The sequence below is a fragment of the Triticum aestivum genome, chromosome 5D (assembly GCF_018294505.1).
Source record: "Triticum aestivum cultivar Chinese Spring chromosome 5D, IWGSC CS RefSeq v2.1, whole genome shotgun sequence".
Lineage (NCBI taxonomy): Eukaryota > Viridiplantae > Streptophyta > Magnoliopsida > Poales > Poaceae > Triticum > Triticum aestivum.
The window spans coordinates 345,985,899-346,274,256 of NC_057808.1; the positions used below are offsets into that span (position 1 = coordinate 345,985,899).

At 46.3% G+C, this 288,358-nt stretch overlaps 2 protein-coding genes across 3 annotated transcripts in view; one reads left to right on the forward strand and one right to left on the reverse strand.

Moving 5' to 3' along the window:
- LOC123121654 (uncharacterized) overlaps positions 1 to 4,618 on the reverse strand; it is a 6,432-nt gene extending 1,814 nt beyond the window's left edge. Inside the window, exons 1-3 of one of the 2 annotated variants that reach the window (XM_044541671.1) lie at positions 4,330 to 4,618; positions 1,171 to 1,486; positions 300 to 459 (exon numbers count right to left, since the gene is read on the reverse strand). In XM_044541671.1, coding sequence (XP_044397606.1) covers positions 300 to 459; positions 1,171 to 1,486; positions 4,330 to 4,479 — 626 coding nt within the window. In that variant the 5' untranslated portion in view covers positions 4,480 to 4,618. Of the gene's footprint in view, positions 1 to 299; positions 460 to 1,170; positions 1,487 to 4,180 lie in introns of both variants that reach the window. The other variant, XM_044541670.1, reaches the window with a different exon arrangement.
- Positions 4,619 to 160,063: 155,445 nt separating this feature from the next.
- On the forward strand, positions 160,064 to 162,618 carry LOC123124868 (putative cyclic nucleotide-gated ion channel 7). The gene has a single exon (XM_044545411.1). The coding sequence runs from the start codon at positions 160,425 to 160,427 to the stop codon at positions 162,492 to 162,494; it is 2,070 nt and encodes a 689-aa protein (XP_044401346.1). The 5' UTR covers positions 160,064 to 160,424; the 3' UTR covers positions 162,495 to 162,618.
- Positions 162,619 to 288,358: the final 125,740 nt, after the last annotated feature.

Below are 288,358 nucleotides of genomic sequence, written 5' to 3' on the forward strand. Positions count from 1 at the left end.
TGTGAGGAAAGGGTCAGGGAATATAGCCATAGCTCACAGGCATGAGGCTTGTAAATGGAGTGTCTACAGATTTTGTAGTCAAGACAGCACAAAAAAATGCAAACTGAGTGCATTGGTAGTGGTGATCATGGTATTATGCTATTATCTTTAAAAAAGCTCTTAACAAAATGAATGTCCTGCCTCCACCTGATTTGAGCATACACAAAGTTGCACAGATGACAGAACACAGAGTGCCTATAAAAGTATTCTCTGGCAAATATACGTAATACCATAAGAATTAATGAGTTCAAGTTTAGTACCTTGTTTCCATATCAGAACCTCGGCCAAATACAATGGGAAGGGGTCCAGCCCAAGTAGGTGCAACAGCAGCAACCGCAGATGGTCTGATAAGGCCCTTCCCAGCTGCACGGATAGCTATGGTTGCTGCATGACCACCTCCAACAACTACCAGTTCGCCATCTGAACATAGTGTAGACAGTGCAAGTGTACACCCACATCGTTAAGTCACTACTGAGATTCAAACAGAACAAAAATTTCAAAGTGATTGCTGTTACTGAATAATTGAAAATCGTACTTGCAACAGCAGTCAATCTGACAAACATCGACCAACTAGAATTTGTTTTCTGCTTTCTGGCATATGTTCTACGAGTACTTGTTAACATTGACAAGAGAATATTCCCATGGTGGCTTTGGCTGTTCTGCTGAATTCTATAAGCTTCCTTTAACTACATTGCTACTCTACCCACGAAGTACTAACATACGATAATTATGTTCAGAACCGTAACCGTAAGATGCCAGTATAAAGTGGCCAGCCAGCTTTCATGTACTAGCCAAGAAGAATGTAACCTGGAAACACTTTCTCTACAATATTTCAGTTGGATATGAATGATAACGTTGGGCAAGCATAATTTTGTGCACAAACATACTACTTCAGAGCTCTGGTTGAACCAATAAACAGTCTGAACCATACATATACTTTTCATAACAATGGTTACAATAAGCATATGCAGGTAAAGTAGTAAGCTACCAATGAAGAATAGAAGAATGGGTCATATTAGTGAACCAAATAACCACAATGAAAGCAAAGTGTGTAGAATCAAGTACTAATTCCAGGGAAGATGCTTGCAATGACAGACTACCAGTTGACTGGAAGAGTAAAATCTGATTTACCTGCATCCGCTACAGGACTATTTGGTGAGTTCAGTAGTTGAACCAGAAAATTCTCCATCACATCAGCATTATAGTTCAGAGATGGCCTGTCTGAATAGCCCAGACCAGGCCAATCAACAATAGTAGCACGGTAGCTGAGTTCTCCTTTCCGTGTCACAATATCTTTGGCGACCACCCTCCATTCCTCCACTGTGCTAACATCAGAAATCGTAGGGATCATAAGGATGTTCTTCACATTCTCAGCAGTCCCCTGCTCATGTTCCTCATAGTAAACGCTTACTGGTTTATCCTCAAATGTCCACTGCCACTTCCCAGTCTAGAAAAGCATACCAAATAATGTTACAGACAGATAATACCACAGAGACAAAATAAAGTTGCTCGTATGACCACAGTTGGGATTATTTCCTCTTAAGTAGCCGATATTCACTAAGGACCTTTAACTTTAACAAATGGATGCACAAACAATTGTATTAGCGGAATCTGTTGGAGTAAACATGGTATCACGAACTTCAGTAATATTTTGTGCATATTAGTACTAAGTTCAGCACAATGTGGTCCACTGTTTGTCTGCCATTGCCTAAGAGGGACACCATTGCCTTGCCTAAGAGGGACACCTTCCGATACTTGGGATCAACGCTACAAAGTAATGGTGGTATAGATGAGGATGTTAGCCACAGAATCAAAGCAGGGTGGATGAAGTGGTGGCAAGCATCTGGCACCCTCTGTGACAAGAAGGTCCCACAAAAGCTCGAAGGTATGTTCTATAGGACGGCTGTCTTATATGGAGCAGAGTGTTGGCCTACTAAGAGACAACACATCCAACAAATGAGTGTCACTGAGATGCGCATGCTAAGGTGGATGTGTGGCCATACAATAAAGGGCCAGATTAGGAACGAGGGAATACGTGATAAGGCAGGGGTGGCACCAATTGAAGAGAAGCTTGTCCAACAGCGACTAAGATGGTTTGGACATATCCAACGGAGACCTGCAGAAGCACCAGTGAATAGCGGTATTCTAAAGAGTAGCGAAAATACTAGGAGCGGTAGGAGGGCGACCAGAATTGGCACGGGAGGAGGCCGTAAAAAGAGACTTACAGGACTGGAATGTACCCAGAGATTTGGCTCTTTATAGGACTGCATGGAATTCAGCAATCCATGCACCAGAACCTTAATTTACATTCCTTCACTTTGTTTACATGTACTTGATCACTTCTTTTATGGGTTCTCATAGGTTTCTATTGGGTTTTATCTATAGCTTACCCCAACTTTCTTGAGTCAAAAGGCTGTTGTCGTAGTACTAAGTTCAGCGCAATGTGGTCCACAGTTCAAGTCTTCAAGGTCATCAAGAAAAAACTTAGCAACTCTGTTTTGTTTGCCTCGCAATTCCTATTTCCTTTTTTTTCCTGTAAAGTCAATTCCTCATGTCCCAACCTCTCATCATTGTTACTATGGGAGCAATATGACATCAACTTTGCTCTATCTTAGAGGACAAGCCAGTATATGCATAAACTCAGCCATACACGCCTATTAATGAAATCGACATAGCAAAATCACTGCACTAGCAATCAAATAGGTAGAACCAAAGATAGGGCCATGGTATGACACTGAATGTGAATAAGAACTAGAAAGAAAGTAAATGTGCCAGACCAATTAGGGAACACTGAACCAACTACCACTGGATAAGCAGATGAAGGGGAGATAATAAAGGAGGAAACATCGGTGCATCCTCCTTTTAAAAGTGTAACGTTTTCAAACAGTTTGCACACAATGGCAATGTAGGGAGCGCATATTTTATTTACATTTAAAATTGCAAGAACCAGCTCAATTGATTTGGAAGATATGAAATTGACAACTAGAGAAAACATATACTGATGGTCAGCGAAAAATCACCAGTCATGCACATTTTTTTTCCTTTCCATCCCTTCAAGCTGAGGTCGAATTGGTCTTGTGCATGACTTTAGACATGGGAAGCAAGGAGGTAGCACGAAACCTCATATACATGTGAGAGGGGAGAGAGAGGACAGAGAGCAGGCTTACGGGGTCCATAATGTGAGCCAAAGAGGTTAAAGAATTCTGGCTATGAAACACAACACCTCATATGCATGTGGACAACACCACACTACTGAAAATACTTCTTCCATTCCATACTGTAACTAGTATAGACTCCAATTCTTTCATGTTGTAGCGATTCCACCTTGGCAAGAAAAATCTACAACACTGTTTTGATAATTTGACCCGACAGTCATCAATCGATAGCGTCAACTTAGATTTGAGATTTTCTCTACTTCCATTCCATACTGTAAGTAATATAGACTCCATTTGTTTCACATTGCAGTCATTCCACCTTGTCAAGAAAAATATACAACAGTGTTCTAATAATTTGGCCCAAGAGTCATCAATCGATAGCGTCAACATAGATTTGAGATTTTCTCTAGGGCTAAACATCTCGCACAAAGTTAAACTGATCATTCAATCCAATTATTAATCTCTGTGCTACCGCAAAAATAATAATCTATGTGATAACAGTCTTGAAATAGCAATCAATAGGATGAAGTATAATTGGTTTTACCAAGGAGGAAGGATATTGTGGTACAGGATATATATTGATTCAGTCTCTTACAGATGTGAACAGGTATCTGACCAATGATCACTAGATTCTCCCTCCCTCTCTCCACTTCGTAACTGAAGGGTTCAAGATAAGCTCCATGTAAAGTAGAACAGAGGACGGATCAAAATTGGACAAGCACCCACGCATGCCTCATATTTTTGAATAAATTAGGTATGCCACATGTGATGTGTGCCAACAGCTGTGAATCAAATTCAACCCGAAAAAATTGCTACTCCGTATATAGGAGTGTATAAAACCAAATTTATGACAATTTAGGTGGCACGTAAATTCTTGCTGCGCATTGTTTTTTCTTTTCCTTATAAGCAATATATGGAAGTTTCTTGCGACTGAAAACCTACCAAACAACTCGAGATCTAAATCCGAGTGGAATAAGTTCGCGAACCTCAATCGTGGTAAGACTTGCGGCATATTCAACGGATCCCCCAGCCACCCGATATACAACGATTCCGATGAGCCCAACTCCGGCAGCCAGACACAGCAGCGATATATGTCCATACTTGTACTCGGCGACCAATTGTTCGGCGAACTCACCTTGGAGGGCGAGTACGCGGGCTTGGGGGCGGGAGGGGCGGCGACGCAGCGTACAGCGAAGCGCCTCGCCCGCCGGAGCGGAACCAGGCGGCTGGAGGCCGTGACGGCGGGGGCTAGGAAGGCGGCCGCGGCCGCCGCGGAGGGGCGCATGAGGGGAGTGGGAGCCGGAGGCGGGCGCGACGGGGTGTGTGGAGAGGAGGCGGACGACGTGGGCTGCGGTGGACTCCGGAGCTCGACGACTGGAGCCCCGCCGTCGTTTTGTTGCGCCCATGCCTTTCCCCTACAGCTCTTTTTTTTTTCACGCCACTACTTAAACTCCTTATTTCAAACAACAATTTAAATTACTTAGACCACTTACTCTCTTTTTAAGAAACTTAGACCACTTACAGTTCAAACGTACTATACGTACTCGAATTGACAGACGTTTTTTGACACTAATATAATGTCAAAAATTGTTTTACATTACGGGACGGAGGAAATAGATTTGAAATCCTACAATAATTTGGGACCCTTTTGTGCAGTGTGCAGATTGACGAGATTAGCAGCGTGTAGAGTAATGGAGCTGGTACTAGGTCGGGGCCGGATTAACCATTTCGCCTCTGTCCAAGAATTTCCACGTCTCTCCTGCAACCACGTTTATACCTGTGAAAAATTCCTTCTTGTGAAACCACTTTTTTTTTTGAAACCACTTTCTTTCGTGGAAGCCATGCATTCACGTGGGCGCTTCGCATCTGCACAATTCAATCAAAAAGATCAGTTAAAAAAAGACGAGCGTCCTGATCAGTCTACCTTTGGGCCTGGCCCATATTACTTACTCTCTTGCATCTGATGGGCCCATGAGGTAGAACCAGTAGTACGAAAACCGGCGAGAGCAACTAGTTAACTAGCGTTCCTTCGGGAGCATCGCAACGATCAGCGCCACTTGGCGCGCTCTCAGCCATTCGCCATGTGTCGCGCTCTGGCACTCTCTCTGAATTTTTTTCCCGCACGCGTTTTTGGCTTTTTAAACGGTTTTTTTTCTACGTTTTGATTTTCCATCAGCCTTCCTTAGCTTTTGATCAAATTTTATTTTTTCGAATATTTTTTTTGCCAAAAAAACACGTTTTTTCCTTTCGCGTGAGTCACGGTTTTGCTTACGCGAGAGGTACGGTTTTGCTTTCGCGAGAGTCACGGCCGTGCCTCTCGGAAACGAAAAAAAAAACGTCACAAGAGTCACGGCCATGCCTCTCGAAAACAAAAAACACATTTTCTGTTTTTTTTTCTTTTGCGAGAGTCACGGTTTTGCTTTCGCGAGAGGTACGGTTGTGCTTTAGCGAGAGTCACGGCCGTGCCTCCCGGAAATGGAAAAACAATGCGTTTCCTGGGTTTTTTCGCGAGAGTTACGATTTTGCTTCCGCTAGAGGCACGGTTGTGCTTTCGCGAGACTCACGGCCGTGCCTCTCGGAAACGAAAAAAATCATGTTTTCTGTTTTTTTTCTTTCGCGAGAGTCACGGTTTTGCTTCCGCGAGAGGCACGGTTGTGCTTTCGCTAGAGTCATGACCGTGCCTCCTCGGAAGCGCAAAAAAAAAGTGTTTTCTCTTCTTTTGTTTTCTTCCGCTAAAGGCACGGTTGTGATTTCATGAGAGGCACGGGCGTGCCACTTTCGGAAAGGAAAAAAACTCATGCTCCCGGTTTGGTTTTTTCGTCTGGTTTTTTCGTGAAAAAAATGTTCGTCAAAACCTATAAACATGGGATCTAGTTTTGAAGATCTCGACGCGAGGAATCCAACCGTGAAAACGGTTCAAAAATTGGATGCACGGTTTAAGAGATAAAATATTTTGAATAAGCGGATCTAAAAAAAAGGGAAAACTCCCTGGTTGCGACAAGTGGCGCACGTGCAGCTCGCCACTTATTACAACCTAGGAAGTTGGAGTGATCTTTGCAACGAGTACTCCTTCGCTAGTGATTTCGAAAACCGGCCATAGCGCTCTCCCTGGGGCGCATCTATACCTCACTTCAAGCGAGTCAGATCAATCTCTGGCTGAAGCAAACTCACGAGTGGGCCGGTCCGCGAGGTATTTATATAGAGCTAGTGGAACACACCGAGAAAGTAAAAATGGAGTAGCAGGGTTCTAACCCTAGTCGATTCTCTAGGAGCGGCTGCTGCTAGCCATCCTAGCAAGCGCTTGGGACGTATTGTAGTAACAGATCGAGGACACATGAACTAACTGTCAATCAAACTTTAAATAAAAACATTTAAAAAAATATTAACCGTGAATTAAAAAAATGTTAAATGCATACAGAAAAAATGTTTCTCATGTATGCACAAAGTTTATGAAGAAAAGTACAAATGTTTATGGAAAAGGATGATCATGTATTTAAAAATGTTAATTAAGCATCTGAGAAGAATGTGCATCTTGTATTTGAAGAATGTTAATCAAGAATTTCAAAAATGATAAATGTGTATTAAAAAAATGTTGACCATGTATTAAAAAACTGTTAATCTTGTATTTGAAAAATGTTAATATAGCATTAAAAAATACTAAATGTGTATAGAAAAATGTTGATCAAGTATTAAAAAAGTTAATCTTGTTTTTAAAATGTTAATTAAGCATTTGAAAATGTTAAATTGTATAGAAAAATGTAGGCCATCTATTAGTAAAATGTTAATCTTGTATTTGAAAATGTTAGTCCAACATTTGCAAAATGTTAATGTGTACAGAAAAAATCTTGACCATGTATTCAAAAAATGTTAATCTTGTATTTGAAAAATGTTAATCAAGTACTTGAAAAATATTAAATATGTATAGCAAAATATTGACCACGTATTCAAAAACAAATTAATCTTGTATTTGAAACATGTTAATAAAAACATTCAAATAATAAAAAATGTGTAAAAACTGTTGATCATGTATTAAAAAATATTAATCTTATATTCAAAAAATGTTAAACGTGTATTAAAAAGATGTATTAGATATATACCAAAAATTTACGATGTAGACATTAAAAAGTTTTCAAGAAATATAAATCATGTATTTAAAAAATGTTTAACATGTATTTAAAAACTATTTCTGATGTATACGAACAATGTTGATTGTGTAGTGATATTTTTTTAACATCTTTTGAAAAAAATGATGAAAATCAATAAAAAGTAAAAGCGAAAGAAAAATAAAAACCAAAGAAAAAATAAAGAAAATAATAATAATAATAATGAGAAGGAACAAATAAAACTGTAGAAAAACAAAAGTAAAAGAAAGAAAAGAAAAAACTAGTGAAAACGGAGAAAGAAAGTCGGTGAAAAAATAAAGAAAAACAAAACAAGAAAATAGTGGAAAACTCCCTCAAGAAGGTCACGCCTTCTATTTTAGCACGAAGCCGACCGTGCCTCAATGGATGGCTGCACTAGCTATCAGCCAGGAGACCCAGGTTTGAATCTTAACAAACTCCCTTTTTTCTATAGCATCTTTTTTTCTTTTTCCTAATGTTTATTATTTTTGTTTTCTGATTTAATTTTTTACTTTTATTTATACTTTAAAATATTTTTATATATATTACAAAAAGACTGTACAACAACATTTTAAAAGTGTTGACCAAGCATTTGAAAAATGTTAAATGTGTATAGAGAAAATGTTTATCATCTGTACAAAAAATGTTAAAAAAAACAATGTGTATGAGAAAAATTGATCATGTATTTCAAAAGTGTAATCAAGCATTTAAAAAATGTTGAACAAGCATTTAAAAATATTAATCTAGCATTTGAAAAATGTTAAATGCGAATAGAAAAGATGTCGACCATCTATTAAAAATGATAAAAAATTTGATCACGTATATAAAAATGTTAATCAAGCATTTGAAAAAATGTTCGACGGGTATTTAAAAAATATTAATCTAGTTGACCATGCATTAAAAAAGATGAAACAATTTGTCCATGTATATAAAAATGTTAATCACACATTTGAAAAAAAGTTAATCAAGGATTTGAAAAAAATCTTGAACAAGTATTTGAAAAATGTTAATCCAGCATTTGGAAAATATTAAATGTGCATAGAAAACATATTGAGCATGTATTAAAAAATATTAATATTTTATTTATAAATATAATCAAGCATTTAAAAAATCTAAAAAATGTGTAGAAAAATGTTGACTATGTATTAAGAAAATGTTAATTTTGTATTTGAAAAACGTTAACTAAGTATCTAATTTTTTCTTAATGTGTATTGAAAAGATGTTGATCATATATTCAAAAAATATTAAACTTGTATCTGAAAATGTTAAACGAGTATTAGAAAATGTATTAGATATATATATAAAAAGTGTTTATACAAAGACAATGAGAGACCGAGTGAAAAGAAAAAGAAAAATGGATGAAAACAAGAAATAAACAAAACAAAACCGAAGAAAAATGAAGAAGCAGGGAAAGAAAAGAAAAAAGAAACAAAGAAAACCGAAGAAAAAGGAAGAAAAAGAAAAAACAATGAGAAGCATGAAAATAAATAAACAAAACCGAAGAAAAACCAGAAAAAAGTGAAAATGAAGAAATGAACGAAGAAAAACCAGTGAAAAACCAGAAAAACGAAGATAGAAAACCGAATGGAAAACCGGTTCTTTTTCCCTTAAGTAGGTCGCACCCTACTATTTTTCACAAACCCGACGCTAACTCGCTGGATAAGCGTTACGTCCATGACAAGTATACCGTTAAGCCAATTGCATATATTATTATTACTTCACCCCAAAACCGCTATACAACATGAATCTCAAAGTATTAAGTTCATGATAAACAGAGTAACGCATTACGCAAGATGGCATAATGTAGCCAGAGTAAGACCAATCAATATGACCGAACCCTGTTGTTTTATCCTCGTCGCAAAGTCTTTTCCGTTGTTGTCACATGGCAAGATTACCGAAAGATTGAACCTACTACAAAGCACATCTCCCGCTGAAGAGAAAGAGAAAACAATCTAGCTAAATGACTTTATTTCTCTCTCTTTTGATCTTCTATACAATGATCTCCTCTGAGATCAATGCGATGTAACCTTTTACGTGTATTTGTTGGGATCCGATGAATTGTGGATTTATGATCAGATTATTCATTGAAACTATTTGAGTCTCTTGAGATTTATTTGTTGCGTAATTTTATAGTCTTGTATTTCTCTCCGATCTATTCGTCTACTTTGGCCAAGTTAGATTGATTTATCTTCAGCGGGAGAAGTGCTTTGTAGATGCTTAAATCTTGCGGTGATCTTGCCCTGTGACTGGAAGAGCAAAGACATGTATTTGCATTATTGCTAATAAGGATAAAATGACAGGGTTCGGTCATATTAATTGGTCTTACTTTGTCTACATCATGTCATCTTGTTTAATGTGTTACTCTGTTTATCATGAACTTAGATGCATGTTGGATACGGTCTTGAGGTGGAGTAATAGTATTAGATGCAGTTGGATTAACGGTGTACTTGTGATGGACGTAATGCCTATATATTGATTATAGTTGGGAAACGTAGCATGCAATTTCAAAAAAATTCCTACGCTCATGCAAGATCTATCTAGGAGATGCACAACAATGAGAGAGGGAGAGTGTGTCCACGTACCCTCGTAGACCGAAAGCGGAAGCGTTAGGTTAACGCGGTTGATGTAGTCGAACGTCTTCGTGATCCAACAGATCAAGTACCGAACGCACGACACCTCCGAGTTTTGCACACGTTCAGCTCGATGACGTCCCTCGAACTCTTCATCTAGCAGGGGGTCGTGGGAGAGTTTTTTCAGCACGACTGTGTGGTGATGGTGACGTGATCCGCGCAGGGCTTCGTCTAAGCACTACATGAATATGACCGGAGGAGTAAACTGTGGAGAAAGACGCCGCGCACGACTTTGAACAATTGGTGTGTCTCCAAGGGGTGCCCTACCCACGTATATAAAGGAGGGGGAGGAGGAGGCCGGCCACCAGGGGCGCACCATGAAGGGGAGAGTCCTACTAGGACTCCAGTCCTAGTAGGATTCGCCCCCCCCCCTTTTCCTTCTCATGGAGGGGGGAAGAGGGAAGGAGAGGGAGAGGGGGGAAGGAAAGGGGGGCCGCGCCCCCTTCCTCTTGTCCAATTCGGACAGCCCATGGGAGGGGCGCCACCCCTTGTGGGCTCCCCTCTCTCTCCCCTATGGCCCATGTTGGCCCATTACTTTCCCGGGGGGTTCCGGTAACCCCTCGGTACTCTGATAAATATCTGAAACGTCCCGAAACCATTCCTGTATCCAAATACTATCGTCCAATATATCAATCTTTACCTCTCGACTATTTCGAGACTCCTCGTCATGTCCGTGATCTCATCCGGGACTCCGAACAATCTTTGGTCACCAAAACACATAACTCATAATACAAATCGTCATCGAACGTTAAGCGTGCGGACCCTACGGGTTCGAGAACTATGTAGACATGATCGAGACACATCTCCGATCAATAACCAACAGCGGAACCTGGATGCTCATATTGGTTCCTACATGTTCTACGAAGATCTTTATCGGTCAAACCACAATAACAACATACGTTATTCCCTTTGTCATCGGTATGTTACTTGCCCGAGATTCGATAGTCGGTATCCTCATACCTAGTTCAATCTTGTTACCGACAATCATTCTGTAATGCATCATCCCGTAACTAACTCATTAGTCACATTGCTTGCAAGGCTTATAGTGATGTGCATTACCGAGAGGGCCCAGAGATACCTCTCCGATACACGGAGTGACAAATCCTAATCTCGATATATGCCAACCCAACAAACACCTTAGGAGACACCTGTAGAGCATCTTTATAATCACCCAGTTATGTTGTGACTTTTTATAGCACACAAGGTGTTCCTCCGGTATTCGGGAGTTGCATAATCTCATAGTCAGAGGAATATGTATAAGTCATGAAGAAAGCAATAGAAATATAACTTAACGATCATTATGCTAAGCTAACAGAGGGGTCTTTTCCATCACATCATTCTCCTAATGATGTGATACCGTTCATCGAATGACAACACATGTCTATGGTCGGGAAACTTAACCATCTTTGATTAACGAGCTAGTCAAGTAGAGGCATACTAGGGACACTTTGTTTTGTCTATGTATTCACACATATATCAAGTTTCCGGTTAATACAATTCTAGCATGAATAATAAACATTTATCATGATATAAGGAAATATAAATAACAACTTTATTATTGCCTCTAGGGCATATTTCCTTCAGTCTCCCACTTGCATTGGAGTCAATAATATAGATTACATTGTAATGATTCTAACACCCATGGAGTCTTGGTGCTGATCATGTTTTGCTCGTGGAAGAGGCTTAGTCAACGGGTCTGCAACATTCAGATCCGTATGTATTTTGCAAATCTCTATGTCTCCCTCCTCGACTTGATCGCGGATGGAGTTGAAGCGTCTCTTGATGTGTTTGGTTCTCTTGTGAAATCTGGATTCCTTCGCTAAGGCAATTGCTCCATTATTGTCACAAAAGATTTTCATTGGACCCAATGCACTAGGTATTACACCTAGATCGGATATGAACTCCTTCATCCAGACTCCTTCATTTGCTGCTTCCGAATCAGCTATGTACTCCGCTTCACACGTAGATCCCGCCACGACGTTCTGCTTGGAACTACAGCAACTGACAGCTCCACCATTCAATATAAATATGTATCCAATTTGCGACTTAGAGTCATCCGGATCAGTGTCAAAGCTAGCATCGACGTAACCATTTACGACAAGCTCTTTGTCACCTCCATAAACGAGAAACATATCCTTAGTCCTCTTCAAGTATTTCAGGATGTTCTGACCGCTGTCCAGTGATCCACTTCTGGATTACTTTGGTACCTCCCTGCTAAACTTATAGCAAGGCACACATCAGGTCTGGTACACAGCATTGCATACATGATAGAACCTATGGCTGAGGCATAGGGAATGACTTTCATTTTCTCTCTATCTTCTGCAGTGGTCGGTCATTTGAAGGAAATATGCCCTAGAGGCAATAATAAAGTTGTTATTTATATTTCCTTAAATCATAATAAATGTTTATTATTCATGCTAGAATTGTATTAACCGGAAACTTAGTACTTGCGTGAATACATAGACAAACAGAGTGTCCCTAGTATGCCTCTACGTGACTAGCTCGTTAATCAAAGATGGTTAAGTTTCCTAGCCATAGACATGTGCTGTCATTTGATCAACGGGATCACATCATTAGAGAATGATGTGATGGACAAGACCCATCCGTTAGCTTAGCATTATTGATCGTTTAGTTTTATTGCTATTGCTTTCATCATGACTTATACATGTTCCTCTGACTATGAGATTATGCAACTCCCGAATACCGAAGGAACACCTTGTGTGCTATCAAACGTCACAACGTAACTGGGTGATTATAAATATGCTCTACAGGTGTCTCCGATGGTGTTTGTTGAGTTGGCATAGATCGAGATTAGGATTTTTCACTCCGTGTATCGGAGAGGTATCTCTGGGCCCTCTCGGTAATGCACATCACTATGAGCCTTGCAAGCAATGTGACTAATGAGTTAGTTACAGGATCATGCATTACAGAACGAGTAAAGAGACTTGCCGGTAATGAGATTGAACTAGGTATGAGGATACCGACGATCGAATCTCGGGCAAGTAACATACCGATGACAAAGGGAACAACGTATGTTGTTATGCGGTTTGACCGATAAAGATCTTTGAAGAATATGTAGGAGCTGAAGGAAATATGCCCTAGAGGCAATAATAAAGTTGTTATTTATATTTCCTTATATCATGATAAATGTTTATTATTCATGCTAGAATTGTATTAACCGGATACTTAGTACATGTGTGAATACATAAACAAACTAAGTGTCACTAGTATGCCTCTACTTGACTAGCTCGTTGAATCAAAGATGGTTAAGTTTCCTAGCCATAGACATGAGTTGTCACTTGATTAACGGGATCACATCATTAGAGAATGATGTGATTGACTTGACCCATTCTGTTAGCTTAGCATTTGATCATTTTGTATATTGCTATTGCTTTGTTCGTGACATATACATGTTCCTATGACTATGAGATCATGCAACTCCCGAATACCAGAGGAACACTTTGTGTGCTACCAAACGTCACAACGTAACTGGGTGATTATAAAGGTGCTCTACAGGTGTCTCCGATGGTACTTGTTGAGTTGGTATAGTCAAGATTAGGATTTGTCACTCCGATTGTCGGAGAGGTATCTCTGGGCCCTCTCGGTAATGCACATCACAATAAGCCTTACAAGCAATGCAACTAATGAGTTAGTTGCAGGATAGTGTATTATGGAACAAGTAAAGAGACTTACCGGTAACGAGATTGAACTAGGTATTGAGATACCGACGATCGAATCTCGGGCAAGTAACATACCAATGACTAAGGGAACAACGTATGTTGTTATGCGGTTTGACCGATAAAGATCTTCGTAGAATATGTAGGAGCCAATATGAGCGCCCAGGTTCCGCTATTGGTTATTGACCGGAGATGAGTCTTGGTCATGTCTACATAGTTCTCGAACCCGTAGGGTCCGCACGCTTAACGTTCGGTGACGATCGGTATTATGAGTTTATGTGTTTGATGTACCGAAGGTAGTTCGGAGTCCCGGATATGATCATGGACATGACGAGGAGTCCCGAAATGGTCGAGACATACAGATCGATATATTGGAATCCTATATTTGGACATCGGAATAGTTCTGGGTGAAATCGGGATTTTACCGGAGTACCGGGAGGTTACCGGAACCCCCCGATAAGTGTATGGGCCTTATTGGGCCATAGTGGAGAGAGAGAGGAGATGAGGGCAGGCCGCGTGCCCCCTCTCCCTTTGGTCCGAATTGGACTAGGAGGGGGGCGACGCCCCCCTTTCCTTCCTCCCTCTCCCCCCTTCCTTCTCTCCTAGTCCAACTAGGGAAGGGGGGGGGGCAATCCTACTCCCGGTGGGAGTAGGACTCCTCCAGGGGGCGCCATAGAGGGCCGTCCCTCCCCCCTCCACTCCTTTATATACGGGGGAGGGGGCACCCCATAGACACACAAGTTGATCATTGATCTTTTAGCCGTGTGCGGTGCCCCCCTCCACCATAATCCACCTCGGTCATATCGTAGCGGTGCTTAGGCGAAGCCCTGCGTCGGTAGCAACATCATCACCATCATCACGCCGTCATGCTGACGAAACTCTCCCTCGAAGCTCTACTGGATCGTGAGTTCGCGGGGCGTCACCGAGCTGAACGTGTGCAGATCGCGGAGGTGTCGTACGTTCGGTACTAGGATCGGTCGATCGTGAAGACATCCGACTACATCAACCGCGTTGTCATAACGCTTCCTCTTACGGTCTACGAGGGTACGTGGACGACACTCTCCCCTCTTGTTGCTATGCATCACCATGATCTTGCGTGTGCGTAGGAATTTTTTTGAAATTACTACGTTCCCCAACAGTGGCATCCGAGCCAGGTTTATGCGTAGATGTTATATGCACGAGTAGAACATAAGTGAGTTGTGGGCGATACAAGTCATACTGCTTACCAGCATGTCATACTTTGATTCGGTGGTATTGTTGGATGAAGCGGCCCGGACCGACATTACGCTACGCTTACGCGAGACTGGTTCTACCGACGTGCTTCGCACACAGGTGGCTGGCGGGTGTCAGTTTCTCCAACTTTAGTTGAATCGAGTGTGGCTACGCCCGGTCCTTGTGAAGGTTAAAACAACACATACTTGATGAAATGTCGTTGTGGTTTTGATGCGTAGGTAAGAACGGTTCTTGCTCAGCCCGTAGCAGCCACGTAAAACTTGCAACAACAAAGTAGAGGACGTCTAACTTGTTTTTGCAGGGCATGTTGTGATGTGATATGGTCAAGACATGATGCTAAATTTTATTGTATGAGATGATTATGTTTTGTAACAGAGTTATCGGCAACTGGTAGGAGCCATATGGTTGTCGCTTTATTGTATGAAATGCAATCGCCATGTAATTGCTTTACTTTATCACTAAGCGGTAGCGATAGTCGTAGAAGCAATAGTTGGCGAGACGACAATGATGCTACGATGGAGATCAAGGTGTCGCGCTGGTGACGATGGTGATCATGATGGTGCTTTAGAGATGGAGATCAAAGGCACAAGATGATGATGGCCATATCATATCAATTATATTGATTGCATGTGATGTTTATCTTTTATGCATCTTATTTTGCTTAGATCGACGGTAGCATTATAAGATGATCTCTCACTAAATTTCAAGGTATAAGTGTTCTCCCTGAGTATGCACCGTTGCGAAAGTTCGTCGTGCCGAGACACCACGTGATGATCGGGTGTGATAAGCTCTACGTTCACATACAATGGGTGCAAGCCAGTTTTGCACACGCAGAATACTCGGGTTAAACTTGACGAGCCTAGCATATGCAGATATGGCCTCGGAACACTGAGACCGAAAGGTCGAGCGTGAATCATATAGTAGATATGATCAACATAGTGATGTTCACCATTGAAAGCTACTCCATCTCACGTGATGATCGGACATGGTTTAGTTGATATGGATCACGTGATCACTTAGATGATTAGAGGGATGTCTATCTAAGTGGGAGTTCTTGAGCAATTTGATTAATTGAACTTTAATTTATCATGAACTTAGTACCTGATAGTATTTTGCATGTCTATGTTGTTGTAGATAGATGGCTCGTGCTGTTGTTCCGTTGAATTTTAATGAGTTCCTTGAGAAAGCAAAATTGAAAGATGATGGTAGCAATTACACGGACTGGGTCCGTAACTTGAGGATTATCCTCATTGCTGCACAGAAGAATTACGTCCAGGAAGCACCGCTGGGTGCCAAACCCGCTGCAGGAGCAACACCAGATGTTATGAACGTCTGGCAAAGCAAAGCTGATGACTACTCGATAGTTCAGTGTGCCATGCTTTACGGCTTAGAACCGGGACTTCAACGAAGTTTTGAACGGCATGGAGCATATGAGATGTTCCAGGAGTTGAAGTTCATATTTCAAGCAAATGCCCGGATTGAGAGATATGAAGTCTCCAATAAGTTCTATAGCTGCAAGATGGAGGAGAATAGTTCTGTCAGTGAACATATACTCAAAATGTCTGGTTATAACAATCACTTGATTCAACTGGGAGTTAATCTTTCGGATGATAGTGTCATTGACAGAATTCTTCAATCACTGCTACCAAGCTACAAAAGCTTCGTGATGAACTATAATATGCAAGGGATGGATAAGACAATTCCCGAGCTCTTCGTGATGCTAAAGGCTGCGGAGGTAGAAATCAAGAAGGAGCATCAAGTGTTGATGGTCAACAAGACCACCAGTTTCAAGAAAAAGGTAAAGGGAAGAAGGGGAACTTCAAGAAGAATGGCAAGCAAGTTGCTGCTCAAGTGAAGAAGCCCAAGTCTGGACCTAATCCTGAGACTGAGTGCTTCTACTGCAAAGGAACTGGTCACTAGAAGCAGAACTGCCCCAAGTATTTGGTGGATAAGAAGGATGGCAAGGTGAACAAAGGTATATGTGATATACATGTCATTGATGCATACCTTACTAATGCTCGCAGTAGCACCTCGGTATTAGATACTGGTTCTGTTGCTAATATTCGCAACTTGAAACAGGGACTACGGATTAAGCAAAGATTGGCTAAGGACGAGGTGACGATGCGCGTAGGAAATGGTTCCAAAGTCGATGTGATCGCGGTCGGCACGCTACCTCTACATCTACCTTCGGGATTAGTTTTAGACCTAAATAATTGTTATTTGGTGCCAGCGTTGAGCATGAACATTATATCTGGATCTTGTTTGATGCGAGACGGTTATTCATTTAAATCAGAGAATAATGGTTGTTCTATTTATTTGAGTAATATCTTTTATGGTCATGCACCCTTGAAGAGTGGTCTATTTATATTGAATCTTGATAGTAGTGATACACATATTCATAATAGTGAAGCCAAAAGATGCAGAGTTGATAATGATAGTGCAACTTATTTGTGGCACTGCCGTTTGGGTCATATTGGTGTAAAGCGCATGAAGAAACTCCATTTTGATGGACTTTTGGAATCACTAGATTATGAATCACTTGGTACTTGCGAACCATGCCTCATGGGCAAGATGACTAAAACTCCGTTCTCCGGAACAATGGAGCGAGCAACAGATTTGTTGGAAATCATACATACCGATGTATGTGGTCCGATGAATATTGAGGCTCGCGGCGGGTATCGTTATTTTCTCACCTTCACAGATGATTTGAGCAGATATGGGTATATCTACTTGATGAAGCATAAGTCTGAAACATTCGAAAAGTTCAAAGAATTTCAGAGTGAAGTGGAAAATCATCGTAACAAGAAAACAATGTTTCTACGATATGATCGTGGAGGAGAATATTTGAGTTACGAGTTTGGTCTTCATTTGAAACACTGCGGAATAGTTTTGCAACTCACGCCACCCGGAACACCATAGCGTAACGGTGTGTCCGAACGTCATAATCATGCTTTACTAGATATGGTGCGATCTATGATGTCTCTTACTGATTTACCGCTATCATTTTGGGGTTATGCTTTAGAGACGGCTGCATTCACGTTAAATAGGGCAACATCTAAATCCGTTGAGACGACGCCTTATGAATTGTGGTTTGGCAAGAAACCAAAGTTGTCGTTCCTTAAAGTTTGGGGTTGCGATGCTTATGTGAAAAAGCTTCAACCTGATAAGCTCGAACCCAAATCGGAGAAATGTGTCTTCATAGGATACCCAAAGGAGACAGTTGGGTACACCTTCTATCACAGATCCGAAGGCAAGACATTCGTTGCTAAGAATGGATTCTTTCTAGAGAAGGAGTTTCTGTCGAAAGAAGTGAGTGGGAGGAAAGTAGAACTTGATGTGGTAACTGTACCTGCTACCTTATTGGAAAGTAGTTCATCACAAAAAACTGTTCCTGTGACTCCTACACCAATTAGTGAGGAAGCTAATGATGATGATCATGTAACTTCAGATCAAGTTACTACTGAACCTCGTAGGTCAACCAGAGTAAGATCCGCACCAGAGTGGTACGGTAATCCTGCTCTAGAGGTCATGTTACTTGACCATGACGAACCTACGAACTATGAGGAAGCGATGATGAGCCCAGATTCCGCGAAATGTCTTGAGGCCATGAAATCTGAGATGGGATCCATGTATGAGAACAAAGTGTGGACTTTGGTTGACTTGCTCGATGATCGGCAAGCCATCGAGAATAAATGGATCTTCAAGAAAAAGACTGACATTGACGGTAATGTTACTGTCTACAAAGCTCGACTTGTTGCAAAAGGTTTTCGACAAGTTTAAGGAGTTGACTACGATGAGACTTTCTCACCCGTAGCAATGCTTAAGTCCATCCGAATCATGTTAGCAATTGCCGCATTTTATGATTATGAAATTTGGCAAATGGATGTAAAGATTGCATTCCTGAATGAATTTTTGGAAGAAGAGTTGTATATGATGCAACCTGAAGGTTTTATCGATCCAAAGGATGCTAACAAAGTGTGCAAGCTCCAGCGATCCATTTATGGACTGGTGCAAGCATCTCGGAGTTGGAATAAACGTTTTTATAGTGTAATCAAAGCATATGGTTTTATACAGACTTTTGGAGAAGCCTGTATTTACAAGAAAGTGAGTGGGAGCTCTGTAGCATTTCTAATATTATATGTGGATGACATATTGTTGATTGGAAATGATATAGAATTTCTGGATAGCATAAAAGGATACTTGAACAAGAGTTTTTCAATGAAAGACCTCGGTGAAGCTGCTTATATATTGGGCATCAAGATCTATAGAGATAGATCAAGACGCTTAATTGGACTTTCACAAAGCACATGCCTTGATAAAGTTTTGAAGAAGTTCAAAATGGATCAAGCAAAGAAAGGGTTCTTGCCTGTATTACAAGGTGTGAAGTTGAGTCAGACTCAATGCCCGACCACTGCAGAAGATAGAGAGAAAATGAAAGGTGTTCCCTATGCTTCAGCCATAGGCTCTATCATGTATGCAATGCTGTGTACCAGACCTGATGTGTGCCTTGCTATTAGTTTAGCAGGGAGGTACCAAAGTAATCCAGGAGTGGATCATTGGACAGCGGTCAAGAACATCCTGAAATACCTGAAAAGGACTAAGGATATGTTTCTCGTTTATGGAGGTGACAAAGAGCTCTTCGTAAATGGTTACGTCGATGCAAGCTTTGACACTGATCCGGATGACTCTAAGTCACAAACCGGATACGTATTTATATTGAACGGTGGAGCTGTCAGTTGGTGCAGTTCTAAGCAAAGCGTCGTGGCGGGATCTACGTGTGAAGCGGAGTACATAGCTGCTTCGAAAGCAGCAAATGAAGGAGTCTGGATGAAGGAGTTCATATCCGATCTAGGTGTCATACCTAGTGCATCGGGTCCAATGAAAATCTTTTGTGACAGTACTGGTGCAATTGCCTTGGAAAAGGAATCCATATTTCACAAGAGAACGAAGCACATCAAGAGACGCTTCAATTCCATCCGCGACCAAGTCAAGGAGGGAGACATAGAGATTTGCAAGATACATACGGATCTGAATGTTGCAGACCCGTTGACTAAGCCTCTCTCACGAGCAAAACATGATCAGCACCAAGACTCCATGGGTGTTAGAATCATTACTGTGTAATCTAGATTATTGAGTCTAGTGCGAGTGGGAGACAGAAGGAAATATGCCCTAGAGGCAATAATAAAGTTGTTATTTATATTTCCTTATATCATGATAAATGTTTATTATTCATGCTAGAATTGTATTAACCGGATACTTAGTACATGTGTGAATACATAAACAAACTAAGTGTCACTAGTATGCCTCTACTTGACTAGCTCGTTGAATCAAAGATGGTTAAGTTTCCTAGCCATAGACATGAGTTGTCACTTGATTAACGGGATCACATCATTAGAGAATGATGTGATTGACTTGACCCATTCTGTTAGCTTAGCATTTGATCATTTTGTATATTGCTATTGCTTTGTTCGTGACATATACATGTTCCTATGACTATGATATTATGCAACTCCCGAATACCGGAGGAACACTTTGTGTGCTACCAAACGTCACAATGTAACTGGGTGATTATAAAGGTGCTCTACAGGTGTCTCCGATGGTACTTGTTGAGTTGGTATAGTCAAGATTAGGATTTGTCACTCCGATTGTCGGAGAGGTATCTCTGGGCCCTCTCGGTAATGCACATCACTATAAGCCTTGCAAGCAATGCAACTAATGAGTTAGTTGCAGGATAGTGTATTATGGAACAAGTAAAGAGACTTACCGGTAACGAGATTGAACTAGGTATTGAGATACCGACGATCGAATCTCGGGCAAGTAACATAGCGATGACAAAGGGAACAACGTATGTTGTTATGCGGTTTGACCAATAAAGATCTTCGTAGAATATGTAGGAGCCAATAGGAGCATCCAGTTTCCGCTATTGGTTATTGACCGGAGATGAGTCTCGGTCATGTCTACATAGTTCTCGAACATGTAGGGTCCGCATGCTTAACGTTCGGTGATGATCGGTATTATGAGTTTATGTGTTTTGATGTACCGAAGGTAGTTCGGAGTCCCAGATATGATCCCAGACATGACGAGGAGTCTCGAAATGGTCGAGACATAAAGATCGATATATTGGAAGCCTATATTTGGACATCGGAATAGTTCCGGGTGAAATCGGGATTTTATCGGAGTACCGGGAGGTTACCAGAACCCCCCGGTAAGTGCATGGGCCTTATTGGGCCATAGTGGAGAGAGAGAGAGAGGAGACCAGGGCAGGCCGCGCGCCCCCTCTCCCTCTGGTCCGAATTGGACTTGGAGGGGGGCGGCGCCCACCTTTCCTTCCTCCCTGTCTCCCCCTTCCTTCTCTCCTAGTCCAACTAGGGAAGGGGGGAATCCTACTCCCGGTGGGAGTAGGACTCCTCCAAGGCGCGCCATAGAGGGCCGGCTCCCCCCTCCTCCACTCCTTTATATACGGGGGAGGTGGGCACCCCATAGACACACAAGTTGATCATTGATCTTTTAGCCATGTGCGGTGCCCCCCTCCACCATAATCCACCTCGGTCATATCGTAGCGGTGCTTAGGCGAAGCCCCGCGTCAGTAGCAACATCATCATCGTCATCACGTCGTCGTGTTGACGGAACTCTCCCTCGAAGCTCTACTGGATCGTGAGTTCGCGGTACGTCACCGAGCTGAACGTGTGCAGATCGCGGAGGTGCCGTACGTTCGGTACTAGGATCGGTCGATCGTGAAGACGTATGACTACATCAACCGCGTTGTCATAAAGCTTCCGCTTACGGTCTACGAGGGTACGTGGACGACACTCTCCCCTCTCGTTGCTATGCATCACCATGATCTTGCGTGTGCGTAGGATTTTTTTTTTGAAATTACTACGTTCCCCAATAGGAACAAATATGAGCATCCAGGTTCCACTATTGGTTATTGACCGGAGATGTGTCTCGGTCATGTCTACATAGTTCTCGAACCCGTAGGGTCCGCACGCTTAACGTTCGATGATGATTTATATTATGATTTATGTGATTTGATGTACCTAAGTTTGTTCGGAGTCCCAGATGAGATCCCAGACTTGACGAGGAGTCTCGAAATGGTCGAGACATAAAGATTCATATATTGGAAGGTTACATTCGGACACCGGAATGGTTTGGGTCGTTTCGGATAAGTTTTGGAGTGCCGGGGGTTATCGGAACCCCCCCCCCCAGAAGTTCATGGGCCTTCATGGGCCTTAGTGGAAAGATGAGGAGGGCCACAAGGGAGGCCGCACCCCCCATGACCAGTCTGAATTGGACTAGGGAGGGGGGCGGTGCCCCCTCTTTCCTTCTCCCCTCTACCTCCTTCCCTCTTTCTCTCTCTCTCTTGGAAGGAAGGGGACTCCAACTAGGATAGGGAATCCTAGTTGGACTCCCCATGGCGCCCCCCTTGTCCGGCCTCCTCCTCCCCTCCTTTATATACGTGGGAGGGGGAACCCCAAAGACACACAAGTTTCTCTTAGCCGTGTGCGGTGCCCCCCTCCACAGTTACACACCTCAATCATATCATCGTAGTGCTTAGGTGAAGCCCTACGCTGGTAACTTCATCATCACCGTCGCCACGCCGTCGTGCTGACGGTACTCTCCCTCGGCCTCAACTAGATCAAGAGCTCGAGGGACGTCATCAAGCTGAACGTGTGCTGAACGCGGAGGTGCCGTACGTTTGGTGCTTGGATCGGTTGGATCGCGAAGACGTTCGACTACATCAACCGCGTTACTAAACGCTTCCGCTTTCGGTCTATGAGGCTATGTGGACATACTCTCCCCGCTCGTTGGTATGCTTCTCCTAGATACATCTTGCATGGTCGTAGGAATTTTTTTGAAATACTACGTTCCCCAACAGTGGCATCCGAGCCAGGTCTATGCGTAGATGTTATATGCACGAGTAGAACACAAAGAGTTGTGGGCGATAATAGTCATACTGCTTACCAGCAACGTCTTACTTTGATTCGGCAGTATTGTTGGATGAAGCGGCCCAGACCGACATTGCAGGAACGCGTTCGTGAGACTGGTTCTACCGACGTGCTTCGCACACAAGTGGCTAGTGGGTGTCTGTTTCTCCAACTTTAGTTGAATCATGTTTGACTACGCCCGGTCCTTGTTGAAGGTTAAAACAACACACTTGACAAAAAATCGTTGTGGTTTTGATGCGTAGGTAAGAACGGTTCTTGCTAGAAGCCTGTAGCAGCCACGTAAAACTTGCAACAACAAAGTAGAGGACGTCTAACTTGTTTTTGCAGGGCTTGCTGTGATGTGATATGGTCAAGACGTGATGACATATAAATTGTTGTATGAGATGATCATGTTTTATAAAAGTTATCGGCAACTTACAGGAGCCTTATGGTTGTCGCTTTATTGTATGCAATGCAATTGCCATGTAATTGCTTTACTTTATCACTAAGCGGTAGCGATAGTCATGGAAGCAATAGTTGGCGAGACGACAACGATGCTACAATGGAGATCAAGGTGTCAAGCCGGTGACGATGGTGATCATGACTGTGCTTTGGAGATGGAGATCAAAGGCACAAGATGATGATGGCCATATCATATAACTTATTTTGATTGCATGTGATGTTTATCCTTTATGCATCTTATTTTGCTTAGTACGTCGGTAGCATTATAAGATGATCTCTCACTAAATTTCAAGGCACAAGTGTTCTCCCTGAGTATGCACCGTTGCTACAGTTCATCGTGCCGAGACACCACGTGATGATCGGGTATGATAAGCTCTACATTCACATACAATGGGTGCAAGCCAGTTTTGCACACGCAGAATACTTGGGTTAAACTTGACGAGCCTAGCATATGCAGATATGGCCTCGGAACACTGAGACCGAAAGGTCGAGCGTGAATCATATAGTAGATATGATCAACATAGTGATGTTCACCATTGAAAGCTACTCCATCTCACATGATGATCGGACATTGTTTAGTTGATATGGATCACGTGATCACTTAGATGATTAGTGGGATGTCTATCTAAGTGTGAGTTCTTGAGTAATTTGATTAATTGAACTTTAATTTATCATGAACTTAGTACCTGATAGTATTTTGCATGTCTATGTTGTTGTAGATAGATGGCCCATGCTGTTGTTCCGTTGAATTTTAATGCGTTCCTACAGAAAGCTAAGTTTAAAGATGATGGTAGCAACTAAACAAACTGGGTCCATAACTTGAGTATTATCCTCATTGCTGCACAGAAGAATTACGTCCTGGAAGCACCGCTAGGTGCAAGACCCGCTGCAGGAGCAACACCGGACGTTATGAACGTCTGGTAGAGCAAAGCTGATGACTACTCGATAGTTCAGTGTGCCATGCTTTACGGCTTAGAATCGGGACTTCAACGACGTTTTGAACGTCATGGAGCATATGAGATGTTCCAGGAGTTGAAGTTAATATTTCAAGAAATGCCCGAATTGAGAGATATGAAGTCTCCAATAAGTTCTACAGCTGCAAAATGGAGGACAATAGTTCTGTCAGTGAACATATACTCAGAATGTCTGGGTACCACAACCACTTGACTCAACTGGGAGTTAATCTTCCTGACGATAGTGTCATTGACAGAGTTCTTCAATCACTGCCACCAAGCAACAAAAGCTTCGTGATGAACTATAATATGCAAGGGATGTATAAGACAATTCCCGAGCTTGTCGCCATGCTAAAAGCTGCGGAGGTAGAAATCAAGAAGGAGCATCAAGTTTTGATGGTTAACAAGACCACTAGTTTCAAGAAAAAGGGCAAAGGGAAGAAGGGGAACTTCAAGAAGTGTTGGGGAACGTAGTATTTCAAAAAAACGATCACGCAAGATCTATCTAGGAGAAGCATAGCAACGAGCGGGGAGAGTGTGTCCACGTACCCTCGTAGACCGAAAGCGGAAGCGTTTAGTAACGCGGTTGATGTAGTCGAACGTCTTCGCGATCCAACCGATCAAGTACCGAACGCACGGCACCTCTGCGATCTGCACACGTTCAGCTCGGTGACGTCCCTCGAACTCTAGATCCAGCTGAGGCCAAGGGAGAGTTTTGTCAGCACGACGGCATGGTGACGGTGATGATGAAGTTACCGACGCAGGGCTTCGCCTAAGCACTACGACAATATGACTGAGGTGGAAAACTGTGGAGGGGGCACCGCACACGGCTAAGAAATCAACTTGTGTGTCTATGGGGTGCCCCCTCCCTCGTATATAAAGGAGGGGAGGAGGGGGCTGGCCGGCCTCAAGGGGCGCGCCCAAGGAGGGGGAATCCTACTCCTACTAGGAGTAGGTTCCCCCTTTCCTAGTCCAACAAGGAGGGGAAGGAAGGAGGAAGGGGAGAGAAGGAAGGAGGGGGCGCCGCCCCCACCCCTTGTCCAATTCGGACTGGGGGCGCGACCCACCTCCTGGCCGTCCCTCTCTCCTCTAAGGCCCATGGTGGCCCATTAACTTCTCGAGGGGGGGGGGGTTCCAGTAACCCTCCGGCACTCCGGTTTTATCCGAAACTCTCCGGAACACTTCCAGCATCCGAATAACATGGTCCAATATATCAATATTTATGTCTCGACCATTTTGAGACTCCTCGTCATGTTCGTGATCTCATCCGGGACTTCGAACTACCTTCGTTACATCAAAACACATAAACTCATAATATCGATCGTCATCAAACGTTAAGCGTGCGGACCCTACAGGTTCGAGAACTATGTAAACGTGACCGAGACTCATCTCCGGTCAATAACCAATAGCGGAACCTGGATGCTCATATTAGCTCCCACATATTCTACGAAGATCTTTATCGGTCAAACCGCATAACAACATACGTTGTTCCCTTTCTCATCGGTATGTTACTTGCCCGAGATTCGATCGTTGGTATCACCATACCTAGTTCAACATCATTACCGGAAAGTCTCTTTACTCGTTCCATAATGCATCATCCCGCAACTAACTCATTAGTCACATTGCTTGCAAGGCTTATAGTGATGTGCATTACCGAGAGGACCCAGAGATACCTCTCCGACAATCGGAGTGACAAATCCTAATCTCGATATGTGCCAACTCAACAAACACCATCGGAGACACCTGTAGAGCATCTTTATAATCACCCAGTTACGTTGTGACGTTTGATAGCACACTAAGTGTTCCTCCGGTATTCGGGAGTTGCATAATATGATAGTCATAGGAACATGTATAAGTCATGATGAAAGAAATAGCAACAAACTAAACGATCACAGTGCTAAGCTAACGGATGGGTCTTGTCCATCACATCATTCTCTAATGATGTGATCCCGTTCATCAAATGACAACACATGTCTATGGTTAGGACACACAACCATCTTTGATAAACAAGCCAGGCAAGTAGAGGCATACTAGGGACACTCTGTTTGTCTACGCATTCACACATGTACTAAGTTTCCGGCTAATACAATTCTAGCATGAATAATAAACATTTATCATGATGTAAGGAAATGTAAATAACAACTTTATTATTACCTCTAGGGCACATTTCCTTCAGTCTCCACTTGCACTAGAGTCAATAATCTAAATTACACAGTAATGATTCTAACACCCATGGAGTCTTGGAGCAACGGGTCTGCAACATTCAGATTCGTATGTATCTTGCAAATCTCTATGTCCCCTTCCGATACTTGATGACGGATGGAATTGAAGCGTCTCTTGATGTGCTTGGTCTTCTTGTGAAACCTGGATTCCTTTGCCAAGGCAATTGCACCAGTATTGTCACAAAATATTTTCATTGAACCCGATGCACTAGGTATGACACCTAGATCGGATATGAACTCCTTCATCCAGACTCCTTCATTTGCCGCTTTCGAAGCAGCTATGTACTCCGCTTCACACGTAGATCCCGCCACGACTCTCTGTTTTGAACTGCACCAACTGACAGCTCCACCATTCAATATAAATATGTATCTGGTTTGAGACTTAGAGTCATCCGGATCAGTGTCAAAGCTTGCATCGACGTAACCATTTACAACGAGCTCTTTGTCACCTCCATAAATGAGAAACATATCTTTAGTCCTTTTCAGGTATTTCAGGATGTTCTTGACCGCTGTCTAGTGATCCACTCCTGGATTACTTTGGTACCTCCCTACTATACTTATAGCAAGGCACACATCTGGTCTGGTACACAACATTGCATACATGATAGAACCTATGGCTGAGGCATAGGGAATGACTTTAATTTTCTCTCTATCTTCTGCAGTGGTCGGGCATGGAGTCTCACTCAAGTTCACTACTTGTAATACAGGCAAGAACCCTTTCTTTGACTGATCCATTTTGAACTTCTTCAAAATCTTATGAAGGTATGTGCTTTGTGAAAGTCCAATTAAGCGTATTGGTCTATCTCTATAGATCTTGATGCCCAATATGTAAGCAGCTTCATCGAGGTCTTTCATAGAAAAACTCTTATTCAAGTATCCTTTTATGCTATCCAGAAATTCTATATCATTTCCAATCAGTAATATGTCATCCACATATAATATTATAAATTCTACAGAGCTCCCACTCACTTTCTTGTAAATACAGGCTTCTCCAAAAGTCTGTATAAAACCATATGCTTTGATCACACTATCAAAATGTTTATTCCAACTCCGAGAGGTTTGCACCAGTCCATAAATGGTTCGCTGGAGCTTGCACACTTTGTTAGCACCCTTTGGATCGACAAAAACTTCTAGTTGCATCATATACAACTCTTCTTCCAGAAATCCATTCAGGAATGCAGTTTTGACATCTATTTGCCAAATTTCATAATCATAAAATGCGGCAATTGCTAACATGATTCAGACAAACTTAAGCATCGCTACGGGTGAGAAAGTCTCATCGTAGTCAACTCCTTGAACTTGTCGAAAACCTTTTGCAACAAGTCGAGCTTTGTAGACAGTAACATTACCGTCAGCGTCGGTCTTCTTCTTGAAGATCCATTTGTTCTCTATGGCTTGCCGATCATCGGGCAATCAAGCAAAGTCCACACTTTGTTCTCATACATGGATCCCATCTAAGATTTCATGGCCTCAAGCCATTTCGTGGAATCTGGGCTCATCATCGCTTCCTCATAGTTCTTAGGTTCGTCATGGTCAAGTAACATGACTTCCAGAATAGGATTACCGTACCACTCTGGTGCGGATCTTACTCTGGTTGACCTACAAGGTTTGGTAGTAACTTGATCAGAGGTTTCATGATCATCATCATTAGCTTCCTCACTAATTGGTGTAGGAATCACTGGAACAGATTTCTGTGATGAACTACTTTCCAATAAGGGAGCAGGTACAATTACCTCATTAAGTTCTACTTTCCTCCCACTCACTTCTTTCGAGAGACACTCCTTCTCCAGAAAGGATCCATTCTTAGGAACCAATATCTTGGCTTCGGATCTATGATAGAAGGTGTACCCAACAGTCTCCTTTGGGTATCCTATGAAGACACATTTCCCCGATTTGGGTTTGAGTTTATCAGGTTCAAGCTTTTTCACATAAGCATCGCAGCCCCAAACTTTAAGAAACGACAACTTGGGTTTCTTGCCAAACCACAGTTCATATGGTGTTGTCTCAACGGACTTAGATGGTGCCTTATTTAATGTGAATGCAGTCGTCTCTAAAGCATAACCCCAAAACGATAGCAGTAAATCGGTAAGAGACATCATAGATCGCACCATATCTAATAAAGTGCGGTTACGACGTTCAGACACACCATTTCGCTGTGGTGTTCCGGGTGGCGTTAGTTGCGAAACTATTCCGCATTGTTTCAAATGAAGAAAAAACTCGTAACTCAAATATTCTCCTCCACGATCAGATAGTAGAAACTTTATTTTCTTGTTACGATGATTTTCCACTTCACTCTGAAATTCTTTGAACTTTTCAAATGTTTCAGACTTATGTTTCATCAAGTACATATACCCATATATTCTCAAATCATCTGTGAAGGTAACAAAATAACGATACCCGCCGCGAGCATCAACACTCATCGGACCGCATACATCAGTATGTATTATTTCCAATAAGTCTGTTGCTTGCTCCATTGTTCCGGAGAACGGAGTCTTAGTCATCTTGCCCATGAGGCATGGTTCGCAAGCATCAAGTGATTCATAATCAAGTGATTCCAAAAGCCCATCAGCATGGAGTTTCTTCATGCGCTTTACACCAATATGACCTAAACAGTAGTGCCACAAATAAGTTGCACTATCATTATTAAACTTATATCTTTTAGCTTCAATACTATGAATATGTGTATCACTACTATCGAGATTCAATAAAAATAGACCACTAATCAAGGGTGCATGACCATAAAAGATATTACTCACATAAATAGAACAACCCTTATTCTCTGATTTAAATGAATAACCGTCTCGCATCAAACAAGATCCAGATATAATGTTCATGCTTAACGCTGGCACCAAATAACAATTATTCAGGTCTAGAACTAATCCCGAAGGTAGATGTAGAGGTAGCGTGCCGACGATGATCACATCGACTTTGGAACCATTTCCCACGTGCATCATCACCTCGTCCTTAGCCAATCTTCGCTTAATCCGTAGCCCCTGTTTCGAGTTGCAAATATGAGCAACATAACTATCAAATACCCAGGCGCTACTACGAGCATTAGTAAGGTACACATCAATAACATGTATATCAAATATACCTTTCACTTTGCCATCCTTCTTATCCGCCAAATACTTGGGGTAGTTCCGCTTCCGGTGACCAGTCCCTTTGCAGTAGTAGCACTTAGTTTCAGGCTTAGGTCCAGACTTGGGCTTCTTCACTTGAGCAGCAACTTGCTTACCGTTCTTCTTGAAGTTCCCCTTCTTCCCTTTACCCTTTTTCTTGAAACTAGTGGTCTTGTTGACACTTGACCATCAACACTTCATGCTCCTTTTTGATTTCTACCTCCGCGGCCTTTAGCATCGCGAAGAGCTCGGGAATTGTCTTGTCCATCCCTTGCATATTATAGTTCATCACGAAGCTTTTGTAGCTTGGTGGCAGTGATTGAAGAACTCTGTCAATGACACTATCAACAGGAAGATTAACTCCCAATTGAGTCAAGTGATTGTGGTACCCAGACATTCTGAGTATATGCTCACTGACAGAACTATTCTCCTCCATTTTGCAGCTATAGAACTTATTGGAGACTTCATATCTCTCAATCCGGGCATTTGCTTGAAATATTAACTTCAACTCTTGGAACATTCATATGCTCCATGACGTTCAAAACGTCATTGAAGTCTCGGTTCTAAGCCATAAATCATGGCACATTGAACTATCGAGTAGTGTCGTGGTGGGCGCACGGCTGATGCCAAGGGATGGCTAAAGATAGGAGGAGGCTTGAGGGCACTGGTGGGCTCCAGAGGCGAGGTCGGCACGAGCGAGTGTGGGACGCAAGACATACCCAGGTTCGGGGCTCTCCGGAGAGATAACACCCCTAGTCCTGCCGAGTGTGGTTTATATGTAACAGTACAGAGTCGCTCCTAGAGCTGTGTGGAGGAAGAAGGAAGGCAAGCCAAGGCTTAGGCTGCTTCCTCTCCTTGGGTGTGGCTTGCTACGTGTGTGTGAGCGTGTGAGAGTTGCCCGTATGCATGAGGGCTCCTGGGGGTTTTATAGGTCAACCACACAGGGGTACAATGGTAATGTTACAAGGCCATAGGGCCGGGTCGTCAGTGTCCGGGAACCCGGTGCTGGGGCCCGCCGGGTGTCAGGGCTCGCCGGGCGTGGGCCCAATGCGCCTAGGGGGCACTGTGTGCCATCTTGTCGATCGTCAGGGCGAGGCCGAGTCGAGTTGGCTACAGTGGCGCTCCGTCAGGTCGCCGCTTGCCGGCGTCATGGGTGACGTCGGGTGCACTGTTGCCACACCAGCCCTGGTCAGTGGGTAGGTGGGGGCGCTGTTGCCTCGTCCGGCTGACTAAAGGCATGGGCGGGGTACTGTGGCTTCTGCATCAGTTGGTGGAGTCTCATCCCATCGTACGACTGGGATGGGACGGTCGCTGACCCTTGGCCGGGTTTGGAGAACACGCCAAGGGCGGTGCTGGCTTGTTGGAGAAGTCTTGAGCTTGGTTGTTGGGGCCGTGTTGAGGAGCCTGGCCGGGTTGCAGAGCCTGGCCGGGCCGCAGGGCCTGGCCGGGTTGGGTGACCCGGCCAAGGGTGAGCCGGATCGAGGGGCGATGCTGGCCCCGTTGTTTTTGAAAAGGATCCGGGTTTCGTTGCCCGCTTGGGGTTCATCCCCCCGACAGTAGTCCTCGAAGCTGTGAAGGTCCGCCGTCTTCAGATGGGAGGGCCTTCGCAGTTTCCCCCTTGTAGGGGCGGATTTGGTGACCGCCGGGTTCGGCAACACCCACTGTGTGCCGGCTTCCGGAAGCCGGATCGCGGCATCCCGCCCGCGGTGGGAAACTGAGGAGTTCGATGAATCTTGGGCAATCTTTCGGGCTTCGCGCAGCCGCCACGTGGCGCCTGGGAGCCGGAGGGGCCTGACAGGCCAGGCACATGACGGGACTGGGCGACGGCCCGGGGCCCGCCGCCGCGCACCCTCGGCCCACGCGCGCGGATTTATTGCGGCGTCCGCGGGTCGGTTGCCATTCCCCAAGCAGTTATTGTGTGCATACGTGCACACTCATTGCGGGGAAGTGGGAGGGGCGAGCGCAAACGATCCCACTTCCCCACGTTTCAAACCATGGCCTATAAATTGGGGGCGAAGGGGGCGGCGGAGATCATTCATGCTCGCGCTTCCCTGCCTCTTCATCCTCCCTCTGCATCCGACGACCGCCGCTAGTTGTGACGCCCGCTGTCTTGAGCAGAGCTTTCTCGTCATCCTCTTCCTTCTCTCCTCCTTCTTCTTCCGCGCTTGGGTCGATGGCGCTGCCGTCAGGATTGTGGATGGGTTCGACCGTCACCCCTGATGACATCGCCTACCACCGCGACACCAGGCGCCTGCCGAGGGCGGAGGAGGTCGAGGTGCGCCTCCCGCAGGGCGAGCGGGAGCCGCGGCCCGAGGGCTCGGAGTGGGTGGTCTTCCTGCCGCACTTCAAGCGCGGGTTTGGGCTTCCTGCGAGCGGCTTCTTTCGTGACTTTCTGGAGTTCTTCGAGCTCCAGCCCCACCATCTTGGCGCCGGCGCCATCGTGCAGGTGTCCGGCTTCGTCACCCTCTGCGAGGGGTACCTGGGGGTCGAACCTTCGATCGACCTCTGGGTGCACTTCTTCTCCCTGAAACAGCAGGGGCCAAAGGCCGGAGAGATGTCTGAGTGCGGGGCGGCTGTCATCTCCAAGCGGTCGGGCGCCGACTGCCCGAAGGTGCCACTGGAGGATTCTGCCAAGAAATGGTAGAATTCTTTCTTCTACGTCCGCAACCTTGGCGAGGACCGCATCAACCTCCCTCCGTTCATCAACTCGCCGCCGTGGGGGAAGCAGAACTGGGGGTACTACCCCAAGCACCCGTCGCAGGAGGTGCTCAACCTGTGCGAGCTTGTGTCAGTGATGAAGCAGCGGGAGAGGCTCACTAACACCGACCTCATCACCGCCTTCATCATCCGACGGGTGCTGCCGCTACAGCAGCGCAGCCATCTCATTGGTCAGATGACCGGCCTTCAAGACCCCAACCGCATGGCAAATACGCGGCTGGCGGTGGATCAAGTCGCGCGCCGGGTCAATGACATCTCCAAGGCCAACTTGGGGGTTGACTGGGAGTTCGGGAAGGCCCTGTGCAGCCGTGCGAACCCGGCACCGTTGGTGAGTCCCTGGTCTCCGTACTTCGCTGCTGCTTATCTTCTTATCTTCCCCGACGTGATGCGAGAGGTGCTTCTGAACGCCGTCCGGCATCCTTACGACCGGGCACGGGCGCAGGTGGTGCGGGTCGCCTCGGAGGAGCCCGAGGCCCATGGCGCAGGGGAGGCGGCGGCGGCCGACACGGGCGCAGGGCGCCGAGTGGGTGAGTCTTGTTTATATTCCTTGAGTCACCAGTTGTGGGACGGCTTTGGGGATGCTGACGTGAGCTGTTGATGTAGCGGCGCCGGGTGGAGGAGGCGGCGGCGCGGCCGGAGCCGGGTGGTCCCGAGGGGCGGCGACGGCGAGGCGCCCGCATGGGAAGGACAGCGTCCCGCCGCGGGCCCCGTCCACGAAGCGCGCGATGGACTCGGCCGGGGGTGCGAAGCCGCCCGCCAAGAGGAGGCGCAGCACTCCGCGGGAGAGGGCGGCAAGGCCCGTCGTTCCGGTGATGCCGGGGTAAGTGTTGTTTCGTTCGAGTCGAATTGCTGAGCGGCTCTGCTCGACCTGGCGTAATCATTTTTTGTCTTGTACTTCTGGTCGCCGATCTCGTTGGCGTTGGCGGTGGCAGATGCCGCGTCCACCGAGGGTGCCGTTTTCTGGAGGAACCGATCCGGCACCATGGACCGGGACGAGGAGGAGGCTCCGGTGGATCCGGACCTTGGTCTAGAGCCGGCCGATGCCAAGGGCTTGGCCTGGCGGGACCGGAACCGGGCCGAGGCGGAGCTGGAGGCGGCGTCGACCCAGGCCTGGGTCAGCGCCGTGACGGTGTGGGCGCGAGCCGGCGAGGAGGCGGCGTGGCCGGAGAAGCCGACGGGGACGGTGGCGGCGACGACGGTCTTCGTGCCGGCAGGGAGCAGGGCCAAGGCGGCCGTGCGGACATGATGGACCTCGACTGGCAGGTCGTGGTTGTCAAGGACGGCACCCCATCGCGGATCGACGTGGTTGAGCCGGAGGGGGCCGAAGGAGGCGGCGGCGATGCCGTCTTGGAGGAGGCGGCGCGGACGGCGCCGGAGGGGGCATCACGGACGCCGGCCAACGAGCCGCCGCTGGTGGTGGAACCTCAAGCCGCTCCGCCACCGAGCCGGTGTTGGTGCCGGAGAGGACGCCGGAGAAGGCGCCGGCTTCAGGGGAGGCGGCCGGTGGAGAGCACGCCCTGGTGCTCAGGTCCGGAGGGCGCCGGGTCGCCGAGCCGCGGCCGTCACGGGGCGGGACCAGTGAGGTCCCCTTCGGTCCTCTGACCCAGGAGGAGGCGGCGATGGCCGCCGTGACCCGCCGCCTGCAGGGGCGGACGGACCGGATCCAGGCCTTCGGCCAGGCCGAGGTTGAGGCGACGCAGGAGCTGGAGCGCGCCGTCTTCGTAAGTTTCTGTTTGCGTTCTACTTTTCTTTTTCATCGTTTTCTCCTTCGCGGGGCGCACCAGCGCACCCACTGGGTGTAGCCCCTGAGATTCGGGCCAACTGCGTAGCAGGGTTGAATCTTATCTTGCCGTCTTGCGCTGATCATCGTCTTTCGCAGCAACTGGACTCCTACCGGGTCACCGTCTTATACCGGCTCCTTGAGATGCACCGGCGTCTCAAGGAGAGGCTCGCCGCCAAGGAGGAGGAGCTCCGCGCTGCGACAGGTACTTCTTTTTCATGCTCTTTTCTAGTGGGTCGCGCTAGCGCACCCACTGGGTGTAGCCCCCGAGATTTGGGCCAACTGCGTAGCAATTGGGTCGAATCTTAAAATAGTACTTTGTTGCTGAGTTTTTCTTCTGCAGCCGAGGTGCTGTCTTGGAGAACCCGGCTGATTCGGGCCAGTTTTCACTATGACCGGCTTGTCGCAGACGTCGGCCGGCTCGGGGCCGAGGTGGAGAAGGCGAAGGCGGAGACGACGGGAGCCCGGCAGGCGCTCAACGAAGCCGGCCAGCTGCAGGAGCAGCTGGTGGGCGACAAGAGCCGCCTCGAGGCCGAGGTGGAGCGCCTCAAGGCGGAGGCCGCCAAGGTCGTGGAGGTGCAGCAAGCCCTTGCCGAGGCGGACCAGCAACGCGGCAAGCTGGCGGACGACAAGGGGCAGCTCCAGGCCGAGGTGGAGCGCCTGAAGGTGCTGGTGGCCACGGTGGAGGAGACCCGGCAGGGGGAGACCCGGCTCCGCGAGGAGGCCGTGAAGGCGGCCGAGGACAAGGATGCCGAGCTGAAGGCGGCCCTTGCTAAGGTCGCCGACTTGGAGAAGGCGCTGGAGGAGCGTGACTGCACTATTGCCCGGGAGCGGCGCGGTAAATTGCTCGAAGCGCAGCACCTGCAAGAGTCCTTCTGCAGTAAGTGCTTTCCCTTGGTTTTGTTGTTGCCGGGTTGGGACTCCGGCTCTTCTTCCTTAGTAGTTTTCTTCTGACTTGCTTTCCTTCTTGGCAGGGGCCTTTGCGGAGACGCGTCAGCTGGCGGAGGAGGCGGTCCGCTTTCAGCGTGACCCGCAAGGGATCGTCGGCTCCAGGACGGACTCGCGGGTGGCCTGGACCTTCGCGGAGATCATTGCCGCTGCTGAGGCCCGTCTGCGAGTCTTGAGCGAGCAGATGGGGCGGCTCTCTAAGGCCGGTGCGGCGATGACGGCGGCCCTCTGGTCGGATGCCGTCGCACCGACCAGCTTCACGCGGCTGGCGCGGTGGTTGGAGGCGGTCCTGGACCGCCTTCACGAGTGGCGGGTTTCCGCCGCTCGTGCCGGCGCCGAGATGGCGCTCCGATTCGCGGTGTCGTGGCATCCAGACTTGGTGTTGGATGCGCTGATGGGCCAGCGAGCCGGCTCGGAGAGCCAGCTGCAGGCGGAAGCCGGACAGATCACCGCCCGAGCCAGGTACATCGCCGGGTTCAACTTCCACGACGAGTTCCAACCGGAGCGGGCGGAGGACGGCGGGGTCGTTCCTGCCGACGACTACAGCCTGCTTCTGGACGAGCCGGAGGGCAGCTCCGAGGAGACGAACGTCTACCGCGACGCGGACACCGGGGAGGAGGATACCGGCACCTCGGCGGACCCGGGGGCTGCGCGCTCTAGCGGAGGCGATGCCTGATTTTAACTTATAAAAAGTTTCTGTTAGGTAGCGGGTCCACCCACCCACTGGGGGTTGACTGGGTGTAATGAATTCTGGCCTTGGGCCTGTTTGAATTTGTGATGTATGAGCTGTGTGAAAGTCTGCGCCTCTGCTTCTCGTTTTTGGAGCCGTTTTCTTGCACCCTTCCTCCTTTGGGCCTCCCCCTCGCGAGTCTGATGGCCGAGGCTCCGGTCCGTGACAAGGGGTTCGACTTTGGAGAGGAGCGTACATTACTTGGGCCTTCGAAACGTTGAGCGTGAGCGAAACACCCACTAGGCCGGCTGGCGGCAGTCCGACGGGGCTGGGTTGGCGAGCAGCCGGTCGTGTGGCAACTTAAAATGGTGAGGCCGGTTCGAGCGATCCGGCGGTATGCAGAAACTTCATGGATGCCTGCGCTTTTGCTTTTCGTCTTTAGAGCCGTTTTCTTGTAACTCTCCCCCTTTGGGCTCCCCCCCCGCGAGTCTGACGGCCAAGGCTTTGGTCCGTGACAAGGGGTTCGGCCTTTGAGAGGAGCATTCAATACTTAGTCTTTGAAAACGTTGAGCGCGAGAGAAACACCCACTGGGTCGGCTGGCGGCAATCCGGCGGTGCCGGGTTGGTGAGCAGCCGGTCGTGCGGCAACTTAAAATGGCGGGGCCGGGTTGAGCGACCCGGAGGTTCTTGACTTAGTGTTCGTGGTGCGCTGGTGCTTTGGGTCTCATGTGCTTGCCGACCAACAACCGAAGCCGGATCTGCGGCTTAGGGCGAAGCGAGAGGCTATGGCGATCCAACGCGTTTGAGAACCGCTAAGAAAAAATGACGTGGCCAAGGCGGCCAGCCCCCGGGTCGAGCGAGTCGGCCCGGTGGCCGAGTTTGGCTTAAGAGTAAAGTAGTGCACAAATATAGGAGACACAATAGCTTGGTCACAAAAGGGGCAGCCCCCGAGCGTCGTTCGGGGACCCCATAGTTTCAGACGGTTACAAAAGGCAGCGATACATACGTGCACTCGGCTAACTGTAAAACGGGCGGAGGAGCTCTGCATTCCATGGCCGGGTTGTTTCTTCGCCGGCGGTGTCCCTCTTGCGCTTGTTTGTCTTGCGGGCGTCGATGAGGTAGTACACGTTGCGGTCGCATAAGGCCTTGCTGATGATGAAGGGGCCCTCCCATGGGGAGGATAGCTTGTGTTGGCTGTCGGGTGGTTGGTACGACATATGCCAAGGGATGGCTTATCCTTGTGGGAGCCAATAAAACGTCGCCGGTGCCTGGAAACGGGATGAGGCGAAGACATGCACGCCGGCGAATCTTACCCAGGTTTGGGGCTCTCCGAGGAGATAACACCCCTAGTCCTGCTCTGCGGGGTCTCCGCATGATCACTAGCTCGATAAAGAGTAGCTACAATCGCTCCTAGAGCTGTCGGGATCAAGGGAGAAGAAGAACAAGGCTAGCTCTTGCTTCTCTCTATCTATGGTGTGTGTGTGTGTGCTATGCTTGGAAGCCAAACATGCAGAGGGGCCAACCAGAAGCGAACTATGCTCAGTGGCCAACTATGCTTGGGTGCGAACCCTTTGCATGGGTGCTCCGGGGGGTTTATATAGGCCTACCCCCCGGGGGTACAATGGTGATCCGGCTGGGATCTGGTCCCAGCCGTCAGTGTCTATGCTCGCCGGCTTCTCCGCCGGCTGGTGGGTCCCGCCGGCTGCCGGCTACTCGGTCGACAGGCCGGCCCCACCGCCTAGGGTCTTGTCGGCGGCTGCTTACTGTAGCCGCGCCTCTGATGATGAGGGCTTTGTCGAGGTGAGCATGGCTACAGTGGGCCGCCTCGGGAGCTATTACTGTAGCCTCACCTCGTCTTGTCTCCTTAATGGGGCTCCTGCTTCGAGGAAGGGAGTAGCCGGCTTCCGGAGGCCGGCTATGCTCCCGGCCGACTAGGGAAAGCCGGGCCGCCTTCACGCCTCTCTCTGGCTGAAGGGGCCCGCAGTCCTTGAGCCGCACAGGAGGGGGTCGTGGATGACGTCGTAGCTGGCGTGGCTACAGTGCCGGGCTGCACGGGAGACATCCCTCCCGTACGGCCTCCTGTAGCCATGCCCGCCTCGGGCTTCGGGGGTCGTGGGCCGCACTGTGGCCATGCCCTGTCAGGTCGCCGTTATGTAGGAGTGGTTGTGGTCTTGGCCGGCTTCTAGGAGTCGGCGTCTTTCTTGGCCGGCTTCTTGGAGTCGGTGAGGCTGGGTCGCCTTCCGGGAGTCGGCTTTAATGGTAGTCGGCCCGGGAAGGCGGCCCAAATGCTTGGAGTGCTTGAAGGCCCAAAGGCCTGATAAATTTTCTGAAGAGCCAGGGGTAGCCGGCTTAGCTACCCGTGGCCACTTACTCCGACAGTAGTCCCCGAAGCTGATCGGGCTTCGAGGGGGAGTAGGGTTCGAGAAGCTCGATCAGCTTCCCATCGCGACAAGCCGGCAGCTGGGAGCCGGCCTTGGTCAGGCATGTCGCCTGAGCCGAAATCTTCTGGAGTCAGAGGGCGGGAATCCGCTGGCATGCGCGCCGGGCCGCGGGCCGGCCGCGGGCCGAAGGCGCGCCATGTAGCCGGAAAGCCTGCCAGCCCACGCGCGAGACGGGACGTTGCCGCAGAGAGGGGGCCCGCCACGTCCGCGCCCCGGCCCAGGCGCGGATCTTTTGTATCCCGAAACCGCCCGCGCGTTCCGTGCGGCAGTTTCGGCTCGCACTTATGCGTAGTAAATGCGAGACGTGGGGGGAGTGGGCGCAGTTAATCCCACGTCTCCCCCCCACGTCCGGCCTCTTCGGCCGCGTGAGGCTATAAGTAGGGGGAGGTGAAGGGCGGCAGACCCTCGCACTCTCCTCCTACTTCCTTCGTCTTCTCGCCTTGCTCGTTCTCGCAACAGCTCCTCGCCGCCGCGCTCTTCCTCCGCACGCTCCTCCGCCGCCGTGCTAGCTTCCGCCATGCCTCCCCACGTAGAGCAGCGCGGCGGGGATTGGGATGGCTCCATCGTCCACAACGACCACATCGACTTCCTCCGCGACACACGGCGTCTTCCCAGTGCGGACAAAGTGGAGGTCTGCCTCGCGCCGGAGAAAGAAATCAGGCCGGCGCCGCGGGATGGCGAGCGGGTGGTCTTCCGCTCGCACTTCCTGCGCGGCTTCGGCTTGCCAGTGAGCGCCTTCTTCCGCACCTGGCTGGACTTCTATCAGCTCCAGCCGCACCACCTCACCCCCAACGCGGTGGTGCTGCTGTCGGCCTTCGTCATTCTGTGCGAGGGCTATCTCGGCGTCCTCCCCACCCTTGAGCTCTGGGGGGAGTTCTTCCAGTCAAAGCTGGGTACGCGCAGCCAGGGCGTGCCGGCCCACACTGGCGCCTTCATCGCGTCGCGGAGATCGGGCGCCGACAACCCCTTCCCCGTCATCACGCTGATCCAATCGGTGAAGAAGTGGCAGAAATCATACTTCTACGTGCGGAACATCGCTCCACGGGGCGACTACGTCAACCTGCCGGCTTACGTAGCCGGCCCGCCGGCGGGGAGGCTGCCCCAGTGGTCCTTCCGGGCGGTGACGCTGTCGCAGGGAGGAAACGCCGCCATCGCCCGCCTGCGGGTGATGGTCCAGACGGAGGGCCTAACGGGGCCCGACCTCCTGGCCGCGTTCGTCACGCGCCGGGTCCTCCCGCTCCAGAGCCGGCCTCATCTGATCTGTCAGATGAGCGGCCAGCTCGACCCGAGCCGGATGTGCACCAAGGAGATGCCGCAGGCCGACGCGGCCGACATGGTGAACTACCTCGCCAACTTCCAGCTTCCCGACGACTGGCAGTTCGGCAAGGAGCCATACAGCCGCGCCAATCCTCCGCCTACAGTACGCTCCCCTTCTCTTTTTCTCTCTTTCTCTCTCAACTTTGTCGCCGAGTTCCTCCGGGCCGACTCTAACTCAGTCGGCTCGCTCTTTTGACAGAATCCTCTGCTTCGGCCGGCCAGCGGGGCGGACGTGGAGCGCCGTTTCGTCCCCGACCGGACCGAGCACGACCAGGAGGACCCCGATCTGGGGACGGTCCATATGGAGGAAGCCGCCGAGCCGGCTGGTGGCCAAGCCGGCGGCGAAGCAGGCGGCGCCGGGTTCTCCGCGACCTTCGATGATTGGCCAGACGAGGACGAAGCCGAAGTCGTCCCGCCCCGCCAGCCAGCCTCCGGACGCGGCGCGGGCTCCTCCGGCGCGCAGCCTGCTCGGGGTAGAGGCCAGAAACATCGCGCCACCCAGGGCATGTTCGGTAGCCGGACGAAGAAGCCGAGGGGTGGGGCGGCAGCCACTAGGCGGGAAGAAGCGGCCGCGAAGGCGGCTCGCTTCCGCAAAGTGGTGAAGCAGCCGCAGGCTGTGTCAGCGTAAGCTTTCTTTCTTTCTGTGTATTCTCTTTCTTTCTTTTCTTGGGTGGTCTTCTGAACCTTTGTCTTCTTTTCTTTGATCAGAGCTCCACTGTCACTCGAGCGGGCGGCCGCCGGCTCCGTCATCGAGTCGCCAGGGGGCTCTGGGAGCACCACCCGCCGCGTAGATCCCCGCGCCGCCCTCCTGGAGGCGACGGAAAGGAACGCGCGGGAGGTGCGGGAGGAGCAGGAAGCGCGGGAGGCGGAGGCACGGAAGGCAACCGCCGCCCAGGCAGCTCGGGACGAGGAGGCGGCGAAGGCGCTCGCCGAGGCTGCAGCCAAGGCCCAGGCAGAGGCCGAGGCCGAAGCGGCGGCAGGGGAGACCTTGATGGTCACCCCCTTGCGCGCCATGGCGCCCGGGGACGCGGATCCCTCACCAGGGGGAGCCAGCGGTTCCCAGCCGGGTCTGGACGGGAGCGGCGACGACGTCATCTTCGTGAGGGAGGCGCCGGGGCCGACTCCTCCGACTAGGGCGGCCCAAGGCGGTCAGACCGAGCCTGCGCCCGCACAGTCGGCGGAAGGCGAGCCGGCCGCGGGAGCTGCGGTGGCGGTCCGGGTTCCGCCAAGCCGGCGCGCAGGGAAGGCCGCGTCGGAGCCACGGCCGGCCGTGGGCTCCAGCTCGTCGGCCCGAGACGCGGAGGCGGCCAGCGCTACCTCCGGGTGGACGCCAGGCGGAGGGACAGCCGTAGTGAACATCGCCGCGCAAGACGTCCGGACCCGGCTCCAGGGCCAAGCCGCGGCGCTGCGGCAGTTCACCGACGAATTCCTCGCCACGCGGGCTGCCATCCAGGTTAGTATTCTCATCTTCTTCTTGGTTTCTCTCGTGGGGGCGCGTCAGCGCACCCACTGGGTGTAGTCCCCGAGATTCGGGCCGACTGCTGAGCAGTCGGCTCGGATCTTCCTTGCTGATTTCTCGTCGTTGCTTTCGTTCTCACGTCGATCTTCTGTCCATCTTGCAGGACTATCACAACCTCCGAGCGACCGCCTTCAACTCCCAGGCTCAGGAGCTGACGCAGAAGACCGCCGATCTCACTGAAAGCCGAGGTATGTGACTTGATCTCTATCTCATGTGGGGGCGCGTCAGCGCACCCACTGGGTGTAGTCCCCGAGATTCGGGCCGACTGCTGAGCAGTCGGCTCGGATCTTCCTTGATGATTTCTCATCGTTCTTCTTCTTCTGTCTCTGCAGCGGCCAACGCCAGTCTGAGGGCATAGCTGGGGGAGTCCCAGACTGCTCTTCGTGCCAAGGACGCGGAGCTCGCCGCCTTGGTGCAGGAGCGTGACCGCCTGGTCAAGCAGCTGGCCGACCAGGAGGAAAGCCACAAGGCGGCGCTGAAGGCCGCGCAGGACCGCGAAGCCGCCCTCCAGGCCGAGTTCGAGACGGAGGCTGCTGCCTGGGACGAAGCCAGGCAGACTCTGGTCTCCGGCTATGGCCAGATTGAGGATCTGGTTGACGGTAAGTTGTCTACCCCTTCGTCCTTTCTTGCCATCTGTCATTTTGACTTGTTTTTCTGACTTGGGGTTCTTCTTTTCTTTTCTGTGCAGAGTACTTCCCTGGCTATTCCACTGCCGCCAACCAGGCCATCGAAGCTCGTCGCCAGGCGAAGAGGCAAGCCGGCTTCGAGATTTCGCCGACTGCCGGCCGCTCGCTGGCAGAGCAGCTCCTGGCGATCCAGGCTCGTATCCAGCCGGCTCACAGGCTGCTCCGCCGGCTTCAGCGTGCCGGGTCGCAGGTCCTGGCCGCCCTCTGGCCCGGCCAAGTGATCCCGCGCACTCCCAGTCGGACCGCCGACTGGCTGGAGGTGGCCGTCGGGCGCTTCGAGGCTTGGAAGGCGTCAGCGGCTCGCTCCGGCGCCGGACGGGCGCTGGAGTTCGTCAAGGCCTGGTACCCAGGCCTGAATCTGTACCAGCTGGCCACCTGGCGGCAGCAAGCCGACGCGGAGCTGGAGCCGGCGCGGCCGGCCATCATTCGACGGGCCTCGGCGATCGCCGACTACACCGACACCAACGTCTTCGCCCCCGAGGTGGACGACAATGGAGTCGCCCAGCCGGAAGATTGGTTCGGGCTGGACCCGGCGCACAGCGAGGACTCGGCGGAGGAGATCGACTCCAGCGACGAGGGCGAAGAGGAGGAAGAGGAGGGTGAAGACGTCGAGCTGGCTGGTGGAGCCGCCGGCCAGCCTGACCGCGCCTCCAGCACTACGCTGCGTGCGAGTGCGTCTCCTGTTGCGGGAGGCGGTCAAGCCGGGACCAGCTAGGCGGCCACTCCTTCAGCCGGCGAGCTGCCTTCACCGACCAACTCGGCCTTCGCGCCTTTGTCTTCTTTCTTTTGTTTCCTGTCTTGTTACTTTTGAACAATGTTCAGTTAAGTCTGCGCAATTCCACCCACTGGGTGTATTGAAACTCAAGTCTGTTGCCGCCTATCGGGGGCTTTTATGTATATAAGTTATGCAATCGGTCTTTCCTTGTACTTTCGCTTTTTGTCCTTCTGCTTTTTTCCTTTGCCACCCTCCCTTGGTTGCCGCCTCCCTAGTCAAACAGTTGCTCTGCAATCTGTAGCCGGGGAGTGCCTGGCCGATTGGGGAGGAGGAAGTACTTTTAGCTCGGTCGGACTTAAGCTAAGTTTTTAGGAAGCCGGCCAGCCGGCTATTGTGACAGTCGGCAGGCGTATATAGAGGCCGTCTTTTTGCTATATAGGTTAGTTGTTCCTTAGCCGTTTTCGTGTGGGCGTCCTTTCTGTCTTCTCTCTTGCTAGTCGGACAGTCAGTTCTTTGAGCTGCGACTTTCAACAAGAGAGGACTGGGGGGCCGGCGCACTACTTTGCTGACTTCGGGAAGAACTTATAATATAGCTTAAGGCGGCCAGCTGTCGGGACCCCGATTCCAAGTCACACCGATCTAGCCTGTAACACCTCATATCACTTTGCGGCCTCACGCACGGTACTCCCACGGGTGTCGCCATACCATGGCCCGGGACCGTTTGCGCCTTTTGGCTCGCGTATATGACAATGTCGCTAGCATCCATATGACAGAGAACCCGGGCCGACATGGCTAGTCGTGAACCCAAAGCGGCACTAACGTATGGGGACAGGCATACGTGAATCAACATCGAACGTGTCGGTCAGCAGCGTGAGAGTCCGGGCTGTAGCACTGGGCTAACAGGACTCCGGGAACCCGGGCTGTAGCAGGCTAGGCAGGACTCCGGATGTCACCGCGTGACATTTCCCCGAGGGGACAGACACAGGAACGATATGAAACACATGCCGGCCAGTCAAGTGTCCAGAGCAGTAGTGCTGGGCTAGCAGGACTCCGGTGGACCGGGCTGTAGCGGACTACTATGGCTCAAGGAGGCACTAGACTACATTTCCCCATAAGAGAGGCTGCTAAGGATAAACAACTAGATTGTCGAATCCCACACATACCAAGCATTTCAATCATACACACAATATGCTCGATATGTGCAAATACAACATGGCATCACAACAAGACTCTACGACTCAGAGTATTTATTCATTAGGCTCCGAAGAGCCAGATATTACAAACATGGATCTCATGACCCAACATTCAGAGCATACAAGTCAAGCACATGCGGAAGCTTAACATGTCTGAGTACAGACATCTACAAATGAAAAAGGCTGAGAAGCCTGACTATTTACTAGATCCTGCCGAGGGCACAAGATCGTAGCTGAGGTATCAAGCTAAACGTCGAAGTCCACACGGAACTACTAGCAAGACTGACGTCTCTCTGCAAAACATAAAATAGGCAAACGTGAGTACAAATGTACCCAACAAGACTTACATCAGAACTAGCTACATATGCATCGGTATCAACAAAGGGGGTGGTGGAGTTTAACTGCAGCAAGCCAGCTTTGACTCGGTGGCTATCCTAACTACGACAGCAAGTAACTCTTTTGAGGTGGCGCACACGAGTCCACATATTCACCATATCAATACTCCACTATGGATCCGCTCCCGTCTCCCTACGAGAACGCCATCCATAGCACTCACGCTTATCTTGCGCATTTTAGAGTATCCACTTTCACTTGTCTATGAACTGTTATAGGCAACCCAGAAGTCCATTTCCGCGGACACGGCTATTCGAATAGATCATATTAACCCTGCAGGGGTGTACTTCGACACACACGCTCTCACCACTTACCGCCGTTTACACGACATGTACTCGGCAACCTTCAAGCGGAGGCCCAGCGAGGGTGTCGGCCACAGCCTACCTAAACACTCAAGTCTCTAGTCCAGGTTTATCGCCTATTCAGGTTCCATCCACAGGGAGTCCGGCCGAGGTTTCCACATACGGCCCCGAACGATGTGTGCGGGGTTCCGGGACACCAAACGGGCGCCCGGCATGCCCGGCCACGTGCCTACCGCATCACAGCCCACCCCTCCGGTCAGCGCTGCCCACGGCCTCCAGCATACTACAAACACCAGAAACTACTTGCAACTCCTGGACAGAGGACAGGGGTGATTAAGAAGCCGAGAGGGTCCATTGGTTTCGGGCCCAATGCGTGGTAGTAACTGTATCATGGATCACAAACACAGAACTCAGTTCCTGAGGACGGCTGCAATGAGACAACCCACCATGTACTCCTACATGGCCTCTCACCGCTACCTTTACCAAATCGTGTTCACACACTTAGCTCACACACAGTAGGACATGTTCATCACCATTCCAACTCATCCCCGATGAATCAGACCTGACACAACTCTAAGCAATAGCAGGCATGACAAACAAGCATGAATGAGTAGGCACACCAGGGCTCAAACAACTCCTACTCATGCTAGTGGGTTTCATCTATTTACTGTGGCAATGATAGGTCATGCAGAGGATAAGGGGTTCAACTACCGCAGCATGTAACAGTTGAATCGTTGTTGTCCTAATGTAGTAAAAGAGAGCAGGAGCGAGAGAGTGGGATTGTATCGGAATGAACAAGGGGGTTATGCTTGCCTGGCACTTCTGAAGATAGTATAGTTCTTCATCGGTGTCATCGAACTCATCGTCGGAATCACGGCTATCGAGAGGGGACAATACCGGCAACAGAGAGGAAACACAATCAATGCAATGCACAATATGATGCATGATCATGACATGGCAATATGAATGTGTTTTGAGCTAATGCAGCTAGCAACATATTAAATGGAGTTGGTTTGAACCTTAGGTTCAAATTCAAACTCCATATAAGACATTTCAAATGCCATTTATTCAAATTGTCATATACAGTGGCTGTAAGTTGTTCAAACATGCATGAGGATGCCATAAACAGATTCTTTGGATTTTTCTGATAATTTTTCATATATAAATCATTTCATTTGGAGCTACGGTTGAATTTCTATGAATTTTAGAAGTTAGGGCATTTTCTGGAATTTTCTTAATTATTTCAAAACCAGAAAATGATTAACTGCATCAGCATTAGGTCATGCTGACCTCAGCAGGTCAACGGACCCGTTCCAGGTCAAACCTGACCAGTGGGGTTCACTGGTCAGTGAGACAGTCACTAATCCCGCGTTGACTAGTACTTTGACCTGCTGCGGGGCCCATTGTCAGTGGCTAAGGGCGGCTGAGCTGGCAGGGATTAGCGCTAATGACTGCGCCACGTCGGTCCTCGCCGGAGTTTCGCCGGCGACAACCAAAACTGCGGCGGCAACTCGCCGGACTTGAGCTACAGACGGCGGTTGAACGCACGGGAACCACCAGGAGGTAGCCCACGCTCTTCCGCATCCAGGGGAGGTGTCAGAAGGTCGCGGGGTGGCCTGGTTCGCCGGCGGCGAGCACTTGGGCGGCCGCCGGAGCTCGGGTGGGTGCGGGGGTTAGCGCTGCGGCTTGCAAACAAACGGGCTATCGCGCTAGAGTTGCTCTACGGAACGTCGCGAGTGCAACGGACGCACGCGCGGGGCCATTTGGTCGCCGGAGCCACGACGGCGACGAGCTCATGCGGCGGCGAGCTTCGGGCACGGTGGCTAGTCTAGCTAAAGCTCGCAATCGAGCCTGGGAGTAGGGGGAAACGGTTCAGGGGCTCACAGTGATCTCAGGGGAGGACTCAGCGGGCTCGGGGACGCTCTGGTCGAGGCGAATCGACACCGGCGATCTCCGGCCAGAGGCGGCGGGGACAAGCTCGATGGCGACGCTTCCGGGCGTCGGGGCTTGCTTCCTTCGTCGAGGAGACGTAGGAGACGATGGCGGTTCCTCTGGATATCCTAGCTAGGCGAGGGGGGGCTCGGTGGCCACGGCAACGGCGACGGTGGCGACGGCTCCGTTCGGTGGTGCTGTGGGGAGAGAGACAGAGGGCGAGGGAGAGAGCAGAGAGTGAGGGAGAGGAGTGAGGAGCTTCGGGGCGTCGTCGTGGCATCGCCAGGAGGGGCCGGGGAAGCAGGAGGTGGCGCGGGCGCGTGCTCGGCGGCGGCGCGCTGTCCCCCTCCTCTGCCTACTGGCAAAGGTGGGTGGTGACTGGCATGGGCCAGGTGGGCCGGCCCAGTCCAGGTAAGCGCCAGGTAATACTCCTTTCTCTCTCTTTCCTTTAATTGTTTCTGTTTTCTATTTATTTGATCTATTTTGAATTAGTAAAAATACTAACTCATTTTGTAAAATCCTGATAAAAATTGTGGGCACTTTTGAAAATATTTCCAACAGCCCTCAACTAGTTTCAGAATTATTAGAGCATTTAAAATATTTATAGGATTTAAATGCCCCAATTCAAATACAATATGAGTTAATTCAAAAATCCAAAAATGACCTAGAAATATGTTTATCATTTTTGGCAGAGGTTTTTACCTTTATCGAAAATCATGAACTTTTCTAAAGGGCATTTGGGTTCATTGAAAATGTTTTTAAGTTGAACCTAGTTGAGTTCTTTTGGGTGCTAGGGATTGATCACCCCTATTTCAAGTTTAAGCAAAATTTAAACATGATGCATGAGGAACAAGCAAAAGTCAAACAAGGGCTGATCTGGGGCTGTGACAGCTCACCCCCACTAAACAAGAATCTCGTCCCGAGATTCAAGACGTGAGGTAAGAAGACAGAGGGTACAAGCTAACACCATCTTCATTATCCAATTGCTCTTCGCGAAGATGTTGATCCGTTGCTTCAATTAATGTTGACGTCTTTGCTTTCGAGATCTTCATCCAACACGATGACGACAAGGGAAAACTCTATAGAAATCGATCTCCTTAAAGATCGAGCAACTCACGATCAACTCACGGAATGCGACGTTGAGTATCTCTTGAGCTGAGACTCAACACATACATCGAGAGAGGGATGAAGTGAAACAGAGAACGAAGATTCAAGTTGATAAGCACAATTCCACGCTGAATAAGACGGTGCATGGTTTCAAAGTAGCGAGGAGATAATTGCCATGATTCCATAGAGGCACCTTAGGGAAGGTGACTTGTAGAAATATTCCCTTAAGTGGCAAAAGGAATTACTTTTGATATAAATATCATTGAAACTCTTTATGCCAGCCTAAGGCAATCACAAACGATCGTTCGAGGGAGTTCGGGAGAACGACACACTCGGGCTAGGATGGACGATGTGGACTACCTTGTTGAAGACAACACAAGGGGTGATTTGCTTATCACCGGAAATGGTCGGAACCCCTGGTGGGACCACTTTCGAAGATGGTCCTTATCAGTAATTACTGGGAAGGGTAATCCAAGGTAGGATGGCACAATGACGGTGCAAGCTGGGAACAAAAAATGCAAATGCTAGGAATGATTCTAGTAACTGGGGGGAAGCTCAACAGTAGAGAGTGAATCTACTGTTTGAAAGGTTTAGCATAACCGAAGGAAACTGGGAGCAATTCTAGTTAGTGCTGATGATAACACCTAGTGCTTGTGCGTGCTCTCAAGAACTTGAGCATTTCCATATTCATCAAGGTTTTACCAACATCCGTGTCGAGGATCCTGGCAACACATCATACTACCATGATGAACGGTGATGGAGGATGCAGGTGCAAAGGAGGACAACACTTTCTCAGATTTCACCTTAGCGAAGCCAAGGGAGCAAAATCTGGATGATCGACCGAGAGACATTTAGCACTCCGCTTCTAATGTTCTCCTTGATGTTCTAGCGTAACCCATTAGATGTGGTTTGGTATCTAGAACATCAAGTAAAAGGTCGGACTTCAGGAGCACAAGAATCCATAAGGAATAACTACGGAGGTAAGTCCTACGAAATCCTTATGGGGAGGTGGCCAACTTTATCAATCAAGATACTACAATAATAGGCCTTCCGGCTGGATGTGTTGGCCACGACATCCACTTTACCGGTTATCGAGAGGGCAATATTATAATTCTTGGAGAATGTTCCAACCATCATGTCTGCCTGAGATTTAGATCTGGTTGGTGTCAGAATATTCCAGACTCGTCAAGTCTAGGAAGAAAAATGAAGGTTTGCAACACAAATCGACGAGATGACGTTGCGAGATTCTCAGGGGATGAACTACGATAGCAAGCTCCAAAACACGAGCTGGTTCTGCTACAAACATGTGAACACGTTGTCCCAGACAAGCATGCCCACATGGTAGTCTTACAATGAAACACTACCGAGTTCTGGTTTGGAACCATCAACGAGGATATCGAAGTTCTTTCATAAGTCCGGATTAGCTCTTATGAAGGAACTCCTTCTCCTTGAACAAATCAATCAGTGGCTTGGTGTGCTAGGGATACATATAGAATGAAGGTTGCAAGTCTCCAAACCGCGGTATACTTCGCACATATGCATGACTGACTTGGGACGATTCCAGAGGAGGCAAAACAAACTTTCTCGAATTCACGGCGGCAACTTGCATCTAATGCACATGAATTAGAGTAAGTCACTTCTTCCATCCAACATATGCTTCATAACAGAACACGAAGATAATGCTTATAAAGTTTCCAATACTAGCTGGATGTTCAACACGAGTCATGGAGAAGGTAGCAGTGTTGCTGATGGGCTCAACAACAATGCATCCGGGTTTCCATGGAGATGGAATTCCATAATTATGTGAACAAGTGATAGCATTGGTCAGACCCAAAGATATAATGGTGTATGCTCGAGGGATCAACCACGAGTAAGACAACATTATGAACATCGCTGGTCCTGATTTGATTTGATGATAGCCCATACTCAAATCAAAGTCTTGATACGACAATAGGTCCAACAACTGACCACAGGGACCAATCGATGAAGATATCATCTATCTTCAACACACGCAAATATATCCCTTAACATGAACTAAGTTAGACGAGCTTTTATCTTTCAACTCTCCAAGTTGTTGTCCTAATGTAGTAAAAGAGAGCAGGAGCGAGAGAGTGGGATTGTATCGGAATGAACAAGGGGGTTATGCTTGCCTGGCACTTCTGAAGATAGTATAGTTCTTCATCGGTGTCATCGAACTCATCGTCGGAATCACGGCTATCGAGAGGGGACAATACCGGCAACAGAGAGGAAACACAATCAATGCAATGCACAATATGATGCATGATCATGACATGGCAATATGAATGTGTTTTGAGCTAATGCAGCTAGCAACATATTAAATGGAGTTGGTTTGAACCTTAGGTTCAAATTCAAACTCCATATAAGACATTTCAAATGCCATTTATTCAAATTGTCATATACAGTGGCTGTAAGTTGTTCAAACATGCATGAGGATGCCATAAACAGATTCTTTGGATTTTTCTCATAATTTTTCATATATAAATCATTTCATTTGGAGCTATGGTTGAATTTCTATGAATTTTAGAAGTTAGGGCATTTTCTGGAATTTTCTTAATTATTTCAAAACCAGAAAATGATTAACTGCATCAGCATTAGGTCATGCTGACCTCAGCAGGTCAACGGACCCGTTCCAGGTCAAACCTGACCAGTGGGGTTCACTGGTCAGTGAGACAGTCACTAATCCCGCGTTGACTAGTACTTTGACCTGCTGCGGGGCCCATTGTCAGTGGCTAAGGGCGGCTGAGCTGGCAGGGATTAGCGCTAATGACTGCGCCACGTCGGTCCTCGCCGGAGTTTCGCCGGCGACAACCAAAACTGCGGCGGCAACTCGCCGGACTTGAGCTACAGACGGCGGTTGAACGCGCGGGAACCACCAGGAGGTAGCCCACGCTCTTCCGCATCCAGGGGAGGTGTCAGAAGGTCGCGGGGTGGCCTGGTTCGCCGGCGGCGAGCACTTGGGCGGCCGCCGGAGCTCGGGTGGGTGCGGGGGTTAGCGCTGCGGCTTGCAAACAAACGGGCTATCGCGCTAGAGTTGCTCTACAGAACGTCGCGAGTGCAACGGACGCACGCGCGGGGCCATTTGGTCGCCGGAGCCACGACGGCGACGAGCTCATGCGGCGGTGAGCTTCGGCACGGTGGCTAGTCTAGCTAAAGCTCGCAATCGAGCCTGGGAGTAGGGGGAAACGGTTCAGGGGCTCACAGTGATCTCAGGGGAGGACTCAGCGGGCTCGGGGACGCTCTGGTCGAGGCGAATCGACACCAGCGATCTCCGGCCAGAGGCGGCGGGGACAAGCTCGATGGCGACGCTTCCGGGCGTCGGGGCTTGCTTCCTTCGTCGAGGAGACGTAGGAGACGATGGCGGTCCTCTGGATATCCTAGCTAGGCGAGGGGGGGGGCTCGGTGGCCACGGCAACGGCGACGGTGGCGACGGCTCCGTTCGGTGGTGCTGTGGGGAGAGAGACAGAGGGCGAGGGAGAGAGCAGAGAGTGAGGGAGAGGAGCGAGGAGCTTCGGGGCGTCGTCGTGGCATCGCCAGGAGGGGCCGGGGAAGCAGGAGGTGGCGCGGGCGCGTGCTCGGCGGCGGTGCGCTGTCCCCCTCCTCTGCCTACTGGCAAAGGTGGGTGGTGACTGGCATGGGCCAGGTGGGCCGGCCCAGTCCAGGTAAGCGCCAGGTAATACTCCTTTCTCTCTCTTTCCTTTAATTGTTTCTGTTTTCTATTTATTTGATCTATTTTGAATTAGTAAAAATACTAACTCATTTTGTAAAATCCTGATAAAAATTGTGGGCACTTTTGAAAATATTTCCAACAGCCCTCAACTAGTTTCAGAATTATTAGAGCATTTAAAATATTTATAGGATTTAAATGCCCCAATTCAAATACAATATGAGTTAATTCAAAAATCCAAAAATGACCTAGAAATATGTTTATCATTTTTGGCAGAGGTTTTTACCTTTATCGAAAATCATGAACTTTTCTAAAGGGCATTTGGGTTCATTGAAAATGTTTTTAAGTTGAACCTAGTTGAGTTCTTTTGGGTGCTAGGGATTGATCACCCCTATTTCAAGTTTAAGCAAAATTTAAACATGATGCATGAGGAACAAGCAAAGTCAGACAAGGGCTGATCTGGGGCTGTGACACCAGTCCCCGGGCCGACTAGTCGGACCCGGTGCCGGACAAGAATTCAAAATGCAATAAGACATTCATGGATATGACACTCGTCATCCATAGATAAATAAAAGGCAGTCCCCGAGTACTGTTCGGGGGGCCTGTTGGTTTGTAACTTAATACAAAAGGGGTAGCGTGATACATACTGCTTTTCAGCTATAAAATCGTCTTAGGAGGTTTGCGTTCCATGGTCGCTCCGACTCCTTGCCGGAGTCGTCTCTCTTGCGTGCTCTTGGCTTTTGCGCGTCGATCAAGTAGTAGGAGTCGTTGCCGAGTGCCTTGCTGACGACGAAGGGGCCTTCCCAAGGGGCCGAGAGCTTGTGCTGGCCGGCTGTTCGCTGGATCAGCCGGAGCACAAGGTCGCCCTCTTGGAAGGATCTTGGCTTGACCTTGTGGTTGTAGTAGCGGCGCAGGCCTTGCTGGTAGATGGCGGACCGGCTGAGGGCTAACAGCCGGCCTTCTTCCAGTAGGTCGACGCCGTCTTCTCTTGCTTCTTTGGCTTCTTCCTCCGTGTACATGGTGATCCGAGGCGAGTCGAACTCGATGTCTGTTGGGATGACAGCCTCGGCACCATACACGAGGAAGAATGGAGTGAAGCCGGTTGACTTGTTGGGTGTAGTGCGCAGACTCCAGAGGACAGCCGGCAGCTCTTCGAGCCAGCAGCCGGCCGATCGCTCCAGTGGTACAACCAGTCGGGGCTTGATGCCGGAGAGGATAAGTCCATTTGCTCGCTCGACCTGGCCGTTTGACTGCGGGTGGGCAACGGATGCTAAGTCCAGTCGGATGCCCTGTGTCGCGCAGAAACGTGCCAGCGCGCCTTTGGCGAAGTTCGTGCCGTTGTCGGTGATGATGCTGTGCGGCACGCCGTACCGAGTAGTGATGTCGGTGATGAATGTCACGGCAGTCGGCCCGTTCAGCTTCTTGATGGGCTTGGCTTCGATCCACTTTGTGAACTTGTCCACCGCAACGAGCAGGTGTGTCATGCCACCGCGGGCCGTCTTGAAAGGGCCCACCATGTCCAGTCCCCAGACGGCGAAAGGCCAGGTGAGGGGAATGGTCTTGAGGGCAGAAGCCGGCAGGTGTTGTTTGGAACTGAAGACTTGACATCCTCTGCAGGTCTTGACTATTTCTTTAGCATCCTCCAAGGCAGTCGGCCAGAAGAACCCATGGCGGAAAGCCTTGGCCACGAGGGATCTTGAGGCGGCGTGGTGGCCGCATTCGCCTTGGTGGATGTCTTTGAGGATTGCCACTCCTTTTTCTGGCTCGACGCAACGCTGGAAGACTCCAGTAACGCTGCGCTTCACCAGCTCCCTGTTGATTATTGTGTATGCTGCGGCTCGTCGTTGCACTAGTCTTGCTGCGATCTCATCAGTCGGCAGCTCTCTGCTGACTAGGAACTTGAGGATGGGCTGGGCCCATGAGGGAGCTGTGACTTCTTCTGCTGTTATCGTGGCCACCATGACTCGGGTGGGTGGGTTGGGTGTTGCGTTGGGGTCGACCACCACTTCTTGCGTCGTTGCAGTCCCCGGGCCGACTGCTGCAGTCCCCGGGCCGGGCTCTGAGGTCCCTGGGCCGGGTGCGACTACGTCGGTTCCCGGGGCAGTCGTCGAAGTCCCCGTGCCGCCTGCGGGATTTCTTGAGCCGGATCCGGCTGTTTCTGGCGCAGGCGGTACGAAGATGGAATCCGACTCTGGAGACGGCTTGATGGACGGCTTGAGGAGGCGCTGGAGGGAGACGCCAGTCGGTATGGCTTGTCGGGTGGAGCCGATCCGTGCTAGGGCATCTGCTTGGTCGTTGTCGGCCCTTGGCACGTGAAGGAACTCGCACCCTTCGAAGTGTCCGCTCATCTGCTGGACGAGGAAGCGGTAGCTCGCCATGTTCGCGTCCTTGGCGTCCCAATCGCCAGATGATTGCTGGACCACTAAGTCGGAGTCGCCGTAGCACAGGATCCGGCGTATGCCGAGCTCTTTGGCTAGCCGGAGCCCATGTACGAGCGCCTCGTACTCGGCCACGTTGTTGGAGGCGGCGAAGTGGATCTGCAGCGTGTACTTGAGCTTGTCGCCTTTGGGAGAGGTGAGGACGATGCCGGCTCCCAAGCCGGTGCGCATCTTGGACCCGTCAAAGTGCATCCGCCAATGGGTGGAGTCGGGAGCCGGCGGTAGGTACTAGGTCTCGGCCCAGTCGACGAGCAAGTCGGCCAATGCTTGCGACTTGATGGCGGTGCGGGGTTGATAGAAGATCGTGTAGGGCGCCAAGGCAATGGCCCATTTGGCCACCCGGCCGGATGCATCCCGGCTGCCTATGATCTCGGCGAGCGGGGCAGTGCACACGACCGTGATGGGGTGCTCTTGGAAGTAGGGCTTCAATTTCTTGGCAGCGAAGTACACCCCATAGCACATCTTCTGGTAGTGCGGGTAGTTTTGCTTTGAGCTGGATAGTACTTCGCTGAGATAGTAGACCGGCCTCTGGACCAGCTGGGCTCGGCCTTCCTCCGGGCGCTGGACCACAACAACAGTGCTGACGACTCGGCTTGTCGCGGCGATGTAGAGGAGCATGGGCTCCTTCTCAGTCGGCGCGGCCAGGACAGGCGGAGTGGTCAACATTTTCTTCAACTCATGGAAGGCTTGGTCGGCTTGATCATTCCACTCAAAGTGAGTGGACTTCTTCATGAGTCGGTACAGGGGGAGAGCCTTCTCTCCTAGTCGGCTGATAAAACGGTTCAGGGAGGCTAAGCAGCCAGTGAACTTCTGCACATCTCGCAGCTTGGTGGGTATCTCCATCCTCTCGATGGCCTTGATCTTGACAGGGTTGCACTCAATGCCGCGTTCGGAGACCAGGAAGCCGAGCAGCTGGCCGGCTGGCACTCCGAACACGCACTTCTCGGGGTTGAGCTTGATCTGGAATCGGCGCAAGTTGGCAAATGTTTCCTTCAGGTCTTCCAGCAAGGTACCGCGCTTCTCTGTCTTCACCACAATGTCGTCTACGTAGACGTGGGCATTTCTGCCGAGTTGTTTCAAGAGACATTTCTGCATGCAACGCTGAAAAGTGGCACCGGCGTTTCTCAAGCCGAATGTCATTGTCAGGTAGCAGAAAGCTCCAAAGGGTGTGATGAAGGCAGTCTTCAGGCGGTCAGCTGGGTCCAACTTGATCTGATGATACCCTGAGTATGCATCCAAAAAACACAACAGCTCGCATCCGGCTGTAGAGTCTATTACTTGGTCAATCCGTGGCAAAGCAAACGGATCCTTTGGGCAGGCCTTGTTCAGACTTGTGTAGTCTATGCACATGCGCCACTTGTTATTCTTCTTCAAAACCAGAACTGGATTGGCAAGCCATTCTGGAAAGAACACTTCCATGATGAAGCCGGCTGCAAGGAGCCGGGCTATCTCTTCTCCCACGATTCTTCGCTTCTCTTCTGATAGTCGGCGGAGGGGTTGCTTGACCGGCTTCGCATCAGCTCGGACATGTAATTTGTGCTCGGCGAAATCCTTCGGGACACCCGGCATGTCCTTTGGGGACCATGCAAAGATGTCTCGATTCTCACGGAGGAAGTCGGCGAGCTCGCCTTCCTATTTACTGTCCAAGTTCGCCCCAATCACGGCGAACCTCTCCGGGTGCTCCGGGTCTAGAGGTATCTTCTTCGTCTCTTTTGCAGGCTGGAAGGAGCCCTGCGCATCACAGTCCTTGGGGTTGGGGGACAAGGTCGGCTGCTTGCCGGCCATGGCCACAACCCGTTCCAGCATCTTCTTCTCTTCCGCCACCACGAGGGACTCGGCCAGCCGGCTGCTGGCCATGGCACACTCGATGGACTTCTTGTAGTCGCCGGCTACCGTGATGATCCCCTTCGAGCTCGGCATCTTCATCTTCAGGTAGGCATAGTGGGGCACAGCCATGAACTTGGCCAAGGCAGGTCGGCCAAGTAGTGCATGATAGGGGCTCTCCAGGTCCACCACCTCGAACCATATTGCTTCCCGGCGGAAGTGATCTTTGTCTCCGAAGAGAACATCCATTTTGATCTTGCCGATTGGAGAGCAAGATAGGCCGGGTACGATACCATGGAAGACAGTGCGGCTCGGCATGAGCTGCTTTGCTTTGATGTTCAGCTTGTCCATGGTGTCGCGGTACAGTATGTTGATACTGCTTCCGCCGTCTATCAGGACGCGGGAAAATCTGGCAGCTCGCCTCTCCGTCGCAAGGGTGACGTCCAAGACCATAGCATAGGAGCCAGGCGAAGGCATCACCTCTGGGTGGTCGGCCTGGCTCCAGCTGATGGGCTTTTCCGACCAATGCATGAACTCGGCGGTGCTAGAGGCGACTGCGTTTACTTCTTGGTGCTGCCGGCGTCGGCTGCGCTTGTCGTCGACTTGACTCGTAAAGACGACGTAGGTGTCGTGCGCTTCGGGGAACTCGTCTTGGATGGCGCCGACTGCCGGCCGGGCCGCCGGCTGCTGGGGAGCTGGAGGCGGCGGGCCGGGAGGCGGAGGCGGCACGATCCCTTCGCCCTTGGTGATGCGGGTGAGCCAGTGGCATTTCTGTGTTGTATGGTTGGACGGCTTCGCGCCGCTGTGGAACTTGCAGGGGGCATCGAGTGCTTGTTCGTAGGAGAAGGACGGCTACCAGGGCGGCCGGCCTCCCTTCTTCTTGGGAGCGGGCCGCTCCTCGGGCTGCTCGTCTTCAACTGTGGCCACCTGCCGACTGGAGGAAGTCGGCATGGGGCCCTTGCGCTTGTGGTCGTTCTGGTAGGGGCGCCAGTTGGGGTCGCCAGCCGGCTGCTTGGGAGCCGGGGCGACCACTTTCCCCGAGGCGTCCACTCGGAGCTCGGCCTTCATGGAGGAGTTGGCAGTGGCGTATTTGTCGGCGATGACGAGAGCTCGTCGAGGGTGGCGGGCTCATCGCAGAGGAGTCGGTGCTTGAGGAGGGTGCCCTCTCGGCACCCGGCAGTGAAGTACTCGATGGCCTGGACCTCATGCACTCCCTCGCAGGAATTGCGGAGCTCGGCCCATCGCGTGAGGTAGTCGCGGGTCGACTCGTTGGGCCCCTGGACGCAGAGGGAGAGCTGGCGAGGCTTGGGAGGCCGCTTGTAGGTGCTAGTGAAGTTGCGGACGAAAACCTCGGTGAAGTCCAGCCAGCTGTTGATGCTGTATGGCTTGAGGCTGTTGAGCCATGTGCGCGCCGTGCCCTGCAGCATCAGGGGGACGTACTTCACGGCAACGCGCCGGTTGCCGTTGGCGATGCTGACGGCTGTGGAGTAGTCGATGAGCCAATCTTCCGGCTTCACCGAGCCGTTGTACTTGGGCGTGTCTCTGGGGAGCGAGAACCCTTTGGGGAAGGGCTCGTCGCGGATGCGGGGGCCAAAGCATGGCGGGCCGACATCGACTTCTTCTTCTAACGCCAGGGACCGAGCAAGGCGGTCGATCCTGTGGCGGGCGTCACTCTCGCCGATTCCTTCTCGGCGGCCGAGTCGGTCGCCAAGAGTCGGATGTGTGACAGGCGGCGGAGTGAGGCGTCTTTCTCTTCGAGGCGGGGGAGGAGGCAGGTTTCCCTGATGTTCAACCGCCCGAGGGCGGCCTTCCGCGTCGCGCTCGATAGTGATGCGGGTCCGGCTGCGGCTGGCAGCCGGCTCCTTGTCTTTCTTCTGGCGCGTGCCGCTCGCAGTCGGCGAGCGGGACGTTGCGGCGTGCTCCCGGCGCGGGGGATGGCTATCAGCTCGGGCGCCGGCTTCGTGCCGTTCTGCAGCCGCGTCGATCAGCTGCTGGATCCGTCTTGTCATGTAGGGGAGCTCATCGGCTCCCAGCCCATTGAGCTCCTCTGCTGCCGCCTGAGCGGCTCGCAGATTCTCGAGCGGGGTGGCGTAGACGGGGCGATCTGCGCCCAGCATGCTGGCAACGGCTGCGCCGCGCTTCTGGACGAAGCCGGCTCGGCTCGGGCCGCTCGGCGGCGGCGTCCCGAAGGCGGCGCGGTCGACTTCGCGCTGGTGGGCCTCGGTGAGGCGTCTCATCGAGGCTATCTTCTTGCTCTCCGTGATGAGGGCAAGACGGCGTGCCTCCAGGGTCTCGGCGTCGGCGTCGGCCGGGAGGGGGATGGAGAGGTCGTGCATCGCTGCTTGCTGAGCGTCGCGGGCGCTCCCGCCCGAGTTGGAGACGTGGCTGATGACCAGCACTTCGGTGACAGCGCTGCTGCCGCTGTCAGCTCGAGGGAGTGGGTCGTCGAAGACCACCACGTCGGAGGGGTAGGCGTCGAGCGACGCGGTGTCGGAGTCGATGAGCATCGGGTCGGTGGAGCCGACAGACTCCATGTCCGCAGCAGGCTCGCTGGAGACGTGAAGTTGGTCGAGGAGGCTGACGAGGCGGCTCTCGGGGTAGTCGGTGCCTGCGTCGGACGCAGGCTCGTCGGAGATGCGAGTCTCGCCGAGCTGATCGGCGAGGCGGCTCGCTGCGCAGGCGTCGTCGACGCCTTGCAGCGCGTCGGGGCAAGCGCCATCGGGCGCAGCAGGCTGGCTGCGCTCGCGGGGAAGGAAGAAGGTTCCCGTCCAGAACAGGTCTCCGGACGACGGTGCACCTGGCCCCACGGTGGGCGCCAAATGTCGGGTGGTTGGTGCGACATATGCCAAGGGATGGCTTATCATTGTGGGAGCCAATAAAACGTCGCCGGTGCCTGGAAACGGGATGAGGCGAAGACATGCACGCCGGCGAATCTTACCCAGGTTCGGGGCTCTCCGAGGAGATAACACCCCTAGTCCTGCTCTGTGGGGTCTCCGCATGATCACTAGCTCAATAAAGAGTAGCTACAATCGCTCCTAGGGCTGTCGGGATCAAGGGAGAAGAAGAACAAGGCTAGCTCTTGCTTCTCTCTATCTATGGTGTGTGTGTGTGCTATGCTTGGAAGCCAAACATGCAGAGGGGCCAACCAGAAGCGAACTATGCTCAGTGGCCAACTATGCTTGGGTGCGAACCCTTTGCATGGGTGCTCCGGGGGATTTATATAGGCCTACCCCCCGGGGGTACAATGGTAATCCGGCTGGGATCTGGTCCCAGCCGTCAGTGTCTATGCTCGCCGGCTTCTCCGCCGGCTGCTGGGTCCCGCCGGCTGCTGGGTCCCGCCGGCTGCCGGCTACTCGGTCGACAGGCCGGCCCCACCGCCTAGGGTCTTATCGGCGGCTGCTTACTGTAGCCGCGCCTCTGATGATGAGGGCTTTGTCGAGGTGAGCATGGCTACAGTGGGCCGCCTCGGGAGCTATTACTGTAGCCTCACCTCGTCCTGTCTCCTTAATGGGGCTCCTGCTTCGAGGAAGGGAGTAGCCGGCTTCCGGAGGCCGGCTATGCTCCCGGCCGACTAGGGAAAGCCGGGCCGCCTTCACGCCTCTCTCTAGCTGAAGCGGCCCGCAGTCCTTGAGCCGCACAGGAGGGGGTCATGGATGACGTCGTAGCTGGCGTGGCTACAGTGCCGGGCCGCACGGGAGACATCCCTCCCGTACGGCCTCCTGTAGCCATGCCCGCCTCGGGCTTCGGGGGTCGTGGGCCGAACTGTGGCCATGCCCCGTCAGGTCGCCGTTATGTAGGAGTGGTTGTGGTCTTGGCCGGCTTCTAGGAGTCGGCGTCTTCTTGGCCGGCTTCTTGGAGTCGGTGAGGCTGGGTCGCCTTCCGGGAGTCGGCTTTAGTGGTAGCCGGCCCGGGAAGGCGGCCCAAATGCTTGGAGTGCTTGAAGGCCCAAAGGCCTGATAAATTTTCTGAAGAGCCAGGGGTAGCCGGCTTAGCTACCCGTGGCCACTTACTCCGACATTGGCCAGTCTGCTCTTGGACGAGTCGGAGGACGAGGTCTCCCTCTCGGAAAGCGAGGGGCTTGATCTTCTTGCTGTGGTAATGCCTCAGACCTTGTAGATGGCTGAGCGATTGAGCGCTAGGAGACGTGCTTCTTCGAGCAGGTCGACGCCGTCTTCGTGGGCTTCTTTTGCTTCGGCTTCCGTGTACATCGTGACGCACAGCGAGTCAAACTCGACGTCGGTCGGGATGACGGCTTCTGCTCCTTAGACGAGGAAGAACGGGGTGAACCCGGTTGACTTGTTTGGCGTGGTGCGGAGACTCCAGAGGACGGCCACCAACTCATCAAGCCAACTGTCGGGTGAACGGATGAGCGGATCGACGAGTCGCGGCTTGATGCCAGATAGGATGAGACCGTTGGCCCGCTCGACCTGGCCGTTGGACTGTGGATGTGCAACGGAAGCCAGGTCGAGGCGGATGCCGGAGACGGAGCAGTACTACATGAGCGCGCCTTTGGCGAAGTTGGTGCCGTTGTCCGTGATGATGTTGTTTGGCATGCCGTAGCGCACCGCGATGTCCTTGATAAATTGGGCAGCTGTTGGACCGTCCAGCTTCTTGATTGGCCTTGCCTCAATCCACTTGGTGAACTTGTCCACCACCACCAGCAGATGCGTCATGCCACCTCGAGCGGTCTTGAAGGGTCCCACCATGTCAAGTCCCCAGACCGCGAAGGGCCAGGCGATCGGGATGGTCCGGAGTGCTGACGCCGGCTGGTGGCTGCGCTTGCTGAAGCGTTGGCATCCCTCACACCTGAGGACGAGTGACTATGTGTCTTCGAGGGCCGTGGGCCAGTAGAAACCATGGCAGAAAGCCTTGGCCACCAGGGACCGCGAGGCGGCGTGGTGCCCGCACTCGCCCTGGTGTATGTCGAGGAGGATCTCAATGCCCTTGTCCTACTCGACGCAGCGTTGGAACACGCCGGTGGAGCTGCGCTTGACGAGCTCATTGTTGATGATGCTGTAGGCGGACGCTCGGTGCTGCACTTGCCGGGCTTCGGTCTCGTCCATGGGAAGGACCCCGTTTTCCAGGAACTCCGAGATGGGCAGGGCCCAGGATGGTGCCGCAAACCCGGCGAGGACGGCCATCACGACGGGTTCTGGGGTGGCAGCCCCCGAGCCGGGTTCAGCGGCCCCAGGGCCAGGTTGGGGTGTGGTCGGGCTGGCTGGAGCAGTCCCCGGGCCAAGTTGAGGCGCGGCCAGGTTGGTTGGTGCAGTCCTTGGGCCGGGTTGAGGCGCGGCCGGGTCGGTTGGAGCAGTCCCCGGGCCGGGTTGAGGCGCGGCCGGGTCGGTTGGAGCAGTCCCCGGGCCGGGTTGAGGCGCGGCCGGGTCGTCTGGGACATGGATGGACTCGGAGTCCGGAGATGGCTTGATGGATGGCTTGTGTAGATGCTCGAGGGAGACGCCGAACGGAATGGACTGCCGGGACGAGGCGATCTTGGCGAGCGTGTCGGCTGCTTCATTTTCTGCGCGCGGGACGTGGAGGAACTCGCAGCCCGCGAAGAATCTGGACAGCTTCTGGACGAGGAAGCGGTAGCTCACCATGTTGGAGTCGTGGGCGTCCCACTCGCCCGAGCTCTGCTGCACCACCAGGTCCGAGTCGCCGTAGCACAGGATGCGCCGGATGCCGAGTTCCTTGGCAAGCCGGAGGCCGTGCACGTACTCGGCGACGTTGTTGGAGGCGGCGAAGTGGATCTGCAGCGCGTGCTTGAGTCGGTCGCTCTTGGGGGAGGATAGCACGATGCCGGCCCCTAGGTCGAGTCGCATCTTCGAGCCGTTGAAATGCATGTGCCAGTGCGTCGAGTCCGGTGGTGGCGGCAGGTAGTGGGTCTCGGTCCAGTCGACGAGGAAGTCGGCCAAGGCCTGGGACTTGATCGTGGTGCGAGGCTTGTAGAGGATGGTGTGGCCGGCTAGCTCGAGTGCCCACTTGGCGACCCGACCAGAAGCATCCCGGCACCCGATGATCTCGCCGAGGGGGGCCGTGCTGACCACAGTGATGACATGCTCTTGGAAGTACTGCTTCAACTTCTTGGCGGTGAAGTACACGCCGTAACACATTTTCTGGTAGTGCGGGTAGTTCTTCTTCGAGGTGGAGAGCACCTCGCTCAGGTAGTAGACGGGACGCTGGACGGCTTGGACCTTGTCCTTCTTTGGTCGCTCGACCACCATCACCGTGCTGACCGACCGCGAGGTTGCGGCGATATAGAGCAACAGCGGCTCCTTCTCGGCCGGTGCGGCCAGGACTGGTGCGGTGGAGAGCATGCGCTTGAGATCCCGGAAAGCTTCGTCCGCCTGGTCGTTCCACTCGAACGGCGTCGTCTTCTTCATCAGCTGATACAGGGGCAAGGCCCCCTCGCCCAGCCGGCTGAGAAACCGGCTGACCGAGGCCAAGCAGTCGGTGAACTTCTGGACATCGCACAGCCGAGCCGGCTTGCGCATGCGCTCGATGGCCTTGATCTTCTCCGGGTTTTCCTCAATGCCACGCTCCGAGACGAGGAAACCGAGTAGCTTTCCGGCCGGGACGCAAAAAATGCATTTCTTCGGGTTGAGCTTGACCTTGTACTCGCGCAGGTTGGCGAAGGTTTCCTTCAAATCGTCGAGGAGCTGAGGTGCTGCTTGGTCTTCACCACGATGTCGTCCACGTAGACGTGGATGTTGCGGCCGAGTTGCGGCAGCAAGCATTTCTGCATGCAGCGCTGGAAAGTGGCGCCGGCGTTCTTCAAGCCGAACGACATGGTGATGTAGCAATACGCCCCGAAGGGCGTGATGAAGGACGTCTTCAGGACGTTGGCCGGGTCCAGCTTGATCTGATGATAGCCGGAGTAAGCATCCAGGAAGGACAGGAGCTCACACCCGGCAGTGAAGTCGATGACTTGGTCGATCCACGGGAGGGCGACCGGGTCTTTGGGGCAGGCCTTGTTCAGGCTGGTGTAGTCGATACACATGCGCCAGGTCTTGTTCTTCTTCAAGACGAGGACTGGGTTGGCCAGCCACTCGGGGTGAAACACTTCCATGATGAAGCCGGCCGCCAAGAGCTTGGCGACCTCTTCATCGATGGTCCTTCTCTTCTCTTCGGAAAAACGCCGTAGGGGTTGACGGACAGGCTTGGCATCCTTGCGGACGTGGAGTTTGTGCTCGGCGTACTTCCTCGGGATACCCAACATGTCCTTGGGGGTCCATGCGAAAATATCCCAATTCTCGTGGAGGAAGTCGACGAGCTCGCCTTCCTATTTGCTGTCGAGGCGGGTGCCCACGACAACGTACTTGCTGCAGCTGGGGTCTTCCGGGTTCAGCTTCACCTTCTTGGTCTCCTTGGAGGGCTTGAACGCGGCCTCGTCGGCTGGCTCCTCAGTCGGGATTTGTGTGGCCGACGCCTCCTGGGCCAGGGCGACGATCCGGTCGAGTTGACGCCGCTCTTCGGCTATGACCAGCGACTCGGCTAGCTTGGCGCCGTCTCGGGCGCAGTCCAGGGACTTGCGGTAGTCGCCGGTGACGGTGATGAGGCCCTTCGGACCCGGCAGCTTCATCTTCAGGTAGGCGTAGTGGGGGACCGCCATGAACTTGGCGAGCGCGGGCCGGCCCAACAGCGCGTGGTACGCGCTGGACAAGTCCACCACCTCGAACCAGATTGGCTCGCGTCAGAAGTGGCTATTGTTGCCAAACAAGACGTCGAGCCGGATCCGGCCGATCGGGGAGCAGGAGAGGCCGGGTACGATGCCGTGGAAGATCGTCCGGGTCGGCTCCAGGTCCTTGGCCTCGAGGCCGAGCTTGGTCATGGTGTCGCGGTAGAGGATGTTGATGCTGCTGCCACCGTCGACGAGAACCCGGGAGAATTTGCACGTGCGCCGGGGTGCGACGATGGTGGGGTCGAGGACGAGGGCAAAACCACCTGGGTTCGGCATGACGGCCGGGTGGTCCTCCCGGGTCCAGGTGACCGGGCGCTCTGACCAATGCATGTACTCCGCCTTGGCCGGGATGACGGTGTTCACCTCCTACCGAAGGAGGCGCTCGCTGCGCTTGTCGTCGCCGAGGCTGGTGAAGACGATGTAGGTCGCGTTTTGGGCTGGGTAGGGGTCGTCGCGCATCGCGCCGCCGACCGGAGGCGGTGGCGGAGGCGGAGGCGGCTGCCCTGCTCCCGGTGCCGGGGCCGGAGGCGGTGGGATGTCGCCCCTGGCGATGCGCTTGGTGTGCATGGACGACCTCACACCGCTGTGGTGCTTGCAGGGTGCGTCTAGCATCTCCTCGAAGCTCATGGCGGGCTGCCATGTCATTTTGCGAGTGTTCTGGCGTTTGGCGGCCGGCTCGGCCGTGGGCGCCTGCTCGGCGGCCGCGACGAGCCGGTTGTCGTAGCGCTGAGCCGGTTGATCGGCTTTGCGCTTGTTGTTCTGCTGGTTGTGCTGCTGCCGGCTTCCCTCGCCGGCCGGCTTCGGAGGCGGCACCGGCTTGGCCTTGCCGGCTTCGTCCAGTGCCACCTGGATCTTCATGACGGAGTCGGCGTTGGCGTACTTGTCCGCCGTTACCATGAGCGCGGCCATGGTGGCCGGCTCAGAGCGCAAGAGCTTGTGCTTGAGGAGGATGCCGTCTCATCACCCGTTGACGAAGTACTGGATTGCTTGGACCTCGTGGACGTCCTCGCAGCTGTTCCGGAGCTCGGTCCAGCATGCGAGGTACTCGCGGCCGATTTCCGCCGGCCCCTGCACACACATGGCAAGCTGACTGGGGCGACCGGGTCGCTTGTAGGTGCCGGTGAAGTTGCGTACGAAGGCCTGCTCAAAGTCGACCCACATGTTGATGCTGCCAGCCGGCAGACTATTCAACTAGGTGCGGGCCGACCCCTGGAGCATGAGGGGTGCGTAGCGTACGGCAAGGCGGTGGTTACCGCCGCCAATGCCGATGGCGGTGGTGTAGTCGGTGAGCCAGTCCTCCGGCTTCACGGTACCGTTGTACTTGGGGATGTCGCGGGGGAGCGTGAACCCTTTGGTGATGGGCTCGCCCCGGATGCATGGCCCGAAGCACGCTGGTCCGACGGAGCTGGTCTCCTCCAGCTCCTGGGAAAGGGCGAGTCGGTCGAGGCGGTGGCGAGCGTCGGTGTCGTCGATGGCGCGCGGGCCCAGCCGGTCGGTGACCGCGCCACGGGGGGCCGGGTCGCCTGCAGCCGGACGTCGGCCGGGTTGGAGCAGGGGGTCGAGGCGGCGCCGGGCCTCCGAGGCCGGCTCGTCCGCCAAGCTGCCAGCAGCCGTCAGGGCGATGTAGCGCCGTGTCCCGGTGCGGCTAGAGTGCGCCTCGCCGGGTGGTGAAGACGCCGTGTGCTGGTTGTCACCGGGTCCGGCGACTTGGACGGAGCCGGATCCGGCTGGCTTGGCGAGCTGGTTGAGGCGGTCCTGTTGTGCGTTGGCCGTGATGAGGAGGTCGTTCACCCTCTTGAGGCGATCCTGGAGCTCCTCGCCCGCGAGCTGATCCAGGCCGACCGCGGCCGCTGGGCAGCACGCATGTTCTTCAGGGGAGTCTCGTAGATGGGAGGGAGGGCGTCGAAGGCGCGCCCGATCGCGCCACCCCGGGCTCGCACGTCGGCGACCTGGCTGGGCTCAGGCGCGGCAGGCGTGAAGCCATAGGTGGCGTCACGCTCCAGCTAGGCGGAGTTGAGGCGACACTGCATGGCGGCGAGCGTCTCGGTGAGGTCCAGCAGGCGCTGGCGATCCTCGTCGAGACGAGTCCGGGCCTCGGCGATGTTGGAGGCGTCGATGTCGGTGCCGATGGGAACGCGAAGGCTCTGCATCATGGCGCGCAGCGGGTTTTACGAGCCGGCCCTATCCGCCGCGGCCTTAGCTTCAGCGGCCTTCCTTGCCGCGCTCGACGAGGAGGAGGCGTCGGTGTCGGTGACAAAAACCTCCACGCAGAGGTCCATCGCTCTGGCGGGAGCGTCGTCATTGACGAAGAGCGGAGAGTCAGAAAAGCTAAGTACCTCGCGGGGGTACTCGTCGTCCGTAGGCGCGTCGGAGATGCGCAGCATGGCGAAGGAGGCGGCGAGCGCGTCGATGACATCGTCAGCCAGTGTGACGGGCTCGTCGGAGTCGGAGAAGATCCCCGTCCGACGCATGCTCCCGGCTAGGGCCTCGAGCTGCCCCATGGTGGGCGCCAACTATCATGGTGGGCGCACGGCAGATGCCAAGGGATGGCTAAAGATAGGAGGAGGCTCGAGGGCACTGGTGGGCTCCAGAGGCGAGGTCGGCATGAGCGAGCGCGGGACGCAAGACATACCCAGGTTCGGGGCTCTCCGGAGAGATAACACCCCCAGTCCTGCCGAGTGTGGTTTATATATAACAGTATAGAGTCGCTCCTAGAGCTGTGTGGAGCAAGAAGGAAGGCAGGCCAAGGCTTAGGCTGCTTCCTCTCCTTGGGTGTGGCTTGCTACGTGTGTGTGAGTGTGTGAGAGTTGCCCGTATGCATGAGGGCTCCTGGGGGGTTTATAGGTCAACCCCCAGGGGTACAATGGTAATATTACAAGGCCATAGGGCCAGGTCGTCAGTGTCCGGGAACCCGGTGCTAGGGCCCGCCGGGTGTCAGGGCTCGCCGGGTTCGCCGGGCGTGGGCCCCTACGCCTAGGCGGCACTGTGTGTCGTCTTGTCGATCGTCAGGGCGAGGCCGAGTCGAGTCGGCTACAGTGGCGCGCCGTCAGGTCGCCGCTTGCCGGCGTCATGGGTGACGTCGGGTGCACTGTTGCCACGCCAGCCCTGGTCAACGGGTAGGTGGGGGCACTGTTGCCTCGTCCGGCTGACCAAAGGCATGGGCGGGGTACTGTGGCTTTGGTCATCAGTTGGTGGAGTCTCGTCCCATCGTACAACTGGGATGGGACGACCGCTGACCCTTGGCCGGGTTTGGAGACACGCCAAGGGCAGTGCTGGCTTGTTGGAGAAGTCTTGAGCTTGGTTGTTGGGGCCGTGTTGAGGAGTCTGGCCGGGTTGTAGAGCCTGGCAGGGTCGCAGGGCCTGGCCGGGTTGGGTGACCCGGCCAAGGACGAGCCGGATCAAGGGGCGATGCTGGCCCCGTTGTTTTTGAAAAGGATCCGGGTTCCGTTGCCTGCCTGGGGTTCATCCGCCCAACAAGTAGTCATCAGCTTTGCTCTGCCAGGCGTTCACAACGTGTGGTGTTGCTCCTGCAGCGGGTCTTGCACCTAGCGGTGCTTCTAGGACATAATTCTTCTGTGCAGCAATGATGATAATCCTCAAGTTACGGACACAGTCCGTGTAGTTGCTACCATCATCTTTCAACTTAGCTTTCTCTAGGAACGCATTAAAATTCAACAGAACAGTAGCACGGGCCATTTATCTACAACAAACATAGACATGCAAAATACTATCAGGTACTAAGTTCATGATAAATTAAAGTTCAATTAATCATATTACTTAAGAACTCCCATTTATATAGACATCCCTCCAATCATCTAAGTGATCACGTGATCCATATCAACTAAACCATGTCCGATCATCACGTGAGATGGAGTAGTTTTCAATGGTGAACATCACTATGTTGATCATATCTACTATATGATTCACGCTCGACCTTTCGGTCTCAGTGTTCCGAGGCCATATCTGCATATGCTAGGCTCGTCAAGTTTAACCCGAGTATTTTGCGTGTGCAAAACTGGCTTGCACCCGTTGTATGTGAACGTAGAGCTTATCATACCCGATCATCACGTGGTGTCTCAGCACGACGAACTGTAGCAACGGTGCATACTCAGGGAGAACACTTGTACCTTGAAATTTAGTGAGAGATCATCTTAAGATGCTACCGCCGTACTAAGTAAAATAAGATGAATAAAGGATAAACATCACATGCAATCAATATAAGTGATATGATATGGCCATCATCATCTTGTGCCTTTGATCTCCATCTCCAAAGCACCGTCATGATCACCATCGTCACCGGCTTGACACCTTGATCTCCATCGAAGCATCGTTATCGTCTCGCCAACTATTGCTTCTACGACTACCGGTACCGCTTAGTGATAAAGTAAAGCAATTACATGGCGATTGCATTTCATACAATAAAGCGACAACCATATGGCTCCTGCCAGTTGCCGATAACTATTACAAAACATGATCATCTCATACAGCAATTTATATATCATCACGTCTTGACCATATCACATCACAGCAAGCCCTGCAAAAACAAGTTAGACATCCTCTACTTTGTTGTTGCAAGTTTTACGTGGCTGCTATGGGCTTAGCAAGAATTGTTCTTACATACGCATCAAAACCACAACGATTTTTCGTCAAGTGTGATGTTTTAACCTTCAACAAGGACCGGGCATAGTCACACTCGATTCAACTAAAGTTGGAGAAACAGACACCCTCTAGCCACCTGTGTGCAAAGCACGGTGGTAGAACCAGTCTCATGAACGCGGTCATGTAATGTCGGTCTAGGCCGCTTCATCCAACAATACCGCCGAATCAAAGGATGACATGTTGGTAAGCAGTATGACTATTATCGCCCACAACTCTTTGTGTTCTACTCGTGCATATAACATCTACGCATAGACCTGGCTCGGATGCCACTGTTGAGGAACGTAGTATTTCAAAAAAAATCCTACGATCACGCAAGATCTATCTAGGAGAAGCATAGCAACGAGCGGGGAGAGTGTGTCCACGTACCCTCGTAGACCGAAAGCGGAAGCGTTTAGTAACGCGGTTGATGTAGTCGAACGTCTTCGCGATCCAACTGATCAAGTACCGAACGCACGACACCTCTGTGATCTGCACACGTTCAGCTCGGTGACGCCCCTCGAACTCTAGATCCAGCTGAGGCCGAGGGAGAGTTTCGTCAGCACGACGGCGTGGTGACGGTGATGATGAAGTTACCGACGCAGGGCTTCGCCTAAGCACTACGACAATATGACCGAGGTTGAAAACTATGGAGGGGGGCACCGCACATGGCTAAGAAATCAACTTGTGTGTCTATGGGGTGCCCCCCTCCCCCGTATATAAATAAGGAGGGGCGGAGGGAGCTGGCCAGCCTCAAGGGGCGCGCCCAAGGGGGGGGAATCCTACTCCTACTAGGAGTAGGTTCCCCCCTTTCCTAGTCCAACAAGGAGGGGAAGGAAGGAGGAAGGGGAGAGAAGGAAGGAGGGGGTGCCGCCCCCACCCCTTGTCCAATTTGGACGAGGGGGGCGGCACCTCCTGGCTGGCCCTCTCTCCTCTAAGGCCCATGGTGGCCCATTAACTTCCGGGGGGTTCCAGTAACCCTCCGGCACTCCGGTTTTTTCCGAAACTCTCTGGAACACTTCCTATGTCTGAACAACATGGTCCAATATATAAATCTTTATGTCTCGACCATTTTGAGACTCCTCGTCATGTCCGTGATCTCATCCGGGACTCCGAACTACCTTCGGTACATCAAAACACATAAACTCATAATACCGATCATCATCCAACGTTAAGCGTGCGGATCCTACGGGTTCGAGAACTATGTAGACATGATCGGGACTCATCTCCTGTCAATAACCAATAGCGGAACCTGGATGCTCATATTAGCTCCCACATATTCTACGAAGATCTTTATCGGTCAAACCGCATAACAACATACGTTGTTCCCTTTGTCATCGGTATGTTACTTGCCCGAGATTCGATCGTCGGTATCACCATACCTAGTTCAATCTCGTTACCGGAAAGTATCTTTACTCGTTCCATAATGCATCATCCCGCAACTAACTCATTAGTCACATTGCTTGCAAGGCTTATAGTGATGTGCATTACCGAGAGGGCCTAGAGATACCTCTCCGACAATCGGAGTGACAAATCCTAATCTCGATATATGCCAACTCAACAAACACCATTGGAGACACCTGTAGAGCATCTTTATAATCACCCAGTTACGTTGTGACATTTGGTAGCACACTAAGTGTTCCTCCGGTACTCGGGAGTTGCATAATCTCATAGTCATAGGAACATGTATAAGTCATGATGAAAGCAATAGCAACAAACTAAACAATCATAGTGCTAAGCTAACGGATGGGTCTTGTCCATCACATCATTCTCTAATGATGTGATCCTGTTCATCAAAACAAGCTAGTCATGTAGAGGCATACTAGGGACACTCTATTTGTCTATGTATTCACACATGTACTAAGTTTCTGTTTAATACAATTTTAGCATGAATAATAAACATTTATCATGATATAAGGAAATGTAAATAACAACTTTATTATTGCCTCTAGGGAACATTTCCTTCAAGAAGAACGGCAAGCAAGTTGCTGCTCAAGTGAAGAAGCCCAAGTCTAGACCTAAGCCTGAGACTGAGTGCTTCTAGTGCAAAGGGACTGGTCACTGGAAGCGGAATTGCGCCAAGTATTTGGCGGATAAGACGGATGGCAAAGTGAAAGGTATATTTGACATACATGTTATTGATGTGTACCTTACTAATGCTCGTAGTAGCACTGGGTATTTGATACTGGTTCTGTTGCTCATATTTGCAACTCAAAACAGGGGCTATGGATTAAATGAAGATTGGCTAAGGACGAGGTGACGATGCGCATGGGAAATGGTTCCAAAGTTGATGTGATCGCCGTCGGCACGCTACCTCTACATCTACCTTCGGGATTAGTTTTAGACCTGAATAATTGTTATTTGGTGCCACATTAAGCATGAACATTATATCTGGACCTTGTTTGATGCGAGATGGTTATTCTAAATTAGAGAATAATGGTTGTTCTATTTATATGAGTAATATCTTTTATGGTCATGCACCCTTGATGAGTGGTCTATTTTTGTTGAATCTCGATAGTAGTGATACACATATTCATCATATTGAAGCCAAAAGATGCAAGGTTAATAATGATAGTGCAACTTATTTGTGGCATTGCCGTTTAGGTCATATTGGTGTAAAGCGCATGAAGAAACTCCATGCTGATGGGCTTTTGGAATCACTTGATTATGAATCACTTGATGCTTGCGAACCATGCCTCATGGGCAAGATGACTAAGACTCCGTTCTCCGGAACAATGGAGCAAGCAACAGACTTGTTGGAAATAATACATACTGATGTATGCGGTCCAATGAGTGTTGAGGCTCGCGGCGGGTATCGTTATTTTCTGACCTTCACAGATGATTTGAGCATATATGGGTATATCTACTTGATGAAACATAAGTCTGAAACATTTGAAAAGTTCAAAGAATTTCAGAGTAAAGAGGAAAATCATCGTAACAAGAAAATAAAGTTTCTACTATCTGATCATGGAGGTGAATATTTGAGTTACGAGTTTGGTCTTCATTTGAAACAATGCGGAATAGTTTCACAACTCATGCCATCCGGAACACCACAGCGTAATGGTGTGTCCGAACGTCGTAACCGCACTTTATTAGATATGGTGCGATCTATGATGTCTCTTACTGATTTACCGCTATCGTTTTGGGGTTATGCTTTAGAGACGGTTGCATTCACGTTAAATAGGGCACCATCTAAATCCGTTGAGACGACACCATATGAACTGTGGTTTGGCAAGAAACCTAAGCTGTCGTTTCTTAAAGTTTGGGGCTGTGATGCTTATGTGAAAAAGCTTCAACCTGATAAGCTCGAACCCAATTCGGAGAAATGTGTCTTCATAGGATACCCAAAGGAGACTGTTGGATACACCTTCTATCACAGATCCGAAGGCAAGATATTTGTTGCTAAGAATGGATCCTTTCTAGAGAAGGAGTTTCCACTGGTGCGCGTCAATGCTATACAAACGGTTTTTAACCCCTTTCCGCGACGGCATTTGGAACTGTCGCCAAGTGGGTGTGGGCGATAGGGGGGTCCTTCCCACACGACCCAGAAACCGTCGGGGATATGCCCTCCTGGCACACACGCTCGGCAAAATGAGGTCGTGTGTGACCGGCGAGCGCTCAAATATGGAAATACGTGCAGTAGAGCTAAAAAAATACAATTATACAAGCGAAATTGTTTCTGGTCACAAGTACATCCCACACAGTCAGTACCTGCTAAAATGTTTCTGTTCGTATGTACATCCCACATAGTCGCTCCAAGGAAAACGTTTCCGTTCACAGGTACATCACACACAATTTTTCCCGTTAAATCGTTTGTGATAGCATTGCCATTGCACACGATATTAATAATTTTATCATTTGTGTTATTGAATGCATCACACATGGTGCGTAGAAGAAACTGTGTGACAAAGGCTGTCCATCACACACAGTTTTTATGTGGTAAATGTTTGCGCAAGGTGGCCTAACGCAAATAGTTTTCAAGAGAAAGTCGTGTGTGTAGTGGAGATTGATCGTACACGTAGTGGATCCTAGAAACGTTTTTGATCTCCACGTATATCGCAGACGTTTTGCTTTACCAAACTATGTGCAGTGTAATCCCTAATTAATACCTAATTTAAAAATCACATGTTTTGAATTTGAAAGTAGGCAATCACTTATTTCATATCCAACCATGTTTATTACAAATATAGGTTCAACCACGAATGCATAATTCGATGCACAGGTACATATACTGAAGAACTACAGAAGCACCAAGTAAAGAATGATGAACCATGGTTGTACTAAAGACTGTAAAGAGAGAGGCGAAAGACATTCTGGTTGGTGGAGAAGGTGAAGTGGAATGCCCATATTGTGCCCTCCTCCATGCCTAATGCGCGCACGACTCTAGGCCAACCCCTTGTGATGGCTGCCCGTCCATCCTTCACTGTCTTCATTAGGACTTCTCGATGCTCATTGTAGTCTGGATGAAATACTTTAACCTTCATTGCATGTCCACCAATCATGTACTTTGCAAGGTAATCTTGAGTGAACTACTTCGGGAACCACTGGGAACGAAAAAGATTCAGACATTGTTGTCTAACAACTCATTATGGGCAGTAAAAAGAGAAGGCTGCAGAGTTTGTAGTTACCATCCTACAGCTCACTATTGTGTTGGATAGAGCATAAAAAAATAATTTGCTTGCCACCATTCGTATCTTTTTGCTAATAATCCTTATCAGTTTCCTCACTTGATGCTTGTTCATCAATATCTCATTGCCCCATACACAAAAAGGGTCGATGCATGGATCCTTGCCAAGGGCATATGTACCTACAAGCAACAAGTCAATATTAGAAGCTAACTAGTGTCCAGGCCTGGATCTATATGCACTACATTATGGAACGACGGGGGGAGTACAAGCCGAGGGATGAAGCTAACTTCGGCGCGAAATGGTGGCCACCCCCATTGTTGTCCTGCATAAGTAGTGGAAAGGCATGATAAGTACAGCAACCTTAACATCAAACAAATATAGCAAAGGTAAACAACATCATCTCCAAATGATAGCTTGAATGTGTTGGTTTCAGCATGCTGTTAAAGCAAATATAAAATGGAAGGCAATGTTACCGACAGCAGGCTTAACAACCATCAAATATTGCAATTCATACTGGTATTGTTGAAAATGAATAGAACGTAGGTAATGCTTAAACATCACACTGGATAAATGTGTAAAACTGAAATAAAGGGCATGTGTTAACTACACCAGGAATAACTGGAACCAAATATAGCCGTTCAAACTGGTATTGATGTAGTCGAGCGGCACAGTTCCGACTTGCACATAATGAACAACACATTGTGAGTGATTGAAATAAACAAGGCATAAATTACCAATATAACAACCAAATATAGCCATTGAAAACTGGACAGAGTCTCACTGCAACCAACCTAACAAGCAAATATAGATAAACAGGGCATATGCTTGAAAACTGGACAAATGCTCACTGCAACCAACCTAACAAGCAGATAAAGATAAACAAGGCATCTGCTTGATAATTGGACAATTGCTTAAAAAGCAACCTAACAACCAAATACAGATACACTGCAACCAAACTAAGAACCAAATACAGATAAACAAGGCATCTGCTCGATAACTGGAAAAATGCTCACTCCAACCAACCTAACAACCAAATACAGATAAACAAGGCATCTACTCACTATAAACAACCAAATATAGCCATTCGTGAAACTGAAGTGGACAATTCATACTTAAACATCACATAGACCTACTGAACAATACATTTTTGCATAACTGAAATAATTAAACACGGCACAGTTAAAGCACTGCACGGAAAATGCTACTACAACAAAGGGTATGGGTTGGCAAGCTAGAAAAGGTAAGATTTGCTGATAGAATGTTGCCTCACATTTCATGGACGGGATCCTTCTAGTTGGAAGAGCGCATACCCATGGCGCGCTCTCTGATGTCACAGATGGCTGTTTTACCTTGGAAGAACCTTCGTGGGTGCCCTCCTCGTGGTCATGGTCGTGGTCGTGGTCGATGAGATCTGAGTTGGCAATTGAGGATCCCAAGCCGCCGCCGTAGAACGTGTCCTTCAGAAATGACAAAATGGGCTCGATGGTGTATAAAGCTCGCAAATCCTTGACCGCGGAGGAGATCAGCGGTAGGGCCGCCGAAGAGATCGACGACGGTTGAACCAGAGGGGTTGGGGATGGACCACTTAACCTGTGACATGGCCCGCGTGAAGCCGTCGGTGTGGACGAGCTTGATGTCGTAGCCAGCTTTCCCGATATACATTAATACGCTAGCCCGCTGACATGAAGCCTTCGGCATGGCAACGTAGTCAACGTCTTCACCGGCTTCCGCGGCGACGTGTTGCTCCGGGATCGACAGGTCGGGGCGAACGGCGGCCACCTCTCCAACGTCCACCGGAGAGGCCATGATAAACCTCTTCTTGGCCGAACGCTCGTTGGGCTCCCCGGGATATGTGGTCGAGCTTAGGCTGCGACATTCTGGAGCAGGGGATGTGGATCTGGCGGGGAGGGACACCGCAGGCCTCATCTAAAAAATCAGGGGAGTGGGGCGACGGTATGGGGATCGCTGGGTAACCTGAACTTTATTATCTAAGCTAGGAGGAACGGGCAGACCGACAGGGGTTGGCGGTGGCACCGGCGGCGGCCGCGAGCTAGGGTTCGAGGGGGGGAGGGGGCTGTGGAGGGGGTGGTGTTTGAGGATACGCCGCGGCTACTGAAAATTTTAGTAATGGTGGGTGGAGATGGTGGTGGACGAGGGAGGGCGACGGTTCAAATGCCTCGGCTACTGCAATTTTACTATAAGGTCGGTGCTGGAGGAGTGTTGGTGACGGTTGAAGTACGGCGGCTACGAAAATTTGGGTAAAGGAATTGATGCGGGGCGGGAGTGATGACGGGAAAATGGCGGGCGTGAAAACACGCGTCCACGTCATTGATACAGAGTGAAATTTAGATGCATAAAATAAAAATAGAATCAAACATTGTAGGTACTTTATTTCCAGAACTCTTACATTTACATAAAAATTCTGTTAATTACATCTCCGAAGAGAAAACCCCTGATTAAGAATTCCAACATATCTATTACATAGGATTACATCACATGCCTATTACAATATTCTACAAGAGAAATCCTCCTCGCGGTCGACGATGAACTCCTTCTTGGTGAACTTGAAGTTCGGTCTCATGCAAATACTCCTCCGTGATTTCATGTATATGATGTTTGGAAAATATTTTCCTAGCATGCAACAATTTGTTCGTGTTCAACCTCATTTATATGCAGAATGGAGGTTGATTTTGGCTAGGCATAGTTTTATCCTACGTTTGGCACATAGGATATGGCTTTGTATTTTCCTTTAAGAATTTTGCACGATATATTTGGTTGATGGCATGGATATATGTGACATGACAATTTTAATGAGTTCTTCATCATTACATTACTACTATCATTGCGTAGCACTAATGTGGTGCCCACGTGTAGCGTAACGGACTGAAGCTTTCTGACACAATTTTGATGCTTTTTATGGTGCATATGATATGTGCCATATTTTGTTGACTCTGAGTCCAGACAATCAAGCCTGACCTGAGTGGAATTTTCTTATGATATTTTTGTTTGTTTAAAGCCTATGTGGACTACAAGGGATATGCCTTATCATGTATTTTTGTACGAATTTTGTATGCATATGTGGATGTGGAGTGAACCTATTTTTTATTAAGTTCTGCTTTACCTGTATTACTACTAACACCGCGTAGCACTAAGATAATGCCCGCGTGCAGTGTAACCAAGCAAAAGTTTGTGGAGCAATTATGGTATTGCATGAGTCATCTGACATTTATCATTTTTGTTTATGTTTGTACCTTACATGGGATTAGCACTAACTCCACATATCATCACATCATTGACGCTCATGTGTAGCATAACCCAAGTAAAGTGAGTTTGTGATATCCATTTGTGACAATGCTAATAGTTTAGGCTCTTATAGCATTGGAGCATTTCATGCCATATCTTATTTGACTTTGGACAAAATATGTGACCTCGATATTTTCTTTAGTTTTCTCTCGCTTGTAATATCACCAACATAGCATAGATCGTATGCTTGTAGTGTATATATCAATTTCTATTTTGCATGAACATGATGGGTCAATGAAAATTGTTATTTCAAGTTTAGCTATGTAGGACTAAACTGTGTATGTTCCATGATCATATCTATTTTGGACATTTCCATCTCGTATACGCACTATGTTATACCTAGTGCAAATCAGTATCGGGAAATTCATCTATCATTTAATTTAGTTGATACATGCATTCAAATGAAAGGAACACGTAAGTAGTCTGACTAATTTCCCGATCAAGGTTGTTAATTAGGCAAATATGACATGCCAACATTATTGAACTTTGCTTCACCGGTAGTACCTCATGATAAAACAATTACCTCAACATCTCCCAATTGAACTATATGAAGAAAATCTGCCTTGATTTCTACCGGCACGAATTTCATTTGTATTCTTGACTTGTATCCACATTGGGATGCGAGATCACCATGAGACCAAAAACAAGATGGATATAATTTGTTCTCGAGTTGTATCAACATGGAGATGCAAGATCACCATGAGACCAAAACAAGATGGATACAATTTGTTCTTGCGTTGTATCGACATGGAGATGCAAAATCACCACGAGACCAAAGCAAGAAGAACTTTGCTTGCACATGTGCACTTTAGTTCGCATCAGTATAGGATTGAAGATCAATATATGACCGGACCCGGCATTCCATTTATCATCTTGATTTGTATCAACATGGGATCAAGATCACCATGAGACCGAACCAAGAGAGAATTAATTGGGCAGCACCGAACATATATGATGTGTACGGTGAAATGATAACATCATCGATGGATGTATTTTAGTCTTGAATTGTATCAACATGGGATACAAGATCACCATGAGACCAAAACAAGAGCGACCTAATTTAACCTTGGTTTGTATCAATAAGGGACGCTAGATCCCATGAGACCAAACAAGATGTGCTATGTGAAGTGACGTAGAACACTCATACTATTTGAGGCATGTGATTCAACAGGGATACATCAAGAATGAAGCCAGAAGGTTGCCTTGAATTCTCACCTTGCCTAGGATGTCGTCACGTACGTGTGATGTGGTGATGTAGATGAGCAGCCGCCCATGTAGAGCAGCTCGTGAGCGATGCAGATGGCGAGTAGCCGGCGGTGAATGGTGACGATGACGAGCGGTCGGCGATGTGTGTGGCCAACGAGGAGCCGCGACGGCGACGGCGACGACGACGATGAGCGGCCGGCAACGAGGACGACGACGAGACGAACGACCGGCGATGACGATAAACAGCCGGCGACGACGACGGCGAGCGGACGGTTGGCGGCGACGACGACAAGCGGTGGTGCAGCGTATGTATGTGCGTGTGAGTGATGGACAGGAGATGGAACAAGCGATGAATGGATCGATGATGAGCGAACAGCGGCGGTGCGGATGAGAAAATGAGCGACCAACCCCTTTGGCAACGTTGTGTGATGGCCTTTATATAGGTGGCCAGCGATGGATATTCCTGGGACCAACGCATGCACGTCCTAGAGATCATGCGCAGAAACGTGGGCGTAGTGGCTGATTGCAGGCCAAGTTTCTTCGATGGTCTTCTTATACGTGCGCCTGAGTGATCGAAAGGCCGGAGCGTGGCCATCCACACGTTTGCATGGGCTTTGGCCACTAATCCATATCTATTTGATTAAAGTACCTAAGTTGGGTTTTTAGTTCTCTTTGCATGGGTTATATCTGGGAGATATTCGTGTGCGTTTGGGCCATAGGCTGGCTAATCACTCCATTACTTCTTAATCTTGCCGCATAATTAAACTAGGCATAACACATGCATGCACGTAGCTAGTACTTGCCGCATGCATGCACGTAGCAAGCTCGCTCGTACATGCACCCATGCATGTACGTATCTATTTCGTATAAGTGCACTTGGTCAAGTTTATTTTAATGACACGGGAAAACAATTTTCCATTGATAATTAGATGATGGCTTGGACATTTTCTTTATACATCGCCACACGTTATATTATTTTACAAGAACATTATTGTGCCAATATTTTATTGCGGTGACAAATAATGCTCTTAGATATGATATAATATTTTGGCAGTATCAGGTTCGTCTATAAAACTTTGAAGTTGCGTCAACGTTGGAATTTCGCCGTTGATGATGGCGTATGTGTTTGAAAGTCATATGTCCTCTAATTTATACGACGATGTGGCTCATTTTCTTCCCTTTTATTTTCGGGTCTTTTATTTTATCATTATATTTTTTATCTGTGTATTCGGCAATTCACTTTTTTTATCATTTTATGTAAATGATTTTATTTGAGTAATATCTATGCGCCATATTTTACCTTTGGCCGAAATCGGTGTCAACAGGGAGTGCCCAAGATCGCGCACTGTCCAATAACAATATGCGTGTATGATAATAAGGAAAAGTGGCGCGGATCCGCTGATTTTTCCAACGCCCAAGGCGAGTAGTTTGTTTTTTATATTTCTAGCTAGCTGGTCTATCGCACACGGTTCGTCCTAATTTCCAAATAAACTTACCCGCCTTTAGCTTGCACAGGTGGTGGTTTTACAGCGCACTTGCATCGCACACGGTTAAGCCAGTACCTCCACCCTTTTCTCGCGCTTGCGCGGTGATGACCCACAAGTATAGGGGATCTATCGTAGTCCTTTCGATAAGTAAGAGTGTCGAACCCAACAAGGAGCAGAAGGAAATGATAAGCGTTTTTCAGCAAGGTACTCTCTGCAAGCACTGAAATTATAGGTAACAAATAGTTTTGTGATAAGATAATTGGTAACGAGCAACAAGTAACAAAAGTAAATACAGTGCAGCAAGGTGGCCCAATCCTTTTTGTAGCAAAGGACAAGCCTGGACAAACTCTTATATAGAGAAAAGCGCTCCCGTGGACACATAGGAATTATCATCAAGTTAGTTTTCATCACATTCATATGATTCGCGTTCGATACTTTGATAATTTGATATGTGGGTGGACCGGTACTTGGGTGCTGCCCTTACTTGGACAAGCATCCCACTTATGATTAACCCCTATTGCAAGCATCCGCAACTACAAAAGAAGTATTAAGGTAAACCTAACCATAGCATGAAATATGTGGATCCAAATCAGCCCCTTACGAAGCAACGCATAAACTAGGGTTTAAACTTCTGTCACTCTAGCAACCCATCATCTACTTATTACTTCCCAATGCCTTCCTCTAAACCCAAATAATGGTGAAGTGTCATGTAGTCGACGTTCACATGACACCACTAGAGGAGAGACAACATACATCTCATCAAAATATCGAACGAATACCAAATTCACATGACTACTAATAGCAAGACTTCTCCCATGTCCTCAGGAACAAACGTAACTACTCACAAAGCATATTCATGTTCATAATCAGAGGGGTATTAATATGCATAAAGGATCTGAACATATGATCTTCCACCAAATAAACCAACTAGCCTCAACTACAAGGAGTAATCAACACTACTAGCAACCTACAGGTACCAATCCCAGACTTAGGGGCAAGAATTGGATACAAGAGATGAACTAGGGTTTGAGAGGGGATGGTGCTGGTGAAGATGTTGATGGAGATTGCCCTCTCCCGATGAGAGGAGCGTTGGTGATGATGATGGCGATGATTTCCCCCTCCCGGAGGGAAGTGTCCCCAGCAGAACAGCTCTGCCGGAGCCCTAGATTGGTTCCGCCAAGGTTCCGCCTTGTGGCGGCGGAGTCTCGTCCCGAAAGCTTTCTTATTATTTTTCTTCAGACGAAAGACTTCATATAGCAGAAGATGGGCATCGGAGGGCCAATAGGGGGCCCACGAGACAGGGGGCGCGCCCCACCCTCGTGGCCAGGGTGTGGGCCCCCACTTGTATTTCTTCCGCTCAGTATTTTTTATTATTTCCAAAAATGACTTTCGTGGAGTTTCAGGACTTTTAGAGTTGTGTAGAATAGGTCTCTAATATTTGCTCCTTTTTCAGCCCAGAATTCCAGCTACCGGCATTCTCCCTCCTTATGTAAACCTTGTAAAATAAGAGAGAATAGGCATAAGTATTGTGACATAATGTGTAATAGTAGCCCATAATGCAACAAATATTGATATAAAAGCATGATGCAAAATGGATGTATCAACTCCCCCAAGCTTAGACCTCGCTTGTCCTCAAGCGGAAGCCGATAACGATAAAAATGTCCACATGTTTAGAGGTAGAGCTGTCGATAAAATAAAATACGGACATGAGGGCATCATGATTATTCTCATAACAGCAACATATAAGGATATTGTCATAAGATTTCTTATGCTCAAGTAATAATCTATTCACAATGCAAAGTATGAATCAAAAACTTTATTGAGAACTAACAAACTATAATCTCAGTCATTAAAGCAATTGCAATTTATCATAACATCAGAAAGAGTCTATGTCAGAGCTTTTTAGCAAGTCCACATACTCAACTATCATTTAGTCTTTCACAATTGATAACACTCACGCAATACTTGTGGTTACTGAGTTTTAATCGGACACAGAGAAAGATAGGGGCTTATAATTTCGCCTCCCAACCTTTTACCTCAAGGGTAATGTCAACAATAATAATTCATGCCAACTTACATCCAATTAGATATATATATATATATATATCAGGATCTTTCCAACACACTGTGCTTGTCAAAGGATAAAATATTAAAAGGAAAGGTGAAGATCACCATGACTCTTGCATAAGGTAGAAGGTAATAATAAAAGATAGGCCCTTTGCAGAGGGAAGCAGAGGTTGCCATGCGCTTTTATGGTTGGATGCACAAAATCTTAATGCGAAAGAACGTCACTTTATATTGCCACTTGTGATATAGACCTTTATTATGCAGTCTGGCACTTTTATTTCTTCCACATCACAAGATCATATAAAGCTTATTTCCTCCACATCAATCACTCATACATATTTAGAGAGCAATTTTTATTGCTTGCACCGATGACAAGTTACTTGAAGGATCTTACTCAATCCATAGGTAGATATGGTGGACTCTCATGGCAAAACTGGTTTAAGGGTATTTGGAAGCACAAGTAGTATCTCTACTTGGTGCAAAGAATTTGGCTAGCATGAGGGGGAAAGGCAAGCTCAACATGTTGGATGATCCATGACAATATACTTTATTTCAGATATAAGAAAACATAACCCATTACGTTGTCTTCCTTGTCCAACATCAACTCTTTAGCATGTCATATTTTAATGAGTGCTCACAATCATAAAAGATGTCCAAGATAGTATATTTATATGTGAAACCTCTCTTTCTTTATTACTTCCTATTAATTGCAACGATGACCAAAGCTATGTTTATCAACTCTCAACTACTTTTAATCATCATACTCTTTCTATGTGAAGTCATTACTCTCCATAAGATCAATATGATCTCTTTGTTTCTTTTTATTCTTTCCTCTTTCTTTTATTCACTCAAGATCATGGCAAAATAATCAAGCCCTTGACTCAACACTAATCTTTATTATATATAGCTCACAGACTCGATTACATAGAAAGATCATAAAGCAAAACTCAAAACTAGATCATACTAAAACTTTATTCCACTAGATCAAGATACTACTAATAGGATCGTACTAAGAAAAACGGTAAAGATAGGAGTGTGATGGTGATACGATACCGGGGCACCTCCCCCAAGCTTGGCAGTTGCCAAGGGGAGTGCCCATACCCATGTGGTTATATCTCCTTTGCTGGTGAAGAGGATGGTGGTGATGATGGATAGTCGCACATCGAGCGTAAGAGATCCTCCAGCTTGCAGATAATGCCCTTGAGTGCAACAATATGCTCCTTCAACAAAATATTTTCACGTGTAAGATACTTGTTTTGTATACGAGCTAACTCAATCATCTTGAAAGCTTCGATCTCAGTTGGGGTAAGAGGATTGTGATCGAGTTGAAGGATGTCTTCTGTTGCTGGAACTTGGTCCTCCATGGCCTTCTTGATCCCTTCATCCTTGTTGATCTCCATAGGTTCTTCCCTCTTCAGCTCTATCTTCATTAGCCAAGCATCGTTGTCACCATTGTTGGAGGAGGGGGACGACATGATGCCTGGCCTTGACAAACCTGACAGAAAACAGCTCGAAGCAAGAACAGAGGATAATTGCGTGATACAGGAGTTGTTGGAAATATGCCCTAGAGGCAATAATAAATTGGTTATTATTATATTTCCTTGTTCATGATAATCGCTTATTGTCCATGCTAAAATTGTATTGATAGGAAACTCAGATACATGTGTGCATACATAGACAACACCATGTCCCTAGTAAGCCTCTAGTTGACTAGCTCGTTGATCAATAGATGGTTACGGTTTCCTGACCATGGACATTGGATGTCATTGATAACGGGATCACATCATTAGGAGAATGATGTGATGGACAAGACCCAATCCTAAGCCTAGCACAAGATCATGTAGTTCGTTTGCTAATTTCTTTTCTAATGTCAAGTATCATTTCCTTAGACCATGAGATTGTGCAACTCCCGGATACCGTAGGAATGCTTTGGGTGTACCAAACGTCACAACGTAACTGGGTGGCTATAAAGGTGCACTACAGGTATCTCCGAAAGTGTCTGTTGGGTTGGCACGAATCGAGACTAGGATTTGTCACTCCGTGTAAACGGAGAGGTATCTCTGGGCCCACTCGGTAGGACATCATCATAATGTGCACAATGTGACCAAGGAGTTGATCACGGGATGATGTGTTACGGAACGAGTAAAGAGACTTGCCGGTAACGAGATTGAACAAGGTATCGGGATACCGACGATCGAATCTCGGGCAAGTAACATACCGATTGACAAAGGGAATTGTATACGGGATTGATTGAATCCTCGACATCGTGGTTCATCCGATGAGATCATCGAGGAGCATGTGGGAGCCAACATGGGTATCCAGATCCCGCTGTTGGTTATTGACCGGAGAGTCGTCTCGGTCATGTCTGCATGTCTCCCGAACCCGTAGGGTCTACACACTTAAGGTTCGGTGACGCTAGGGTTATAGAGATATTAGTATGCGGTAAACCAAAAGTTGTTCGGAGTCCCGGATGAGATCCTGGACGTCACGAGGAGTTACGGAATGGTCCGGAGGTAAAGATTTATATATGGGAAGTCTTATTTTGGTCGCCGGAAAAGTTTCGCACTTTATCGGTATTGTACCGGGAGTGCCGAAAGGGGTCCAGGGGTCCACCAAGGGGGTCCACCAGCCCCGGGGGGGCCACATGGGCTGTAGGGGTGTGCGCCTTGGCCTATATGGGACAAGGGCACCAGCCCCAAGAGGCCCATGCGCCAAGAGATAAGGGAAAGGGAGAGTCCTAAAGGGGGAAGGCACCTCCGAGGTGCCTTGGGGAGGATGGACTCCTCCCTGGCCGCACCCTTCCTTGGAGGAAGGGCCAAGGCTGCGCCCCCCTCTCCCTTGGCCCTATATATAGTGGGGGGAGGGAGGGCAGCAACATCCAAGCCCTGGCGCCTCCCTCTCCCTCCCGTGACACATCTCCCTCCTCCCGCAGCGCTTGGCGAAGCCCTGTTGGAATCCCGCTACTTCCACCACCACGCCGTCGTCCTGCTGGATCTCCATCAACCTCTCCTCCCCCTTGCTGGATCAAGAAGGAGGAGACGTCGCTGCTCCTTACGTGTGTTGAACGCGGAGGTGCCATTCGTTCGGCGCTAGGATCATCGGTGATTTGGATCACGACGAGTACGACTCCATCAACCCCGTTCTCTTGAACGCTTCCGCTCACGATCTACAAGGGTATGTAGATGCACTCCTTCCCTCTCGTTGCTAGTAAACTCCATAGATTGATCTTGGTGATGCGTAGAAAATTTAGAATTTCTGCTACGTTCCCCAACAGTGGCATCATGAGCTAGGTCTATGCGTAGTTTCTATGCACGAGTAGAACACAAAGTAGTTGTGGGCGTCGATTTTGTCAATTTACTTGCCATTACTAGTCTTATCTTGATTCGGCGGCATCGTGGGATGAAGCGGCCCAGACCGACCTTACACGTACACTTACGTGAGACAGGTTCCACCGACTGACATGCACTAGTTGCATAAGGTGGCTAGCGGGTGTCTGTCTCTCCCACTTTAGTCGGATCGAATTCGATGAAAAGGGTCCTTATGAAGGGTAAATAGAAATTGGCATATCACGTTGTGGCTTTTGCGTAGGTAAGAAACGTTCTTGCTAGAAACCCATAGCAGCCACGTAAAACATGCAACAACAATTAGAGGACGTCTAACTTGTTTTTGCAGGGTATGCTATGTGATGTGATATGGCCAAAAGGATGTGATGAATGATATATGTGATGTATGAGATTGATCATGTTCTTGTAATAGGAATCACGACTTGCATGTCGATGAGTATGACAACCGGCAGGAGCCATAGGAGTTGTCTTAATTTATTGTATGACCTGCGTGTCAATGAAAACGCCATGTAATTACTTTACTTTATTGCTAACCGTTAGCCATAGTAGTAGAAGTAATAGTTGGCGAGACAACTTCATGAAGACACAATGATGGAGATCATGATGATGGAGATCATGGTGTCATGCCGGTGACGAAGGTGATCATGCCGCGCTTCGAAGATGGAGATCAATGGCGCAGGATGATATTGGCCATATCACGTCACTTTATGATTTGCATGTGATGTTTATCATGTTTACATCTTATTTGCTTAGAACGACGGTAGCATAAATAAGATGATCCCTCACTAAAATTTCAAGAGACGTGTTCCCCCTAACTGTGCACCGTTGCGAAGGTTCGTTGTTTCGAAGCACCACGTGATGATCGGGTGTGATAGATTCTAACGTTCGAATACAACGGGTGTTGACGAGCCTAGCATGTACAGACATGGCCTCAGAACACATGCGAAACACTTAGGTTGACTTGACGAGCCTAGCATGTACAGACATGGCCTCGGAACACAAGAGATCGAAAGGTCAAACATGAGTCGTATGGTAGATGCGATCAACATGGAGATGTTCACTGATGATGACTAGTCCGTCTCACGTGATGATCGGACATGGCCTAGTTTGACTCGGATCATGTATCACTTAGATGACTAGAGGGATGTCTATCTGAGTGGGAGTTCAATAATCAGATGAACTTAATTATCATGAACATAGTCAAAAGGTCTTTGCAAATTATGTCATAGCTTACGCTTTAGTTCTACTGTTTAAGATATGATCCTAGAGAAAATTTAGTTGAAAGTTGGTAGTAGCAATTATGCGGACTGGGTCCGTAAACTGACGATTGTCCTCATTGCTGCACAGAAGGCTTATGTCCTTAATGCACCACTCAGTGTGCTGAACCTCAGTGTCGTCTGTAGATGTTGCGAAACATCTGGCATACACGTCTTGATGACTACGTGATAGTTCAGTGCGTAATGCTAACGGTTTAGAATTGTGGCACCAAAGACGGTTTTGAAACGTTGCAGAACATATGAGATGTTCCGAAGACTGAAATTGGGATTTCAGACTAGTGCCCATGTCAAGAGGTACGAGACCTCTGACAAGTTTCTTAAGCCTGCAAACTAAGGGAGAAAAGCTCAATCGTTGAGCATGTGCTCAGATTGTCTGAGTACTACAATCACTTGAATCGAGTGGGAGTTAATCTTCCAGATGAGATAGTGATGGTTCTCCATAGTCACTGCCACCAAGCTATTAGAGCTTCGTGATGAACTATAACATATCGGGGATAGACATGATGATCCTTGAGCTATTCGCGATGTTTGACACCGCGAAAGTAGAAAACAAATAGGAGCATCAATTGTTGATGGTTAGTAAAACCACTAGTTTCAAGAAGGGCAAGGGCAAAAGGGATACTTCATGAAACAACAAATCATTTGCTGCTCTAGTGAAGAATCCCAAGGTTGAACCCAAACCCGAGACTAAGTGCTTCTGTAATGAGGGGAACGGTCACTGAAGCAGAACTACCCTAGATACTTGGTAGATGAGAAGGCAGGCAAGGTCGACAGAAGTATATTGGATATACATTATATGTATCTGTACTTTACTAGTACTCCTAGCAGCACCAGGGTATTAGATATCGGTTCGGTTGCCAAGTGTTAGTAACTCAAAATAAAAGCTGCGGAATAAACGGAGACTAGCTAAAGGTGAGATGACGATATGTGTTGGAAGTGTTTCCAAGGTTGATGTGATCAAGCGTCGCATGCTCCCTCTACCATCGAGATTGGTGTTAAACCTAAATAATTGTTATTTGGTGTTTGCGTTGAGCATAAACATGATTGGATTATGTTTATCGCAATATGGTTATTCATTTAAGGAGAATAATGGTTACTCTGTTTATTTGAATAATACCTTCAATGGTCTTGCACCTAAAATGAATCTCGATCGCAGTGATACACATGTTCGTGCCAAAAGATATAAAATAGTAATGATAGTACCACATACTTGTGGCACTGCCATTTGAGTCATATTGGTATAGAACGCATGAAGAAGCTCCATGTAGATGGATCTTTGGACTCACTCGTTTTTGAAAGGATTGAGACATGCGAACCATGTCTATTGGTATATATGCGTGAAGAAACTCCATGCAGATGGATCGTTTGGACTCACTTGATTTTGAATCACTTGAGACATGCAAATCATACCACATGGGCAAGATGACTGAAAAGCCTCGTTTTCAGTAAAATGGAACAAGAGAGCAACTTGTTGGAAGTAATACATTTGATGTGTGCAGTCCAATGAGTGCTGAGGCACGCAGTGGATATCGATATGTTCTTACTTCACAGATGATTTGAGTAGATGCTGAGAATATTTACTTGATGAAACACAAGTCTGAATTATTGAAAGGTTCAAGTAATTTCAGAGTGAAGTTGAAGATCGTCGTGACAAGAGGATAAAATGTCTATGATATGATCATAGAGATATCTGAGTTACGAGTTTGGCACACAATTAAGACATTGTGGAAAGTGTTTCACAATTAATACCACGTGGAACACCACAGTGTGATGGTGTGTCCGAACATCATAACTTCACCCTATTGGATATGGTGCATACCATGATGTCTCTTATCGAATTACCACTATCGTTTATGGGTTAGGCATTAGAGACAACCGCATTCACTTTAAATAGGGCACCACGCAATTCCGTTGAGACGACACCGTTTAGAGAAACCTAAGTTGTCGTTTCTTAAAAGTTTGGGGCTGCGATGCTTATGTGAAAAGTTTCAGGCTGATAAGCTCGAACCCAAAGCAGATAAATGCATCTTCATAGAATACCCAAAACAGTTGGGTATACCTCCTATTTCAGATCTGGAAGCAAAAGTAATTGCTTCTAGAAACGGGTCCTTTCTCGAGGAAAAGTTTCTCTCGAAAGAATTGAGTGGGAGGATGGTAGAGACTTGATGAGGTTATTGAACCGTCACTTCAACCAGTGTGTAGCAGGGCACAGGAAGTTGTTCCTGTGGCACCTACACCAATTGAGTGGAAGCTTATGATAGTGATCATGCAACTTCGGATCAAGTCACTACCAAACCTCGTAGGTCGACAAGGATATGTACTACTCCTGAGTGGTACGGTAATCCTGTCTTAGATATCATGTTGTTAGACAATACTGAACCTATGAGCTATGGAGAAGTGATGGTGGGCCCATATTCCGACAAATGGTTAGAAGCCATGAAATCCGAGATAGGATCCATGTATCAGAACAAAGCATGGACTTTGGTGAACTTGCCCGATGATCAGCAAGCCATTGAGATAAATGGATCTTTAAGAAGAAGACGGACATGGACGGTAATGTTACCGTCTATGAAGCTCGACTTGTGGCAAAGAGAATTTTCACAAGTTCAAGGAGTTGACTACGATGAGATTTTCTCATCCGTAGCGATGCTTAAGTCCGTCGGAATCATGTTAGCATTAGCTGCATTTATGAAATCTGGCAGATGGATGTCAAAACAAGTTTCCTTACCAGTTTTCGTAAGGAAAGGTTGTATGTGATACAATCAGAAAGGTTTTGTCCTAAGGATGCTAAAAGGTATGCTAGCTCCAGCGATCCTTCCATGGACTAGAGCAAGCATCTCGGAGTCAGAATATACGCTTTGATGGAGTGATCAAAGTTTTTGGGTTTACACAAAGTTTGTTAGAAACTTGTATTACAATAAAGTGAGTGGGAGCGCTACAGCATTTCTGATAAGTATATGTGAATGACATATTGTTGATCCGAAATGATGTAAAATTTCTGGAAAGCATAAAGGGTTGTTTGAAAGGAGTTTTTCAAAGGAAGACCTGGATAAAGCTGCTTACATATTGGGCATCAAGATCTATAGAGATAGATCAAGACGCCCGATGATACTTTCAAAGAACGCACACCTTGACATGATTTTGAAAGAGTTCAAAATAGATCAACAAAGAAGGAGTTCTTGGCTGTGTTACAAGGTGTGAGTATTGAGTAAGACTCAAGACCTGACCACAGCAGAAGAGAGAGAAAGGACGAAGGTCGTACCCTATGCTTTAGACGTAGGCTCTACAGTATGCTATGCTGTGTACCGCACATGAACCGTCTCTTGCCATGAGTTGGTCAAGGGGTACAATAGTGATCCGGTAATGGGTCACATGACAGCGGTCGAACTTATCCTTAGTATCTAGTGGACTAAGGAATTTTCTCGATTATGGAGGTGAAAAGGAGTTCGTCGTAAAGGGTTACGTTGATGCGAACTTTGACACTAATCCGGATGACTCTGAGTAGTAAACCGGATTCGTATAGTAGAGCAGTTATTTGAAATGGATCCAAGTAGCGCGTGGTAGCATCCACAAGATGACATAGATATTCGTAAAGCACACACGGATCTGAAAGGTTCAGACCCGTTGACTAATAACCTCTTTCACAAGCATAACATGATCAAACCAGAACTCATTGAGTGTTAATCACATAGTGATGTGAACTAGATTGTTGACTCTAGTAAACTCTTTAGATGTTGGTCACATGGTGATGTGACCTGTGAGTGTTAATCACATGGTGATGTGAACTAGATTATTGACTCTAGTGCAAGTGGGAGACTGTTGGAAATATGCCCTAGAGGCAATAATAAATTGGTTATTATTATATTTCCTTGTTCATGATAATCGTTTATTGTCCATGCTAAAATTGTATTGATAGGAAACTCAGATACATGTGTGGATACATAGACAACACCATGTCCCTAGTAAGCCTCTAGTTGACTAGCTCGTTGATCAATAGATGGTTACGGTTTCCTGACCATGGACATTGGATGTCGTTGATAACGGGATCACATCATTAGGAGAATGATGTGATGGACAAGACCCAATCCTAAGCCTAGCACAAGATCGTGTAGTTCGTTTGCTAAGAGCTTTTCTAATGTCAAGTATCATTTCCTTAGACCATGAGATTGTGCAACTCCTAGATACTGTAGGAATGCTTTGGGTGTACCAAACATCACAACGTAACTGGGTGGCTATAAAGGTGCACTACAGGTATCTCCGAAAGTGTCTGTTGGGTTGGCACGAATCGAGACTGGGATTTGTCACTCCGTGTAAACGGAGAGGTATCTCTGGGCCCACTCGGTAGGACATCATCATAATGTGCACAATGTGACCAAGGAGTTGATCACAGGATGATGTGTTACGGAACAAGTAAAGAGACTTGCCGGTAACGAGATTGAACAAGGTATCGGGATACCGACGATCGAATCTCGGGCAAGTAACATACCGATTCACAAAGGGAATTGTATACGAGATTGATTGAATCCTCGACATCGTGGTTCATCCGATGAGATCATCGAGGAGCATGTGGGAGCCAACATGGATATCCAGATCCCGTTGTTGGTTATTGACCGGAGAGTCGTCTCGGTCATGTCTGCATGTCTCCCGAACCCGTAGGGTCTACACACTTAAGGTTCGGTGACGCTAGGGTTATAGAGATATTAGTATGCGGTAACCCGAAATTTGTTAGGAGTCCCGGATGAGATCCCGGATGTCACGAGGAGTTCTGGAATGGTCCGGAGGTAAAGATTTATATATGGGAAGTCTTATTTTGGTCGCCGGAAAAGTTTCGCACTTTATCGGTATTGTACCGGGAGTGCCGAAAGGGGTCCGGGGGTCCACCAAGGGGGTCCACCAGCCCCGGGGGGGGCACATGGGCTGTAGGGGTGTGCGCCTTGGCCTATATGGGCCAAGGGCACCAGCCCCAAGAGGCCCATGCGCCAAGAGATAAGGGAAAGGGAGAGTCCTAAAGGGGGAAGGCACCTCCGAGGTGCCTTGGGGAGGATGGACTCCTCCCTGGCCGCACCCTTCCTTGGAGGAAGGGCCAAGGCTGCGCCCCCGCTCTCCCTTGGCCCTATATATATTGGGGGGGGAGGGAGGGCAGCAACATCCAAGCCCTGGCGCCTCCCTCTCCCTCCCGTGACACATCTCCCTCCTCCCGCAGCGCTTGGCGAAGCCCTGTTGGAATCCCGCTACTTCCACCACCACGCCGTCGTCCTGCTGGATCTCCACCAACCTCTCCTCCCCCCTTGCTGGATCAAGAAGGAGGAGACGTCACTGCTCCGTACGTGTGTTGAACGCGGAGGTGCCGTCCGTTCGGCGCTAGGATCATCGGTGATTTGGATCACGACGAGTACGACTCCATCAACCCCGTTCTCTTGAACGCTTCCGCTCACGATCTACAAGGGTATGTAGATGCACTCCTTTCCTCTCATTGCTAGTAAACTCCATAGATTGATCTTGGTGATGCGTAGAAAATTTTGAATTTCTGCTACGTTCCCCAACAGGAGTCAAAACCTTCGGGAGATTATATAATGAATTTTTACCGACCAAAATACGTATCGTGCAAGAAAACGGAGTCCGGAGAGCGCACGAGGTGCCCACGAGGCACGGGGCGCACCCTCCACCCTCGTGGAGACCTCGTGTCCTTCCCGGACTGCTTCTTATTTTTCTATTTTTCTAAATATTCCAAAACGGAGAAAAATTGCCATTAGAACTGTTTTGGAGTTGGTTTACTTACTGTACCACATACCTATTCCTTTTCGGAGTCTGAAACATTCCGGAAAGTGTCCCTTATGTATTCCTCCGGGGTTACGGTTTCAATAACATTGGTTTCAACATTTATGGGATTACCTGAGATATTATGTTTAATTCTTTGACCGTTCACCACCTTCGGATTTGTGCCCTCGAAGTTGTTGATTTTTATGGCACCGGAACGATAGACCTCTTCGATAACGTAAGGACCTTCCCATTTAGAGAGAAGTTTTCCTGCAAAAAATCTTAAACGAGAATTGTATAGCAATACATAATCACCTACATTAAACTCACGCTTTTGTATCCTTTTGTCATGCCATCTTTTAACTTTTTCTTTAAATAATTTGGCATTTTCATAGGCTTGTGTTCTCCATTCATCAAGTGAGCTAATGTCAAATAACCTCTTCTCACCGGCAAGTTTGAAATCATAATTGAGCTCTTTAATAGCCCAATAAGCCTTATGTTCTAGTTCGAGAGGTAAGTGACATGCTTTACCATAAACCATTTTATACGGAGACATACCCATAGGATTTTTATATGCAGTTCTATAGGCCCATAATGCATCATCAAGTTTCTTGGACCAATTCTTTCTAGATCTATTAACAGTCTTTTGCAAAATTAATTTGAGTTCTCTATTGCTCAATTCTACTTGACCACTAGACTGCGGATGATAAGGAGATGCAATTCTATGATTAACATCATACTTAGCAAGCATTTTACGAAAAGCACCATGAATAAAATGTGAACCACCATCAGTCATTAAATATCTAGGGACTCCAAACCTCGGAAAAATAGCTTCTTTAAGCATCTTAACAGAAGTGTTATGATCAGCACTACTAGTTGGAATATCTTCTACCCACTTAGTAACGTAATCAACATCAACTAAAATATGTGTGTATCCATTGGAGGCAGGAAAAGGTCCCATATAATCAAAGCCCCAAACATCAAATGGTTCAATAACAAGTGAATAATTCATAGGCATTTCTTGACGTCTACTAATATTATCAATTCTTTGACATTCATCACAAGATAAAACAAACTTACGGGCATCCTTGAAGAGAGTAGGCCAATAAAAACCGGATTACAATACCTTATGTGCAGTTCTGTCTCCAGCGTGGTGTCCTCCATAAGCTTCGGAGTGACACTTGCATAGGATCTGTTCCTGTTCATGCTCAGGTACACAACGTCTAATAACACCATCTACTCCTTCTTTATAAAGGTGTGGGTCATCCCAGAAGTAACGTCTTAAATCATAGAAAAACTTTTTCTTTTGTTGGTATGTGAAACTAGGTGGTATAAATTTAGCAACAATATAATTAGCATAATCAGCATACCATGGAGCAGTACGAGAAGCCTTTATGACATTTAATTGTTCATCAGGAAAGCTATCATCAATAGGTAGTGGGTCATCAAGAACATTTTCCAACCTAGACAAGTTGTCTGCAACGGGATTCTCAGCTCCCTTTCTATCAATAATATGCAAATCAAATTCTTGTAACAAGAGAACCCATCTAATAAGTCTAGGTTTAGAATCTATCTTTTCCATAAGATATTTAATAGCAGCATGATCAGTGTGAATAGTTACTTTAGAATCAACAATATAAGGTCTGAACTTATCACAAGCAAATACAACTGCTAAGAATTCTTTTTCAGTAGTAGCATAATTTCTCTGAGCATTGTCTAGAGTTTTACTAGCATATTGAATAACATTTAATTTCTTATCAACTCTTTGCCCTAGAACAGCACCTATAGCATAATCACTAGCATCACACATAATTTCAAAAGGTAAATTCCAATCAGGTGGCTGAACAATAGATGCAGAGATCAATGTTTTCTTAAGTATTTCAAATGCTTCTACACAATCATCATCAAAGACAAACGCTATATCTTTTTGCAATAAATTAGTCAGAGGCCGAGAGATTTTGGAGAAGTCCTTAATGAACCTCCTATAAAAACTGACATGACCAAGGAAACTTCTTATACCTTTGATGTCCTTGGGACATGGCATGTTTTCAATAGCATCAACCTTGGCTTTATCAACTTCAATACCTCTTTCAGAAATTTTATACCCCAAAACAATGCCTTCATTAACCATAAAGTGGCACTTCTCCCAATTCAAGACAAGGTTAGTTTATTCACATCTCTGCAAAACTCGATCAAGGTTGCTCAAGCAATCATCAAAAGAGGATCCATAAACGGAGAAATCATCCATGAAAACCTCACATATCTTTTCACAAAAGTCAGAGAATATAGCCATCATGCATCTTTGAAAGGTAGCAGGTGCATTACATAAACCAAAAGGCATACGTCTATAAGCAAAAGTACTGAAAGGGCAAGTAAAGTGGTCTTTGATTGATCATCGGCTGACACAGGTATTTGAGAGAAACCAGAATAACCATCTAGAAAGCAAAAATGTGTATGTTTGGATAATCTTTCTAGCATTTGATCGATGAAAGGTAAGGGGTAATGATCTTTTTTAGTAGCTTTATTAATTTGCGGAAATCAATTACCATTCTATAACCTGTAATAATTCTTTGCGGAATCAATTCATCTTTATCATTAGGAACGACAGTAATACCTCCCTTCTTAGGGACACAATGGACAAGACTTATCCACTGACTGTCAGCAACAGGATAAATAATACCTGCCTCAAGAAGCTTTAGTATTTCCTTTCTTACCACTTCTTTCATCATAGGATTCAGCCGTCGTTCGTGATCACGAACTGGTTTGGCATCTTTCTCCAAATTTATTTTGTGCTGGCATAGAGTGGGACTAATACCCTTAAGATCATCAAGAGTATATCCAATAGCAGCACGGTGCTTCTTCAGAGTTTTCAATAATCTCTCTTCTTCATGCTCTAAAAGGTTAGCACTAATAATAACAGGATATATCTTCTTCTCATCAAGATAAGCATATTTAAGAGTATCAGGTAACGGTTTGAGCTCAAACACGGGATCACCCTTGGGTGGAAGAAGATCCCCTAGGATTTCAATAGGCAAATTGTGTTTCAGGATGGGTTCATGTTTAAAGAATACCTCATCTATTTCCCTTCTTTCATTCATAAACATATCATTTTCATGGTCTAGCAAATATTGTTCTAAAGAATCACTAGGAGGTACGGCAATAGAAGCAAGACCAATAATTTCATCTTTACTAGGCAATTCCTCTTCACGGTGTTGTCTACTAAATTTAGAAAAATTGAACTCATGAGACATATCACCTAGACCAATAGTGACAACATCTTTTTCGCAGTCTATCTTAGCATTAACAGTGTTCAAGAAGGGTCTGCCAAATATAATGGGACAAAAGCTATCTTGTGGGGAACCAAGAACAAGAAAATCAGCAGAATATTTAGTTTTCCCACACAAGACTTCAACATCTCTAACAATTCCAATGGGTGATATGGTATCTCTATTGGCAAGCTTAATGGTAACATCAATATCTTCTATCTCAGCAGGTGCAATATCATGCATAATTTCTTTGTATAAGTCATGAGGTATAGCACTAGCGCTAGCACCCATGTCACATAAGCCATGATAACAACGATCTCCTATTTTAACTGAAATAACAGGCATGCCTACCACAAGTCTATGTTTATGTCTAGCACAAGGTTTGGCAATTCTAGCAGTTTCATCACAGAAATAAATAACATGCCCATCAATATTTTCAGCCAAGAGATCTTTAACAATAGCAATATTAGGTTCAACTTTAACTTGCTTAGGAGGTGTATAGGTTCTAATATTTCTTTTACAAACCACAGTTGAAGCTTTAGCATGATCTTTTATCCTAACAGGAAAAGGTGGTTTCTCTACATAAGCAGTAGGAACAATTGGATCATTATAAGTGATATTCTTTTCTTCAACTTTAATAGGTGCAGCTAATTTTACTTCTATGGGAGGATGATATTTAAACCACTTCTCCTTAGGGAGATCAACATAAGCAGCAAAAGATTCACAGAAAGAAGCTACTATCTCAGAGTCAAGTCCATATTTAGTGCTAAATTTATGGAAAACATTGGTATCCATAAAAGATTTAACACAATCAAACTTAGGTGTCATACCTGACTCCTTACCTTCGTCGAGGTCCCAATCTTCAGAGTTGCGTTTAATTCTTTCCAATAAATCCCATTTGAATTCAATAGTCTTCATCATAAAAGAGCCAGCACAAGAAGTATCGAGCATGGTGCGATTGTTATCAGAAAGCCGAGCATAAATTTTTTGAATAATTATTTCTCTTGGGAGCTCATGATTGGGGCATGAATATAACATTGATTTAAGCCTCCCCCAAGCTTGAGCGATGCTTTCTCCTTCGCGAGGCCAAAAATTATATATATAATTGCGATCACGATGAAGAAGATGCATAGGATAAAACTTCTGATGAAATTACAATTTCAATCGTTTGTAGTTCCATGATCCCATATCATTACATAGCCTATACCATGTCAATGCATCTCCCTTCAAAGATAAAGGGAAGACCTTCTTCTTAATAACATCATCGGGTATACCTGCAAGCTTAAATAATCCACAAACTTCATCCACATATATTAGGTGCTCATTAGGATGCATTGTTCCATCTCCTGCAAAAGGATTAGCTAGCAGTTTTTCCAACATACCCGAAGGAATCTCAAAGTAGACATTTTCATTTTCAGTAGGTTCAGTAGGTTGAGGAGAAACTCTTTGCTCTACTGGTCGGGGTGAAGATACCCCGAACAAGCCCCTCAGAGGAATACTTTCCATAGTAACAAGTGATAGTAAATTTCAGCACACTATATAAATTTTTCCTTACCAAATTCCACCTACCAAAGGCGCTTCACTCTCCGGCAATGGCGCCAGAAAAGAGTCTTGATGACCCACAAGTATAGGGGATCTATCGTAGTCCTTTTGATAAGTAAGAGTGTCGAACCCAACGAGGAGCAGAAGGAAATGATAAGCGGTTTTCAGCAAGATATTCTCTGCAAGCACTGAAATTATAGGTAACAGATAGTTTTGTGATAAGATAATTGGTAATGAGCAACAAGTAACAAAAGTAAATACAGTGCAGCAAGGTGGCCCAATCCTTTTTGTAGCAAAGGACAAGCCTAGACAAACTCTTATATAGAGAAAAGCGCTCCCGAGGACACATGGGGATTATCGTCAAGCTAGTTTTCATCACGTTCATATGATTCGCGTTTGGTACTTTGATAATTTGATATGTGGGTGGACCGGTACTTGGGTGCTGCCCTTACTTGGACAAGCATCCCACTTATGATTAACCCCTATTGCAAGCATCCACAACTACAAAAGAAGTATTAAGGTAAACCTAACCATAGCATGAAACATGTGGATCCAAATCAGCCCCTTACGAAGCAACACATAAACTAGGGTTTAAGCTTCTGTCACTCTAGCAACCCATCATCTACTTATTACTTCCCAATGCCTTCCTCTAGGCCCAAATAATGGTGAAGTGTCATGTAGTCGACGTTCACATGACACCACTAGAGGAGAGACAACATACATCTCATCAAAATATCGAACGAATACCAAATTCACATGACTACTAATAGCAAGACTTCTCCCATGTCCTCAGGAACAAACGTAACTACTCACAAAGCATATCCATGTTCATAATCAGAGGGGTATTAATATGCATAAAGGATCTGAACATATGATCTTCCACCAAATAAACCAACTAGCATCAACTACAAGGAGTAATCAACACTACTAGCAACCTACAGGTACCAATCCCAGACTTAGGGGCAAGAATTGGATACAAGAGATGAACTAGGGTTTGAGAGGGGATGGTGCTGGTGAAGATGTTGATGGAGATTGCCCTCTCCCGATGAGAGGAGCGTTGGTGATGACGAGGCGATGATTTCCCCCTCCCGGAGGGAAGTGTCCCCAGCAGAACAGCTCTGCCGGAGCCCTAGATTGGTTCCGCCAAGGTTCCGCCTCGTGGCGGCGGAGTCTCGTCCCGAAAGCTTGCTTGTTATTTTTCTTCGGACGAAAGACTTCATATAGCAGAAGATGGGCATCGGAGGGCCAACAGGGGGCCCACAAGGCAGGGGGGTACGCCCAGGGGGTAGGGCGCGCCCCCCACCCTCATGGCCAGGGTGTGGGCCCCCACTTGTATTTCTTCCGCTCAATATTTTTTATTATTTCCAAAAATGACTTTGTGGAGTTTCAGGACTTTTGGAGTTGTGCAGAATAGGTCTCTAATATTTGCTCCTTTTCCAGCCCAGAATTCTAGCTGCCGGCATTCTCCCTCCTTATGTAAACCTTGTAAAATAAGAGAGAATAGGCATAAGTATTGTGACATAATGTGTAATAATAGCCCATAATGCAATGAATATTGATATAAAAGCATGATGCAAAATGGACGTATCACGCGGTCGTGGTGATTTCAGCGCACTTGCATCGCACAGGGTTGAGCCAGTACCTCCACCTTAATTTGCTCGCGCTTGCGGCGTCGTGGTGATTTCAGCGCACTTGCATCGCACACGGTTGAGCCAGTACCTCCACCTTAATTTGCTCGCGCTTGCGCGGTCGTGGTGATTTCAGCGCACTTGCATCGCAGACGGTTGAGCCAGTACCTCCACCTTAATTTGCTCGCGCTTGCGCAGGCGTGGTGATTCACATCGCACTTGTATCGCACATGGTTAAGATATTATACCCCATGTCCGTTGAGCGTCATCAGAGTATTTGCAGCAAAAAATAACATTAGAGAGGGTCAAAAGACAGCCACACCAGCATGTGGCCCAAATATATGAGTGAAAAGGGTGGTCTGTGATGTTCAAAATTCCAATGCACAACTTTGACCGCGCGGGCCCACGGTTGGGCGCATCGTTGAAGATCGATGAGAGGGGCCAGAAGTCAAGAACCACCTGGAAGTGGCCAAATATATGTATGAATGTTGGGGATGTTTAAAACTTTAAATACACAATGCATAACTTTGGCGTGGCACCTGCCTCGCAAACCCGAAAGCACCCTAACAACCGCCTAGCTAGGATAATGTTGTACCTAGCTAGGATGCTTGGCCCACCACCTCCCACTTCGTGTCAGCGGGGCGGATGCACGTAATGATCGATACTTTGGTCATACATTCATGTCACCATGACCTACCATAAGACGGACCAATGAATCTATCGTTTGGTCAAATGACAGTTGTTGTTGTCGATACCCCGCTTGGGCCAATAGGTTGAGCCATCATAAAAATCGCACGAGAGGGACCACAAAACCAGCACCTCTTGCATGCGGCCCAAGATGATGTACGTTGGGAAGGGGTGATGTGTGTTTTCAATATAGAATAATGTACAATTTAGATGTGGTGCCTACCTCTCGATACAGACAACAACCATGAAGGCAAGGTAGTTAAGGACGAGATACGCAGGGTTTGATGTAGGTCGAACCCAGCAATCCGAGCATGTGGGAGGGAATCCTGACAACGCATGAGCTCGAGCTTTGGTTGAGCGACATGTGATAGTGACCGGCCCTAACACGAACTAGGAGGAATCCATTCATGGCCAACACATAATACCCCTCATTATTGGTCAAAGGGATGATATATATATACACTCGGGGAGCAGATATGTGTGTCATCACAAAAAAACCGCACAATGGAGACGTGGTCGATCAGAAGACCCCGTATACACTTCATGCGGCCCGAAAATATGTATGGGTACAGTGGTGTGTGATGTGTTTAAATCCCAAATGCACAACTTTGATGGGCCACCAACTACATTACAAACCGAACACCGTACCCGACTCCAAGCCTGGTTCAATACGTACGATGTCAGTTTCCCAACTTCGAGGCGGTGGCGGGGGGGGGTGTCGTCCCACGCATGCGCTCAAACTTTATTTGGTCTAGCATGGGACACACACACAGAGATATATATATATATATACACCTATATAGTGTGCGAATAACTTTGAAAGTTGGTCGTTGGATGAAGCCAATCCGACGGTACAGAGATGGCAAATCCGAGCACTACTGGTCGTTGGATATCATCTACATTCCACCAGATTCTGCCACATGCATGTACAATCTAGAAGACTCCATGGTTGAACTTAAGCATAATGCACAAACCTCAAAACACAAGCACTTCTCCTTTGTTCTCTAGAATCTTCCATATCTTAATTGCCCAAACCTATTTTTCTAAATGAATTGTCACTTTTTGTTTTTACCTTTACAATGCACAATTCCATGAATCTTAAAATAGATTTTTTTATAAAACTAATTGATTTTGAATGAGATGAACTATAAGAATTAAACGAACATCTACATATGCATATATGACTCAAAGCTTACATGTTATAGTGTGGTATTTATTCATAATTTGGTTACCAAATCTCACGCGTGCAACGCACGTGTACCTTACTAGTATCAATAGGAAATCATCATGGTCAAACCCTTCTCATTGCTGGGTCAAAGGGATAGATTGTGTGGGGCCCCGTAATTGTCGGTAAAGGATAGTATATATACCTCGGCGAGCGCACATATATGTGCCACGTCTATAAGCCGCACAAGAGAGACATGCTCGAGAAGAACGCCCTGCCCCCTATACCCTGCATGCAACCTGAAAAAGGTTTATATAATCGCCATACAGGTCAAGTCAATCATTCTTTAATTTTTTAGAGGAAAAAATAACCCATAAAAACATAGTAGGTTTATATAATCGCCATGACAAGTCCGGTCAATCATTCTTTAATTTTTTAGAGCAAAAAATAACCCATAAAAACATAGTCTACAAATTAGCAAAATAAGGATCCCAAGGTTTTTATAATTGCCATGGTAGGTCACTATAGAGATATATTAATATATCTCTATAATGACCGTGTCATAGAATTTAAATGAAGCTTGAGATATGCAACTTCACACCGGGTCACCCATCCTTGGACTACTCCAGCCCGAGCACGCTTAACTTCTGCGTTCTATTCGACTAGGCTAGCGGATGGGAAGCCGGCCCTTGCTGATAAGAATTGCCTCCTTGCCATTAAGGCGTTTCATGCCGTCGAAAGGGCTCAGGGTTGCCGTTCGATATGGGAGCATCCAACGGTGCACACGTACGATCCGTGGGGTTTGGGTTTTGGCCAATCAAAACGCATGACTCAGATCTCGCGCGCAGCAAAAGGGGGGCATCAGCCACGGTTTGGTAGGCACACGGCTTTCGTGTGTGAACCGTGTGCTATTTGAAAACATTTTTTTGGAGGGGCTATTTGAAAACATTTACATGTGCTGTCAAAAGGGATGAGGATCGCCGTTCGATCAAGCAGAATCCAACGGTGCAGACGTACGATCCATGGGGTTTGGGTTCTGGCCAATCAGAACGCGTGACTCAGATCGCGCGCGCGGCAGGGGGGTATCATACGGAAATCAACATTCAGTAGAAACCGGTGAAAACCACGAGAAAAAGATGTTTTGAAGTTTCAAAAAAAGTTGAAAAAAATGCGGGATGTGAAGAGGATGATGTTTTATTGCCACACAAAATTTCAAGTTGAAACACATTACGAGATGTGAGCTATGAAAAAGACAAAATCATCGTTGAATAGTGCCGAATAGTAATGTCACTATTGAGGGCTGAATTTGTCTTTTTCATAGCTCACATCTCATAATGTTTTTCAACTTGAAATTTTGTGTCGCAATAAAACATCACCTTCTTAACATCCCACATTTTTTTCAGATTTTTATGAAAATTTAAACTATGGTTTCCACGAAGTTTTCATTGAATATCGGCTTTCGTGAGTGAACCGTGTGCTATTTGAAAACATTTCGTGAGAAGAATCTCGGTTTTTAAATCCCCGTAAATCCAAAACTAAGCCGAAAATCATGAAACCTGGCATGGTGTCACGACATGGCACTTATATGTCGAGGAATTTTTTTCGTCCATTGTGGCGCAAGTTTTATTACAAGCCTCTTACAAAACGGAGCTTCTCACAAAGAAGCCTCGTGGTTCCGATAGGGAAACGTGTCCCCCTTGTGGGCGCAACGTAATCACTGCCTCTTTTCGCCTTGTATTTTCTTCTACGGGCAACATGGAACGACAGGATATCCGTGCTGAAATTTAAACTTATTCAGGGTTCGTTTGACCTTTTTATACACTAATTGAGTTTCCTAGGCATCTAATGTCCATAATTCAAATCTGAACTACAAATACATGCTCCAGTTCACCAAAATGGCTAGAAAAATTATACATGTGTCCTTGGGTGCATGTTTAGGTCCCATGCCAGAAATGGGAACGAATTACAACCGTACCGGTGTCATGGCTCGTCCTCAAACATTTTGAATCTCGGTTTTTAGGTCCCCATAAATCCTAAACTCACCAGAAAGTCATCAAAGGTGGCATGGTGTCACATCATGGCACATATATGTCGTGGTAAAAACATTTTCCAATTTGGGCCAAGCTTTATTACAAACCTCTTACAAAAACCGGAGCTTCTCTCAAAGAAGCCTCGTGGTTTCGATAGGGAAACGTGTTCCCCTTGTGGGCGAAACGTAATCACTGCCTCTTTTCGCCTTGTATTTTCTTCCACGGGCAACATGGAACGACATGATATCCGTGCTGAAATTTAAACTTATTCAGGGTTCGTTTGACCTTTTTATACACTAATTGAGTTTCCTAGGCATTTAATGTCCATAATTCAAATCTGAACTACAAATACATGCTCCAGTTCACCAAAATGGCTAGAAAAATTATAAATGTGTCCTTGGGTGCATGTTTAGGTCTCACGCCAGGAATGGGAACGAATTACAACCGTACCGGTGTCCTGGCTCGTCCTCAAACATTTCGAATCTCGGTTTTTAAGTCCCCATAAATCCTAAACTCACCAGAAAGTCATCAAAGGTGGCATGGTGTCACGTCATGGCACATATATGTCGTGGTAAAAACATTGCCAATTTGGGCCAATCTTTATTACAAACCTCTTACAAACCGGAGCCTGTCGCAAGAACCCTCGTGGTTTCGATAGGGAAACGTGTCCCCTTGTGGGCCAAACGATAATCACTCCGTCTTCTAGCCTCGTATTTTTTTCTACACGTGACACGGAACAACTGGAGATTCGCGCTGAACTTTGAAATTATTTAGGGTTCGTTTGACCTTTTTTATTCATTAATCGAGTTTTCTAGGCATTTTAATGTCCATAATTCAAATCCGAACTACAAATACATGCTCCAGTGCACCAAAATGGCTAGAAAAAGCGTACATGTTTCCTTGGGGTGCATGTTTAGGTCCCATGGAACGAATGGGAATGAATTCAACTGTCTCGCCGTCCTGGCTTGGCCACAAACATTGCGAATCTCGGTTTTTAAATCTCTGTAAATCCAAAACTCACCAGGAAATCATGAAACTTGGCATGGTGTTACTACATGGTACATATAATTGTCCAATTTGGGCGAAGCTATATTACAAGCCTTTTACAAACCGGAGCCTATCGCAACCCTCGTGGTTCCGGTAGGGAAACATGCCCCTCTTGTGGGTGAAACGATAATCGCTGCCTCTTCTCGCCTTGAACTTTGTTTTCTACAGGCAACATAGGATAACAGGAGTGTCGGGCTGAAATTTGAAATTGTTCAGGGTTCGTTCGGCCATTGTATATATATTACTAATTACTAAGTTTTCTATGCATTTAATGTAGTCCATAATTCAAATTTGAACTACAACCACATGCTCCAGTGAAGCAAAATGGGTGGGAAATCGTACATGTGTCATTGGGTGCATGTTTAGGTCTCATTTAAGGAATGAGAATGAATTACAAACTTGTCGTCATCCTGAAACATTGTGAATCTCGGTTTTTAAATCCCAGTAAATCAGAAAGTCACCCAAAAAACATGAAAATTGGCATGGTTTCATGACATGGCACATATATGTCATGGTAAAAAAACGTCCAGTTTGAGAAGAGGCACACACATTAGTAGCCAACGAAGTCCTTTTTGAAACAAAAAGCTCACACATTAATATCGCAAACGGTTGTGTTATATTAACCGTGTCGAAATTTAACCATACTCAGTGGCGTGCGTGCAGCTGTTTGATTAGACGGGATGAGCGCGAGAAGTCCGCCGTGCAGGCTCGACGGGACGCGTGCGAACAGTCTGACGCGCAGGCTCGACGGGACGCGTGCATCCTGTCCACCTCGCAGGCTCGACGGGACATGTGCGAGCAGCAAGGCTGCCCATGCTCACCGGGAAGCGAGTTCTTTGACCTCCATGCACCAGCCGCCGCCCGCCTCGCTCACAACTTCTCCATTAATGGGTTAATTAAAGCACCTGGACAGAGGGTGTTTCCTTGTGATCCCATGGCAGCATTTGCTTTGTTCTTGTTTTCAACTCGTATTCCGCCCTAATTTAAATTACCACATAGGGCAACGGATAATACGACCACAAATAAAATGGCAACGGATAATACGACGACAAATTTACAATGGCGCAGATAATAATTGTCTTACATATTCAGGATAATTTAAAATGCCAAATGCGGCAAGGCCCAGAACACTCACGACCTACATATGCATACAATTATAATAAAATATAAGCTAAAAGGCTGAGTTGGCGGCCTTCTGACGATGGTCTTCTCGGACTCCATGATCAGATAGCACCCTTGCGGCCGTTCACTCCAAGTGTCCCGACCCGCCTCCGCCTACGGAGCTGCTGGTGCTGGGAGGCTCTTGGGGCTGTTGGGCCTCTTCGAGAAGAGCTTGACAGCGTGCAATTGCATGCATGACAACTTCGCGGAACCGCTCCATTTCCATGTCTCTGGCCTGGTAGCCAATTCCGTCGATCACCTGCATCCTCAAGATATCACGCTGGTGATGTTCTACTTCGTCAGGCACGTCAACACTGCCAAGGATGCGCTCGAGCCTGGCAACCACATCATCAGGATCGAGGTTGACACGGCTGCCGCGGGTAATGATGAAGCCGCAGGCTGCCTTTGTCTTGACTGGATCGCAGAGGTCCTCTGCCCATTCCTTGCGGGGCATCAGGCTCTCGATGAGCACTGGTGACGGCGGCTCTTCGGGTGGGTCGTCGATCATGCCGCCGAGCAGCTCTAGATCTTTTGCATGGTGGATGGCAAATTGCTCATCACACCTCCTCTACAACATGTCGATTGTGCTCCCAAGGACTGTGACACCGATATCGCTGCAATGGGCCATGGTGCCTGCACTGACCGATGAAGCTCTTGCTCCCCGACCTGCTCCGGCTCGTTCTCCTCGCCGAAGATGTAACACAGGTAGGCGTCGACGTCGAAGCTTTGGTCGTTGCCTGGCATGCTTGGAATAACTAATGGTAGATGGGTGAGGACTAGATCTTCGCAGAGTGTCGCGGCGGTGCGTTGCCGCCTGGGTTATATGCAGCAAGCCGTTAGCTGGTGGCGGGAAACCAGTGAGGGAATGGGCATGGATTTTACAATTCACCCATGTGGAGCATGGGAAGCATTCGCTGGAGCGCGGGAAGACTAAGTGGAGCACACACACAACCCGAATACCGTACCCGGTGCCACGTGTTACTTATCACACAAGTGTTAACATAAGGAAACGTATGTGTAACTTACTAATCATCGCACACGAGTACTCGCAGACGCATCGTGTGCGATACTCCTAGCCATCGCAAGCAACTAGTTTGCATTTTTCAAAGTTTTTTGTACACACAGAATCGCACATGAACTAACTGTATTAACCGTCTGTGTTGTAATTTCTCATCACAAATAGTTCATCCGAGTCGGCTGTTTGCCACGTATCACACACTTGTTAAGTTGAACTGTTTCTGTTGCGTTCGCTAATCGAAAACAGTTCGTCCGAGTGAACCGTATGCCCTATATCACACATACCTTGATCTGGCTAACCGTTTATGTTGCACTCCCTAATAGCAAATGGTTCATCAGAGCGAACTGTATGCCGTATATTGCACACACATTGATATGGCTGCCCGTTTCTGTTGTTCTGCCTCATCGCAAATTTCGAACAGGTTAACCGTGTGCCCTGAATCGTACACGCAACTAAAATCTGAACCGTGTTTGATAGCTCCGCCATCGCAAACATTTTGCACCTTTTTTGATGGTTTTTTACATCCCCGTTTGTGATTAATGCATCGCACACAGTTTCATCAAAGGGTCTCTGATCGTAGTGTCGTGTTAGCAGCATCCTGCAGTAATGTTCTCTCGAAAGAAGTGAGTGGGAGGAAAGTAGAACTTGATGAGGTAATTGTACCTGCTCCCTTATTGGAAAGTAGTTCATCACAGAATCAGTTCCAGTGATTCCTACACCAATTAGTGAGGAAGCTAATGATGATGATCATGAAACTTTAGATCAAGTTACTAACGAACCTTGTAGGTCAAGCAGAGTAAGATCCGCACCAGAGTGGTACGGTAATCCTGTTCTGGAGGTCATGTTACTTAACCATGACGAACCTACGAACTATGAGGAAGCGATGATGAGCCCAGATTCCGCGAAATGGCTTGAGGCCATGAAATCTGAGATGGGATCCATGTATGAGAACAAAGCGTGGACTTTGGTTGACTTGCCCGATGATCGGCAAGCCATAGAGAATAAATGGATCTTCAAGAAGAAGACTGACGCTGACGGTAATGTTACTGTCTACAAAGCTCGACTTGTTGCAAAAGGTTTTCGACAAGTTCAAGGAGTTGACTACGATGAGACCTTCTCACCCGTAGGGATGCTTAAGTCTGTCCGAATCATGTTAGCAATTGTCGCATTTTATGATTATGAAATTTGGCAAATGGATGTGGATATCTTAAAGAAGAGTTGTATATGATGCAACTAGAAGGTTTTGTCGATCCAAAAGGTGCTAACAAAGTGTGCAAGCTCCAGCGATCCATTTATGGACTGGTGCAAGCCTCTCGGAGTTGGAATATACGCTTTGATAGTGTGATCAAAGCATATGGTTTTATACAGACTTTTGGAGAAGCTTGCATTTACAAGAAAGTTAGTGGGAGCTCTGTAGCATTTCTGATATTATATGTGGATGACATATTGCTGATCGGAAATGATACGAAATTTCTGGATGGCATAAAAGGATACTTGAATAAGAATTTTTAAATGAAAGACCTCGGCGAAGCTGCTTATATATTGGGCATCAAGATCTATAGAGATAGATCAAGACACTTAATTGGACTTTCATAAAGCACACACCTTGATAAAGTTTTGAAGAAGTTCAAAAGGGATCAGTCAAAGAAAGTGTTCTTGCCTGTGTTACAAGGTGTGAAGTTGAGTCAGACTCAATGCCCGGCCACTGCAGAAGATAGAGAGAAAATGAAAGTCATTCCCTATGCTTCAGCCATAGGTTCTATCATGTATGCAATGTCGTGTACCAGACCTGATGTGTGCCTTGCTATTAGTTTAGCAAGGAGGTACCAAAGTAATCCAGGAGTGGATCACTGGACAGCGGTCAAGAACATCCTGAAATACCTGAAAAGGACTAAGGATATGTTTCTCGTTTATGGAGGTGACAAAGAGCTCGTCGTAAATGGTTACGTCGATGCAAGCTTTGACACTGATCCGGATGACTCTAAGTCACAAAATGGATACGTATTTATATTGAATGGTGGAGCTGTTGGTGCAGTTCCAAGCAAAGCGTCGTGGCGGAATCTACGTGTGAAGCGGAGTACATAGCTGCTTTGGAAGCAGCAAATGAAGGAGTCTGGATGAAGGAGTTCATATCCGATCTAGGTGTAATACCTAGTGCATCGGGTCCAATGAAAATCTTTTGTGACAATACTGGAGCAATTGCCTTGGCAAAGGAATTCAGATTTCACAAAACAACCAAACACATCAAGAGACGCTTCAATTCCATCCGCGATCAAGTAAAGGAGGGAGACACAGTGATTTGCAAGATACATACGGATCTGAATGTTGCAGACCCGTTGACTAAGCCTCTCTCACGAGCAAAACATGATCAACACCAAGACTCCATGGGTGTTAGAATCATTACTATGTAATCTAGATTATTGACTCTAGTGCAAGTGGGAGACTGAAGGAAATCTGCCCTAGAGGCAATAATAAAGTTGTTATTTATATTTCCTTATATCATGATAAATGTTTATTATTCATGCTAGAATTGTATTAACCGGAAACTTAGTACTTGTGTGAATACATAGACAAACAGAGTGTCCCTAGTATGCCTCTACGTGACTAGCTCGTTAATCAAAGATGGTTAAGTTTCCTAGCCATAGACATGTGTTGTCATTTGATCAATGGGATCACATCATGTAACACCCCGGATGTAACTTTCCATATTTGTATCTCCAACTCTTGCCATTTTCGGCTATGTGTTATGATATTCCCTTCGTGGTCGGGTTTTGTTTTTCATTTTGCATTTTGTTCATGTCATGCATCTCATATCATGTCATCATGTGCATCTCATTTGCATACGTGTTCGTCTCATGCATCCGAGCATTTTCCCCGTTGTCCGTTTTGCAATCCGGCACTCCCACATGCACCGGCGCACCCCCCTTGTTTCTTTTCGTGAGCGGATGTTAAACATTCTCGGAATGGACCGAGGTTTGCCAAGTGGCCTTCGTATACCACCGGTATACCACCTGTCAAGTTTCGTTCCATTTGGAGGTCGTTTGATGCTCCAACGGTTAACCGGGCAACCGCAAAGTCCGTTTGTGTGTTGCAGCAAAACCCCCTCCAAACAGCCCAAAACCCCTCTAAGTCACTTCCATGCTCTAGGTCGTTCGATCACGATCGTGTGGGCGAAAACCGTGCTCCATTTGGAGTCTCCTAGCTCCCTCTACCTATAAAAATACCTCTCCCCTCCGAAATCTCGGGCAAAAACCACCCTAACCCTAGCAAAAATCGCCCCGCGCCGCCGGACACGTCCGCCGCCGGCCGGACGCATCCCCGTCGCTGCGCCCGGCCAACCACAGCGCGCCACGTCAGCCTCCCCGTCGCCCGTACGCCGCGGCCCGCCGAGGCCCGGGGCCGGCCCCCGCGGCCCGGTCTCCCCCGCGCCCGAGCCCCGCGCGCTCGCCCTCCCGGCACCGCCGCCCTCCTCCTGTGCCTCGCCGCGCCCGCCCGTGCCGCCATTTGCCGGCACCGCCACCGCCCGCTCGTCGCCGCGCCTCTCGCCGCCGCGCCTCTCGCCGCCGTCCCGCGCCGCCATCGTCGTCCTCCTCCGCTCCGGCCCCGTCTCCCCGAGCTCTCGTCGCCTCCTCTCCACCTCCCTCCGCCGTGCGCCACTGCTCCGGCGAGCTCGCGCCGCCGCCGCGCGGGATCCCGATCCAGATCCATCCGCTGCTAGGTTGACTTTCCCCTCCCCCGATTTTCTCTAAGTATTCTGATTTTTATAGTATCTTGCTATGTTCATTGCATCATAACTCTCTGCATATAGCTCTGTTATTGTGCCATGTTCATTTGAGTCCATATTGATGCCCAAATCTCTGGTGCAAGAGTGCTATATACTGTTAACTGCTGTTACTTATCAGAACTTGAGGATTTGTTATTTTTGTTGCTATTGATGTGTGCATCTTATGGGCATGAGCTCTACATGTGTTTTGATGTATGCCATGCCATCTTTATAGAGGTGTATGCCATATATTTTTGTGATCTCTGTGGTGACTAGCACAAGCATGCAAACTAGGCTTCGTGATGTTTCTGTTTTCAGGGACTTAGTAATTTTGCTAAGTCTGTGACTGCTGTTATTTTGTTGCTATGTATCCATGTGGCTACAGAGAGATCCATGCTCCTTTTGGTGATGTTCAGTAAGGATGTTTTGTAGATATAGTTGTGCTCTATCCATACATACCCCTTTTTGCAATTATGAAGTGCCCTAGCATGACTCAATCTTACTCTACTTTTGCTATAAAATATTTCTGGCAGATTGTTTACGTGTTATTCAATTTTGCCAAGGTTGTTGTAGTTGTTTCATACATGCTATGTATTTGCTCTTACCATGGATAGCTTCATAAACATGCCATCTTGCTTTAAGTATGCTTTTTTTGTCATGCATTGCTTTGTGGTGAGTGCATCAAGCTCACCAAGATGCCCTCATAATGTCTGTTTCTGCCATGCTTTGTTTTCTGTTGTCTGAAACCTGTTAACGAAACTTGCTATGTTTACATGGTTGCCATCATATCTTCTGATCCCTTTTGGCTTATGGTCAGTAAGGGACTTTTGTTCTATGCATTTAGTAGATTCATGCCATGCCTTGTTTTGCCATGTTAAGTTCCTGTAGCATGTTGATTTCTTGCTCTGAACATTGCTACCTGATGCTGATTCTGCCATGTCCAGTAATTTCAAAGTCTGTGAACCTGATATCTTTTGCACTTTTGCCATGCTTGTTTGAACCTGCTGTGGTGAGATCTAGCCGTAGCTCTGTGTTCATCTTTTGTCAAGCATCTCCTGTAGATTACTGCCATATGCTTTGTTGCTATGTTGGAGTGCTGTAGCATAGTTTCTTTGTGTATTCTAAGTGCTATCATGCTGTTAATCGCAGATTCGTGTCATTCTTGTTTTGCTTGCCATTTGCAAACCGTGCATCAGTTTCCGGTGATCTTTATATCGATTTCGATCGAAATCATCTCATATTTCCAGTGAAATACTTGGTTTGCCAAGTTACTGCCTTGTTCATCATTTTTCTTCCGGAGCACGCATATGCATCGCATATCATATCTTGCATATCGTTCGTGTTTTGCATCATGTTGCTTGTGCATTTCCCGTGATTGATTGTGGTTCCGTTGCTTGTGTTCTTGTTTTGGGTAGAGCCGGGAGACGAGTTCATGAATGAGGAACCTGTTGAGTACGCTTATGAGGATCAAGCTTTCGACAACTCTGAGAACCTTGCAGGCAAGATGACCATACCCTCGAAATCACTTCTATCTTTGCTTTGCTAGTTGTTCGTTCTATTGCCATGCCGCGCTACCTACCACTTGCTATATCATGCCTCCCATATTTGCCATGTCAAGCCTCTAACCATCTTTTCCTAGCAAACCGTTGTTTGGCTAAGTTACCGCTTTTGCTCAACCCTTCTTATAGCGTTGCTAGTTGCAGGTGAAGTTGAAGTTGGTTCCATGTTGGAACATGGATATTTTGGAATATCACAATATCTCTTATTTAATTAATGCATCTATATTTGGTAAAGGGCGGAAGGCTCGGCCTTATGCCTGGTGTTTTGTTCCACTCTTGCCGCCCTAGTTTCCGTCATACCGGTATTATGTTCATTGAGTTTGCGTTCCTTACGCGGTTGGGTGATTTATGGGACCCCCTTGATAGTTCGCCTTGAATAAAACTCCTCCAGCAAGGCCCAACCTTGGTTTTACCATTTGCCACCTAAGCCTTTTCCCTTGGGTTTTCGCGAGCCCGAGGGTCATCTTATTTTAACCCCCCCCGGCCAGTGCTCCTTCGAGTGTTGGTCCGAACTGAGTAGACTGCGGGGCCCCCTCGTGGAAACTCGAGGTCTGGTTTTACTCGTAGGATATCTCATCCGGTGTTGCCCTGAGAACGAGATATGTGCAGCTCCTATCGGGATTAGTCGGCACATCGGGCGGCTTTGCTGGTCTTGTTTTGCCATTGTCGAAATGTCTTGTAAACCAGGATTCTGAGACTGATCGGGCCTTCTTGGGAGAAGGTTTATCCTTCGTTGACCGTGAGAGCTTATGATGGGCTAAGTTGGGACACCCCTGCAGGGTATTATCTTTCGAAAGCCGTGCCCGCGGTTATGAGGCAGATGGGAATTTGTTAATGTCCGGTTGTAGAGAACTTGTCACTTGACCAAATTAAAATACATCAACCGTGTGTGTAGCCGTGATGGTCTCTTCTCGGCGGAGTCCGGGAAGTGAACACGGTTTGAGTTATGCATGAACGTAAGCAGTTTCAGGATCACTTCTTGATCATTTCTAGCTTCGCGACCGTTGTGTTGCTTCTCGTCTCGCTCTCATTTGCGTATGTTAGCCACCATATATGCTTAGTGCTTGCTACAGCTCCACCTCATTACACCATCCTTTTCCTATAAGCTTAAATAGTCTTGATCTCGCGGGTGTGAGATTGCTGAGTCCTCGTGACTCACAGATTCTACCAAAACAGTTGCAGGTGCCGACGATGCCAGTGCAGATGACGCAACCGAGCTCAAGTGGGAGTTCGACGAGGAACGTGGTCGTTACTATGTTTCTTTTCCTGATGATCAGTAGTGGAGCCCAGTTGGGACGATCGGGGATCTAGCATTTGGGGTTATCTTATTTTCATTTGGTTTTGACCGTAGTCGGTCTATGTGTGGATTTTGGATGATGTATGAATTATATTTATGTATTGTGTGAAGTGGCGATTGTAAGCCGACTCTCGTTATCCCATTCTTGTTCATTACATGGGATTGTGTGAAGATGACCCTTCTTGCGACAAAACCACAATGCGGTTATGCCTCTAAGTCGTGCCTCGACACGTGGGAGATATAGCCGCATCGTGGGTGTTACACATCATTAGAGAATGATGTGATGGACAAGACCCATCCGTTAGCTTAGCATTAATGATCGTTTAGTTTTATTGCTATTGCTTTCATCATGACTTATACATGTTCCTCTGACTATGAGATTATGCAACTCCCGAATACCAGAGGAACACCTTGTGTGCTATCAAACGTCACAACGTAACTGGGTGATTATAAAGATGCTCTACAGGTGTCTCCGATGGTGTTTGTTGAGTTGGCATAGATCGAGATTAGGATTTGTCACTCCGTGTATCGGAGAGGTATCTCTGGGCCCTCTCGGTAATGCACATCACTATGAGCCTTGCAAGCAATGTAACTAATGAGTTAGTTATGGGATGATGCATTACGGAACGAGTAAAGAGACTTGCCGGTAACGAGATTGAACTAGGTTAGAGGATACCGACGATCGAATCTTGGGCAAGTAACATACCGATGACAAAGGGAACAACGTATGTTGTTATGCGGTTTGACCGATAAAGATCTTCGAAGAATATGTAGGAGCCAATATGAGCATCCAGGTCCTCTATTGGTTATTGACCGGAGATGTGTCTCGGTCATGTCTACATAGTTCTCGAACCTGTAGGGTCCGCGCGGTTAACGTTCGATGACGATTTATATTATGAGTTATGTGATTTGATGTACCGAAGTTTGTTCGGAGTCCCGGATGAGATCACGGACATGACGAGGAGTCTCGAAATGGTCGATACATAAAGATTCATAAATTGGAAGGTTACATTCGGACACCTGAATGGTTCGGGTCGTTTCGGATAAGTTTCGGAGTACCAGGGGTTATCGGACCCCCCCCCCCACCCAGGAAGTTCATGGGCCTTAGTGGAAAGGAGAGGAGGGCCACAAGGGAGTCCCCCCCCCATGGCCATTCCGAATAGGACTAGGGAGGGGGCGTCGCCCCCACTTTCCTTCTCCCCTCTTCCTCCTTCCCTCTTTTTCCCTCTCTTGGAAGGAAGGGGACTCCAACTAGGATTGGGAATCCTAGTTGGACTCCCCATGGCACGCGCCCCCCTTGGTCGGCCTCCTCCTCCTCCCCTCCTTTATATACATGGGAGGGGGCACCCCAAAGACACACAAGTTTCTCTTAGCCGTGTGCAGTGCCCCCCTCCACAGTTACACACCTCGATCATATCGTCATAGTGCTTAGGCGAAGCCCTGCGCCGGTAACTTCGGCATCACCGTTGCCACGCCATCGTGCTGATGGAACTCTCCCTCGGCCTCAACTGGATCAAGAGCTCGAGGGACGTCATCGAGTTGAACGTGTGCTGAACGTGGAGGTGCCATACGTTTGGTGCTTGGATCGATTGGCTCGCGAAGACGTTCGACTACATCAACCGCGTTACTAAATGCTTCTGCTTTCGGTCTATGAGGGTACGTGGACATACTCTCCCCGCTTGTTGCTATGCTTCTCCTAGATAGATCTTGCGTGATCATAGGAATTATTTTGAAATACTACGTTGCCCAACAACATTGAGTCTGATTCAGCTTCACACCTTGTAACACACGCAAGAACCCTTTCTTTGACTGATCCATTTTGAACTTCTTCAAAACTTTATCAAGGTATGTGCTTTGTGAAAGTCCAATTAAGCGTCTTGATCTATATCTATAGATCTTGATGCCTAATATATAAGCAGCTTCACCGGGGTTTTTCATTGAAAAATTCTTATTCAAGTATCCTTTTATGCTATCCAGAAATTCTATATCATTTTCAATCAACAATATGTCATCCACATATAATATTAGAAATGCTACAGAGCTCCCACTCACTTTCTTGTAAATATAGACTTCTCGAAAAGTCTGTATAAAACCATATGCTTTGATCATACTATCAAAGCGTATATTCCAACTCCGAGAGGCTTGCACCAGTCCATAAATGGATCACTGAAGCTTGCACACTTTGTTAGCACCTTTAGGATCGACAAAACCTTCTGGTTGCATCATATACAACTCTTCTTTAAGAAGTCCATTAAGGAATGCAGTTTTGACATCCATTTGCCAAATTTCATAATCATAAAATGCGGCAATTGCTAACATGATTCGGACAGACTTAAGCATCGCTACGGGTGAGAAGGTCGCATCGTAGTCAACTCCTTGAACTTGTCAAAAACCTTTCGCAACAAGTCGAGCTTTGTAGACAGTAACATTACCATCAGCGTCAGTCTTCTTGAAAATCCATTTATTTTCTATGGCTTGCCGATCATCGGGCAAGTCAACCAAAGTCCATACTTTGTTCTCATACATGGATCCCATCTCAGATTTCATGGCCTCAAGCCATTTCGCGGAATCTGGGCACATCATCGCTTCCTCATAGTTCGTAGGTTCGTCATGGTCTAGTAACATGACTTTCAGAATAGGATTACCGTACCACTCTGGTGCGGAACATACTCTGGTTGACCTACGAGGTTCGTTAGTAACTTGATCTGAAGTTTGATGATCATCATCATTAGCTTCCTCACTAATTGGTGTAGGTATCACTGGAATTGATTTCTGTGATGAACCACTTTCCAATTCGAGAGAAGGTACATTTACCTCATCAAGTTCTACTTTCCTCCCACTCACTTCTTTCGAGAGAAACTCCTTCTCTAGAAAGGATCCATTCTTAGCAACAAAGATGTTGCCTTCGGATCTGTGATAGAAGGTGTACCCAACAGTTTCTTTTGGGTATCCTATGAATACGCACTTCTCCGATTTGGGTTCGAGCTTATCAGGCTAAAGCTTTTTCACATAAGCATCGCAACCCCAAACTTTAAGAAATGACAGCTTAGGTTTCTTGCCAAACCATAGTTCATACGGTGTCGTCTCAACGGATTTAGACGGTGCCCTATTTAATGTGAATGCAACTGTCTCTAATGCATAACCCCAAAACCATAGTGGTAAATTGGTAAGAGACATCATAGATCGCACCATATCTAATAAAGTAACACACCATTACGCTGTGGTGTTCCAGGTGGCGTGAGTTGTGAAACTATTCCACATTGTTTTAAATGAAGGCCCAACTCGTAACTCAAATATTCGCCTCCGCGATCAGATCGTAGAAACTTTTATTTTCTTGTTACGATGATTCTCCACTTTACTCTGGAATTCTTTGAGCTTTTCAAATGTTTCAGACTTGTATTTCATCAAGTCGATATACCCATATCTTCTCAAATCATCTCTGCAGGTCAAAAAATAACGATACCCGCCGCGAGCCTCAACACTCATCGGACCGCATACATCGGTACGTATTATTTCCAATAAGTCAGTGGCTCGCTCCATTGTTCCGGAGAACGGAATTTTAGTCATCTTGCCCATGAGGCATGGTTCGCAAACATCAAATGATTCATAATCAAGTGATTCCAAAAGTCCATCCGCATGGAGTTTCTTCATGCGCTTTACACCAATATGACCTAAACGGCGGTGCCACAAATATGTTGCACTATCATTATAAACTTTGCATATTTTGGCATCAATATTATGAATATGTGTATCACTACGATCGAGATTCAATAAACCATTTATATTGAGTGTATGGCCATAAAAGGTTTTATTCATGTAAACAGAACAACAATTATTCTTTGACTTAAATGAATAACTGTATTGCAATAAACATGATCCAATCATATTCACGCTCAACGCAAACACCAAATAACATTTATTTCAGGTTCAACACTAATCCCGAAGGTAAAGGGAGTGTGCGATGGTGATCTTATCAACCTTGGAATCACTTCCAACACACATCGTCACCTCACCCTTTACTAGTATATGTTCATTTTGCAACTCCTGTTTCGAGTTACAAATCTTAGCAACTGAACCGGTATCAAATACCCACGGGCTACTATGAACATTAGTAAAGTACACATCAATAACATGTATATCAAATATACCTTTATTCACTTTGCCATCCTTCTTATCCGCCAAGTTTTTGGGGCAGTTCCGCTTCCAGTGACCATTTCCTTTGCAGTAGAAGCACTCAGTTTCAGGTTTGGGTCTAGCTTTGGGCTTCTTCACGGGAGTGGCAACTTGCTTGCCATTCTTCTTGAAGTTCCCTTTCTTTCCCTTGCCCTTTTTCTTGAAACTAGTGGTCTTGTTAACCATCAACACTTGATGCTATTTCTTGATTTCTACCTTCGCTTGTTTCAGCATCGCGAAGAGCTTGGGAATCGTTTTTGTTATCCCTTGCATATTATAGTTCATCACGAAGTTCTAGTAACTTGGTGATAGTCAATAGAGAACTCTGTCAATCACTATCTTATCTGGAAGATTAACTCTCACTTGATTCAAGCGATTGTAGTACCCAGACATTCTGAGCACATGCTCACTAGCTGAGCTATTCTCCTCCATCTTGTAGGCCAAGTACTTGTTAGAGGTCTCATACCTCTTAACACGAGCATGAGTCTGAAATACTAATTTCAGCTCTTGGAACATCTCATATGCTCTGTGGCATTCAAAACATTTTTGAAGTCCCGGTTCTAAGCCGTAAAGCATGGTGCACTAAACTATCAAGTAGTCGTCATTTCGAGCTTGCCAAACGTTCATAACGTCATCTGCTCCTGCAATAGGTCTGTCACCTAGCGGTGCATCAAGGACATAATTCTTCTGTGCAGCAATGAGGATAATCCTCAGATCACGGACCCAGTCCGCATCATTGCTACTATCATCTTTCAACTTAGTTTTCTCTAGGAACATATAAAAACATAGGGTAGCTACAACGCGAGCTATTGATCTACAACATAGATATGCAAATACTATCAGGACTAAGTTTATGATAAATTAAGTTCAATTAATCATATTACTGAAGAACTCCCACTTAGATAGACGTCCCTCGAGTCATCTATATGATCATGTGATCCAAATCAACTAAACCATGTCCGATCATCACGTGAGATGGATTAGTCATCAATGGTGAACATCTCTATGTTGATCATATCTACTATATGATTCATGTTCGACCTTTCGGTCTCTAGTGTTCTGAGGCCATGTCTGTACATGCTAGGCTCGTCAAGTTTAACCCGAGTATTCTGTATGTGCAAAACTGTCTTGCACCCGTTGTATGTGAACGTAGAGCCTATCACACCTGATCATCACGTGGTGTCTCAACATGACGAACTGTCGCAACGACGCATACTCAGGGAGAACACTTATACCTTGAAATTTTAGTAATTGATCATCTTATAATGCTACCGCCGTACTAAACAAAATAAGATGCATAAAAGATAAACATCACATGCAATCAAAATATGTGACATGATATGGCCATCATCATCTTGTGCCTTTGATCTCCATCTGCAAAGCACCGTCATGATCTCCATCGTCACCGGCTTGAAACCTTGATCTCCATCGTAGCGTCGTTGTTGTCTCGCCAACTATTGCTTCTACAACTATCGCTACCGCATAGTGATAAAGTAAAGCAGTTACATGGCGATTGCATTTCATACAATAAAGCGACAATCATAAGGCTCCTGCCAGTTGCCGATAACTTTTACAAAACATGATCATCTCATACAAGAACTTATATCACATCATTTCTTGACCATATCACATCACAACATGCCCTGCAAAAACAAGTTAGATGTCCTCTACTTTGTTGTTGTAAGTTTTACGTGGCTGCTACGGTCTTCTAGCAAGAACCGTTCTTACCTACGCATCAAACCATAACGATTTTTCGTCAAGTGTGTTGTTTTAACCTTCAACAAGGACCGGCCGTAGTCAAACTCGATTCAACTAAAGTTGGAGAAATAGACACCCGCCAGCCACCTTTATGTAAAACAAGTTGCATGTCTGTCGGTGGAACCGGTCTCATGAACATGGTCATGTAAGGTTGGTCCGGGCTGCTTCATCCAACAATACCGCCGAATCATAATAAGACGTTGGTGGTAAGCAGTATGACTATTATCACCCACAACTCTTTGTGTTCTACTCATGCATATCATCTACGCATAGACCTGGCTCGGATGCCACTGTTGGGGAACGTAGCATGCAATTTCAAAAAAAATTCTACGCTCACGCAAGATCTATCTAGGAGATGCATAGCAACGAGAGAGGGAGAGTGTGTCCACGTACCCTCGTAGACCGAAAGCGGAAGCGTTAGGTTAACGAGGTTGATGTAGTCGAACGTCTTCACGATCCAACCGATCAAGTACCGAACGTACAACACCTCCGAGTTCTGCACACGTTCAGCTCGATGACATCCCTCGAACTCTTGATCCAGCAGAGGGTCGAGGGAGAGTTTCGTCAGCATGACGGTGTGGTGACGGTGACGGTGATGTGATCCGCGCAGGGCTTCGCCTAAGCACTACATGAATATGACCGCAGGAGTAAACTGTGGAGAGAGACGCCGCCCACGGCTTGGAACAATTGGTGTGTCTCCAAGGGGTGCCCTGCCCACGTATATAAAGGAGGGAGAGGAGGAGGCCGGCCACCTGGGGCGCGCCATGAAGGGGGCGAGTCCTACTAGGACTCTAGTCCTAGTAGGATTCGCCCCCCCCCCCTTTTCCTTCTCATGGAGGGGGAAAGAGGGAAGGAGATGGAGAGGGGGAAACGAAAGGGGGGTTGCGCCCCCTTTCCCTTGTCCAATTCGGACAGCCCATGGGGGGGCGCCACCCCTTGTGGGCTCCCATCTCTCTCCCCTATGGCCTATGTTGGCCCATTACTTCCCCGGGGGGTTCCGGTAACCCCTCGGTACTCCGATAAATATCCGAAACATCCCGAAACCATTCCGGTGTCCAAATACTATCCTCCAATATATCAATCTTTACCTCTCGACTATTTAAAGACTCCTCGTCATGCCCGTGATCTCATCTGGGACTTCGAACAATCTTCGGTCACCAAAACACATAACTCATAATACAAATCATCATCCAACGTTAAGCGTGCGGACCCTACGGGTTCGAGAACTATGTAGACATGATCGGGACACATCTCCGATCAATAACCAACAGCGAAACCTGGATGCTCATATTGGTTCCTAAATATTATACGAAGATCTCTATCGGTCAAACCGCAATAACAACATACGTTATTCCCTTTGTCATCGGTATGTTACTTGCCCGAGATTCGATCGTCGGTATCCTCATACCTAGTTCAATCTTGTTACCGGCAAGTCTCTTTACTCGTTCCGTAATGCATCATCCCATAACTAACTCATTAGTCACATTGCTTTCAAGGCTTATAGTGATGTGCATTACCGAGAGGGCCCAGAGATACCTCTTCGATACACGGAGTGACAAATCCTAATCTCGATCTATGCCAACCCAACAAACACCTTCGGAGACACCTGTAGAGCATCTTTATAATAACCCAGTTACGTTGTGACGTTTGATAGCACACAAGGTGTTCCTCCGGTATTCGGGAGTTGCATAATCTCATAGTCAGAGGAATATGTATAAGTCATGAAGAAAGCAATAGCAATAAAAGTTAACGATCATTATGCTAAGCTAACGGATGGGTCTTGTCCATCAAATCATTCTCCTAATGATGTGATCCCGTTCATCAAAATGACAACACATGTCTATGGTTAGGAAACTTAACCATCTTTAATTAACGAGCTAGTCAAGTAGAGGCATACTAGGGACACTTTGTTTTGTCTATGTATTCACACATGTAGCAAGTTTCCGGTTAATACAATTCTAGCATGAATAATAAACATTTATCATGATATAAGGAAATATAAATAACAACTTTATTATTGCCTCTAGGGCATATTTCCTTCAATTATGCCATGGATGATCATCATAATTATGCGCAGTTCTGTCAATTGCCCAATAGTAATTTGTTTAACCACCGTTGCTATGCTTATGAGAGAGATGCCTCTAATGAACCTATTGTCTCTAGGTCCATTCTCTACTAATACTAAGAATCCTACAATTGTCTTGCATATTTTATTTTACCTTTTTGTAGTTTTACTATTTTGCCTTCAATACCAGTTTAATCTTGCAACTGGCAAGAACAAGGGGAGTGACGACCCCCTTGTCTTTGTTGGATGCAAGCATTTGTTGTATCTGTGTGCAGGTACTGTTCACGTTGCTAGCCTAGTGCCTTCTTCTAATTTGACAACCTTGGTTTTTAACTGAGGGATACTATCTTTTAATATAATGTTTCACCCTTCCTATTCTGATAAATCTAACAAGTCTTTAAAGGTGTTTCCTGGTTGTTTTTTCTATCGGTTTCTTTCATGGTTTTCTCTTTTCAATTTTTTTATTTTCTGAAAAATTCTTGTACTTTTTTAAAAACTATTCAGGTTTGGAAAATAGTCACAAATTCTAAAAAATGTTTAAAACAATTCAAAAATGCTCATAATCTTTAATAAATCTTCATGCTTATAAATATGTTTAAAAAATCAAATTCTGTTTAGAAATTCAAAAAATTGCGTATTCATAAAATACCTGTGTTTCTAAAACATATAAGGCAATTGTCTTCGTTTAAGGCATTGTTCGCATTTATAAGAAATGTTTGAAAAATTCAAAAACTGTTCATGTGTTTAAACATTTTAAAAATGTTCATATTTTCCAAAAGTATTCACAATATATTTTCTAAATAAATCTACATAATCACTTTGAAAAAAAATAAAGTTCTTCATGTTTTATTAAAAGTGAATAAGAAAACCGAGCGGGGAAATAGTCACTACAGTAGTTGAGTCACTATTGTAAGGCAAGTGGATATAGTGTCTGCTCACCAATGGGCCGCCCCAAGTCAGGTGCGCCCGTGTGAAGCCTAGCATTTATCCACCACGGATAACTCGCCAACGATGTCGCCTTCCACGACGAGAGCTCTTTCGCCAAACGATCCACCATTGTTGTTTGAATCCCCCGCCGTCGCCTTCCACAACGAGAGCTCTACCGCCAAACGATTCACCATGATTGTTTGGCTCCACTACCGCCATGGCCGCACAATGCTTCAAATAGGCGTTCCCTTTCCGTCCTAGTGCAGACTATATCTTGCTTGTAGCGAGTAAATTGTCCATCTTGTGTGAAGGATTCCCCCCACGTGTATTTACTGGGCCGGCCCATTTTTATGTTTTTTCGTTTGCTGGGGTTCCATTCAGATGCTTGTTGTTTTGTTCAGACTCGATTTTAAGTTTTTTTTCATTTTTTTATTTGATTTTCTTTGTTTCTTCACTCACTTTCTTCGGTTTCTCACCGGGTTTCTTCATTTCTTTCCCCGATTTTCCTTTTTTCCCATCGGTTTTCTTCATTTCTTCACTGGTTTCTTCTTCTTGTTTTTCCTTTTTTCCATCGGTTTTCTTTGTTTCTCTGTCGGATTTCACTATTTTTCTTCTTCTTTCTTTTCTATGACTTCCTTTGTTTTTTTTGTTTCTTTCATCACTTTTTATTGTTTTACCTTTCTTAACACATGTCTAATTTTTCTAGCATATATGCAAAACATTTTTTATACACGTTGAACATTTTATACGTGATGTACATTTTTGTTTCAATATATGGTTTTGAACACCTTTTCGAATACATTGTCAGCATTATTCCAATACACATTGAACATTTTTAATGGCAATAAAAATATCTTCAAACAGCGCAACCACTTTTAAAAATTCCACGGACATTCTTTCGAAACACATGAATATTTTCTTTATAATTTCACATACATTTTCTTAACCTACGTGAACATCTTTTTACATCGTATAAACATTTTTTGTATACACAATGAACATTTTTTAAATACATGATTAACATTTTGTTCAAACATATATTTTGATGTCAACTTTTTTTGCATACACATTCTACATTTTACGTATACACCAAGAACAATTTTTATATACATGTTTAATATTTTTCAAATGCATTATTAATATTTTTGGAAACTTCAATTTTTTTATGTCTACTTTTTCTCATACACATTGACATATTTGGTATACGCCGGGAATATTTTTTTTATATACATCTTGAACATTTTTCAAACACATGATTAATGTTTCTTTAAACATATATTTTTTGTTGTCTACTTGTTCACATACACATTGTACATTTTTTTTGTATACACCAGGACATTTTATATATACAGGTTTGACATGTTTTAAATACATGATTAACATTTTATATATACATGTTTGACATGTTATATATATATATATATATATATATATATATATATATATATATATACATATATATATATATATATATATATATATATATATATATATATATATATATATATATATATATATGACAAGTTACCACCACTTGAGATTTGTATGTTGTATGTAGTATCTACCAAATCAAAGAGTATATAGTATATAAGAATGTTTACGTAGTATATATAGTAATTTTTAGGAAGTATGTATCATATTTTCAATATGCTCAATTTTACATATAAATATATACGTATTTCACAAATTTAATAAAAATCATGGGCCAAATTCGAATTTTTTCATGTTATCCACTTTGTATTATCTTATATATAAGATATGAACATACTTATAATGATAATGTAGTATATAGAATATCATATGGTAGTATATGAGACATGTGGGGTAACTACCACTGAGTGGTAGGATGGATTTTCCATATATATATGACAAATTTCTCTATATATATAGTATAAATTTTTTACCATCATTTGTGTTTTGTATGTTGTATGTAGTATATGTCAAAATCGAAAGTATACACGTATAGTATATAGTACATAACGATGTTTATGTAGTATATATACTACTTTTTAGGTAGTATGTACCATATTTTAAATATATTCTTTTTTGCGTATAAATATGTATGTATTTCACAAATATAACAAAAATTATGGGCTCATATACAATTTTTTAATATAACTTGCCTTGAAATATTTTAGATATAGTATATGAACAAATTTAGAATGATAAAGTAGTATATATAGTATCACATGGTAGTATATGAGATATGTGGGGTAATTACCGCTAGGTGGTAGGATGGATTTTTTTCTAATGTGTGTGTGTGTGTGTGTTGATGTCTACTTTTTTCATACACATTGTATAATTTTTATATATATTAGAAAAAATTCTATACATGTTTAACATTTTTCAATTTTGTATGTAAAGTGATTTTGGTAATAGAAATATTTAGAATATTTCAAAGTATAAGAAAAAGTATAAGAATAATAAAAAAATAAAAAAAACCATGTGAAAATTTAACTAATGAAAAGCAGAGTGCTGAAGGCATGTGTCCGCGCTGGACCAGCCCATTCTGGCGGCCGCTTGAGACGAGACGGCGAGATAGTCGCAGCCTCGCTATTCGGCAAATCCCGTTAACGTGCATTTTCGTTAACCGGCGCCTGCAGCGCACACTACCTCCCTTGTTGGGCCGGCCCGTCGACTGAATTCGATCCATCTCCTCCCTTTTCTTTAAACCAAGAGCTACTCCTCCCTTTTCTTTTTTTATGTAATTTCAATACGATTTCGTTTATGTTCATGTTTTCAATTTAGAACCCCACGGAAGTGAATAGAAAAAAGAAAAATACCCCTGTGATACGCCTTCCTTTACCTATTTCTAGATTGATTGATGTTCAATGGAGGGAAACTTGCCATTCCTTCTTTCCTTTGAAATTGTATATTTTTTTATTCTAAACTAATTGTATCCTTTTTGTTCCCATCGAGCTTTCTTGCCTAGTGACTAAGGATTTTCACACTTGTTGTGTCTATAAAAGATTTTCTCATAAAACACTAACAGAAGTGTTAGAGGGATTCACTTTCGATAAGAATCCAAAAGCAAGTTCCCTATACTACCTTCTTTCCCTCCTCTGTTTCTGTCTTTAAGAGGCAGTGCATCCAGCAGGAATCGAACCTACTTTTTGACCCATTTTGCCTTTCTAGGTTGGTGGGCGCTTTCACCATTCAGCCATGGATGCTTTAGCGAGTGAACTAGGTTTTTATTTGAGAGCGAACTAGGGTTTTTAGTGGTATTCCTTCTCGAGCTTCTATTTCTTCCGTTAAGGGAGATTCGGGAAAAGATGGAATAGGAAGACGTGTTTCCAGAACGAACAAGATACGGGTAGAGAAGGGGAAGTTAGCAAAGTTAGACAAGATTGGAATGGGCATAGGAACATGTATTGATGTACCAGATCGGCTAATGCTCCCAGGTTGATGCGATGTATTCCACCAGTTGACTGGAGACTTTATTATTGGTATATCGATCGGTCCAGCACGGATTGAAATAGGAGCCGGTTCCCTATACTACCTTCTTTCCCTCCTCTGTTTCTGTCTTTAAGAGGCAGTGCATCCAGCAGGAATCGAACCTACTTTTTGACCCATTTTACCTTTCTAGGTTGGTGGGCGCTTTCACCGTTCAGCCATGGATGCTTTAGCGAGTGAACTAGGTTTTTATTTGAGAGCGAACTAGGTTTTTAGTGGTATTCCTTCTCGAGCTTCTATTTCTTCCGTTAAGGGAGATTCGGGAAAAGATGGAATAGGAAGACGTGTTTCCAGAACGAACAAGATACGGGTAGAGAAGGGGAAGTTAGCAAAGTTAGACAAGATTGGAATGGGCATAGGAACATGTATTGATGTACCAGATCGGCTAATGCTCCCAGGTTGATGCGATGTATTCCACCAGTTGACTGGAGACTTTATTATTGGTATATCGATCGGTCCAGCACGGATTGAAATAGGAGCCGGTTCGACACTCTTCCCGTGTTAAATCCAAAAAATTTAAGGGCACTACCAGCGAATCGAACCGACGACCTCCTTAACAAACAAACACGGCACAACCACCAGGCCACTAACCAACTTGTGCACACCATCCTCGTTTTACTCTTTTATTCATTTGTCAGTTTGTTTTGTTCTGTTTCTTTTCTTTTTTTTCTAGTTCTTTTACCTTTTCTTTTATTTATTTTCTTAAATGCGGTATTTTAGTTCGTGAACTTTTTCGAAAATTCTATGAACTCTTTTCTCAAATCGATGAACCTTTTCCATTTTTTATGAACTTTTTTTTTGAAAATTGATGAACTTTTTTGAAATTTGGTGAACTTTCTTCAAATTCGATGAACTTTTTTCAAAAAAATGATGAACTCTTTTCAAATTCGATGAACTTTTTCCATTCTTGGATGAACTATTTTTGAAAATTGATGAACTTTCTTCAAATTCGATGAACTTTTATCAAATTAGGTGAACGTTTTTCAAAAAAATGATGAACTCTTTTCAAATCCGATGAACTTTTTTAAGAATCGATGAACTACTTTCAAATTCGATGAATATTTTTCAACTTCGTTCAACCTCTTTTGAAAATTTTGCGAAGTTTTGTTCAAAATCCGTGAACATTTTTGAATTCGTACACGTTTTTGTTTTTGGCGAATTTTTTGTTTTTTTGTATTAATCAACGTGAAGAAAGTTGAATATATGTTAATGTTTGTATTAAAGGAGAGCTCAAATAGAGTTTGTTTTCTAATAATAGGTAACAACCCAAGCTTGGTATAGTGGTGAAGGCCTGAAGCTGCTAATTTAGCGTTTAGAGATCGATTCCTTCTGCGCCTGAATTTAGCCTCAGCTTTTTTCACTTCCCGTTTTGCGTTTTTCCTCTGATTCATTGGGCCGGCCCGCTACGCGCCGCGTGCAGGCGCCAGGAGCGCTGGCCGGCGCTTGCAGCGCCCAATAGGGGCTCCCTCGCTATTCCGCGCGCTGAGCGTAACGGAGGCTTCAAAAGACTCGGGCTGGGCTAGGAGATCCACCAAGGCTTCCCACAGACAGACGTTCGTCCGTAGTACGTACGTTTTAGTCATTTTTCTCAAAAAAAAAAGTACGTTTTAGTCTATATAAAAAAATATACGTTTTATTTGAGAAAAAACCACTTTGCCTCAAAAAAACATTAGAAAAACCACGCCTCCGGTTTGTTTGGAGCCACGCGAATCTCACGGAAGGAATCGCGCAACCGCTCAAACGGGGAGAACAAAAAACATGGGAACCAACGGACCAACGAACAGAACGCCGCGCGCCGCCTGCGTTTCGCCCTCGACAACGGCCCGGACGTCGCTCGCGGCCGCGCCGCCGAGGCATTATCGATCACCCACACGATCATCTGCTCCCCCCATCCAACGCCGACGGCCGTGCGTGTGCTTGGCGCGGCCGCCTCGGCAGCTCACTAACGACCATGCAAAAAACAATGAGCGCCGGTCTTTCGGTTCCACTTTCCACCACCCTGACCTCATCGCGATCCCAATATTCGCCGCCCCGCTCGCTTTCCCCGCCGGCCCTCAGACGTCGGCGCGGCGCCCAACTTGCCCGTCGGCTTCACGTCATGGCCTCACTCCGCCATCATTCTCACACGCCAAGCCGCCCCGCGCGCTCCCCCGCCTCGCGTCCACACCTCCGATCAGCCGACGATTACCATCCAAGCAACGCGGCTTCTTTAACAAAGCATCCAAGTCGGCGACCAAGAAAGGCCGCTACGCTTTTGTGCCAAGTGCTGGACGCCCATGCCATTTTCAAAACTTTCTGTCGCTCCGGAGCTTTGCGCTCACCATCCAAGTATCCGACCACGACGGCACCGCCCGGGCCAGCGACAACGCCGGCCACTGAAACCTAGGCGCCATTTCTCGCCTTTGCTTCCGGGGCGCCGAGGCTGACACGAGCGACAAACGGCGCCAAAAAGAAATGAGCCGCAGGAGGCCGATCACCAGCAGAATATTTTAGCACTAGCCCCTCGGGAAAGACCGGTCACGGTCGAGGCGTTCAAATCGCCGTGCGAATCATGGCCGAGTTAAGTGGTGCCGGAATCAATTTCCGGGGCCCGTACCCATCGACCGGATGGCCGTTGCTATCGCACCAGTATCTTTTTCTCTTTTGTTGTTGTTGTGTGGAGAGGATACATACATCCAGCATGATGAACATATGAATATGACGCAGAGATGAATGATAATGGTAGCTCGTGCAAGTAGAATCTTCTCTTGTCGTCGATGGCTATGGGTCAACCTTTTATTAGCAGCTGCGTTAGTAGGTTTCAATAAGTGCTGATGCAGGCTGCGGAGAAATTCCGGTCATCAAGCCAAATTTCTCGGAAGAAGGGTGGTATCCTGGATGTGTGTCAGATTTGGGCAAAGTTCAGTGGACGGTGTTTGACTTGGCGTCAGGCCTGGTTCGGCACGCAAAGAGCGCTGAACTGAATTCTGTGGACAGTGCCAAAAGTGTGAACTGTTGAGACATTTGAACGTTTATTGCTTGGACAGAAACCATGATTTTTCAAAGTCTCGAGCTAACAAAAACTTGTCTTCGTAATTTTGTTGACTCTCCAGAGCATCATGCCGTCCAAAGTATTACTATTTTCTACACCATTTCTTCTTCTTTTCCACACTATATTTTTGTGTTCAGTGATTGGCTTGGTTTATTCTTCTGCTTGGTCTGGACGTGCAGCCAGTATATTTCCAGGTCGCTTTCAGCCGTCCCTTTCTGATCCCAAAGGGCGAAATAATGCCCATGTTCATCCCATGACAGCAAACCCCTCTTCTTCTTTTTTTCTCCCGCTGAAAGCGAGTTTCTACTGCTCTTCTATCTTGCCATCATTCGAAGGGAAGAAGAAGATCGGAGAGCAAGCTGCTGGCAAGCCAAGAACAAAGGCAGTAAATAATAACATCACAAACTTTCTCTACCATCGCATGCATATATTCCTCCAAAGTATACAGACAAGGGCCGGTCCAGATCAAGAGCCACTGAACACAGAGTGCAACGCACACAAAGGCGGCTCAGATCGATCACTCACCCGTTGAAGCGATGACCCATGGAGCAAGTAAAGTGCCGTGTTGCCAGTGAAACTGCCAAATGAGGCCCCTGCATCACTAGCCCCTCTAGAACCCGGCGTGGTTCCAAACCACCATGCACGGGGCAAAAGACGAGGCTCGAAGGTGACTTGGAGACCACCTCCACTACGCTTCCTCTAGTCGCCATCTAGGTGGCTCGTCACGGCCTGGGTTGTACTTGTAGGTTTAACCCAAGCAACCTCCTGTGAGAAGTGAGATTTCCTTTCGCGAAAGCCATCAGCCCATGGACGCGCCAAAGGGCATCGTTTTCGCAGCGGGGGGACAAGCTGATGTGGATTAACTGGCGCTGAAAGATATGTTTCGTCTTGGAACATTAGGCGCAGGACAGGATCACCAACCGGTCTCTCTCCCTCTCTCTCTCCCGCTCGTCGTCATGGCCTGGATCTTGAACACGCGAAGCGCCATGCATGGAGGACGATTCAGCGTATAAGTTTCTCCTACCATGACCAAAACTTATAGTAGAATAATAAGCCTAATGGCGTCACCATGAGCCGGAGTCGTCAAAACTGCATTGTGTTCAGATTGTGTCGATATATTGATATTGTTCAAACAAGATTACTTTTCTTTTTCTCTCTTGCAGCATTTGTTTGGGGCGCCTTTTCGCTTCCCGGAGCCGGAGTTGCGTGCAGCCAGTTGAGCTTTTTTTTTTACAACAAACATGTGTGTCGTCTTGTCCAACTATTTCCATATTTTCATGGACGGATGAAATTCGTAGCGCTCCTTGTGAAAAATCAAATTAAATGATCTAAAAAGCTTTACAAATTACCTTCTCCAAGTATTGATTATGTTGTTGTTGTCCTTTTCTTTTCTTTTGCGCATAGCACTACGAATGTCATCTTTCCGTGAAAAATGTGAGTAAGGTTAGAACACATACATGTTTTGTTATTAAAAATACTGGAAATATTTGAAATGTTTATATATGTATTTCAAACTATTTTCCAATGGTGTTACCATGCATTTAATGACATACCCATACGATAATCAATATTATATAGTTGGATTGGATCGGTGGCAAGTGTACTCGTGGTTAGGCCATGGGGCTTGAACGCCTTGCGCAAGTAGCGAAGGAAAAAAGCCCAACCTGCCGTTCAAGAAAAGCAGGTTTAGTGTGAGCTTGGGTTGTGTTGCACTTTTCCATCCTCTTGTTCTTGTTACCTTTCAGTGGTGCTGTTGAGGATATAGACCTTAGAGTCACTCGCCAGGAGGGGCCGGGTTACTCGTAGGGTCGTTGCCAGAAGCCCAGGAGCCGAGTTTCAAGATAATGGGCCAGAGATGGGCTGAGACCCGGATATGGCTTAAATCCCATAGTTATCATCATTGTTATAGTAGACTTGTAGTGTAAGGCAGGTATTGTTTAGAGTCCGAGCCGGACGCTCTTATGAGCCGGCCGGGACTCTAAGGGCTGCTGGGCGTCAGCCTCCCTATATAAAGGGAGGACCCGGCAGCGGCTTAAGGGCGACACCAACCTCATCGAGAACCGGGCATAGCTGTTTAGCTCCCTGGCGATCGTAACCCTAATCAATAACACCTCGAACTGGACGTAAGCTTTTTCCTTCACCGTAAGGGGCTGAACCAGTATAAACCCTCGTGTTCCTTGTCCCGCATAACCCCTTCAAGCTTCCTAGTTGCGATGGCTCCACGACTAAGTCCTAGCTTAAGGACATCTGCCGTGACAATTCCACGACAGATGGCGCCCACCGTGGGGCTCGCGCACGGTGGATTTGAGTTCTTGAAGGGCAGCTTCGAAGGGCTCAAGGGGTACGCCGTAGGCCGGATGACCAAGAGTCGTCGCGGCAAGCTCTACATCGACGACAGGGACTGGGGCCCCGACGCTGGATCAATTGAGTACGGGTACCAGGCCCTCTTTGGCGGAATTCATGTCTTCATTGGCAAGGTTGGTGAGCCGGGCCCCGAGCCGGATCTCTGCGCCGATCTCGTTGAAACGGCTCAGCGCGCACGACCCGCTCGGGCCCGGCCTGCCTTAAGGCGCGCTTTTGTGGGATGCATCCATTGGAGGCCCTCTGATCCTTCCGGGTCTCGTGATGAGGCGGCCGCCGGCTCTGACGGCGAGTCGGCCACCGATGAATCAAACTCGTTGTACCAACTCCAAGATAGCAGGCTCATGGGTTGTTCCGATGGCGACAGTATTCCAGACCTTTTTGAGCCGCCAAGTCAGGTTGGAGTTTTTATGGCCGGTGCGCAGCCTATTCAGAACCCCGCTGCTGGAACGGGAAACCCGGTGCCTTCTCCGGCCCAGGTGCTGATGGATCTCACGGACAAGATGACGGCCCTGTTAACCGCCACGGTCGACCCGGCAGAGCAAGCTCAGCACGATGCGGAGGTGGCACAGTTAAAATTAGATCTGATAAAGGCTAAGGAGGATCTTGCAGCGGAAGAAATCAGGCTGGCTGTGGAGCGGGCGGCCCTTGATGCCCGGACTCAGCTAATTCAGGCGCAGTCCTTCCAACTCACGATGGACCGGAACACGGCCAACGAGGTTATGAGAAGGAGGCATCAGAAGGCCCAGTCTCGGCTCCCGCCGGTCTACGATCCACGCAATCTCTTTAACACGCCGGGTGCAGGGTCTAGTAACCCGCCAGGAGTCATTGCGCCCGGGTCTGGGCCCCTTATTCAGCCACGAATGATGGGGCCTCCCCAGGTGCCCCCTGCCCCGCCTCAGTATGTGCCAATACCCCCGGGTCATTATGATAACCCGCTAGAGAACATGGTGGCCGCAGCAGCACGGCTGGCGGCTCTCCCCGTTGACGGCGATTCTCCGGCGGCCATCGAAACCCGCCGGGTCAGGGAACTCCTGCAGACGGCGCTAGCACGCAAGAGGCGTACTCCTACAGCCGGGACAGGATCCACTCAACCCCTCGTCCAGGCCAGAGCCCGAGTTACAGCCGGCACATGGTCTCAGCGACCGGCTCAAGTAATGTCCGACGCCACGACCCGCCCCCTGGTCATGGCCCGGCTCATAACGGAGCCTTCTACGCAACAACCCAAGCACGGCAAGAGGCGGAGCAGGCGCCTCAATTGACGGCTTACTAGACCCCCCCCCCCCGGCTTATCCGACGACGTCCGTTGATGTAGGAATTTCTACCAGGACCGGGGGAGTCCCTTGTTTGGTACCAGCCATCCGTAATGAACGTCTACCTAAAGACTTCAAGGGCCCTAGGAAGGTGCCTAACTATATAGCGGACTTACAGCCTGCGGCTTGGATTGAGAGTTATGAGATGGCTATGGAATTACTAGAAGTCAGCGAGGCGGCCATGGCCAAATATTTTACCATGATGTTAGATGGAACTGCCCGCACGTGGTTAAAAGGGCTACCACCAAACTCCATTGGGTCCTGGGCCGAGCTGAAAGCCCGGTTCATTCAAAACTTCAAAGATACCTGCAGGCAATCTATGTCAATTGTGGATTTGACTAACTGTAAGCAGCAGGACGGCGAGTCCACGACCCATTGGGTTCGCCGGGTCAAGGAGATCATACATTCATCAGATAAAATGGATGCCGGCTCTGCAGTCTTAATGTTGGAACAGAACTGTCGCTTTGTGCCCCTTAAGATGAAGCTTGGGCGGCTCAAGCGCGACTGCACCGATATGGGTACCCCAATGGCGGCTCTTGTCAAATACGCCGATCCGATGGTACCAAGGACCCCCCTTCAGATGATGAAAGGGCAGGGAAGGGAAAGAAGAATGGCAACGGCAAGGGTCCCCAGTTTAACCCGGGGAACCAAGGAGGGGGCAAGCGTAAGGCCGATGGCAGCCTAGAGTTTGTAGCCAACACCAACTCTCAAGGTAACAACCAGCGACGCAAGGGGAGGCCCCCTCCCCGAGGCGGCGGATCAGGACCTTCTCTGGAGCAGCTGTTGAACGAACCCTGTCCGAGACACGGCTCTAGAGAGAAGCCGGCGACTCATCTGTGGAAGGATTGTGCTATCATGAAGGCCTTTAAAAACTACAATGGTCCGGGCGGCGGCTCAGGCGCTGGTGGTTCAGGCGCCGGCGGCTTTCATGGCCCGGGCGGTGGTTCAAATTCCGGTCCCCAGAGCAGCCAAGGGGGCTTTAATCAACAGTCGGGTCAGGGTCATCAACAGCAGCAGGGGGGATATCAGACCAACCCGAAGCAGCTTAGCGATGGACAGTATCACGTGTTCACCACTAGCTTGTGCAAACGAGACGAAAAGCTTCACAAGAGGGCTGTTAATGCTGTTGAGCCGACAGTTCCACGCTATTTACGGTGGTCTGAGCAGCTCATAGCGTGGAGTAGGGAGGATCACCCCCCCCGGGTGGATAACCCGGGCCACCTGGCCTTAGTGGTGGCCCCTGAGGTGGGAGGTTATAAGTTCACAAAAGTACTCATGGACGGAGGCAGCAGCATCAACATCCTCTATTATGAGACTTTCCGTCGTATGGGGCTGGTCGATAAGAACCTCAGCCAGTCAAATACTATCTTCCATGGTGTGGTACCTGGTAAGTCAGCTTATCCAGTCGGCAAGATCGAATTGGAAGTGGCTTTTGGTGATGAGAACAACTACAGGGTGGAGAAGTTGACCTTCGAGGTGGTCAAGATAAGAAGTCCATACCACGCTATATTCGGCCGGCCGGCTTACGCCAAGTTCATGGCACGACCGTGTTATGTGTACTTACAGCTCAAGATGCCGGGTCACAACGGGACCATTATGGTTCACGGCAGCCGAAAAGTGGCTCTGGAGTGTGAGGAAGGTGACGCGGCTTATGCAGAGTCTGTTTGTGCCACAGAAGAGTTGAAATTTTATAAAGACAATGTTGACCCGACAGATATGACCTCTCTGAAAAAGCCAACCACAGAGAATGAACCAGCAATGAAATTTAAATCAGCTGATGAGACTAAGCTGGTTGATTTTATTCCAGGTGACTCGTCTCAGCAGTTTAGCATCAGTGCAAATCTGGACCCGAAATAGGAAAGCGCGCTCATCAAGTTCATCCGTGAGAATAGGGACATCTTCGCGTGGAAACCTTCTGACATGCCAGGTGTACCTAGAGAACTCGCTGAGCACACTCTCAATATCAATCCAAAATTTAAGCCGGTCAGACAGTTCCTTCGACGGTTTAACGAAGAGAGGCGGAAAGCTATTGGTGAAGAAGTGGCCCGGCTCTTGGCGGCCGGGTTCATTGTTGAGGTTTTTCACCCGGAGTGGTTGGCTAACCCGGTGCTCGTACTCAAGAAGAACGGCACCTGGCGGATGTGTCTGGACTACACGGACTTGAACAAGGCGTGTCCGGCTGATCCTTTTGCTCTCCCCCGTATTGATCAAATCATTGATGCTACGGCAGGTTGTGCACGCTTAAGTTTCTTGGATGCCTATTCCGGGTATCATCAGATTAAGATGGCAGTTAAGGACCAGGAGAAGACGGCGTTCATCACTCCTTTTGGAGCCTTCTGCTATGTGTCTATGCCTTTTGGACTCAAGTGTGCACAGGCGACTTACCAGCGTTGTGTGCAGAATTGTCTTCATAAACAGATCGGGCGCAATGTTCACGCCTACGTGGATGATATTGTGGTTAAATCCATTAAGGAAGAAACCCTGATAGATGATTTAAGGGAAACCTTCGATAATCTCCGGGTCTACAAGATGATGCTTAACCCAGCCAAGTGTGTTTTTGGTGTTCCTGCAGGCAAACTATTGGGCTTCTTGGTTTCTGACAGAGGCATTGAGGCTAACCCGGAGAAGATCAAGGCTATCACCTCCCTGGCTAAGCCGGCTTGTATAAATGATGTTCAGCGTTTGGCGGGTCGCATCGCTGCTTTAAGCCGGTTTATAAGCCGTTTGGGTGAGAAGGCTATGCCCCTATATCAGTTGATGAAGAAGACTGATAACTTCATCTGGAATGATGCAGCTAATACCGCTTTTGAGGATTTGAAAAAGCAACTGGCAGAGCCCCCCGTCCTTGCTGCTCCGGTTGATAAGGAGCCCTTGCTACTATATGTAGCGGCAAATGCACGAGCCGTCAGCGTGGCTATTGTAGTGGAGCGCACGGAGGCGGGTAAGGAGCATCCGGTTCAGCGGCCGGTTTACCATGTCAGCGAGGTGCTCATTGAGTCCAAGCAGCGGTACCCGCATTGGCAGAAACTCGTATACGGTGTGTTCATGGCGAGCCGGAAGCTCAAGCATTATTTTCAGGGTCATCCCATCACTGTGGTCAGTTCTGCCCCCCTTGGTGATATTATCCAGAACAGAGAGGCCACAGGGAGAATCGCTAAATGGGCTATAGAACTTGGACCTCATGGCCTCAAATATGTGCCACGCACGGCTGTTAAATCTCAGGCCTTGGTGGATTTCATCAATGATTGGACAGAGTCTCAAGTGCCTGAACAAAAGCCGGATAACACTTATTGGACTATCCACTTTGACGGATCCAGACAGTTGGAGGGCTCGGGGGCTGGTGTTGTATTGGCTTCCCCAAAAGGTGACAAGTTCCATTATGTGCTACGGTTGATGTTTCCTTGCACTAACAATGCGGCTGAATACGAAGCCTTGCTCCACGGTCTTCGGGTGGCTAAGGAGATGAGCTTAAGCCGGTAAGATGCTTTGGGGACTCGGATTTGGTGGCTCAACAAGTGTCGGGCACCTGGGATTCTAAGGACCCTCTAATGGCGGCTTATCGCCGCGAGGTTGATGCCATTGCTGGGCACTTCCAGGGATACCAGGTGGAGCATATTGATCGCAGGAGGAATGAGGCGGCTGATGCTTTAAGCCGGTTAGGCTCTCAGCGAAAGCCGGTGCCGCCTAACACTTTCCTGGATGTCCTGTATAACCCTTCGGTCAAGTTGCCTACAGAGGAGGACTTGGCTATCCCTGACCCGGAGGCACGTCTGGTGGCGGCTCTTCATGTCATACCAGACTGGACGATGCCATATCTGGCTTATATAACCCGGGGGGAGTTGCCTGAGGATGAAATTCTGGCCAGGCAAGTAACCCGGCGGACAAAGTCAATGGTTGTCATTGATGGCGAGTTGCATCATCGCAGTGTTTCAGGGGCATTTCAGCGTTGTATCTCCCCTGAGGAAGGTCAAGAGATCTTGCGCGAGATCCATGAAGGGGATTGTGGCCATCATGCCGGTTCAAAATCTCTTGTAGCCAAGGCTTTCCGTCATGGTTTTTATTGGCTGACGGCTCACGCTGATGCAGAGGGCTTGGTCAGCAAATGTGATGGTTGCCAAAGGTTCTCACGACGGGCTCATGTGCCGGCTCAGGAGTTGAGGATGATCCCAATCACTTGGCCCTTTGCGGTCTGGGGGCTTGACATGGTTGGGCCTTTTAAACGATCCAAGGATAAGAAGACCCACCTCTTGGTGGCAATTGACAAATTCACAAAGTGGGTGGAGGCTGAGCCAGTTAGCAAGTGCGATGCAGCCACGGCGGTTCAATTCATGAAAAAGGTGATTTTTCGCTTCGGCTTTCCGCACAGCATCATAACTGACAATGGCACCAATTTATCCAAGGGCGCTATGGAAGAATTTTGTCAACGGGAGCATATCCGACTTGACGTTTCCTCAGTGGCTCACCCCCAATCCAATGGTCAAGCTGAGAGAGCTAACCAGGAGATTCTGAAGGGCATCAAACCCCGGCTTTTGGTCCCTTTGCAACGGACGCCGGGTTGTTGGGTGGAGGAGCTGCCCTCCGTCTTATGGAGCATCAACACTACTCCTAACAGGTCTACTGGCTTCACGCCTTTCGTCATGGTTTATGGAGCAGAACCAGTCCTCCCCAGTGACATCCGTCACGATTCGCCTCGTGTGGCGGCTTATGTTGAGACGGATAATGAACAGGCGCGCCAAGATGCTCTGGACTTGTTGGACGAACAATGTGATGTGGCAGCAGCCCGTTCAGCGATTTACCAACAAGACCTGCGCCGTTATCACAGCCGCCGGGTCAAGTCCCGGGTCTTCCAGGAAGGCGACCTTGTGCTCCGGCTCATCCAGGATCAAACGGATGCACACAAGTTATCCCCACCCTGGGAAGGGCCCTTTGTTGTCAGTAAGAACTTGCACAACGGGTCATATTACCTCATTGATATTCGGGAACGTAAATATTCACGTAAGTCTGAGGAGGAGACCCGTCGGCCGTGGAACATAGCTCAGCTTCGGCCTTACTACACTTGAGCTACCGGCTCTCGTGGTGTACATATTTATCTAAGACATGTATATGTTATGATCAGCAATAAAGCAGGACCTCTGTCCTTTTTCTCCTCCAATTATGTGTGTGTCATTTTTACATACTAATTTGAAAGGAGGATCCGGCTTATGATTGTATTCGAGTCTAGCCGTAAGCAGTAAGGTCACCTGGGGGCTTCCTGTTCAAACATGGGTCGTATTCGAACCAAAGAGAACATAGCTGTCGATACCCATTTGATTGGCAAAATGCCAAAGCTCATTGGGAGGTTGCCTTTGGTCATATTTGAATCATAGTGTAACCCCTCTGAGAACCGACGTGGATCGTATTCGAATCAGCGTCGTTAAACAATTTTCAGAGTCACTTGGGGGCTTCCTGTTCAAACATGGGTCGTATTCAAACCAAAGAGAACATAGCTGTCGATACCCTTTTGATTGGCATCGCCACACCCACTGGGGGCTATATGATCGCATCCGAATCTTAGCTTAACCCCTTTGGACCGGGTTTCTGGTCGTATTCGAACCGGACGCCCCAAGTTTTTATACTTTATCGCAAGTCTACTCTGCTCATGTCAAAATATGTACTGCCGGGTCTCACTTGCCGGCTTAATTTTGGTTTATCTTGTTAGTTGCACATCATGGATGTCATCAAGACAGGTAAATTCGAGTTAAGGTACCAACTAAGTTACCCGGGTTATGTAAACCGGAAGTATGCTTACAGGCCGTTAAGTGTGTTATCACGGCTATGTTCAGAGTATAGTTAACGACCAGTCTTTTTTGGTTCGTGTTTCCGGGTCATCCATTTCAAACACCTGATTCTCAGGGTGGTAAGCCGCCTTGAGACTTGTGGTTTGCCTTTCTATGCAGATACTTGAAGATACGTTTTAAAGGTTGAGAAGCACAAAGGGTAATCATGACCCGGAGGAGCATCAAAAGAATAACTTCAAAGGGTTTCCGCATTCATTACGTGCATGATGGCACGACAGAGATAAATTGTTGCACCTATTCTATTACAAAAATCCTTCAACGTTTCAAGGGTGGAGCGTTGTTCGGTGAACCGCCAGCCGCTTTATGACGCCTGCTGAGTCGAAGTCCCCGGCTCATCTTCTGCTCCGGCTGATCCCAAGACCTCGAAGGTTGATGACTTCCAGTTGATGCCGCTGAGAGTTTCGAACTGGGCTTCTTCGTCAATTAACCCGACCGGGTCAATCTCGGGGGCGAAGGTGTGTTGGCGAGCCGGAGGAATCAGACTAAGAGCTTCATAGCGAGGGGTTGGAATCCTCTGATTCTCCGTGTTGTACCCCGGCTGATACTTGGTTAAGTCGGTGTCGTTCCCGATGATGGTGGCCACCGGGCGTACAGCCTTCACACATGCCGCGAAGTCCTTCTGGTCGAAGGCGGAGCCGTCTTCCTTCAGGCTGGGGTAACCCAGGGCGATGTCTGCCGGGTCTAGCTCCGGCAGGAATGCTTTGGCCCGGCTCAGCGCGGCAATTGCTCCGGATCTTGTGGAGGCTCGGCGTAGCTCTTGGATCCGTTGTGGCAGAACTGCGAGCCGGCGCAGGACTTCAGCCTGATGGGTTGGCACCTCGTTGGATAGGGCCACCACAGCTAAGGCGCGCTGTGACCCGGTGTAGAGTTGTTCCACCAGGGTGTACACGGCCTTTAGTTTGGTGACCACGCTCTGGTTGAGGTTGGCACTCCTGGGACCTGTTTAATAAAGGTTAGACAAGCCGGTGACAAGGATGAATCGTAACATATACAGACTTGATGAGAGCCGGTGAGGCGACTTACCGAAGATAGCAGCCACCATTTGGGAAACCTGGCGCTTTAGGCCGGAGAGCTCAGCGGTCTTCTCAGTGAGGGCCTTCTCCGCCTGTTCTGCCCGGGTCACCAGTGCGGCTTTCTCCTCAGCCCAGGCCTTCCGCTCAGCGTCGAATTCAGTCTTCAATTTCTCCTGAGCGGCGATGCTGGAGACAAACTTGGCGTTCACTTTCCGGGTCTCCATCTCTTGAGTCTTTAACTGGCTCTTGAGATCCGCAAGGTCCGACTCAAATTTCTTGCCAGTAGCCTGCATATATTTCCGGGTTATTATCAGTCATTATATAAGTCCCAAGCACTTTCCAAGCAAAGACACTTGGCACTTGGGGGTTAATGCATATTGAACGTATCTATCTACGTACTGCCGGTTCAGTTAAGTAAGCCGGATTCTAAGTCTACAACATATTCAAGTATAAGTCATAGACTTGGGGGCTAGCATGACAAGGATCACTATGCGGAAAGTAAGAAGACAGCAGAAGGTTACCTCAGACTTTTGTTGGATTTGGTTGACCATGGCAATCTCGGCGTCCCGGCTCTTGTGAACCTGGCTGATGTAGCCAGAGACGAGCTCTCCAATGCTCAAGTCGGTGTAGCCAGAGAGATCCAGATTCACCCGGTGGGGTTGCAGCAACTCCCCCTTTGCGGAGCATTTGGCCAGCGCGGTCGGTCTCCCCGGCTCAACATACTCCGTCCGGGTAATTACCACGTCCGGGTCGTTAGCCGGTGGGGTTGAGCCGGAGGCCTCCGGGTTAGCTGACGCCTCGGTCGTTGTCTTGGTGGTCGGGGCAGGGGCTTCAGGCGCCGTGTCCATGGGAATGGTGGCTTCGGAGGCGGCTGGCAGCTCTTGAGCCGTCGTCTCCGGCTCAGGCAAGTCTGGCACTCCGGCTGACCTGGTCTTCTTTGCTCTTTTGGTGAGCTTTGCCTGGGCACTGAAAAGACAGAAGTGTTAGGCATACAAAGAGTAAATACGGACAGATAATGTAAGGAGATTGTTATTACCCGGGTGCAGTCTTAAAGGCCGGCAGACTTGACTGCATGGAGTCACCCGAAGAGGGGGAGGTCTCCTGGTAATTGGAGTCAGAAGAGTTGAGTGGCTGACGGATGACACCCGCCAACGGATGAAAAGGGTACAAGTGAGAAAAAACCTCGGAACGACGCTTCCTTGTTGCGTCGGGTAACCCGGTGGAGAGTTCGGTGTCCTTGCGGGCCCGGGTGTGACGCCGGCTTTCGTGAACCTGTTGCTTCAAAAGAAATTGAGGGTCTTGATGAGCTAATGGATGAGAAAAGCTTACTTTCCGGGTTACTCTTCGGACTTTCAGCTGTGGCAAAGGCTCCGAGTCGGACGAAAGTGATGTTACCTCTTCAATCACCGGGTTACTGGCGCCGGTGTCGTCCTGTCAGTAAGCAAAAAGTTGATAAGACGGACAGCAGCAAACGACAAATATGGCAAGAGTTTAAAAGGGTTAAGGGTTACCTCTGACTCGGAGCTGTCGCTTAACTGCAGCAACTCCGAAGCGGTGGGTCTGCTTCCCTTTTTGCGAGGGGCGGCTTTCTTCGCCTTCCTCGCCTTCTTGGCCGCCTCATGGTCGTACTTGACCCGCCAGAATTTGTCATCAGCTTGAGAAATGCAGTAATGAATTCATAAAAAGGTTCAGAGCAAGGTGACAGGTAAAAAAAAGTGGAAAGGTTAAAGTCAGCGGCTTACCGCTAGGGCTGGATTGGTCTTGCAGAACGGGGCTAGCCCGGTTCTTCCACAGTCTGCCAGGCTCTCGTTTAATAGAGCCATGGTCTCTTCTTCGGCAACGTCTTCTGGAAGATCATTGCGACTGTGCCTCTGCGGGTCATCCTTTCGCCCGGTGTACTCACACATTAAGCCGGGGCGGCGGCTCAATGGGATCACCCGCCATGAGATCCAGACCCGGACTAGATCAATTCCGTTCAGACCGTTGCCTAGCAGGGCCTTGATCTTGTTGATCGTTGGAAGCAGGGGCTGGCGTTCCGCGGCAGTCAGTTTGTCGGATAATGGATGAGTCGGCTCCAGGCGCGTTGGGCGAAAGCCGGGCAGCGGGCTCTCATCAGCCGGGGACGTGTCTTGGCAGTAGAACCAAGTCATATTCCAGTCCTTGGGGTGACTTGGCGGCTCTGCGTAAGGGAATAGACAGTCCATGCGCCGTTGGATGGAGATGCCGCCTAACTCTAGACTTGGACCGTTTGCGCACTCATTTTGGCGGTTCAGATAAAACAGCTCTCTGAAGAGCAGCAGACTCGGCTCTTCTCCGAGATACACTTCACAAAAAACTTGGAAGTTGCAGATGTTGGATATGAAATTGGGTCCTATATCCTGAGGCCGAAGGTCAAAGAAGTTGAGCACGTCCCGGAAGAATTTTGAGCCGGGCGGTGCGAAGCCCCGGCTCATATGGTCCGCAAAGATCACTACCTCCCCGTCCCTCGGCTGTGGCCTTTCTTCTGACGGGTCAGGGGCACGGTAGGACATCACTTCCTTCTTGGGCAGATATCCAGACTTAACAAAGTTGGCCAGGGTTTCATCAGTGACGTTGGATTTCATCCAGTTGCAAGTGATGGGAGCCTTGGGAGGCATGGTGACAGTTGGTGGTCTATGAGGAAGAGAAAAGTGTCCGGGTTAATTATAAGCCGGGGATTATCATTCAAACTACAGTGACGACTTATGAAGGGAACTAATGATATATATTGATACGGTGAGTTATCTAAGCCGTCGGGGCTAATCTAAGCCGTCGGAGTTTTCAGGATAAGTTGGTCATCTACGGCTTACTGCAGTTAAGTCGGAGGATTCTACAGAGCATGGTCCTCTTTAAACCGGAAAGTTCTACGGCGCGTGTTTTCTTTAAGTCGGAAGTATAAGCCGCCAAGATTCAAGGGTTGCAGTTTTTACTAAGTGTGGTAAAACAGATTTCACACATTGCAGTAATTTTTTCGGATCGAAATGGTCGGGCGAGGTGAAAATTTTCTAGACCTACAAAAACAGAGGCAGAAGAAGTTCTTGAGGTTGAACACAGTTCTTATGCAGTAAAAAGAGGGTTTCTTACAGATGAAATGGGTCTCAAACCTCTACTGCAGTGGTTCTACGCGAGGTTAAGGATCAACCAACTACGGTGGCAACAAGAACTACCGAGTTTGTGGGCAATGGTGACGAACACGAAGAACTGAAGGAACCCTACCGCAGATTTGTTCTGGCAAGGCAGAGAAGACTCACCGGAGTTGAGGATGACGTCACGGCGGATTATCCGGAGTCCGGGGGATGGCGTCACTCCGGGTTATGACCTTCACATGAATGATAAGCCGGAGATTTTTTCTGTCTGCAGAGCTGAAGATTGACACGAGCCGGCTCAAGTCAATCTGGGGCCTAATGTTGAGGATATAGACCTTAGAGTCACCCGCCAGGAGGGGCCGGGTTACTCGTAGGGTCGTTGCCAGAAGCCCAGGAGCCGAGTTTCAAGATAATGGGCCAGAGATGGGCTGAGACCCGGATATGGCTTAAATCCCGTAGTTATCATCATTGTTATAGTAGACTTGTAGTGTAAGGCAGGTATTGTTTAGAGTCCGAGCCGGACGCTCTTATGAGCCGGCCGGGACTCTAAGGGCTGCTGGGCGTCAGCCTCCCTATATAAAGGGAGGACCCGGCAGCGGCTTAAGGGCGACACCAACCTCATCGAGAACCGGGCATAGCTGTTTAGCTCCCTGGCGATCGTAACCCTAATCAATAACACCTCGAACTGGACGTAAGCTTTTTCCTTCACCGTAAGGGGCTGAACCAGTATAAACCCTCGTGTTCTTTGTCCCGCATAACCCCTTCAAGCTTCCTAGTTGCGATGGCTCCACGACTAAGTCCTAGCTTAAGGACATCTGCCGTGACAATTCCACGACAGGTGCCTTCTCCCTTTTCGGCACCGATGCAGACTTGGGTGGCCATCTCGACTGGTAGGGGCCGAAGCGGGAGGCGTTGCGACGGTTTTGGGGTTTGGAATGATGGAGGTATAGGCAGTCGTGTGACCAGTGGCCCGAGCGATGGCACTTGAATGTGTCTGTCGACGTCAATGTCATAGGGGGGTCAAGGGGATGGGATTGGGAATCGGGGTGGCTAGGAGGTTGATGGAGGAGAGACTAGGGAGAGAGAGGGAGAATCTACGATGGCGAGTCAAGGTAGGAGTGAGATCGTATGGGGTGGAAGATGAGGTCGTTTTCTTTGGCGCGGGGAATCGTTAGGTTCATGAAGGGAAACATGAAGATAGGGATTAGGCGAGTGCAAATCTTCGTGAGGATGTGGGGAGGCGGTAAGAAGAAAATAGTGACAGGCGAGGAGATACGAGGGGAGGCCGAGCCATCCAACAACGATGAAGACGACCACATACTCCCTTTTAATAGGACAACAAAAAATGTATTTCCTCTACTTTTATTTTTATTTACTCTGCATATTAGTTTTGATCTAAATCAAACTTTATAAACTTTGCACCCAGATTGTAGGAAACAATATAAGTATTTACAATAACAAATATATATGATATGAAGTATATTCGATATACACATATTAGTTTTTTTTGTAAAAAAGTAAAATTACAAAGTTTGACTTGAGACAAATCTAATTCACAAACCACATAAAAACGGAGGAAGTGCTACCATTCACTCGATCTTTGTGGCAGTGGAAGTTACCAATAAACATAATAGAAAAGGTGTCGTTCCTAAACTTGTACTCCTTCCATTCCATATTACTTGTCGTTGATTTAGTATAACTTTGTACTAAATCAGCGACGAGTAATATGGAACCGAGGGAGTAGTTTGGGGAGTTGAACATGCGTGCCTAATTTTCTTCCGATGGTAAGCATCATGTATATTCTTTTAGGAACCAGTCCATCAATGTGCAGGTGAGTCCTACGTACCCCAGGAAAATGGCCAGGCAAAGACTTTCGGGCGCAGTGTGCGTGCGCACATCTATCACCTCGGCCGCCAGCTCGCCGACGCGTGGACCGACCTCACAGGCCCGCTCCGTCTCCTCCGTTCTGTACCACTCCATCCGTGGTCCGTGGACCATGTCCATGATTGGCCGATCCGGCGTTACTCACGGCGAAAGCCGGAGCCACACACGACGAACGTTTAGTACCACAGCCAACTAAACCATGCCCCACGGTTCGTTTGGCATTTACTAACCAGCAGATTTGGGTTCGATTCAATCCGCTGGCCGCGGAAGGCGGCCTGGCCGACTGACCGGAGAGGGACGTACTTGCTTGCCGGAATGCCGGTATGGGTCTCGTGCTACTGGCCGTTGGAGCGCTGCCGTGCTGACATGTTTCGGGTGAAACTGCGGTTGGGTTTTTTGGCGCCTTGTGATGATTTGCGGTTTGTGTTTTTGTGATAGGAAAAATGGTGGTTTGGGTCGTTGGGGTGTCACGTCTCTTTCGCGCGTGGCCGGTGGTCCAAGATGAGTTAAGGGGTTTGATTTGTGTGGCTGAGGTTGTTGTTTTTAGAGACTTTTTTTTTGTAATAAAGGCATCTTCAATATCGACCTGCAAATTTGCTTTGGCACAAATCAACCCACAACGTTGTATAGGGGACCAGTCCGCAGACACTGATGCCGAAGTCGACCATCCAACACTGAGCCCATACATTTCAACTACTGTTCGAACTAACCAGACAAAATTAATGCAAACACGGCGGATTTCATATAAAACCGGACGGAATTTATTACATTTTGGACAAACTTCAAGTAAAAGCGAAGCTCGCCTGACCCTGGAGGTACAATTTCGGACATACTTCAACTAATCACCTAATCTAATGCCGGTCGCGGCGGATCTCCATTCGACATGGCTACCCTCTGTGGCCTCCGCCTCCGCCATATCTTCCTTATGTCCAGCTGCACCGCTCATCGGAGTGGACATTCTTCAGCCGGAGGGGAAGAGTGCCTACTTCGCTTCCATGAAGCCGATGCGGGGTAGATGATGGTCTGCGCTGAACCAGGCAAGACACCGGTTGTGTATCCCGGCAACACGGTAGCGGTGGTCAACGTGGGACCCAAGCGACGGCGGCCTCCCATGGTTTACTTTTCCTGGTGTCAGCAATGGCCGCGGATGTGTTGGCCGCCTCTGCCGGTAGGGCGCGGTTCCGCCAACGTTGCGGTGGATGGCGCAGCCGCAGGCGTAAGAGGAGTGTGACGACCTGGCGGCGTCCACGACATCCACAGTGCCCGTGCCACCATGCTCCCCCGCGTGCTGACATGGAGAAACTAGGCACTCCTCTGTGAGCTGGCTTGGAGCGGCGAGTTGCTTCACCATGGGCCAGTTTGGAGCGGCGGCTTGCTCCTCCGCTTGCCCGCCTGCAACCTCACCCACGGTATTGACGCCCTAGGGCAGCGAGGCCGGTGGAGCGGTGAGTTGCCTAGATCGTATCAGGCGGGATCGGCGGGCCACCCCGACGGCTTTTATGCCATTGAAATCCTCTTGCTACTCACGGGAATGCCATGGAGAGTGTGCAGAATATGATGCAAGGTGGAGATGGGGAGCGAGGTGTGGTGCGGTTCTTACCCGGTGTATGGCCTCGTTTAAATAGCGGGCGGACGTAAACCGGCGTTGTGTTTAATGTCGGCCGGCTGACGGACGGGCATGTGATCGGAGTAGGCACACACACGCGGGTTTAATGGAGGTAAGCAAGGGCAGCCTGAAGCCGATTGAATTCGGCGAGGAGGCGTGTTCAACCGGACGTGCAGTGGGCGGCGCTTTCTCAGCCGGCACGCCGCTTCAATGCCGATGTCAGTGAGAGATCACGTTCGCTCTGGGCCGGCGTCAATACGGAGCTGCCGCTTTATAGCGGCATGAATGCGGACAGCTGGTGTCATTAGGGAATCGCACGCGGGCGAAGAAGGGGTTTTGGGTGGGCCGGGTTAGTTAGAGGCGGACGTGGCTGCTGTCCGGACGCCCGCAAAGTCCCACCTTAGTTTGTTTTTTTAGAAGAAAAGGGCTCCAGCCCCAGTTCCATTTCCATAGAAAATGAAACCCACAGAGTACATCATTATTACAGACCGCGGGAGGAGACTGATATATCTCTCCGGCATAAACTTCAGAAGCCTAAACACGGCAAATCATGTTTTGACACATGAACAAAGCTAAAAGTATTTAAGCTGAGAAGAGATTAGCTACTGGTCATCCCCGCGCGGAAGGGGCATGAGGCCAAATAACCCTCAAGGGATCAAGCTCTCCTCCATGCTCATCCAGCCTCCCATCTTTTTTAGAGAGTATTGCAGCCAGAGCTCGTTCCTCTTCAGCCTGGCTCTGGCCAGAGCAGCAGCGGTGGTTTTCTTGCAGCCTCCCAGATAGCCACAATGTTCTCCTCCACGCGCTCTCTTGCCTTTCCTTTGCAGAGGATCTTCCATAAGTTGCAGTAACCTGAAATCTCTCAGAACCACCTGCACACCCATCCAGTTTGTGTTATTAAAACACAAGTCATTCCTGCATCTCCAGATAGCCCAGAGAGTAGCTGATATAATAAGATTTTCAGCTTGCAAATTTTTATCTTTACCCCACATTTCTGCCACCCTACCAAAAGCAGGTAGGGGGAAGCAGTCTATGATGGAGTGTATAGTTCTCCAAATTTCCATAGCTACAACACATTCAAAGAACAAATGGTTGATGTTTTCACATTCAGAGCAGAGCAAGCAAGATAAATCATTTAGGTTTTGTCTCTTAATAAGATTCTCCCTAACCAACAGTTTATTACGAGCTAGCAGCCACAAAAAGATATGTATGTTGGGAGGGACATGGATTTTCCACATATCAGGAATATGAACTAGGCTAATCCCCCTAAAATTAACCATGGCATACATTGATCTAACAGAGTATACACCATTAGACTCTAGTTTCCAGATTAAAGCATCATCTTCATCACTAAGGGTTACAGATTGCACAATGCTTAACAGGTCATACCATAGGAGAAGCAACATGTTATCAACACATCTTCTAAATGTGATTTTAAGGTTAACCCCATCCCACAGGTCAACAATAGCCTGATTGTGTTCATTGGCAATACTATAGAACTCCCAGAATTGAATGGCCATGCTACATGACCCAAACCAATGATCTTCCCAAAATTTAACTCCTTTTCCATTGCCCACTTTCCATTGATACCCATGCTTAGCTGCTTTAGCAGCCCACAACACCCCTTTCCTGAAAGGAGATGAGTTAGTATCAGGGCAGGAGAATATATTGGGATTATTGGCTCTATACTTAGAGTCAACAATCTGCTTCCACATCTTATTGCCATCATTATGAAATTTATAAACCCAGGAAGCTAGTAGACTTAAGTTCATCTCAGCAATATTTGGAATCCCCAAGCCCCCATATTGTTTTTTCTGGTTCACCAATCCCCAGTTGGCAAGGTGATACTTATGGTGCCCCTCATAATTATCCTAGAAACAATGAGCTATCTGTGAGTTGATCAAATTAATGGCCCAGTTGGGGAATTTGATCATGCTCATCAGATATGTGGGTATGCTAGCTAGACAGGATTGAACCAGCACCAACTTCTTCTCATAACCTAGTAGTCTATCTCTCCATCTAGCAGCTCTTTTCAGAACCTTATCAACCACAAGTTGTAGGTCTTCTCTTCTGAGCTTGGTGTAATGTAGAGGGAACACCAAGTATTTTAAAGGAAAAGACCCCAGTCCACAGGACAGGGCTTGAGCAACCTTATGAGCTGTTGGGGAACACAGTAATTTCAAAACAAATCCTACGCACATGGAAGATCCATCTAGGTGATGCATAGCAACGAGAGGGGAGAGTGTTGTCCATGTACCCTCGTAGACTGTAAGCGGAAGCGTTATGACAACGCGGTTGATGTACTCGTACGTCTTCACGATTCGACCGATCCTAGCACTGAAGGTACGGCACCTCCGCGATTTGCACACGTTCAGCTCAGTGACGTCCCACGAACTCTAGATCCAGCTGAGGTCGAGGGAGATTTTCGTCAGCACAACGGCGTGATGACGGTGATGATGAAGTTACCGGCGCAGGGCTTCGCCTAAGCACTGCAAAGATATGACCGAGGTGGAAATCTGTGGAGGGGGGCACCGCACACGGCTAAACAATCAACTTGTGTGTCTATGGGGTACCCCCCTCCCCCGTATATAAAGGAGTGGAGGAGGGGGAGAGCCGGCCCTCTCATGGCGCGCCCAAGGGGGGAGTCCTACTCCCGGTGGGAGTAGGATTCCCCCTTCCCTAGTTGGAGTAGGAGAGGAAGGAAGGGGGGAGAGAGGGAAGGAAAGGGGGGGGTGGCCCCCACCCAATTCGGATTGGGCTTGGGAGGGGCGCCCTCCACCTGGCCGCCTCCTCCTCTCAGCCACTAAGGCCCAATAAGGCCCATACACTCCCCGGGGGGTTCCGGTAACCTCCCGGTACTTCGATAAATGCCCGAACTCATCCGGAACCATTCAGATGTCCAAACATAGCCTTCCAATATATCGATCTTTATGTCTCAACCATTTCGAGACTCCTCGTCATGTCTGTGATCATATCCGGGACTCCGAACTACCTTCGGTACATCAAAACACATAAACTCATAATACCGATCATCACCGAACGTTAAGCGTGCGGACTCTACGGGTTCGAGAACTATGTAGACATGACTGAGACTCATCTCCGGTCAATAACCAACAGCGGAACCTGGATGCTCATATTGGTTCCTACATATTCTACGAAGATCTTTATCGGTCAAACCGCATAACAACATACGTTGTTCCCTTTGTCATCGGTATGTTACTTGCCCAAGATTCGATCGTCGGTATCTCAATACCTAGTTCAATCTCGTTACCGGCAAGTCTCTTTACTCGTTCCGTAATGCATCATCCCGCAACTAGCTCATTAGTCACATTGCTTGCAAGGCTTATAGTGATGTGCATTACCGAGAGGGCCCAGAGATACCTCTCCGATACACGGAGTGACAAATCCTAATCTTGATCTATGCCAACCCAACAAACACCATCGGAGACACCTGTAGAGCATCTTTATAGTCACCCAGTTATGTTGTGACGTTTGATAGCACACTAAGTGTTCCTCCGGTATTCGGGAGTTGCATAATCTCATAGTCATAGGAACATGTATAAGTTATGGAGAAAGCAATAGAAACAAACTAAACGATCAAGTGCTAAGTTAACGGAATGGGTCAAGTCAATCACATCATTCACTAATGATGTGACCCCGTTAATCAAATGACAACTCATGTTATGTCTAGGAAACTTAATCATATTTGATTCAACGAGCTAGTAAAGTAGAGGCTTACTAGTGACACTATGTTTGTCTATGTATTCACACATGTACTAAGTTTCCGGTTAATACAATTCTAGCATGAATAATAAACATTTATCATGATATAAGGAAATATAAATAACAACTTTATTATTGCCTCTAGGGCATATTTCCTTCAGTCTCCCACTTGCACTAGAGTCAATAATCTAGATTACACAGTAATGATTTAACACCCATGGAGTCTTGGTGCTGATCATGTTTTGCTCGTGAGAGAGGCTTAATCAATGGGTTTGCAACATTCGGATTCGTATGTATCTTGCAAATCTCTATGTCTCCCTCCTTGACTTGATCGCGGATGGAATTGAAGCGTCTCTTGATGTGCTTGGTTCTCTTGTGAAATCTGGATTCCTTTGCCAAGGCAATTGCACCAGTATTGTCACAAAAGATCTTCATTGGACCCGATGCACTAGGTATGACACCTAGATCAGATATGAACTCCTTCATCCAGACTACTTCATTTGCCGCTTCCGAAGCAGCTATGTACTCTGCTTCACACGTAGATCCCGCCACGACGCTTTGCTTAGAATTGCACCAACTTACAGCTCCACCGTTCAATATAAATACGTATCCGGTTTGTGACTTAGAGTCATCCGGATCAGTGTCAAAGCTCGCATCGACATAACCATTTACGACGAGCTCTTTGTCACCTCATAAATGAGAAACATATCCTTAGTCCTTTTCAGGTATTTCAGGATGTTCTTGACCGCTGTCCAGTGATCCACTCCGGGATTACTTTGGTACCTCCCTGCTAAACTAATAGCAAGGCACACATCAGGTCTGGTACACATCATTGCATACATGATAGAACCTATGGCTGAAGCATAGGGAATGACTTTCATTTTCTCTCTATCTTCTGCAGTGGTCGGGCATTCAGTCTGACTCAACTTCACACCTTGTAACACAGGCAAGAACCCTTTCTTTGCTTGATCCATTTTGAACTTCTTCAAAACTTTATCAAGGTGTGCTTTGTGAAAGTCCAATTAAGCGTCTTAATCTATCTATATAGATCTTGATGCTCAATATATAAGTAGCTTCACCGAGGTCTTTCATGGAAAAACTCATATTCAAGTATCCTTTTATGCTATCCAGAAATTCTATATCATTTCCAATCAACAATATGTCATCCACATATAATATTAGAAATGCTACAGAGCTCCCACTCACTTTCTTGTAAATACAGGCTTCTCCAAAAGTCTGTATAAAACCATATGCTTTGATCACTTCATCAAAGCATATATTCCAACTCCGAGATGCTTGCACCAGTCCATAAATGGATCGCTGGAGCTTGCACACTATCAAAACGTTTATTCCAACTCCGAGATGCTTGCACCAGTCCATAAATGGATCGCTGGAGCTTGCACACTTTGTTAGCATCCTTTGGATTGATAAAACCTTCGGGTTGCATCATATACAACTCTTCTTCCAGAAATCCATTCAGGAATGCAGTCTTTACATCCATTTGCCAAATTTCATAATCATAAAATGCAGAAATTGCTAACATGATTTGGACGGACTTAAGCATCGGTACGGGTGAGAAGGTCTCATCGTAGTCAACTCCTTGAACTTGTCGAAAACCTTTCGCAACAAGTCGAGCTTTGTAGACAGTAATATTACCGTCAGCGTTAGTCTTCTTCTTGAAGATCCATTTATTCTCTATGGCTTGCCGATCATCGGGGAAGTCAACCAAAGTCCACACTTTGTTCTCATACATGTATCCCATCTCAGATTTCATGGCCTCAAGCCATTTCGCGGAATCTGGGCTCATCATCGCTTCCTCATAGTTCGTAGGTTCATCATGGTCAAGTAACATGACCTCCAGAACCGGATTACCGTACCACTCTGGTGCGATTCTTACTCTGGTTGACCTACGAGGTTCAGTAGTAACTTGATCTGAAGTTACATGATCATCATCATTAGCTTCCTCATTAATTGGTGTAGTAGTCACAGGAACTGATTTCTGTGATGAACTACTTGAAGGAAATATGCCCTAGAGCAATAATAAAGTTATTATTTATTTCCTTATTTCATGATAAATGTTTATTATTCATGCTAGAATTGTATTAACCGGAAACTTGATACATGTGTGAATACATAGACAAAATAATGTGTCCCTAGTATGCCTCTACTTGACTAGCTTGTTCATCAAAGATGGTTATGTTTCCTAGCCATAGACATGTGTTGTCTTTTGATGAACGGGATCACATCATTAGGAGAATGATTTGATGGACAAGACCCATTCATTAGCTTAGCATTGTGATCGTTACAGTTTTATTGCTATTGCTTTCTTCATGACTTATACATGTTCCTCGGACTATGAGATTGTGCAACTCCCGAATATCGGGAGGGACACTTTGTGTGCAATCAAACGTCACAACGTAAATGGATGATTATAAATATTCTCTACAGGTGTTTCCGAAGGTGTTTGTTGGGTTGGCATGAATCAAGATTAGGATTTGTCACTCCGTGTATCAGAGAGGTATCTCTGGGCCCTCTCGGTAATGCACATCACTATAAGCCTTGCAAGCAATGTGACTAATGAGTTAGTTGCGGGATGATGCATTACGGAACGAGTAAAGAGACTTGCCGGTAACGAGATTGAGCTAGGTATTGAGATACCGACGATCGAATCTCGGGCAAGTAACATACCGATGACAAAGGGAACAACGTATGTTGTTATGCAGTTTGACCGATAAAGATCTTCATAGAATATGTAGGAGCCAATATGAGCATCCAGGTTCCGCTATTGGTTTTTGACCGAAGACGTGTCTCGGTCATGTCTACATAGTTCTCGAACCCGTAGGGTCCGCACGCTTAACGTTCGGTGACGATTTGTATTATGAGTTTATGTGTTTTGATGTACCGAAGGTAGTTCGGAGTTCCAGATGAGATCGGGATATGACGAGGAGTCTTGAAATGGTCGAGACATAAAGATCGATATATTGGACGACTATATTCGGACATCGGAAAGGTTCCGAGAGATTCGGGTATTTTTCGGAGTACCGGAGAGTTACGGGAATTCGCCGGGGAGTATAGGGGCCTTATTGGGCTTTAGGGGAAAGAGAGAGGGGAGGCTGCGCGCCCCCCAAGGCTTAGTCCGAATTGGACTAGGGGGAGGGGCGGCGCCCCCTCCTTCCTTCTCTTCTCTTTTCCCTTTCCTTCTCTCCTACTCCTACTACTTGGAAGGGCTCCTAGTTCTACTAGAAAAGGGGGAATCCTACTCCCGGTGGGAGTAGGACTCCCGTAGGGCGCGCCATAGAGAGGGCCGGCCCTCCCCCTCCTCCACTCATTTATATACGGGGAGAGGGGCACCCCTTGGAGACACAACAATTGATCATTGATCTCTTAGCCGTGTGCGGTGCCCCCTCCACCATATTCCACCTCGGTAATATCGTAGCGGTACTTAGGCGAAGCCCTGCGTCGGTAGCATCATCAACACCGTCATCACGCCGTCGTGCTGACAGAACTCTCCCGCAAAGCTCTGCTGGATCGGAGTTCGTGGGACGTCATCGAGCTGAACGTGTGCTGAACTCGGAGGTGCCCTGCGTTTGGTACTTGGATCGGTCAGATCGTGAAGACGTACGACTACATCAACTGCGTTGTCATAACGCTTCCGCTTTCGGTCTACGAGGGTACGTGGACATACTCTCCCCTCTCGTTGCTATGCATCACCATGATCCTGCGTGTGTGTAGGATTTTTTTTGAAATTACTATGTTCCCCAACAGTGGCATCCGAGCCAGGTTTATGCGTAGATGTTATATACACGAGTAGAACACAAGTGAGTTATGGGCGATGCAAGTCATACTGCTTACCAACATGTCATACTTTGGTTCGGCGGTATTGTTGGATGAAGCGGCCCGGACCGACATTACGCGTACGCTTACGCGAGACTGGTTCTACCGATGTGCTTTGCACACAGGTGGCTGGCGGGTGTCAGTTTCTCCAACTTTAGTTGAACCGAGTGTGGCTACGCCCGGTCGTTGAGAAGGTTAAAACAACACTAACTTGACGAACTATCGTTGTGGTTTTGATGCGTAGGTCAGAAAGGTTCTTGCTCAGCCCGTAGCAGCCACGTAAAACTGGCAACAACAAAGTAGAGGACGTCTAACTTGTTTTTGCAGGGCATGTTGTGATGTGATATGGTCAAGACATGATGCTATATTTATTGTATGAGATGATCATGTTTTGTAACCGAGTTATCGGCAACTGGCAGGAGCCATATGGTTGTCGCTTTATTGTATGCAATGCAATCGCCCTGTAATTGCTTTAATTTATCACTAAGCGGTAGCGATAGTCATAGAAGCAATAGTTGGCGAGACGACAACGATACTACGATGGAGATCAAGGTGTCGCGCCGGTGACGATGGTGATCATGACGGTGCTTCGGAGATGGAGATCACAAGCACAAGATGATGATGGCCATATCATATCACTTATATTGATTGCATGTGATGTTTATCTTTTATGCATCTTATTTTGCTTTGATTAACGGTAGCATTATAAGATGATCTCTCACTAAATTTCAAGGTAAAAGTGTTCTCCCTGAGTATGCACCGTTGCCAAAGTTCGTCGTGCCGAGACACCACGTGATGATCGGGTGTGATAAGCTCAACGTTCATCTACAACGGGTGCAAGCCTGTTTTGCACACGCAGAAAACTCGGGTTAAACTTGACGAGCCTAGCATATGCAGATATGGCCTCGGAACACTGAGACCGAAAGGTCGAGCGTGAATCATATAGTAGATATGATCAACATAGTGATGTTCACCATTGAAAACTACTCCATTTCACGTGATGATCGGTTATGGTTTAGTTGATTTGGATCACGTGATCACTTAGATGATTAGAGGGATGTCTATCTAAGTGGGAGTTCTTGAGTAATATGATTAATTGAACTTTAAATTTATCATGAACTTAGTCCTAGTAGTATTAGCATATCTATGTTGTAGATCAATAGCTCGCGTTTAGCTCCCCTGTTTTATTTTTGATATGTTCCTAGAGAAAACTAAGTTGAAAGATGTTATTAGCAATGATGCGGATTGGATCCGTGATCTGAGGATTATCCTCATTGCTGCATAGAAGAATTATGTCCTTGATGCACCGCTAGGTGACAGACCGATTGCAGGAGCAAATGCAGACGTTATGAACGTTTGGCAAGCTCGATATGATGACTACTTGATAGTTTAGTGCACCATGCTTTACGGCTTAGAATCGGGGCTTCAAAGACGTTTTTGAAACGCCACAGAGCATATGAGATGTTCCAAGAGTTGAAATTAGTATTTCAAACTCATGCCCATGTTGAAAGGTATGAGACCTTTGACAAGTACTTTTCCTACAAGATGGAGGAGAATTGCTCAGCTAGTGAGCATGTGCTCAGAATGTCCGAGTACTACAATCACTTGAATCAAGTGGGAGTTAATCTTCTAGATAAGATAGTGATTGACAGAGTTCTCTGGTCACTATCACCAAGTTACTAGAACTTCGTGATGAACTATAATATGCAAGGGATAACGGAAACGATTCCCAAGCTCTTCGTGATGCTGAAATCGACGAAGGTAGAAATCAAGAAAAGCATCAAGTGTTGATGGTTGACAAGACCACTAGTTTCAAGAAAAGGGCAAAGGGAAGAAGGGGAACTTCAAAGAAGAACGGCAAGCAAGTTGCTGCTCAAGTGAAGAAACCCAAGTATGGACCTAAGCCTGAGACTGAGTGCTTCTACTGCAAAGGGACCGGTCATTGGAAGCGGAACTGCCCCAAGTATTTGGCAGATAAGAAGGATGGCAAAGTGAACAAAGGTATATTTGATATACATGTTATTGATGTGTAGTTTACTAGTGTTTATAGCAACCCCTCAGTATTTGATACTAGTTCAGTTGCTAAGATTAGTAACTTGAAACGGGAGTTGCAGGATGAACAAAGACTAGTTAAGGGTGAAGTGACGATGTGTGTTGGAAGTGGTTCCAAGATTAATATGATCATCATCACACACTCCATATACTTTCGGAATTAGTGTTGAACCTAAATAAGTGTTATTTGGTGTTTGCGTTGAGCATGAATATGATTTGATCATGTTTAATGCAATACGGTTATTCATTTAAGTTAGAGAACAATTGTTGTTCTGTTTACATGAATAAAACCTTCTATGGTCATACACACCAACGAAAATGGTTTGTTGGATCTCGATCATAGTGATACACATATTCATAATATTGAAGCCAAAAGATGCAAAGTTAATAATGATAGTGCAACTTATTCGTGGCACTGCCGTTTAGGTCATAATGGTGTAAAGCGCATGAAGAAACTCCATGCTGATGGGATTTTGGAATCACTTGATTATGAATCACTTGATGCTTGCGAACCACGCCTTATGGACAAGATGACTAAAACTCCGTTCTCCGGAACAATGGAGCAAGCAACTGACTTATTGAAAATAATACATACTGATGTATGCGATCCGATGAATGTTGAGGCTCGTGGCGGGTATCGTTATTTTCTGACCTTCACAGATGATTTGAGCAGATATGGGTATATCTACTTGATGAAACATAAGTCTGAAACATTTGAAAAGTTCATATAATTTCAGAGTGAAGTGAAAATCATCATAACAAGAAAATTTCTACGATCTGATCATGGAGGAGAATATTTGAGTTACGAGTTTGGTCTTCATTTAAAACAATGCAAAATAGTTTCGGAACTCACGCCACCTGGAACACCACAGCGTAATGGTGTGTCCGAACATCGTAACCGTACTTTATTAGATATGGTGCAATCTATGATGTCTCTTACCGATTTACCACTATCGTTTTGGGGTTATGCATTAGAGATAGCTGCATTCATGTTAAATAGGGCACCATCTAAATCCGTTGAGACGACACCATATGAACTGTGGTTTGGCAAGAAACCAAAGTTGTCGTTTCTTAAAGTTTGGGGTTGCGATGCTTATGTGAAAAAGTTTATCCTGATAAGCTCAAACCCAAATCGGAGAAACGTGTCTTCATAGGATACCCAAAGGAGACAGTTGGGTACACCTTCTATCACAGATCTGAAGGCAAGTTCTTTGTTGCTAAGAATGGATCCTTTCTAAAGAAGGAGTTTCTCTCGAAAGAAGTGAGTGGGAGGAAAGTAGAACTTGATGAGGTAACTGTACCTGCTCCCTTATTGGAAAGTAGTTCATCACAGAAATCTGTTCTTGTGACTCCTACACCAATTAGTGAGGAAGATAATGATGATGATCATGTATCTTCAGATCAAGTTACTACCAAACCTCGTAGGTCAACCATAGTAAGATCCGCACCAGAGTGGTATGGTAATCCTGTTCTGGAGGTCATGTTACTTGACCATTACGAACCTACGAACTATGAGGAAGCGATGATGAGCCCAGATTCCGCGAAATGGTTTGAGGCCATGAAATCTGAGATGGGATCCACGTATGAGAACAAAGTATGGACTTTGGTTGACTTGCCCGATGATCGGCAAGCCATAGAAAATAAATGGATCTTCAAGAAGAAGACGGACGCTGATAGTAGTGTTACTATCTACAAAGCTAGACTTGTCGAAAAAGGTTTCGACAAGTTCAAGGAGTTGACTACGATGAGACCTTCTCACCCGTAGTGATGCTTAAGTCTGTCCGAATCATGTTGGAAAATTGCCACATTTTATGAAATCTGGCAAATGGATGTCAAAAACTACATTCCTTAATGGATTTCTTAAAAAAGAGTTGTATATGATGCAACCAGAAGGTTTTTGTCGATCCTAAAGGTGCTAACAAAATGTGTAAGCTCCAGCGATCCATCTATGGACTGGTGCAAGCATCTCGGAGTTGAAATATACACTTTGATGAGTTGATCAAATCATATAGTTTTATACAGACTTCCGGTGAAGCCTGTATTTACAAGAAAGTGAGTGGGAGCACTACAGTCTTTCTCATAAGTATATGTAAATGACATATTGTTGATCAGAAATGATGTAGAATTTTCTAGAAAGCATAAAGGAGTATTTAAAAGGAGTTCTTCAAAGAAAGACCTCGGTGAAGCTACTTACATATTGAGCATCAAGATCTATAGAGATAGATCAAGACGCTTGATAAGTTTTTTCAATGAGTACATACCTTGACAAGATTTTGAAGTAGTTCAAAATGGAACAGTCAAAGAAAGAGTTCTTGCCTGTGTTACAAGGTGTGAAATTGAGTAAGACTCAAAGCCCGACCACGGCAGAAGATAGAAAGAGAATGAAAGTCATTCCCTATGCCTCCACCATAGGTTCTATAAAGTATGCCATGTTGTGTACCAGATCTATTGTGTACCTCACCAAGAGTTTGGCAAGAGGCACTACTAGGAAAAGGGCTATAGATAATATGGATATTAATGGCACACCACACATGTGGTGCACCACTGCTATATACTAATGGCGCACCATGTGTAGGTACGCCATTAAACTCTAAATACTAATGGCGCACCACATTCACGGTGCGCCACTACTAATAATTTTTTTTATTTTAAAAAAAAACTAGTAATGGCGCACCAGGGGATAGTGCGCCATTACTAGTTAAATTAGTAATGGCGCACCACACCCTCGGTGCGCCACTACTAACATTTTTTTTTTCAAAACTAGTAATGGGGCACCAGGGGATAGTGCGCCATTACTAGTTTTAACTAGTAATGGCGCACCACACCCTCGGTGCGCCACTGGTAACAATTTTTTTTAAAGTTAGTAATGGCGCACCGTGGGTGTGGTGCGCCATTACTAGTTAAACTAGTAATGGCGCACCACACCCACGGTGCGCCATTACTAACTTTGACCAAAAATTCCATCGAATGCACCCCCCTGACCGCCTTTTCAGTTTAAAAAATAAATAAAAGAAAATGACGGAAATGTCAAAAACAAAGTTTCCCATGTGATATGTGGTCTACTTGTTGGGAAAATTTACAAATATGAATTTCGACTTTATTTGCAAAATCTCTCTGGAATTTGTAAAATGGGCATAACTTTTGCATACGAACTCGAATTAAAAAGTTTTATATATGAAAAATCATCTACTCGAAAAGTTACATCCGAATTCAACCGGGGGAACGTCGTTGAAGATTTTTAGAATCCCCAAAAACCTAACAGAATAAAAGATACGGGGCTTTTAAGATCTAGAGGGGAAAAATGGAAAAAAAATTCAAACTTAGTAGTGGCGCACCATTTGCTAGGTGCGCCACTAGTAACAGAAAAAAAATTAGTTTCAAATTTTTTTTGAAAAAATATTCAAAATATGATACGTAATATGAACGAAAGTTTGAAATATTTTTTTAAAATTTCATCACACTCATGAACATGAACAATGTCCTAGACATCAACAAGGTTTAATAGGATTGATATGCTAGATATATCAACAAGTGCATGTTAAGTGAGCTGGTGCTGGGGTTGGATAGAACTCTAAAGTTAAGCGTGATTGGGCTGGAGTAGTGTGAGGATGGGTGACCTTTCGGGATGTTTGACCACGGAGTACGATTTGACTTGAGATTAAGCATATTGACCCGAGATTAAGCCATAGTGACCCGTGCTTGGGCTACAGGCAGTGATGCTGCGGGAGGGTGGTGGCTGGCCGTGGCTGGGCGTGCTCGGCTCGGCTGGACTTGGTGCTCAGTCGGGCGCCACTCGACGAGCGGTGGAGGCTGGATCTCGGGGCGGCGGCCCCACTAGTAGAAAACAGGGCTTTGGTTCGGCCAGAAAAGAGCATTAATCCCGGTTAAATTACGAACCGGGACTAATGTGAGCATTAGTCCCGGTTCGAGCGGCTAGGGCACCGTACAGGCATTAGTCCCGGTTCAAATGAGACTTTTAGTCCCGGTTGGTGACACGAACTAGGACTAAAGGGTGCGATGCCCATTAGTACCGGTTCGTGGCACCAACCGGTACTAAAGGTTCCATTTTCAAACTCTACCCCCCCTTGATCGCCTTTTCAGTTTTGTAAAAAGCAAAAGAAAATGATAAAAACTTCAAAAATTAAAATCCTTCCAGATGTAGTTATGTTACTACATGTACTAGTTAGGAAAATTTCAAAACTTAAATTTGGACATGTTTTGCAAAAAGTGTAGGGAAAATGTAAAACGGCTATAACTTTTGCATACGATGTCAGAAAAAAACATTTAATATATCAAAATGTTCAGCAAGAAAATCCGCATCCGATTTTGACAGCCTACGGCCTGTTAGCAAATTTTTAGAATCCTCAAATTCTAAAAGGAAAACAGTTTTGCTCAAATTTCAGTTTTTTTTGAATTTTTGTTAAATCTGGTCAAACTATGGTCAAACTACTTATTCAAGAAGTATTAGTGTTACTAAATAATTATTCAAGAATATTAGTGTTACTAAATAATTATTTCAGTTTTTTTGAATTTTGGTCAAATCTGGTCAAACTGTGGTCAAACTATGGTCAAACTGTGGCCAAACTATGGTCAAACTATGGTCAAACTACTTATTCAAGAAATATTAGTGTTACTAAATAATTATTGTTTTTTAGAACAATAGTTTCAAACTCAAACAGTGAAATGTGTGACTTCATGCTCAAGCTAAATTCATGAGGGTTAATAGGATTGACATCTTAGTATTGTCAGGAAAACAACAAGTGCAGACTTGGAAACGAGGGAGAATAGAACCCGGAAGTTAAGCATGCTCAGGCTGGAGTAGTGAGAGGATGGGTGACTGTCCGGGAAGTTAGATGATTTGGAATGATAAGGGGTGATTAGAGGTTAGAGGTTAAATTGAGCAGTGATGAGGGGTGATTAGAGATTAGAGGTTAAAATAATTCAAAAATTCAAAAATAAAAGAAATTCAAAAAAAATTAAAATTAAAATCATAAATTTTCCTTTAGTACCGGTTGGTGTTACCAACCGGGACTAAAGGTGGACCTCCAGGCAGCGGCCACGTGGAGGGCCTTTAGTCCCGGTTCGTGTAAGAACCGGGACTAAAGGGGGAGGCTTTAGTAACGACCCTTTAGTCCCGGTTCCAGAACCGGGACTAAAGGCCCTTTTTCTACTAGTGCCCCGGGACGATGGTGGGCGACGACGGCTGCGGTGTTCACGCGGGCGAAGTAGTGGCCGTGGTATGCCGGCTGGTCCAGCCGGTCTTCGGCCGTGGGGTGCGGCTGCTGGTGAAAACCATGCCTGACTGCGTTCGGGGTGACGATGGCGGCGTCCACGGGCGTCGTGACCCTGTTGAGGGCGTCATCGCTGCAGCTCGTCTCCTGACTGAGTTTCCGGCTGTGGGGACTCGTGGATGGCGCTAGTCCAAGATGGTGGCTGACGATGGTGGCGGCTTCGGCCAGGGAGTGGTGCGTGTCTGGCCGCGGTGGACCGTGGGATCCCGTGGCCAGAGTGAGGTCGGTCTCGGCAGAGGTGGTGGTTAGTGGGCGGCGGTCGGTGGTGGCAGGTGGTCGGCACATCTCCGGGAGAAATCCTTGCTCCGGTCTTCACCGGAGCCGACAACGGCGGCGCCTGCGGGTGTCGCGATCTTTCTTGGAAGCGTCGTCGTGGAGGTGCTCCTCCTTCAACCCATGGCTTTGGCTCCGGAGGGAAACCTCAGATCCGCTGCATCGGGCGATGGAGGCGTCATAGCGTCTTTCTCCTCCTTGGTGGCATCGTCTCGGAGCCGGCTACGACTGAGAGACTGGTGGATGATGGCATCTTCGCCGTCGATGGCGGCATCTTCGCCGCGTGGTTTGCTGAGGCGGGGCGCTGATTTCTGTTTGGCAACGATGATGGCGTCGAGAGGAGCTTGGGTCGCGGCGTGGTCTTCGGTAGTCGGATCTTCCCGGCGTGTCCGAGGTGCTCTTCCGTGGTTGCTTGATTGCTTTGAAGTCGGAGCTGTCGGTTGCTTGCGAGTGTGGCCATCTGTTGGCATGTGCCGTCGTGGATTCTGTTCCATGTCGGTGGCCAGGTTGGCCGGTGGTGCCCATATCATGTGGGTTGTGTTGTATCGGTTTTAGCCCAGTTTTTCATTAATTAACCGGGCAATTCTCTTTTTCTTAATTAATGAAAATGGCAAGTCTTTTGGCTCGTTTAGAAAAAATCGCATGGGACGACGCCGAGGAGTTCACCGGTGTCACAGTTTTCGTACCACGTGATGACATGCAGCACCGGATCTACGGGGCGGTACCTTTTCGACGCGAACAATTGAGTCCGGCACTTCCGTTTCACGGGACAGGTGCCAAAAAAGTCCACTTCCGTTTCACTGGACAGGTGCCAAACCATTTGTGGCCAAGGCCAAATGAAGATCTGGATCACGCGATTCGTGGCGCAACACGACGATGGAAAAAGGAGGTTTGCGTGCTAGCGTCTGCGCACGCATTGACTCGGATCGCCGGCTTTATGGCGCCACCTCGCTTCACTGAGCTCCGTGGCCTTTTCCGTACCCGCACCGCACGGATGCAGCATGCGGCATGCAAAGGAAAGAGAGAGAGGATCCCGTAGCCGGGAGTCCGGGACACGCAACTGAGGCGCGCGCCGTTATTACGGAGGCAGAGAATCATGGCCGCGAGGGAATCGAATCAGACATAGAACACAGTAGTATCGAAGTCGCTCACATACACAAGCATACACCTGACATAGACATATTTTAAGACGCTCATTGTAAAACCAATGAACGTCACCGAAACAAAGTGTCTAGTTTGAAGTCGATTTGTGGTCACATTTTTCGTAACCAATTTTTTTAAGGGGATTTTCGTAACCATTCGATCAATGGAGATAATGTGTGTACTCAAATTAATCTTAATTGAACATCGTTCTTTTTTGTTACCTCTGGATCAGAATTTTATGCTTCACATCCGAGGTAAGACGTGAAGAGAGATGATGCTGACTCGCTGAGTATATAATCCGGCCGACAGTTCTCGTTTTCTCTCGCGTGCGCATGCATGAACCAGGGGCATGTACCAATGCAAATACTCCACGTGTAGGCCGCGCCCCCGTCCTCTCTCGTCCATGCATGAAGCAGGGCAATACATGCACCACGAAGAGAGGATAAACGGAAACGGAGGGGGGAAGGGGACGAACCAACAAATCATTGGCTTCAATAGTCGTCACGATTTCCCGGCCGCAAAGTCGATTCTGCTTGTTGACCGGCTGCTGGTTCTCCGCCGCGTCCATCGTCTTCGTCGTCGGCCGATATCTCTTGCAATTAATCGCCGCCGGCATGTTGTCTCGTGCATGCACTGCCTGGTGATCGAGTGGCAAGAATGAGGATGCTACCGCAGCATGCAGCCGCCTCCGCCCTAGCTCCCATGGAGGAAGACCGTGTTCTCCGGCTGCGGCGGCGGCCATAGGTCCCCTTTCACCGAAGACGACGGTTGACGAAAGGACAAGTTCGTGAGGTTGGAGGAAACGTACGGGCAGCACGAGGATCGATCGCCACCATGGACGGCCCCGGCAGCGGCCACCAGATGGACAGCTACTTCTCCCGCGCCCCCAAGATCCGGTCCCGGTCCATCCGCATGGCGGCTGCCGGCGTGATGAGCCAGTCGGAGCGGCTCAAGAACATCGGGCGCCGTGTCTTCCAGGAGGACCTTAAGAGCATCTCCCTCAAGATCTACGACCCGCAGGACCCGTTCCTGATGCGCATGAACCGCCTCTTCGTCTTCGCCTGCATCATCTCCGTCGCCACCGACCCGCTCTTCTTCTACCTCCCTTCCGTCAACGTGACCCAGAGCAACACATGCATCGGCTTCAAACGTGAACTGGCCGTCGCTGCCACCGCTGTGCGCACCGCCATCGACTTCTTCTACCTGGCGCGGATCGTGCTGCAGTTCCACACCGCCTTCATCGCGCCGTCGTCGCGGGTGTTCGGCCGCGGGGAGCTCGTCGTCGACCATGGTGACATAGCGCGCCGCTACCTCCGCCGTTTTTTCGTCGTCGACCTCCTCTCTGTGCTCCCCCTGCCACAAATCCAGATGTACAAGTTCTTCATGAAGCCCAAGAACGCGGACCTGCTTCCCATCAAGACGGCGCTCTTCTTCAACGTGCTCACCCAGTACTTGCCCCGCCTCCTCCGCTTCTACCCTATCACCGCCGAGCTCAGGCGCACCACCGGCGTCTTCGCAGAGACTGCCTTCGCCGGCGCCGCCTTCTACCTCCTCCTCTACATGCTATGCTCCCACATGGTGGGTTCCTTCTGGTACCTCCTCGCCGTCGAGCGCCTCGACGACTGCTGGCGCGAGAAGTGCGCGGGGCTCAAGTTCCACCAGTGCAGGATATACATGTACTGCGGGGGGAAACAAGAGGGCGATGAGGACGACTTCATGAAGTGGCGGACCATGATCCGGCAGGTGCTCGCGCAGGAGTGCGCGCCTGTGGACAACAACGGCACGGGCTTCAGCTACGGCATCTACACCTCCGCCATGACCTCAGGGGTCACCCACACCAACGACCTCGTCCCGAAGATTCTCTACTGCCTGTGGTGGGGTCTCCAGAACCTCAGCAGTGGCGCCCAGGGGCTGGAGACCACGCACTACAAGGGGGAGGCCCTTTTCGCCATCATCCTCGCGGTCTTCGGCCTCATCCTCATGGCGCTGCTCATCGGCAACATGCAGACGTACCTCCAGTCCATGACGCTGCGTATGGAGGAGATGCGGCTCAAGCGGCGGGACTCGGAGGAGTGGATGCGCCATCGCGACCTCCCCGATGACCTCCGGGAGCGTGTGTGGCGACACAACCAGTACAAGTGGCTGGAGACGCGGGGCGTGGACGAGGACGGCCTTGTGAGCTGCCTCCCCAAGGACATCCGGCGAGACGTCAAGCGCCACCTCTGCCTCCGCCTCGTCCGCCGCGTGCCGCTCTTTGCCAACATGGACGAGCGCCTCCTCGACGCCATCTGCGAGAGGCTCAAGCCCAGCCTATGCACGGAGACCACCTACGTGGTGCGGGAAGGGGAGCCCGTCGACGAGATGCTCTTCATCATCAGAGGCCGGCTCGAGAGTTCCACCACCGACGGGGGCCGCACGGGGTTCTTCAACAAGGGGCTCCTCAAGGAAGGGGACTTCTGCGGCGAGGAGCTCCTCACATGGGCGCTGGACCCAAAGGCTGCGGCGAACCTGCCGCTGTCCACTCGTAGTGTCAAGGCGCTCTCCGAGGTGGAGGGCTTCGCGCTGCACGCCGATGAGCTTAAGTTCGTCGCGGGGCAGTTCCGGCGCCTGCACAGCAAGCAATTGCAGCAGACCTTCAGGTTCTACTCGCAGCAGTGGCGCACCTGGGCGTCGTGCTTCATCCAGGCCGCGTGGAGAAGGTACGAGAAGCGGAAGGCGGCGGAGCATCGGAGGCGAGAGGAGGAAGAGATGTACGCCGCCGAGATGGTGTCTGCGTCGTCGTCGAGCCAGATCAAGACAGCGTTCCTCGTGTCGAGGTTCGCCAAGAATGCCATGCGCGGTGTGCAACGCCAGCGGTCGCACCAGGAGGAGAGGCTCATTCTGCTGTCCAAGCCATCAGACTAACGGGAGTAACTTAAACTAGCAACATACATATGATAGTCGTCTATATTACTACCTCTATAATAAAGATTAATATATATGTGATGTCATGTAACACTTTATTTATTAGGTTGTAAATTCATCTTGTTTTGATATGTGTGATCTCATACTATGAGTAACTAGCTATGTTACCACATGTTTTTCACATTAATTACTTGCCACATTCTCTGTTTTGTCTAGATATTTGTAATGTTATCATCTATGTTAATCCCACTGTGGTTAGTCTCAAAGCCAGACATTGGCAAAAACAACTATTAATTTTTTGTGTCCCGCATGTGCTACTGCACTGGTCTTGAAACACGTGTATCATTGAATTAAGACATCTAACGGATTATCAAACAAAAACATAAAGAGCAATGGGAGAATGTAATGCACACTTGCTTCAAATAAATTAAATTAATTAATATGTGAAGAACATATGTGTACGAGTTAGGACGGCTTGGACTTATATTTGTTCTAGGCGGAAGATGAAATTCAGAAAATATAATGTAAAAGGGTGCGGCTAGGTCTTAATCGACTGAGATTTAACCAAGTCTTAGTCAAATGACATAACATGCAAGAGAAAAAAAAGAAAAGGTGAAAATAGAATTTTGCACGGAATTAAATGTAAGACTTCATGGATATAGAGACTTAGCAAGATCGAATGTAAAAGTGAGAAACTGCATTTTGGATCATACTACAACACCACAACATTGAGGCCCACAAAAAAACACCACAATATTGAGCATGCCGACCGTAAGGGAAACTCAAATGTGAATAACCAAACTGAGCGTAGTCCAAACCTGACGGTCCGGACACTTTTTGCCATCCAACGAGGGTCACCTAATTTGTCTGGATAGATCCAGACGTCTAAAATCCCACAAACCGTAACCAAACTAGGGTGGGGGGATTTGGAAGGGGGGGGGGGGTTCGGACCTCCACCACGTCAGACTCTAACAAGACGGACCCACCCAGAACCCTTGTTCCACCTCTCTTGTCGTGTTAGCTCGCTCTCCGTGACACATTCATGCCAGGCAGAGTGAACATGACCAGATGAGACGACACCTACCCGCATTCAGGTTGGCTGATTGGGCTTCCGCCTTCGGGACATTCACACCGGCGTAGCGAACGAGAAGCCTATTTCGACGTTCCACATTCAACCCCCCGCTCTGACTACCCTGGCTATTTAACTCGGTTGGCCATGCCCCAAAACCCTACCCCTCTGAGGCAGCATTGTACTGCCCAAGCCACCGTCCCTAACTACAATCAAGTTTTTAATGCTCTTATGGTGACACCATGAGTTGATCGAGCCATCCATACTGCAGCGTGCGATTGGGTTCTTGCAACATAAGTTTTCTTTCTTATTATATAGGGTGTGCTAAGAGTGAGCCAACTGATCATAAGATCAGCCGGGTCACGAGCCATCCGACTTGTAGCATGCACTGCTTGCAACATGATTCTTGTTGCATAAACATCCCGCAACAGAAGCCTTGTTGCAAAAAGGCATTTGTGTCTCGCGCAAAAAGAGCCTTGTTGTGAAAAAGCATCTCCGTCTCACGTGTGTCCCGTCGCCATTGCAACACGACCATGATATATACGCGCCTCCTGAGAGGAACTCGGATGCGCCCAATCAGGGTCGAGTGCGGATGAACGGCACAACGGATGTGGTTGTTGGCGTCGCCCGAGGTGGTGACATGACGACAATGAGGTGGGCGGCGCTCCACGCCGCGTGGCGTATCTCACCGGATCCTTGAGGGGAGGAATTCGACAACGGAGATCCAGCATGGAGGCTTGGTACGTCTCCAACGTATCTATAATTTTTTGATTGTTCCATGCTGTTATATTATCAATCTTGGATGTTTTATATTCATTTTATAGCAATTTTATATCATTTTTTGGGACTAAACTATTAACATAGTGCCCAGTGCCAATTGTTGTTTTTTACCTCGTAGAATATTGATACGTCTCTGTCGTATCTACTTTTCCAAACACTTTTGCCCTTGTTTTGGACTCTAACTTGCATGATTTGAATAGAACTAACCCGAATTGACGCTGTTTTCAGCAGAATTGCCATGGTGTTATTTTTGTGCAGAAATAAAAGTTCTCAGAATGACCTGAAACTTCACGGAGATTATTTTTGGAAATAATAAAAAATACTGGCGAAAGAATCAAGGCCAGGGGGCCCACACCCTGTCCACGAGGGTGGGAGGCGCGCCTGCCCCCTGGGCGCGCCCCTGCCTCGTGGGCCCCCTGGTGCTCCACCGACCTCAACTCCAACTCTATATATTCACGTTAAGGGAAAAAAATCAGAGAGAAGGATTCATCGCGTTTTACGATATGGAGCCGCCGCCAAGCCCTAAACTCTCTCGAGAGGGCTGATCTGGAGTCCGTTCGGTGCTCCGGAGAGGGGAATCCGTCGCCATCGTCATCATCAACCATCCTCCATCACCAATTTCATGATGCTCACCGCTGTGCGTGCATAATTCCATCGTAGGCTTGCTGGACAGTGATGGGTTGGATGAGATTTATCATGTAATCGAGTTAGATTTGTTAGGGTTTGATCCCTAGTATCCACTATGTTCTGAGATTGATGTTGCTATGACTTTGCTATGCTTAATGCTTGTCACTAGGGCCCGAGTGCCATGATTTTAGATCTGAACCTATTATGTTTTCATGAATATATGTGAGTTCTTGATCCTATCTTGCAAGTCTATAGTCACCTACTATGTGTTATGATCCGGCAACCCCGAAGTGACAATAATTGGGACCACTCCCGGTGATGACCGTAGTTTGAGGAGTTCATGTATTCACTATGTGTTAATGCTTTGGTCCGGTACTCTATTAAAAGGAGGCCTTATATCCCTTAATTTCCAATAGGACCCCGCTGCCACAGGAGGGTAGGACAAAAGATGTCATGCAAGTTCTTTTCATAAGCACGTATGACTAAATTCGGAATACATGCCTACATTACATTGATGAATTGGAGCTAGTTCTGTGTCACCCTATGTTATGACTGTTACATGATGAACCGCATCCGGCATAATTATCCATCACCGATCCAATGCCTACGAGCTTTTCACATATTGTTCTTCGCTTATTTACTTTACCGTTGCCACTGTTACAATCACAACAAAACTATTACTGTTACTTCTGCTACTGTTACCGTTACTATCATACTACTTTGCTACTAAATACTTTGCTGCAGATATTAAGTTATCCAGGTGTGGTTGAATTGATAACTCAACTGCTAATACTTGAGAATATTCTTTGGCTCCCCTTGTGTCGAATCAATAAATTTGGGTTGAATACTCTACCCTCGAAAACTGTTGCGATCCCCTATACTTATGGGTTATCAAGACTATTTTCTGACGCCGTTGCCGGGGAGCATTGCTCTATTCTTTGAGTCACTTGGGATTTATATGTGCTGGTCACTATGAAGAACTTGAAAAACGAGAAAACCAAAATTTATCCCTCAACTACGAGGGGAGGTAAGGAACTGCCATCTAGCTCTGCACTTGATTCACCTTCTGTTTTGAGTAAACTTGCGACACCTAAACCTGCTTCCGCTATTAATTCTGATATGTCGCATGTTATTGATGATGCCACTTCTGCTATGCATGATACTTATGATGAAACTACTTCTATGCTTGATACTACTGTGCCACTTGGTGAATTTCTTGATGAACAACTTGCTAGGGCTAGAGAGAATGAAATTATTGAAACTGATAATATAGATGAAAGTGATGATGAAGATTCTCCCCCTAGATATGAATTGCCTGTTGTGCCTGAGGGCTATGTTATGGATGAAGAAACTGCTAGAGACTTTCTTGCTTGCAATGATAGAAGTGATCTTAAGAAATTACTAGCTAAGCTGAAACAAAAAACTCTGAATGCTAGAATGAAATATGATCCTGCTTATGCTACTTCACCTATCTTTGTTACTGATAAGGATTATGAATTCTCTGTCGACCCTGATATAATCACTTTGATTGAATCTGATCCTTTCTATGGCTATGAATCTGAAACTGTTGTGGCACATCTTACTAAATTAAATGATATAGCCACCCTGTTCACTAATGATGAGAAAACTCGCTACTATTATATCCTTAAAATATTTCCGTTCTCATTAAAGGGTGATGCTAAGACTTGGTTTAATTCTCTTGATCCTGGTTGTGTGCGTAGTCCCCAGGATATGATTTATTACTTCTCTGCTAAATATTTCCCTGCTCATAAGAAACAAGCTGCTTTGAGGGAAATATATAATTTTGTGCAAATTGTAGAAGAGAGTCTCCCACAAGCTTGGGGGAGGCTTCTCCAATTACTTAATGCTTTGCCTGATCATTCCTCTAAAGAAAAATGAAATACTTGATATCTTTTATAATGGACTAACCGATGCTTTCAGAGACCACCTGAATAGTTGTGCTGGTTGTGTTTTCAGGGAAAGAACAGTTGATCAAGCTGAATTGCTATTGAATAATATGTTGAGAAATGAAAATAATTGGACACTTCCTGAACCAACTCCTAAGCCAACTCCGAAGAAAAGGGGTGTTCTATTTCTCAGTCCTGAGGATATGCAAGAGGCAAAGAAATCTATGAAAGAAAAGGTATAAAAGCTGAAGATGTTAAGAATTTACCTCCTGTTGAAGAAATACATGATCTTAATTTACCGCCTGTTGAAGAAATACATGGTCTTGATAACCTGACACAGGTAGTAAAGGTAAATTCTCTCTATATATATGATAAAGCTGAAATCCCTCCTACTAAGTTTGCTAGCCAATGCTTAGATGAGTTTGATGACTTTATGGTTAAGCAAGAAGATTTCAATGCTTATTTTGGTAGAGAATTAAAACTCAATGCTTATATGATTGCACACTTGAGTGATTATATGTCTAGAGTTAAAGGTGAACTTAAACTCATTAGTAAACATGCTTCTATGGTTACCACTCAAGTAGAACAAGTACTTAAAGCTCAAAATGATTTGCTCAATGAATTGAATAGTAAGAATAATGACTTTGCTGTTAGAGTTGCAACTAGAGGGGGTAAAGTGACTCAGGAACCTTTGTACCCTGAGGGCCACCCTAAGAGGATTGAGCAGGATTCTTAGAGAAATAATGTTGATGCACCTAGTCCTTCTAAAAAGAAGAAAAAGAAGAATGATAGGACTTTGCATGCTTCTAGTGAACCTATTGCTGACACAACTGAGAATCCCAACGATATTTCTATTTCTGATGCTGAAACACAATCTGGTAATGAACATGAACCTAGTGATAATATTAATAATGATGTTCGTGATGATGCTCAACCTAGCAATGATAATGATGTAGAGATTGAACCTTCTGTTGATCTTGATAACCCACAATCAAAGAATCAACGTTATGATAAGAGAGACTTTGTTGCTAGGAAGCACGGTAAGGAAAGAGAACCTTGGGTTCAGAAACCCATGCCTTTTCCTCCTAAGCCATCCAAGAAAAAGGATGATGAGGATTTTGAGCGCTTTGCTGAAATGATTAGACCTATCTTTTTGCGTATGCGTTTGACTGATATGCTCAAAATGAATCCTTATGCTAAGTATATGAAAGATATTGTTACAAATAAAAGAAAGTTACCGGAAGCTGAAATTTCGACCATGCTTGCTAATTATACTTTTAAGGGTGGAATACCTAAGAAACTTGGAGATCGAGGAGTACCCACTATACCATGCTCCATTAAAAGAAACTATGTTAAAACTGCTTTATGTGATCTTGGAGCCGGTGTTAATGTTATGCCTCTCTCTTTATATCGTAGACTTGATTTGAATAAGTTGACACCTACTGAAATATCTTTGCAAATGGCCGATAAATCAACTGCTATACCTGTCGGTATTTGTGAGGATGTGCCTGTTGTGGTTGCAAATGTTACTATTTTAACAGACTTTGTTATTCTTGATATTCCCGAGGACGATAGTATGTCTATTATTCTTGGAAGACCCTTTTTGAATACTGCAGGGGCTGTTATTGATTGCAACAAAGGCAATGTCACTTTTCATGTTAATGGTAATGAGTATACGGTACACTTTCCGAGGAAACAACCTCAAGTTCACAGTATAAACTCTATTGGAAAAATTCCATCGATTATTTTTGGAGGTTTTGAATTTCCTCTTCCTACTGTCAAAAAGAGATATGATATTCTTATTATTGGGGACGTGCATATCCCTGTTGAGGTAACATAGTGTTATTCGAAATTTCTCCATGTCCATGTTATTCGGAATGAGTTTGTTAACAAGACTTGATCAACCTTGTTAGTGGATTCCTTTTGATGAACATGAGATGGATGAAGTTAGAAAGCACAACCTTCTGTACCCTCCTTTTACTTTCTGTTATTTAGAATAAATAAAGTAAAAATAATATATTCTGTCAGTTTTCTGAATTATCCGTGCAATAAAAAAATACCCCAAAAATAAAAGTTCTCCAAATGCCCTGAAATTTAAATATGATTTTTTCTGGAATATTTGAGAATATCTGGGACTGAGAACACAGCAGGGGGAGCAAGCACCTGGCCACGAGGGTCCTGGGCGCGCCCACCCCCCGGGCGCGCCCCCTGCCTCGTGGGCCCATGGTGGCTCCCCTCCACTTATTCCAGCACCCACACACTCCTTCTTCCTCCCAAAAAAATCACCAACCAGCTCAAGCACGAGTTTTAACTTATTTTGCTGCGATTTTCGATCTCCTTGCTCAAAGCACCTCTCACAAAACTGCTTTGGGGATTGTTCCTTGGTATGTGACTCCTCCAATGGTCCAATTAGTTTTTGTTCTAGTGTTTTATTCATTGCAAATTTTTGCTGTTTATGTGACCATGTTCTTGAGCTTGCATGTCCAATTTATATGGTTCCAAGTAGTTCTAAATGCATGATATAGTCTCTAAGCACTTGTGGGAGTAGTCGTTATCAATTTTGTTGAGTTTGGTTCACTTTTATTTGAAGTTACTAAAATTTTCAGAAATTTTTCAGAGGAAGAAATATGTTTAGGAAAATGTACCAAGGTGGTCCTTCAAGGAAGCAAGGACCTAGGCTCGCAATGCGCGATGCTGACGATGAACCACCGAGGGAAGCTCAAGTGCGGTTTTGCTTATGGCCTTCAGAGGACCTCATGGATCGAGCGGGAATCAAGGAAGAATTTTACACATATGTTCGTAACGCTGATCTTGAGAGCTTCGAGGCAGATAAGTGCCGTCAGCATTACTATCTCACTGATTCCTTTGTGAGAAGGTTTGAATTTTCATCATCATGCAATTCTCAAACTGTCCCGTTTGATCTTTATGAAAATTCCTATACTATGGACTTAGAGGATTTTAATACTGCTTGCAAACTTCCACAATGGGGTAGTCCTAGTGAACCTCGCAAATCTGAGCTTAGAGTTTTTCTTGCTGGTATAACTGTGGGGGAGTCTAGAGATATAACACAAGCTACCATAGGGAGCATTCATTTTCCTGCTATACATTATTTTGCTCTCTTCATAGGTAGGTGCATAAATGGTAAGGATGAAGCATGTCACATGTGTGTCCCTGACCTCTGTGTTCTCAGGAGTGCAGTATTAGGAGATAAACATTATAATTTGGGAGCCATTGTTGCACGTAGGTTGCATAATAATAGAATTAATGGAGATTTCTTTGGTGGAATTTATGCAACCCGTTTAGCTAATTTTCTTGGTATACCCATACGTGAGTATGATATTGAGTTGCCTCCTGCTTATTTAGATTATGAGGCTATGGTTCGTCATCGTTTTGTTGAGAGGAACGATCAGTTCCTCCAGTACCGACTAATCTTTGACAGACGAGGCACCTATCACGTCGCTCTCCCTGCTCCTACTTTCTTTGACTTTCAGGCAAAGGGGAGATATTTCATAACCAGGGAGGAGGCGAACGAGTACGAGAGGAGGGCTGAGATAGCTCGCCTCCAAGCTGCAGCCCACGATGCAATAACTGTTGCATCTCAGTACGACCCCAGTTATAACTTTGGATATCCGCTAGGCCAGCCGTGGCAATAGACCAACTTAGTCCAAAAGCCTAAGCTTGGAAGTGTACGTATTTCTCACCGACATTACATTTATGTTCACACACTCATGCTAGTTGTCGGTGCTCATACTTTTTCAATGTAATATCCATGCTAGTTTATTTTCTTTTTCTAGCTTTCTTCTTGTATGTTTGATAAACCTTAAGAAAAAACTAAAAAAATTAGTTGCAGCTTTTAGCTACCTTACTTTTCTTGCTGTAGTAGTAATAATTAAAAGAAAACCCAAAAAAAAATATTTCCCTTTCTTCTTTTGCTTGTTGGGAGCTTTCCCGTGTAAATAGTTTTATTTCTTTTCTTTTCTTTGGGGTCGATAGGAGAAGACCATAATAAAATTGTTGAAGTGGCTCTTATATGCATTATTGTTGATTTAACCAAGAGCCCATATTGCCTTGTCTTCTCCTATTTATTGAATGCTTGCAGATTCCAGCTTAGTCCAATGCACGTGCACTATTATTATTATTCACATCATTCGGTCGTGCAAGTGAAAAGCAATTATGACGATATATGATGGACTGATTGAGATGAGAGAAGCTGATATGAACTCGACCTCTCTTGTTTTTGTAAATATGATTAGTTCATCGTTCCTGATTCAGCCTATTATGAATAAGCATGTTTGCAATGACAATTAGAGATTATAGTTACTTATGCCATGCTTAATTAGCTAGGAGTTTATAATGGTTTACCTTGCATGCCAACATGCTATTAAAATGGTTGTGATGTGGTATGATAGGGTGGTATCCTCCTTTGAATGATTCAAGTCACTTGACTTGGCACATGTTCACACATGTAGTTGAAACAAAATCAACATAGCCTTCACGATATTTATGTTCATGGTGGATTATATCCTACTCATGCTTGCACTCAATGTTCATTAATTTTAATGCATGTTCATGACTGTTGTCGCTCTCTAGTTGGTTGCTTCCCAGTCTTTTGCTAGCCTTCACTTGTACTAAACGGGAATACTGCTTGTGCATCCAATCCCTTAAACCCCAAAGTTATTCCATATGAGTCCACTATATCTTCCTATATGTGGTATCTACCACTAGTAGAAAACAGGGCATAGGTCACAGGGCAGTTTTCACATTAGCCCCAGTTCAGTCACGAACCGGGACCCATGGGGGCATTCGTCCCGGTTCATGAGCCCAGGGGGCCGGCCGGGGCCTCGTGGGCATTGGTCCCGGTTCGTATGGAACCATTTGTCCCGGTTCGAGCCACGAACCGGGACTAATGGTCCTCGCTCCTGGCCCACAACCATTTGTCCCGGTTCTTGGCATGAACCGGGACAGAAGGCCCGGATTTAGTACCGGTTCATGCCACGAACCGGGACCAATGAGGTGCCTATATATACCCCTCGCCCGCGACCAGAGCACTCCAGTGCTCTGTTTTTCTCTGGCCGGCGAGGGGAGGGCTTTGTGGTGCTCTAGCTCACCTCCTATGCACATGAGGTGTTCGATGAAATGCCCGAGCCACACTAGTTAAGCTTTGTCCTCTCGAAGCTCGACCTCAAAGCTCCATTTTCCTCGAGATTTGTCTAGGTTTAGTGGCCCGTCACGTCCCATTCCCGTCTTCACCGCCGTCGACTGCCCGCGCCGATCTCGTCGCCGGCAGCACCGTGGTGAGCCTCTTGTTCTTATCTTCTTTTTGAAAGAAAAAAATTCTTACTTTAGATAGATACTTGTCTAATTTTCTTACTATTTTATTCCTTCTTATTACATAGTGCGATGGTTTTGGTATCCGCCCCCGTCGGCCCTCGTCCTGTCTATGATTCGGATGTGGTATATATTATCTTTTTATAACTATTTGATTCATTTATTGTTTATGACAAATATACCGACCAGCGTGACATAGATTTTATTTATCTAGGAGGTGGTTGAACCGGAAATTCTAACCGACCCTATTGTCGAGAGGTTAAATTTAGTTGAAGAAGAAAACAATTACTTGAAGGAAAAAATAAAAAAAATTGAGGAGGAGAAGATGATATTGGAGTTGCATGTTGCGGATGTTGTCGATGATCACAAGATCAAGATGGATGCAATGCGCTTGAAGATTAGAAAGATTAGAAAATATGCCATTCATACCGAGGCTTGGTATCATTATGCCGTTGGATCAATTGTTACCTTGGTTGCGATTATGATCGCATTTGTTTTCACATTGAAATGTTTTACATAGTTTCAATGTATGGTTTAATTAATTAGATGCTCTGGAGAGCTATATATATGTTGTTAGATGAGAACTATGTATGTACTTTGGTTCTAATGTGATGATGAACTTCTATTAATTTGGTCACTTAATTATCTATTCATGATGTTCTGTAATGGTTTTTGACACACTTAATTATATATAATGCACGCAGATGAACCGGCAATGGATGTACGATGACAGACACACCTCCGAGTACATTAAGGGCGTGCATGATTTTTGTCGAAGTGGCTGAGGCAAACATGCAGAATGGTTTTATGTGTTGTCCATGCCCTACATGTGGGAATACGAAGTCTTACTCTGACCGGAAAATCCTTCACGCCCACCTACTTTACAAGGGTTTCATGCCACACTATAATGTTTGGACGAGGCACAGAGAAATGGGGGTTATGATGGAAGATAGGGAAGAAGAAGAGGACGATGATAACTATGTGCCCCTTGAATACGGTGATGCTGCAACGGGGGAAGCTGCTGAAGATCAAGAGGAACCAGACGATGTGCCCAATGATGCTGCAAGGGGGGAAGCTGCTGAAGATCAAGAGGAACCAGTGCCCGATGATGATGATCTCCGCCGGGTCATTGTCGATGCAAGGACGCAATGCGAAAGTCAAAAGGAGAAGCTGAAGTTCGATCGCATGTTAGAGGATCACAAAAAAGGGTTGTACCCCAATTGCGAAGATGGCAACACAAAGCTCGGTACCGTACTGGAATTGCTGCAGTGGAAGGCAGAGAATGCTGTGCCTGACAAAGGATTTGAGAAGCTATTGAAAATATTGAAGAAGAAGCTTCCAAAGGATAACGAATTGCCCGACAGTACATACGCAGCAAAGAAGGTCGTATGCCCTCTAGGATTGGAGGTGCAGAAGATACATGCATGCCCTATTGACTGCATCCTCTACCGCGGTGCGTACAAGGATCTGAACGCATGCCCGGTATGCGGTGCATTGCGGTATAAGATCAGACGAGATGACCCTGGTGATGTTGACGGCGAGCCCCCCAGGAAGAGGGTTCCTGCGAAGGTGATGTGGTATGCTCCTATAATACCACGGTTGAAACGTCTGTTCAGAAACGAAGAGCATGCCAAGTTGATGCGATGGCACAGTGAGGACCGTAAGAAAGACGGGAAGTTGAGAGCACCCGCTGACGGGTCGCAGTGGAGAAAAATCGAGAGAAAGTACTGGGCTGAGTTTGCAGCTGACCCAAGGAACGTATGGTTTGGTTTAAGCGCGGATGGCATTAATCCTTTCGGGGAGCAGAGCAGCAATCACAGCACCTGGCCCGTGACTCTATGTATGTATAACCTTCCTCCTTGGATGTGCATGAAGCGGAAGTTCATTATGATGCCAGTTCTCATCCAAGGCCCTAAGCAACCCGGCAACGACATTGATGTGTACCTAAGGCCATTAGTTGAAGAACTTTTACAGATGTGGAATGGAAACGGTGTACGTACGTGGGATGAGCACAAACAGGAGGAATTTAACCTGCACGCGTTGCTGTTTGTAACCATCAACGATTGGCCCGCTCTCAGTAACCTTTCAGGACAGACAAACAAGGGATACCACGCATGCACGCACTGTTTAGATGACACTGAAAGTATATACCTGGACAAAAGCAGGAAGAATGTGAACCTGGGCCATCGTCAATTTCTTCCGACCAACCATCAATGTCGAAAGAAAGGCAAGCATTTCAAAGGCGAGGCAGATCACCGGAAGAAGCCCGCCATGCGTACCGGTGATCACGTACTTGCTATGGTCAATGATTTACACGTAATCTTTGGAAAGGGTCCCGGCGGACTAGCTGTTCCGAATGACGTTGAGGGACACGCACCCATGTGGAAGAAGAAATCTATATTTTGGGACCTACCCTACTGGAAAGAGCTAGAGGTCCGCTCTTCAATCGACGTGATGCACGTGACGAAGAACCTTTGCGTGAACCTGCTAGGCTTCTTGGGCGTGTATGGGAAGACAAACGATACACCTAAGGCACGGGAGGACCTGCAACGTTTGCACAAAAAGACGGCATGCCTCCGAAGCAGTATGAAGGTCCTGCCAGCTACGCTCTTACGAAAGAAGAGAAAGAAATCTTCTTTGAATGCCTGCTCAGTATGAAGGTCCCGACTGGCTTCTCGTCGAATATAAAGGGAATAATAAATATGCCAGAGAAAAAGTTCCAGAACCTAAAGTCTCATGACTGCCACGTGATTATGACGCAACTGCTTCCGGTTGCATTGAGGGGGCTTCTACCGGAAAACGTCCGATTAGCCATTGTGAAGCTATGTGCATTCCTCAATGCAATCTCTCAGAAGGTGATCGATCCAGAAATCATACCAAGGCTAAGGAGTGATGTGGCGCAATGTCTTGTCAGTTTCGAGCTGGTGTTCCCACCATCCTTCTTCAATATCATGACGCACGTCCTAGTTCATCTAGTCGACGAGATTGTCATTCTGGGGCCCATATTTCTACACAATATGTTCCCCTTTGAGAGGTTCATGGGAGTCCTAAAGAAATATGTCCGTAACCGCGCTAGGCCAGAAGGAAGCATCTCCATGGGCCATCAAACAGAGGATGTCATTGGGTTTTGTGTTGACTTCATTCCTGGCCTTAAGAAGATAGGTCTCCCTAAATCGCGGTATGAGGGGAGACTGACTGGAAAAGGCACGCTTGGAGGGGGGAACTCAATAATACGCAGGGACGGATATTCTTGGTCAGAAGCACACTACACAGTTCTACAGAACTCTACCTTGGTGACCCCGTATGTCGATGAACACAAGAACAGTCTGCGCTCCAAACACCCGGAGCAGTGTGATGACTGGATTACATGTGAACACATCAGGACTTTCAGCAGTTGGTTGGAAACACGTCTCAGAGGTGACACCATTGTTTGTGATGAGTTGTACTCGTTGTCCAGGGGACCATCTTCGACTGTATTGACTTACAAAGGATACGAGATTAATGGGAATACATTTTACACGATCGCCCAAGATCAAAAGAGCACCAACCAAAACAGCGGTGTCCGCTTTGATGCAGCAACCGAGAGGGGAAAGGACACATATTATGGTTACATAATGGACATATGGGAACTTGACTACGGACATGATTTTAAGGTCCCTTTGTTTAAGTGCAAATGGGTCAATCTGTCAGGAGGCGGGGTACAGGTAGACCCACAGTACGGAATGACAACAGTGGATCTGAACAATCTTGGGTACACTGACGAACCGTCGTCCTAGCCAGATGTGGCACAGGTTATCTATGTGAAGGACATGTCTACCAGACCGAGGAAAAGAAAAGATAAGGAAGCGAATACATCATACGATGGGCCAAAGCGGCACATAGTTCTTTCAGGAAAAAGGGACATTGTGGGAGTGGAGGGCAAGACAGACATGTCTGAAGATTATGAAAAGTTTCATGAAATTCCTCCCTTCAAAGTCAAGGCTGACCCAAGCATCCTGATAAACGATGAAGATTATCCATGGTTATGGCGTAATAAGCAAATGACACAAGCGAAGAAAAAGTGAAGACTTTCTCCCGCAACTATTATGATGATACCATGCCAACTTTGTAATAGACGAGTATGATACCATTGTCTGCTGTGCAAGGCCATTGGTCCCGGTTGGTGGCACGAACCGGGACCAATTCCACCCTTTGGTCCCTGTTGGTGCCACGAACTGGTACTAATGAGGCTGTGGCCCCACGAGCACCTTTAGTACCTATTCGTGGCACGAACCGGTACTAGAGTTTCTTACTAGCTAAGCAGTTTTTTAGTCCCACCTCGCTAGCTGAGAGGCACTAGGAGCGGATTATAAGCCCTGAGTGCAGAGACGATGAAGAAGAGGCGCAATGCTCACGTTGCTTAGCTTCAAGCCTTGAGGAATAAGGTAGACTGCATCGAGCTATGTGCAGTGCAGTCTACACTATTCCGAAAGGCTTGAAGCAAATCAACACGCTGTGACACCCAAAAATTTATTTGGCCTTTTCTTTGACTTGAGGGAGGTGTTTTAAATTTTTCTTCAAAAGAACCCTCCCTTTCAAAATATTTTTTTATGGCAAGGGTTTTATTTGGATTCACCCAATACTTGATTTTGGTCTTGGAGGTTCTTCTTTTTTTATTTGGACTCAAACCAAAATGCTTTTCACTTGGGAAAAATGCCTTTTGAAAATTCCTTTGAAAATGCCCTATGGCTTTTGGAATGATTCTTTGTCCCTTTCAACAAATCTCTCTTGCCATGACCTTAGTGCAAATCCACTCTCATAAACCTTTCCTCATCTTTGGATCATGATTTACTTCAAATCCAGCAAGTTGGACCTCTCCATAAAAATTTTCCCCTTTATTTCTTATCAAAACAATTTCTGCCTTCTATTCTAGCTCTTGGAGATTTACAAAGGAGCTACCATTTCTGTTTTGATTTTTGCCCCCAAACCAATTTCCCTTCCTAGTCCTTTGAACCCTCAACCAAGATCCATGAAGATCCACTGGTCTTCAGTTCAAATTTTTCAAACTATACTTGCTGCAAGTTTGGACCAGATTTGCCAAATTTGATGAAATTCATTCAAATCCCTCTCCAAAAATTCTGAGAAAAATCAGGCAGCCTCTGGGTGCATTGAGAGGTCACCTCACCAAGTCCCAGCCCCAGGAAAAATTTTCTTCATACCAAATCATTTCGTCGAACACCTACTGGACACTGTTTCTATAAGGTTCAGTCAAATTCAGTTAACAGTGTCTGAATCACTGTCGTTTTCTTCAGTGTCTGTTGTCGATCTCGCCAGTGCCCGGCGTCGCCGTGTTTCCTATCCCCTCCCCCTTGTCCTCTACACCGCACGAGCGCCTGGATGCTTGCGGGCGTCGGCGACGAGCTGGAGGAGGTGCGCCGCCCGTGACCGACGCCAGCGGCGGCTTTGCGGCCGCCAGAGAGAGGCGCAGCACAGACGGCGCGACCCAGCGCCGCCCAAGCCACCGGAGATCGCCGCGTGGTCTTCCACTCCCCAGTGCGCGCTGCCACCCTCGTCGTGAACCGCTGGGCGCGGAGCGCGCTCTCTGCCGCCGTCGTGCCCGTGCGGCCACCCCACCGTGGACCGGCGCCATTACGCCAAGACCGACCAGGAATAGCGGGGGAACGGCACCAGTACACCTCACTGATGCTGCCTGGCCACCTAAACTCCTTGCCAAGCCGCTTCCTCGCCGTAATTGCTCGCCGGAGCAACCCCGTTCACGGCCACCCCCTCGAGCCGCCTATAAATAGAGGCCCCGAGCTCCAGCTAGTACCCACACCACCTCTGCACTCCACCAAGACCCTGCCTAGCCACTGGAAGAGCCCCGAGGGAGTCTCCTTCCTCGACTCCGGCCGCCGCGACCCGCCACGGGATCCAGCTCGATTCGCTCCCGTGCGTGCACCTCTGCCTCCCATCTCTTGCCAGTAGCTCTCTAGTACATCCCTCCTTCTGACCCGCGCTTCAATTCGAAGTTTGCAGCACACCACCGGAGTACCCCACCATCGCCCGAGCCGCCGTCCGTCGGAGAAAGTGTCGCCGTCGACGTGGTGCTCCCTGACGCTCGAGTCCACCACCCACCGACGCGGAAGGGCACGCTGATACTCTTGGTACACTCTGATCTCCCTGACTCGCCGTGGTTCGACGCCGGCGACCACCGCAGTCTTCGGGCGCCGGCGAGGTTTTTCAAACCTGACATGTGGACCCCCCACGTCAGCCTCTCTTTCTTTCACCCCCGAAGCGTTTTCTGTTGGCGCCTTCGGGCAGAGTACGTTTTCTCTGTGGGCTGGCGCGTTCCTATTCGAACCGTTTTCTGTTTTCTCAGTTTAGCCCCTGGAACTTTTCTGTTTCATTACAGATGAGTCCTTGGACAGAAACCCTTATAACTTTTTAATAAAAAGTGATTTTTGAGTGATTCTTTTTCTGACAGACTTATAATTTTGTCTAGTTTTTTATGGGATTTATTTGGAAATTTTTTGGAACAATTTTTATGCACGCGTTGGTTTTCACGTTAGTATGCTTCTTCGCTATACTGTAGGTTCTGGAAGAGGTGACGGAGCCGCGAACTTCGCCGAGCTAGACTCCGACTTCTCCGAACCAGGCAAGCGTGTTTGAACCTTTGATATGCTAGGTGTTTTGCATGTTTGCGTGAAAGGTTGTGCGTGGCATATGAGTATCGGTGAGTATCTCGTTGCTTGTGAGGCAACTACCCGTGTGTTCCAAAGTTACTGTGATCTCTGATGAGAGATGGCCTAGTCATGTGGTGACATGAAGGGCAGTAAGGTGGTACTGTTGTAGCATGCCAGCCTTGCGTCATCCGATAAATTCCGATGTTAACGTGGATGGAGTCACGTTATCGTTCTTCCCCCTTCCGTGCTACCACTTGTTTTCTGCCAGAATGCGGTTTAGTAAGTTGGTAACCTCTTTCTGTGTACACACCAAATAGAGGGGCCGGGATGATGGTTCCATGGCCCTAGATTAAAGCCAGTCATCCGGTCAGGGGGCATGGGTGTTTCCGGTTGGGACCGAGTGGGAGGCACCCCTTAGAGCGCGCGTATAGAAATTTGATCCCATGCTACGCGAGGTTGTAGCCTCCCTGTCTCAAGGTTTTTTTTGAACGTTGCCGAGGGTGATCCCTGGCTTCGGAATGTTGAATGGGTGTGTACTAGTTACACGTGTTTCTTCCAAAACACCGTAAACGGAACTAGTCCCCGTGACTACTGAAATCCATTGGCTGTGGTTAAAGTACAAACTCTGCAGAGTCAAATCCTTCCGAGTCATCGTACCCATGGTCAAGTAACGTGATCAACGTATCCATGTCTATGTCATAACCTCGTGGTATATTCTTCTTTCCGGTAAGTGAGCTAGAGTAGTAAACTTGGCTGAACGTTATTCCTGTGGATGGACTAACCCTGTTGTTTATCTCATGCCTGATTATTCTCTCGATATGATTTAAAATTCATGAGCTACTAAGTTATGAATATAAGCCCTTTATGTGATGTCGCTCAGACGTCCGACTGTGGCATGTTTGTCTCTTACTTTCAATATGAGCCCTTTATGTGATGTCGCTCAGACGTCCGACTGTGGCATGTTTGTCTCTTACTTTCAATATGAGCCCTTTATGTGATGTCGCTCAGACGTCCGACTATGGCATGTTTGTCTCTTACTTTCAATATGAGCCCTTTATGTGATGTCGCTCAGACGTCCGACTGTGGCATGTTTGTCTCTTACTTTCAATATGAGCCCTTTATGTGATGTCGCTCAGACGTCCGACTGTGGCACGCACTGTCTTTTATTTTCTGTTATAAGCCCTTTATGTGGTGTCGCCCGACGCCCGACTGCGGCATTATTATTCTTGCAGTTTCCTCTCGAGGAGTCATTCAGACCCTCGTTTGGCACCCAGTATTTATTTTGGGATTTCAGGAGGACTACCGCCCGACTTCCCTGTTATTTTCAGATGCATTATTGTCTCTATGTCTGAACGCACTTGTTAATCTGTTCATATGCTTCATGTTTACATTTGTTATATCTTATGTCCGAACTGTCTTGCGAGTACTTTCATAGTACTCACCTGGCTTGTTGATTTGGCCAGATGTTGACGAAGGCGACCTCTTGGATGAAGAGTTTGATAGTGAGTCCGACGCCTAGAGGAATCCCAGTCAGTCCTGTGCGATCCTGGATATTGGTCACTTGTATTATATACGCTTCCGCCACCCGCAATAAACCTCCTCGAGCTTCACCCCGACGCTCGAAGAGCTGTAGTTTGCAGGAGTCATATCACCCGCTCCGCTGTGATATTTCCACCACCGTTGTTATCGTGAGTTAGTAGTTATGCCACCCTATCCGCGGTCATGTTTTATCGGCGTGCATGTAATGAATTGTTGAGCAGTCCCCGCTCAACCTTGTAGTATATTCAGTACTCCTGGTATTTTTCTTCGGTGACCAAGATATTGTCTATCTGTGAGAAGGAATTCTTCTTTACTGGTCCGTAAAAGGGATTGGTCTCTCAATAAGTCTTTTATTGAAAAACCGGTCGTGACACGCGCATTGCGCCTCTTTTTTATTTTTAATCATTAAAAGCAAAAAGAATTTTCATAAAGAACTTTTTTTGATAGAAACTTTAATAGCAGAAAGAATTATCATAAAGTAAAATAAATAAGTAATTAGAAACAAAACAAAATAAAATAAATAAGTTTTTTGTTGTAAGTAGAAACAAAACAAAATAAATATAGCAAAAAAGAAAACAAAAAAACTAAATACAGCAAAAAGAATTTTCATAAAGAACTAATGGCACTAATAGAAAGTTTATATGTTTTCTAAAACTAATGGCACTAACAGACAGTTTATAATTTTGCTGACCTAAAAGCAAAAAGAATTAAAAAATAAAGAAAAAAACAAAAGAAAATAAATAATGCAAAAAACAGAACCAAAAAACTGGATTTTTTTTTAAAGAACTGCCACCTATTGGGCCACCACGGCCTGAATACGACTAGAAACCCAACCTGGGCCAGGATTCAGGCCCGCAGAAGGCCCAATAGGCCAACAGACAACAAAGTGTGACATTAGGCCCGTAAGCCTGCATTTGAGAGGAGCTCGAGAGGGCAGCCGTAGTGGGGCTTATAAACCACTCCGAGCCCCTCTCAACTAGCGAGGTGGGACTAAACTTTTGGCCGCGGGCAGCGCAAGGCCTTTGGTCCCGGTTGGTGGCACCAACCGGGATCAATGCCCCCCCTTTAGTCCCGGTTGGTGCCACCAACCGGGACCAAAGGCCGCCGCTTCCCGCCCTTTGGGCTGCTGAAAAGAGGCCTTTGGTCCCAGTTGGTGGCACCAACCAGGACTAATGCCCACCTTTAGTCCCGGTTGGTGCCACGAACCGGGACTAAAGGCTTTGCTATATAAGTCCACACTTCGGAAATTTTCGACATACCTTGCCAGTTGCCCCCGACGCCGCCAGGCTGCCCGTGCTCGCCGTCGCCGCCCGCTCCTCATCGCCGTCGCCCCGCGCCCTTGCCTCGATGGGTCGCCGCCCGGTGCTCGTCGCCGTCGCCCTGCCCCCACGCGCCGCCCCGCCTCGTGCTCCCCTGCTCGCGCGCGCCGCCTCGGCACCCCGAGCCCCCTTGCCCGGCCCGCGCGTGCTCGCCTGCGCCCTCGCCGCCCCCGCCCCGTCCCGGCCCCGCGCGCCGGAGCCCTCGCCGCCCCCGCCCCCGCCGCCGCCATCGTCCTAGCCGCCCCCGCTGTGAGAGCCGCCGCCCCGGCTTTGTTTTTTTATTTTTATTAGTTTAATTTTTTGTTCATATGTGATGTATATGTGTATGTGGCTATAATGTATATGTGAACAAAATTTTTTTTGTATGTATGTAGATGTTCAAAATGTATGAATATATATGTCAAAAATGTTTTTTTGTTCATAGAAAGTTTTTTGTTCATATATAAAAAGTTTTTATATATGACAATGGATATATATTCGATATATATGAGAAATGATGATCCACATGGAAAAGTTTTATATATGCAAAAGTTACAATTTTAGAAAAGTTTTATATATCTAGCTAGGAAGGGAAGAAGAAGAAAAAGAAGGATAGGAAAGAAGAAAATAAGAAGAGGAAAGAAAGAAGAAGAGGAGAGGAAGAAGAGGAGATATAAATAAGAAGAGGAAAAAACAAGAAAAAGAAGAGGAGAAGAAGAAAGGAATAGAGGAGAAGAAGAAAAAAAATAGAAAATATTCTATTTTTTTCTTCTTCTCCTCTATTCCTTTCTTCTTCTCCTCTTTTTTCTTCTTCTTTTTTTCTTCTTTTTTTTCTTCTTTTTTTTCTTATTTTTTTTCTTCAATCCTCTCCTCTATTCCTTTCTTCTTCTCTCCTCTTTTTATTTCTTCTTCGTTTTCTTATGTTTTATCGGGTCTGTCGTCGTCGATATATACCCCTCCCGATAACTTCAACACGAGGGGGGATAACTTCAACACGAGGGGGGGGGTCGATATACCCCCTCCCCGATAACATTATTTTCCCGTGTATATATGTCGTCGTTGTCGATATAACCCCCTCCTGATAACTTCAACACGTGGGGGGGGGTCGATATACCCCCTCCCCGATAACATTATTTTCCCGTGTATGTATGTTGTCGTTGTCGATATTACCCCCTCCCGATAACTTCAACACGAGGGGGGATAACTTCAACACGAGGGGGGGTCGATATACCCCCTCCTCGATAACATTATTTTCCCGTGTATGTATGTCGTCGTTGTCGATATAAAACCCCCTCCCGATAACTTCAACACGTGGGGGGGTCGATATATACCCCCTCCCCGATAACATTATTTTCCCGTGTATGTATGTCGTCGTTGTCGATATATATAACTCCCTCCCAGATAACTTCGACATGATGGACGGTCGATATGTATACCCCCTCTCGACCGTGATAACTTATACCACGGGAGCACCCCCCGGCCCTCTCGCTCGACCAAAACTCTCGAGGACACCCAAACCCTAGAAAAAAACGATGTCGGTCTCCTACCCCCTCCCGCCGCGCCCCTACCCTTGAAGCGTTGCCTAGGCCACCCCAAACCCGGAATAAGCTAGGTCTACGTTTGCACTAATATATCCACCTGTTGTCATGTTTGTGTAATAATTGCCATGTTGTAATATTTGCAGAAACAATGGAGCACGGACGAGATGAGCAAGCAGAAGATGTGGTGGGGGACATAATCTTAGCCGGAGGTGATATCTTGTCGTATCTTAACGACAATGATGGTCTGGAAGAACAGGGTGAAGAAGCAGGCTGCGGTGATCAAAGAGTGGAGGAGGAAAGACATGATTATGATGGCTCCGGTGACCCAATGCTGGTGCAAGAAGGAGCCCGTGGTGACGGCTCCGGTGACCGAACAGAGTCCGGCCAGGTAAATATATTAGTTAAGCCTGTGCTGACTAGCTAATTGATGCATTCATTGTTTTGGTATGTACACATATTAATTAACACTCGTCTTTCTTCTTTTTTCTAGCCCTCCGAATCGAGCACAACTGCGGTAAAGAGACGAGGCCCGAAGAGAAAGTTTCGCTCGGATGAAAGGTTTGAGATCACAGCAATTGCGCGCGACGGCCAACCAATTGAACCCCTCCGGACAAAGGATGCTTTTGCTGCTCAGTGCGGGGTTCTAGTTAGGGACAAGATCCCGATCAACATCCACCAATGGTATAAGCCTAAGAAGGAAGACCCTGAGGTGTCTTATGTCAATGATATGCAGAAAGATGATCTTTGGACTGAGCTGAAGGCAAATTTCACCGTACCGCCAGAGGAGGATCCAGAGAAGCCAGTTATAGAGCAATTAATCAAGTCTCATGCTTTGAAGAAGATGGCAGACCTATTCAGGAGGTGGAAGAATGAGCTGAAAACTTTTGTCGACAAAGAAGAGACACCAGAATTCGTCGGCCGGTATGAGAAGATCAGAGATCACTGGCCCGCATTTGTGGCCCACAAGACATCGGAAAAGAGTAGGAAGATGTCAGCGACAAACAAGCAGAATGCTGCGAAGAAGAAGCTTCACCATCGCACGGGGTCAGGTGGCTACCTCAAAGCCCGGCCTAAGTGGGCCAAGTCTGAGAGGGATCTGCTTGATAAAGGGATCGAACCAGAGACAATGAACTGGCCAGACCTTTGCCGGACTTGGTTCTTCGGGGCTGGCGGAACCTTGGACCCTGTATCAGGGAGGTGTCGTTGGACGGACGAGCAACTTGCAATACCCGTCAAGAAGCTTAAGCACTATATCGATGCAGCGCATCAAGGGACGTTCGTTCCAGACAGAGAGAACGACGAGCTCACAATGGCCCTCGGGAATCCTGAGCACCCTGGACGGACACGAGGCACGCCAGGCTCCGTTCCGTGGAAGGCTGGTTTTCCGGACGCGGGCGGTTACAAAACCCAGGAGAGGAGGAAAAAAGTGGAGCAGATCCAAATTCAGCGTCTGCACGAAAGGGTTCAAGTGCTAGCGGAACGAGACGGCAATAGAGATGCCGAAACTGCCCCCGAAGCTACACCGCCATCTCAGCGTAGAAGCAGCGTGGCTTCCACCGAGCTGCCTCAGCTGGAGCATGCGGCTACTCCTAGCAACCCCGTGGATGCTATCACGGAGTCTCAACATTGCCACCTTATGGCGGAATGGCAGAACTTGAAAGTCAAGGTGGCTGTTGGCTCTGTTTTACCTACTGAACCCGGCGCAACCTACCACTGCCGGCAGATTCCAGAAGGATATACTAGGGTGATGGTGGATGAAATAACGGAGGGATTTGAGGACCTCCAGCTTGACCACCCTACCGGTGAAGGGGAGACTCGGCTGGGTTTAGCTCTGAAGACTCCATGCCTATGGCGGAAGGAGCTCATCAAGCTTCTGAACTGGACGGCTCCGACGAGTAAGGGCACTCCGCCTCCTGCTCCGCCTCCTCCTCCGGCGAGTGATCAGGGCACTCAGCCTCCTTCTCCGGCGCGTGCCGGCACTCCGCCTCCATCTCCGCCAGCGCCGGCGCGCCAGAGCAGCCAGCCTCCTCCTTCTCCGCCTTGTCAGCAAGGGCGGAAGAGACCCGCCGCCGCTGCGGCTGCTCCAGCGCATCGTAGTCCTTCTCCTCCGCCTCGTAAGCAAGGAAAGAAGACAGCCGCAGCCTCTCCGTCTGCTCTGCCGGCGTCTAGCAGTACAGCTGCCAGAGGCGGGAGGCAATACAGATTCGGTCCTTCTCTGAAGACTCCAGAGAAGTTACCATATGAGAGGACCGAGGAGGAGAACGCGGAGATCGTGCAAGCCGAAGTGAAGAACTTCTTTGAAGGGGTCAAAGCAAAGAAACATCCACCTCCGGAGGAGAAGGTAGATCCGGTGAAAGCAAAGCGCACTCTGGCTGCCCTGACAAAACCACCAAAGTCTCCGCCAAGAGGAAACTATGAGCGCGTTCTTGGAAAGGCATATGCCGAAGCGGAGCGGTCGGGAAGTACTGTCAGTGATAAAAGGATGAAAGAACGACGAGCTGGGAAAAAATGCCCAGCTCGGCGAACAAGCGAACCAATCGTGCCCCCCGCTCAAGGTGTCAAAAGACATCGTCGCTAATGATCCGGGTATGGTGCCCGGTTATAGCAATCTTGGAGATTACCTGCCCGACGATGTACATTATGAAATCATGGAGGTGGACAACCACAAATACCATTACGGGAAGCCTCTCGTCAAAGATGTCAGATCTCTAAGCACGATGATGCGAAGACTACATTATTGGTACATGAAAACCTGCAGAGAGTCTGATGGGATGAGTACTTTGACGCTGAGAGTTAAACCGGAGCATGACCTCGTTGGAATTGAACTGCTGAATGTTCCATTTGAGGATTTCTTCCAGTTTTACAATCTAAAGTCCCTCGATAAAACAACGATCACTTGCTACTGTCGGTAAGTAGTACTACTTCTGTCATTATGTCTCTCTATATAGGTCAGCTCTTTCATTGCATGTATTTATACTTATCCTCACTATATTATGCAGATTGAAGATCGCCGAATTGAAGAAAAGACAAATCGGTGATATTGGGTTCATCAACACAAATCTCATAGATGCATATACGGTTGAAAAACCTCCCAAAGAAGCCGAGGCCAACTTGCTACAATCGTTGGTATTAAATCAAAACAAAGATATAATACTCTTTCCTTACAACTTCAAGTGAGTGTTACTGTCTTCTGCATATTCGGTTTCCCTTATTAGTCCAGGTTATGGTAATGTAATTGATGACTTATGCATGCATGCGCAGCTTCCACTATATTCTCCTAGAGATTAAGCTTGAGCCGGGAGTAGTAATCGTCTTATACTCGAGAGGAAAAGATCCCCAGGACTATGCGAACATCACTCAAATGCTCCAGAAGTAAGTTAAATCGATCATTATCCACCATATACGCAACTTTGTTCATTTCCTGATATCAAGTAATTGTTTTCTTTGTCTGGCAGGGTTTGGAGAAAATTCACCTCAAAAGCCCCGGGACTGCCGAACCAGCTGCAATTTAGACACCCGAAAGTAAGTACTATAGTAGCATGTTCCGCGCATCTCCTAGTGATTCAAGCGCTAGTTTGATATATACCATTTAGCATGCTTGCTTATCAGTTTGATTGACCTCTATTTCTTGTAAAGTGGTTGTGGCAGCTGAAGGAAATATGCCCTAGAGGCAATAATAAAGTATTATATATTTCCTTATATCATGATAAATGTTTATTATTCATGCTAGAATTGTATTAACCGGAAACATAATACATGTGTGAATACGTAGACAAACAGAGTGTCACTAGTATGCCTCTACTTGACTAGCTCGTTAATCAAAGATGGTTATGTTTCCTAGCCATAGACATGAGTTGTCATTTGATTAACGGGATCACCTCATTAGGAGAATGACGTGATTGACATGACCCATTACGTTAGCTTAGCACCCGATCGTTTAGTATGTTGCTATTGCTTTCTTCATGACTTATACATGTTCCTATGACTATGAGATTATGCAACTCCCGTTTACCGGAGGAACACTTTGTGTGCTACCAAACGTCACAACGTAACTGGGTGATTATAAAGGTGCTCTACAGGTGTCTCCAAAGGTACTTGTTGGTTTGGCGTATTTCGAGATTAGGATTTGTCACTCCGATTGTCGGAGAGGTATCTCTGGGCCCACTCGGTAATGCACATCACTATAAGCCTTGCAAGCATTGTGACTAATGAGTTAGTTGCGGGATGATGTATTACGGAATGAGTAAAGAGACTTGCCGGTAACGAGATTGAACTAGGTATCGAGATACCGACGATCGAATCTCGGGCAAGTAACATACCGATGACAAAGGGAACAACGTATGTTGTTATGCGGTCTGACCGATAAAGATCTTCGTAGAATATGTGGGAGCCAATATGGGCATCCAGGTCCCGCTATTGGTTATTGACCGGAGAGGTGTCTCGGTCATGTCTACATAGTTCTCGAACCCAAAGGGTCCGCACGCTTAAAGTTACGATGACAGTTATATTATGAGTTTATGTGATTTGATGTACCGAAGGTTGTTCGGAGTCCCGGATGTGATCACGGACATGACGAGGAGTCTCGAAATGGTTGAGACGTAAAGATTGATATATTGGACGACTATATTCGGACACCGGAAGTGTTCCGGAGAAGTTTCGGATTAAACCGGAGTGCCGGAGGGTTACCGGAACCCCCCGGGGAAGTATTGGGCCTTGGTGGGCCTTGAGGGGAGAGAGAGGGCAGCAGCCAGGAGGTGGCGCGCCCGCTCCCAAGGGGAGTCCTAGTTGGACTAGGAGAGGGGGGCGCAGCCCCCTTTCCCTCTCCCTCTCCCTCTCTTTCCTTCGCCCCTTCTTTCCTAGTAGGACTAGGAAAGGGGAGTCCTACTCCTACTAGGAGGAGGACACCCCCTCTCTCCTTGGCGCGCCTAGGGCAGCCGGCCTCCCCCTTGCTCCTTTATATACGGGGGCAGGGGGGCACCTAAGAACACACTTGATATACGACATTTTAGCCGTGTGCGGTGCCCCCCTCCACCAGATTACACCTCGATAATACCGTCGCGGAGCTTAGGCGAAGCCCTGCGTCGGTGGAACATCATCATCGTCACCACGCCGTCGTGCTGACGAAACTCTCCCTCAACACTCGGCTGGATCGGAGTTCGAGGGACGTCATCGAGCTGAACGTGTGTAGAACTTGGAGGTGCCGTACGTTCGGTACTTGATCAGTCGGATCGTGAAGACGTACGACTACATCAACCGCGTTGTGATAACGCTTCCGCTGTCGGTCTACGAGGGTACATGGACAACACTCTCCCCTCTCGTTGCTATGCATCACCATGATCTTGCGTGTGCGTAGGAATTTTTTTGAAATTACTACGTTCCCCAACAGTGGTATCAGAGCCTGGTTTTACGCGTTGATGCTATGCACGAGTAGAACACAAGTGAGTTGTGGGCGATATAAGTCATACTGCTTACCAGCATGTCATACTTTGGTTCAGCGGTATTGTGAGATGAAGCGGCCCGGACCGACATTACGCGTACGCTTACGCGAGACTGGTTTCACCGTTCGGAGCACTCGTTGCTTAAAGGTGACTGGCGGGTGTCTGTCTCTCTCACTTTAGTTGAACCGAGTGTGGCTACGCCCGGTCCTTGCGAAGGTTAAAACATCACCAACTTGATAAACTATCGTTGTGGTTTTGATGCGTAGGTAAGAACGGTTCTTGCTAAGCCCGTAGCAGCCACGTAAAACATGCAACAACAAAGTAGAGGACGTCTAACTTATTTTTGCAGGGCATGTTGTGATGTGATATGGTCAAGACATGATGTGATATAATGTGTTGTATGAGATGATCATGTTTTGTCACCGAGTTATCGGCAACTGGCAGGAGCCATATGGTTGTCGCTTTATTGTATGAGATGCAATCGCCATGTAATAGTTTTACTTTATCACTAAGCGGTAGCGATAGTCGTAAAAGCTATAAGTTGGCGAGACGACAACGATACTACGATGGAGATCAAGGTGTCGAGCCGGTGACGATGGTGATCATGACGGTGCTTCAGAGATGGAGATCACAAGCACGGTGCTTCGGAGATGGAGATCACAAGCACAAGATGATGATGGCCATATCATATCACTTATATTGATTGCATGTGATGTTAATCCTTTATGCATCTTATCTTGCTTTGATTGACGGTAGCATTATAAGATGATCTCTCACTAAAATTTCAAGACAAAAGTGTTCTCCCTGAGTATGCACCGTTGCGAAAGTTCTTCATGCTGAGACACCACGTGTTAATCGGGTGTGATAGGCTCTACGTTCAAATACAACGGGTGCAAAACAGTTGCACACGCGGAATACTCAGGTTAAACTTGACGAGCCTAGCATATGTACAGATATGGCCTCGGAACACAGAGACCGAAAGGTCGAGCGTGAATCATATAGTAGATATGATCAACATAGTGATGTTCACCATTGAAACTACTCCATCTCACGTGTTAATCGGACATGGTTTAGTTGCTTTGGATCACGTAATCACTTAGATGATTAGAGAGATGTCTATCTAAGTGGGAGTTCTTAAGTAATATGATTAATTGAACTTAAATTTATCATGAACTTAGTACTTGATAGTATCTTGCTTGTCTATGTTAATTGTAGATAAATGGCCCGTGCTGTTGTTCCGTTGAATTTTAATGCGTTCCTTGAGAAAGCTAAGTTGAAAGATGATGGTAGCAATTACACGGACTGGGTCCGTAACTTGAGGATTATCCTCATTGCTGCACAGAAGAATTACGTCCTGGAAGCACCGCTAGGTGCCAGGCCTCCTGCAAGAGCTACGCCAGAAGTTATGAACGTCTGGCAAAGCAAAGCTGATGACTACTCAATAGTTCAGTGTGCCATGCTTTACGGCTTAGAACCGGGACGTCAACGATGTTTTGAACGTCATGGAGCATATGAGATGTTCCAGGAGTTGAAGTTAATATTTCAAGCAAATGCCCGGATTGAGAGATATGATGTCTCCAATAAGTTCTATAGCTGCAAGATGGAAGAGAATAGTTCTGTCAGTGAGCATATACTCAGAATGTCTGGGTATAATAATCACTTGATTCAACTGGGAGTTCAACTTCCGGATGATTGCGTCATTGACAGAATTCTTCAATCACTGCCACCAAGCTACAAGAGCTTCGTGATGAACTATAACATGCAAGGGATGGATAAGACGATTCCCGAGCTCTTCGCAATGCTAAAGGCAGCGGAGGTAGAAATCAAAAAGGAGCACCAAGTGTTGATGGTCAGTAAAACCACTAGTTTCAAGAAAAAGGGCAAAGGGAAGAAGAAAGGGAACTTCAAGAAGAACAGCAAGCAAGTTGCTGTTCAGGAGAAGAAATCCAAGTCTGGACCTAAGCCTGAAACTGAGTGCTTCTACTGTAAGCAGACTGGCCACTGGAAGCGGAACTGCCCCAAGTATTTGGCGGATAAGAAGGATGGCAAGGTTAACAAAGGTATATGTGATATACATGTTATTTATGTGTACCTTACTAATACTCGCAGTAGCACCTGGGTATTTGATACTGGTTCTGTTGCTAATATTTGCAACTCAAAACAGGGGCTACGGATTAAGCGACGTTTGGCTAAGGACGAGGTGACGATGCGCGTGGGAAATGGTTCCAAAGTCGATGTGATCGCCGTCGGCACGCTACCTCTACATCTACCTTCGGGATTAGTTTTAGACCTAAATAATTGTTATTTGGTGCCAGCGTTGAGCATGAACATTATATCTGGATCTTGTTTAATGCGAGACGGTTATTCATTTAAATCAGAGAATAATGGTTGTTCTATTTATATGAATAATATCTTTTATGGTCATGCACCCTTGAAGAGTGGTCTATTTTTAATGAATCTCGATAGTAGTGATACACATATTTATAATGTTGAAGCCAAAAGATGCAGAGTTAATAATGACAGTGCAACTTACTTGTGGCACTGCCGTTTGGGTCATATCGGTGTAAAGCGCATGAAGAAACTCCATACTGATGGAATTTTGGAATCACTTGGTACTTGCGAACCGTGCCTTATGGGCAAGATGACCAAAACACCGTTCTCCGGAACTATGGAGAGAGCAACAGATTTGTTGGAAATCATACATACAGATGTATGTGGTCCGATGAATATTGAGGCTCGTGGCGGATATCATTATTTTCTAACCTTCACAGATGATTTGAGCAGATATGGGTATATCTACTTAATGAAACATAAGTCTGAAACATTTGAAAAGTTCAAAGAATTTCAGAGTGAAGTTGAAAATCATCGTAACAAGAAAATAAAATTCCTACGATCTAATCATGGAGGAGAATATTTGAGTTACGAGTTTGGTCTACATTTGAAACAATGCGGAATAGTTTCGCAACTCACGCCACCCGGAACACCACAGCGTAATGGTGTGTCCGAACGTCGTAATCGTACTTTATTAGATATGGTGCGAACTATGATGTCTCTTACTGATTTACCGCTATCGTTTTGGGGTTATGCTTTAGAGACGGCTGCATTCACTCTAAATAGGACACCATCGAAATCCGTTGAGACGACGCCTTTTGAACTATGGTTTGGCAAGAAACCAAAGTTGTCGTATCTTAAAGTTTGGGGTTGCGATGCTTATGTGAAGAAACTTCAACCTGATAAGCTCGAACCTAAATCGGAGAAATGTGTATTCATAGGATACCCAAAGGAGACCGTTGGGTACACCTTCTATCACAGATCCGAAGGCAAGATATTCGTTGCTAGAAATGGATCCTTTCTAGAGAAGGAGTTTCTCTCGAAAGATGTGAGTGGGAGGAAAGTAGAACTTGATGAGGTAACTGTACCTGCTCCCTTATTGGAAAGTAGATCATCGCAGAAATCAGTCTGCGACACCTACACCAAGTAGTGAGGAAGTTAATGATAATGATCATGAAACTTCAGATCAAGTTATTACTGAACTTTGTAGGTCAACTAGATCAAGATCCGCACCAGAGTGGTACGGTAATCCTGTTCTGGAGGTCATGTTACTAGACCATGGCGAACCTACGAACTATGAAGAAGCGATGGTGAGCCCAGATTCCGCAAAATGGCTTGAAGCCATGAAATCCGAGATGGGATCCATGTATGAGAACAAAGTATGGACTTTGGTTGACTTGCCCGATGGTCGGCAAGCCATTGAAAATAAATGGATCTTCAAGAAGAAGACTGACGCTGATGGTAATGTTACTGTCTATAAAGCTCGACTTGTTGCGAAAGGTTTTCAACAAGTTCAAGGGATTGACTACGATGAGACCTTCTCACCCGTAGCGATGCTTAAGTCTGTCCGAATCATGTTAGCAATTGCCGCATTTTATGATTATGAAATTTGGCAAATGGATGTCAAAACTGCGTTCCTGAATGGATTTCTGGAAGAAGAGTTGTATATGATGCAACCGGAAGGTTTTGTCGATCCAAAGGGAGCTAACAAAGTGTGCAAGCTCCAGCGATCCATTTATGGACTGGTGCAAGCCTCTCGGAGTTGGAATAAACGCTTTGATAGTGTGATCAAAGCATTTGGTTTTATACAGACTTTTGGAGAGGCCTGTATTTACAAGAAAGTGAGTGGGAGCTCGATAGCATTTCTGATATTATATGTGGATGACATATTACTGATTGGAAATGATATAGAATTTGTGGATAGCATAAAGGGATACTTTAATAAGAGTTTTTCAATGAAAGACCTTGGTGAAGCTGCATATATATATTAGGCATTAAGATCTATAGAGATAGATCAAGACACTTAATTGGACTTTCACAAAGCACATACCTTGACAAAGTTTTGAAGAAGTTCAAAATGGATCAAGCAAAGAAAGGGTTCTTGCCTGTACTACAAGGTGTGAGATTGAGTAAGACTCAATGCCCGACCACTGCAGAAGATAGAGAGAAGATGAAAGATGTTCCCTATGCTTCAGCCATAGGCTCTATCATGTATGCAATGCTGTGTACCAGACCTGATGTGTGCCTTGCTATAAGTTTAGCAGGGAGGTACCAAAGTAATCCAGGAGTGGATCACTGGACAGCGGTCAAGAACATCCTGAAATACCTGAAAAGGACTAAGGATATGTTTCTCGTATATGGAGGTGACAAAGAGCTCATCGTAAGGGGTTACGTTGATGCAAGCTTTGACACTGATCCGGACGATTCGAAATCGCAAACCGGATACGTATTTACATTGAATGGTGGAGCTGTCAGTTGGTGCAGTTCCAAGCAAAGTGTCGTGGCGGGATCTACGTGTGAAGCGGAATACATAGCTGCTTCGGAAGCAGCGAATGAAGGAGTCTGGATGAAGGAGTTCATATCCGATCTAGGTGTCATACCTAGTACATCGGGACCAATGAAAATCTTTTGTGATAATACTGGTGCAATTGCCTTAGCAAAGGAATCCAGATTTCACAAGAGAACCAAGCACATCAGAAGACGCTTCAATTCCATCCGGGATTTAGTCCAGGTGGGAGACATAGAAATTTGCAAGATACATACGGATCTGAATGTAGCAGACCCGTTGACTAAGCCTCTTCCACGAGCAAAACATGATCAGCACCAAGACTCCATGGGTGTAAGAATCATTACTATGTAATCTAGATTATTGACTCTAGTGCAAGTGGGAGACTGAAGGAAATATGCCCTGGAGGCAATAATAAAGTATTATATATTTCCTTATATCATGATAAATGTTTATTATTCATGCTAGAATTGTATTAACCGGAAACATAATACATGTGTGAATACATAGACAAACAGAGTGTCACTAGTATGCCTCTACTTGACTAGCTCGTTAATCAAAGATGGTTATGTTTCCTAGCCATAGACATGGGTTGTCATTTGATTAACGGGATCACCTCATTAGGAGAATGACGTGATTGACATGACCCATTACGTTAGCTTAGCACCCGATCGTTTAGTATGTTGCTATTGCTTTCTTCATGACTTATACATGTTCCTATGACTATGAGATTATGCAACTCCCGTTTACCGGAGGACCACTTTGTGTGCTACCAAACGTCACAACGTAACTGGGTGATTATAAAGGTGCTCTACAGGTGTCTCCAAAGGTACTTGTTGGGTTGGCGTATTTCGAGATTAGGATTTGTCACTCCGATTGTCGGAGAGGTATCTCTGGGCCCACTCGATAATGCACATCACTATAAGCCTTGCAAGCATTGTGACTAATGAGTTAGTTGCGGGATGATGTATTACAGAACGAGTAAAGAGACTTGACGGTAACGAGATTGAACTAGGTATCGAGATACCGACGATCGAATCTCGGGCAAGTAACATACCGATGACAAAGGGAACAACATATGTTGTTATGCGGTCTGGCCGATAAAGATCTTCATAGAATATGTGGGAGCCAATATGGGCATCCAGGTCCCGCTATTGGTTATTGACCGGAGAGGTGTCTCGGTCATGTCTACATAGTTCTCTAACCCAAAGGGTCCGCACGCTTAAAGTTACGATGACAGTTATATTATGAGTTTATGCGATTTGATGTACCGAAGGTTGTTCGGAGTCCCGGATGTGATCACGGACATGACGAGGAGTCTGAAATGGTCGAGACGTAAAGATTGATATATTGGACGACTATATTCGGACACCGGAAGTGTTCCGGAGAAGTTTCGGATTAAACCGGAGTGCCGGAGGGTTACCGGAACCCCCCGGGGAAGTATTGGGCCTTGGTGGGCCTTGAGGGGAGAGAGAGGGCAGCAGCCAGGAGGTGGCGCGCGCCCTCCCAAGGGGAGTCCTAGTTGGACTAGGAGAGGGGGGCGCAGCCCCCTTTCCCTCTCCCTCTCCCTCTCTTTCCTTCCCCCCTTCTTTCCTAGTAGAACTAGGAAAGGGGAGTCCTACTCCTACTAGGAGGAGGACACCCCCTCTCTCCTTGGCGCGCCTAGGGCAGCCGGCCTCCCCCTTGCTCCTTTATATACGGGGGCAGGGGGGCACCTAAGAACACACTTGATATACGATATTTTAGCCGTGTGCGGTGCCCCCCTCCACCAGATTACACCTCGATAATACCGTCACGGAGCTTAGGCGAAGCCCTGCGTCGGTGGAACATCATCATCGTCACCACGCCGTCGTGCTGACGAAACTCTCCCTCAACACTCGGCTGGATCGGAGTTCGAGGGACGTCATCGAGCTGAACGTGTGTAGAACTTGGAGGTGCCGTACGTTCGGTACTTGATCGGTCGGATCGTGAAGACGTACGACTACATCAACCGCGTTGTGATAACGCTTCCGCTGTCGGTCTACGAGGGTACGTGGACAACACTCTCCCCTCTTGTTGCTATGCATCACCATGATCTTGCGTGTGCGTAGGAATTTTTTGAAATTACTACGTTCCCCAACAGCAGCAACCCGGGAATAATTACTGTGGATACTACGTTTGCGAGTCCATCCGCTACCATACCTGTGAGCGGGGCTCCACTGAAGAATAATATGAAGTGCGTAAGCAATAATATTCACAATTTTATTTTATTACCATCATTTGTGTTGAGTTTCATTTATTCATATATATATGTATTGACCCCCTTCTTCAAATTAGATTTTTCGGAAGCGGGATCAACTCCTAGCAGAAGATCGTATGCTAGGAATTCAAGAGGAATTGGCGGCATTCTTCCTTGACCACGTGATCGCTGAAAACGGAGAATACTAAGTGGACCCTGTGTTCCTACAATATAATTAGGAGATTGTATTGTAAGAGAGAATTATTGTATATATGTAGCCGGTAGTGTCGGATAGATATACGAGAACTTGTTGTTCGACCAATATCTCGGAGAAGGAGAGGCGGTCGATATCACTTCTCTCTGTATGCATATGTTCATGATGATCTTCTGTTTCCTTCATTTGATTACTAGCTAGCGTGTCTACTCCTCTCCATACGTATATAGTACGTAGCGTCGACCAAGCACGGAGATAAGAGAGGACACTTCTCTCTATTAATTAGCTAGCTAACACAATATATGAAACACCTAAATTAACCCCCCCAAAACCCCTAAACCACCCCCTTTCAAAAAAACCCAAAAACCTCAGCTCCTGCCAGGTGCTGACGCGTGGATGCCTATTGGTCCCGGTTGGTGGCACCAACCGGGACCAAAGGCCCTCCTGCCTGGGCTCCCCGCACCGGCCACGTGGACGGCCTTTAGTCCCGGTTCGTGTAAGAACCGGGACTAAAGGGCTAGGGCATTAGTAACGACCCTTTAGTCCCGGTTCCTGAACCGGGACTAAAGGCCCTTATGAACCGGGGTAAAAGCCCCTTTTCCTACTAGTGTACTGCCGTTCCAAGAAAATGTGTATGCGCCAAACTCTAAACCTTCAAATGAAATTCTGTTTTGTATGCTCGAATAGCTCATGTATCAACTAGGGTTGTCTGTATCTTCCATGCTAGGCGGGTTATTCTCAAGAGGGGTGGACTCCGCTCCTCACTCACGAGAAAATGGCTGGTCACCAGGATGCCCAGTCCCATGCTTTAAAAGCAAATCAAATCAAAATAATTGCAAACAAAACTCCCCCGGGACTCTTGTTAGTTGGAGGCACTCGTTGTTTCGAGCAAGCCATGGATTGATGCTTATTGGTGGAGGGGGAGTATAAACTTTACCATTCTGTTTGGGAACCACCTATAATGTGTGTAGCATGGAAGATATCGCCATATCTCGGTTGTTGTTTTGACAATGAAAGTATGCCGCTCAAAATATTATCTATCTCTATTTCAAAATCGAGCTCTGGCACCTCTATAAATCCCTGCTTCCCTCTGCGAAGGGCCTATCTATTTACTTTTATGTCGAGTCATCACCCTCTTATTAAAAAGCACCAGCTAGAGAGCACTGCTGTCATTAGCATCCATTACTATTAGTTTATATTGGGTATGACTATGACTGGATCTCTTTTACCATGGATTACAAAGTTTAGTCAGTCCTTGATCTTTAAAGGTGCTCTGCATTTATGTTTTGCGGTCTCAAAAAGGGCTAGCGAGATACCATCTTGTTACATCATATTATGATTGTTTTGAGAAAGTGTTGTCATCCGAGATTTATTATTATTGCTCGCTAGTTGATTATTCCATTGACATGAGTAAACATGAGACCTAAGTGTTATTGTGAATATGGTTAGTTATAATCTTTGCTGAAAACTTGAATGCTGGATTTACATATTTACAACAACAAGAGCAAACAGAGTTTGTAAAAGTTTTTCTTTATCACTTTCAGTTTATCAACTGAATTGCTTGAGGACAAGCAAAGGTTTAAGCTTGGGGGAGTTGATACGTCTCGGTCGTATCTACTTTTCCAAACACTTTTGCCCTTGTTTTGGACTCTAACTTGCATGATTTGAATGGAACTAACCCGGACTGACGCTGTTTTCAGCAGAATTGCCATGGTGTTATTTTTATGCAGAAACAAAAGTTCTCGGAATGACCTGAAACTTCACGGAGATTATTTTTGGAAATAATAAAAAATACTGGCGAAAGAATCAAGGCCAGGGGGCCCACACCCTGTCCACGAGGGTGGGAGGCGCGCCTGCCCCCTGGGCGCGCCCCTGCCTCGTGGGCCCCTGGTGCTCCACCGACCTCAACTCCAACTCTATATATTCATGTTCGGGGAGAAAAAAAATCAGAGAGAAGGATTCATCACGTTTTACGATACGGAGCCGCCGCCAAGCCCTAAACTCTCTCGGGAGGGCTGATCTGGAGTCCGTTAGCTCCGGAGAGGGGAATCCGTCGCCATCGTCATCATCAACCATCCTCCATCACCAATTTCATGATGCTCACCGCCGTGCGTGAGTAATTCCATCATAGGCTTGCTGGACGGTGATGGGTTGGATGAGATTTATCATGTAATCGAGTTAGATTTGTTAGGGTTTGATCCCTAGTATCCACTATGTGCCGAGATTGATGTTGCTATGACTTTGCTATGCTTAATGCTTGTCACTAGGGCCCGAGTGCCATGATTCCAGATCTGAACCTATTATGTTTTCATGAATATATGTGAGTTCTTGATCCTATCTTGCAAGTCTATAGTCACCTACTGTGTGTTATGATCCGGCAACCCCGAAGTGACAATAATTGGGACCACTCCCGGTGATGACCATAGTTTGAGGAGTTCATGTATTCACTATGTGTTAATGCTTTGGTCCGGTACTCTATTAAAAGGAGGCCTTAATATCCCTTAGTTTCCAATAGGACCCCGCTGCCACGGGAGGGTAGGACAAAAGATGTCATGCAAGTTCTTTTCCATAAGCACGTATGACTAAATTCGGAATACATGCCTACATTACATTGATGAATTGGAGCTAGTTCTGTGTCACCCTATGTTATGACTGTTACATGATGAACCGCATCCGGCATAATTATCCATCACCAATCCAATGCCTACGAGCTTTTCACATATTGTTCTTCGCTTATTTACTTTACCGTTGCCACTGTTACAATCACTACAAAACTATTACTGTTACTTCTGCTACTGTTACTGTTACTATCATACTACTTTGCTACTAAATACTTCGCTGCAGATATTAAGTTATCCAGGTGTGGTTGAATTGACAACTTAACTGCTAATACTTGAGAATATTCTTTGGCTCCCCTTGGGTCGAATCAATAAATTTGGGTTGAATACTCTACCCTCAAAAACTGTTGCGATCCCCTATACTTGTGGGTTATCAAATATCAATACCAAACGAAGTCTAAATGCCAAAAAATATTTGAGTGTGTTTCATGAATGGATCAATGATTGAGCATAATGGGCTAGGGATAGCTTTCTTTAGTGTTGATATTTTGAAAGACATGATTGCTTGTTGATATGCTTGAGTATTGATGTCTTCATGTCAAATATAGACTATTGCTTTGAATCAACTAAAAGTCCAAATGTCCATGCTACAAAAGAAAAGATTAATTGATGAACATTTTAGGCAGCATTCCACATCAAAAATTCTATTTTTATCATTTACCTACTCAAGGACGAGCAGGAATTAAACATGGGGATGCTGATACGTCTCCAACGTATCTATAATTTTTATTGTTCCATGCTGTTATATTATCAATCTTGGATGTTTTATATGCATTTTATATCAAATATATAACATTTTTTCGGACTAACCTATTGACATAGTGCCCAGTGCCAGTTGTGTTTTTTGCTTTTTTTTACTTCACAGAATATCAATACCAAACAAAATCCAAATGCCACGAAACCTTTTGGAGTTTTTTTTCTGGACAGAAGACACCTTGGGAGCCAAGGAAGTGCACGAGGGGATGCCCGTGGGGCCCACTAGGCACGAGGGCGCTGCAGAGGCCCCTGGCGCACCCTGGTAGGTAGTGAGGCCCACGGGAGGCCTCTCCACCGACTATCAGCTCTATAAATACTCTAAAATCCCAAAAACCCTAGGGGAGTCGAGAGATCAGAGTTTCCACCGCCCCAAGTTTCAGAACCATGAGATCCAATCTAGAGGCCTTTTCCGGCACCTCGCCGGAGGGGCCAACGGTCACAAAGGGGTTCTTCATCATCACCCTTGCCCCTCCAATGATGCGTGAGTAGTTTACCACATACCTACGGGTCCGCAGGCAGTAGCTAGATGACTTCTTCTCTCTTTTTGATCTTCAATACAATGTTCTCCTTGACGTTCTTGGAGATCTATTTGATGTAAGTCTTTTTTGCGGTGTGTTTGTTAGGATCCGATGAATTGCGGGTTTATGATCAGATCTATCTATGAATATTATTTTAGTATTTGTTGAACTCTCTTATGCATGATTGTTATAGCCTCGTATTTCTTCTTCGAAACTTTGGTTTGGTTTGGCCAACTGCTACTTCTTGAGCTTGCATTGGTTTTTCCCTTGAAGAGGACAGGGTGATGCAGCAAAGTAAAGATACGTATTTCCCCCAGTTTGAGAACCAAGGTATCAATCCAGTAGGAGGTACAAGCAAGTCTCCAATCTATGCACCTGCACAAACAATCAAACACTTGCACTCATACGTCTCCAACGTATCTATAATTTATGAAGTATTCATGTTGTTTTATTATCATTCTTGGATGTTTTACAATCATTTTATAGCAACTTTATATCAGTTTTTGGGACTAACCTATTGACCCAGTGCCCAGTGCCAGTTGCTGTTTTTTGCTTGTTTTTTACATCGCAGGAAATCAATATCAAACGGAGTCCAGACACCACGAAATTTTTTGGAGAATTTTTATGGGCGAGAGGAGAACCTGGGGGGGTGCCCCGAGGGGGCACAACCCACCAGGGCACGCCTGGCCCCTAGGCGAGCCCAGGTGGGTTGTGCCCACCTCGGTTGCCTCCCACACCCCCTCTTCGCCCTATAAATTCACAAATATTCCAAAACCCTTGGGGTTAGCCCTAGATCAGAAGTTCCGGCGCCGCAAGGCTCTGTATCCACCGAAAACCAATCTAGACCCCATTCGGGCACCCTGCCGGAGGGGGAATATCACCGGTGGCCTTCTTCATCATCCCGACGGCCACCACGATGAGGAAGGAGTAGTCCACCCTCGGGCTTGAGGGTTTGTACCAGTCGCTATGTGTTTAATCTCTCTCTCTCTCTCTCGTGTTCTTGAGATGTCACGATCTTGATGTATCGCGGGCTTTGTTAATATAGTCGGATCATATGGTGTTTCCCCTCTCTATCTTGTTGTGATGAATTGAGTTTTTCCCTTTGAGATTTCGTTGTTATCGGATTGAATACTTTTATGGATTTTAGAACACTTGATATATGTCTTGCAATTGAATACTCGTGGTGACAATGGGGTATCGTATTGATTCACTTGATATATGTTTTGGCACTCAATTCGCAGATTCCCGAGGTGACATTGGGGTAATCTATGCATAGGGGTTGATGCACGTTCTTGTCTTTAGTTTCTCCGGTAGAAATCTCGGGGCACTCTTTGAAGTTCTTTGTGTTGGATTGAGTATTATGAATATGAATTTGCTTTGGTGTTATTTTAGTACGAACTCTAGGATAGTTCGAATGGAAAGAATAGCTTTATGTTATTTTAGTACGAACTCTTGAATAGATCGAACGGAAAGAATAGCTTTGAGGTGGTTTCATACCCTACAAACAATTTATTCTTATGTTCTCTACTAGATATGAACTTTGGAGTGAATCTTCATCGCACTTTGAGGGATGGTTATATGATCCAATTATATTAGCATTGTTGAGAGATTGCACTAGCGAAAATGCTAATGATGATTGCACAAGTCATGACAAAAATGTTTCTTATAAACATGTCAATTTTTGCAGAGTGAATTGGGAGTGCAAATGCACACCAAAGAGGGAAGATAGATTTTGTAAGAAGCATAAATATTTGGAAACGAGAATGTTGCAAGAGAGGCTAGATGATTGTGCTGAAAGATTTAAATTTTTTCGCCATCCTTGTGAACTTTGCAATGAACAAGGTCATTTAAATCTCCAATGCAAATTGTTTCATGATCAAATCACGTGCAAAAATTGTGATAACTTGATTACCCTTGAGCATCATAAAGAGCTTAGTCTTCTCTTGGGGTATGAAGAAATGAAACGTATAACTAAGGGTATTCCAAAATTTAATCTCAAGAGATTTCTTGATTTTGATCTAGAGGAAATTTATATGTTTTTGCGGTAAATTGCATTGAGAATCCTTATATTGCCAACTATCTAAAGACAAGAAAACAAATAGAATATGAAGAGAGCACTAATGAAAGGGAAAATATTTCCTAATACCCTCCTAGTGTTTGTTATGATGAATCAGGTAACGAGGTGGAACTTCCTATCCAATCAATCTCTTCAACAAGGAGCTCGAAAAAATTAATTGAACCCACACATGATGTGGTGAAGAAGAAGAAAAGAAGAAAGAATAGAGGTAAAATGGTATCTCTCCAAAATAATTTTGCTCCTATTATTGTTGTGTCCCATGAAAATGAATCAAAATTATTGTGGAAGATGATGAACTTGATGATGATATTGCTTCTATGTCTTATGGCATAATGTCCGAGAGCACTATTGATGATGATTTTGTTATGCCTATTGCTTGTTGTGATGATTATGATTGGGAAGATAATGACACTTCTTATAATCTTAAAAATATTTTTGGCACTTGCTTGGAAGAATATGATAATAATGTTTGTTATACCGTTGGTGCTATTCATACTATTAATGATGAGAGTGATTATGCTTATGATATGCTAAGCCACAAGCTTGGGGATGCTATGTTTGATGAGAATGACATGTTTGAGAATTTATTTGCCGCAATTAATGTTTGTTGCAAGCTTGGGGATGCTATGTTTAATGAAGAAGATCTTTTTAGTCCCCCTACTTTGAATGATCAAATTTGCTATGATGATTGCATGCCTACTATCTATGATGAGAACAAAGTTGCTACTTATGATGATTGTTGTGATGATACTTATGTTATAAAAAGTAGTGATAATTATTGTCATAATTTTGAATATCCTTTTTCTGAACATTACTCTTTTAATGTGGAAACAATTTTTAGCATTCGAGTTTCTTATGATACTCCCACTATTATGAATGAGAATAAAATTGCTTCTATGAAGAGTAATAAATTTTCTATGCTTTTGGATCATGAAAAGAATACTTTATGTGATGGTTATATTGATGAATCTACTACCTCCATCCGGGTTTTTAAGTCCCCCGACCAGAACGCATGGACCAAGGCAGGATCTGCTGCTGCAGTAGCAGATATTGTGGCAGATCGACGGCCAACGAGCTTCGCGCAGTTACTACTGCATGCATGCAACGCTTCGGTTTTGCCTTGCACACGTGCATGCAGAGTACTCTCGCTTGCATGATCCGCCGTGGGCGCCGTGACCCAATCAGCTTGCTCCCTCTCTAGCATCCATTGGCCAATTCACCATGCCACGGATCGATCAAGCATCCATTGGCCAATTCACGATGCCATGGATCGATCAATGCTCGGCCAGAGAAAAAATGGTGCCACAAGCATCGACACAGCTTCAAATTCTCCTTATAAGAACAACACATGATGCATGCTTTATCGTACTCATTCGTTCTCATCCTTCTTCTAGAACTCCATGGCATTTTTTGATCTAAACCTACCTCCTATAGACTTAGAGGATGGCGGCGGCGAAGGGGAGGCGTTTGGACGTGGGCACGATGGGCCTGCCGGTGGCAGAGTGGGCGCCGGAGGACCACAAGTTGGAGCTCGCGTCGTCGGCCTTCCTCCGCTAGGTCTAGCAGGATGTCGGCGAGGAGCTTTTGACCCGAGCCATGGATCGCTCCCGTCAAGCTCGAGCGGAGGATGCAATCACGGGCGGCTCGATCTTGCCGGTCATACACTAACTATTGGTGGCAGTGCATTTGGATGGCTCAGCGGGAGTGGCTTCATCGGCATGAAGTTTTCGTCGCGCATGATGGCGGTGCTCTCGGAGCGCACGACGGCGGTGCGTATGGCAGGCACGACGACGGTGCTCTCAGCGCGCACGACGGCGGTGCATTCAGGGCGCAGGACGGTGGTGCTCTCGGCGCGCACGACGGTGGTGCGTTCAGGGCGCACGATGGCGGTGCGTTTAGGGCGCACGATGGCAGTGCGTTCAGGGCATATGATGGCGGTGCGTTCAGGGCACACGATGGCGAGCGCGTCAGAGCGAACAACGGAAGTGCGTTTGTCCACGACGTCGGTGGTCATCAAGACATGGACGTGAATGACAGCCACAGGCACGTCTTTGGCGGGACGATGCTGCAGCCAGCGGTGATGAAGAGAATGGCACAGGAGACGCTCAGGACATGGGTGCGAACAATGGCGATGGACACAACACCGGCACCGGTGGCGACGGGGACGGTGATCAAGGAAACAACGCAGCCGACGGCCATGACACCGGCATTGATCTAAGTAGGTTTATATTATGTACTGCTTTCATAAGGTGCATATATAACATAGCCATCAATAGTGGAGTTTTTTCTTTTCTAGATTAAATATTTTGTGTTTTATTCATAACTGAAGATTGCACATGTTTAACAAAAGGCTACTGTTATGGTTGTTCCAGATTTCATGGCCAATAAGAAGAGGCGGACATTTTACACCGACGACGATAAGCGTTCATTCTACACAGCCATTTTGGCGATGAATGGTCGTGGTCTGTTGAAACGTGGGGTGACTAGAGAATTGTCAGCTCGAATGAAAGTGCCGGCAAGGGTTCTTTGGCAGGTATGGGATAATGGTAGGCGAGGTGGTGGTGTGAATGCGGTTATCAACAGGAAGCCGGGTAGAGTTGGTAGAAAGCGCATTACACTAGACTCTGTTACTCTAGCGGCCATCCCTCCGAGACACCGCACGACTGTTCGAGATGTTGCCGGTGCAATGAACATGTCGAAGACCACTGTTCACAAGCTATTGAAGGAGCATGAGTTACGCAAACACACCAATGAGCTTAAGCCTTTGCTAACGGAGGAAAACGAGAAAGCTCGTATCATGTATTGCATTTCAAACCTAGAACCTGCTAGTATGCCGGAGAACTCTATCTTCAAGGATTCATACAACGTCATCCACATTGATGAAAAATGGTTTTATCACACAAGGAGAAGCCAAGGAATTTATTTGGGCATTAACGAGCTGAAGCCCATGAGGCACGCCAAAAACAAGGGACGCATCGAGAAGATCATGTTTCTTGCCGCTGTTGCTAGGCCAAGATTCAATATGCAAGGCAATTGTACTTTTGATGGAAAAATTGGAATTTGGCCCTATGTTGAATGGAAGCCAGCGCAAAGGAGAAGCCTGAACAGGCCTAGGGGAACTATTGAGCTCAAGCCATGCACCACGGTCGGCATGGATAAGAGTCGGGAATATTTGATCAATAAGGTGTTGCCCGCAATCAAGGAGAAGTGTTCGCAAGAGGATCGATGGAAGCCAATCTTCATCCAACAGGACAACACAAAGACACATGTTCGACCTGATGATCCGGCAGTTCTTGCAGCAGCTCATCAAGGTGGTTGGGACATTAGGGTCGTGATGCAGCCGCCTAATTCTTCGGATACTAATGGGTTAGACCTTGGCATCTTCAACTCTCTTTAGTCCATATTTGAAAAGAAGATGCCACAAAATCTTCATGAGATTCTCACGAAAGTGGATGAGACATGGGATGAGCATGATGCAAACAAGTCCAACCGTGTGTTCCTTACCCATCAGGCTATCATGCTGGAAATACTAAGGCACAAGGGCTCAATAGACTATGATCTTCCTCACCTAAAAAAGAGGTCTTTTGAGAGGAGGAGGATCCGCACGCGCAGGCTACCATGCGAGCCTGAGATTGTAGCTAGGGCGCTTGAGTATGTCAATTCCGAGCAGATTTGAATGTATTGCAATCTGTAATGCAATCGTCTCTTTTGGTTAAATGTAACTCTATTTTATGTTATGGCATGCAAGAGTTTAAAACATGCAACTGCACACAGATGTTCATTGTTACTTGCAACATGATTAAACTTAAAACATAGTTAAATTTAAATACTTCGGACGGCAAACCTAGATTCCATCATTCATGCGAAAAGTTCAACATGCAGATGCATGCAAATATTCAGTCTTACATGCAAAATCATCAAACTTAAAACAGGTCAACTCTCATGCTACCATCCTGTTTCACATCTTTTCCTTTTGTTTTTCTTTTCAATTGCTTCCATCCGCCTCTTCATATAGTTCATCATTGCATCGAGACCAGGGCGCGTGCACGAACCTAGAATTTCAGGTGGTATTATCACTTCTTCTTCATCCAAGCCATTACCCACATGCAACATCCATCTTGGCCGAGGAAAGCCATTTCCCACAGACCCTGTCGATCTTGGCCGAGCGAAGCGCTCCTTCATGGCACGGACACACGCGACCTGGCTGACGAACTCCACGACCGCGTCAAGCAACGCAGCGAAGCCATCCTCCTCCTCCATGCCGTGGACACCCGTGACCCGGTCGACGAACGCCGCGACCACGTCGACGAGCGCATCAACGTCATTCATGAGAGCCTCCACCTTGTTCAGCAGCGCGCCAAGGTCCGGACCCATGCCCTGCGTGAAGCCACCTTGTAAGAACAAATGACGCCATGGTGGCCGGGGAAAAATACCATGGGCGTCCGAACTGCACCGGCTAGCATGCATCAACATGACAAGCATGAATAAACCATGAACACTTACCTGAGTACCCCGCGTCGCATCACCAACGACGAGCTCTGCGTGTGCTGGCGCCTCCAAGGCGAGCTCCGCCTGAGTCTCCGCGTCAGGATCGACCTCGATGCCATGCTCGACGAGCGCCCCATCGTCGACGCCGAGCTCTGCGTGCCCACCAACGACGAGGTCGGGTGGCGACGCATCCAAGCCTAGCCCCGCCTGGGTCGCGTTAGGATCGACCTCGACGGCGTGCTGTGCCAGCGCCACATCGTCCACGCCTACCTCCGCCGCAGTATGGACGACATGATGCAGCGCATCCTCTCGCCGGCGCGGTCCAGTGCCAGCAAGCCAGTCTGACGGCCGGCGGCGACGAAGCCCCGTCTTCTCCGTCTTCGGTCACAGCGGCATGCTCGCAAGCTGTCGCGTGGGTGGTTGCGGCGTGCTGGTCGCGCTCGCGTGTGTTCGTGCTTCTGCGGGGTGGAGTACTAGTACTATTAGTAATAGCCCATCTGCATGCAAGTTGTACGCCAGCGGCTTTGAATTGATTGCGCTTTGGGAAGACGCGGTGTTTTCACTTTTTGCATGGCGCCCGAGGCAGCGGCCCTGTAAATGTGGTACGAGCGTGTGGCACTGAGGGGACCTAAAAACTCGGACGGAGGTAGTATTCATGATGCTACTGAAAATTATTATGAGAGAGGAACTTATGCTTCATGATGCTCTCTTTATGTTTCACTTCTTAATTATCTTTTATGCGAGCATCACTGAAATCATCATGCCTAGCTAAAAGGCATAAAAGAAAACCGCTTGTTGGAAGACAGCCCAACACTTTTACCTACTATTTTTGTGTGTTCACATGATTATGCTACTGTAGTAATCATGTTTTATTGCTTTTGTTTCAATAAAGTGCCAAGTAAAGCCGTTGGGATAGTGTGGGTGATAGTTGACTTGAATCTGTGCAAAAACAAAAACTTTTGCGCTCAGTCCAGGAATTTGAAAATTCACTGAAATGTGCTTTTGATCTGAAATTTTTACAGGTGATAGATATAAAAATTCTATGTTGTCCTAATTTTTCAGAATTTTTGGAGTAGCAGAAGTATGGTTGGAGTACAGATTACTACATACTGTTCTGTTTTTGAATGATTCTGTTTTCAATGCATAGTTTGCTTGTTTCCTAGTTTCTATGGCTTATATTGCTCAATATAAATTGTGGAGATGATATGCTACAGTAGCAATTGTGTGGAAACAATTATGAATCTTGTCTTTCACAGTACCAAAGTAAAATGGTTTGCTCTTTATCATACTAACCTATCTCACAAAGTTCCGTTAAGTTTTGTGTGATTGAAGTTTTCAAGTTTTGGGTGAGATGTCGATATGAGGAGAATAAGGAGCGACAAGACCCTAAGTTTGGGGATGCCCAAGGGACCCCAAGGTAATATTCAAGGAATATCCAAGCAACTAAGCTTGGGGATGCCCCGGAAGGCATCCCCTCTTTCGTCTCCAACATTTCGGTAACCTCACTTGGAGCTATATTTTCATTCGTCACATGATATGTGCTTTGCTTGGAGCATCATTTTATTTTATGAGTATTTGCTTGCTGTTATTTAGAATAATGTTTTACATCTTTCATTTCAATAAAAATGTCAAGGATAGCCTTCACCATGCTTATTTTGCAAGTATACGAGTTGCTGTCTAAAAACAGAAAGTTTATCACTATTGCAAAAATTCCCTAGAAAAGTCAGAATATGATAAAATGTTGAAACTTCTTGCACAGTAAGCTCTGATAATTTTTCTATAGTGTGGTAAATTTTCATAATTTTTGGAGTTAGGGAAGTATTGATACTCTTGCATTCTTTACAGACTGTACTGTTTTGGCAGATTGCTGTTATGTTTGCATATGTTTGCTTGTTTAATGATTCTATTTGAGGATAGGAGTATTAAATATGCATAGGAATTTAGTATGCAATGTTGAATAATATATTTTGTGATTTTCTACAGTAGAGAATGATAAGGTTTTTGCATTGGTTTATACTAACTTATCTCACGAGTTCTTGTTGAGTTTTGTGTGGATGAAGTTTTTAAGATTTAGGGAAACCGTGATATAAAAGGAATTAAGGAGACACAAAAGCTCAAGCTTGGGGATGCCCAAGGCATCCCAAGATAATATTTCAAGAAGTTTCAAGCATCTAAGCTTGGGGATGCCCCGGTAGGCATCCCCCTTTCTTCATCAACAATAATCGCTTAGTATCGGCTGATCCTAAGTTTTTGCTTCTTCACATGAGTTGTGCTATCCTTGAAATGTCATTTTATTTTCATTTTGCTTGCTGATTTAATAAAATACTTAGATCTGAAAATTTTAAATAAGAGAGAGTCCTCAAATAGCTACCCATTTACTTAACTACTCGTTTGATCTTCACTTATATCTTTTTGGAGTAGCTTGTCATTTACTCTTCTGCTTCACTTATATCCTATGAGTAAATTGTTGAATGAATTGAATATCATGAAGTTGAAATTATATGTTCATATCATACCTAGTGGTAGCTTCACATTGGGTTTAGAAAGTGAAATCTTTTGAAGCTTGACAATCACAATATTGGTCATACAAGCCATTCCTGAATGATTAGTAGAAGGAAGAGAACTTTCACATGCAAATACACAATCTTGGAAATCTTTTGTGATTGTGAGACCGCATCAAAATATCATATGCCACAATTGTTGACGTTGGACAAGGAAGACAACGTAATGATTTATGTTTGTTCATATTCACATAGAAGTTATATTGTCATAGATCCTTCAACATGTGGTGCTTGCCCCCCATCTTTGCTAGCCAAAAACTCCGCACCAAGTAGAGATACTACTTGTTCATCCAAAAAACCTTAAAACCCAAATCTTATTTTCAAGAGTCCACCATGCCTACCTAAGGATTGAGTAAGATCCTTCAAGTAAGTTGTCATCGGTGCAATAAGGCAATAAAAATTGCTTCTAAAAGTGTGAGATCATTTATTATAAGAGAAAATTGAGTGTTGTACAAACTTGTGATGGTAAAGAATAAAAGCGATAGACTGCATAATAAAGGTTGCCATCACAAGGGGCAATATAACGTGACGTTCTTTTGCACTACGGAGTTGAGCATACAAACAAATAAGCGCATGGCAACCTCTGCTTCCCTCTGCGAAGGGCCTATCTTTTACTTTTATGCAAAGAGTCAATGTATTTCTCTCTATTAATTTTTATTTACCTCTTTTGGCAAGCATCATGTGGTGAGGAAAGATCTAGGCACAGATATCCAGTTGGATATGGGTAGCATGAGTTATAATTGTTGACATCACCCTTGAGGTGAATACGTTGGGAGGCGAAATTATAAGCCCCTATCTTTCTATGTGTCCGGTTGAAACGTTTTGCTCATGTGTATGTGGTGAGTGTTAGCAATCATAGAAGACTATATGATGGTTGAGTATGTGGAGCTCTTACTTAGACTCTATTGAATAAGTTGAATTGTAATTATTTGGAGACTCAGAACATAGGTTGTTGAGTTTCAAGAGAATTCATTGTTTGAACCTTAACATGTGAATTGGTTGCTACTTTAAATATAAGAAATTTTATAAGAAGGAGTTGTTATCATGATGCTAGGAAAGTGATTGAAATTATCATTGATCAAACTTATGCACTTTGCTAGCATTCACACTTCATAAATTATTTCTTTTATCATTTACCTACTCAAGGACGAGTAGGCATTAAGCTTGGGGATGCTGATACTTGTCCAATGTATCTATAATTTATGAAGTATTCATGCTGTTTTATTATCATTCTTGGATGTTTTACAATCATTTTATAGCAACTTTATATGATTTTTTGGGACTAACATATTGATCCAGTGCCAGTTGCTGTTTTTTGCTTGTTTTTTACATCGCAGGAAATCAATATCAAACGGGGTCCAAACACCGCGAAACCTTTTGGAGAATTTCTATGGACCAGAACACCCAGGATGGGCCAGAGCAGAACCTAGGGGGGTGCCCCGAGGGGGGAAAACCCACCAGGGCGTGCCTGGGCCCCCAGGCGCGCCTAGGTGGGTTGTGCCCACCTCGGTGGCCTCCCGCACCACCTCTTCGCCCTATAAATTCACAAATATTCCAAAACCCTTGGGGTTAGCCCTAGATCAGAAGTTCCGTCGCCGCAAAGCTCTGCAGCCACCGAAAACCAATCTAGACCCCGTTCTGGCACCCTGCCGGAGGGGGGAATCATCACCGGTGGCCATCTTCATCATCCCGGCGGCCACCACGATGAGGAGGGAGTAGTCCACCCTCGGGACTGAGGGTTTGTACCAGTAGCTATGTGTTTAATCTCTCTCTGTCTCGTGTTCTTGAGATGTCACGATCTTGATGTATCGCGGGCTTTGTTAATATAGTCGGATCATATGGTGTTTCCCCCTCTCTATCTTGTTGTGATGAATCGAGTTTTCCCTTTGAGTTTTCGTTGTTAACGGATTGAATACTTTTATGGATTTGAGAACACTTGATAGATGTCTTGCAATTGAATACTCATGGTGACAATGGGGTATCATGTTGATTCACTTGATATATATTTTGTCACTCAACTCGCGGATTCCCGAGGTGACATTGGGGTAATCTATGCATAGGGGTTGATGCACGTTCTTGTCTTTAGTTTCTCCGGTAGAAATCTCGGTGCACTCTTTGAAGTTCTTTGTGTTGGATTGAGTATTATGACCCGGGGGCCATAGATTTCACTAGAGGCTTCTCTCTTGAAAGAAAACATACAGTGGGTAAACAAATTACTGTTGAGCAATTGACAGAAATGCGTAAAGTTATGACAATATCTAAGGCAATGATCATGAATATAGGCATCACGTCTGTGACAAGTAGACCGACTCCTGTCTGCATCTACTACTATTACTCCACACATCGACCGCTATCCAGCATGCATCTAGAGTATTAAGTTATAAGAACGGAGTAATGCCTTAAGTAAGATGACATGATGTAGAGGGATAAACTCAAGCAATATGATATAAACCCCATCTTTTTATCCTTGATGGAAACAATACAATACATGCCTCGCTACTCCTTCTGTCACTGGGTGAGGACACCGTAAGATTGAACCCAAAACTAAGCACCTCTCCCATTGGAAAAACCAATCTAGTTGGCCAAACCAAACCGATAGTTCGAAAAGGAATACAAAGATATCTTAATAATGCATAAAAGAGTTCAGAGAAGACTTAAATAATATTCATAGATAATCTGATCATAAATCCACAATTCATCGGATCTCAACAAGCACACCGCAAAAAAGTATTACATCGAATAGATCTCCAAGAACATCGAGGAGAACAATGTATTGAAGATCAAAGAGAGAGAAGAAGCCATCTAGCTACTAGCTATGGACCCATAGGTCTGCGGTAAACTACTCACACATCATCGGTAGGGCAACAAGGTTGATGTAGTGGCCCTCCGTGATCGAATCCCCCTCCGGTATATCGCCGGAAAAGGCCCCAAGATGGGATCTCACAGGAACAGAGGCTTGCGGCGGCGGAGAAGTATTTTGGTGGATGCCTCAGATGGTTTGGGAATATTTGGGAATTTATAGTGCAAAGATTAGGGTTGAGAGACCTCCGAGGGGCGCATAAGCCCTCAGGGCACCCCCCCTCGGGCGCGCCTGGCAGGCTTGTGGCCTCCTCGGGAACCTTCTGCCCCCCTCTCCAAGCTCCGTGGGTGTCTTCTGCTCCAAGAAAAATCATTGCGAAAGTTTTATTCCGTTTGGACTCCGTTTGATATTCCTTTTCAGTAAAACTCAAAAACAAGGAAAAAAACAGAAACTGGCACTGGGCTATAGGTTAGTCCCAAAAATAATATAAAATGGCATATTAATGCATTTAAAACATCCAAAACAGATAATATAATAGCACGGAGCAATAAAAAATTATAGATACGTTGGAGATGTATCACCAACTAGATTGATTTTTCTTGCCATGGGAAGAGATGCTTTGTGATGGGTTCGATCTTGCGGTACTCAATCCCAGTGACAGAAGGAGACATGATATGCATGTATCATTGCCATTAAGGATAAAAAGATGGGGTCTATTCCTACATGAATAGATCTTGTCTACATCATGTCATCGTTCTTATTGCATTACTCCGTTTTCCATGAACTTAATACACTAGATGCATGCTAGATAGCGGTCGATGTGTAGAGTAATAGTAGTAGATGCAGGCAGGAGTCGGTCTACTAATCTTGGACGTGATGCCTATATACATGATCATTGCCTTGGATATCGTCATAATGATTTGCTCTTCTATCAATTGCCCAACAGTAATTTGTTTACCCATCGTATGCTATTTTCTCGAGAGAAGCCTCTAGTGAAATCTATGCCCCCGGGTCTATTTCCTATCATATTATTTTTAGATATATTAATCCAAAAATCCAAAAATACCTTGCTGCACTTTTTCTTTCTTTATTTTATTTTGTGTTTTTGCTAGATCTATTTATCCAATCTCATAAAACTTAATCTATCACAATACCGAGGAGGAATTGACAACCCCTCTTACGCGTTGGTTGCAAGTTTTTTTTATTTGTGCGTAGGTACTGCTTACATAATTCGGGTGGATCCTCCTACTAGATTGATACCTTGGTTTCATAACCGAGGGTAAATACTTACCGTTGTTGTACTGCATCATCCTCTCCTCTTTGGGGAAATACCAACGGAGATACAAGCAATCAGGAAGAATTTCTGGCGCCGTTGCCTGGGAGGAGCAAGTCCAGATCTATCAGGTACCCAATCACAAATCTCATCTCCTTGCAATTTACTTTATTTGCCATTTGCCTCTCATTTTCATCTTCCCCACTTCTAAAACGTTTTTAGAAAAAACACAAAAATATTTGCCTTTTTATTTGTTCTTTTCGTTTGCCTTTTTCTCGCTAGATCTCTTGTATGCTTGCAAGCTTGTTTGCGTAAGTCACCATGTTTCAATAGGATTATTGTGGTATCTCCTATCCTAATATCTTGGTAGAAATCGAGAAAAGTACCAAGGCTTATATGACTACGCAATTTGAACATAACAATTTTTTACCGATGAACTTAGAGAACACTCTGTTTTACTTGATGCCATCACGAAACAACTTGATCATGTTATTAAAGAAGTTGCTAACCTTCAATCCCAAGTTGCTCACACCAAAATTTATTGGGAAAAATGTCTGATGTACAAGCAATGCTGGTAAATCGAATGGCAGCTAAGCCGGAATCTTTAGAGATTGTTAATGATGAAGATGTAAAGATGATTGGTGTTTCTTCTATTGATTCCTTGTTTAGTAATAATAAACTTGATGATAAGGGGATTGAAGAAGAGTCAACTTTATCTAGAAGGCGTCCCCATAGTTTGGAGGGTGAAAATCTTGTTGAAATGTTTGATAAAAGTGGGTTTGAAGAGGTAAAAACTTTAACTAGTGATGTGCCCACTCTCTTGGACTACGAAGAATTTAATGATGATAATTGTTCCTTGATTGAGTGTATTTCTTTGTTGCAATCCATGATAAATTCACCCAATTCTTATGAACAAAATAAAGCTTTCACTAAACATATTTTGGATGCCATGCTAAAAGCTTTAGAAGAAAAATTGGAGTTAGAGATTTTGATTCCTAGAAAATTATATGATGAATGGGAACCCACCATTAAAGTCAAGATAAAAAATTATGAGTGCAATGCTTTATGTGATTTGGGTGCTAGTGTTTGTACAATTCCAAAATCACTATGCAATGTGCTTGGTTTTACCAATATTGAAGAATGCTCTCTTAATTTGCACTTGGCGGATTCTACTATTAAAAAGCCTTTGGGAAGAATTAATGATGTTCTTATTCTTGCAAACATGAATTATGTGCCCATAGACTTTATTGTGCTTGATATCAATTGCAATCCGTCCTGTCCTATAATACTTGGTAGACCGTTTTTGCGAACTATAAGTGTCGTGATTGATATGAAAGAAGGGAATATTAAATTTCAGTTTCCTCTAAAGAAGGGTACGGAACACTTCCCTAGAACTAAAATTAAGCCACCATATGAGTCAATCATGAGGGCAACCTATGGGACAAAAACTAAAGATCACAATACTTGAATCTATGCATTATGCCTAAGTAGGGGCATAAAACAATGGCGCTTGTTGGGAGGCAACCCAATGAATAAATTAAAATTTTCCCTTTTTATTTCTGTTCTTGAGTGTTTGCACAATTATGATACTGTTATGATTGTGTTTTTGTGTTTTAATTAGTATTTGTGCCAAGTAAAGCCTTTAGGATCATGTTGGGTGATAGTTGATTTGATCTTGTTGGAAAACAGAAACTTTTGCGTCCAGTACTAGAATTGTTAAAATTCACAGAATCCACGAAACTTCTGAATTTTTTACACAAGATTGATATACAAATTGCCTACGTTGTCCTAATTTTTCAGAATTTTTGAGTTAAAAAAGTATGAGTAAAATTCGTGTCTTTACAAACTGTTCTATTTTTGACTGATTCTGTTTTCATTGCATTGTGTGCTTGTTTTGATGAATCTGTGGATTGTATCCGAGGGGTATAAGCCATGGTAAAGTTAGAATATAGTAGGTATAATGCAATAACAAAATATGAATGGGTTTGCAACAGTACTTAGAGTAAAGATTGGTTTTCTTATACTAACGGATCTCACGAAGGTTTTTGTTAAGTTTTGTGTGATTTAAGTTTTCAAGTTTTGGGTGAGATCACAATGGATGAAGGAATACGGAGTGTAAAGAGCCTAAGCTTGGGGATGCCCCATGTGAAGGAAATATGCCCTAGAGGCAATAATAAAGTTGTTATTTATATTTCCTTATATCATGATAAATGTTTATTATTCATGCTAGAATTGTATGAACCAGAAACTTAGTACATGTGTGAATACATAAACAAACAGAGTGTCCCTGGTAGGCCTCTACTTGACTAGCTCGTTAATCAAAGATGGTTAAGTTTACTAGCCATAGACATGTGTTATCATTTGATGAACGGGATCACATCATTAGAGAATGATGTGATGGACAAGACCCATCCGTTAGCTTAGCATAATGATCGTTTAGTTTTATTGCTATTGCTTTCTTCATGACTTATACATGTTCCTCTGACTATGAGATTATGCAACTCCCGAATACCGGAGTAACACCTTGTGTGCTATCAAATGTCACAACGTAACTGGGTGATTATAAAGATGCTCTATAGTTGTCTCCGAAGGTGTTTGTTGGGTTGGCATAGATCAAGATTAGGATTTGTCACTCCGTGTATCGGAGAGGTATCTCCGGGCCCTCTCGGTAATGCTCATCACTATAAGCCCTGCAAGCAATGTGACTAATGAGTTAGTTATGGGATGATGCATTACAGAACGAGTAAAGAGACTTGTCGGTAACGAGATTGAACTAGGTATGATGATGCCGACGATCGAATCTCGGGCAAGTAACATACCGATGACAAAGGGAACAACATATGTTGTTATGCAGTTTGACCGATAAAGATCTTCGTAGAATATGTAGGAGCCAATATGAGCATCCAGGTTCCGCTATTGGTTATTGACCGGAGATGTGTCTCGGTCATGTCTACATAGTTCTCAAACCCGTAGGGTCCTCACGCTTAATGTTTGATGACGATTTGTATTATGAGTTATGGGATTTGATGACCGAAGTTTGTTTGGAGTCCCGGATGAGATCACGGACATGACGAGGAGTCTCAAAATGGTCGAGACATAAAGATTGATATATTGGACGATGTTATTCGGACACCGGATGAGTTCCGAGAGGTACCGGATAATTATCGGAGTGCCGGAGGGTTATCGGAACCCCTGGGGGAACTAATGGGCCTTAGCGGGGAGAGAGGAAGGGCCACAAGGGTCTGGCCGCACGCCCTCCCCCCTTGGGTCCGAATTAGACTAGGGGAAGGGGGCGGCGCCCCCCTTACCTTCCCTTCCCCCTCTCCCTTCCTTCTTCCCCCTTTCCTCCAGGTGGAATCCTACTAGGACTTGGAGTCCTAGTAGGACTCCCCTCTCCTGGCGCGCCCTACAGGGCCGGTGTCGGTGTCAAAACCGGCGGATCTCGGGTAGGGGGTCCCAAACTGTGCGTCTAGGATCGATGGTAACAGGAGACGGGGGACACGATGTTTACCCAGGTTCGGGCCCTCTCTATGGAGGTAATACCCTACTTCCTGCTTGATTGATCTTGATGAATATGAGTATTACAAGAGTTGATCTACCACGAGATCGTAATGGCTAAACCCTAGAAGTCTAGCCTATGTGAATATGGTAATGAATCTGTCCTATCCGGACTATGCTCTCCGGTTTATATAGACACCGGAGAGATCTAGGGTTACATGAGGTCGGTTACATAGGAGGAAATCTTCATAATATGTCGCCTAGCTTGCCTTCCACGCCAAGGAGAGTCCAATCCGGACACGGGTATAGTCTTCGGTCTTCGTGTCTTCACGGCCCATCAGTCCGGCCCATAGATAACAGGCCGGACGCCCGAGGACCCCTTAGTCCAGGACTCCCTCAGTAGCCCCTGAACCTGCACTACAAAAAAAATACACTTCCGTGATGATACGTGTTTGACACAGTAGGTCGCGTTTTCTGTCATGCATGTACATCCATGACAAATTTATGACAGAATCAAGATAGTCATACCTGTGCTGTCGTAGAAGTGTTCCATGACATTGCCAAAATTATCATCACGGAAGTGTCCACTTCCATGACGATAAATCGCGCGTCACAGAAGTGCTTTCGTCAAGGGTGACCGACACGTGGCATCCACCGTAACGGAACGCCGTTAAGCTATCGGGTTGGGTTTTGGATCCGGTAACCCGTTAACAGCCCCGACCAATGGGGATTTTCCACGTGTAAAATCATCATTGGCTGGAGGAAACACGTGTCGGCTCATCGTTGGGACAGATGTCATCCACTCATTGGACGGAAGGCGCCTATGATACGTCGACACGTGGCACGGCCCAACAGAGGCCCATTCCTGTGAAAAGGCCGGCCCGTTTGACTTGGTCAAAAGGTGGCGGGCCGGCCCATGGAAAGCCTGTTAACGGCCTGTTCGCATATAGCCCATTTACAGCCCGCTAACCCAAGGCCCGTTACGCCCTATCCGAATTAGGCCCAGTAGCGTCATCTGGGCCATCCAATATGATTCCAGCCCGTTTTCACTTCTGGCCCATGTATGGCCCATGACGTCTTTCGGCCCATATGAGGCCCTATGTAACTCTTGGCCTATTAACGGCCCGTGGTGAAACTGGCCCGTAATGAACAGTGTATCACTTTACGTGGTGAAACTGGCCCGTAATGAACAGTGTATCACTTTATACCCATTAACGGCCCGTGGTGAAACTGGCCCGTAATGAACAGTGTATCACTTTATACCCATTAACGGCCCGTTATTCCGTTGGGCCGTTTCCAGCCCATGTTATCTTTCGGCCTTCTCAGAGCCCATTTATTCTTGGGCTCATTTCCAGCATTCGTTTACTTACGGCCCGTTACTGTCATTTTCTGCTTGTGGGCCAAATTCAGCCCGTGGTTACAGTCGGCCCATTTGTGGTCCGTTAATACGTTGGGCCGTTTTCATAGCGTCATCAAATACGGCCTATTAACGATGGCCCGTTATGGTCGGCCCATGAACGTACGATTCCAACTCTAGCCCGTTTACGGCCTGTTATTGGCCCATGTTTGGCCAATCGATCATACGGCCCGTATAAGGCCCATTAGAAGGCCCATTGTTTCTACGGCCCGTAGAAGGCCCATTGTTTCTACGGCCCGTAGAAGGCCTACTGTTTCTACGGCCCGTAGAAGGCCCACTGTTTCTACGGCCCGTAGGAGGCCCAGTGTCACTACAGTAAATATTAGCCCATGGTTATTGTAGCCTAGTTTTAAAAAATAGGTTATTGCAGCCACTAGCAAACCGCGGAAAAAGAACTGCACTGACTACAAGCAAACAAATAAACAAGACAACAAGGAAATAAATAAGCAAGCAACTTATGCTAGGCTATCACGGCTATTACACATATTACATCCACTGGGCATCAAAGTTCGCCACCAGTGCAAATATAGGGAACAAAGCAGCATATAAACGCCGCAGCAAAACAAGTCCAGAACTGAAACCACTTCAGAAGAGTTCAAGAAACAATATCCTGGGTACCCATAATGCTGGCAAGATGCTTAGCAAGCTTATTAACTTTCTCTTGTTTGGCGCTTAAATCCTCCAGCGCTTGCTGTTGCACAAGAAAGTACGCATCTGAATTCTGCAGGGACTTCCTCAGTCCTTCGGCTTCTTGCCGCAGCACAGCTGACTGATGCCTTTCAGCTTGTAGCTGAGACTGAAGAAGCCGAAGTGATTCAGGCAGCGAGTTCGAAGAGCTTGTGCCAGCGGTACTGGCCAGTAACTCGAACACTACATCAACGCAGGACTGTGGGGTTTTCTCACTGTCTACAAGATCGTTTTTATCACCTTTCTTGGAGACCAACAGGGTTGTCTCACTATCTTGAACCTTATCTGCATTACTTTCTCTACCATTGCATAGTGGGGTGCTCTTCTCCAATATTCTGTTTGCATACTACAAGAGAAACAAGCAGACACATCACAGGTTTAGCTTGTAGTATACGAAACTCATTTTGGTAAACCGGTTCAGTAGTAAGGTGGACAGGATAACAGCATGAAACAAACATATATCTATGTACTATGGTCACTGTATTGTCCATATCATTCTAGTTTATGTTCCCTAATCAAGATAGAGACACAGTTCAACTCATATATTTTTAAGACACAGCAGCATAGACAGAATATAAGTGTGAGAAACTACACAACATTGGCAGCACTTGTAATGTGCATCACATGAGAACATAACTGTTTATACAACTTAAACTGAAATCAACATAGAGCAAGAAGTTAGAACAGCAATCCAGTTAAAGAAATAGGTTTAAAACATACCTGTTGCGCCATTGGAGTTTCAATTGGATCCTTCAAATTCGAAAGTAGTTGGTATGAGTAAATACAGTGATGCAACAGCAAAGGAGTATGGACCATAGCTACGGAATCTGACCTGAGAACAGTTGCTCTTCTGCTTTAAACGTGGAGTTTGGGTTAGCTGTGGTGGTCTTCGTGCTTTGGGCACTGCAGTAGCTTTACAAACTGCTCGTGTGGGGGTACTCTGTGGTGGACATGGTGCTTTGTCAACTATAAGTGGGTTACTATCCGCTGGGGTTGCGGTTAGATGGGTTGTAGCTGGTTCTCTGCCCAACGGTGTAAGTGTGCAATCTGGAAGAGTCTCGATTATGTGTGGTGGGGCTAGTTTGTGGGCCAGTACAACCATGGTTCTATCTGCATCGACGGGTAGCACTGTCTTTTGTGAAGAACGGGTTTTTGCTCCCTTAGATACTGCCATCACCCCCTCCAATTCAAATGGCTGATAAACAAGAAAAGAAATTGAACGTACAGACATTGTATGATAGACAGATGTGGTAATTCACATATATGTTGTCTAACCAAACAGGACAGCATGACACAATTTCACATATATGATGCCTAACTAAACAGGATAGCATGACACAGTTTCAGATATATGATGGATAACTTAACAGGATATAATGGCATAATTCAACATATGATGAGTACCTAAACAGGATGACATGACAAAACTATATGATGTCTTTCTAAAATAGGTTGGGATGAAATAATTCACATACATGTTGTCTAAGTATACAGGATGGCATGATATAATTGACATAATTGATTCATATACTAAGCAGCTGGCACTCGCATGTATGATCTCTAAACTAAGCAGATAGAATTCAATATTGTGCATATGATGTCTAAACTAAGCAATGCAAGACACCATATGCATCATATGAGAAATATAAACATTGCAACTTAGAGCATACACCTCAGGTGGGATATAGGACTGGTCATCTGTCTCTGAATCCTCCTCTGAGGAGCTCCCTGTAACCATCGAGATATATGCTTCAACAGGTACCATTGCCTGCTCTGAAGACCTTGTTTTCACTCCAGATTTTTCCATAACCGGCTCAAATGGCTGATACACATGAAGAGTAGTTCAATATACACAGATTGTCGACAAATGGAATACGTAATGAAAAAAAGATGGCATGAGATAATTCACATATATGATGCCTGGCTCCATGGCGGTGCATAATTCACATATATGATAACTGGCTGAAAAACATGGCATTGCATAATTCACATATCTGATATAGAAAGCAAACAGGAGGCATTCACACAAAGCATGTCTAATCTAAGCAGATGGCATGGCAATGCAAGACACCATATGCATGATATGAGCAATATAACCCAGCCAAGTTAGAGCATGCACCTCGGGGGGGGGGGGAATACGACTGGTCATCTCTCTCTGAATCCTCCTCTGAGGAGCTATCTGTAACCAGCAAGAAATCTGCATCGACAGGTAGCACTGACTGCTCAGAAGACCTTGTTTTCACTCCAGATTTTCCCATGACCGACTCAAATGGCTGATGCACAGGAAGAGTAGATGAATGTATAAACATTGTTGACAAATGGAATACATTATGGAAAAAATATGGCACAATACAATTCACATATACGATGACTGGCTAAACAGGATGGCATTGCATGATTCACGTATATGATGCCTGGCTAAAGAAGATGGCATTGCATAATTCCCATATACTCCCTCCGTTCCTAAATATTTGTCTTTTTAGAGATTTCAAATGGACTACCACATACGGATGTATATAGACATATTTTAGAGTGTAGATTCACTCATTTTGTTCCGTATGTAGTCACTTGTTGAAATCTCTAAAAAGACAAATATTTAGGAATGGTGGGAGTATGATATAGAAACCAAACAGGTGGCATTCACACAAAGCAAATCTAAACTAAGCTGATGACATATAAGATGTATAATGTAAGCAATGCAAGGCGCCATATGCATGATATGACCAACATCAGCATGCCAGGTTAGAGCAAACACCTCAGGTGGTAAACAGGCGTGGTCGGCTCCTTCTGAATCTCCATCTGAACAGTTATCTTCCTCTGGAATACAATCTGGAAATGCAGGAGGGGGGGGCACTTCGCCCACCATGGAGCGGCGTCTGCATGACATTATATTCGCACGCAACGGTCTTCTCTTTTTCTCTACATGTTCAGTACGATTGTGTACAATATCTGACATGCATAATAAAAAATAGTTAGATTTTGTAAGGCCTAAGGGGTGCATGCAAAAATCAAGACTGATGGTAGCAAACGAGTGGATGGATCCAAAACTAATGATAGCAGGTAGATTATAGCTTCAGTTTAAAAAGATAGACAATGGATCATCTATTGTTTGTTGCCCACCCAACATGAACCACATAGAAGACCCCAGATGAACCAGATAGTAGACAGATACTATTCGTTGCTGGCTCGATATGAGACCCATGGGCAATTCAAAACTCAAGATTGAACGATAAAGTAGCAGGTAATAATAACCGATGTATAACGTAAGCAAACACGAAAGACTGCGACCTCTCTTCCGGAACTGTGTAGTCCTCAGGTTCATCTGCTCAGTCGATGATGGTAATGCAGTTGGCGTGGCTGCCGGCAACGGGGAAGATGATCTGAGGCGGCGAAAGGAAGTCTGCAGGGGGGATCTCTGCTGCAGTGAACGCTTCTGTCGATGGTGCACCTCAGGTGGGGTGGATGACGGCACGGCAGGAGCAGGACATAACACACAGAGTTTTCTTTGACGCCTATCTGAAAATGAAGTAAATCTGTAAGGGCTCCTTAGAATTGGAGGATTCTATAAACGCAGGGACAGGAAAAACACAGGAATAGGATAGGAATGCACGTGCAAAACAGAGCATTTGGAAACATAGGATTTCAGTCAACCTGGGTGTTTGGCTCACATGAATTGGAAGAACAGAGGAATGGAGAAACAAACTGATGCGACGAGTGTACAACCTCTTTGGCATAGCCTTGTGGACCTCAGCATCATTGGGTTGGACGTGGAGGATGGTGATGATGCTGGTGTGACTGTCGGAGGCGGGGAAGAAGATCCGAGGCCTCTGGAAACGGCGCCGAGGGTACTGCTCCGCTGTGATGGACGGTTCCGTCGTTGGAGCAGCTCCGCTAAGGTGTACGGCGACGAGGCTGAAGCATGACAAGACAGACAACGTTAATCTGAAGTGGGACCCTAATATCATCTGCAATAGATGATGTAAAATACATCACCAAAAAGTGCTAGATGTAAAACGCATCAGCCGCGCCACGGCCGCTCCGACAGATGCTGTAAGTACTGTTCACTCTGAACTTAACTGAAGAAAATGAACTTCACAGTCGAAACTGAATTTTACTGTCGAAACTGATTGAACTAGTAACAGAGCATTGCAATAGATGTTTAGGGCGTTCGAGCACTAGTAGCAGAGAAGCAGTGATCTAAATCAGCAGACGCTCGAGCAGGGAACGCACTAGCAGAGAGCAAGTCGTGCAGTAGCACCGCGAGCGAGTGCTAAAGCAGCAACTCCTGTAGCTGCCGGAGGTCGTGCAGCAGCAGCAGCAGCGCAAGCGAGAGCAAGAGCAGAGCAGCAGCACGAACGAAAGCAGGAGCAGTGCAGCAGCGCGACCGACAGCAAGAACAGAGCCGCAGCGCGAGCGAGAGCCGGAGCAGCTGCAGCTAGTGCCGTTGTGGAAGTCGCCGCCGAGGAAGCAACGACATGGGGGAGAGACGCCGTGGATGATGTGGCCGGCGACGGCGCCGTCGATGGAGACACGCCATGTCTGCTCGGTATCGAGCACCGGCAGCCCCGTGAGATCGAATAAAAGATAAAATGCAGCGGTGAGTGCAGAACCTCCTTGGTGGCGCCGAGTTGGCCTCGGCTTCATCGGAGGAATTGGTGAGGGTGCTGCGGTTCCGGTGGGGCAGGTCAAGACGGCGCTGTGGGGATTGAGGTGGCGCGATAGACGAGGCGAACGTCGGGGAAGCTCCTTGGAGGTGGAGGACGGGGCGGCTGATCCGGCGGGACGACGAGATCGACAACGGATCCTCATCCGGTGCGGTGGATGAGGGACGGCGAGCTGTTGCGGTGGACGACGTAGTCGGGGAAGAGTCTCCGGCTGGGCGGCGGTCGGGAGGCCGACGGAGGAGCGTGGGGTTTCGCGGGTTTTGGCGGCCTCGGTGTACGAATGGGGGGGCGAAGGGGGAGGGGGAGCCAAGCTTAGGGACGCGCTTGTCCGAAATGTAGGGTAAGTTACCAGCGTACCCCCACCGGTTTTGACACCGCGACGTGGAGCTTCATTTCCGGCTGAGGGGTAGAAGGGGGATTTCGCGTGTCTGGGCTGCGGGAGCGATTTCGGATGAGGAGGGAGTTCTCGCGCGCGTCCAAATTTCGGGATAACAAGGCGCGGCGCGGGTTGAAGAAGCGGGAGTTTCAAAGCAGGTGAGACAAAAGATACTCGAGCTTGAAAATTTCGGGATAACAAGGTGCGGATTCCTTGTTCGGCAGAACAAACTTAACGTGTAAAAAAACAATTCATACAAGACACAAGAGAGTCATGTCCCCTTTTACTATATTGCTATAGATGCCATTGAAAAAACTACAAGAAAAATGTAAAAAAAATCGGGAGAACAAGATTACCCTGCACAGTACCAAATCGATTCGCACTTCCCTCAACAACAACAAAAAACAAATCAATTCCCACCAAAGAAAGAGTAATGTCCCTTTTTATATGATTACAGATGCCATGATCTCGAATTTCAATTTTTGAATCCACGTTATGTTGAATTCGAATATATCGTTAGGTGACCTTGCGGTTTATAATTGATGTAGTCGTACATTTTGATCTTCCATCATATATGAACATTTTACTCCACCATGTGAACATATATATTGTCGTCTACCATATGGACTAAATTTGAATCAATTTTCCTTATTTGAATACGATTGTTGTCAAGTTATACAATAATTTAAATATTATCTTGATAACAAAAAACATACATATAGCAGTAATCATATTTCACTATGAACTACATGTACCATACGCTCTCCAATTCAAATATTTGTATCCATTTTATGTTGAATTCAAATCATAGTACATTATTGGTCTAGGTAGCGAGATGTTTGGGATAATCAAAACCCTGTTTTCATACGTATAATTTTTGGCTGAATTGGGACAAGTTTTGGTATAAGCCTCTTGCAAAACCGGAGATTCTCTCAACAAGCCTCGTGGTTCCGAGAGGGAACGTGTCACCTTTGTGTGCGAAACGATATACGCTGCCTCCCCCCTGATTTTATTTACAGAGGCAACATAGAACTATATGAGTGCCCTGTTAAATTTTGGAATTATTTCGGGTTCATTTGGCCTTTTTATACATTAATTGAGTTTCTGGACTTTTAATGTGCATAATCTAAATATGAATTGCATGCACATGCTCCGGTGCACCAAAGTGGGTTGAAAAATCACATGTGTGTCCTTGGTTGAATTTCTAGGTCCCATGGAAGAAATGAGAATGAAATTCAAACATCTGGGCGTCATGACTCGGCCGAGAACATCGAGAAACTTTGATTTTAAATTCATGTAAATCCAAAACTCGCCTGGAAATCATGAAACTTGGCATGGTGTCATGTCATGGCACTAACATGTTGTGGTAAAAAATTGGGCCGATTTGGAAGCTCGTGGTTCTAAGAGGGAACGTGCCACCTTTGAGTGTGAAACGATATACGCTGCCCCCCTTGAGTTTCTTAACAAAGGCAACATAGAACTACATTAGTGCCCTGTTAAATTTTGGAATTATTCCGGGTTCGTTTGTCGTTTTTTATACATTAATTGAGTTTCTGGTCATTTAATGTGCATAAGTCAAATTTGAACTACAAGCACATGCTCTCGTGCACCAAAGTTGGTTGAAAAATCACATTTGTGTCCTCGGGTGAATTTCTAGGTCCCATGCAAGAAATGAGAATAAAATTAAAACATCTGGGCATCGTGGCTCGGCCGAGAACATTGAGAAACTTGGTTTTAAAATTCTTGTAAATCCAAAACACGTCTGAAAATCATGAAACTTGGCATGGATGTCATGTCATGGTACTACCATGTTGTGGTAAAAAAATTGGCCGAATAGGAACAGATTTTGGTATAAGCTTCTTGCAAACCGAAGCTTCTCTCAAGAAGGCTCGTGGTTCTGAGAGGGAACGTGCCACCTTTGAGTGCGAAACGATATACGTTGTCCCCCTTGAGTTTATTTACAAAGGCAACATAGAACTACATGAGTGCCCTGTTAAATTTTGGAATTATTCCGGCTTCGTTTGGCCTTATTTACACATTAATTGAGTTTTTGGTCATTTAATGTGCATAATTCAAATTTGAACTACAAGCACATGCTCCCGTGCACCAAAGTTGGTTGAAAAATCACATTTGTGTCCTCGGGTGAATTTCTACTCCCTCCTTCCATCTATATAGGTCCTAATGCATTTTTCGAGGCTAACTTTGACCAAACGTTAGAGCAATAATATATGACATGCAACTTACACAAAGCATACCTTCAAATTTGTATGTCAAAGGAGCTTCCAATAATATAATTTTCATAGTATACATCTCATGTGCTATTAATCTTGTCAATAGTCAAAGGCTGTCTTGAAAAACACATTAGGCCCTATATAGATGGAAGGAGGGAGTAGGTCCCATGCAAAAAATGAGAATAAAATTCAAACATCTGGGCATCGTGGCTCGGTCGAGAACATTGAGAAACTTGGTTTTAAAATCATGAAACTTGGCATGGTGTCATGTCATGGTAGTACCATGCCGTGGTAAAAAAATTGGCCGAATAGGAACAAATTTTGGTATAAGCTTCTTGCAAATCGGAGCTTCTCTCAAGAAGGCTCGTGGTTCTGGGAGGGAACGTGTCACCTTTGTGTGCATAATTCAAATTTGAAATACAAGCACATGTTCCAGTGCACCAAAGTTGGTTGAAAAATCACATGTGTGTCCTCGGGTAAATTTCTAGGTTCCATGCAAGAAATGGGAATGAAATTCAAAATTCTGGGCGTCGTGGCTGGGTTGGAAACATTGAGAAACTTAGTTTTTTAATTCCTGTAAATCCAAAACACGCATGAAAATAATGAAACTTGGCTTGGTGCCATGACATGGCACCAACATGCTGTGGTAAATTTGCAGTCCGATTTGCGAAGGCGCACACATTAACAATCAACAAAGTCATTTTGGAACAAGTGCTGTCACGTTACAATCGGAAACACAAGTATTATTGAAACCGTGGGCGTTCTACTTACTAGTACCATTTACGTGCCGCCACGCGTCCCCATTTTTTATTAGCTAGGAGGCGCCGTGCAGGGTAGCTATTTGAGTACGAGAGGCGTGCGATCAGACCCCTGCGCGTGCTTATCGGGAGGAGAGCCCTTTGACCTCCATCTGCCGTCCACCTCTCTCCCAAGGTCTCCATTAATGGCGCCCGAGCCTCTGTTTAATGGCGTGGCTATGTCTCACTCGACTGAGATTTAAGAGAGAAAAAAGAAAATCTGAAAGCACGGATCTTGATGTAAGATCCGACGGACCTATATAGCATCTACTGCGACTTATAGCAAGACTGATGAATATATAAGGACGATTAATTTTTTTTGATCAAAGAAGGGCTTGCCCCTTCCGATTTTCATTACTGAAAACCACCACAATTCACAAGAAGTTCAGCACAACTCCAGCCTAACACGAAGGACTAAAAGCTACCAGATTGAAATCGCAACATCCCAAGAGGCCAACAAAGGCCAAACATCCGCGCTAGAACCCAACATTTCACAACCGACGACACAATCCACATCCTAAACCGATTATTACATCAAAAGAAACCAGGAAACTGAAGGAAGCCCAGCAGCAACTAGAAGAACAGCAACGCCAGGGTCGCCACAGCAAGAGTTTTCTTCATTCCAGCCTCGCAACATTGATCTTCCACAGAAAGATAAGGACGATTAATTGTCTTACATAATTAGAAAGATAATTAAAAAAGCCACATGCAGCTACGCCCGAAATACACAAGGGCAAAAGAAGAAGGAAGACAAGGATCTGGCTCACTGATCTCTACTATCTTGATGCGTTGCTGCAGGCCGCGGGAACTAGTCTCCGCGGCGAGCGGCGATGAGCTCTTTCGTGTCCTCAAGACGCTGCTTGAGAACATCCACGGATTCCTCCACCAGCCTTTGGCGCTCGTTGCGGAGCATGTCATTCTCGTCCATAAGTTTCTTGACGATGACGCCGGTCCTCTTCAACAAGGCACTGGTCTCCTCCTGCTGGTCTGCACTTTGGACGATCTTCTCCCTCAGCAGGTCGTGCTCGGCCCGGAGCCTCTCATTGCCCTCCCTTAGTTGCCGGATGACGCCGGTAGCCTGTTCAAACGAGGCTTTCATGTCGTCCTGCAACCTCGCCCAGCCGGAGATCTGATCCATCTGGCTATGGACGATCGCATGCATGCGCCTGTAACAGTCGTCGCCTGCCCGCGAGAAATTTTCCCAGGCCGCCGCGGCGCGGCGGGACATCTCTGCTGCATTCGTGGTGCGGCGGGACATCTCTGCTGCTTCCGCGGCGTGGCCGGACCAGTCTGTTGCATCGACGGTGCGGCGGGACCTCCGTGCTGCTTCAGCGGTGCGGCGGGACCTCTGTGCTGCTACTTCCGCGCGGCGGGACATGTCGGCTGCTCTCGCAGCGAGGCGGGACATCTCTCGTGCTTCCGCTTCCATGCTCGCCTCTCCCTGGTGGCAATCTCTCGACCCAGAACTCACGCTGGCCATGGCAGATGCAAGGGAAGGATGCTGAATGACTTGTTTGTTTTTGTGGATGAGGAGTTGAGGAGGAATGTGCAGTCATCTTGGCATACTAGTATTTATAACCGAGTACTAATACGCTCCTAAGTGGGAAACCGTTTAGGTTGTGATCGGTGTGAACAGGTTTGCAATTCAATATAGCGTGGTACTAATACGCTCCTAAGTGGGAAACCGTTTAGGTTGTGATCGGTGTGAACAGGTTTGCAATTCAATATAGCGTGGAGTAATTTGGAATGTGACGAGACACAAGCTCAAAATTTATTGACGGTTCTAGTTTCGAAGTGCGGCACTATTCCCGGATGGAGTACTTCTTTTTCTACTCCCTCCTTTCCGGTTTTATAGGGCTTATCTCAAAATTTTAGTTTTTCCATTTTATAAGGCTCAATTTGGTTGTTCCCCAACACATGTTCAGATTCCAAGGTGCATTAAATCATTGCATGCAAGTATTAAGAGAAAATTGACCAATGCATGTACTTTATGCATGCATGCATTGCAATTAATGCATTGATAAACATAATTTTTTGAGAAAAACAAGAGCATTAATTAGGTGCTTTTGCAAACTACAAAAAATATTCCACCACTCACCATCTTGGTTGGTGAGATTTTTGAATTAAGCCCTATAAACCGGAAAGGAGGGAGTACTGCTGTGTACGTGCAATAACTGGCACCGTCGTATACATATCTTACGGTTAATGGGGCGTTCGACAGGAATAGCCGCGTGGCGAGCTCTCACACACGCGTCTGTTTTTTCTCGAAAAGGAGGATGATGACCCCCGGCCTCTGCATCTGGGAGTCACACACGCATCTGTAGCTACGAATTGTAGTGTTCTCAACCATCCGATTGGCTCTATCATGGATGTACCTATATACTAAAATATGTCTAGATACATCTATATTTTGACAAATGGAAGGCATGTATTGTGGAACGGAGGGAGTGCTTGTCATCAAAATGGATAAAAAGGGACGTATCTAGAACTAAAATACGTCTACATACATCTCCTTTTATCCATTTTGATGACAAGTAGTACTTCTTACCCAAAGGAACTTTATATCCAACAGACACAAAATATCCGTTCGACTGTTGGAAATTACTGATCTGATGTCGAAGTAATTGCTGCATCGCCACCAAAACCCACCATTTCTTAAGCTAAAGTAGACCAAGGTAATCCCTATATTAGCATACTACTAAGATAAACAGAAGGCACTGTAGAAACATTTAGGACGTGAGCTTGTCAATCTGAATGTGGAGGGACACAAGCTTAGCCCCGGCCAGCAGCTTGGGCGGAACTGTCAAGAAGGTCAGCTCCTGCACGTCGACGTCGCCGGGATCCTTGCTGCTTGTCACCTCCATTTCCACCTTGGCGGCGTCGGTTGTGCCTTTGGGCTCCCCCGGCGGGCCGTTCGCCCACAGCTTGGCCACGTAGTGCGGCAGTGGGGACGCCCCTGCTTGATGCAGACGACCGACACGGCGATAGGCGCGCCGATGTCGAGCATGCCGCCGACCAAGAAAAACGCGCGACGGTCCTCCTCCGCGAACAGCAAGAGTCGTGGCTCCGACAGTGGCACTTGCAGCTGGAGCACCTTGCCGTACTGGATCCTGTGCACGGGCATGGGATGCGCGGTGCTGATGTGGTTTGTAGAGCGCCGACGGCGGGCCTTCATAGCCGCAGACGGGCACGGGCATTTGCAGGGCGCGAGCGGACACACGCTCTGGTGATCGGCGAGCTTGTGGTAAGTGACGTAGAGCCCACAGCCTTCGTGTGGACACTCCACCCTCACCGATGAAAGGACGGAGTCCGCCGCCGTGTTCCGCACGTCGAAGCCACCGCCGCGCTCGCACTTCTAGCACTGCCGCTGGTTCCCGGGGCGCTTGACGCGCAGTCCACGCAGGCCAGGTGCCCTCCCTTGCACCGCAGAAATCAATCGAACAACACATCAATCAAGAAACCTGCACCTTGCTCAATCAGCTGAACGGACGAGGTGTATTCGAACCTCACACACTGGAGGCGTCAAGGGGCGGAGGCACAAGGGGCAGTGGGGCACAGTGAGGTCCATCGAGACCTTAGAGAGCTCCATCGTCGGGTCCTGTTCGGTCTGCATGATCTCGCCCTCCTCGTGCACAACCATCTCTTTACTTGGGCCGGGGTATTACAAAGCTTTATCGTCACATATTTTATACTACTTCAAGGTGCATTAAATCAACACATGCAAGTATCAAAAGGAGAGTCACGGCATGCATGCATGCGTTGTAATTAATGCATCGGTAAACGCAAATTATTGAAATATATCGAGTGCAGTGCTTTGATGTGTCGCGTCAACTCGTACATCAACGAGAAGCTTGATTATCCTCTCCCTCGCGGACTTAACTGCACCTGCCTTTGGCTGTATGACAGGTTGGCCACACACCTGTCGGGCCCACCTATCATACACGCAAAGGCAAGAGCGTCCCTCCCTCGCCCATGAGCGTGGTGGCTGGCAAGACTAGGAGAAGCTTTAGCTACACGCTCTCCCTCCCGCATGCGGTGGACATGCAGCAGTTCAACCGGTGTCAGATGGCCAGAAGCGTACTGTAGTACTCCTCCAGTGCAGTAGTACTCCATCATTGTTCAACTTCCCGAAGAGGCGAAGTGCCAAGCGCAGCCCGGACGCTCGTGTGGCAGTTTCATGTGTAGAGTAGTCTAGGATAGCGTGTACCGTGCCTGTAAGCTTAAAATCGTTGGGGTCGGCTCCATGCTATGTGGCCGTCTCGAAGTTTTAAAAAAATAGTCTTCTGGCCCTACCTGACACCCTGGTGATTGTAGTTTGCACGCTCATCTGGTCAAGACAGGAATATATATTTTAATTTGTTTTTTCTCGAAAAGGGGGGACTCCCCGGCCTCTGCATCAGAACGATGCATACAGCCACATATATTTTAATTTGTGGTGGGTAAATGTTAGAGGTTGTAGCAAATATATTGTACACTGCGGGTCTTTCAGCCAAGTTTAGAGGCAAGCATGTGGGGCCAGTGCTATGATGTGTCGCGTCAACTCGTACAACGAGGAGAAGCTTGATTTTACTACACGCCTTCTCCCTCACCCATGCGCGCGGTTGCTCGCAAACGAGGACAGGCTTTTGCTTAGTAGTACTTCTACAACAAGCTATCCGTCCCGCTCGCGGTGGACGGACATGCAGCAGTGGACACGACACTGTAGAAGCAGTAGTAGTAACATCATTGTTCGTCTTCTCGAAGAGGCGAAGAGCCAGGTGCAAACCGAACGTTGCAGTTGCGAACATTGGAGCACGCATATAGTCAGGCTCTTGCATGAGACAAAATTGCTATGTGATCCCACTATTGTACTAGTACATACAACTACTTGCTAGTATAGCCCTATAAACCAGAAAGGAGTATTTGCCCTTCTAGAGATTTCAACAAGTGACTAGACTACACCGAGACGGAGTACATATGGAGCAAAATGAGTGAATCTGCACCGTAAATAAATACGTACTAGTTCTATCGTTTTCCTCTCTGAGGTGCACAATATTGAGTATACTGACTAGTCTCTTTTTGACACGCATTTACGTTTTTTACACAGTACAGACGCAAGCGCTCATATACACACGCATACACTCACCCCTATGAACGCACACACGCACGGCACTATCTCTACTCTTATAAAAAATCGAGTTGGTGTGATGGTGTGCCTGCCATCCTGCAATATAGGTCGTCCGATGTATATCCGACGGATAGGAAGGGAACTATGGCAATTTTGCAAAAAGATACCCACACCCCTCTCCACATTTGCAAATAAGGCCTTCCCTCGTTCATCCTTTCTCCCACAAGATAAACTACTCATACAAATGCATCTTGATGTTCCGTGCAATGCATGGGCATCTTGCTAGTCATCTTGAAATTTACGAAGTCACCATAGGCACCTCGTCGTCGACGGGTCCATAGGTGCTTGAATGCCAAGGAGGGAGAGGGTAGCGGTTCCCGAGATGTTGAACGGTCAATGATGCATCCTCAATTACATGCAGAGGGGATTAATTGGAGAAGCAGAATAGAGCTAGCACGATGTGAATGCAACACAGTTTGGACTCTCATATAATAAAGGCGCCCCACCACTCCAATCCATCTACTCCCAAGTCTCTGTGCAACACTGCTCACTCCAATCCAATACCAAGTGACCAGAAGCCACAAGCACCTATGGAGGCGATGGACGCGAGCGGCAGTCGGCTGTGCCAAATTATCCAAGGTGCCGGCCTGCGGCCCCGCACTGTGCAGAGTTTCCAGACGGTGCTGGCGACCGCAGGCATCGTAGCCCTCACCGACGCCGGCTTCACCTCTCGCATGGACGACATGATGGTCAACTCCATCCGCAAGTTCAACGCTGTTAAGAAGCGCGCGGACGACCTTGCCGTACTGCTCCAGCCCGCGTGCCCAGGCTCCTCATTGCCTGCCACCCTCATCGGCCTCCATGGTGATGAACTCTTTCAAGCCCTGGTGGCCCTGCAGGTGCCGGAGGTCCCGACGAAGAATGTGCACCTCGAGGCCGCACTCGCCGCGCAGCGCCTCGCCATGCAAGAAACCGTCGACCTGCACATCCACGTCTACGAGGAAATCGTATACATTGGCCACTACAAGGCAAGCAAGGACAGAAAGACGTTGGCCTTCTTCCAGCGGCTGGAATCTTTGGACGCCATTGTTCAGAAGCACGTCGACCTGGCCACGAAAGCCGCTGCTACTTAGGCGTCGTTCGGTGGGCTGGAGCCCTGAGTCGAGGAGGTGGACGTCGTCGATGGATGCATCTCTTCTTGCCTCCTGTAACCAGCACTGCATCGCCTCATGGCCTTAATGTTTTATTAGTATAGTACTCCCTCCGTTCCCAAATATAAGTCTTTCTAAAGATTCCAGCAAGTGACTACTACATACGGAGCAAAATGAGTGAATCTACACTCTAAACTATGTCTACATACATCTGTATGTTGTATTCCATTTGAAATAGTATCTAAAAAGGCTTATATTTATGAATGGAGGGAGTATATGGCATTTTTATTCCAGTCGTAACGTTTTCACTGTGAGGTGGGGCCGCAGTTGAGCAAACCCACCCCGCCCACCGGGCGTCGGCCGAGTTTAGAATTAGAAGAGAGAAACGAGGGAGGAGAGCTAGCTGTAGCACGGACGCTGTTGTCAGATGGGACTCGTGTTTAGAGAATAGGAGTACTGAGCACTCGTGCCTCTTTTTTTTGAGGGAAAAATTAGTCGTATGTCTAGTACCACTAGTTGGGTGCGTGCGACCTATAGCTGTCATCACTTTAGGTCTCCTTTTCGAACCGCGGCTACGCTTCATAGTACATATTATTTCACGCATTTATCCTCCTATATGTACTCCTAGGCTATTTCCACGTGCTCCCATTCACCGACATGTGGGACATAGAGCATCTGGGTCGTAGTGCATGCACGACTCGGAGCATATGCCGGGGTACTCTACATTTCAGACCTCACGAATTACATGCAAACCCCCCGTAGAAGAATAAATAAATGAATGAATTACTACATGAAACCGGATTATTTTCATGTAAACCGGAGCACGTTCATTAAATTTTGGACATAACACGTTTATAAAAAATGACCGGACCGAAACCAGTCTAAGGGCCTCTTTGATTTTTCCCGCAAAAAAGGGCCTCTTTGATTCGCAGGATACTAAAAACACAGGAATGGGGAAAGTATGATGGCGATGAACCGAGATGAGGAGAACTCTAACTCAGTTAGAGGTTAGAGTTAGATTCTAACCCTGAACTAACTCTAAACCAAAGAGGTGTCTGGATGGCAGGGTTAGATTGACAATAAATGCTCTATCTCAATCATTTGACTACTTTGGACCCTATTTCCTGCCGGATTTGGAGGGTGCTTGGATACGTTTTAGTTCCATGACTAAAAGTAGTGGGACTAAAACTTGCTAGCATCACCCATGCTTGGATCAAAATACTAAAGAGACTAAAATCAAGTTAATGAGCATTTATTATCCTCCAAACCCTCCAATCCAGAACTTGCCTGTGTTAAAGGAGAGGAGTTAAATGAGGAGAGAGAGCACTAATCCACATTTTAGTAGGGGTACCCCTGACTAAATTTTTTTAGTCTCAAGACTAGTTTTACCCCCTCTTTACTCAGGGGTGCTTGGAACTTTAGCCTCTTAAAGAGACTATTTTTAGTCAGACTAAAATAAGTCCCTTGGATCCAAGCACCCTCTTGGTGTGGCCGGCTCTTCTGTGGCCTCCTCCCGCTCACAATTGACATAAACGAACCATCTATACAAATCAAGCATGCAAAACATGATAATTTTTACTTTGTCCATACAAATGAGATATCCCACTTAAACATACAAGTCGTCAATCAAGCTTCACAAAATAAAAAACACTTCATGAAACAAAGAATGAGCTAACTCATCACGGAAGTCATTCACGATAGGGAGGGAGCCCGGAGCCCCTCACGCACCGAGGGAGGAGCTCGCTGTTGGGGAACATAGTAATTTCAGAAAAATTCTACGCACACGCAAGATCATGGTGATGCATAGCAACGAGAGGGGAGAGTGTTGTCCACGTACCCTCGTAGACCGAAAGCGGAAGCGTTAACACAACGCGGTTGATGTAGTCGTACGTCTTCACGATCCGACCGATCAAGTACCGAACGCACGGCACCTCCGAGTTCAGCACACGTTCAACTCGATGATGTCCCTCGAACTCCGATCCAGCCGAGTGTTGAGGGAGAGTTTCGTCAGCACGACGGCGTGGTGACATTGTTGATGTTTTACCGACGTAGGGCTTCGCCTAAGCATCGCTATGATATTATCGAGGTGTAATATGGTGGAGGGGGGCACCGCACACGGCTAAGAGATCAATGATCAATTGTGTGTCTAGAGGTGCCCCCCTACCCCCGTATATAAAGGAGCAAGGGGGGTTCGGCCGGCCAAGGGGAGAGGCGCCCCAGGAGGAGTCCTACTCCTACCGGGAGTAGGACTCCCTCCCTTTTCCATGTTGGGCTAGGAGAGAGAGAGGGGGAAGAGGTGGAGGGGAGGAAGGAAATGGGGGGCGCCGCCCCCCTCTCCTTGTCCTATTCGGATTGGGGGGAGGGGCGTGCGGCCCTGCCCTGGCCTCCTCTCCTCTCTTCCACCTAGGCCCACTAAGGCCCATTAAGTTACCGGGGGGTTCCGGTAACCTCCCGGTACTCCGGAAAAATCCCGATTTCACCCGGAACACTTCCGATGTCCAAACATAGGCTTCCAATATATCAATCTTTATGTCTCGACCATTTCGAGACTTCTCGTCATGTCCGTGATCACATCCGGGACTCCGAACAACCTTCGGTACATCAAAACATATAAACTCATAATATAACTGTCATCGTATCGTTAAGCGTGCGGACCCTACGGGTTCGAGAACTATGTAGACATGACCGAGACACCTCTCCGGTCAATAACCAATAGTGGAACCTGGATGCTCATATTGGTTCCCACATATTCTATGAAGATCTTTATCGGTCAGACCGCATAACAACATACGTTGTTACTTGCCCGAGATTCGATCGTCAGTATCTCGGTACCTAGTTCAATCTCGTTACCGGCAAGTCTCTTTACTCGTTCTGTAATACATCATCCCGCAACTAACTCATTAGTCACAATGCTTGCAAGGCTTATAGTGATGTGTATTACTGAGTGGGCCCAGAGAGACCTCTCCGACAATCGGAGTGACAAATCCTAATCTCAAAATACGCCAACCCAACAAGTACCTTTGGAGACACCTGTAGAGCACCTTTATAATCACCCAGTTACGTTGTGACGTTTGGTAGCACACAAAGTGTTCCTCCGGTAAACGGGAGTTGCATAATCTCATAGTCATAGGAACATGTATAAGTCATGAAGAAAGCAATAGCAACATACTAAACGATCGAGTGCTAAGCTAACGGAATGGGTCAAGTCAATCACATCATTCTCCTAATGATGTGATCCCGTTAATCAAATGACAACTCATGTCTATGGCTAGGAAACATAACCATCTTTGATCAACGAGCTAGTCAAGTAGAGGCATACTAGTGACACTCTGTTTGTCTATGTATTCACACATGTACTATGTTTCCGGTTAATACAATTCTAGCATGAATAATAAACATTTATCATGATATAAGGAAATAAATAATAACTTTATTATTGCCTCTAGGGCATATTTCCTTCAGTCTCCCACTTGCACTAGAGTCAATAATCTAGATTACACAGTAATGATTCTTACACCCATGGAGTCTTGGTGCTGATCATGTTTTGCTCCTGGAAGAGGCTTAGTCGACGGGTCTGCAACATTCAGATCCGTATGTATCTTGCAAAATTCTATGTCTCCCACTTGGACTAAATCCCGGATGGAATTGAAGCGTATTTTGATGTGCTTGGTTCTCTTGTGAAATCTGGATTCCTTTGCTAAGGAAATTGCACCAGTATTGTCACAAAATATTTTCATTGGTCCCGATGCACTAGGTATGACACCTAGATCGGATATGAACTCCTTCATCCAGACTCCTTGATCCAGACTCCTTCATTTGCTGCTTCCGAAGCAGCTATGTACTCCGCTTCACACGTAGATCCCGCCACGACACTTTGCTTAGAACTGCACCAACTGACAGCTCCACCATTCAATGTAAACACGTATCCGGTTTGCGATTTAGAATCGTCCGGATCAGTGTCAAAGCTTGCATCAACGTAACCATTTACGATGAGCTCTTTGTCACCTCCATAAACGAGAAACATATCCTTAGTCCTTTTCAGGTATTTCAGGATGTTCTTGACCGCTGTCCAGTGATCCACTCCTGGATTACTTTGGTACCTCCCTGCTAAACTTATAGCAAGGCACACATCAGGTCTGGTACACAGCATTGCATACATGATAGAGCCTATAGCTGAAGCATAGGGAACATCTTTCATCTTCTCTCTATCTTCTGCAGTGGTCGGGCATTGAGTCTTACTCAATCTCACACCTTGTAGTACAGGCAAGAACCCTTTCTTTGCTTGATCCATTTTGAACTTCTTCAAAACTTTGTCAAAGTATGTGCTTTGTGAAAGTCCAATTAAGCGTCTTGATCTATCTCTATAGATCTTGATGCCTAATATATATGCAGCTTCACCGAGGTCTTTCATTGAAAAACTCTTATTCAAGTATCCCTTTATGCTATCCAGAAATTCTATATCATTTCCAATTAGCAATATGTCATCCACATATAATATCAGAAATTCTACTGACCTCCCACTCACTTTCTTGTAAATACAGGCTTCTCCAAAAATCTGTATAAAACCAAATGCTTTGATCACACTATCAAAGCGTTTATTCCAACTCTGAGAGGCTTGCACCAGTCCATAAATGGATCGCTGGAGCTTGCACACTTTGTTAGCTCCCTTTGGATCGACAAAACCTTCTGGTTGCATCATATACAACTCTTCTTCCAGAAATCCATTCAGGAATGCAGTTTTGACATCCATTTGCCAAATTTCATAATCATAAAATGCGGCAATTGCTAACATGATTCGGACAGACTTGAGCATCGCTACGGGTGAGAAGGTCTCATCGTAGTCAATCCCTTGAACTTGTCGAAAACCTTTCGCAACAAGTCAAGCTTCATAGACAGTAACATTACCGTCAGCGTCAGTATTCTTCTTGAAGATCCATTTATTTTCAATAGCTTGCCGATCATCGGGCAAGTCAACCAAAGTCCATACTTTGTTCTCGTACATGGATCCCATCTCGGATTTCATGGCCTCAAGCCATTTTGCGGAATCTGGGCTCACCATCGCTTCTTCATAGTTCGTAGGTTCGTCATGGTCTAGTAACATAACCTCCAGAACAGGATTACCGTACCACTCTGGTGCGGATCTTAATCTGGTTGACCTACGAGGTTCAGTAATAACTTGATTTGAAGTTTCATGATCATTATCATTAACTTCCTCACTAATTGGTGTAGATGTCGCAGAAACTGGTTTCTGTGATGATCTACTTTCCAATAAGGGAGCAAGTACAGTTACCTCATCAAGTTCTACTTTCCTCCCACTCACTTCTTTCGAGAGAAACTCCTTCTCTAGAAAGGATCCATTCTTAGCAACGAATGTCTTGCCTTCGGATCTGTGATAGAAGGTGTACCCAACAGTCTCCTTTGGGTATCCTATGAATACACATTTCTCTGATTTAGGTTCGAGCTTATCAGGTTGAAGTTTCTTCACATAAGCATCGCAACCCCAAACTTTAAGAAACGACAACTTTGGTTTCTTGCCAAACCATAGTTCATAAGGCGTCGTCTCAACGGATTTCGATGGTGCCCTATTTAGAGTGAATGCAGCCGTCTCTAAAGCATAACCCCAAAACGATAGCGGTAAATCAGTAAGAGACATCATAGATCGCACCATATCTAGTAAAGTATGATTACAACGTTCGGACACACCATTACGCTGTGGTGTTCCGGGTGGCGTGAGTTGCGAAACTATTCCGCATTGTTTCAAATGTAGGCCAAACTCGTAACTCAAATATTCTCCTCCACGATCTGATCGTAGACACTTTATTTTCTTGTTACGATGATTTTCAACTTCGCTCTGAAATTCTTTGAACTTTTCAAATGTTTCAGACTTATGTTTCATTAAGTAGATATACCCATATCTGCTCAAATCATCTGTGAAGGTGAGAAAATAACGATATCCGCTACGAGCCTCAATATTCATTGGACCACATATATCTGTATGTATAATTTCCAACAAATCAGTTGCTCTCTCCATAGTTCCGGAGAACGGTGTTTTAGTCATCTTGCCCATGAGACACGGTTCGCAAGTACCAAGTGATTCATAATCAAGTGATTCCAAAAGTCCATCATTATGGAGTTTCTTCATGCGCTTTACACTGATATGACCTAAACGGCAGTGCCACAAATAAGTTGCACTATCATTATCAACTCTGCATCTTTTGGCTTCGACATTATGAATATGTGTGTCACTACTACCGAGATTCATTAAAAATAGACCACTCTTCAAGGGTGCATGACCATAAAAGATATTACTCATAAAAATAGAACAACCATTATTCTCTGATTTAAATGAATAACCGTCTCGCATCAAACAAGATCCAAATATAATGTTCATGCTCAACGCTGGCACCAAATAACAATTATTTAGGTCTAATACTAATCCCGAAGGTAGATGTAGAGGTAGCGTGCCGACGGCGATCACATCGACTTTGGAACCGTTTCCCACGTGCATCGTCACCTCGTCCTTAGCCAGTGTTCGCTTAATCCGTAGTCCCTTTGTTCACCTTGCCATCCTTCTTATCCGCCAAATACTTGGGGCAGTTCCGCTTCCAGTGACCAGTCTGCTTGCAGTAGAAGCAGTCAGTCTCAGGCTTAGGTCCAGATTTGGGTTTCTTCTCCTGAACAGCAACTTGCTTGCTGTTCTTCTTGAAGTTCCCCTTCTTCTTCCCTTTGCCCTTTTTCTTGAAACTAGTGGTCTTATTGACCATCAACACTTGATGCTCCTTTTTGATTTGTACCTCCACTGCCTTTAGCATTGCGAAGAGCTCGGGAATTGTCTTATTCATCCCTTGCATGTTATAGTTCATCACGAAGCTCTTGTAGCTTGGTGGCAGTGATTGAAGAATTCTGTCAATGACGCTATCATCCAGAAGATTAACTCCCAGTTGAATCAAGTGATTATTATACCCAGACATTTTGAGTATATGCTCACTGACAGAACTATTCTCTTCCATCTTGCAGCTGTAGAACTTATTGGAGACTTCATATCTCTCAATCCGGGCATTTGCTTGAAATATTAACTTCAACTCCTGGAACATCTCATATGCTCCATGACATTCAAAACGTCGTTGAAGACCCGGTTCTAAGCCGTAAAGCATGGCACACTGAACTATCGAGTAGTCATCAGCTTTGCTCTGCCAGACGTTCATAACTTCTGGTGTTGCTCTTGCAGCAGGCCTGGCACCCAGCGGTGCTTCCAGGACGTAATTCTTCTGTGCAGCAATGAGGATAATCCTCAGGTTACGGACCCAGTCCGTGTAATTGCTACCATCATCTTTCAACTTTGCTTTCTCAAGGAACGCATTAAAATTCAACGGAACAACAGAACGGGCCATCTATCTACAATTAACATAGACAAGCAAGATACTATCAGGTACTAAGTTCATGATAAATTTAAGTTCTATTAATCATATTACTTAAGAACTCCCACTTAGATAGACATCCCTCTAATCATCTAAGTGATTACGTGATCCAAATCAACTAAACCATAACCGATCATCACGTGAAATGGAGTAGTTTTCAATGGTGAACATCACTATGTTGATCATATCTACTATATGATTCACGCTCGACCTTTCGGTCTCAGTGTTCCGAGGCCATATCTGCATATGCTAGGCTCGTCAAGTTTAACCTGAGTATTCTGCGTGTGCAAAACTGGCTTGGACCCGTTGTAGATGGACGTAGAGCTTATCACACCCGATCATCACGTGGTGTCTGGGCACGACGAACTTTGGCAACGGTGCATACTCAGGGAGAACACTTTTATCTTGAAATTTTAGTGAGAGATCATCTTATAATGCTACCATCAATCAAATCAAGATAAGATGCATAAAAGATAAACATCACATGCAATCAATATAAGTGATATGATATGGCCATCATCATCTTGTGCTTGTGATCTCCATCTCCGAAGCACCGTCATGATCACCATCGTCACCAGCGCGACACCTTGATCTCCACCGTAGCATCGTTGTCGTCTCGCCAACTATTGCTTTTACGACTATCGCTACCGCTTAGTGATAAAGTAAAACAATTACATGGCGATTGCATTGCATACAATAAAGCGACAACCATATGGCTCCTGCCAGTTGCCGATAACTCGGTTACAAAACATTATCATCTCATACAATAAAATATAGCATCATGTCTTGACCATATCACATCACAACATGCCCTGCAAAAACAAGTTAGACGTCCTCTACTTTGTTGTTGCAAGTTTTACGTGGCTGCTACGGGCTTAGCAAGAACCGTTCTTACCTACGCATCAAAACCACAACGATAGTTTGTCAACTTGGTGCTGTTTTAACCTTCGCAAGGACCGGGCGTAGCCACACTCGGTTCAACTAAAGTGAGAGAGACAGACACCCGCCAGTCACCTTTAAGCAACGAGTGCTCGCAACGGTGAAACCAGTCTCGCGTAAGCGTACACGTAATGTCGGTCCGGGCCGCTTCATCTCACAATACCGCTGAACCAAAATATGACATGCTGGTAAGCAGTATGACTTATATCGCCCACAACTCACTTGTGTTCTACTCGTGCATATAACATCAACGCATAAAACCAGGCTCGGATGCCACTGTTGGGGAACGTAGTAATTTCAAAAAAAATTCTACGCACACGCAAGATCATGGTGATGCATAGCAACGAGAGGGGAGAGTGTTGTCCACGTACCCTCGTAGACCGAAAGCGGAAGTGTTAACACAACGCGGTTGATGTAGTCGTACGTCTTCACGATCCGACCGATCAAGTACCGAACGCACGGCACCTCCGAGTTCAGCACATGTTCAGCTCGATGACGTCCCTCGAACTCCGATCCAGCCGAGTGTTGAGGGAGAGTTTCGTCAGCAGGACGGCGTGGTGAAAATGTTGATGTTCTACCGACACAGGGCTTCGCCTAAGCACCGCTACGATATTATCGAGGTGTAATATGGTGGAGGGGGGCACCGCACATGGCTAAGAGATCAATGATCAATTGTGTGTCTAGAGGTGGCCCCCTGCCCCCGTATATAAAGGAGCAAGGGGGTTCAGCCGGCCAAGGGGAGAGGCGCGCCAGGAGGAGTCCTACTCCTACCAGGAGTAGGACTCCCTCCCTTTTCCATGTTGGACTAGGAGAGAGAGGGGGAAGAGGTGGAGGGGAGGAAGGAAAGGGGGGCGCCGCCCCCCTCTCCTTGTCCTATTCGGATTGGGGGGAGGGGCGTGCGGCCCTACCCTGGCCTCCTCTCCTCTCTTCCACCTAGGCCCACTAAGGCCCATTAAGTTACCGGGGGGTTCCGGTAACCTCCCGGTACTTCGGAAAAATCCCGATTTCACCCGGAAAACTTCCGATGTCCAAACATAGGCTTCCAATATATCAATCTCTATGTCTCGACCATTTCGAGACTTCTCGTCATGTCCGTGATCAAATCCGGGACTCCGAACAACCTTCGGTACATCAAAACATATAAACTCATAATATAACTGTCATCGTAACGTTAAGCGTGCGGACCCTACGGGTTCGAGAACTATGTAGACATGACCGAGACACCTCTCCGGTCAATAACCAATAGCGGAACCTGGATGCTCATATTGGTTCCCACATATTCTACGAAGATCTTTATCGGTCAGACCGCATAACAACATACGTTGTTCCCTTTGTCATCGGTATGTTACTTGCCCGAGATTCGATCGTCGGTATCTCGATACCTAGTTCAATCTCGTTACCGGCAAGTCTCTTTACTCGTTCCGTAATACATCATCCTGCAACTAACTCATTAGTCACAATGCTTGCAAGGCTTATAGTGATGTGTATTACCGAGTGGGCCCAGAGATACCTCTCCGACAATCGGAGTGACAAATCCTAATCTCGAAATACGCCAACCCAACAAGTACCTTTGGAGACACCTGTAGAGCACCTTTATAATCATCCAGTTACGTTGTGACGTTTGGTAGCACACAAAGTGTTCCTCCGGTAAACGGGAGTTGCATAATCTCATAGTCATAGGAACATGTATAAGTCATGAAGAAAGCAATAGCAACATACTAAACAATCGAGTGCTAAGCTAACGGAATGGGTCAAGTCAATCACATCATTCTCCTAATGATGTGATCTCGTTAATCAAATGACAACTCATGTCTATGGCTAGGAAACATAACCATCTTTGATCAACGAGCTAGTCAAGTAGAGGCATACTAGTGACACTCTGTTTGTCTATGTATTCACACATGTATTATGTTTCCGTTTAATACAATTCTAGCATGAATAATAAACATTTATCATGATATAAGGAAATAAATAATAACTTTATTATTGCCTCTAGGGCATATTTCCTTCAGTCTCCCACTTGCACTAGAGTCAATAATCTAGATTACACAGTAATGATTCTTACACCCATGGAGTCTTGGTGCTGATCATGTTTTGCTCCTGGAAGAGGCTTAGTCGACGGGTCTGCAACATTCAGATCTGTATGTATCTTGCAAAATTCTTCGAAAGCGGCCTTGCTCTACTGCCCCAGCTCCCCACGTGTCTGCATGTGCATCTTTTTCTACTCCCATCAGCTCTTCCAAAGCCACCTAAATTTTTAGTATTATTAGAGGTAAAGCTACTTCATGCATTCGAATCAAGGGTTTGTTCAAACAACGAAGAAAGGGGGAAAGTTGTAGCATGAATCTAGGACTTGATTCAAAGAGGAAATAATATGGTGAAAGTAGTAGAGACCGGATACCCAACCGGTCTCTTGGTTGAAAAGGGAAATAATGGGAAAACGTAGTACAAACTGGATAAGGACAAGATCTATTATTGGTTGAAAAAAGGATAGAAAGTGGTGGCTAGTGGACAAGTCAACAGAGTATGTCCACGATTAGATTTGCTGCCATCACATAGTAAAAGGTCTCCAGGATTAGATTTGCTGCCCTCACATAGTAAAAGGTCTCATGATTAGATTTGCTGCCCTCACATAGTAAAAGGTCTCAGGATTAGATTTGCTGCCCTCACATAGTAAAAGGTCTCCAGGATTAGATTTGCTTCCCTCACATAGTAAAAGGTCTCCAGGATTAGATTTGCTGCCCTCACATAGTAAAAGGTCTCCAGGATTAGATTTGCTGCCCTCACATAGTACAAGGTCTCCAGGATTAGGTTTGCTGCCCTCACATAGCATGAACAAACTCGGCATCACCGCTTTATGCCTCCTTGTAGGTACATTGTGCTGATGCGTCCACTGTCGCATGTCCTTATACCAACCTTTTGTTGTTGTTAATGTAAGGGCGCATGTAAAATGAAGCGATCACACTGTTACCTTAGGGACATGTCTAACCAGTGTTATTGTTAATCTAATGCCTCCAGTGATAAGATGCAATTAAACTGTGTACAAATGGCACTCCTTCTGTTTTCCCCAGTATGATAAGTAAGTTGCTCCTTTACGCTGCTAAGTGTCCTGGTGTCCCCATGGTCCCATGCCCTTAAACCAACTCTTTAGCTGCTATTGATTTACTGTGTCTGGTAAACAAGCAATGCCACCATTAAAGTAATCCCATATTTGAGGAATCTCATTGTTGATCGTAATGCTTCTGGTAACATGAAGCATTGCTGACGTTTTAAAATTTCTACTTTCCTTGTGTGATTGCCATGAACATAATTAAGATGCTTTTTTCATTTTGTATATGTTTCGTATATTCTTATTGACCAGCAACTGTTTACTTTCTATCTTTTTGTGCAGATAGGGATATCCATTTCACCTTGTTGCTATTGTGACCTTTTGGTGAACTGCACAAAACACTTTTTTGGAATGAGTGTCTTGTGCAGTTCAACTAAAATGTTACATGGGCAACATCTCTCAATTTTGGTGGAACTGCACAAAATGGTGATTGGAGTTTCCAAAATCTCCGTCCAATTCTGCTGGTAATCTCGTGCAACATTTTATTAGCCTTTGCAAGATGAGCCGTAGCTGAATGATGCAATCTTTGCTTCATTTCAGGCGAACTGCAGAAAAAGTGGCATGAATTGAATAATCGAGTGGAGCTGCAGGTTGACTTCCACTAGTGCCACTATTATAGTAATCATGCTCTTTATTATCTGCGCTGTGCAAACAGGAATACTCAACTACAGATGTTGTGACGGTCAAGAGCATTCGCCAAGTTCTTCGATTGTATGACATGGCTAGCCAAGATGGATTTAATCCCGATATTCACTTTATCAAAAGGCTCTAATGGGTTGGTTCTGAATCTTGCAAGCTGGGAATCAGTGAGATGTGTAGGCATCTTTGTTGTACTTATTATTTGAATCTTATTTGTTGGTTCTGAATTTTGCAAGCCGGGAATCAATGAGATGTGTAGCCATCTTTGTTGTACTTATTATTTGGATCTTATTTGTTGGTTCTGAATCTTGCAAGCTGGGAATCAATGAGATGTGTAGGCATCTTTGTTGTACTTATCATTTGGATCTTATTTGTTGGTTCTGAATCTTGCAAGCTGGGAAACACGGCATGATGATGCAGAGGACAACAACCATAACAAACAGTTCAAACTTGGTAGTATTATCTTTGTGAAAGTGCGACAAATGTGCTGAGCGTGAGCGTCCTGAGAATAATAATTCTAATTGTTGTGCATGTTGATCCTGTGGCACTGATAGAACGAGCGAATGCATTGCTTGTTTTAAGTATAAATTTCTATTAAAGCTAATTAAATTTAAGTAAAGTGACCACTAACTCCTGTTATTACAGTACCAATACAGACCCGCTCGTGAACCGACGTGTGGCCGAGGGTGCATCTTCTGCCGGGCGTGCAACGGACGAGGGAGGGGTAGTAACAGTTGTCGCCTGTACACACTCAGCTTACTGTTGAATCCAGTTCCCCAAGATCTGAAAAACGAACTGCTGCCGCCGCCTACACACTCGTTCACTCGAAGAGACTCCAATGGCGATCCGAGGGGTGAGCCTGCTGGATATGGACTTCAGCAAGGAGTTCCCCTTTGAGTTCGCCGTTTAGTCCTATGGCTGCACCAAGTTGAACGTGATGTACACCAACGATACGGACTCGGTGAAGCTCTGCCTCGCCTCAGTCCTATGGCTATACCAGGTTCTGGAGCATTCGCCCGTTTCATCGGCAGCGCCGACTGCACCTTCGCTACGGTGGACAGAAGGAAGAACGCGATGATTCGGCCATCTGGTGCAACAAGCTTGTCGACATCCAGAAGCAATACAATTTCATCAGCAACGGGCAGGAGAAGGACTCCGTGGTTGACCTCGCTGAGACCATCATCGACCCCTGATACGCCAACATGAAAGAAGACGACCTGAACACGTGGGAGGTACCTCTGAATCTAGCCTACATAACCTACGCGGCCAAGGACGCATATGCATGCTACGACATGTACATGCAGATCTTGGACATGAGGGCGTGTCTGCTTCCCGTAACCGACGAGTACACGGACAGCCGCAGCGTCATGATCAAGCGTGCCAGGAAGGTCTAGATGTTGTACTTTATCCATTTATAAGCAACTTTATCATCTAAGTGTTTCATGCATTAGCCTATGTGTCGTAATTATCTGTTTTGTCCGAAATATTTATTTTAAGAGCACATTAACCTGATTGCATTTTTAGTGGCTATTTGCTTATGTATGTAAACTAGTTCACTTGTCCGTAAAAAAAACTAGTTCACTCGACTGCCGTGCTTTGAATCTCCTTCCTCCCAACATATTCCCCTCCTCAGGTGGACCCAGCAGGTCTCTGAATTTTCTCCCACTTTCTTTTTCGATGTAAACTGAGTTTTCTCCCAGTACTTTCCCCTAGAACCAACTCAACTGTCCCACGTCTAGCCTAAAAAATAATAATACCCCACGTACTATTAACTCATCAAATTAAAATGATATTTTATTTCGTAAGTTAAAAGTTCTTACAAAATAATAATAATAATAATTGTTTCTATATAACTTGGCAAGTTAACTCGTAGTGATTGCGTACATAAGCTTGCAAAGATTTTACTGACGTGCAATCATGTGTTTATGTTTTTATAACATTTCTCCGTCTAGCCCAACATGATATTTTCACCCAGCCCAGCAAGTCCGCGGATTTCGAGAAAAATGCAAATGGGATTTAAACGGGCTGCATAGATGCTACATCATTGTTTCACCCAGCCCACCAAATGGAATGGCTGACATGTGGGCCAGTAGGTCGAAGCCTAAGAAGGCGTTGGATTTACATCCAACGGCCGGCATTCTTCTTCAATCTCTCGTCTTCTTCCCCCAGCGCTGCCGGAACCGCCTGCTCCAGCCTTCGGCGTCCAGCGACGTTGTTTTGCGCTCCTCAGCGAAACGCTACCCCACCGACGGCCAGGCCATCCCTCCACTCCTCACCTCCTGTTATTCTCTACCGAGTGTAGGCCCACCCCGCACCTGAATCAGTCAAGTTTCCCACTCCTCTCCGTCTGCGACTCCACTGCCGTGTCTTCCCCATCTCCGGGTCGTTCCAGTCTGGGGCCTCGCCGTCGTCCACCGCCTCGGTGCGCTCGGCGCGGCGTGGTCAACATACGAGAGTCATCGGAAGAGGACTGTACGTGGAGAGCCTGACGGCTGGGACCCACGAGGTCCATGGTCGCACGCAAGGAAAGTTCCTCCTTATTACGCACTGTACGTGGGAAGGGCTTCTGTATTTCGCAAAAAAAATGTTCCCCCGCTGACAGGTCGGACCCACCAGCTATATCTTCGCACGCAAGGAAGTGCCTCCTTATTACACACCAAAAAATGAACACCCCTGCTAGCTGGGACCCACTATAGTGGGTGGCTGACTTGTGGTCCTACTAAGTTGACGAGGACGGAGGGCTTTGTCAACTTAGTCAATATGAACGATTCTAGCTCCAGTGACCGTACGATGTCCATCCAACGGCCATAGTGCTTCTTCAACCTCTCGTCTTCTTGCTCCAGCCGTCCAAAGCAGCGCCAGTCGTGCCGCGTGCTCCTGCCTCTCGTGGCCGGCTGTGATGCCGCGGAGGCCTCACCGCCCCCTACTACTCCCACCGCTGGCCCAGGGTATCCCTCTACTCACCCACACCCCCTGTTATTCTGCGGTGACGGCAGCCTCACGCCGTAGCCGAACCAGTGAACCCTCGTACTCCTCTCCGCGTGGGCATCCACTGCCGCGTCTTCCCCGGCTCCGCATTGTCCCCTTACTAGGCCTCGCCGTCGTCCACCGCCTTGGTGCTCTCGGCGCGGCGTGGTCAATGTGGTCAACGACCGACTTCCATCGGAAGAGTACTGTACATGGAGAGGCTGATAGCTGGGTCCACGGCCACAGCCCAGTTTTTTTGTGATTTGCCTAGTAAGTCACTTTGTCAGGCCTGTTGGGCTGCAAATCTTTCAAGACGAGGAGAGCTTCATTCGGCTAGCCGAGAAAATGGCCTATCAGTAATGAGAAATGGGCTGTACATTTTTAAAACACATCAAACCGGCAATTAGTTTCAAATATCTTTTTTTCATTTCGAGATTTTAAATTACATTAATTTTTATGCGTGGAGAATTTGTTGGATTTTATATTGATATACATTTATTTTTAAAATCAGTTTGAATGTGAGTCGAAATTTCGGGATTAAAAACAGTTCGGACCGCACCGAAATATGCAAAATTTCGTATAATTTTTTAACCGTGGCCACAATATGGGCTGTAATGCTAACAAAAAGAATATGGGCTCCAAAAAAACCTTAAGAATTAGCAAATGGGCTGTAAATTATTAGAAATAATGGCAGATGGGCTTATGCTGTTTTCCACAGATTTGAGGCTTTCCTAAAAAAAGGTTGACGCACAAGCAGTGACTGTTGGATGTCCATCTAACGGCCGTCGTGCTTCTTCAATCTCCCGCCTCTCCTGGCTTCCAGCCGCTAAAAACAAGCGGCCAGCGGACTGCCTGCGTCCCTCCTCCCACGGCTGGCTGTGCTGCCATGCGCAGGCGCTCACCGCCCCACCGTACTCCCACTCGCTGGCCTAGACATCCCCTCTACTCACCCAACACCCGCTGTTATTCTCCGGCGCGGTAGACGACACCAGTAAACCCTCGTACAGTCATACTCCCCTCCACGTGGGAAACAACTGCCGATCCTTCCCTACTCTGTGTCGTTCCTCTTCCTAGGCTTCGCCGTCGTCCACCGCCGTGGGAAACACGGGATTGCTCTTCAAGGGCAACGAGAAACCACCGGCCAAGGATTCGGACCGTGGTCACGATTGTACACACCCCGCCAACAAGGTATGTTATTTCGAACGAGTCCTCAACCTAATTGTTTCGAGGATGATGTCTGAGCTTTTGTTATTGCTCTTTCAGGAATGGATGGACAGGGCAAAGCGGATCCAGTGTCCGGCTCCGCTGCCTAAGGAACCAGTCATCCCGCTTCTAGCGAAGATGCTGGTACCGGCGCCATATAAGGCGCCGGAGAAGAAGGCAAAGGGGGCCAAGAGTGGCCTCCGTCGTAAGGGTACTTCGGACATGGTGTCCAAGGACGACTAAACCCATTCCTCTGTCCCTGAGGACAATGACGGGGAAGAGGAGGAGGAGGAAGAAAACAATTCTCCCCCTGAGGAGAGGAAGAAGAAGAGGGCGGCTCCGGCACATCTGGAGGCGGAGGCGCCCAAAAAGGGGAAGGGTGTTCCAGCGGTCAACACCGCGTGGGACGTTGACAGCAGTCCGGAACGACGCCCCCGCACTAAGCCCCAGGCCGCGTCGTAAGTGACATGGCTTATTTATGCGCACATCCAGCCCTTTCTCTCCATTATTTTGATGTAGTTAACTGTACCATTGCAGTTCGGCCCGTGACCTAATCCAGCGGTCCTCGTCTGGAAGTTCGTTGGCTCCGTCGGAGATGGCGACCTAGTCACCACCGCCTGCTTATTCCCCCGGGGCCGGGGACGACACCAAAGTGCTGTCCCGGAGGGCCGATCCGAACCGGGAGGAACCCAGGACGTTGTCCGGGAGGCGCCACGAGGCGAAGCCTCCACTGCCGGACATATGGAGGGGACGATCCCCATGGAGACTGGCGAAGAGGGCCGCATCCAGCTTGGCCCTCAGCCGAATACGATTCCAGAGGCCCATATGGCTCCGGAGTCGGGCGGGCAGCCCCTTTTGAAGGAGGGGGGTGCACCGCTTCCACCGGTGGTCCCTGTCCATCCAGCGGCGCCGATAACCTGATGGAGGCGCTACGAGGTGCCTCCGTTATGGACGAGCATCGTGTCCTTATGGGCATGGTGATCGAGAAGGTTCAGTCTGCCAAGAGTGGACTGAATGAAGCCTGCAGCAACCTGTTGACAGGTTTCGAGGTAAGTGACATAGAAAGAGAAAAACCCCATGTAGTCAGTAGCCCCTGAGACACTGTCCGGTGTTCAGCGACAAGAACCGAACAGAGGATCAATCTTTTATTGTAGGAGACTAACGTGATATGTATGCATAAGCAGGCGTCGCTGTTGGCCGCAACCTCGCATGCTGCCGAAGTCTCTGAACTGAAGCAGAGGCTGGAGCGGACCGAGAACGAGCTCGGCGAGGTGATGATTCGGCTCCGGGAGAAGCAAGGTAAATGACGACGTGCTGTGTGTTCGAAAAGAACAAGCGTTGTATACTGACCGTAGTGTCATAACATGTGCAGGAGCCGCAACCGAGGTGGAGGCCCTAAAAAGGGCTTTGGCTGAAGCCGTGGGGAAGGCCGTCGAGCAGCAAGCCGCCCGGAAAAAGCTTGAGGCCCGAGTCAAGGAGGTCCAGCATGAGCTCCAGGATGAGGTGAAAAAATGTGAGACCTTGGAGCATGATGCGTCGGCTCGAGGGGCCGAATTTACCAAGGCTTGTCAGAGTGCGGAGACCGCACGGAATGAGGCCCAGGTCGCTCTCCGGGAGATCCAGGAGGCCAAGAAGATCACGGCGGGTAAGGCTTTTAAGATGCAAAGCAAGTATGCGGAGAGGCAGTACCTTTTACTAACCCGGGTTCGGAGTTCCCCAGGGGCTTTTGCGGATCTACCACGCAGCGTATCAGACGCTGCAGAGTTCTACCGAGCCGAAGGAGGAGGTTCTACGGAGAAGCTATTCTGGTCGCAGTATGCGAAGCCAGAGCATCCCGTGTCTTTCACCAATCAGCTGAAGCAGCTAGTGGAGCTGCACCGGGTGGCCGAACTAGCCATGAAGGATTAGACAATCCGGCTATGGCCAGCCGAAGCTATGCCCGACAGCTACTTCGGACTCGTGAGGCGCCAAGTGGAAGCCTGTCCACGGCTGGACGTCGTCAAGCGCTCTGCCTGTATTGAAGGTGCCCGTATGGCCTTCGCTCGCTACAAGATGTGGTGGGCGAAGATGAACGCTGTTGAAGTTGCCAGCGGGCCGCCGGAGGGCAAGGAGCACTGCACACCCGAGAAATATTTTGCGGATGTCATAGAAGGGTCTCGACTTGTGGCAGCTCAATGTTCGAAGGACATTATTTTCGAATGAATACATTCATGTTGTCCTTTGCCTTGTATTATAAAGACAAAGCTTGTTTTGTAATGTAATTTCGTTATGCTTTAAATTGTTTCCTCCTGTGCGGCCGTGTTATATGCAATCTGAGGGTTGGCCAGTCGTCGACTTCTGCCCTCACGTAATTAGTACGGAGGTGTTCGGGATGGGAACTAAACAATCTTGGTCCAATTATATGGTCCTTGAAGGAGTTGTTTAGCACAACGAACAAGGCAATCAGACTATACGGCTTAAACGCCCTCACTTAGCCATAGGAGTTTTATAATTAAGCAAGTGCGTAGCCCCTGGTCCAAGCCAGGGTGCTGTCAACATTTGATCGGGAAGTGCCGAACCTTCGCGTGACGCGGAAAAAATCTCCAACGATTTTGTAACCCTCGAACAGCTGACCGGCTCTCGCCGTATCATGACAGTCAGTTTTCGGCTTTCTCTACTGAGGTGCTCATCCGGTCAAGGCTAGGGCACAATCGCAGTAGTTCTCCCTTTACTACCCTAGCCGATAGAGCGGAATGTAGGTAGCAAGCACAAGAGCCGGGCAACCCAACTGTTGACCAAAGACATGATTCGGAGCCAATGCATATAATGCTAAATTCGGGGTGCCGAACTTTTATACAAGAAGTGTTCGGACTTTGTTGCCGTGTTATGGGGCGATAAGCAGCCCCTGGCAAATATGAAACATACAAAAGAGTACCGATGTAGCTGATAAGCAGATCAAAATAAAATGAAGTAAGAAGCGAAAACCACAGAAACTGGGCCGCAAATCATTTTTATTATAACTGAATGGATACGTCAAGGCGTATCTTATACAAATAGTGCGATAAGCACCCAAACTATTTAACATGTCGGGATCAAGAAGGAGCAGCGTGCGGGTCCTGGGAAATAAGTAAAAATACCGTCAAGAAGAACGTATGGAGGTTACCCTGCGCACCTATGCTGCATGCCCCCTTTGTATGCTGTTCCTTCGAAGGGGCTGGTGATCAGGCTCGCGGGAAAAGGAACCTGAAACAGAAAGGAAAAAGTGTGTCCAGGGTCGGTGTAGCCGAACTATAGATCCCGGGTTAGCTTGTGCCTCCGTCGATGTCCATGGGATTTCGAGTGCGTAATTAGGTACGCGTGGTACGAATGCCACTACTTCATCGGGACTGGGACGGAGGCTGAATTGCTAGTCGAGCTCTTGGCGAGCCTTGCTGTCCTGCTGCAGTGTAGTTCGGAACCTCTTGATGGTGTCCAGGGGCTCGGCAGCTGCACTATGGTGCTGTTTGAGAAGGCCGCTCTATACCTCTGCTGCTAGGGCGGCGGTGTGCTCCTCTGTTCGGAGGGAGCGTTCCGTGTTGCCATTGACTGTTATGACGCCGCGTGGACTGAGCATCTTGAGCTTGAGATAAGCGTAGTGTGGCACTACGTTGAATCTAGCAAACGTTGTTCATCCGAGCAGTGCGTGGTAGCCGCTGCGAAACGGGACGATGTCGAAGATTAACTCCTTGCTTCAGAAATTGTCCGGAGAACCGTAGAGCGGCCCTCGACGCCTGGTATGACTCCTTTGAAGGTAGTCTTTGTTGGTTTGATTCGTGAGGGGTCGATGCCCATCTTCCGTACTGTGTCTTGATAGAGTAGGTTGAGGCTGCTACCACCGTCCATCAGGACCCGCATTAGGTGGAACCCGTCAATAATTGGGTCCAGGACTAGTGCGGCTGAACCGCCGTGGCGGATGCTAGTTGGGTGGTCTCGTCGATCGAAAGTGATCGGGAATGATGACCACGGATTGAACTTTGGGGCGACTGGCTCTACCGCGTAGACGTCCCTGAGTGCCCGCTTGCGCTCCCTTTTGGGGATGTGTGTAGCGTATATCATGTTCACCGTTTTGATTTGGGGGGGGGGATTTCTTCTGCCCCCCAGTGTTCGGCTGCCGGGGCTCTTCGTCCTCGTCCTCACTTTGTGATCCCTTTTCTTTGTTTTCGGTATTTAACTTGCCAGCCTGCTTGAAAACCCAACAATCCCTGTTGGTATGATTGGCTTGCTTATCCGGGGTGCCGTGTATTTGGCACGGACGATCGAGTATGCGGTCCAGGCTGGAAGGTCCTTCATTGTTTCTTTTGTAGGGCTTCTTCCGTTGGCCGGACTTGGAGCCACTGAATCCAGCGTTGACTGTGGTTTCATCGGTGTTGTTTTCATTGCTTCGGCGTTTGTGCCTATTGCGCCAGAGCTTGCCAATGCTATTCTTGGCCTCAGAGGGGCCTGTCTCGCTGGCTGTGTTGTTACTACGGGCCAGCCAACTGTCCTCTCCCGCACAAAAGCGGGTCATGAGTATCGTGAGGGCTGCCATAGACTTCGGCTTTTCTTGGCCGAGGTGGCATGCTAGCCATTCGTCACAGATGCTGTGTTTGAAGGCTGCTAAGGCCTCGGCATCCCGACAGTCAACGATCTGGTTCTTTTTGGTTAGGAACCTAGTCCAAAATTTTCTGGCTGATTCTCTAAGTTGTTGAACTATGTGGCTTAAGTCATCGGCGTCTGGTGGCCGGACATAAGTTCCTTGGAAGTTGTCCAGGAAAGCTTCTTCCAAGTCCTCCCAGCTGCCGATAGAATTTTCAGGCAGGCTGTTAAGCCAGTGCCGAGCTGGCCCTTTGAGTTTTAGTGGGAGGTATTTAATGGTGTGGAGGTCGTCTCCTCGAGCCATATGGATATGGAGAATGATATCCTTGATCCATACTGCGGGATCGGTTGTGCCGTCGTATGATTCGATATTGACGGGCTTGAATCCCTCGGGGAATTCATGATCCAGTACCTCATCTGTGAAGCAGAGAGGGTGTGCGGCACCTCTGTACCGGGCCGCATTGCGGCGTAGCTCTGATGGAGTCCGTCTGCGGCATTCGGCCCGGGCGTGGTTAGATTTATCACGTCCGAATAGGTAGCCGTCTTCGTGCCTGGAGGCACGTCCTCGCAATCCGTAGATCGATCTTGTGTGTCTTGCTCTACTGTCCAGGGTCTGCCGAAGGTCGTACGTGTGACCCCGAACTCTGTCGTCTTTATTTTTGCGGGGTGGTGGGGCAGGCTGTTGTGCGGTCTGAGTTGCCGCTTTATCCTGACCGTGGGGTGGCCGGTCGGCCGCCCTGTCTCGACCACGCAGTGGTCATTCCGCATTACGTGAGGGAGATATGTATTCGGGTGCCTCCTCATCGAATTGAGGTAGCAGTCTGCGTTTCGGGTAGCTTTTGGCTGGGCGCTTGAGGCCGTATTCTTCGGCTGTCAGGACGTCGGTCCATCTGTCGACGAGCAGGTCTTGTTCGGCTTGAAGCTGCTGCTGTTTCTTTTTCAAGCTCCTTGCAGTGGCTATGAGCTGAAGCTTAAAGCCCTCCTGCTCCAGAGGGTCCTCCGGCACGATGAAGTCTTCATTGTCGAGGCTTGTCTCCTCTTCGGAGGGTGGATGGTAACTATCGTCCTCCGAGTTATCTTCTATGGCCTGTTCATTAGGGTTGCCTTGCATGTTGTCATGTTCCTCCTGTTCGGATGCAGCGCCGACAGGGTCTTCATTGTTTTCGGTGTCGCACGGAGTACTATTTTCTCCGGTGCCAGTGTTGCCATCCTTTGAGCGACAAGGCTTAGAATGGCGTTTGGGGCGCCGACGCTTGGTCTGCGTCTCAGAGGGTTTGTTCTTATCCGGCTCTTCTTTATCGTCGCCAGATCCTTTGGGTGTATCAACCATCTACACGTCGTACGAAGAGGTGGCCGTCCAACGTCCAGTGAATGGCGGGTCTTGGCCTTGCTCATTGTCGGCATCGTCGTCCATACTGGTGATGTCTTCGGAGCCATAGTCAAGCACGTCGGTTAAGTCGTCGACGGTGGCTATGAAGTGGGTGGCGGGTGGGAAGCAAAATTCCTCGTCGTCCGCCTCTAGCTCGAACGGAACATAGTTGGCTGTGAGTCATCCTCCAAGGAACAGTTCTTCAAAGAATTTAGTACGTCACCCAAAGGCGAATGCTGGAAGATGTCTGCCGTGCTAAATTCGAAAATCGATAACCGATCCAGCCCGGTGTCCGCAAGCGCACTTGATCCGGAACGTGTAGCCGGAGACGAGTCCGGAGTTCCATTGACGCAAGCATTGCAGGATGTTGAGTCTGTGTGTGGCTCCAACGCCGCAGACTTTATGGCCTCGGAGGGGATGATCTGCTTCGGTACTGAGGCCGTTGCAGCAACAGGATCCATCTCCTGGGTGTGCTCCGATGACATATTTGAGTCATGTTCATCGGAGAGAAGGGGAGCGATCGCCGCGGTCTCAAATCCATCGAAGATCAAGTCTCCACGGATATCCGCAACGTAGTTCAAGCTTCCAAATCTGACCTGATGGCCAGGGGCGTCGCTATCGACCTGCTCCAGATGGCCAAGTGAGTTGGCCCGTAGTACGAAGCCGCCGAACACAAAGATTTGTCCGGGGAGAAAGGTTTCTCCCTGAACGACGCCATTACTGACGACTGAAGGGGCCATCGAGCCTTATGTCGACGGCATAGTGGAACTCTCAATGAAAGCACCAATGTCGGTGTCAAACCGACAGATCTCGGGTAGGGGGTCCCGAACTGTGCGTCTAGGATCAATGGTAATAGGAGACGGGGGACACAATGTTTACCCAGGTTTGGGCCCTCTATATGGAGGTAATACCCTATTTCCTGCTTGATTGATCTTGATGAATATGAGTATTACAAGAGTTGATCTACCACGAGATCGTAATGGCTAAACCCTAGAAGTCTAGCCTATGTGAATATGGTAATGAATCTGTCCTATCCGGACTATGCTCTCCGGTTTATATAGACACCGGAGAGATCTAGGGTTACACAAGGTCGGTTACATAGGAGGAAATCTTCATAATAGGTCGCCTAACTTGCCTTCGACGCCAAGGAGAGTCCAATCCGGACACGGGTATAGTCTTCGGTCTTCGTGTCTTCACAGCCCATCAGTCCGGCCCATAGATAACAGGCCGGACGCCCAAGGACCCCTTAGTCCAGGACTCCCTCAGCCGGCCGGCCTCCCCCTCCCCTCCTTTATATATGGGGGCAGGGGGCACCCTAGGACACACAAGTTTCTCTTAACCGTGTGCGGTGCCCCCCGCATAGTTACACACCTCGGTCATATCGTCGTAGTGCTTAGGCGAAGCCCTGCGCCGGTAACTTCATCATCACCATCACCACGCCATCGTGCTGATGGAACTCTCCCTCGTCCTCAACTGGATCAAGAGCTCGAGGGATGTCATCAAGCTGAACGTGTGCTGAACGCGGAGGTGTCGTACATTCGGTGCTTGGATCGGTTGGATCGCGAAGACGTTCGACTACATCAACCGCGTTACTAAATGCTTCCGCTTTCGGTCTATGAGGGTACGTGGACATACTGTCCCCGCTCGTTGCTATGCTTCTCCTAGATATATCTTGCGTGGTTGTAGGAATTTTTTTGAATTACTACTTTCCCCAATAGTGGCATCCGAGACAGGTCCATGCGTAGATGTTATATGCATGAGTAGAACACAAAGAGTTGTGGGCGATAATAGTCATACTGCTTACCAGCAACGTCTTACTTTGATTCGGCGGTATTGTTGGATGAAGCGGCCCGGACCGACATTACATGACCGCGTTCATGAGACTGGTTCTACCGACGTGCTTCGCACACAGGTGGCTAGCGGGTGTCTGTTTCTCCAACTTTAGTTGAATCGAGTTTCACTACGCCCGGTCCTTGTTGAAGATTAGAACATCACACTTGACGAAAATCGTTGTGGTTTTTGATGCGTAGGTAAGAACGGTTCTTGCTAGAAGCCCGTAGCAGCCACGTAAATTTGCAACAACAAAGTAGAGGACGTCTAACTTGTTTTTGCAGGGCTTGCTGTGATGTGATATGGTCAAGACGTGATGATATATAAATTGTTGTATGAGATGACCATGTTTTGTAGAAGTTATCGACAACTGGCAGGAGCCTTATGGTTGTCGCTTTATTGTATGAAATGCAATCACCATGTAATTGCTTTACATTATCACTAAGCAGTAGCGATAGTCATAGAAGCAATAGTTGGCGAGATGACTACGATGCTTCGATGGAGATCATGGTGTCAAGCCGGTGACGATGGTGATCATGACGGTGCTTTGGAGATGGAGATCAAAGGCACAAGATGATGATGGCCATATCATATCACTTATTTTGATTGCATGTGATGTTTATCTTTTATGAATCTTATTTTGCTTAGTACGGCGGTAGCATAATAAGATGATCCCTCACTAAATTTCAAGGTATAAGTGTTCTCCCTGAGTATGCACGTTGCTACTGTTCGTCGTTCCGAGACACCACGTGATGATCGGGTGTGATAAGCTCTACGTTCACATACAACGGGTGCAAGCTAGTTTTGCACACGCAGAATACTCGGGTTAAACTTGACGAGCCTAGCATATGCAGATATGGCCTCGGAACACTGAGACTGAAAGGTCGAGCGTGAATCATATAGTAGATATGATCAACATAGTGATGTTCACCATTAAAAACTACTCCATCTCACGTGATGATCAGACATAGTTTAGTTGATTTGGATCATGTGATCATTTAGATGACTAGAGGGATGTCTATCTAAGTGGGTGTTCTTAAGTAATATGATTAATTGAACTTTAATTTATCATGAACTTAGTACCTGATAGTATTTTGCATGTCTATGTTGTCGTAGATCAATGGCCAGTGCTACCGTTCCTTTGAATTTTAATGAGTTCCTAGAGAAAGCTAAGTTGAAAGATGATTGTAGCAACTACACGGACTGGGTCCGTAACTTGAGGATTATCCTCATTGCTGCACAGAAGAATTATGTCCTGGAAGCACCGCTAGGTGCAAGACCCGCTGCAGGAGCAACTCCAGATGTTATGAATGTGTGGCAGAGCAAAGCTCCTGACTGCTCGATAGTTCAGTGTGCCATGCTTTACGGCTTAGAACCGGGACTTCAACGACGTTTTGAACGTCATGGAGCATATGAGATGTTCCAGGAGTTGAAGTTAATATTTCAAGCAAATGCCCGGATTGAGAGATATGAAGTCTCCAATAAGTTCTACAGCTGCAAAATGGTGGAGAATAGTTCTGTCAGTGAACATATACTCAGAATGTCTGGGTACCACAACCACTTGAATCAAGTGGGAGTTAATCTTCCTGATGATAGTGTCATTGACAGAGTTCTTCAATCACTGCCACCAAGCTACAAAAGCTTCATGATGAATTATAATATGCAAGGGATGGATAAGACAATTCCCGAGCTCTTCGCAATGCTAAAGGCTGCGGAGGTAGAAATCAAGAAGGAACATCAAGTGTTGATGGTTAACAAGACCACTAGTTTCAAGAAAAAGGGAAAAGGGAAGAAGGGGAACTTCAAGAAGAACGGCAAGCAAGTTACTGCTCAAGTGAAGAAGCCCAAGTCTGGACCTAAGCCTGAGACTGAGTGCTTCTACTGCAAAGGGACTGGTCACTGGAAGCGGAACTGCCCCAAGTATTTGGGGGATAAGAAGGATGGCAAAGTGAAAGGTATATTTGATATACATGTAATTGATGTGTACGTTACTAATGCTCGTAGTAGCGCCTAGGTATTTGATACTGGTTATGTTGCTCATATTTGCAACTCGAAACAGGGGCTACGGATTAAGCGAAGATTGGCTAAGGACGAGGTGACGATGCGCGTGGGAAATGGTTCCAAAGTCGATGTGATTATTTGGTGCCAGCGTTAAGCATGAACATTATATCTGGATCTTGTTTGATGCGAGACGGTTATTCATTTAAATCAGAGAATAATGGTTGTTCTATTTATATGAGTAATATCATTTATGGTCATGCACCCTTGATGAGTGTTCTATTTTTATTGAATCTCGATAGTAGTGATACACATATTCATAGTATTAAAGCCAAAAGATATAAGTTTAATAATGATAGTGCAACTTATTTGTGGCACTGCCGTTTACGTCATATTGGTGTAAAGCGCATGAAGAAACTCCATGTTGATGGGCTTTTGGAATCACTTGATTATGAATCATTTGATGCTTGCGAACCATGCCTCATGGGCAAGATGACTAAGACTGTGTTCTCTGGAACAATGGAGCGAGCAACAGACTTGTTGAAAATAATACATACTGATGTATGCGGTCCGATGAGTGTTGAGGCTCGCGGTGGGTATCGTTATTTTTTTACCTTCAAAGATGATTTGAGCAGATATGGGTATATCTACTTGATGAAACATAAGTATGAAACATTTAAAAAGTTCAAAGAATTTCAGAGTGAAGTGGAAAATCATCGTAACAAGAAATAAAGTTTCTACTATCTGATCGTGGAGGTGAATATTTGAGTTATGAGTTTGGTCTTCATTTGAAACAGTGCGGAATAGTTTCGCAACTCACGCCACCTGGAACACCACAACGTAATGGTGTGTCCGAACGTCGTAACCGTATTTTATTGGATATGGTGCGATCTATGATGTCTCTTACTGATTTACCGCTATCATTTTGGGGTTATGCTTTAGAGACGGCTGCATTAACATTAAATAGGGCACCATCTAAGTCCGTTGAGACGACACCATTGATAACCCACAAGTATAGGGATCGCAACAGTTTTCGAGGGTAGAGTATTCAACCCAAATTTATTGATTCGACACAAGGGGAGCCAAAGAATATTCTCAAGTATTAGCAGTTGAGTTGTCAATTCAACGACACCTGGATAACTTAGTATCTGTAGCAAAGTATTTAGTAGGAAAGTAATATGATAGTAACGGTAACGGTAGAAAAAGTAATATTTTTGGGTTTTGTAGTGATTGTAACAGTAGCAACGGAAAAGTAAATAAGCGGAGAACAATATGTGAAAAGCTCGTAGGCATTGGATCAGTGATGGAGAATTATGCTGGATGCGGTTCATCATGTAACAATCATAACATAGGTAGACACAGAACTAGCTCCAATTCATCAATGTAATGTAGGCATGTATTCCGAATATAGTCATACGTGCTTATGGAAAAGAACTTGCATGACATCTTTTGTCCTACCCTCCCGTGGCAGTGGGGTCCTAATGGAAACTAAGGGATATTAAGGCCTCCTTTTAATAGAGTACCGGACCAAAGCATTAACACATAGTGAATACATGAACTCCTCAAACTACGGTCATCACCGGGAGTGGTCCCGATTATTGTCACTTCGGGGTTGCCGGATCATAACACATAGTAGGTGACTATAGACTTGCAAGATAGGATCAAGAACTCACATATATTCATGAAAACATAATAGGTTCAGATCTGAAATCATGGCACTCGGGCCCTAGTGACAGGCACTAAGCATAGCAAAGTCATAGCAACATCAATCTCAGAACATAGTGGATACTAGGGATCAAACCCTAACAAAACTAACTCGATTACATGATAGATCTCATCCAACCCATCACCGTCCAGCAAGCCTACGATGGAATTACTCACGCACGGCGGTGAGCATCATGAAATTGGTGATGGAGGATGGTTGATGATGACGATGGCGACGAATTCCCCTCTCCGGAGCCCCGAACGGACTCCAGATCAGCCCTCCCGAGAGGTTTTAGGGCTTGGAGGCGGCTCCGTATCGTAAAACGTGATGAATCCTTCTCCTTGATTTTTTTTCTCCCCGAACATGAATATATGGAGTTGGAGTTGAGGTCGGTGGAGCATCAGGGGGCCCACAAGGCAGGGGGCGCGCCCAGGGGGGCAGGCGCGCCCCCACCCTCGTGGACAGGGTGTTGGCCCCCTGACATGGATTCTTCTTCCAGTATTTTTAATATTTTCCAAAAATACGTTCCGTGGAGTTTCAGGTCATTCCGAGAACTTTTGTTTCTGCACATAAATAACATCATGGCAATTCTGCTGAAAACAGCGTCAGTCCGGGTTAGTTCCATTCAAATCATGCAAGTTAGAGTCCAAAACAAGGGCTAAAGTGTTTGGAAAAGTAGATATGATGGAGACGTATCAACTCCCCCAAGCTTAAACCTTTGCTTGTCCTCAAGCAATTCAGTTGATAAACTGAAAGTGATAAAGAAAAAACTTTTACGAACTTTGTTTGCTCTTGTTGTTGTAAATATGTAAAGCTAGCATTCAAGTTTTCAGCAAAGATTATAACTACCCACATTCACAATAACACTTAGGTCTCATGTTTACTCATGTCAATGGCATAATCAACTAGCGAGCAATAATAATAAATCTCGGATGACAACACTTTCTCAAAACAATCATTATATGATATAATAATATGGTATCTCGCTAGCCCTTTCTGAGACCGCAAAACTGAAGGAAATATGCCCTAGAGGCAATAATAAAGTATTATATATTTCCTTATATCATGATAAATGTTTATTATTCATTCTAGAATTGTATTAACCGGAAACATAATACATGTGTGAATACATAGACAAACAGAGTGTCACTAGTATGCCTCTGCTTGACTAGCTCGTTAATCAAAGATGGCTATGTTTCCTAGCCATAGACATGAGTTGTCATTTGATTAACGGGATCACCTCATTAGGAGAATGACGTGATTGACATGACCCATTACGTTAGCTTAGCACCCGATCGTTTAGTTTGTTGCTATTGCTTTCTTCATGACTTATACATGTTCCTATGACTATGAGATTATGCAACTCCCGTTTACCGGAGGAACACTTTGTGTGCTACCAAACGTCACAACGTAACTGGGTGATTATAAAGGTGCTCTACAGGTGTCTCCAAAGGTACTTGTTGGGTTGGCGTATTTCGAGATTAGGATTTGTCACTCCGATTGTCGGAGAGGTATCTCTGGGCCCACTCGGTAATGCACATCACTATAAGCCTTGCAAGCATTGTGACTAATGAGTTAGTTGCGGGATGATGTATTACGGAACGAGTAAAGAGACTTGCCGGTAACGAGATTGAACTAGGTATCGAGATACCGACGATCGAATCTCGGGCAAGTAACATACCGATGACAAAGGGAACAACGTATGTTGTTATGCGGTCTGACCGATAAAGATCTTCGTAGAATATGTGGGAGCCAATATGGGCATCCAGGTCCCGCTATTGGTTATTGACCGGAGAGGTGTCTCGGTCATGTCTACATAGTTCTCGAACCCAAAGGGTCCGCACGCTTAAAGTTACGATGACAGTTTTATTATGAGTTTATATGTTTTGATGTACCGAAGGTTGTTCGGAGTCCCGGATGTGATCACGGACATGACGAGGAGTCTCGAAATGGTCGAGACGTAAAGATTGATATATTGGACGACTATATTCGGACACCGGAAGTGTTCCGGAGAAGTTTCGGATTAAACCGGAGTGCCGGAGGGTTACCGGAACCCCCCGGGGAAGTATTGGGCCTTAGTGGGCCTTGAGGGGAGAGAGAGGGCAGCAGCCAGGAGGTGGTGCGCCCCCTCCCAGGAGGAGTCCTAGTTGGACTAGGAGAGGGGGGCGCAGCCCCCTTTCCCTCTCCCTCTCCCTCTCTTTCCTTCCCCCCTTCTTTTCCTAGTAGGACTAGGAAAGGGGAGTCCTACTCCTACTAGGAGGAGGACTCCCCCCTCTCCTTGGCGCGCCCATAGGCAGCCGGCCTCCCCCTTGCTCCTTTATATACGGGGGCAGGGGGGCACCTCTAAACACACTTGATATACGATATTTTAGCCGTGTGCGGTGCCCCCCTCCACCAGATTACACCTCGATAATACCGTCGCGGAGCTTAGGCGAAGCCCTGCGTCGGTGGAACATCATCATCGTCACCACGCCGTCGTGCTGACGAAACTCTCCCTCAACACTCGGCTGGATCGGAGTTCGAGGGACGTCATCGAGCTGAACGTGTGTAGAACTTCGGAGGTGCCGTGCGTTCGGTACTTGATCGGTCGGATCGTGAAGACGTACGACTACATCAACCGCGTTGTGATAACGCTTCCGCTGTCGGTCTACGAGGGTACGTGGACAACACTGTCCCCTCTCGTTGCTATGCATCACCATGATCTTGCGTGTGTGTAGGATTTTTTTTGAAATTACTACGTTACCCAACAGTGGCATCCGAGCCTGGTTTTATGCGTTGATGCTATGCACGAGTAGAACACAAGTGAGTTGTGGGCGATATAAGTCATACTGCTTACCAGCATGTCATACTTTGGTTCAGCGGTATTGTGAGATGAAGCGGCCCGGACCGACATTACGCGTACGCTTACGCGAGACTGGTTTCACCGTTCGGAGCACTCGTTGCTTAAAGGTGACTGGCGGGTGTCTGTCTCTCTCACTTTAGTTGAACCGAGTGTGGCTACGCCCGGTCCTTGCGAAGGTTAAAACAGCACCAACTTGACAAACTATCGTTGTGGTTTTGATGCGTAGGTAAGAACGGTTCTTGCTAAGCCCGTAGCAGCCACGTAAAATATGCAACAACAAAGTAGAGGACGTCTAACTTGTTTTTGCAGGGCATGTTGTGATGTGATATGGTCAAGACATGATGTGATATAATGTGTTGTATGAGATGATCATGTTTTGTAACCGAGTTATCGGCAACTGGCAGGAGCCATATGGTTGTCGCTTTATTGTATGAGATGCAATCGCCATGTAATAGTTTTACTTTATCACTAAGCGGTAGCGATAGTCGTAAAAGCAATAAGTTGGCGAGACGACAACGATACTACGATGGAGATCAAGGTGTCGAGCCGGTGACGATGGTGATCATGATGGTGCTTCGGAGATGGAGATCACAAGCACGGTGCTTCGGAGATGGAGATCACAAGCACAAGATGATGATGGCCATATCATATCACTTATATTGATTGCATGTGATGTTAATCCTTTATGCATCTTATCTTGCTTTGATTGACGGTAGCATTATAAGATGATCTCTCACTAAAATTTCAAGATAAAAGTGTTCTCCCTGAGTATGCACCGTTGCAAAAGTTCTTCGTGCTGAGACACCACGTGTTAATCGGGTGTGATAGGCTCTACGTTCAAATACAACGGGTGCAAAACAGTTGCACACGCGGAATACTCAGGTTAAACTTGACGAGCCTAGCATATGTACAGATATGGCCTCGGAACACAGAGACCGAAAGGTCGAGCGTGAATCATATAGTAGATATGATCAACATAGTGATGTTCACCATTGAAACTACTCCATCTCACGTGTTAATCGGACATGGTTTAGTTGCTTTGGATCACGTAATCACTTAGATGATTAGAGAGATGTCTATCTAAGTGGGAGTTCTTAAGTAATATGATTAATTGAACTTAAATTTATCATGAACTTAGTACCTGATAGTATCTTGCTTGTCTATGTTAATTGTAGATATATGGCCCGTGTTGTTGTGCCGTTGAATTTTAATGCGTTCCTTGAGAAAGCTAAGTTGAAAGATGATGGTAGCAATTACACGGACTGGGTCCGTAACTTGAGGATTATCCTCATTGCTGCACAGAAGAATTACGTCCTGGAAGCACCGCTAGGTGCCAGGCCTCCTGCAAGAGCTACGCCAGAAGTTATGAACGTCTGGCAAAGCAAAGCTGATGACTACTCAATAGTTCAGTGTGCCATGCTTTACGGCTTAGAACCGGGACTTCAACGACGTTTTGAACGTCATGGAGCATATGAGATGTTCCAGGAGTTGAAGTTAATATTTCAAGCAAATGCCCGGATTGAGAGATATGAAGTCTCCAATAAGTTCTATAGCTGCAAGATGGAAGAGAATAGTTCTGTCAGTGAGCATATACTCAGAATGTCTGGGTATAATAATCACTTAATTCAACTGGGAGTTCAACTTCCGGATGATTGCGTCATTGACAGAATTCTTCAATCACTGCCACCAAGCTACAAGAGCTTCGTGATGAACTATAACATGCAAGGGATGGATAAGACGATTCCCGAGCTCTTCGCAATGCTAAAGGCAGCGGAGGTAGAAATCAAAAAGGAGCATCAAGTGTTGATGGTCAGTAAAACCACTAGTTTCAAGAAAAAGGGCAAAGGGAAGAAGAAAGGGAACTTCAAGAAGAATAGCAAGCAAGTTGCTGTTCAGGAGAAGAAATCCAAGTCTGGACCTAAGCCTGAAACTGAGTGCTTCTACTGTAAGCAGACTGGCCACTGGAAGCGGAACTGCCCCAAGTATTTGGCGGATAAGAAGGATGGCAAGGTTAACAAAGGTATATGTGATATACATGTTATTGATGTGTACCTTACTAATACTCGCAGTAGCACCTGGGTATTTGATACTGGTTCTGTTGCTAATATTTGCAACTCGAAACAGGGGCTACGGATTAAGCGAAGTTTGGCTAAGGACGAGGTGACGATGCGCGTGGGAAATGGTTCCAAAGTCGATGTGATCGCCGTCGGCACGCTACCTCTACATCTACCTTCGGGATTAGTTTTAGACCTAAATAATTGTTATTTGGTGCCAGCGTTGAGCATGAACATTATATCTGGATCTTGTTTAATGCGAGACGGTTATTCATTTAAATCAGAGAATAATGGTTGTTCTATTTATATGAATAATATCTTTTATGGTCATGCACCCTTGAAGAGTGGTCTATTTTTAATGAATCTCGATAGTAGTGATACACATATTCATAATGTTGAAGCCAAAAGATGCAGAGTTAATAATGACAGTGCAACTTATTTGTGGCACTGCCGTTTGGGTCATATCGGTGTAAAGCGCATGAAGAAACTCCATACTGATGGAATTTTGGAATCACTTGATTTTGAATCACTTGGTACTTGCGAACCGTGCCTTATGGGCAAGATGACCAAAACACCGTTCTCCGGAACTATGGAGAGAGCAACAGATTTGTTGGAAATCATACATACAGATGTATGTGGTCCGATGAATATTGAAGCTCGTGGCGGATATCGTTATTTTCTCACCTTCACAGATGATTTGAGCAGATATGGGTATATCTACTTAATGAAACATAAGTCTGAAACATTTGAAAAGTTCAAAGAATTTCAGAGTGAAGTTGAAAATCATCGTAACAAGAAAATAAAATTCCTACGATCTGATCGTGGAGGGGAATATTTGAGTTACGAGTTTGGTCTACATTTGAAACAATGCGGAATAGTTTCGCAACTCACGCCACCCGGAACACCACAGCGTAATGGTGTGTCTGAACGTCGTAATCGTACTTTATTAGATATGGTGCGAACTATGATGTCTCTTACTGATTTACCGCTATCGTTTTGGGGTTATGCTTTAGAGACGGCTGCATTCACTCTAAATAGGACACCATCGAAATCCGTTGAGACGACGCCTTTTGAACTATGGTTTGGCAAGAAACCAAAGTTGTCGTATCTTAAAGTTTGGGGTTGCGATGCTTATGTGAAGAAACTTCAACCTGATAAGCTCGAGCCTAAATCGGAGAAATGTGTCTTCATAGGATACCCAAAGGAGACCGTTGGGTACACCTTCTATCACAGATCCGAAGGCAAGATATTTGTTGCTAGAAATGGATCCTTTCTAGAGAAGGAGTTTCTCTCGAAAGATGTGAGTGGGAGGAAAGTAGAACTTGATGAGGTAACTGTACCTGCTCCCTTATTGGAAAGTAGATCATCGCAGAGATCAGTTTCTGCGACACCTACACCAAGTAGTGAGGAAGTTAATGATAATGATCATGAAACTTCAGATCAAGTTATTACTGAACTTCGTAGGTCAACTAGATCAAGATCCGCACCAGAGTGGTACGGTAATCCTGTTCTGGAGGTCATGTTACTAGACCATGGCGAACCTACGAACTATGAAGAAGCGATGGTGAGCCCAGATTCCGCAAAATGGCTTGAAGCCATGAAATCCGAGATGGGATCCATGTATGAGAACAAAGTATGGACTTTGGTTGACTTGCCCGATGGTCGGCAAGCCATTGAAAATAAATGGATCTTCAAGAAGAAGACTGACGCTGATGGTAATGTTACTGTCTATAAAGCTCGACTTGTTGCGAAAGGTTTTCGACAAGTTCAAGGAATTGACTACGATGAGACCTTCTCACCCGTAGCGATGCTTAAGTCTGTCCGAATCATGTTAGCAATTGCCGCATTTTATGATTATGAAATTTGGCAAATGGATGTCAAAACTGCGTTCCTGAATGGATTTCTGGAAGAAGAGTTGTATATGATGCAACCGGAAGGTTTTGTCGATCCAAAGGGAGCTAACAAAGTGTGCAAGCTCCAGCGATCCATTTATGGACTGGTGCAAGCCTCTCGGAGTTGGAATAAACGCTTTGATAGTGTGATCAAAGCATTTGGTTTTATACAGACTTTTGGAGAAGCCTGTATTTACAAGAAAGTGAGTGGGAGCTCGATAGCATTTCTGATATTATATGTGGATGACATATTACTGATTGGAAATGATATAGAATTTCTGGATAGCATAAAGGGATACTTGAATAAGAGTTTTTCAATGAAAGACCTCGGTGAAGCTGCATATATATTAGGCATTAAGATCTATAGAGATAGATCAAGACGCTTAATTGGACTTTCACAAAGCACATACCTTGACAAAGTTTTGAAGAAGTTCAAAATGGATCAAGCAAAGAAAGGGTTCTTGCCTGTACTACAAGGTGTGAGATTGAGTAAGACTCAATGCCCGACCACTGCAGAAGATAGAGAGAAAATGAAAGATGTTCCCTATGCTTCAGCCATAGGCTCTATCATGTATGCAATGCTGTGTACCAGACCTGATGTGTCCCTAGCTATAAGTTTAGCAGGGAGGTACCAAAGTAATCCAGGAGTGGATCACTGGACAGCGGTCAAGAACATCCTGAAATACCTGAAAAGGACTAAGGATATGTTTCTCGTATATGGAGGTGACAAAGAGCTCATCGTAAGGGGTTACGTTGATGCAAGCTTTGACACTGATCCGGACGATTCGAAATCGCAAACCGGATACGTATTTACATTGAACGGTGGAGCTGTCAGTTGGTGCAGTTCCAAGCAAAGTGTCGTGGCGGGATCTACGTGTGAAGCGGAATACATAGCTGCTTCGGAAGCAGCGAATGAAGGAGTCTGGATGAAGGAGTTCATATCCGATCTAGGTGTCATACCTAGTACATCGGGACCAATGAAAATCTTTTGTGATAATACTGGTGCAATTGCCTTAGCAAAGGAATCCAGATTTCACAAGAGAACCAAGCACATCAGAAGACGCTTCAATTCCATCCGGGATTTAGTCCAGGTGGGAGACATAGAAATTTGCAAGATACATACGGATCTGAATGTAGCAGATCCGTTGACTAAGCCTCTTCCACGAGCAAAACATGATCAGCACCAAGACTCCATGGGTGTAAGAATCATTACTATGTAATCTAGATTATTGACTCTAGTGCAAGTGGGAGACTGAAGGAAATATGCCCTAGAGGCAATAATAAAGTATTATATATTTCCTTATATCATGATAAATGTTTATTATTCATGCTAGAATTGTATTAACCGGAAACATAATACATGTGTGAATACATAGACAAACAGAGTGTCACTAGTATGCCTCTGCTTGACTAGCTCGTTAATCAAAGATGGTTATGTTTCCTAGCCATAGACATGAGTTGTCATTTGATTAACGGGATCACCTCATTAGGAGAATGACGTGATTGACATGACCCATTACGTTAGCTTAGCACCCGATCGTTTAGTATGTTGCTATTGCTTTCTTCATGACTTATACATGTTCCTATGACTATGAGATTATGCAACTCCCGTTTACCGGAGGAACACTTTGTGTGCTACCAAACGTCACAACGTAACTGGGTGATTATAAAGGTGCTCTACAGGTGTCTCCAAAGGTACTTGTTGGGTTGGCGTATTTCGAGATTAGGATTTGTCACTCCGATTGTCGGAGAGGTATCTCTGGGCCCACTCGGTAATGCACATCACTATAAGCCTTGCAAGCATTGTGACTAATGAGTTAGTTGCGGGATGATGTATTACGGAACGAGTAAAGAGACTTGCCGGTAACGAGATTGAACTAGGTATCGAGATACCGACGATCGAATCTCGGGCAAGTAACATACCGATGACAAAGGGAACAACGTATGTTGTTATGCGGTCTGACCGATAAAGATCTTCGTAGAATATGTGGGAGCCAATATGGGCATCCAGGTCCCGCTATTGGTTATTGACCGGAGAGGTGTCTCGGTCATGTCTACATAGTTCTCGAACCCAAAGGGTCCGCACGCTTAAAGTTACGATGACAGTTTTATTATGAGTTTATATGTTTTGATGTACCGAAGGTTGTTCGGAGTCCCGGATGTGATCACGGACATGACGAGGAGTCTCGAAATGGTCGAGACGTAAAGATTGATATATTGGACGACTATATTCGGACACCGGAAGTGTTCCGGAGAAGTTTCGGATTAAACCGGAGTGCCGGAGGGTTACCGGAACCCCCCGGGGAAGTATTGGGCCTTAGTGGGCCTTGAGGGGAGAGAGAGGGCAGCAGCCAGGAGGTGGTGCGCCCCCTCCCAGGAGGAGTCCTAGTTGGACTAGGAGAGGGGGGCGCAGCCCCCTTTCCCTCTCCCTCTCCCTCTCTTTCCTTCCCCCCTTCTTTTCCTAGTAGGACTAGGAAAGGGGAGTCCTACTCCTACTAGGAGGAGGACTCCCCCCTCTCCTTGGCGCGCCCATAGGCAGCCGGCCTCCCCCCTTGCTCCTTTAAATACGCGGGCAGGGGGCACCTCTAAACACACTTGATATACGATATTTTAGCCGTGCGCGGTGCCCCCCTCCACCAGATTACACCTCGATAATACCGTCGCGGAGCTTAGGCGAAGCCCTGCGTCGGTGGAACATCATCATCGTCACCACGCCGTCGTGCTGACGAAACTCTCCCTCAACACTCGGCTGGATCGGAGTTCGAGGGACGTCATCGAGCTGAACGTGTGTAGAACTTCGGAGGTGCCGTGCGTTCGGTACGTGATCGGTCGGATCGTGAAGACGTATGACTACATCAACCGCGTTGTGATAACGCTTCCGCTGTCGGTCTACGAGGGTACGTGGACAACACTCTCCCCTCTCGTTGCTATGCATCACCATGATCTTGCGTGTGCGTAGGAATTTTTTTGAAATTACTACGTTACCCAACAAAAACATAAATGCAGAGCACCTTTAAAGATCAAGGTCTGACTAAACATTGTAATTCATGGTAAAAGATATCCAGTCATACCCAATATAAATTAATAGTAATGGATGCAAATGACAGCAGTGCTCTCCAGCTGGTGCTTTTTAATGAGAGGGTGATGACTCAACATAAAAGTAAATAGATAGGCCCTTCGCAGAGGGAAGCAGGGATTTGTAGAGGTGCCAGAGCTCGATTTTAAAGCAGAGATAAATAATATTTTGAGCGGCATACTTTCATTGTCAACATAACAACCAAGAGATGGCGATATCTTCCATGCTACACACATTATAGGCGGTTCCCAAACAGAATGGTAAAGTTTATACTCCCCCTCCACCACCAGCATCAATCCATGGCTTGCTCGAAACAACAAGTGCCTCCAACTAACAACAGTCCCAGGGGGAGTTTTGTTTGCAATTATTTTGATTTAGTTTGCATAAAACATGGGACTGGGCATCCCGGTGACCAGCCATTTTCTCATGAGTGAGGAGCGGAGTCCACTCCTCTTGAGAATAACCCGCCAAGCATGGAAGATATAGAGAGCCCTAGTTGATACATGAGCTATTCGAGCATACAAAACAGAATTTCGTTTGAAGGTTTAGAGTTTGGCACATACAAATTTACTTGGAACGGCAGGTAGATACCGCATATAGGAAGGTATAGTGGACTCATATGGAATAACTTTGGGGTTTAAGGGATTGGATGCACAAGCAGTATTCCCGCTTAGTACAAGTGAAGGCTAGCAAAAGACTGGGAAGCGACCAACTAGAGAGCGACAACAGTCATGAACATGCATTAAAATTAATAAACATTGAGTACAAGCATGAGTAGGATATGATCCACCAGGAACATAAATATCGTGAAGGCTATGTTGATTTGTTTCAACTACATGTGTGAACATGTGCCAAGTCGAGTCACTTAAATCATTCAAAGGAGGATACAACCCCACTATACCACATCACAACCATTTTAATAGCATGTTGGCACGCAAGGTAAACCGTTATAACTCATAGCTAATCAAGCATGGCACGAGCAACTATAATCTCTAGTTGTCATTGCAAACATGTTTATTCATAATAGGCTGAATCAGGAACGATGAACTAATCATATTTACAAAAACAAGAGAGGCCGAGTTCATACCAGCTTTTCTCATCTCAGTCAGTCCATCATATATCGTCATAATTGCCTTTCACTTGCATGACCGAACGATGTGAAAATAATAAGAGTGCACGTGCATTGGACTAAGCTGGAATCTGCGAGCATTCAATAAACATGACAAGACAAGGCAATATGGGCTCTTGGTTAAATCAACAATAATGCATATAAGAGCCACTTCAACAATTTCATTATGGTCTTCTCCTATCGACCCCCAAAGAAAAGAAAAGAAATAAAAACTATTTACACGGGAAAGATCCCAACAAGCAAAAGAAGAATGGGAAATCTTTTTGGGTTTTCTTTTAATTATTACTACTACAGCAAGAAAGGTAAACTAGCTAAAAGCTACACTAATTTTTTTGGTTTTTCTTAAGATTTATTAAACACACAAGAAGAAAGCAAGAGAAAGGAAAATAAACTAGCATGGATATTACAGTGAAAAAGTATGCGCACCGACATCTAGCAATGAGTGTGTAAACATAAATGTAATGTCGGTGGGAAATACGTACTCCCCCAAGCTTAGGCTTTTGTCCTAAGTTGGTTTATTGCCACGGATGGCCTGGCGGATATCCATAATTGTAGTCGGGGTCGTACTGAGACGCAGCGCCTATTGCCTCCTGAGCTGTAGCGTGGCAGCGAGCTGCCTCCGCCCTCCTCTCGTACTCATCTGCCTCCTCTCTGGTAATAAAATGTCTTCCTTTTGCCTGATAATCAAAGAAGGCAGGAGCAGGGAGAGTAATACGGACAGCACGACGTCTGTCAAAGATTAAGCAGTACTGGAGAGGCGGTTCATTTCTCTCAACGAACTGATGGTGAACCATAGCATTAAAGTCTAGATAAGTAGGAGGCAATTCAATATCATCATCACGTATGGTCACACCAAGAAAATCAGCTAAGCGGGTTGCATAAATTCCACCAAAGAAATCTCCATTAAATCTATTATGATGCAACCTACATGCAACAATGGCTCCCAAATTATAAGATTTGTCTCCTAACACAGCACTCCTAAGAATACTGAGGTCAGGGACACACATATGACATGCTTCATCTTTACCATTTATGCACCTATCTATAAAGAGAGCAAAATAATGTATAGCAGGAAAATGAATGCTCCCTATGGTAGCTTGTGCTATATCTGTAGATTCCCCCACAGTTATACTAGCAAGAAAATTTCTAAATTCAGATTTGCGAGGTTCACTAGCACTACCCCATTGTGGAAGTTTGCAAGAAGTGGTAAAATCCTCTAAGTCCATCGTATAAGATTTTTCATAAAGATCAAATAGGACAGTTTGAGAATTACGTGAAGATGAATATTCAAACCTCCTCACAAATGAACTAGTGAGATAGTGGTACTGGTGGCACTTTTCTCCCTCGAAGCTCACAAGATCAGCGTTACGCAAATACGCGTTAAATTCTTCCTTGATTCCTACTCGATCCATAAAGCCTTCTGAAGGCCATTCACAAGGCCGCACTGGAGCGTTCCTTGGTGGCTCATCATCGGCATCATGCACTGCGAGCCTGGGTCCTTGCTTCCTTGAAGGACCACCATGGTACATTTTCCTAAGCATATTTCTTCCTCTGAAAAATTTCTGAAGTTTTTAGTAACTTCAAATAAAAGTGAACCAAGCTCAACAAAATTGATAGCAACTACTCCTACAAGTGCCTAGAGACTATATTATGCATTAGAACTACTTGGAACCATATAAATTTGACATGCAAGCTCAAGAACATGGTCACCTAGGCAGCACAAATTTGCAATGAATAAAGCACTAGAACAAAAACTAATTGGACCAATGGAGGAGTCACATACCAAGGAACAATCCCCTCAAGCAGTTTTGTGAGAGGTGCTTTGAGCAAGGAGATCGAAAATCGCAGCAAAATGAGCTAGAACTCGTGCTTGAGCTGGATAGTGATTTTTTGGGAGGAAGAAGAAGTGTGTGGGTGCAGGAATAAGTGGAGGGGAGCCACCGTGGGCCCACGAGGCAGGGGGCACGCCCTGGACCCTCGTGGCCAGGTGTTTGCTCCCCCTGCTGTGTTCTCAATTCCAGATATTCTCAAATATTCCAGAAAAAATCATATTAAATTGGCAGGGCATTTGGAGAACTTTTATTTTCGGGGTATTTTTATATTGCACGGATAATTCAGAAAATAGACAGAAAAAATACTGTTTTTACTTTATTTCAACTAAATAACAGAAGGTAGAAAGAGGGTACAGAAGGTTGTGCTTTCTAACTTCATCCATCTCATGCTCATCAAAAGGAATCCACTAACAAGGTTGATCAGGTCTTGTTAACAAACTCATTCCGAATAACATGGAACCGGAGAAATTTTGAATAACACTATGTTACCTCAACGGGGATATGCACATCCCCTATAATAAGAATATCATATCTCTTTTTGACAGTAGGTAGAGAAAATTCAAAACCTCCAAAAATAATCGATGGAATTTTTCCAATAGAGTTGATACTCTGAACTTGAGGTTGTTTCCTCGGAAAGTGTACCGTATGCTCATTGCCATTAACTTGAAAAGTGACATTGCCTTTGTTGCAATCAATAACAGCCCCTGCAGTATTCAAAAAGGGTCATCCAAGAATAATAGACATACTATCGTGCTCAGGAATATCAAGAATAACAAAGTCCGTTAAAATAGTAACGTTTGCAACCACAACAGGCACATCCTCACAAATACCGACAGGTATAGCAGTTGATTTATCAGCCATTTGCAAAGATATTTCAGTAGGTGTCAACTTATTCAAGTCAAGTCTATGATATAAAGAGAGAGGCATAACACTAACACCGGCTCCAAGATCACATAAAGCAGTTTTAACATAGTTTCTTTTAATGGAGCATGGTATAGTAGGTACTCCTGGATCTCCAAGTTTCTTTGGTATTCCACCCTTAAAAGTATAATTAGCAAGCATGGTGGAAATTTCAGCTTCTGGTATCTTTCTTTTATTAGTAACAATTTCTTTCATATACTTAGCATACGAATTCATTTTGAGCAAATCAGTTAATCGCATACGCAAAAATATAGGTCTAATCATTTCAGCAAAGCGCTCAAAATCCTCATCATCCTTTTTCTTGGATGGTTTGGGAGGAAAAAGAGTGGGTCTCTGAACCCAGCGTTCTCTTTCTTTACCGTGTTTCCTAGCAACAAAGTCTCTCTTATCATAATGTTGATTCTTTGATTGTGGGTTATCAAGATCAACAACAGGTTCAATTTCTACATCATTATCATTACTAGGTTGAGCATCATCATAAACATCATCATTAACATTTTCACTAGTTTCATGTTCATTACCAGATTGTGTTTCAGCATCAGAAATAGAAATATCATTTGGATTCTCAGGTGGTTCAGCAATAGGTTCACTAGAAGCATGCAAAGTCCTATCATTTTTCTTTTTCTTCTTTTTAGAAGGACTAGGTGCATCTATATTATTTTTCTAAGAATCTTGCTCAATTCTCTTAGGGTGGCCTTCAGGATACAAAGGTTCCTGAGTCATCTTACCAGTTCTAGTAGCCACTCTAACAACATAATCATTATTCTTACTATTTAATTCATTGAGAAAATCATTCTGAGCTTTAAGTACTTGTTCTACTTGAGTGGTAACCATAGAAGCATGTTTACTAATGAGTTTAAGTTCACCTTTAACTCTAGACATATAATCACCCAAGTGTTCAAGCATATCGGGATTGTATTTCAATTGTCTACCAAAATAAGCATTGAAGTTTTATTGTTTGACAATAAAATTATCAAACTCTTCTAAGCATTGTCTAGCAGACTTATAGTGAGGAATATCACCTTCATCAACTCTATAGAGAGAATTTACCTTTACTACCTGTGTCGGGTTATCAAGACCATGAGTTTCTTCAATAGGTGATGGATTAAGATCATGTATTTCTTCAACAGGCGGTAAATTAAGACCATGTATTTCTTCAATAGGAGGTAAATTCTTAACATCTTCAGCTTTTATACCTTTTTCTTTCATAGATTTCTTTGCCTCTTGCATATCTTCAGGACTGAGAAATAGAACACCCCTCTTCTTCAGAGTTGGCTTAGGAATAGGCTCAGGATTTGGCTCAAGAAGTGTCCAATTATTTTCATTTGTCAACATATTATTCAATAGAATCTCAGCTTCATCCGGTGTTCTTTCCCTGAAAACAGAACCAGCACAACTATCCAGGTAATCTCTGGAAGCAACGGTTAGTCCACTATAAAAGATATCAAGTATTTCATTTTTCTTGAGAGGATGATCAGGCAAAGCATTAAGTAATTGGAGAAGCCTCCCCCAAGCTTGTGGGAGACTATCTTCTTCAATTTGCACAAAATTATAGATCTCCCTTAAAGCAGCTTGTTTCTTATGAGCAGGGAAATATTTAGCAGAGAAGTAATAAATCATATCCTGGGGACTACGCACACAACCAGGATCAAGAGAATTAAACCATATCTTAGCATCACCCTTTAATCAGAACGGAAATATTTTAAGGATATAAAAGTAGCGAGTTCTCTCATCATTAGTGAATAGGGTGGCTATATCATTTAATTTAGTAAGATGTGCCACTACGGTTTCATATTCATAGCCATAAAAAGGATCAGATTCAACCAAAGTAATTATATCAAGATCAAAAGTGAATTCATAATCCTTATCAGTAACACAGATAGGTGAAGTAGCAAAAGCAGGGTCATGTTTCATTCTAGCATTAAGAGATTGCTGCTTCCATTTAGGTAATAACTTCTTAAGGTCACTTCTATCATTGCAAGCTAAAATAGCTCTAGCAGATTCTTCATCCAGAACATAACCCTCAGGCACAACAGGTAATTCATATTTATTAGGGGGAGAGTCTTCATCATCACTATCTTCAATATTATCAGTTTCAATAATTTCATTCTTTCTAGCCCTAGCAAGTTGTTCATCAAGAAATTCACCAAGTGGCACAGTAGTATCAAGCATAGAAGTAGTTTCATCATAAGTATCATGCATAGCAGAAGTGGCATCATCAATAACATGCGACAAATCAGAATGAATAGCAGAAGCAGGTTTAGGTGTCGCAAGCTTACTCAAAACAGAAGGTGAATCAAGTGCAGAGCTAGATGGCAGTTCCTTACCTCCCCTCGTAGTTGAGGGATAAATTGTTGTTTTAGCGTCTTTCAAGTTCTTCATAATGAACAGCAGATATAAATCCCAAGTGACTCAAAGAATTTATGCTCCCCGGCAACGGCGCCAGAAAATAGTCTTGATAACCCACAAGTATAGGGGATCGCAACGGTTTTCGAGGGTAGACTATTCAACCCAAATTTATTGATTCGACACAAGGGGAGCCAAAGAATATTCTCAAGTATTAGCAGTTGAGTTGTCAATTCAACCACACTTGGATAACTTAGTATCTGCAGCAAAGTATTTAGTAGCAAAGTAATATGATAGTAACGGTAACGGTAGCAAAAGTAATATTTTGGGGTTTTGTAGTGATTGTAACAGTAGCAACGGAAAAGTAAATAAGCGGAGAACAATATGTGAAAAGCTCGTAGGCATTGGATCGGTGATGGAGAATTATGCCGGATGCGGTTCATCATGTAACAATCATAACATAGGGTGACACAGAACTAGCTCCAATTCATCAATGTAATGTAGGCATGTGTTCCGAATATAGTCATACGTGCTTATGGAAAAGAACTTGCATGACATCTTTTGTCCTACCCTCCCGTGGCAGCGGGCTCCTAATAGAACTTGATGAGGTAATTGTACCTTCTCCCGAATTGAAAAGTAGTTCATCACAGAAATCAGTTCCAGTGATTCCTACACCAATCAGTGAGGAAGTTAATGATAATGATCATGAAACTTCAGATCAAGTAACTACTGAACCTCGTAGGTCAATTAGAGTAAGATCTGCACCAGAGTGGTACGGTAATCCTGTTCTGGACGTCATGTTATTAGACCATGACGAACCTACGAACTATGAGGAAGAGATGATGAGCCTAGATTCTGCAAAATGGCTTGAGGCCATGAAATCTGAGATGAGATCCATGTATGAGAACAAAGTGTGGACTTTGGTTGACTTGCCCGATGATCGGCAAGCCATAGAGAATAAATGGATCTTCAAGAAGAAGACTGACGCTGACGGTAATGTTACTGTCTACAAAGCTCAACTTGTTGCGAAAGGTTTTCGACAAGTTCAAGGAGTTGACTACGATGAGACCTTCTCACCCGTAGTGATGCTTAAGTCTGTCCGAATCATGTTAGCAATTTCTGCGTTTTATGATTATGAAATTTGCAAATGGATGTCAAAACTACATTCCTTAATGGATTTCTTAAAGAAGAGTTGTATATGATGCAACCAGAAGGTTTTGTCGATCATAAAGGTGCTAACAAAGTGTGCAAGCTCCAGTGATCCATTTATGGACTGGTGCAAGCCTCTCGGAGTGGGAATATACGCTTTGATAGTGTGGTCAAAGCATATGGTTTTATACAGACTTTTGGAGAAGCATGTATTTACAAGAAAGTGAGTGGGAGCTCTCTAGCATTTATGATATTATATGTGGATGACATATTGTTGATCGGAAATGATACTGAATTTTTGAATAGCATAAAAGGATACTTGAATAAGAATTTTTTAATGAAAGACCTCGGTGAAGCTGCTTACATATTGGGCATCAAGTCTATAGAGATAGATCAAGACGCTTAATTGGACTTTCACGAAGCACATACCTTGATAAAATTTTGAAGAAGTTCAAAATGGATCAGTCAAAGAAAGGGTTCTTACCTGTGTTACAAGGTGTGAAGTTGAGTGAGACTCCATGCCCGACCACTGCTGAAGATAGAGAGAAAATGAAAGTCATTCCCTATGCATCAGCCATAGGTTCTATCATGTATGCAATGTTGTGTACCAGACCTGATGTGTGCCTTCCTATAAGTATAGTAGGGAGGTACCAAAGTAATCCAGGAGTGGATCACTGGACAACGGTCAAGAACATCCTGAAATACGTGAAAAGGAATAAGGATATGTTTCTCGTTTATGGAGGAGACAAAGAGCTCGTCGTAAATGGTTACGTCGATGTAAGTTTTGACTCTGATCTGGATGACTCTAAGTCGCAAACCTGATACGTATTTATGTTGAATGGTGGAGCTGTCAGTTGGTGCAGTTCCAAGTAGAGCGTCGTGGCGGGATCTACGTGTGAAGCGGAGTACATAGCTGCTTCGGAAGCAGCAAATGAAGGAGTCTGGATGAAGGAGTTGATATCCGATCTAGGTGTAATACCTACTGCATCGGGTCCAATGAAAATCTTTTGTGACAATACTGGAGCAATTGCCTTGGCGAAGGAATCCAGATTTCACAAGAGAACCAAGCACATCAAGAGATGCTTCAATTCCATCCGCGATCTAGTCAAGGAGGGAGACATAGAAGTTCGCAAAATACATACGGACCTGAATGTTACAGACCCATTGACTAAGCCTCTTCCATGAGCAAAACATGATCACCACCAAGACTCCATGGGTGTTAGAATCATTACTATGTAATCTAGATTATTGACTCTAGTGCAAGTGGGAGACTGATAAGCCCCAAGTGCAGGGAATCACCATAGCAATTCCCAAAGGTGGAAGTGATAAGTATGGAGTGTTGAACCCACAAGGAGCTAAAGGTAAGATCAATATTCTCTCAAGTCCTATCTGCCACTGATACGACTCTACGTACACCGAACGTTTGCTTCCAACTAGAAACGAGAAATAAAACTATGTTGTGGGTATGAAGAGGATAACTTTGCATGATATCAGAGAGCTAAAATATAGAAGTAGGTGATGTTATCATAAAGTTAGAATATATTACTAAATATTATAAATATCGAGTGTGGAATAATGATGGGTCGGTGAGCGGAATTGTCCTAGGCAATTGTTAACAAGATCGGTAATCACTATTGCAATTTCATATGAGGGAGAGGCATAAGCTAACATACTTTCTCGTCTTGGATCATGTGCACTTATGATTGGAACTCTAGAAAGCATCCGCAACTACTAAGGATCATTAAGGTAAAACCCAACCATAGCATTAAAGCATCAAGTCCCCTTTTCCCATACGCCGTTACGCACTTATCCGTGTTTATGCTTCTGTCACTCAAGCAACGCAGACAATAAGTAAACCATGGACATATTGCAACACCCTACAGCGGGAATCCCTCACGCTTGCGCGACACGAAGGGCACCATAGGACAGCACCAAAATAAAACATACAACTCATACCAATCTAGATCATCAATCAACCTAAAGACAAAGGATATCTACTCAAAACATCATAAGATGGCAACACATCATTGGATAATAATATGTGGCATAAAGCACCATCTTCAAGTAGGGATTACAGCGGGGTGCGGGAGAGTGGACCGCATAAAATAGATGAGGATGGTGATGTTGATGAAGACGATCACCGCGGCGATGATTCCCCTCCCGATGGCACTCCGGCGCCACCGAGAAAGAGGAGGAGAGGTTCTCCCCCTTGTGCTTCCTCCTCCATGGCCTCCCCCCTGGATGGGGAGAGGTTCTCCCTCTGGTCCTTAGCCTTCATGGCGATGATGGCCCCTCCGGGATCCTCCTCCATGGCCTCCGGTGATGATGGACCCCTCCGGCAGGGTGCCAGAGAGGGCCTAGATTGATTTCTCGTGGCTACAGAGGCTTGCGGGGGTGGAACTTCCAATCTAGGTTATTTCCCAAAGGTTTCTATATTTATAGGAGAGGATGGCGTCGAAAACAAGTCAGGGGGGTCCCGAGGTGGCCACGAGATAGGGGGCGCGCCCCAGGGGAGTGGGCACGCACCCCACCCTCGTGGGGCCCACGGGACTCCCCTCCGGTAGATTTTTGTTCCAGTATTTTTCATATTTTCCAGAAATATTCTCCGTTGATTTTCATCGCGTTCCGAGAACTTTTATTTCTGCACAAAAACAACACCACGGTAGTTCTGCTGAAAACAGCGTCAGTCCGGGTTAGTTCTAATCAAATCATACCAAAATCATATAAAACTATTGTAAACATGGCATGAATACTTCATAAATTATAGATACGTTGGAGACGTATCAGCATCCCCAAGCTTAATTCCTACTCGTCCTCAAGTAGGTAAATGATAAAAGAAATAATTTATGAAGTGTGAATGCTAGCAAGTGCATAAGTTTGATGAATGATGGTTCCAATCACTTTTTCTAGTATCATTATATATCATAACAGTAGCTCAACTCATAAAACTTCTCATGATCAAGTAACAAGCTATTCACACGTTAAAGTATAGATCATAAACTTTCTTGAAAACTAACAAACCGTGCCCTTAGTCAGTAAACAATTGCAATTCATCTTATTTTCAGGAAGGGTCTATGTAAGAGCTTTGATTCAGCAAACTCCACATACTCAACTATCATTTAATCTTTCACAATTGCTAACACTCATGTGATATTTATGGGTTCAAAGTTTTAATCGGACACAGAGAAAGATAGGGGCTTATAGTTACGCCTCCCAACCTTTACCTCAAGGGTAATGTCAACAATAATAACTCATGAAAACCTACATCCAAGTGGATATATATATATATCTGGATCGCTCCAACACGAAGTGCTTGCCAAACGGAAAAACGTAAAAAGGAAAGGTGATGATCACCATGACTCTTGTATAAGGGTAGAAGATAAAAGTAAAAGATAGGCCCTTCGTAGAGGGAAGCAGAGGTTGTCATGCGCTTTTATGGTCGGATGCACAAAATCTTAATGCAAAAGAACGTCACTTTATATTGCCGCTTGTGATAAAGACCTTTATTATGCAGTCCGTCGCTTTTATTACTTCCCTATCACAAGTTCGTATAAAGCTTATTTTCTTCGCACTAATATATCATACATATTTAGAGAGCAATTTTTATTGCATGCACCAATGAAAACTTACTTGAATGATCTTACTCAATCCATAGGTAGGTATGGTGGACTCTCATGGCAAAACTGGTTTAAGGGATGTTTGGAAGCACAAGTAGTATTTCTACTTGGTGCAAAGAATTTGGCTAGCATGAGAGGGAAAGGCAAGGTCAACATGTTGGATGATCCAAGACAATATAACATTTCGAATATAGGAAAACATAACCTATTAAGTTGTCTTCCTTGTCCAACATCAACTTTTTAGCATGTCATATTTTAATGAGTGGTCACAATTACAAAATATGTCCAAGATAGTATATTTATATGTGAAATCTCTCTTCCTTCAATATTCTTTCAAGAATTGTTCAAGTGACCAATTCTGTGTTTGCTAACTTTCAATAAGTTTACTACCTATACTCATTATGTGTGAAGTCATTACTCCCCATGTTATAAACATATGAAACATATGTAAATTCAGATTTATGATATTCCATTCATTCAACCATTTACTCATAGGATATACGTGAAGAACACTGAGTAGTCAAACAATTAACTAGCCATGGGAGGATTCTTTTTCATTCAAGATTTCAGATCCAATGATTTTATTCAAACAGCAAGTAAAATTGAAAATACGCTCCAAGCAAAATACATATCATGTGACGAATAAAAATATAGCTCAGAGTAAGGTATACCGATAGTTTTGAAGACGAAAGAGGGGATGCCTTCCGGGGCATCCCCAAGCGTAGGCGCTTGAGTCTTCCTTGAATATTGCCTTGGGGTGCCTCGGGCATCCCCAATCTTAGGTTTTTTCCGCTCCTTATTCTCCTCATATCGATATCTCACCCAAAGCTTGAAAACTTCAATCACACAAAACTTAACGGAACTTCGTGAGATAGGTTAGTATGATAAAGAGTAAACCATTCACTTTGGTACTGTCAAAGACAAGGTTCATAATTGTTCTGACACAATGTCTACTGTACCATATCAATTCTACAATTTATATTGAGAAATATAAGCCATAGAAACTAGAAAACAAGCAAACTATGCAATGAAAACAGAATCTGTCAGAAACAGAACAGTCTGTAATGATCTGAACAGCAACCATACTTATTCTACTAAAACAATTATGAAATAAATTGGTGGACGTGAGGAATTTGTCTATTAATCTTCTGCAAAAAGAATCAACTCAAAAGCACTCTTCTGTAAAAAAATGACACCTAATCTCGTGAGCGCAAAGTTTCTGTTTTTTACAGCAAGATCACATTAACTTTCACCCAAGTCTTCCCAAAGGTTTTACTTGGCACTTTATTGAAATAAAAGCTATAAAACATGATTACTACAGTAGCTTAATCATTTAAACACACAAAAACAGTAAGGGTAAATATTGGGTTGTCTCCCAACAAGCGCTTTTCTTTAATGCCTTTTAGCTAGGCATGATGATTTCAATGATGCTCACATAAAAGATAAGAATTGAAACATAAAGAGAGCATCATGAAGAATATGACTAGCGCATTTAAATCTAACCCACTTCCTATGCCTAGGGATTTTGTGATCACACAATTTATAGGAACAAGAATCAACTAGCATAGGAAGGCAAAACAAGTATAACTTCAAAACTTTAAGCACATAGAGAGGAAACTTGGTATTATTCCAACTCCTACAAGCATGTATTCCTCCCTCATAATAATTTTGAGTAGAATCATGAATGATTTCAACAATATAACCATCACATAAAGCATTCTTTTCATGATCTACAAGCACAGAAATTTTTACTACTCTCCACATAAGCAAAATTCTTCCCGTTCGGCATAGCGAAATCAGTAATTCCTAAAGTTGACACTCTTCCAAACCCGCTTTAGATGATAGTATTATTCATAATCCAAAAGGTATAAGTGAAGTTCATGGATCATTCTACAATTAATATAGACTAACCAATATCCAAGCTCAAAATATGTAAGTGAAGCACACGAAGCATTCTATAAAACCATACTCAAAAGATTTAAGTGAAGCACAAAGAGCAATTCTATAAGATCATACTCAAAAGATACAAGTGAAGCACATTGATCATTTTATAAATCGATGAAGGTATATCTCATACTATCATGGTTCCTAAAGAAAAATAAAAACAGAAAGGACACAAATCATGCGAACAAGACAAAAACCGAGGTTTACCGATAATTGTTGAAGAAGAAAGATGGGATGCCAACCGGGGCATCCCCAAGCTTAGATGCTTGAGTATCCCTGGAATATTTACTTGGGGTGCCTTGGGAATCCCCAAGCTTGAACTCTTGCCTCTCTTTACTCTTCTCATATTGATAGCTCCTCGATCTTCGAACACTTCATCCACACAAAACTTCAACAAAAACTTTGTGAGATCCGTTAGTGTAATAAAGCAAACTACCACTTTAAGGTACTGTAATGAACTCATTCTTTATTTATATTGGTGTTAAAACTACTGTATTCCAACTTCTCTATGGTTCATACCCCCCGATACTACCCATAGATTCATCAAAATTAGCAAACAACACACGAAAAACAGAATCTGTCCAAAACAGGACAGTCTGTAGTAATCTGCAAGTTTAGTACACTTCTGTAACTCCAAAAAAATCTAAAAAATATGAAAATTTAAAAAATTTGTACAGAAGTAATGTGAAAAAAGTTTCAGACCCATTTGACTTTCCAGTAAAAAATGTAAATTCACGCACTACAGCCAAAGTTTCTGTTTTTGTACTGCACATAGTAAACAAGCAATCTAATCATCCTAAAACAAAAGCTTGGCACATTATTTTTATAATACAATGGAAATATAAAAGGGGATAATTATTTTCAGAGAATATTCCATGAAAATTTTTACATTGTTTCCGTGAGCATGAACACAAGTGCTCAAGGTCGACCCTCACTTCTTCAATGCATAATCTTCCAATCACTTCTCTTATTGAAAAACTTTTTAGGCATGAGAGGCAAGTAAAACAATTAACTCTTTTATTTTATTTTTGTATGTTTCACCCACAACTAAAAAGAAACAAAAAGGAAAAATAAAATCTACTTAGTGAAGAAAGCAAACAAGCACACACGAGAATACCAACCCCACGCTATTGCTCCCCGGCAACGGCGCCAGAAAAGAGCTTGATAATCCCCAAGTGCAGGGAATCATCGTAGCAATTCCCAAAGGTGGAAGTGATAAGCATGGAACGTCGAACCCACAAGGAGCTAAAGGTAAGATCAATATTCTCTCAAGTCCTATCTGCCACTGATACGACTCTACGTACATCGAACGTTTGCTTCCAACTAGAAACGAGAAATAAAACTACGTTGTGGGTATGAAGAGGATAACTTTGCATGATATCGGAGAGCTAAAATATAAAAGCAGGTGATGTTATCATAAAGTTAGAATATATTACTAAATATTATAAATAGTGAGTGTGGAATAATGATGGGGTCGGTGTGCGGAATTGTCCTTGGCAATTGTTAACAAGATCGGTAATCACTATTGCAATTTCATATGAGCGAGAGGCATAAGCTAACATACTTTCTTGTCTTGGATCATATGCACTTATGATTGGAACTCTAGCAAGCATCCGCAACTACTAAAGATCATTAAGGTAAAACCCAACCATAGCATTAAAGCATCAAGTCCCCTTTATCCCATACGCCGTGACCCACTTATCCGTGTTTATGCTTCTGTCACTCAAGCAACGCAGACAATAAGTAAACCATGGACATATTGCAAGACCTTACAGCGGGAATCCCTCACGCTTGCGCGACACGGAGGGCACCATAGGACAGCACCAAAATAAAACATACAACTCATACCAATCTACTCCCTCCGTTCCTAAATATAAGTCTTTGGAGAGATTTCACTATGGACCACATACGGAGCAAAATGAGTGAATCTATACTCTAAAATGCATCTAGATTCATCCATATGTGATCCATAATGAAATCTCTACAAAGACTTATATTTAGGAACGGAGGGAGTAGATCATCAAACAACCCGAAGACAAAGGATATCTACTCAAAACATCATAAGATGGCAACACATCATTGGATAATAATATGTGGCATAAAGCACCATGTTCAAGTAGGGATTACAGCGGGGTGCGGGAGAGTGGACCGCGTAAAATAGATGAGGATGGTGATGTTGATGAAGACGATCACCGCGGCGATGATTCCCCTCCCGATGGCACTCCGGCGCCACCGAGAAAGAGGAGGAGAGGTTCTCCCCCTTGTGCTTCCTCCTCCATGGCCTCCCCCTGGATGGGGAGAGGTTCTCCCTCTGGTCCTTGGCCTTCATGGCGATGATGACCCCTGCGAGATCCTCCTCCATGGCCTCCGGTGATGATGGCCACGAGATAGGGGGCGCGCCCCCCACCCACGTGGGGACCACGGGACTCCCCTCCGGTGGATTTTTGTTCCAGTATTTTTCATATTTTCCAGAAAAAGTCTCCATTGATTTTCATCGCGTTCCGAGAACTTTTATTTCTGCACAAAAACAACACCACGGTAGTTCTGCTGAAAACAGCGTCAGTCCGGGTTAGTTCTAATCAAATCATACCAATATCATATAAAACAATTGTAAACATGGCATGAGTACTTCATAAATTATAGATACGTTGGAGAAGTATCAGAGACTGAAGGAAATATGCCCTAGAGGCAATAATAAAGTTGTTATTTATATTTCCTTATATCATGATAAATGTTTATTATTCATGCTAGAAATGTATTAACCGGATACTTAGTACATGTGTGAATACATAAACAAACAGAGTGTCCCTAGTAGGCCTCTACTTGACTAGCTCATTAATCAAAGATGGTTAAGTTTCCTAGCCATAGACATGTGTTGTCATTTGATGAACGGGATCACATCATTAGGAGAATGATGTGATGGACAAGACCCATTCGTTAGCTTAGCATTATGATCGTTCAGTTTTATTGCTATTGCTTTCTTCATGTCAAATACATATTCCTTTGACTATGAGATTATGCAACTCTCGGATACCGGAGGAATGCCTTGTGTGCTATCAAACATCACAACGTAACTGGTTGATTATAAAGATGCTCTAAAGGTATCTCCGAAGGTGTTTGTTGGGTTGGCATAGACCGAGACTAGGATACATAGACAAAACATCGTGTCCCTAGTAAGCCTCTACTAGACTAGCTCGTTAATCAAAGATGGTTAAGTTTCCTAACCATAGACATGTGTTGTCATTTGATGAACGGGATCACATCATTAGAGAATGATGTGATGGACAAGACCCATCTGTTAGCTTAGCATAATGATCGTTTAGTTTTATTGCTATTGCTTTCTTCATGACTTATACATGTTCCTCTGACTATGAGATTATGCAACTCCCGAATACCGGAGGAACACCTTGTGTGCTATCGAACGTCACAACGTAACTGGGTGATTATAAGATGCTCTACAGGTGTCTCTGAAGGTATTTGTTGGGTTGGCATAGATCAAGATTAGGATTTGTCACTCCGTGTATCGGAGAGGTATCTCTGGACCCTCTCGGTAATGCTCATCACTATAAGCCTTACAAGCAATGTGACTAATGAGTTAGTTACGGGATGATGCATTACGGAATGAGTAAAGAGACTTGCCGGTAACGAGATTGAACTAGGTATGATGATACCGACGATCGAATCTCGGGCAAGTAACATACCGATGACAAAGGGAACAACGTATGTTGTTATGTGGTTTGACCGATAAAGATCTTTGTAGAATATGTAGGAGACAATATGAGCATCCAGGTTCCGCTATTGGTTATTGACCAGAGATGTGTCTCGGTCATGTCTACATAGTTCTCGAACCTGTAGGGTCCACACGCTTAACGTTGGATGACGAATTGTATTATGAGTTATGTGATTTGATGATTGAAGTTTGTTCGGTGTCCCGGATGAGATCACGGACATGATGAGGAGTCTCGAAATGGTCGAGACATAAAGATTGATATATTGGACGATGTTATTTGGACACCGGATGAGTTCCGAGAGGTACCAGATAATTCTTGGAGTGTCGGAGGGTTATTGGAACCCCCAGGGGAACTAATGGGCCTTGATGGGCCTTAGTGGGGAGAGAGGAAGGGCCACAAGCGGCTGGCCACCCCCCCCCCTTAGTTCTGAATTGGACTAGGGCAAGGGGGCGGCGCCCCCTTTCCTTCCCTTCCCCCTCTCCCTTCCTTCTTCCCCCTTTCCTCCAGGTGGAATCCTACTAGGACTTGGAGTCCTAGTAGGAATCCCCTCTCCTGGCGCGCCCTACAGGGTTGGCCGGCCTCCCCCTCCCCTCCTTTATATACAGGGGCAGGGGGCACCCTAGGACACACAAGTTTCTCTTAACCGTGTGCGGTGCCCCCCTCCACAGTTACACACCTTGGTCATATTGTCGCAGTGCTTAGGCAAGGCCCTGCGCCGGTAACTTCATCATCACCGTCACCACGCCATCGTGCTGACCGAACTCTCCCTCGTCCTCAACTGGATCAAGAGCTCGAGGGATGTCATCAAGCTAAACGTGTGCTGAACGCGGGGGTGCTGTACGTTCGGTGCTTGGATTGGTTGATCGCGAAGACGTTCAACTACATCAACCGTGTTACTAAACGCTTCCGCTTTCGGTCTACGAGTGTACGTGGACACACTCTCCCCGCTCGTTGCAATGCTTCTCCTAGATAGATCTTGCATGATTGTAGGAATTTTTTTGAATTACTACGTTCCCCAACACCATGGCACCCCAATGTAATATTCAAGGAGTGCCAAGCAACTAAGCTTGGGGATGCCCCGGAA

Excerpts from the sequence above, each read along its gene's own strand:
- LOC123124868 (XM_044545411.1), top strand. The coding sequence starts at position 160,425 with ATGGACGGCCCCGGCAGCGGCCACCAGATGGACAGCTACTTCTCCCGC.